We start from the raw sequence: 263305 nt of genomic DNA on the forward strand, positions 1-263305 counted from the left end.
TGTAATGCTGGATACAGCTGTAATTATATGTTATATAGTCGTTACACTCCCCTCACTTCTTGTAACCTACAAGTGTACAAAGATATTTTACAGTCACCATGTGACAAGTGGGCCTGTGGGACTTCAAATGTCAGGGCTGAATTTTAGTCCCAGTCCGGCCCTGTCCAGGACAGTCTAGATCTGAGGGATCTTGGTTTCAAAAAGAGGACCGTAAGGTAAGACCGATCCTGGAACTCTAACTTCTATCAAGCTTCGAGAAGGTCATCCTCCTTTGGATGGAGTTTCCCCACTTGGCCATCACTTCAATAGGAAAAGCTGGAGTTTTTTCCTTGCATCCATCGACATTCGGGATCCTTACCTTCACAAGTCACGACCTTGCCCTTCGGCCTTGCTACTGCTCCCAAACTGTTCTCCATTTTCATGACGGCTGTCATGGCACTCTGGGTGCGTGGCCGTTCTCTCCTATCTGGTCGACTTCCAACCGTCCTTCCAGGATTACGCTGAACCCGTTTATATACATATGTACCTTACGATACCCTTCCTTACCTGGCCTAACGGATAGACTCAGACAGGTCTTCCTCGTTTCCAGCCCAGCAGATATCCTTTTTTTAAGGACGATCCTGGACTCCTCCAGAGGGTTGGAGTCCTCCCTTGAAACAAGGCCGTGGTCCTTCAACAGGGAGCCCCTGCACTTGGTCATTTATCCCCTCTTTCTGGGCCGGAATGAAATCCCAAGAAACAATGAAAACCCTATATTAAGGGTCACCAATCTAACCCAAGAAGAGGTGCGAAACCGGCTAAATAAGATTAAAATAGATAAATCTCCGGGTCCGGATGGCATACACCCACGAGTACTAAGAGAACTAAGTAATGTAGATAAACCATTATTTCTTATTTTTAGGGACTCTATAGCGACGGGGTCTGTTCCGCAGGACTGGCGCATAGCAAATGTGCTGCCAATATTCAAAAAGGGCTCTAAAAGTGAACCTGGAAATTATAGGCCAGTAAGTCTAACCTCTATTGTTGGTAAAACATTTGAAGGGTTTCTGAGGGATGTTATTCTGGATTATCTCAATGAGAATAACTGTTTAACTCCATATCAGCATGGGTTTATGAGAAATCGCTCCGGTTAAACCAATCTAATCAGTTTTTTGAAGAGGTAAGCTATAGGCTGGACCACGGTGAGTCATTGGATGATGTGGTATATCTCGATTTTGCCAAAGCGTTTGATACCGTGCCGCACAAGAGGTTGGTACACAAAATGAGAATGCTTGGTCTGGGGGAAAATGTGTGTAAATGGGTTAGTAACTGGCTTAGTGATAGAAAGCAGGGGGTGGTTATAAATGGTATAGTCTCTAACTGGGTCGCTGTGACCAGTGGGGTACCGCAGGGGTCGGTATTGGGACCTGTTCTCTTCAACATATTCATTAATGATCTGGTAGAAGGTTTACACAGTAAAATATCGATATTTGCAGAGGATACAAAAATATGTAAAGCAGTTAATACAAGAGAAGATAGTATTTTGCTACAGATGGATCTGGATAAGTTGGAAACTTGGGCTGAAAGCTGGCAGATGAGGTTTAACAATGATAAATGTAAGGTTATACACATGGGAAGAAGGAATCAATATCACCATTACACACTGAACGGGAAACCACTGGGTAAATCTGACAGGGAGAAGGACTTGGGGATCCTAGTTAATGATAAACTTACCTGGAGCAGCCAGTGCCAGGCAGCAGCTGCCAAGGCAAACAGGATCATGGGGTGCATTAAAAGAGGTCTGGATACACATGATGAGAGCATTATACTGCCTCTGTACAAATCCCTAGTTAGACCGCACATGGAGTACTGTGTCCAGTTTTGGGCACCGGTGCTCAGGAAGGATATAATGGAACTAGAGAGAGTACAAAGGAGGGCAACAAAATTAATAAAGGGGATGAGAGAACTACAATACCCTGATAGATTAGCGAAATTAGGATTATTTAGTCTAGAAAAAAGACGACTGAGGGGCGATCTAATAACCATGTATAAGTATATAAGGGGACAATACAAATATCTCGCTGAGGATCTGTTTATACCAAGGAAGGTGAAGGGCACAAGGGGGCATTCTTTGCGTCTGGAGGAGGGAAGGTTTTTCCACCAACATAGAAGAGGATTCTTTACTGTTAGGGCAGTGAGAATCTGGAATTGCTTGCCTGAGGAGGTGGTGATTGCGAACTCGGTCGAGGGGTTCAAGAGAGGCCTGGATGTCTTCTTGGAGCAGAACAATATTGTAACATACAATTATTAGGTTCTGTAGAAGGACGTAGATCTGGGGATTTATTATGATGGAATATAGGCTGAACTGGATGGACAAATGTCTTTTTTCAGCCTTACTATGTTACTATGTAACTCTGGCAAATGCCAGAACGGCCTGTCTGGTCATGGGCTATCTCTTCTGCTACGTCGTTAAGACGCGGGTCCTCAAGACGGCTGAATTTCAGCCCCAGTCGGTACCTGCCCTCATTCCATCCGAGTTGCTATGAGTATCCTTCAGTAGAATAATAGCAATGGAGGCAGTTCCCTTCGCTCCGCTTGTTTTTTCTACAGGTCAAGCAGGTTTCCAAAAGGATAATCTTTGAGCGTCTTTCTCATCCGGGGAAGATCCCTTCTTCTGGTTCAATGGTTGCTAGTATCTACGGAGCATCCAAGCTCAAGGCCTCTGGTTATTTCGGGAATGCAGTCTCCAGACCAGTTCTTCCTGGGGATCCCAACAGTACCTCTGCGCCTGCAGCAGATCCAATGCTCTCTGGCAGGTTTTCCTATCCAAATTAAGTTGGATATTATCACGGCTGTTCAATACATCTACCATCTACCAGGTACCTGCGGTCAGACACCTTGACCTACGTACCTCACCCTCTCTGATGGGCCGAAATCTATCATCTGGTGATCTCGGCAGTACTCATTCCAGGAGTACAGCTCTGGGCGGCAGCTTCTCAGCCGCCAGGATCTTGCCTCAAGTGAGTGGGAAATTCATCCGTAAGTCTCCACAAATGTCTACCTTCACTGGAGCACTCCAGATGTTGATCCAATGGCGTCCAGCCTGAACGCCAATGTACTCCAGTTCATGATTCGGCTTCGAGACCCAATAGCCATCGTTGGGCATGCTCTGGTTCTTCTGTCATACCAGCACCTTCACGCCTTTCCCACTAGTTCCGAGAGTGTTTAGGAAACAGAAAGGCCCCAGTGATCCTGGACATTCACGTTGTCCAGGTCAATTCAAATGAGTCTTCGGAGCTGGCCGCTCTGTTCCTTCAGATCTTTTTCCTTATTTCCATCAAGGCAAGGTTGTCCTCAGTCCGTCCCCATCCCTTGTTTCCAAGGGGGTATCGTACTTCCACTGTTACGAGGGCATCATTCTTCCTTCTCTTTCAGTTCCAGTCCACAAAATGGAATGGACAGTGTCCCATTCCCTGGACAATGTTAGAGCCCTGAGCAAGTACATGTCGAGGACGGCGTCCTTTGAGAGGATGGACACCTCATTTGGTCTTCCTGGCATTTTTCAGGAGGGGCTTAGCCGTGTCTTCGGCCATGTTAGTCTGGTCGATTCTTTACACATCCAGAAGTCCTTCCGTGTTAGACGTTAGCCTATTTTCACTCCACTCGATCGATTGAAGTTCCTTGGGTTTTAGGCACCAGGCATCAGCAAAGTGCATCTGTCAGCTTTGCGGGTTCATCTAGCCCGCTTGCACCCTTGAAGCACCATTATTCCCAGACCTCTGCAGACGTGAGTCTGGGCAGGCGAACTCTGCAGACCGCGGTGACGCACTTGTAAGTGGCGTTACACAGGGTCTATTCTGATATTGTTCCCACCCAGGGACTGCTTTGTGACGTCCCACGGTCTGTGTCCCCCAATGAGGCGAAGGAGAAATAGGGATTTTTGTGTACTCACCGTTAAATCCTTTTCTCCGAGCCATTCATTGGGGGACACAGCTCCCGCCCTGTTATTGGTTTGTACTTGTTTTTTTATAATTAACATGCTATTCTCTCATATATAATTTCACATGCTATGCTCTTATATATATATATATTTTTACATGCTATACTCTCATATATAATTTGATATACTATACTCATGTTATTATTGATCTACTGCTTTTGCACTGAATTGGTTAGCTGAGAGCCAGCAGGAGAGTGTATACTGCAGGGGAGGAGCTAACTTTTTTTGTATCACTTAGTGTCCGCCTCCTAGTGGCAGCAGCATACACCCACGGTCTGTGTTCCCCAATGAATGGCTCGGAGAAAAGGATTTTACGGTGAGTACACAAAAATCCCTATTTTCCATTTAAAAAAAAAAATCATATTTTTATCTCCCGCATACCCCCATCTCTCTATTTTCAAAATATGAGAGTATAGGGATATTTATGTAATAAGCAATTTTTAATCCACATTTAAGGTGAAACATGTTTTTTTTTATGTACTAATAAAAGCTGTTTTTATGTTTCAATAAATTTTCTAATTTTTATCTAAATACATTTAACAATCGGTCCTTGTAAGGTTTTTAATCCAATTATCACTTCACAAATGCAGAGGAACGTAAATTAGTTAATCAAGTGAGTTCATATCATAAATCTACAACTACCATAAGACATCAAGATTAGTATACTGACATTTAAAGCTTAATCAATACTATCAATTAACTTAAGAATATACACCACCCTGAGCCAGTGGCGCTATATTGTGGTCCACACTTCAATTTACATCATAGGGAGGCAACTATAAACAATATAGACCCGACAGCCTCCGCCCTACTTGCAGGTTGCTGATTACTAATTTGTGGTTCCTGCGTTCGATTGAACAGTGAGGAATATGAGGCTGGATGGGTGTTCACACTAGAGACATAGCCCTGACGAAGAGGAGAGCCACCCTTCGAAACGTGTTGGCAGCTTGTCTCTCACATCACATTTTATTGACAGATCGCTGATCTGACACTTTGCTGTGCACTGTGTCAGATCAGCGATCACACAGGCACAGCAGGGACGCTTACCATCGCTTGCTCTGAGCAGGCGCTGGTAAGCCACATCCCTGCAGGACCCGGATGCAGCCCCGCGGCCATTTTGGATCCGGGCCTGCAGGGAGGAGGAGGTAAGAGACCCTAGCAGCAACGCAATCACATTGCGTTGCTTCGAGGGTCTCAGGGAAGCACGCGCGATGCTTCCCTATACCGCCGGACACTGTGATCATGTTTGATCGCAGTGTGGCGGGGGCGGTCCATGACCGCGGCTAATCGCGCTGGACGTACTATTCCGTCCTTGGGAAGTAGGGCCCACCCCACATGGATGGAATTTTGTCACAAAAGATAATATAACCAAATCGCAACGCCAGGCTCTGGGTGAACTCAGGGCTTTGGATGACGTTGTGATTAAAGCAGTGGACAAGGGAGGGAACGTTGTCATTTGGCCCACTGTGAAATATGAGGTGTTTAGGCAGTTGGGCTGTAAAGACACTAAAGGTACCATTACACTTAACGATTTACCAACGATCACGACCAGCGATACGACCTGGCCGTGATCGTTGGTAAGTCGTTGTGTGGTCGCTGGGGAGCTGTCACACAGACAGCTCTATCCAGCGACCAACGATCCGGGGAAAGACTTCGGCATCGTTGAAACGGTCTTCAACGATGCCGAAGTCCCCGGGTAACCAGGGTAAATATCGGGTTACTAAGCGCAGCCCTGCACTTATTAACCCGATGTTTACCCTGGTTACAGGTGAACACATCGCTAGATCAGCATCACACACGCCGAACTAGCGATGACAGCGGGGTGATCAGCGACCAAAAAAAGGTCCTGATTATTCCCCACGACCAACGATCTCCCAGCAGGGGCCTAATCGTTGGTCGCTGTCACACATAGATATCGTTAGCGGGATCGTTGCTACGTCACAAAAAGCATGACGTTGCAACGATATCCTTAACGATATCGTTGTGTGAAGGTACCTTTACAGTCGACTGTCTTATTGCCCTCTAGCTACATACAAAATGGAATTGAACAAAATCCTGCAGGACGCAGTGGATCAAGGAATTATTGCTAAAAAGATCTTTGAAGGTCTATCTGTGGAGTTTTCAAGGATTCCAACATTGTAGCTATTACCAAAGATACATAATGATGCAAAAAATCCTCCCGGAAGACCAATAGTTTCTGGGATTGATGGCCTCTGTGATCCAATCTGTAAGTATATAGATTTTTATCTAAAATCTATTGTGGAAACACTCCCATCACATATACGTGATACTACAGATATGCTGACTAAAATTGAGGGTATGATCTTGGAGCAGGACATGTGGCTAATAACAGCTGACGTCGAGTCATTATTTACGTGCATCTCCCATGATGATGGTATCAATGCGGTCCACTTTTTCCTGGGGAACAGCAACTGGGATGGCCGGCTCTGTGATTTTGTTGTTAGGTTGTTGCGGTTTGTGCTGAACCTATTTGTCTTTAAAGACAGGTATTGCCTACAAAAATGTGGTACTGCCATGGGGGCGGCTTGTGCCCCAGCCTATGCCAACCTGTTTCTTGGTCTATGGGAGAGATCCCTATTCCAACAGGATGGGGTCTCTGCCGTTGACCGAGTGCAGTGTTGGCATAGGTATATTGATGATATTTTCTTTATTTGGCAGGGTGATGAGATTGGTATTATTGAATTTATGGATCAGCTCAACCGCAACCCCTTTAACATCAAGTTGACATACAGAACACATAGGCGAAAATTTTGGATATTAGTTTGGAGGTGGATGAAACGGGGACACTACACACAGATGTTTTCAGAAAACCAACCGCCGTGAACTCTGTTACATCCTTCGTCGTCTCATACCACCCACTCTATACGAGCCATCCCAGTTGGGCAGTTTCCCAGAACAAAGCGGATCTGCTCAACAAATCTTAAGTTCAAGGCCCAGGCAGAAAATTTGAAAAATAGATTCAAAGCCCATGGTTATAGTAACCGTTGTGTTAAGCAGGGATATTTGGGAGCCAGAAAGACTGAGAGACATGAACTACTTTTTAAAAAAAGAGAAAAAAGTAACATCTGAAAATCAGCTCAGATTTATTTCTACATACAATTGTTATTGGAAACGTATGCAGGAGATAATTAATACCCACTGGCCAGTACTTTTTACTGACTCTGTTTTGGCATCTAGTGTCCCTGTTAGACCACAATTCACGGCAAGGCGTGGTAAAAGTATTAAAGATCTATTGGTTAAGAGCCACTATGTGGCAAAAGTGATCAATCCTTTAAATCCCACGAATAGGGGCCCAACGTGGGGATGTTACCCATGTGGGGATTGCCTAGCCTGCAAGGAAAAGAACTTGATTAGGGGAACCCATTTTTTATCATCGGATGGAATGACTCGATTTCAGATTCGGCATCACATCAGCTGTACGAGTACACACGTCATTTATTTGGCCACATGTCCTTGCTCCAGGATATATGTTGGACTTACATCACGCCAGCTTCGCGTACAAGTGAGGGAGCACGTGAGGGACATCACAAATGCCTGGGATATTGAGGACGTTAGTATCCTCAAAACCCTCCCAAAACATTTCCGTATGAGACATGCCTGTGACCCTAAAGGTCTACGGATTATGGGGACTGATCAGGTACATTGTGGTAGTAGGGGAGGAAATGTCAAACGTCTGTTGGCTCAAACAGAGTGCAGATGGATTGTAACGCTGGATTCTATGGCCCCCGTGGGACTAAATGAAAAGTTGATCTCCACTCCCTTCTTGTGATTCCCTGTGTTCCTGCATGTCCTCATATATGCAGCTGTAAATAATTTTTCATTTTTTTTTTTTAAATAGTTCTCTTAAGGTTTTTTTAATGTTTTTTTTCTCTGTTGACGTTATTATTTATTGTATCCCTAGATTTGAGCTCTCTATGTATGTGTTTCGTTTGGTGGCATGATATCTAACAAGCTTGGTGGTGATATTCTTTCTATAACCTGTTGAAGAATCCTAATGGATGAATATATGGAACTATATTCTCTTTCAGCGATGAAATGGCGTGTGTAGTGTCTTTGGGTATTGGGGGTCGGTGGAGTCTCCATGCGGATACTGTGTTGTGCACATGTAGAATTGTTATATATATTATTATATCGTACATGACTAATGTAGTTTGTATTAGTATGGGGCCTCACCTCATATATATGTATTCATGTGATATGTACTTATATATTTATGTGGTGTTCACTGTAATGCACTTTTGTCCATGTATTATATATTGTGCATATATCTGTATTTTTTCATATATTTTATGAATCTCTGCACATTTTGCACTGTGGCACTTTATTAATTATATGGTTCACAGTAACCACATTTCATAATAAGGCAATATATAATTTCAAATGTGCACTATTCTATTTTTAATTGTGATTGAGCCTGTGATTAAGGTTCTGTTATGTAGTCATAACACTATTGCACTTTATTGATATACAGTGGGGCAAAAAAGTATTTAGTCAGTCAGCAATAGTGCAAGTTCCACCACTTAAAAAGATGAGAGGCGTCTGTAATTTACATCATAGGTAGACCTCAACTATGGGAGACAAACTGAGAAAAAAAAAATCCAGAAAATCACATTGTCTGTTTTTTTTAACATTTTATTTGCATATTATGGTGGAAAATAAGTATTTGGTCAGAAACAAAATTTCATCTCAATAGTTTGTAATATATCCTTTGTTGGCAATGACAGAGGTCAAACGTTTTCTGTAAGTCTTCACAAGGTTGCCACACACTGTTGTTGGTATGTTGGCCCATTCCTCCATGCAGATCTCCTCTAGAGCAGTGATGTTTTTGGCTTTTCGCTTGGCAACACGGACTTTCAACTCCCTCCAAAGGTTTTCTATAGGGTTGAGATCTGGAGACTGGCTAGGCCACTCCAGGACCTTGAAATGCTTCTTACGAAGCCACTCCTTCGTTGCCCTGGCGGTGTGCTTTGGATCATTGTCATGTTGAAAGACCCAGCCACGTTTCATCTTCAATGCCCTTGCTGATGGAAGGAGGTTTGCACTCAAAATCTCACGATACATGGCCCCATTCATTCTTTCATGTACCCGGATCAGTCGTCCTGGCCCCTTTGCAGAGAAACAGCCCCAAAGCATGATGTTTCCACCACCATGCTTTACAGTAGGTATGGTGTTTGATGGATGCAACTCAGTATTCTTTTTCCTCCAAACACGACAAGTTGTGTTTCTACCAAACAGTTCCAGTTTGGTTTCATCAGACCATAGGACATTCTCCCAAAACTCCTCTGGATCATCCAAATGCTCTCTAGCAAACTTCAGACGGGCCCGGACATGTACTGGCTTAAGCAGTGGGACACGTCTGGCACTGCAGGATCTGAGTCCATGGTGGCGTAGTGTGTTACTTATGGTAGGCCTTGTTACATTGGTCCCAGCTCTCTGCAGTTCATTCACTAGGTCCCCCCGCGTGGTTCTGGGATTTTTGCTCACCGTTCTTGTGATCATTCTGACCCCACGGGGTGGGATTTTGCGTGGAGCCCCAGATCGAAGGAGATTATCAGTGGTCTTGTATGTCTTCCATTTTCTAATTATTGCTCCCACTGTTGATTTCTTCACTCCAAGCTGGTTGGCTATTGCAGATTCAGTCTTCCCAGCCTGGTGCAGGGCTACAATTTTGTTTCTGGTGTCCTTTGACAGCTCTTTGGTCTTCACCATAGTGGAGTTTGGAGTCAGACTGTTTGAGGGTGTGCACAGGTGTCTTTTTATACTGATAACAAGTTTAAACAGGTGCCATTACTACAGGTAATGAGTGGAGGAAAGAGGAGACTCTTAAAGAAGAAGTTACAGGTCTGTGAGAGCCAGAAATCTTGATTGTTTGTTTCTGACCAAATACTTATTTTCCACCATAATATGCAAATAAAATGTTAAAAAAACAGACAATGTGATTTTCTGGATTTTTTTTTCTCAGTTTGTCTCCCATAGTTGAGGTCTACCTATGATGTAAATTACAGACGCCTCTCATCTTTTTAAGTGGTGGAACTTGCACTATTGCTGACTGACTAAATACTTTTTTGCCCCACTGTACTAGCTGAAGAGCCCGGGGTTGCCTGGGCATAGTAAATATCTGTGGTTAGTTATAGCACCTCACGTCTCTTATTTTCCCATCATGCCTCTCATTTTCTCCCTTACACCTCTCATTTTCTCCCTTACACCTCTCATTTTCCCCCTCACTCCTCTTATTTTCCCCCTCACTCCTCTCATTCCCGCCTAACACTTGTCAGTTCGACCTCACATCTGTCATTTTCCGATCACTCCACTATTTTCTCTCACTCCTCATTTTGCACGCACACCTTTTCATTTTCACCTCACACCCCTCATTTTCACCTCAGTATATACATGTTTGTCATCTCCCTTATATATAGTATACACCTGTATGTCTTCTCTTGTATATAGTATATACCTGTATGCCATCTCCCCTGTAAATAGTATATACCTGCTGTATGTCATCTCCTCCTGTATATTGTATATACCCATGTGTCATCTCCTCCTGTATATTGTATATACCCATGTGTCATCTCCTCCTGTATATATTATATACCTGTATGTCATCTCTTCTGTATATACTATATATCTGTATGTCATCTCCTCCTATATATAGTATATACCTGTATGTCATCTCCTGTATATAGTATATACCTGTATGTCATCTCCCCTGTGTATAGTATATACCTGCTGTATGTCCTCTCCTCCTCTATACCTATGTGTCATCTCCTCTTTTATATAGTATATACGTGTCATCTCCTGTATATAGTATATACGTGTGTCATCTCCTGTATATAGTATGTACCTGTGTATCATCTGCTCCAGTATAAAGTATATACCTGCGTGTCATCTCCAGTATATAGTATATACCTTTGTCATCTCCACCTGTATATAGTATATACCTGTGTGTCATCTCCACTGTATATAGTATATACCTGTCATCGCCCCTGTATATAGTATGTACCTGTATGTCATCTCCCCTGTATATAGTATATACCAGGATGTCATCTCCTCCTGTATATAGTATATACCTGTATGTCATCTCCTCCTGTATATAGTATATACGTGTCATCTCAAAGCTTACAGGAATCAATTATGTGAAAGTTGCGCCTCTCAATAGCGATGAACAGTCAACTTTCCTATCTGACATGAGGTCCATGATGATAGAAAAGGTCCATGCTTCTATCTTAAGTCTTGTTCCTCCACATACATCTCAACTTGGGTCCCTATGCTAAGAGAGCAAATTAGGAAATGGAGCCTAGTTCAGAAAAGGAGTTACAGTTCCTGAGCTCTGATCAAGAAGAAGAGGGGGAGATGGCTCCCAAACCCACAGAGGAGGGTAAATGATCTCTTTTCAGATGACACAGACGAGCTCTTACACACAGTCAGAAACTAAGAAATCTCTGTCTATCCGGGATGAGCTATTTGGAGGACTGAAATCCCAAAGACACTAGGGCCTTTCCGGTAAATAATCACATTCAGGCCATGATGCTGGAAGAATGGGAAAATTGTCTCTTCAGAGAGGAAGAGAGCTAGAACTCCAGTGCCACTTATTGGAAGTAGCAATCCTAAAAGTCAATGTCGACCCTTTAACGAGCCTTGTCACATGACTTAGGATAAAAGCCAAACCAGAATCTCAATTTGCAGACACTGTATTTCGGTGTACTACCCCTCGTCAGTGCAAAGTGGTGATCTGGTTTGGCTGAGTGGGAGGCATCTGACCGATATCCAAGAAGTATCGTTTCTCCTTACGGAGATTGACATGCTAAGCATGCCGAGATGAGGAGCCGCAATGCTCCTCTGGGAAATATGCAAATTGTCTCTTCAGAGAGGAAGAGAGTTAGAACTCTAGTGCTACCTATTGGAAGTAGCAATCTTAAAAGTCAATGTCGACCCTTTAACGAGCCGTGTCACATGACTTAGGATAAAAGCCAAACCAGAATCTCAATTTGCAGGCACTGTGCACTGACGAGGGGCAGTACCCCAAAACAAAGTGGAGATCTGGTTTGGCTGAGTGAAGAATGGCAAGATGCTGAGAAAAGGCTTGTTATACCTCATTATTTCAGGATTAGTCTACCCTTCAAACAAGAGGATATTAAAACCTGGGAAGAGATCCCGAAGATTGATTTTCTGGTTGCCAAAGTGGCCAAGAAGACCTCAATCCTGTTTGAGGATTCTTCATGTCTCGGGGAACCCATGGACAGGAAGGCTGATTGTCTTCTAAAAAGAGCCTGGGAAGCATCAGTTGCAATAATGAAATAAAACCTAGCCGCTACCGCAGTTGCCAGTTCCCTTTATCTATCTGTGGATTGAGCAACTAGAGGAGCACTTAAGAAACAAGACTCCTAGGGAAGACATCTTGGGGTCCCTTCCGTTAATAAAATTAGCCACAGGATTTATGGCGGATGCTTCCTCAGACTCTTAGTTTGGCGGCTAGAAATAATTCCCTATCTAATGCAGCCCATCTAGCTATTTGGATGAAAACATGATCTAGGGATAACCAATCCGAAAAGAATGTCTGCTCCATTCCCTTTTCAGTTTTAAAGGTATTTGGGCCAGTATTAGATAAAATTTTAGAGAGAGCCTCAGACAAGAAGAAACAGTTGCCAGAAGATAGAGCTAGGAAGTTTGAGCCCTTTCAGAGATCCCGTCCTCCCCAGAATTAGGATTAAAGGGAGAAAGGGAAGTCGGGTAGGTGGAGCTACCCCAAAGGGGGTAAAGGTAGAGCTCCTTTTCTTTTTGGCTCAATTTCAGGATCAAGGAGGCAATGATGCCATTTGCATAAGGGGCGGCTGAGGCAGTTTGCAGGAAACTGGCAGGGATATATGATAGAATTCATCCGGCTGCCACCCTAAACACTTAATATAACAGATCCTCACTCCCGAGCAACCAGTTTCCCTATGTGGTCTACCATAAAAATCTATTAGTCACAAGTGATAGTACCCGTTCCCCAGGTAGAGGTAGACCGGAGTTGCTACTCGTGGCTCTAAACTATCAAACAACCCTCGGGCGAGTCTTTTACGATTATAAATTTAAAACCATTAATTTACTGGGTAAAGTACAAAAGATTCAGAATGGAGTCCATAAAGACAACCATCCACTTAACCGCATTATTGTTTATGTGCACATTAGATCTAAAAATTCCATACTACCATGTTCCTGTGAAAAATTCCTAAGGTTTGTGATAAGATTTCAATACCAGAACTGCCACTTCCAATTTCAGTGTCTTCCCTTTTGTCTAGCCTCTGCCCCTGCCCCTACAAAACTAATCGCAAAGGTTGTACCTAAGAAAAATAGGCATCAGTAGTTACCTACCTGGACAACTTCATATTGATGGCCAACGCAGTAGAAGAACTGTAAAACCACATGGAAATATCAATTTCAACACTAGGAAAGATGGGATGGACCTTAAATTTAGAGAAGTCTGACCTGGTGAAAATAGTCCTGGGAGTACTACTAGACTCCTGGTTGAGATTTATTTTTAACCAGCGGAGAAACAGAACAGTAAGAAACAGGATTTACCTATTTTCAAGAAGCCACTGCTCAATCACAATGGTGATAAAGATACTAGGCATATTAACATCTTGTATCCCATGTATCTGATGGAGTCAGTTCCACTCGAGGGATCTTCAAAGGGCTATTCTACCTTCCCTGGACACGAAAATAACCGTCGACAAGCAAAGGTACCCATCCTTAAAGTAAGGAGATCTCTGGTCTGGTGAACCATCCCCGAAACCCTCCAGTTGGGTATTCCATGGATTTCCTCTCCCTATGTGACAGTTAACACCGACGCAAACAAATAGGGATGGGCACATTTTCATGGGAGCTAGCCTCTAGGAACCCAGAGTTCAAAGTACATGGAGCTTTGCGCGGAGGGAAACATGAAAAGAATTAAGGACTCGTAAGGAAGCCGGTAGTTTCAATTTGTACGAGACTGCATTAATCTGTTTCAGGACTTCAAATTGACCAATGAAGCGGGGACCCAGTTTGTAAGAGGGCATATTCAGACGGATATACTTGGAGGAGAGCCATACCTTATCCCCTGGCCGGAAGGAAGGAGCCTCCAGACGTCTTTTGTCCGCATGCTTCTTCATACGTAGTGAAGCTCTCTCTAAGGCAACCTTGGTGTCGTTCCATACTTTCGAGAATTCCTCCGTACAGGTATCAGCTGCAGGAACGCCAGAAGGCCCAGAGATGGGAAGCGGAATCCTGGGTTGGAGCCCAAACACAATCTGAAATAGAGATTTACGAGAAGACTCACTTACTTGATTGTTATACGAGAATTCTGCCCAAGGCAGCAACTTGATCCAGTCATGATGATGTACGTTGACGAAGTGACGCAAGAATCCTGTCAGAATTTGATTGGTCCTCTCTACTTGCCCATTGGATTGAGGGTGATATGCGGAAGAGAAATCCATCTCCACTTGTACAGACTTAAAAAGTGCTCTCCAGAATTTGGAGGTGAACTGGACACCCCCTGTCGGACACGATGTAGAGGGGAAACCCGTGAAGACGGAAGATATGTTGAATGAAATGATCAGCGAGCTCTGAAGCAGACGGGAGACCAAGTAACGGAACAAAATGCGCCATCTTCGAAAAACGATCCACCACAACCCAGATGACTGAACAGCCAGAGGAGACAGGGAGATCAGTAATAAAGTCCATTGTGATGTGCTGCCAGGGTTCTGAAGGAACAAACAGGTAATAACCGCCCGGAGGGCAAACGCTTATCAGTCTTGTTGCGAGCACACGAAGGACAGGCAGCAACATACTCCTGAACATCTTTGCCCATGGTAGGCCACCAGTAGTAACGGCAGATGAGTTGCAGAGTCTTCCTTTGTCCGGCATGACCTGCCAATTTAGAAGAATGACCCCACCGAAAAACTCGTTTCCGATCTGAAGTAGATACAGAAGTTGTACCTGGAGGGAGTCGAGCAAGATTAACTGCGGCCACCGATACAAATCTGGGCGGTTCAATGATGTGGTGCGGTCCTTCCACAAAATCGGGAGGCAAAAATGCTCTGGAAAGTGCATCGGCTTTAATGTTCTTATCAGCTGGTCGGAAATGAAGAACAAAATTAAATCGAGCAAAAAACAAGGCCCACCGGGCTTGACGAGGATTCAGTCTCTGAGCAGATTGAAGATAAGCAAGATTCTCATGATCTGTGTAAATGATAACCTGTTGAGCAGCACCCTCAAGAAGATGACGCCACTCCTGCAGAGCTAACTTGATAGCCAATAATTCACAATCTCCTACGGAGTAATTCCTCTCTGAAACAGAAAAGACTTCTGAGAAAAAAAACACAGGTGACCATCCGGCCGGACGACGACTTCTGGGTGAGAACTGCGCCAGCACCTATGGAGGAAGCGTCTACCTCAAGCAAAAATTGTTTTTTGGAATCCGGTCAATGAAGTACGGGTGCGGAGGAGAAGGCCTGCTTTAAGGAAGTAAAAGCCTCCTCAGCTTCAGGTGTCCATTCCTTGGTATTTGCGCCTTTCCGGGTCAAGGCCGAAATTGGTGCCACTCGAGTGGAAAAATTTGGAATGAACAAACGGTAATAGTTGGCGAACCCCAGGAACCGTTGTATTGCCTTCAAACCACATGGGCGAGGCCACTTTAGAATGGCGGATACCTTCTCTGGATCCATTTTTAAACCTGTAGACGAGACAATATAACCAAGGAAATGCAGAGAGGGTTGCTCAAAGACAGTTTTCAATTTTAGCATAAAGTCTGTTCTCCCTGAGTCTTTGTAAAACCATACGTACTTGTCTCCTGTGGGAAGCTAAATCAGCAGAGAAGATCAGAATGTCGTCCAGGTAAACAACAACACAAGAATAAAGCAGATCTCTGAAAATGTCATTTACAAATTCCTCAAACACTGCTGGTGCATTACTTAGCCCAAATGGCATTACCAGGTATTCGTAGTGTCCATCCCGGATGTTAAAAGCAGTCTTCCATTCGTCTCCCTTACGAATGCGTATTAGATTGTAAGCCCCTCTGAGATCCAGTTTGGTGAAAATTTTAGACCCCCTAAGACGATCAAACAATTCTGAAATTAATGACAACGGATACCTGTTCTTTACCGTAATCTGGTTCAGACCCCTATAATCGATACAGGGTCGTAGAGATCCATCCTTTTTCTTCACGAAGAAGAATCCAGCTCCAGCAGGCGAGGAAGACTTCCGGATGAATCCTCTGTCCAGGTTCTCCTGAATGTACTCAGACATAGACTGAGTGCTTGAGAAAGAGGATAGATCCGTCAACGTGGAGGAGACGCTCCAGGAAGCAGATCTATGGGGCAATCATACGACCTGTGTGGAGGTAATCTCTCTGCCTCTTTTTTCTCAAAGACATCAGCAAAGGACCAGTAAGGAGACGGCAAACCCGGCAAGGCTTTAGGTTGAACCGGAGGAAGAGCAGGACGAACCGGAATGATACATCGATCAAAGCAAGAATCTCCCCAGCGCAGGATCTCTCCCATCCTCCAATTTAGAACAGGTTTATGCATCCGGAACCAGGGTAGACCTAGAAGCAAGGGGTGAGACAAATCTGGCAACACATAAAAACGGATATTTTCAGAATGGGTTAGACCTAACCGGAGTTCCAAAGGCACAGTCTGGAACCATATGGACTCCGACAGTGGTCTGCAATCCACAGATGTCACTTGCAACGGTTCCGATAAACGCTGGACTGGAATCTGATAACGATCCACTACCGCCTGCCGAATAAGGTTCCCAGCGGCACCAGAATCCAGGTGACAGAACTCTAAAAATCTTGTTTTGCCGAAGACCACAGAGACTGTTATCTGTAAAGCCGGAGAGGGATGATCCTTACCTAGGGTAGCCTCTCCTACAGACCCTAGACACTGGAGTTTCCCGGTCTCTTAGGACAAGAGCGGATATAATGCTTGGCACTGCCACAGTAGAAACAACTCCCCTCCAGGCGACGCGCCTCCTGGCGACGGTTGACCAGATTTACACGGTCCACCTCCATAGCCACAGGAGCGGGAGACAATGTTGGCGAGTTCGCAGATTTAGGAGCACAAGCAACCTGGTGATTGGATTCTTTTTCACGTCTGATCTCGTTGGAGCGTTCCTGAAACCGTAGATCAACCCGGACTGCCAGAGAAATCAGGTCATCCAGAACAGTAGGCAAGTCACGTCCCGCCAACTCATCCTTAACTTGTCCAAAGAGTCCCTGCCAGAAGGTAGCCACCAATGCCTCATTGTTTCAAGAAAGTTCAGACAAAAGAGTACGGAACTGCACCGCATACTGAGCCACCGTAAGAGCCTCCTGTCGTAGTCGAAGAAGAGCTGAGGCTGTCGACGTAGTACGACCAGGTTCGTCAAAGGTCTTGTGAAATGCCTCTAGAAAAGACTGGAGATTAGTAACCAACGGGTCCACCCTCTCACACAGCGGATTCATCCAGGCGAGCGCCTCTCCATCAAGGTGGGACATGATGAAGCCAACTTTGGCCAGATCAGAAGCGAACCTATGCCCCAATAGTTCGAAGTGCAGGGTGCACTGATTTATGAACCCTCGACACAGAACGGGGTCGCCTCGGAAGCGGGTGGGAGCCGCTAAGCGAAAATCCTTACTTGCTGTGCAGTTTGATACCTGAACACAGGTGGCAGGAGTCGGTGCAATCGAAGAAGCCAGACTATCCAGGCGAGCAGATACATTGTGCAGGAAAGGCAAGATCTTATCCTGTTGCTTCTTCAGCTGGGAGATCTCCTGACGTAACTCCATGACTGGTGATTTCTGGGATCCAGCGGGTTCCATGGCCGGAGCAATCTGTAACGAATGGAAACGGAGGCACAGATGTAGAAGTTCACATTCGTATTTATTAAAGTTTTATGTGGAACCACTAGACCACAGTCCGGGGGGCTCCGAAGGGGGTGTTACTGCGTGAGCCCCAGACACCCGTAGTAAGTCCCCTCGAACAGGGACAGAATGGAATGCCTGGAGGACACGGGTGCTACCCTCAGTTAGACCCCGTACTCATGGCGGCTGTCCCAGCAGAACAGACGGACCAGCAACGTTAGCGGGTATTGCAGAGCTGACTGGAGGATACCGGGTGTAGAAGCTGGCACCGAGGGTACTGGCGTGGTCCGGAAGTGAGGCTGGCGGACTGGCAGGACTAGACGGGTCCAGTGTAGATACTGCGGATGTAGTCCTGCATAACCGGGTAACTGGTAGCAGAAGATCTGTGGAGACAGACAGAATAAGCGAAGTTCCTTGCAGATTCTTCAGAAACAGAAGCGCAAGATAACAGGAACCGGAAGCTAGCAACAGTAGATACTTGTTGCTCCGGCGCCCTCCCTATGGAGGAAGGGCTAGAAATAATAGCTAAACACACGCCATTGGTTAGAGGCAACATTTGGAAAATGCACACTGTCTCTTTAAGAGACGGGGAGTGACCGCGCGTGCGGCCTAAGAACCCTGCCAGGGAACCTGCTGGCCGCACGCCAAGAAGCAGGAAAGGGAGGAGGGGTGGGGGCCGTGTGTGTTCAGACAGCGTAAAGCCAGCACAGAGCGAGAGTCCTGACAGAGACCCCCTGGAGATACAGTAAACAGACCGAGTGTAACATCCAGTCCTCAAGACCCACTAACAGGTCATGTTTTCAGGATTTCGTTAACATTGCATAGGTGATGAAATTATCACCTGGGCAATACTACTAAGGATATCCTGAAAACGTAACCTGTTGGTGGGTCTTGAGGACTGGAGTTGAGAAACATTGTCCTAGAGGAACCAGTCTTGCTTTCCCTGAGAGGACATCTGATATATCAGTGTCCAGTTCTTCACCACTTGGAGAGACTTCACCTTTTGGCGAGGGACCTGAAAGGAATATCTTTAAAATCCCAGAGCCTTTCGGATTAGGTGATATCCACAATATGCAGTCAAGCATTGCCTGCATGTAGCAGAGCCGATCGGGTTATGGCAGCTTTTAGTCTCCTATGGAGACTACTGAAACATGCCAAAAGTGTAAAAAAAAATAAAAAATATATATATAAAAAAGTACAAATCCCCCCCATTTAAAGTAAAATGAAAAAAAGATAGGAAGGCAATTATCAGGCATCCACTTACTCCAAGCTTTGATTTGTCCGGCCAAATAATATAAAAAGAAATCCGGTAATGCAGCTCCTCCCATTAGTTAGACAAAAGTAAGGTAAACAACTTTGAGTTTGGGTCTGGCCTTCCCCCATATAAAATACTTGATTAATGAGTTTAAATTTGAAAAGAAAGATTTAGGAATCAGTACTGCATTATGCTGAAGGGAGTAATTGAGCTTTGGGAGCAGAATCATTTTAATCAGGTTTATACGTCCGGAGACAGATAACGGTAATTTACTCCAGATGGCAAATTTAAGCTTGGAAAGTTTTAACAACAGGAGAATATTAAATTGTAGATCTAGTTCACTGTATTTTGGTATATTTATTCCCAAATACTTAAAATTAGCCACAATAGGCGGTGGGGATAATTGTTATGAAAGGTAATTCAGTACCACAATGGACATAGAGGTCAGCGCACATACAGTGACCTGGCAATAACCCAAAAAACAAGAACGAGCTCTGAGACGTGGGAACTCTGTTGACCGCAATCCCTAATCCTCTCCAACAACACTAAAGGCAGCCGTGGATTGCGCCTAACGCTCCCTATGCAACTCGGCACGGCCTGAGAAACTAGCTAGCCTGAAGATAGAAAATAAGCCTACCTTGCCTCAGAGAAATACCCCAAAGGAAAAGGCAGCCCCCACATATAATGACTGTGAGTTAAGATGAAAAGACAAACGTAGAGATGAAATAGATTTAGCAAAGTGAGGCCCAACTTTCTGAACAGAGCGAGGATAGGCTAGTTTGCCGACGACACACAACTATATACGTGATCCCCTGACCTTACCCCCGCTGTACTACAGAACGCCACTGACTGTCTGTCCGCAGTCTCCAACATCATGTCCGCTCTCTATCTGAAACTCAACCTCTCCAAAACTGAACTTCTTCTGCTCCCACCATCTACTAACCTCCCTAAATCTGACATTTCCCTCTCCGTGGGTGGCACCATAATAACACCCCGGCAGCAGGCGCGCTGTCTGGGTGTTATGTTTGACTCCGAACTCTCCTTCACCTCCCATATACAATCTCTTGCCCGCTCGTGCCGCTTACACCTAAAGAACATCTCCAGAATCCGCCCTTTTCTCACCATGGAGACAGCTAAAACCCTCACTGTCGCCCTGATCCACTCCCGCCTGGACTACTGTAACGCTCTATTAATTGGCCTCCCCCTCACTCGACTTTCCCCTCTCCAGTCCATCCTTAATGCAGCAGCCAGGGTCGTCCATCTGGCTAATCGTTACTCGGACGCGTCCGCTCTTCGCCAGTCGTTACACTGGCTACCCATTCATTACAGGATACAATTCAAAGTACTTGTTCTCACCCACAAAGCTCTCCACAGTGCGGCACCCCCTTACATCTCCTCCCTACATCCCTCATTTCTGTCTATCAGCCTAACAGACCACTGCACTCTGCAAATGACTTTCGATTAACCTCTGCACTAATCCGTACCTCCCACTCCCGACTCCAAGACTTCTCCCGTGCTGCGCCAATCCTCTGGAATGCTCTACCCCAAGATATTAGGACCATCCATAATTTGCATAGTTTTAGGCGCTCGCTCAAAACACATTTGTTCAGAGCGGCCTATCACGTTCACTAATCAAAGTTATGTTATGTTTGTGTGTGTGTAGCCCATTCACTATCCCCATCTATTCCCCAATCCCTGAAGATGGCTGGACCATGATAGTAAATACATCATTGTAAATACACACCTGTACTTTGCATCTCCCCCACCTCATTGTAGATTGTAAGCTCTCACGAGCAGGGTCGTCTTATTTTGCTTTAATTATTGTATTGTTAACGTTGTTACTTATGACTTTTGTGTTTGAAACTGTTAAACTGTAAAGCGCTGCGGAATATGTTGGCGCTATATAAATAAAGATTATTATTATTATTATAGGAAAGGTAACTTTGCGGTCAACACAAAACCCTACAAAAACCACGCAAAGGGGGCAAAAAGACCCTCTGTACCGAACTAACGGCACGGAGGTACACCCTCTGCGTCCCAGAGCTTCCAGCAAGCAGAAAAAAACAAATTGACAAGCTGAACAGAAAAAAACAGCAAACAAATAGCAAAGAGGAACTTAGCTATCCAGAGCAGTAGGCCACAGGAACGATCCAGGAGGAAACAGGTCCAATACTAGAACATTGACTGGAGGCCAGGATCAAAGCACTAGGTGGAGTTAAATAGAGCAGCACCTAACGACTTCACCACATCACCTGAGGAAGGAAACTCAGAAGCCGCAGTACCACTTTCCTCCACCAACGGAAGCTCACAGAGAGAACCAGCCAAAGTATCACTTGTGACCACAGGAGGGAGCTCTGCCACAGAATTCACAACAGTACCCCCCCCTTGAGGAGGGGTCACCGAACCCTCACCAGAGCTCCCAGGACGACCAGGATGAGCCATATGAAAGGCACGAACAAGATCGGGAGCATGAACATCAGAGGCAAAGACCCAGGAATTATCTTCCTGAGCATAACCCTTCCACTTGACCAGGTACTGGAGTTTCCGTCTCGAAACACGAGAATCCAAAATCTTCTCCACAATATACTCCAACTCCCCCTCCACCAAAACCGGGGCAGGAGGATCAACAGATGGAACCATAGGTGCCACGTATCTCCGCAACAATGACCTATGGAATACGTTATGTATGGAAAAAGAATCTGGAAGGGTCAGACGAAAAGACACAGGATTAAGAACCTCAGAAATCCTATACGGACCAATAAAACGAGGTTTAAACGTAGGAGAGGAAACCTTCATAGGAATATGACGAGAAGATAACCAAACCAAGTCCCCAACCCGAAGTCGGGGACCCACACAGCGTCTGCGATTAGCGAAACGTTGAGCCTTCTCCTGGGACAAAGTCAAATTGTCCACTACATGAGTCCAAATCTGCTGCAACCTGTCCACCACAGTATCCACACCAGGACAGTCCGAAGACTCAACCTGCCCTGAAGAGAAACGAGGATGGAACCCAGAGTTGCAGAAAAACGGTGAAACCAAGGTAGCCGAGCTGGCCCGATTATTAAGGGCGAACTCAGCCAAAGGCAAAAAGGACACCCAGTCATCCTGATCAGCAGAAACAAAGCATCTCAGATATGTTTCCAAGGTCTGATTGGTTCGTTCGGTCTGGCCATTAGTCTGAGGATGGAAAGCCGAGGAAAAAGACAAGTCAATGCCCATCCTACCACAAAAGGCTTCGCCAAAACCTCGAAACAAACTGGGAACCTCTGTCAGAAACGATATTCTCTGGAATGCCATGTAAACTAACCACATGCTGGAAAAACAATGGCACCAAATCAGAGGAGGAAAGCAATTTAGACAAGGGTACCAAATGGACCATCTTAGAGAAGCGATCACAGACCACCCAAATGACTGACATCTTTTGAGAGACGGGAAGATCTGAAATAAAATCCATAGAGATATGTGTCCAAGGCCTCTTCGGGACCGGCAAGGGCAAAAGCAACCCACTGGCACGAGAACAGCAGGGCTTAGCCCGAGCACAAATCCCACAGGACTGCACAAAAATACGCACATCCCGCGACAGAGATGGCCACCAAAAGGATCTAGCCACTAACTCTCTGGTACCAAAGATTCCAGGATGACCAGCCAACACCGAACAATGAACTTCAGAGATAACTTTATTCGTCCACCTATCAGGGACAAACAGTTTCTCCGCTGGGCAACGATCAGGTTTATTAGCCTGAAATTTTTGCAGCACCCGCCGCAAATCAGGGGAGATGGCAGACACAATTACTCCCTCTTTGAGGATACCCGCCGGCTCAGATACACCCGGAGAGTCGGGCACAAAACTCCTAGACAGAGCATCCGCCTTCACATTTTTAGAGCCCGGAAGGTATGAAATCACAAAGTCAAAACGGGCAAAAAACAACGACCAACGAGCTTGTCTAGGATTCAACCGCTTGGCGGACTCGAGATAAGTCAAGTTCTTATGATCAGTCAAGACCACCACGCGATGCTTAGCTCCTTCAAGCCAATGACGCCACTCCTCGAATGCCCACTTCATGGCCAGCAACTCTCAATTGCCCACATCATAATTTCGCTCAGCAGGCGAAAACTTCCTGGAAAAGAAGGCGCATGGTTTCATCACCGAGCAATCAGAACTTCTCTGCGACAAAACAGCCCCTGCTCCAATCTCAGAAGCATCAACCTCGACCTGGAACGGAAGAGAAACATCTGGTTGACACAACACAGGGGCAGAAGAAAAACGACGCTTCAACTCCTGAAAACCTTCCACCGCAGCAGAAGACCAATTGACCAAATCCGCACCCTTCTTGGTCAAATCGGTCAACGGTTTAGCAGTACTAGAAAAATTGCAGATGAAGCGACGATAAAAATTAGCAAAGCCCAGGAACTTTTGCAGACTTTTCAGAGATGTCGGCTGAGTCCAATTATGGATGGCTTGGACCTTAACAGGATCCATCTCGATAGTAGAAGGGGAAAAGATGAACCCCAAAAATGAAACCTTCTGAACACCAAAGAGACACTTTGATCCCTTCACAAACAAAGAATTAGCACGCAGGACCTGAAACACCGTTCTGACCTGCTTCACATGAGACTCCCAATCATCCGAGAAGATCAAAATGTCATCCAAGTACACAATCAGGAATTTATCCAGGTACTCTCGGAAGATGTCATGCATAAAGGACTGAAACACTGATGGAGCATTGGCAAGTCCGAATGGCATTACTAGATACTCAAAATGGCCCTCGGGCGTATTAAATGCAGTTTTCCATTCATCGCCTCGCTTAATACGCACAAGATTATACGCACCACGAAGATCTATCTTGGTGAACCAACTAGCCCCCTTAATCCGAGCAAACAAATCAGATAACAATGGCAAGGGGTACTGAAATTTAACCGTGATCTTATTTAGAAGGTGATAATCTATACAAGGTCTCAGTGAACCATCCTTCTTGGCTACAAAAAAGAACCCTGCTCCCAATGGCGACGATGACGGGCGAATATGCCCCTTCTCCAAAGACTCCTTCACATAACTCCGCATAGCGGCGTGCTCAGGCACAGATAAATTAAACAGTTGACTTTTTGGGAATTTACTACCAGGAATCAAATCGATAGCACAATCACAATCCCTATGCGGAGGTAGGGTATCGGACTTGGGCTCATCAAATAAATCCCGGTAATCAGACAAGAACTCAGGAACCTCAGAAGGGGTGGATGACGAAATAGTCAGAAATGGGACATCACCATGTACCCCCTGACAACCCCAGCTGGACACAGACATGGATTTCCAATCTAAAACTGGATTATGGACTTGTAGCCATGGCAACCCCAAAACGACCACATCATGCAGATTATGCAACACCAGAAAGCGAATATCCTCCTGATGTGCAGGAGCCATGCACATGGTCAGCTGGGTCCAGTACTGAGGCTTATTCTTGGCCAAAGGCGTAGCATCAATCCCTCTCAATGGAATAGGACACTGCAAGGGCTCCAAGAAAAACCCACAACGCCTAGCATACTCCAAGTCCATCAAATTCAGGGCAGCGCCTGAGTCCACAAATGCCATGACAGAATATGATGACAAAGAGCAGATCAAGGTAACAGACAGAAGAAATTTTGACTGTACCATACCAATGGTGGCAGACCTAGCGAACCGCTTAGTGCGCTTAGGACAATCAGAGATAGCATGAGTGGAATCACCACAGTAAAAACACAGCCCATTCTGACGTCTGTGTTCTTGCCGTTCAACTCTGGTCAAAGTCCTATTACATTGCATAGGCTCAGGTTTGAGCTCAGGTAATACCGCCAAATGGTGCACAGATTTACACTCGCGCGTCGACCGATCTGAATGGCCAAAGACATAGACTCATTCAGACCAGCAGGCATAGGAAATCCCACCATGACATCCTTAAGGGCTTCAGAGAGACCTTTTCTGAAAATAGCTGCGAGCGCACCTTCATTCCACTGAGTGAGTACGGACCACTTTCTAAATTTCTGACAATATACCTCTATTTCATCCTGACCCTGACACAGAGCCAGCAAATTCTTCTCTGCCTGATCCACAGAATTAGGCTCATCGTACAGCAATCCGAGCGCCAGAAAAAATGCATCGATATTACTTAATGCAGGATCCCCTGGCGCAAGGGAAAATGTCCAGTCCTGAGGATCGCCACGCAAAAAAGAAATAACGATCCTAACTTGTTGAACTGGGTCACCAGAGGAGCGAAGTTTCAAAGCCAGAAATAGTTTACAATTATTTTGGAAACTCAGAAATTTAGTTCTATCTCCAAAAAACAAATCAGGAATAGGGATTCTCGGTTCTAACATAGAATTCTGAACCACAAAGTCTTGAATACTTTGTACTCTTGCCGTGAGCTGATCCACAAATGAAGACAGACCTTTAATGTCCATTGCTACACCTGTGTCCTGAACCACCCAAATGTCTAGGGGAAAAAAAAGGCAAAACACAGTGCAAAGAAAAAAAAATGGTCTCAGAACTTTTTTTCCCTCTATTGAGAATCATTAGTACTTTTGGCCTCCAGTACTGTTATGAAAGGTAATTCAGTACCACAATGGACATAGAGGTCAGCGCACATACAGTGACCTGGCAATAACCCAAAAAACAAGAACGAGCTCTGAGACGTGGGAACTCTGTTGACCGCAATCCCTAATCCTCTCCAACAACACTAAAGGCAGCCGTGGATTGCGCCTAACGCTCCCTATGCAACTCGGCACGGCCTGAGAAACTAGCTAGCCTGAAGATAGAAAATAAGCCTACCTTGCCTCAGAGAAATACCCCAAAGGAAAAGGCAGCCCCCACATATAATGACTGTGAGTTAAGATGAAAAGACAAACATAGAGATGAAATAGATTTAGCAAAGTGAGGCCCAACTTTCTGAACAGAGCGAGGATAGGAAAGGTAACTTTGCGGTCAACACAAAACCCTACAAAAACCACGCAAAGGGGGCAAAAAGACCCTCCGTACCGAACTAACGGCACGGAGGTACACCCTCTGCGTCCCAGAGCTTCCAGCAAGCAGAAAAAAACAAATTGACAAGCTGGACAGAAAAAAACAGCAAACAAATAGCAAAGAGGAACTTAGCTATCCAGAGCAGCAGGCCACAGGAACGATCCAGGAGGAAACAGGTCCAATACTAGAACATTGACTGGAGGCCAGGATCAAAGCACTAGGTGGAGTTAAATAGAGCAGCAACTAACGACTTCACCACATCACCTGAGGAAGGAAACTCAGAAGCCGCAGTACCACTTTCCTCCACCAGCGGAAGCTCACAGAGAGAACCAGCCGAAGTACCACTTGTGACCACAGGAGAGAGCTCTGCCACAGAATTCACAACAGATAATGTGTCAAAGTGGTCCGTTGGACCACAAGAAAGAGGCATTAAGGTGGACTTATGCCAATTTATAAATAATCCCGAATATTTAATAAATTTGTCTGATGGCAATTACATGTGGTAATGTTTCTTCTGTTTTATCCATAAATATTACCATGTCGTCAGCATATAAGCCAATAGTATCTAGATGGTCTGCTATTTTGATACCCACAATAGAAGCAGTGGATCTTAAATGTATTGCTAGTGCCTCGATCACAAGAGCAAACAGGGTGGGGGAGAGGGGACATCCTTGACGTGTTCCCCTCGACAAAGAGAAAGGCCTTGATATAGAGTTGTTTAGAATTATTCGAGTCTTTCGCTTCATACATACAGTCATGGCCAAAAGTATTGACACCCCTGCAATTCTGTCAGATAATACTCAGTTTCTTCCTGAAAATGATTGCAAACACAAATTATTTAGTATTATTATCTTCATTTAATTTGTCTTAAATGAAAAACACAAAAAGAATTGTCCCAAAAGCCAAATTGGATATAATTCCACACCAAACATAAAAAAGGGGGTGGACAAAAGTATTGGCACTGTTTGAAAAAATCATGTGATGCTTCTCTAATTTGTGTAATTAACAGCACCTGTAACTTACTTGTGGCACCTAACAGGTGTTGGCAATAACTAAATCACACTTGCAGCCAGTTGACATGGATTAAAGTTGACTCAACCTCTGTCCTGTGTCCTTGTGTGTACTACATTGAGCATGGAGAAAAGAAAGACCAAAAGAACTGTTTGAGGACTTGAGAAACCAAATTGTGAGGAAGCATGAGCAATCTCAAGGTTACAAGTCCATCTCCAAAGACCTGAATGTTCCTGTGTCTACCTTGCGCAGTGTCATCAAGAAGTTTAAAGCCCATGGCACTGTGGCTAACCTCCCTACGTGGACGGAAAAGAAAAATTGACAAGAGATTTCAACGCACAATTGTGCGGATGTTGGATAAAGAACCTTGACTAACATCCAAACAAGTTCAAGCTGCCCTGAAGTCCGAGGGTACAACAGTGTCAACCCGTACTATCCATCGGTGTCTGAATGAAAAGGGACTGTATGGTAGGAGACCCAGGAAGACCCCACTTCTTACCCCGAGACATAAAAAAGCCAGGCTGGAGTTTGCCAAATCTTACCTGAAAAAGCCTAAAACGTTTTGGAAGAATGTTCTCTGGTCAGATGAGACAAAAGTAGGGCTTTTTGGGCAAAGGCATCAACATAGAGTTTACAGGAGCAAAAAAGAGGCAAAGAAAAGAACACGATCCCTACAGTCAAACATGGCGGAGGCTCCCTGATGTTTTGGGGTTGCTTTGCTGCCTCTGGCACTGGACTGCTTGACCGTGTGCATGGCATTATGAAGTCTGAAGAATACCAACAAATTTTGCAGCATAATGTAGGGCCCAGTGTGAGAAAGCTGGGTCTCCCTCAGAGGTCATGGGTCTTCCAGCAGGACAATGACCCAAAACACACTTCAAAAAGCACTAGAAAATGGTTTGAGAGAAAGCACTGGAGACTTCTAAGGTGGCCAGCAATGAGTCCAGACCTGAATTCCATAGAACACCTGTGGAAAGATGTAAAAATGGCAGTTTGGAGAAGGCACCCTTCAAATATCAGGGACCTGGAGCAGTTTGCCAAAGAAGAATGGTCTAAAATTCCAGCAGAGCATTGTAAGAAACTCATTGATGGTTACTGAAAGCTGTTGGTCGCAGTTATTTTGGCTAAAGGTTGTGCAACCAATTATTAGGCTGAGGGTGCCAATACTTTTGTCTGGCCTATTTTTGGAGTTTTGTGTGAAATGATCAATGTTTTGTTTTTTTGCTTCATTCTCTTTTGTGTTTTTGCATTTAAGACAAATTAAATGAGGATAATAATACCAAATAATTTGTGTTTGCAATCATTTTCAAGAAGAAAATGAGTATTATCTGACAGAATTGCAGGGGTGTCAATACTTTTGGCTATGACTGTATATCGCAAATCAGTTTCTGAAATTTAGGACCAAATTCATATTTTTGTAGACATGCTGACAAAAGACCATTCGAGAGAATCGAAGGCCTTAGCCGCGTCTAGCGAGGCCAGGGCCCATTTATTATTCGGCACCTGGGAACTGTATTGAACTACCGATTGAACTCTCCTGATATTAATTGAAGTACCCTTTCCAGGAATAAAGCCGGTCTGATCCGGGTGAATAATTTCCAGTATTGCCAAATTTAGTCTAGTGGCCAGAATTTTAGTGAAAATTTTATAGTCCACATTTACTAACAATATGGGGCGATATGATTCACACTTGAGGGGGTCCTTCCCCTCTTTCTTAAGTATTATTATATTTTCCTCATAAAAGGAATCCGGTAAAGAGCCTTTTCCTCCAGACCCTCTGAAATACCTTCCTTGGTTCTATCTCCTCTATAGTGAAGTCAGAGTCTAGAAAAGGCTTGTTGAGTGGGACTTAAAGTAGGAAGCTTTATGTCCGACAAATAATCAAAACATTCTGAGGTGTTAAAGCCAGCCTTTGAACTATATAATGTTTGATAGTAATCATGAAAACATTGAAGTATGTCAGCTGTTGAGGTTACTATCGAATTATCTGTTTTTTGAATTTGAAATATGATATTAGATGTGCTATGTTGGCGCACTATAAATGCCAGTTTTCTGGATTCGTTTCCTAGTTCAAAATATGACTGACGGCTAAAGAATAATTTGGGTTTGGATTTGGTATCTATATATTGGGTATATAACCTATGGGAGGTCAACCACTGAATTCTGTTTTCATCATTTCATTAGTTATATACATTGTTTTGGAATCCCTCAGACGTTTTTACATATCATCCTCCTTTGATGTTACTCGTTTAATAGAAGATACTGTAGAAGCTAGACATCCTCTTAAATACGCTTTAAGGGTATCCTAGAACAGATTAACATCTTGGGGTTCAGGGTGAGATGAGATGAAACAGTCTAGCTCAGTGTTCCCTCAACTCCGGTCCTCGAGCCACCAACAGGTCATGTTTTCATTATTTCCTTAGTATTGCACAGGTGATAATTGCATCACCTGCACAGGCAATAATTCCAGCACCTGTGCAATACTAAGGAAATCCTGAAAACATGACTTGCTGGTGGCTCTTGAGGACTGGAATTGGGGAACACTGGTCTAGCGGATCAATAGTTCTATCATTGGGGCCTAACAATTTCAACCAGAATGGGTTCCGCTTCCAAAATAAACTATGATTTGTTTGGTCGAACCTAAGTTTAAGTATTATCGGACTATGATCTGAAATACCCCTGTTCCCAAGCTCCACATCCCCAACCCATATCACCAGGGTACTGGAACCAAATATGCAATCTTTGCGGGATAAAGTGCGTCTGGTGGATGAGTGGCAGGTATATTCTCTCACATCAGGATGGCGCAACCTCCACAGATCCAACCAACCACTGCCCTCCATGAACATTGACAACTGAATTGGAGAGGGGGTCACCCCGAAGGTTCCATCGTCCACTCTATCAAAACAATTATTCATAACTAGGTTCAAATCCCGCATACATCACCGCCATCTTAATAACTGTCATATTAGCTGGAGGTGGATTATAGATACATATTATAACATAGTCTTTCGAATTTACCAACGCATGCACAAAAACAAAATGACCCTGAGGGTCTCTTCGAGCTTCCTTGACCTCCCATCTTAAGTCCCTGTGTATCAACAAGGACACCCCCCTAGAGTTGCTAGTGTGAAATGCATGAATGAACCATTGCACCCATGGTCTCCGCACACAGCAGGCCGAGTCTCTGGACAGATGTTTCGACCAGAGCTACAATGTGAGGATGATGACGCTTGATCTGGGAAAAACCTTAATTCTCTTTTGAGGAGATTTAAGACCCCTCACATTCCAGGTCATACATATAATTTCAGATCCCATATTCCCTCATCCAGATAAGATATACACTGACACACAAGTTAAGTTTAAATTTTACAGTTAACTTAATTGGTTTCTTGGCAGCAGTATCTCTATAAAACCTAACTAACAAATCTAAAACAAGAAAGAACAAAAAGTTCAAGAAGGACCATAATCTCATGCTCTTGCAGTGTTCCAAAAAACAGGGTACCTTCACTGACCAGTGTCCGGTATTGTTGTTATATTGAATGCTGGCGGAAAGAGCACCTAGCAATACAAATATAAAGTGTTCAATTTCCAATATACCTGTATAAGGACAGCGGTAAACATATCAGGGCTTCTTTCCATATGCTCCCGTTTGGGAGCGCAGCCATTCTTCGGATTCCGCTGGGACCATAAAAAATACAGAGGAACCTTCATAAACAATTCGGAGTCGAGCTGGGTAGATCATTGAGTATAGAATATTTCTTTCTCTAAGTTGTTTCTTGACCTCCATGAATTGAGCCCGTTGCTTCTGAAGCTCATTAGAGAAGTCTAGGAAAATTGATATTGTAGTATTATTGAATTTAATGGGACCTTTTTTTTTGCCTTGCCATATGGAGGATAGTGTCTCTGTGTCATCAATTTATAAGGTGTGGCGGACTGCCTGAAGGGAGAGGTCTTGTAGGGATCCTAAGAGCTCTTTCCACAGAGAATGTTGGAGAAAATTCATCCCCACGACCAGTATTCCCTAGTCTTGAAGGAACATGAACAGTATTCCCTAATCTTAAAGGCCCATGACCAGTATTCCCTGGTCTTAAAGGCCCATGACCAGTATTCCTGGTCTTAAAGGCTCATGACCAGTATTCCCTGGTCTTAAAGGCACATGTCCAGTATTTCCTGATCTTAAAGGCACATGACCAGTATCGCTTGGTCTTAAAGGCTTAAAGGAACATGACCAGCATTCCCTGGTCTTAAAGGCACATGACCAGTATTTGCTGGTCTTAACTGAACTTGACCAGTATTCCCTGGTCTTAACTGCACTTGACCAGTATTCCCTGGTCTTAAAGGCACATGACCAGCATTTCCTAGTCTTAAAGGCACATGACCAGTATTCCCTGGTCTTTGCTGCACTTGACCAGTATTCCCTGGACTTAACTGCACCTGACCAATATTTCCGGTCTTAAAGGCACATGACCAGTCCGAAACCGGTCACCCTAAATGAGCTCAGGAGCCCTCCGCTTATCCTAGAGTACCTAGTTCCCTGAGTGGGTTTCGTCACTTCCGCAACCCAAGGCTTCTCTGACCAAGAGATTGAATCCCTCCGTGAACCCTCTGTGGCTCTGAGTGCTCGCAGGACCGATATAGATGGTCCCTCTCCTTCATGCGAGCCGACGGCTAGCAGGGGCCGCAAGTATTCTAGAAATGTACAGGTGTCTAGAAAACGAAGTTTCATTTCCTGATCCCTCACCAATGATTTGCTGAGAACAAGTCTCTGAATATGGATCGGATATTGCCTTTGTTCTGGACTCACCAGAACTTCAGAAAAGGATGGATTTACCTATTTATATCATCAACCAATCTCTGTAGATTGACGAGGACTTCGGTTCTACTCTAGTGTTGTGAATTCTGTTGTCGGGCTCCCTCCTGTGGTCATAAATGGTACTTCGGCTGGTTCTATCCATGGAATTCCACTGGTGGCTGTGGGTGTTTCTGAGGTTCCTTCCACAGGTGACGAGGTTAATTCGTTAGCTGGCTGCTCTATTTAACTCCACTTAGATCTTTGCTCCATGCCACCTGTCAATGTTCCAGTATTGGTCTTGTTCACTCCTGGATCGTTCTTGTGACCTGTCTTCCCAGTAGAAGCTAAGTGCCCGCCTGTTTTTCTCTGGTTTGCCATTTTTCTGTCCAGCTTGCTATTTTGTTGTTGTCTTGCTTGCTGGAAGCTCTGGGACGCAGAGGGAGCGCCTCCGCACCGTGAGTCAGTGCGGAGGGTCTTTTTGCACCCTCTAAGTGTTTTTTTTTTTGTAGCTTTTTGTGCTGACCGCAAAGCTACCTTTCCTATCCTCGGTCTGTTCAGTAAGTCGGGCCTCACTTTGCTAAATCTATTTCATCTCTGTGTTTGTATTTTCATCTTTACTCACAGTCATATGTGGGGGGCTGCCTTTTCCTTTGGGGAATTTCTCTGAGGCAAGGTAGGCTTTATTTTTCTATCTTCAGGGCTAGCTAGTTTCTTAGGCTGTGCCGAGTTGCATAGGGAGCGTTAGGAGCAATCCACGGCTATTTCTAGTGTGTGATAGGATTAGGGATTGCGGTCAGCAGAGTTCCCACGTCCCAGAGCTCGTCCTTTATTATCAGTAACTACCAGGTCATTCCGTGTGCTCTTAACCACCAGGTCCATTATTGTCCTGACCACCAGGTCATAACACTCTAGATCACGCAGTGTCCTTCATAAGGAGACTAAACTCCCAGCAGAGCATTTGCCATTCACCTGGACAGGGATCGTCCGGATAAGCGATTCACTGGACAGAAGCCTCTGCAAGCTCTGTATCCTTTTTCAGCCAATATGCAAACACGTGGGGTGTCCCCCTTCACGTATAGCCCCCTAGGACGTGGGATGCCATGCCTGGTCTGATTCTTAGGGGCGTTGGGTCCTTTTAAAGGGCACCGATCTCCCCACACCATCAAAACGAGCACACGGAGTGTCGCCTCCATGTATCCTCTTCTGCAGCCAGGCCTAACGCCAGACAACTAGCCCTGTTCACCAGGTGACCTGAACTCTGAGGATGTACAGAGGCACCCTTTTTGGTGTCCGAACATCCCCCTCTGCATCACCAATATTTAGCAGATGATGCAAGAAGGCGGACAATCCCTCTCCACTTCCCTGTTAAGAGGATGGTGGATTGAGGGTTCATCATTTTAACTCCGCACCGTCAAAAGAGAGCGGCGATTGCAAGAGACAGCTTTTCCTGACCTTCCGGATGCAGCGCACATTCTGCCATTTGGCAGATTAACCTGGTAGAATTTCCTGTGGTATACCTTCCAGTATCCCTGCCCGATGGGTTATCAATTGAAAATACAACGGACTGTCAGATGGCAAATCTGGTTCGTTCCATCTTGCGGCCTAGGGTTCAGCGCTCTACCCTTCCTTAGCCACCACATGGGTTGCTACAGCAATTGTCTCCTGGTCGGAGACCTTAACTTCCTTGATTCACAACAGTAACCTTTTCCCGAAGACTGTACAGCTGGTCAATCAAATTTCTTGAGTGGGAGACTAGCTGCTTCACGCCTCTCGGATGCGGCTACTTGCGCGGCACTGTCAGCAGCAAATACCAGTACACTCAGACGGACTTTATAGCTCAGAGAATAGAAGCGTACTCTACGTTCAAAAAGCCTCTGACATCACTCCCTTACCAGGGTGATCGGTTATTCGGTAAGAAGTTGGGAGCGTTCCCCACGCAGGAACAAAGGATCACATGTTTCCTATAGACCCAACCAGCAGTGGATGAGTTGACCAGGACGGTCTAGATCTAAGGGATCTTGGTTCCAAAAAGGGGACAAAAAGTAAGACCGATCCTGGACATCAAACTTCTACCAAGCTTGACAAGGTCCCCCTTCTTCAGATGGAGTTCCTCCACTCAGCCACTACTTCAACGGAACTAGGTGGAGTTTCTTTCACCCACCGACATTCGGGATGCTTACTTTTACATTCAAATTTTTTCCCTCTTCAAAAGTTCCTTTGCTTTTCCATTTGCGAACAGCATTTTCAAATCACGACCTTGTCCTTCGGCCTTGCTACCGTACCCAGAGTGTTCACAGTGGTTATGGAGGCTGTCATGTTCCTCTTGCATCCTAGAGGCATGGTCGTCCTGCCCTATCTGGTCGACTTTTTAGCCGCTCTTCCAGGACTTTGCTGAGTTGTCTATATCTCTTGCAATACCCTTTCTCACTTGGGCTGGCAGCTAATCTTAGACAAGTTTTTCCTCATTCCAGCCCAGCAGATATCTTTTTTGAGGATGATCCTGGACAGTTCCAGTAGGTTGGTAATTCTCCCTTGAGACAAGGCCGTGGCCCTTCAACAGGGAGCTCGCGCACTTGTTCACTCATCCCTTCATTCCATTCGATTTGCTAGGAGGGTTCCGAGGGAAAATTGGTGACGACAATGGAAGTGGTTTCCTTCGCTCCTCTCGTTTTCTGCAGGTCAAACAGGCTTTCAGAGGGTAGTCTCTGAGCTCCTTCCTCATCCAGGGGGGATCCTTTCTCCCGGTTCAATGACTATTAGTGACTACTGATGCCAGTCCTCTTCTCCTGATCATTGTTCTGGGGATCCGAATGGTACAGCTTATTCTACAGCAGGTCCACTGCCTTCTGGCAGGTCACCCCATCCGAATTCAATCGGACAATGCCACGGCTGTGCCATACGTCAATCATCTAGCAGGTACCCATGGTCAGGCGTCATGGTCGAGGTACCTCACATTCTCTGATGGGCCGAGATCTATCATTCAGGTGATCTCGGCACTACACATGCCAGGAGTAGAACTCTGGATGTCAGACGCCGACAGGGTCCCACCTCAAGTGAGTGGGAACTTGACCTGGGAGTCTTCCATCACATCTGCCTTCTCTGGAGCATTCCAGATGTAGGTAGGATGGCATCCAGACTGAACGCCAGTGTACTCTAGTTCATGATTCGGCCTCGAGATCCAAAAGCCATTGCAGTACATGCTCTGGTTCTTCCATGGTACCAGTTTCCATAAACCCTCTTCCACTACTTTCGAGAGCCTTTCGGAAGCAGGAAGGGCCCCAGTCATCCTGGGAGATCCGCACTGACCACGTCAGGTTTTTTTGTTTGCGGAACTAGTATTTTTCTTATTGCAACAAAACTGCAAGTAGGGACTTCCTCGCAGGGAGTTTTCACATGTGGTTCTTCCCTATCGCATACCGTTAGATCTTTAGGACCTTAATGGTCTTAGGAGTCTTACAGTAGACTCCTTTTGATCCGGATAGACTTTACTATCAGGGAAGGTCGCCCTTTTTTCTCTGTGATCTCATCATCCTGACGACTCTTCAGAGCTAGCCGCTCTGTTCTTTCAGACTTTTTTTTCCCTTGATGTCCTCAGGCCATCCCCGTCCCTTGTTACCAAGTTGGTATTGTATTCCCACTGTTATGAGGGCATCATTCTTCTCTCATCTCTTTCGGCACCAGTCCACAAAACGGAATGGGTTCCCCATATTCTGGACGAAGTGAGTGCTCTGAGTAGGTACGTCTTGAGGACAGCATCCTTCCGAAGGTTGGACACTTTATTTGGGCTTCCTGACGGTAAGAAGGCTTCCTTACAGTTACAGGAAGGGTTAGCCGTTTCATCGGCCATGTTAGCCTGGTGGATTCATTACACCGTCTAGGAGTCCTTCCGGGTTAGATGTCTCGAGGTTTCTTGGGTTCTAGGCACCAGGCGTCGGCAAAGCACACCTGCAAGCTTGCGGGTTCGTCCAGTCCACATGCATTCTTGAAGCACTAAGTCCCAGACTTCCACAGATGTGAGTCTGGGCAAGCGGACTCTGCAGGCCGCAGTGGTGCACTTGTAAGTAGCGGTTACACAGGGCCTGATCTGATGTTGTCCCCACCCAGGGACTGCTTTGGGACGTCCCACGGTCTGTGTCCCCCAATGAGGCGAAGGAGAAGTAGGGATTTTTGTGTACTCACAGTAAAATCCTTTTCTCCGAGCCATTCATCCGTGTGCCTCCTACAGACACTAAGCAAGAACTGGTTAGCTGAGAGCCAGCAGGAGGGTGTATACTGCAGGGGAGGAGCTAACTTTTTGTATCACTTAGTGTCAGCCTCCTAGTGGCAGCAGCATACACCCACGGTCTGTGTCCCCCAATGAATGGCTCGAAGAAAATGATTTTACGGTGAGTACACAAAAATCCCTATTTTCCCAAGGGTAACAGGAGAAATTGGACACCGAACGTTTTTGTGCAACTTGTCCTAAGTATGCTGATACCCCTATATGTTGGGGTAAACCACTGTTTGTGCGCATGGCAGAGCTCAGAAGGGAAGGAGCGCCATTTGACTTTTTAATGCAAAATTGAGATGGGATGCCATGTCTTGTTTGGAGAGCCCCTGATGTGCCTAAGGCTAGGTTCACATTGCGCTAGGCGAGTCCGTCTAATGGACACGTTTTTAAGTACAGAAAACGCAATATAACGCACATACTAACGCGCCCATAGACTTGCATTGTGTGACGCATTATTACGCATGCCAAAATTGGTATGCCTTTGTCACATAACGTTTTTTTCTGACGGACCTTGGAACGTGGCTTGCAGCGTTTTCGGGTCCGGCCAAGCTAACGCAATACTAACGGAAGCGTTCATTCTGCCATAGAAGGCTATGGCAAACGCCGTCAGACGCAAATCATGAAAAATTTCCAAATAGAACCACACGTTTTAATAGCGTTTGAGGGTGGTCCATGTGGTCATGTGACAGGAAATGTGATTTCCGCCATTAAAGGAGGAATATCCCACCCACACATTTCTCCTGAGGCGGGAGAACAATTGTGATTGCATCTGATTGTGATGTATCTCATCCTTCACATGTGAGAGCAGAACATCAAAGGTCTCAATGGACATCCGTAGATAGCGTTGAAATTTGAAGGGATGATCCCGAAGCTGAACATACAGGGTGTGAAAGGCACCATATGTATTCCGCAAGAAATTCACTTCGTGGATCCAACATCTCCTTTGCGAACTACGCTTTCTCTGCCGAAGTCGCAACCGCATCAAGCGAAATCTAACGAGCTCAGACACAAACATCTTGCTAGCAAAAGTTCACTCAATGCTTTCAAAATGGAGAATGAGTCTGCACCCACACCCGACGATGACAAAAGGAAAAAAAAAAAAAAAAAGAACAACTTTATTGACAGTGACAAATACAAACAAACTGATACTTCGGTAACGGACATCCAAATGAAAAAACGCGATCACATGCGTTAACGCAAGTGTTACCGTGACGACGATTTTACATAAATTTTGGCTCCTTTTCTGTACATGCGTTTAACGGATCCGTTTAACGCCATGTACTTGACGCAATGTGAACCTAGCCTAAACAGTGGAAACGCCCCAAAAGTGACCCCATTTTGGAAACTAGACCCCCCCAAGGAACTCATCTAGATGTGAGCACTTTGAACCCCCAAATGTTTTACTAAAGTTTATAACGCAGAGCCGTGAAAATAAAATTTTTTTTTCCACAAATGATTTTTTTAACCCCCAGTTTTGTATTTTCCCATGGGTAACAGGAGAAATTTGACCCCAAAAGTTATTGTCCAATTTGTCCTGAGTACGCTGATACCCCATATGTGGGGGTAAACTGTTATGAAAGGTAATGCAGTACCACAATGGACATAGAGGTCAGAGCACATACAGTGACCTGACAATAACCCAAAAACATAGAACGAGCTCTGAGACGTGGGAACTCTGCTGACCGCAATCCCTACTCCTCTCCAACCACACTAGAGGCAGCCGTGGATTGCACCTAACGCTTCCTATGCAACTCGGCACAGCCTGAGAAACTAGCTAGCCTGAAGATAGAAAATAAGCCTACCTTGCCTCAGAGAAATACCCCAAAGGAAAAGGCAGCCCCCACATATAATGACTGTGAGTTAAGATGAAAAGACAAACGCAGAGATGAAATAGATTTAGCAAAGTGAGGCCCGACTTTCTGAACAGAGCGAGGATAGGAAAGGTAACTTTGCGGTCAACACAAAACCCTACAAAAAACCACGCAAAGGGGGCAAAAAGACCCTCCATACCGAACTAACGGCACGGAGGTACACCCTCTGCGTCCCAGAGCTTCCAGCAAGCAATAAAAAACAAATAGACAAGCTGGACAGAAAAAAACAGCAAACAAAATAGCAAAGCGGAACTTAGCTATGCAGAGCAGTAGGCCACAGGAACGATCCAGGAGGAAACAGATCCAATACTAGAACATTGACTGGAGGCCAGGATCAAAGCACTAGGTGGAGTTAAATAGAGCAGCACCTAACGACTTCACCACATCACCTGAGGAAGGAAACTCAGAAGCCGCAGTACCACTTTCCTCCACCAACGGAAGCTCACAGAGAGAATCAGCCGAAGTACCACTTGTGACCACAGGAGGGAGCTCTGCCACAGAATTCACAACAGTACCCCCCCCTTGAGGAGGGGTCACCGAACCCTCACCAGAGCCCCCAGGACGACCAGGATGAGCCATATGAAAGGCACGAACAAGATCGGGAGCATGGACATCAGAGGCAAAGACCCAGGAATTATCTTCCTGAGCATAACCCTTCCACTTAACCAGATACTGGAGATTCCGTCTTGAAACACGAGAATCCAAAATCTTCTCCACAATATACTCCAACTCCCCCTCCACCAAAATCGGGGCAGGAGGATCAACAGATGGAACCATAGGTGCCACGTATCTCCGCAACAATGACCTATGGAATACGTTATGTATGGAAAAAGAATCTGGAAGGGTCAGACGAAAAGACACAGGATTAAGAACCTCAGAAATCCTATACGGACCAATGAAACGAGGTTTAAACTTAGGAGAGGAAACCTTCATAGGAATATGACGAGAAGATAACCAAACCAAATCCCCAACACGAAGTCGGGGACCCACACAGCGTCTGCGATTAGCGAAACGTTGAGCCTTCTCCTGGGACAAGGTCAAATTGTCCACTACATGAGTCCAAATCTGCTGCAACCTGTCCACCACAGTATCCACACCAGGACAGTCCGAAGACTCAACCTGCCCTGAAGAGAAACGAGGATGGAACCCAGAGTTGCAGAAAAACGGCGAAACCAAGGTAGCCGAGCTGGCCCGATTATTAAGGGCGAACTCAGCCAAAGGCAAAAAGGACACCCAGGCATCCTGATCAGCAGAAACAAAGCATCTCAGATATGTTTCCAAGGTCTGATTGGTTCGTTCGGTCTGGCCATTAGTCTGAGGATGGAAAGCCGAGGAAAAAGACAAGTCAATGCCCATCCTACCACAAAAGGCTCGCCAAAACCTCGAAACAAACTGGGAACCTCTGTCAGAAATGATATTCTCTGGAATGCCATATAAACGAACCACATGCTGGAAGAACAATGGCACCAAATCAGAGGAGGAAGGTAATTTAGACAAGGGTACCAAATGGACCATCTTAGAGAAGCGATCACAGACCTCCCAAATGACTGACATCTTTTGAGAGACGGGAAGATCTGAAATAAAATCCATAGAGATATGTGTCCAAGGCCTCTTCGGGACCGGCAAGGGCAAAAGCAACCCACTGGCACGAGAACAGCAGGGCTTAGCCCGAGCACAAATCCCACACGACTGCACAAAAGAACGCACATCCCGCGACAGAGATGGCCACCAAAAGGATCTAGCCACTAACTCTCTGGTACCAAAGATTCCAGGATGACCAGCCAACACCGAACAATGAACCTCAGAGATAACTTTATTCGTCCACCTATCAGGGACAAACAGTTTCTCCGCTGGGCAACGATCAGGTTTATTAGCCTGAAATTTTTGCAGCACCCGCCGCAAATCAGGGGAGATGGCAGACACAATTACTCCCTCTATGAGGATACCCGCCGGCTCAGATAAACCCGGAGAGTCGGGCACAAAACTCCTAGACAGAGCATCCGCCTTCACACCCTTAGAGCCCGGAAGGTACGAAATCACAAAGTCAAAACAGGCAAAAAACAGCGACCAACGAGCCTGTCTAGGATTCAACCGCTTGGCAGACTCGAGATAAGTCAAGTTCTTATGATCAGTCAAGACCACCACGCGATGCTTAGCTCCTTCAAGCCAATGACGCCACTCCTCGAATGCCCACATCATGGCCAGCAACTCTCGATTGCCCACATCATAATTTCGCTCAGCAGGCGAAAACTTCCTGGAAAAGAAGGCGCATGGTTTCATCACCGAGCAATCAGAACTTCTCTGCGACAAAACAGCCCCCGCTCCAATTTCAGAAGCATCAACCTCGACATGGAATGGAAGCGAAACATCTGGTTGACACAACACAGGGGCAGAAGAGAAACGACGCTTCAACTCTTGAAAAGCTTCCACAGCAGCAGAAGACCAATTGACCACATCAGCACCCTTCTTGGTCAAATCGGTCAATGGTTTAGCAATACTAGAAAAATTGCAGATGAAGCGACGATAAAAATTAGCAAAGCCCAGGAACTTTTGCAGACTCTTCAGAGATGTCGGCTGAGTCCAATCATGGATGGCTTGGACCTTAACGGGGTCCATCTCGATAGTAGAAGGGGAAAAGATGAACCCCAAAAATGAAACCTTCTGAACACCAAAGAGACACTTTGATCCCTTCACAAACAAAGAATTAGCACGCAGGACCTGAAACACCGTTCTGACCTGCTTCACATGAGACTCCCAATCATCCGAGAAGATCAAAATGTCATCCAAGTACACAATCAGGAATTTATCCAGGTACTCTCGGAAGATGTCATGCATAAAGGACTGAAACACTGATGGAGCATTGGCAAGTCCGAATGGCATTACTAGATACTCAAAATGGCCCTCGGGCGTATTAAATGCAGTTTTACATTCATCGCCTCGCTTAATACGCACAAGATTATACGCACCACGAAGATCTATCTTGGTGAACCAACTAGCCCCCTTAATCCGAGCAAACAAATCAGATAACAACGGCAAGGGGTACTGAAATTTAACCGTGATCTTATTTAGAAGGCGGTAATCTATACAAGGTCTCAGCGAACCATCCTTCTTGGCCACAAAAAAGAACCCTGCTCCTAATGGCGACGATGATGGACGAATATGCCCCTTCTCCAAGGACTCCTTCACATAACTCCGCATAGCGGCGTGCTCAGGCACAGATAAATTAAACAGTCGACCTTTTGGGAATTTACTACCAGGAATCAAATCGATAGCACAATCACAATCCCTATGCGGAGGTAGGGTATCGGACTTGGGCTCATCAAATACATCCCGGTAATCAGACAAGAACTCTGGAACCTCAGAAGGGGTGGATGACGAAATAGTCAGAAATGGGACATCACCATGTACCCCCTGACAACCCCAGCTGGACACAGACATGGATTTCCAATCTAATACTGGATTATGGACTTGTAGCCATGGCAACCCCAACACGACCACATCATGCAGATTATGCAACACCAGAAAGCGAATAACCTCCTGATGTGCAAGAGCCATGCACATGGTCAGCTGGGTCCAGTACTGAGGCTTATTCTTGGCCAAAGGCGTAGCATCAATTCCTCTCAATGGAATAGGACACTGCAAGGGCTCCAAGAAAAACCCACAACGCCTAGCATACTCCAAGTCCATCAAATTCAGGGCAGCGCCTGAATCCACAAATGCCATGACAGAATACGATGACAAAGAGCAGATCAAGGTAACGGACAAAAGAAATTTTGACTGTACCGTACCAATGGTGGCAGACCTAGCGAACCGCTTAGTGCGCTTAGGACAATCAGAGATAGCATGAGTGGAATCACCACAGTAGAAACACAGCCCATTCAGACGTCTGTGTTCTTGCCGTTCAACTCTGGTCAAAGTCCTATCGCACTGCATAGGCTCAGGTTTAAGCTCAGGTAATACCGCCAAATGGTGCACAGATTTACGCTCACGCAAGCGTCGACCGATCTGAATGGCCAAAGACATAGACTCATTCAGACCAGCAGGCATAGGAAATCCCACCATGACATCCTTAAGGGCTTCAGAGAGACCCTTTCTGAAAATAGATGCGAGCGCACCTTCATTCCATTGAGTGAGTACGGACCACTTTCTAAATTTCTGACAATATACCTCTATGTCATCCTGACCCTGACACAGAGCCAGCAAATTTTTCTCTGCCTGATCCACTGAATTAGGTTCATCGTACAGCAATCCGAGCGCCAGGAAAAACGCATCGATATTACTTAATGCAGGATCTCCTGACGCAAGAGAAAATGCCCAGTCCTGAGGGTCGCCACGTAAAAAAGAAATAATGATCCTAACTTGTTGAGCTGGGTCACCAGAGGAGCGAGGTTTCAAAGCCAGAAATAGTTTACAATTATTTTTGAAACTCAGAAATTTAGTTCTATCTCCAAAAAACAAATCAGGAATAGGAATTCTCGGTTCTAACATAGAATTCTGAACCACAAAGTCTTGAATACTTTGTACTCTTGCCGTGAGCTGATCCACACATGTCCATCGCTACACCTGTGTCCTGAACCACCCAAATGTCTAGGGGAAAAAAAAGGCAAAACACAGTGCAGAGAAAAAAAAAATGGTCTCAGAACTTCTTTTTTCCCTCTATTGAGAATCATTAGTACTTTGGGCCTCCAGCACTGTTATGAAAGGTAATTCAGTACCACAATGGACATAGAGGTCAGAGCACATACAGTGACCTGACAATAACCCAAAAACATAGAACGAGCTCTGAGACGTGGGAACTCTGCTGACCGCAATCCCTAATCCTCTCCAACCACACTAGAGGCAGCCGTGGATTGCGCCTAACGCTCCCTATGCAACTCGGCACAGCCTGAGAAACTAGCTAGCCTGAAGATAGAAAATAAGCCTACCTTGCCTCAGAGAAATACCCCAAAGGAAAAGGCAGCCCCCACATATAATGACTGTGAGTTAAGATGAAAAGACAAACATAGAGATGAAATAGATTTAGCAAAGTGAGGCCCAACTTTCTGAACAGAGCGAGGATAGGAAAGGTAACTTTGCGGTCAACACAAAACCCTACAAAAACCACGCAAAGGGGGCAAAAAGACCCTCCGTACCGAACTAACGGCACGGAGGTACACCCTCTGCGTCCCAGAGCTTCCAGCAAGCAGAAAAAAACAAATTGACAAGCTGGACAGAAAAAAACAGCAAACAAATAGCAAAGAGGAACTTAGCTATCCAGAGCAGCAGGCCACAGGAACGATCCAGGAGGAAACAGGTCCAATACTAGAACATTGACTGGAGGCCAGGATCAAAGCACTAGGTGGAGTTAAATAGCGCAGCAACTAACGACTTCACCACATCACCTGAGGAAGGAAACTCAGAAGCCGCAGTACCACTTTCCTCCACCAACGGAAGCTCACAGAGAGAATCAGCCGAAGTACCACTTGTGACCACAGGAGGGAGCTCTGCCACAGAATTCACAACAGTAAACCACTGTTTGGGTGCACGGCAGAGCTCGGAAGGAAAAGAGTACCGTTTTACTTTTTCAACGCAGAATTGTATGGATTGAGATTGGAAGTCATGTTGCGTTTGCAGAGCCCCTGGTGTGTCTAAATAGTAGACACCTCCAATTCTACAGTCATGGCCAAAAGTTTTGACACCCCTGCAATTCTGTCAGATAATGCTCATTTTCTTCCAGAAAATGATTGCAAACACAAATTCTTTGGTATTATTATCTTCATTTAATTTGTCTTAAATGAAAAAACACAAAAGAGCATGAAGCAAAAAGCAAAACATTGATAATTTCACACACAACTCCAAAAATGGGCCAGACAAAAGTATTGGCACCCTCAGCCTAATAATTGGTTGCACAACCTTTAGCCAAAATAACTGCGACCAACAGCTTCCGGTAACCATCAATGAGTTTCTTACAATGCTCTGCTGGAATTTTAGACCATTCTTTGGCAAACTGCTCCAGGTCCCTGATATTTGAAGGGTGCCTTCTCCAAACTGCCATTTTTAGATCTCTCCACAGGTGTTCTATGGGATTCAGGTCTGGACTCATTGCTGCCCACCTTAGAAGTCTCCAGTGCTTTCTCTCAAACCATTTTCTAGTGCTTTTTGAAGTGTGTTTTGGGTCATTGTCCTGCTGGAAGACCTATGACCTCTGAGGGAGACCCAGCTTTCCCACATTGGGCCCTACATTATGCTGCAAACTTTGTTGGTATTCTTCAGACTTCATAAGGCCATGCACACGGTTAAGCAGTCCAGTGCCAGAGGCAGCAAAGCAACCCCAAAACATCAGGGAACCTCCCCATGTTTGACTGTAGGGACCGTGTTCTTTTCTTTGCCTCTTTTTTGCTCCTGTAAACTCTATGTTGATGCCTTTGCCCAAAAAGCTCTACTTTTGTCTCATCTGACCAAAGAACATTCTTCCAAAACGTTTTAGGCTTTTTCAGGTATGTTTTGGCAAACTGCAGCCTGGCTTTTTTATGTCTCTGGGTAAGAAGTGGGGTCTTCCTGGGTCTCCTACCATACAGTCACTTTTCATTCAGACGCCGACGGATAGTACGGGTTGACACTGTTGTACCCTCGGACTGCAGGGCAGCTTGAACTTGTTTGGATGTTAGTCGAGGTTTTTTATCCAACATCCGCACAATCTTGCGTTGAAATCTCTTGTCAATTTTTCTTTTCCGTCCACATCTAGGGAGGTTAGCCACAGTGCCATGGGCTTTAAACTTCTTGATGACACTGCGCACGGTAGACACAGGAACATTCAGGTCTTTGGAGATGGACTTGTAGCCTTGAGATTGCTCATGCTTCCTCACAATTTGGTTTCTCATGTCCTCAGACAGTTCTTTGGATTTCTTTCTTTTCTCCATGCTCAATGTGGTACACACAAGGACACAGGACAGAGGTTGAGTCAACTTTAATCAATGTCAACTGGCTGCAAGTGTGATTTAGTTATTGCCAACACCTGTTAGGTGCCACAGGTAAGTTACAGGTGCTGTTAATTACACAAATTAGAGAAGCATCACATGATTTTTCGAACAGTGCCAATACTTTTGTCCACCCTCCTTTTTATGTTTGGTGTGAAATTATATCTAATTTGGCTTTAGGACAATTCTTTTTGTGTTTTTTCATTTAAGACAAATTAAATGAAGATCATAATACCAAATAATTTGTTTGCAATCATTTTCAGGAAGAAACTGAGTATTAGCTGACAGAATTGCAGGAGTGTCAATACTTTTGGCCATGACTGTAACTCCAACCTTAACACCCACACACCCCTAACCCTAATCCCAACCCCACGGGTCATTCCATATCAAGTGATCCAAATATGAATATTTTTTTTTACCTGACGTCTTTAGATTTTTTTTCTTTGTTTTTATGTAGTACAACTTTAGTTAATTACAAATTAAAAGTTTTGGATTTTTTTCTAAGTCAGTTAATTTTTTACAGATTTCTAAAGTTTTGAAAAAGCACAGATTTTCGCCTGATATGGCTTTACATTTTTTATCATATCTCGGGCTAGAATTAAGATAAAGAGGTTGGAGAGGCATCATTTTCCTCAGAACAGTACCGGCTTTCATTTGATATGCCTCAAGACTATGTTTCTTTATATTTTGTTTTGTAGAAATTGAATTCAAAATTTTGATGCGCAATTGTGAAAAAAAGTGTTTTAAAATATTTGAAATAATGCATGTGTGTTACTTGTGTTCTTGTTTATATTTGCAAATAGATTAATGGCTGCACTCAAAATTAATCTGTGCTAGAGCAAGGAAATGTGCGATACATGAAATGGGAATAGCATAATGGCTTGTGAAATATATGAAAAAACACATGAGATTCTTAGCACAAGATTTGGTCAAAAGTTGTGAGCCCATCCACCAATCGTCAAGGTAATCTCTGATCGGATGGGTACCTGAGCTGACTTGTTTATATTTGTACAGGGATTCAACTTGGGACCTATCAAATTTTTATTTTTTTTAAGCCTTGAATCATCTGATTTTGTTTGTGCGAGTTTCTTCCTTTTTTCTTTTCAAATTACAGCTTATTGAATTCAACATTTATATGCAACAATAAAGTAACAAAAAAACAAATGCCGAAGTGCCAGAATAAATACATCTTAATCATAACACAACTTGCTCAGCATTTTCAACCTGAATGTATTGAACAAGCCAAAAGAAAAAGGTGATCATATCCTCAAATGTGATTTTCTAAATAGTCTCATCCTAATTATTTAAAACAAGATTAAAAGAACCAATATTTGTTCTACCTATTTATACACGTAACAATTTTTTTTCTATTATATCACTAAACATGTAATTTATGAATTGTCACACACATACCAAAGCTCGCAAAATCAACAGACAGCCCTGGCACACCAGCCTGACCAAAGAACTGAGGCGAGCTTCCAGGGCTGCTGAGCGGAGATGGAAAAGATCCCACTCCAATGAGCACTTCATTGCATTCAAACAGTCCCTCACTACTTTCAAGACCACAATCGCCACAGCTAAACAAACCTACTTTTCATCGCTCATGTCCTCCCTGTCTCACAACCCTAAACAATTATTCAACACCTTCAATTCTCTCCTCCATTGCCCAGCACCTCCTCCCTCCCCACTTATCAACTGAAGACTTTGCCTCATTTTTCAAGCAGAAGATTGATAACATCAGAGACAGTTATAGTCGACAACCTCGACTGAACGGGCCACACCCTTATTACATCACCATTCAGAGCATGCTGTTGCTAGCTGCGCCCGCCTCCAGTGCTGGACTGGCCACACCCTTATTACACCATTCAGAGCATCCTGTTGCTAGTTGAGCCCGCCTCCAGTGCTGAACTGGCCACACACTTATTACATCACCATTCAGAGCATGCTGTTGCTAGCGGAGCCCGCCTACAGTGCTGGACTGGCCACACCCTTATTACATCACCATTCAGAGCATGCTGTTGCAAGTTGAGCCCACCTACAGTGCTGGACTGGCTACACCCTTATTACATCACCATTCAGAGCATGCTGTTGCTAGCTGAGCCCGCCTACAGTGCTGGACTGGCCACACCCTTATTACATCACCATTCAGAGCATGCTGTTGCTAGCTGAGCCCGCCTACAGTGCTGGACTGGCCACACCCTTATTATATCACCATTCAGAGCATGCTGTTGCTAGCTGAGCCCGCCTACAGTGCTGGACTGGCCACACCCTTATTACATCACCATTCAGAGCATACTGTTGCTAGCTGAGCCCGCCTACAGTGTGGACTGGCCACACCCTTATTATATCACCATTGAGAGCATGCTGTTGCTAGCTGAACCCGCCTACAGTGCTGGACTGGCCACACCCTTATTACATCACCATTCAGAGCATGCTGTTGCTAGCTGAGCCCCCTACAGTGCTGGACTGGCCACACTCTTATTACATCACCATTCAGAGCATGCTGTTGCTAGTTGAGCCCTCCTACAGTGCTGGACTGGCCACACTCTTATTACATCACCATTCAGAGCATGCTGTTGCTAGCTGAGCCCGCCTACAGTGCTGGACTGGCCACACCCTTATTACATCACCATTCAGAGCATGCTGTTGCTAGCTGAGCCCGCCTACAGTGCTGGACTGGCCACACCCTTATTATATCACCATTCAGAGCATGCTGTTGCTAGCTGAGCCCGCCTACAGTGCTGGACTGGCCACACCCTCAGTACATCACCATTTAGAGCATGCTGTTGCTAGTTGAGCCCCCTACAGTGCTGGACTGGCCGCACCCTTATTATATCACCATTCAGAGCATGCTGTTGCTAGCTAAGCCTGCCTACAGTGCTGGACTGGCCACACCCTTATTACACCATTCAGAGCATCCTGTTGCTAGTTGAGCCCGCCTCCAGTGCTGAACTGGCCACACCCTTATTACATCACCATTCAGAGCATGCTGTTGCTAGCGGAGCCCGCCTACAGTGCTGGACTGGCCACACCCTTATTACATCACCATTCAGAGCTTGCTGTTGCTAGCTGAGCCCGCCTACAGTGCTGGACTGGCCACACCCTTATTACATCACTATTCAGAGCATGCTGTTGCTAGTTATGCACCGCCTACAGTGCTGGACTGGCCACACCCTTATTATATCACCATTCAGAGCATGCTGTTGCTAGCTGAGCCCTCTACAGTGCTGGACTGGCCACACTCTTATTACATCACCATTCAGAGCATGCTGTTGCTAGTTGAGCCCTCCTACAGTGCCGGACTGGCCACACCCTTATTACATCACCATTCAGAGCATGCTATTGCTAGTTGAGCCCGCCTACATTTCTGGACTGGCCACACCCTTATTACATCACCATTCAGAGCATATTGTTGCTAGCTGAGCCCGCCTACAGTGCTGGACTGACCACACCCTTATTACATCACCATTCAGAGCATTCTGTTGCTAGCTGAGCCCGCCTACAGTGCTGGACTGACCACACCCTTATTACATCACCATTCAGAGCATGCTGTTGCTAGCTGAGCCCCCTAGAGTGCTGGACTGGCCACACTCTTATTACATCATTATTCAGAGCATGCTGTTGCTAGCTGAGCCCCCTACAGTGTTGGACTGGCCACACCCTTATTACATCACCATTCAGAGCATGCTGTTGCTAGCTGAGTTCCCTACAGTGCTGGACTGGCCACACCCTTATTACATCACCATTCAGAGCATACTGTTGCTAGCTGAGACCCCTACAGTGCTGGACTGGCCACACCCTTATTACATCACCATTCAGAGCATACTGTTGCTAGCTGAGCCCCCTACAGTGCTGGACTGGCCACATTCTTATTACATCACCATTCAGAGCATGCTGTTGCTAGCTGAGCCCCCTACAGTGCTGGACTGGCCACATTCTTATTACATCACCATTCAGAGCATGCTGTTGCTAGCTGAGCCCGCCTACAGTGTTGGACTGGCCACACCCTTATTACATTACCATTCAGAGCATCCTGTTGCTAGCTGAGTTCCCTACAGTGCTGGACTGGCCACACCCTTATTACATCACCATTCAGAGCATACTGTTGCTAGCTGAGCCCCCTACAGTGCTGGACTGGCCACATTCTTATTACATCACCATTCAGAGCATGCTGTTGCTAGCTGAGCCCCCTACAGTGCTGGACTGGCCACACCCTTATTACATCACCATTCAGAGCATACTGTTGCTAGCTGAGCCCCCTACAGTGCTGGACTGGCCACATTCTTATTACATCACCATTCAGAGCATGCTGTTGCTAGCTGAGCCCGCCTACAGTGTTGGACTGGCCACACCCTTATTACATTACCATTCAGAGCATCCTGTTGCTAGCTGAGTTCCCTACAGTGCTGGACTGGCCACACCCTTATTACATCACCATTCAGAGCATGCTGTTGCTAGCTGAGTTCCCTACAGTGCTGGACTGGCCACACCCTTATTACATCACCATTCAGAGCATACTGTTGCTAGCTGAGACCCCTACAGTGCTGGACTGGCCACACCCTTATTACATCACCATTCAGAGCATACTGTTGCTAGCTGAGCCCCCTACAGTGCTGGACTGGCCACACCCTTATTACATCACCATTCAGAGCATACTGTTGCTAGCTGAGCCCCCTACAGTGCTGGACTGGCCACATTCTTATTACATCACCATTCAGAGCATGCTGTTGCTAGCCGAGCCCCCTACAGTGCTGGACTGGCCACATTCTTATTACATCACCATTCAGAGCATGCTGTTGCTAGCTGAGCCCGCCTACAGTGTTGGACTGGCCACACCCTTATTACATTACCATTCAGAGCATCCTGTTGCTAGCTGAGCCCCCTACAGTGCTGGACTGGCCACACCCTTATTACATCACCATTCATAGCATACTGTTGCTAGCTGAGCCCCCTACAGTGTTGGACTGGCCACACCCTTATTACATTACCATTCAGAGCATCCTGTTGCTAGTTGAGCCCCCTACAGTGCTGGACTGGCCACACCCTTATTACATCACCATTCAGAGCATACTGTTGCTAGCTGAGTTCCCTACAGTGCTGGACTGGCCACACCCTTATTACATCACCATTCAGAGCATGCTGTTGCTAGCTGAGTTCCCTACAGTGCTGGACTGGCCACACCCTTATTACATCACCATTCAGAGCATACTGTTGCTAGCTGAGACCCCTACAGTGCTGGACTGGCCACACCCTTATTACATCACCATTCAGAGCATACTGTTGCTAGCTGAGCCCCCTACAGTGCTGGACTGGCCACACCCTTATTACATCACCATTCAGAGCATACTGTTGCTAGCTGAGCCCCCTACAGTGCTGGACTGGCCACATTCTTATTACATCACCATTCAGAGCATGCTGTTGCTAGCCGAGCCCCCTACAGTGCTGGACTGGCCACATTCTTATTACATCACCATTCAGAGCATGCTGTTGCTAGCTGAGCCCGCCTACAGTGTTGGACTGGCCACACCCTTATTACATTACCATTCAGAGCATCCTGTTGCTAGTTGAGCCCCCTACAGTGCTGGACTGGCCACACCCTTATTACATCACCATTCATAGCATACTGTTGCTAGCTGAGCCCCCTACAGTGTTGGACTGGCCACACCCTTATTACATTACCATTCAGAGCATCCTGTTGCTAGTTGAGCCCCCTACAGTGCTGGACTGGCCACACCCTTATTACATCACCATTCAGAGCATACTGTTGCTAGCTGAGTTCCCTACAGTGCTGGACTGGCCACACCCTTATTACATCACCATTCAGAGCATACTGTTGCTAGCTGAGACCCCTACAGTGCTGGACTGGCCACACCCTTATTACATCACCATTCAGAGCATACTGTTGCTAGCTGAGCCCCCTACAGTGCTGGACTGGCCACATTCTTATTACATCACCATTCAGAGCATGCTGTTGCTAGCTGAGCCCCCTACAGTGCTGGACTGGCCACATTCTTATTACATCACCATTCAGAGCATGCTGTTGCTAGCTGAGCCCCCTACAGTGCTGGACTGGCCACACCCTTATTACATCACCATTCATAGCATACTGTTGCCAGCTGAGCCCCCTACAGTGCTGGACTGGCCACACCCTTATTACATCACCATTCATAGCATGCTGTTGCTAGCTGAGCCCCCTACAGTGCTGGACTGGCCACACCCTTATTACATTACCATTCAGAGCATACTGTTGCTAGCTGAGCCCCCTACAGTGCTGGACTGGCCACACCCTTATTACATCACCATTCATAGCATACTGTTGCTAGCTGAGCCCCCTACAGTGCTGGACTGGCCACACCCTTATTACATCACCATTCATAGCATACTGTTGCTAGCTGAGCCCCCTACAGTGCTGGACTGGCCACACCCTTATTACATCACCATTCATAGCATACTGTTGCTAGCTGAGCCCCCTACAGTGCTGGACTGGCCACATTCTTATTACATCACCATTCATAGCATACTGTTGCTAGCTGAGCCGGCCTCCTGCTTCCAGGGCTGTGCTTGATTGACAGGTAGTTTGTCGCAGCACAGACCAGAAATCTTTACTTCTTTCAACAGTCCAGAGGAAAGAGCTGGTGGTCACATGACTACATGCGATCTCGCAGGAACAGAGCAGAACTCCTAACAGCATGTAAATTATGAAGTTTCCTTATTGCTCACACGCTTTACAATGGTGAAATAAACCACATTAATACCCCCATACACAATAAAGTGACTGAAACCCATCCCTAATATGGACGTGCTTTTGACTCTTTCCCCTGGAAATATGATGTCAGGGGATAGGAGCATCGGGCATGGTGATCCATTTGGTTTTTAGATAGATTAGCGGAGGAATCTGGTAGCTGCTAACTCCACTCTCCCCATTGAGAACATGAACAGCATTTCTCCCTGATGTTTGGGCACATGTCTGCATGAAACTTTTAGCATGAGGTAGCGTCTTCCACCCTGATGAAGATGTCGGTTGGTGGAGGGATGACTAAATCGAATAGCAGGAGCACCTAAGGAAAGACTGCATCATGGCTGTCACACACCATCTTCCCACCTCGGTTCTACAGAAACAGACTTGTGGTGCTCCATACAGGGTCAGCCCCACTATGGGGGGGGGGGGTCTGCGGCTGCTGGTGCACGATTATGCTCATTATTTCATTTGCATCGGTTATGATACATCTCCCCCATAAAGTGATGCTTGCTCCAAACGTAATCCTCCCCATATATTTCATTACGCAGTAATGAGAGCGAACGCCTGGAGACCACTGCGGTTTTATCCTGCTGGTAAAATTTAATTTTCAAGCTACAGCAAGTATGAGTCTTAAAATATAAAGCTCTGACAGGAGATCACAGAATATTCAATGTCTTTACACTCGGCTGATGGAGAAGAATGTGGATTTCATGCACAAGTTGCATAGTAACAGTAACAAAAACAAAACAACAAAATAGTCTGCAGCACATTTATAAATAATAGCTATAAAGCATGAGCTGTGGAATCCCCTTTATGTAAATGGAGGGAACATTTCCTCGAAGAAAAACAAGCTTCACAGTAAGTGGAAGGTGAATCTTAAAAGGATTTTTGCTTTATACAATGCAGAGTATTCGTCTTGAATAGAGGGTGGTCAGACCGTTCATCACCCTAGTCAACGAAGATCTTTTCTCCCTTTGGAGAACCTGATGCTGTGTGCTTGACATGGAATCATGTAATGCTCCTTTTCCTCTGTGGTGGCGCTGCATACAAAAAATAGAAAACACTCGCTGCTTTATCTCCCTGGAGGAGAGCCGATCGCAGAGGGTCACAGTAGTGGGATCTGTACACTATTAAGATTGTTCAAAGCAAGAGAACGACGTAAAAAAGAAATGAAAAGTCACTTCTAAGGGAGTCCTTTAGATTAAATGGCATTGGTGTTCTTCCACCACAAGTGACACTTACTAGAAAGCTGAAGTACAGGATGCCACAACACCCTTGTTAGTACTTCCGCTAAAGGGGTATTCCAACCTGCTAAAGTCCAGGCATATTGCCTGAGAATGAAGGGACCACAAATGATGGGTTTAGCACTGCATCCCAACTACTGCACAGCCCCATTTGGGTCAGTGGGGTTCTGCTGCAGTCTCCTACACAACTGTTGACTAAGAAAATTTAGAAGATGCTGTGCTAAAATAGCTCTGTAGCCTCTCCATTTTTAAAAGATAGATTCAAACAGAAATAACCTAGCCAGGGAGTGTTGCTGTTCCTTTACTCTGCTAATTTGGGGTCCGGCGGTAGGAATCCTACCGATCACACACCACTTCTTCTTTAAAAGGTGTCTACAGATGCTGCTGGCACTTCAGCAGGAGATCTAAGGGATTGGCAACCAAATTCAGTCCCCTCATCCCCCCTTTCCCACTGGCACCTTGGAGGACCCTTAGTTTGACATGTCCCTATTAAAGGTGGTCTTTCTGTCAGATTCTCTTATACTTCATCCACAATTCACATTTTTAGCTCAGGGACCCATTGATATTAGTCAGCATGGCACACACAGCCCATAACTGATTGGCTATGCCAGCTAAAGCGTATGGCAAAACATTATCGAACAGGTGATACTGGCGGACCCGCTCTATGTCTTGGTTAATGCATATTCTTAGAGCAATAGAATTAATGTCTTTGTCGAGTCCAGACGCTTCCTTATTAGCCTTCCCCATGTGGGCTTCGCACATCGTCAGCTCCTCCAGGCCGTAACGTTCATCCTTAATAACAATCTCTTGACTTTTGCCAGAGTCTCTTATTTCCGCTCCAGTGTGATCTACAGGACCCTCGTCTCCCATGTTTTCCGTGGTGGTCACCACCTCCTCCACTAATTTCTCCTCTGTCACAACTTCCTCAACCACATCCATCTCTCCAGCAGACTGCTCAAGTTCCACAACTTCATCTTCTACTCCCGTTGAGGTCACCACCAAGGTCTCCTGCCCCTCTTCGTTGGTGGACGCAAGGATGAACATGGCGTTCTGTTCGGTTGGCGGCTGGTTTAACATGACTGTTGCATCTTGGCACTCCCTAGGGAGGGTGGCGGTCGTAATAATGGGAGGGATGACCACAGAGGCACCAACGGATTCCACCAAATCTTGGATGAGGAAATCCTTCTCAGTGACCACCCAATCTCCAGATTCCAGTAATTCCAAGATGCCAGACGACTTAATAATCTCTCTCTTTGATGCACTCCCGGAATAGAGTGGGCTTATAAATATGACAGCTCCGTGAGGGGCTATGCCAAGCAAGCCTTTGTAAATGGCACGGTTATAAGATATTGGAGAACGTAAGCTTTCCGTGTTGCTTGTCTGCACCTTAACTTCTGCACAATGTAAAGTCACTCGGGCACGTGGGTATGAAGCCTTAAAACATTCTGGTACCTCCTGGCAACCAGTTTCCCGACTTCGCCAAAGGGGTATTTCACTAAGGACCAGATACAAATAGTGTGCCCACGTGATAACAATCCTGGCAACTCTGGTCTGAGAGATCTTGAACCGAACAGCTAGATCTTGATCATGGAATCCCTGACGGACTTTGCATAAAAATAAGAAAAACTGGTCGATCTGCGGCATGGCCTCCGATTCTGCTGACATCTCCTTGTTGATGGTCATATTCCCTTCCTCTTGGCATTGCCTCCACTTTTCCAAGCTGCCCTCTGTGTCAGTCAGGGTTGAGAAAACTACTTTTAAAGTGGAATAATTCTTAAATCCAGTATAAAAGTGGATAAGGCTCGAGTCTGTGGAAAACCGATCCAGAAAGAAGAGATTCTTCTCCAGGGCAGCGTTGCGTTGCTGTAATCTGGCAATCTCCTCACGGGCTGCGTGCAGCATTTCCGTATCGGTCATGGGTGGTAAGTCGTAGCAGTGGTCCATTATGGAAGCCGTCATCTCTAGCGGTTGGGAGGATTTATAGTTTTGTACTTGGGGTTGTGAAGGCAAAATGGGTTGAAGCATGTTTTTACTGCTCCTGGCGACATGATAGAAACAAAGAAGAAAGACATCAGTTTCATCACAACGCTAACACTTTGCCATAACTACACGTGGAAATGGAGTCCATATGACACATGCACTTGGGTCTAACACCTTCCTAACATTGGACGTACTGATAAATCCACTGTTGGGTGCCCGAGCATAATGTGGGCACATTGGCTGCACCCAAACAATATCTGGAAGATGCTGGCTATGCTACACAGCCAGCATCTGCCTCTAACAGCAGTGAGTGGAGCGAGTATACACCTTGTCGCGGTGGGACAGCTTTAAGCATTTTTTTTTATTCATCAAAAACAGTGTTTACCAAGTACCCTATGTTAATTATTTAATGCAATTGCTTTTTTACTTTTTTATTTTCATTAGGGTATATGCACACATTGCTATTTTTTTCATTTTGTGCATGATGTCAAGTCATATGCCGGCTCAGTTTTTTGTTTTTCTGTGATTCTTATTAGGGTAGAACTTATCTTGGGAATAATTCCCTAAAAGGATTTGTTGGCACACAGGTTGATAAATGGCCGAATAAGGGTTCACAAGAACGCTCCTGCCTGATCACTGGCCTGTATGAAAATGGTATGAATCCGCTGACAATCTTTTACGTGGCCTAAACATGCACGCGGCACATCTCGTGAGATTGGGGGATGATGTGCTAAAGATATGGGGGTCTATTAAGTATTTTAACAATAAGGCTTCCGTCACACTAGCAGTATTTGGTCAGTATTTTACATCAGTATTTGTAAGCCAAAACCAGGAGTGGAACAATTAGAGGAAAAGTATAATAGAAACATATGCACCACTTCTGCATTTATCACCCACTCCTGGTTTTGGCTTACAAATACTGATGTAAAATACTGACCAAATACTGCTAGTGTGACGGCAGCCTTACTTGACCCCCGTCTGCAACAATGAGGCCTGTAAGCGGCTCAATGCACCCATGACTGGTAGGAACTTGACGGTGCAAATGGGTTTTAGCACGATTACTGGGATTACCCCGGTAGTGCCACATAGTTTTTGATGTGCGCTCTGGAATATGAGGGATAATAAATATTAATTTAACAAAATTTATATTCACATTTTCCAGTTAATTAATAAGTCGAGTAAGAAGTGCACAGGCAGTCATACTGTTACCCAGCTTTAAGAGGGAAAGGCAAAGTTGGCTACAGTCTTCTCAGAAAGAAAACCCTTGTGCTTTATTAAAGGGGAAGTCCAGAATTTGAAAAAAATAAAAAAATGGCAGCTTTCTATCAGAAACAGCACCACCTCTGACCATGGACTGTGTCAGCAGCTGCACTCCATCCACTTCAACTGGGTTCAACTCCAATACCACACAACAACCCATGGACCCATGGTCGACGGGGTGACGCTGGTTTTTGAAAGAAAAACAGACATTTTCTAGACCTCAACAACCACTTTAAGGCATTTGGATATCTTAAACTATGTTCACTTCTCATTTTTGGCTGTTCCCTTACAGTGTGTCCTTTCGTCTCTATGCCCCCATCTTTGGCCAATAGAATCATTTTGCCTCTGTCCCTTTGCTTTTCTCTGAAAAAAATGACCTATACTGCATAAGTGTTGGCCAATCTACGGTGTGCCCCTAAATGTCTTTACAGAAGCATATGGCAGAGATATGCAGTGGGGAACATTGCTGATATTTGTCAAAAATAGCCAAAAACAAGAGGCAAAAAGTCTTCGAGGAGCACCCTGTCTGCCGTACATGATAAGAGCAGCTACAGCAGGATTCGGCTCAGCCTGGACATATATTAAATGTTCACCCAATCATATAGCACATAAGGCTACAATTTACCCTGATTTCCTCTTTGGGACAGACATCTGCTCCTGGGTCATGTCTTCTGTGGACCACTGGAAAATGCACGGCACGCTGTACGGCTGGAGATTCCTTTTTCCTGTTAATGTTCTCATAAAATCAGACGGGAGAAAATGTTTGGAGCAAACTCTGGTGCAGCTGGAGACCTGAAATGAGAAGACAAGAACGCTTGCAAGGAGTCAGAAAATACGGCAACGTCAGTCAGATTACATAAAATCAATGACACTAGAAGAAAACGGTTGTATGGGTCGGGTATAAGATATGAGGAGAAATCATAGACTGAAAAATCTAGTCTAGATAAGAAAGTTCTGTATAAGTAATTCACCCCTCCATGACGGCAAATATTTATGCTTTTCTTCTTTTAACAGGTGGTTCGCCTGTCGCTCTGGGGGGTCCTTCTGTCTCTTGGGGTGGGTGCCTGTCGCTCTGGGGAGGGGGCTTCCACCTGTCGCTTGGAGGATCCTCCTGTCCCTCTGAAAAAGGGGGAGGGCGTCCGCCTGTCCCTCTGAAAAAGGGGGAGGGCGTCCGCCTGTCCCTCTGAAAAAGGGGGAGGGCGTCCGCCTGTCCCTCTGAAAAAGGGGGAGGGCGTCCGCCTGTCCCTCTGAAAAAGGGGGAGGGCGTCCGCCTGTCCCTCTGAAAAAGGGGGAGGGCGTCCGCCTGTCCCTCTGAAAAAGGGGGAGGGCGTCCGCCTGTCCCTCTGAAAAAGGCGAGGGAATCCGTTCTGTATAAGTAATTCACCCCTTCATGACGGCAAATATTTATGCTTTTCTTCTTTTAACAGGTGGTTCGCCTGTCGCTCTGGGGGGTCCTTCTGTCTCTTGGGGTGGGTGCCTGTCGCTCTGGGGAGGGGGCTTCCACCTGTCGCTTGGAGGATTCTCCTGTCCCTCTGAAAAAGGGGGAGGGCGTCCGCCTGTCCCTCTGAAAAAGGGGGAGGGCGTCCGCCTGTCCCTCTGAAAAAGGGGGAGGGCGTCCGCCTGTCCCTCTGAAAAAGGGGGAGGGCGTCCACCTGTCCCTCTGAAAAAGGCGGAGGGAGTCCGCCTGTCCCTCTGAAAAAGGCGAGGGCGTCCGCCTGTCCCTCTGAAAAAGGCGAGGGCGTTCGCTTGTCCCTCTGAAAGAGGCGAAGGCGTCCGCCTGTACCTCTGGAAAGGGGAGGGCGTCCGCCAGTCACCCTGGGCGTCCACCGCAGACTGTTATATTCCGCTTCATAAGCCGGATATTATACGATATAACTGACGTTCTGGCAATCACCTTAAAGCTGGGCCCCGGCTCCCGGCGGATGCGGCTCAGCCAGTCCCGGTGTCTCTGCGGCTCCACATGGAAGGCCGGGATCCTGTGGAATGAGATCTTCTTATCGGCATTGTACCTGGAGTCACTGTTACAGAGGGGGACACAGCAGTGATAGGCAGCCATGTGGGGAGCATCAGCCTACAGCATGCCGGGCCCTAGGTTGCCGATTCTCTGCTCTAACGCCTGCTGCCCACCACCTGGCACTGCCCTCCTCTCACTACCAGACCCGGGCACCTTCCTTCTTTAGCCTTTTTAAACTTGCTCGTCTACGCAGCACCATACAATTCCACGCATGCGCGTTGTAGTCCCTTTCGGGACGCCTGCGTAGTCAGTCTGAACGCGGTTTCCTGAAAAAAATGCGCATGCCCGGTTGTCCTTACGTCAGCGGACGGGGAAAGATGACGTCCACACACCCGGAAGTGGTGTTTGTCAGTCTTCCTTGCATGGTTTTCCTCGCTGGTAGTCGGTGCCGGAGGTGCGGTAACTAGCGGCGATAGTCGGAGACTTGCGCTCTGCTTGTTTATGAACATGTATAGCTTTTGCTTTAATTAAGTAGTTGAAAAAAACTTTTTTTTTTCTGTTTACAACCGCTTGTGACGCCATTTTCCGAAGCCCACCACATTCATTCGTCGGAGTGGTGTCAGGGATTGGATTTTGTGTTCTGAGTTGTGTTTTTACTGTTGCCATCTTGCGGTACATACAATGTTTTTACCGCCTTTTATTGCAGCCGCCAAAAAGCCACAGTTCTGTCATTTTGATTTTCCTTTTCGGATTAATTTATTTCATATTTTGATAGATCAGACTTCTAGGAAAGCAGCGATACCAAATGTTTTTTTTTTCATTTCTTAATTTTTTAATGGGGGTGGGGGGTAGAAGTGCGGTGATTTGAACTTTAACCCCTTTACCCCCAAGGGTGGTTTGCACGTTAATGACCGGGCCAATTTTTACAATTCTGACCACTGTCCCTTTATGAGGTTATAACTCCGAAACGCTTCAACGGATCCTGGTGATTCTGACATTGTTTTCTCGTGACATATTGTACTTCATGATAGTGGTAAAATTTTTTTGATAGTACCTGCGTTTATTTGTGAAAAAAACGGAAATTTGGCGAAAATTTTGAAAATTTCGCAATTTTCAAACTTTGAATTTTTATGCAATTAAATCACAGAGATATGTCACACAAAATACTTAATAAGTAACATTTCCCACATGTCTCCTTTACATCAGCATAATTTTGGAAACAATTTTTTTTTTTGTTAGGGAGTTATAAGGGTTAAAAGTTGACCAGCAATTTCTCATTTTTACAACACCATTTTTTTTTAGGGACCACGTCTCATTTGAAGTCATTTTGAGGGGTCTATATGATAGAAAATGCCCAAGTGTGACACCATTCTAAAAACTGCACCCCTCAAGGTACTCAAAACCACATTCAAGAAGTTTATTAACCCTTCAGGTGTTTAATAGGAATTTTTGGAATGTTTAAATAAAAATGATACATACATGCTAGCCACCTTAGGGAGAGACCCAAGTTGGGCTAAATGTAGCGGGACGAAAGAGACCGAAAAGCCCTCTACTTAAAGGAAATACATAGTGGATGCTTTCCTGAAACGGAAAGTACTTGCAAGCAGCATAATACAAAGAATAGCAGGTTTACCCAGAATCCTTTGCAGTAGGCGGAGCTATGCAAATCATCTCTTTCCACCCCTGTCTAATCCACAGCGCTTGGAATCGCCAAGCGTGCAATGCTGCGGATTAGTTTCTAAATTTACACAGCCAACCAATTCCTACCTGTGGACACGTGTTTCGGGCTTTAGGCCCTCATCAGCACAGGGCTGGAATTGGTTGGCTGTATGGAGTGGGGCTCGGTGAGCAAGCGATACATACATGCTAGCCACCTTAGGGAGAGACCCAAGTTGGGCTAAATGTAGCGGGACGAAAGAGACCGAAAAGCCCTCTACTTAAAGGAAATACATAGTGGATGCTTTCCTGAAACGGAAAGTACTTGCAAGCAGCATAATACAAAGAATAGCAGGTTTACCCAGAATCCTTTGCAGTAGGCGGAGCTATGCAAATCATCTCTTTCCACAGGTAGGAATTGGTTGGCTGTGTAAATTTAGAAACTAATCCGCAGCATTGCACGCTTGGCGATTCCAAGCGCTGTGGATTAGACAGGGGTGGAAAGAGATGATTTGCATAGCTCCGCCTACTGCAAAGGATTCTGGGTAAACCTGCTATTCTTTGTATTATGCTGCTTGCAAGTACTTTCCGTTTCAGGAAAGCATCCACTATGTATTTCCTTTAAGTAGAGGGCTTTTCGGTCTCTTTCGTCCCGCTACATTTAGCCCAACTTGGGTCTCTCCCTAAGGTGGCTAGCATGTATGTATCGCTTGCTCACCGAGCCCCACTCCATACAGCCAACCAATTCCAGCCCTGTGCTGATGAGGGCCTAAAGCCCGAAACACGTGTCCACAGGTAGGAATTGGTTGGTTGTGTAAATTTAGAAACTAATCCGCAGCATTGCACGCTTGGCGATTCCAAGCGCTGTGGATTAGACAGGGGTGGAAAGAGATGATTTGCATAGCTCCGCCTACTGCAAAGGATTCTGGGTAAACCTGCTATTCTTTGTATTATGCTGCTTGCAAGTACTTTCCGTTTCAGGAAAGCATCCACTATAAATAAAAATGAACATTTAACTTTTTTACACAAAAAATTTACTTCAGCTCCAATTTGTTTTATTTTACCAAGGGTAACAGGAGAAATTGGACCCAAAAAAGTTGTTGTCCAATTTGTCCTGAGTACGCTGATACCCCATATGTGGCAGTAAACCACTGTTTGGGCGCATGGGAGAGCTCGGAAGGGAAGGAGCGCTATTTGACTTTTCAATGCAAAATTGACAGGAATTGAGATGGGACGCCATGTTGCGTTTGGAGAGCCACTGATGTGCCTAAACATTGAAACCCCCCACAAGTGACACCATTTTGGAAAGTAGACCCCCTAAGGAACTTATCTGGATGTGTGGTGAGCACTTTGACCCACCAAGTGCTTCACAGAAGTTTATAATGCAGAACCGTAAAAATAAAAAATCATATTTTTTCACAAAAATTATATTTTTGCCCCCAATTTTTTATTTTTCCAAGGGTAAGAGAAGAAATTGGACCTCAAAAGTTGTTGCCCAATTTGTCCCGAATACGCTGATACCCCATATGTGGCAGTAAACCACTGTTTGGGCGCATGGGAGAGCTCGGAAGGGAAGGAGCGCCGTTTGACTTTTCAATGCAAAATTGACAGGAATTGAGATGGGACGCCATGTTGCGTTTGGAGAGCCACTGATGTGCCTAAACATTGAAACCCCCCACAAGTGACACCATTTTGGAAAGTAGACCCCCTAAGGAACTTATCTGGATGTGTGGTGAGCACTTTGACCCACCAAGGGCTTCACAGAAGTTTATAATGCAGAGCCATGCAAATAAAAAATATTTTTTTTTCCACAAAAATTATATTTTAGCCCCCAGTTTTGTATTTTTCCAAGGTTAGCAGGAGAAATTGGACCCTAAATGTTGTTGTCCAATTTGTCCTGAGTACGCTGATACCTGATATGTGGGGGGGAACCACCGTTTGGGCGCATGGGAGGGCTCGGAAGGGAAGGAGCATCATTTGGAATGCAGACTTAGATGGATTGGTCTGCAGGCGTCACATTGCGTTTGCAGAGCCCCTAATGTACCTAAACAGTAGAAACCCCCCACAAGTGACCCCATATTGGAAACTAGACCCCTCAATGAACTTATCTAGATGTGTTGTGAGAACTTTGAACCCCCAAGTGTTTCACTACAGTTTATAACGCAGAGCCGTGAAAATAAAAAATCTTTTTGTTTTCCCACAAAAATTATTTTTTAGCCCCCAGTTTTGTATTTTCCCAAGGGTAACAGGAGAAATTGGTCCACAAAAGTTGTTGTCCAATTTGTCCTGAGTACGCTGATACCCCATATGTTGGGGTAAACCCCTGTTTGGGCACACAGGAGAGCTCGGAAGGGAAGGAGCACTGTTTTACTTTTTCAACGCAGAATTGGCTGGAATTGAGATCGGACGCCATGTCGTGTTTGGAGAGCCCCTGATGTGCCGAAACAGTGGAAACCCCCCAATTATAAATGAAACCCTAATCCAAACACACCCCTAACCCTAATCCCAACAGTAACCCTAACCACACCTCTAACCCTGACACACCCCTAACCCTAATCCCAACCCTATTCCCAACTGTAAATGTAATCTAAACCCTAACCCTAACTTTAGCCCCAACCCTAACTGTAGCCCCAACCCTAGCCCTAACCCTAGCCCTAGCCCTAACCCTAGCCCTAATGGGAAAATGGAAATAAATACATATTTTTTTATTTTTCCCTAACTAAGGGGGTGATGAAGGGGGATTTGATTTACTTTTATAGCGAGTTTTTTAGCGGATTTTTATGATTGGCAGCCGTCACACACTGAAAGACCCTTTTTATTGCAAAAAATATTTTTTGCAATACCACATTTTGAGAGCTATAATTTTTCCATATTTTGGTCCACAGAGTCATGTGAGGTCTTGTTTTTTGCGGGACGAGTTGACGTTTTTATTGAAAACATTTTTGGGCACGTGACATTTTTTGATCGCTTTTTATTCCGATTTTTGTGAGGAAGAATGACCAAAAGCCAGCTATTCATGAATTTCTATTGGGGGAGGCGTTTATACCGTTCTGCGTTTGGTAAAATTGATAAATCAGTTTTATTCTTCGGATCAGTACTATTACAGCGATACCTCATTTATATCATTTTTTTTCTGGTTTGGCGCTTTTATACGATAAAAACTATTTTACAGAAAAAATAATTATTTTTGCATCGCTTTATTCTCAGGACTATAACTTTTTTATTTTTTTGCTGATGATGCTGTATGGCGGCTCTTTTTTTGCGGGACAATATGACGCTTTCAGCGGTACCATGGTTATTTATATCTGTCCTTTTGATCGCGTGTTATTCCACTTTTTGTTCGGCGGTATGATAATAAAGCGTTGTTTTTTGCCTCTTTTTTTTTTTTTTTCTTACGGTGTTTACTGAAGGGGTTAACTAGTGGGACAGTTTTATAGGTCGGGTCGTTACGGACGCGGCGATACTAAATATGTGTACTTTTATTGGTTTTTTTTTTTATTTAGATGAAGAAATGTATTTATGGGAATAATATTTTTTTTTTTTTTCATTATTTTGGAATTTTTTTTTTTTTTTTTTTTTACACATTTGGAAAAATTTTTTTTTACTTTTTTACTTTGTCCCAGGGGGGGACATCACAGATCAGTGATCTGACAGTTTGCACAGCACTCTGTCAGATCACTGATCTGACATGCAGCGCTGCAGCCTTCACAGTGCCTGCTCTGAGCAGGCTCTGTGAAGCCACCTCCCTCCCTGCAGGACCCGGATCCGCGGCCATCTTGGATCCGGGGCTGGAGGGAGCAGGGAGGGAGGTGAGACCCTCGCAGCAACGCGATCACATCGCGTTGCTTCGGGGGTCTCAGGGAAGCCCGCAGGGAGCCCCCTCCCTGCGCGGTGCTTCCCTGCACCGCCGGCACATCGCGATCATCTTTGATCGCGGTGTGCCAGGGGTTAATGTGCCGGGGGCGGTCCGTGACCGCTCCTGGCACATAGTGCCGGATGTCAGCTGCGATAAGCAGCTGACACCCGGCCGCGATCGGCCGCGCTCCCCCCGTGAGCGCGGCTGATCGGCTATGACGTACTATCCCGTCCAGGGTCAGATAAGCCCAGGGCACCTCGACGGGATAGTACGTCTAAGGTCACAGAGGGGTTAATATTTCATTTTATTCAAATTTTTAAAACTTTTTAAAAAAAAACTTTTCACTGTATTTCTTAGTCACCTTACATCAGTAATCCAATACAAGCGAATTCGGCTTCTTAAATTGCAAAAACTTAATTAAATAGACACGAATATAGGTGAGGCTTTCTGAACCCTTTACTTAGTTCCCTTAGGGACATGAACCCTCGATCGCCTGATCGCTTCTGCTATATACAGCGATACCACAGCATTGCTGTGTTTGGCAGAAATCGCGATTTCCTATGAATGCCAGTCACGGGTTGTCTAGCTATCATAGGAGTAACATCATCACAGGCACAGGGTGGCCGTCTTGGCAACCCATTGGCTGATGGTTCTAAGATTTAATTGCTTTCTCTTTTTTTTTTTTCAGTATGACAATGCAGATTTTTATAACAGGTCAGACCCTGCACACTCTGGATGTGTCCAACCAAGACACGGTGTTGGATATTAAGGTATGCACTGGGGTACATGCTGTGTGCACACTGTTAGGATTCACCGGTATTGGTGTGAGTGGCGCTTGCGTGACCACATTTACATACTGTGGGTCACGTGCCACCTAGACTTTCTCATCCTCTCTGTGTACTTCTGTTGAGTGAGAATGGGCACATCTAGTTGGCATGTGACCTACAAGTATGCAGATATGGTCACGTAACTGGCTATTGACACCGAAGAATACTGGAAGAGGGGGCACCATGCGCTTTCATGATTCAAATGTTTGCAGTCAAATACGGTGACTGCAGAAAGTTGCTGTGGTCTGAGTGTAGCTCTGGAGTATAGTACAGGATGTAACTCAGGCTCAGTAATGTATGTACACAGTGTCTGCACCAGCAGAATAGTGAGTGCAGCTCTGGAGTATAATACAGGATATAACTCAGGATCAGTAATGTATGTACACAGTGACTGCACCAGCAGAATAGTGAGTGCAGCTCTGGAGTATAATACAGGATGTAACTCCGGATCAGTAATGTCTGTACACAGTGACTGCACCAGCAGAGTAGGGAGTGCAGCTCTGGAGTATAATACAGGATGTAACTCAGGATCAGTAATTTATGTACACAGTGACTGCACCAACTCAGAATCAGTACAGGATAAGTAATATATGTTCACAGTGATGGCACCAGTAGAAAAGTGAATGCAGCTCTGGGGTATAATACAGGATGTAACTCAGGATAAGTAATGTATGTATACAGTGACTGCACCAGCAGAATAGTGAGTGCAGCTCTGGAGAATAATACAGGATGTAACTCAGGATCAGTAATGTAATGTATGTACACACTGACTGCACCAGCAGAGTAGGGAGTGCAGCTCTGGAGTATAATACAGGATGTTACTCAGGATCAGTAATTTATGTACACAGTGACTGCACCAGCAGAATAGTGAGTGCAGCTCTGGAGAATAATACAGGATGTAACTCCGGATCAGTAATGTAATGTCTGTACACAGTGACTGCACCAGCAGATTAGGGAGTGCAGCTCTGGAGTATAATACAGGATGTAACTCAGGATCAGTAATTTATGTACACAGTGACTGCACCAACTCAGAATCAGTACAGGATAAGTAATATATGTTCACAGTGATGGCACCAGTAGAAAAGTGAATGCAGCTCTGGGGTATAATACAGGATGTAACTCAGGATAAGTAATGTAATGTATGTATACAGTGACTGCACCAGCAGAATAGTGAGTGCAGGTCTGGGGTATAATACAGGATGTAACTCAGGATCAGTAATGTAATGTATGTACACAGTGACTGCACCAGCAGAATAGTGAGTGCAGCTCTGGGGTATAATACAGGATGTAATTCAGGATCAGTAATGTATGTACACAGTGACTGCACCAGCAGAATAGTGAGTGCAGCTCTGGAGAATAATACAGGATGTAACTCAGGATCAGTAATGTAATGTACAGGTCCTTCTCAAAAAATTAGCATATAGTGTTAAATTTCATTATTTACCATAATGTAATGATTACAATTAAACTTTCATATATTATAGATTCATTATCCACCAACTGAAATTTGTCAGGTCTTTTATTGTTTTAATACTGATGATTTTGGCATACAACTCCTGATAACCCAAAAAACCTGTCTCAATAAATTAGCATATCAAGAAAAGGTTCTCTAAACGACCTATTACCCTAATCTTCTGAATCAACTAATTAACTGTAAACACATGCAAAAGATACCTGAGGCTTTTATAAACTCCCTGCCTGGTTCATTACTCAAAACCCCCATCATGGGTAAGACTAGCGACCTGACAGATGTCAAGAAGGCCATCATTGACACCCTCAAGCAAGAGGGTAAGACCCAGAAAGAAATTTCTCAACAAATAGGCTGTTCCCAGAGTGCTGTATCAAGGCACCTCAATGGTAAGTCTGTTGGAAGGAAACAATGTGGCAGAAAACGCTGTACAACGAGAAGAGGAGACCGGACCCTGAGGAAGATTGTGGAGAAGGACCGATTCCAGACCTTGGGTAACCTGAGGAAGCAGTGGACTGAGTCTGGTGTGGAAACATCCAGAGCCACCGTGCACAGGCGTGTGCAGGAAATGGGCTACAGGTGCCGCATTCCCCAGGTAAAGCCACTTTTGAACCATAAACAGCGGCAGAGGCGCCTGACCTGGGCTACAGAGAAGCAGCACTGGACTGTTGCTAAGTGGTCCCAAGTACTTTTTTCTGATGAAAGCAAATTTTGCATGTCATTCGGAAATCAAGGTGCCAGAGTCTGGAGGAAGACTGGGGAGAAGGAAATGCCAAAATGCCTGAAGTCCAGTGTCAAGTACCCACAGTAAGTGATGGTGTGGGGTGCCATGTCAGCTGCTGGTGTTGGTCCACTGTGTTTCATCAAGGGCAGGGTCAATGCAGCTAGCTATCAGGAGATTTTGGAGCACTTCATGCTTCCATCGGCTGAAATGCTTTATGGAGATGAAGATTTCATTTTTCAGCACGACCTGGCACCTGCTCACAGTGCCAAAACCACTGGTAAATGGTTTACTGACCATGGTATTATTGTGCTCAATTGGCCTGCCAACTCTCCTGACCTGAACCCCATAGAGAATCTGTGGGATATTGTGAAGAGAAAGTTGAAAGACGCAAGACCCAACACTCTGGATGAGCTTAAAGGGAACCTGTCACCTGAATTTGGCGGGACTGGTTTTGGGTCATATGGGCGGAGTTTTGGGGTGTTTGATTCACCCTTTCCTTACCCGCTGGCTGCATGCTGGCCGCAATATTGGGTTGAAGTTCATACTGTGTCCTCCGTAGTACACGCCTGCGCAAGGCAATCTTGCCTTGCGTAGGCGTGTACTACAGAGGACAGAGAATGAACTTCAATCCAATATTTCGGCCAGCATGCAGCCAGCGGGTAAGGAAAGGGTGAATCAAACACCCAAAAACTCCGCCCATATGACCCAAAACCCGTCCCGCCAAATTCAGGTGACAGGTTCCCTTTAAGGCCGCTATTGAAGCATCCTGGGCCTCCATAACATCTCAGCAGTGTCACAGGCTGATTGCCTCCATGCCACGCCGCTTTGAAGCAGTCATTTCTGCCAAAGGATTCCCGACCAAGTATTGAGTGCATAACTGAACATTATTATTTGTTGGTTTTTTTGTTTGTTGTTAAAAAACACTTATTTGATTGGATGGGTGAAATATGCTAATTTATTGAGACAGGTTTTTTGGGTTATCAGGAGTTGTATGCCAAAATCATCAGTATTAAAACAATAAAAGACCTGACAAATTTCAGTTGGTGGATAATGAATCTATAATATATGAAAGTTTAATTGTAATCATTACATTATGGTAAATAATGAAATTTAACACTATATGCTAATTTTTTGAGAAGGACCTGTATGTACACACTGACTGCACCAGTAGAAAAGTGAATGCAGCTCTGGAGTATAATTCAGGATATAACTCATGATTAGTACAGGATCAGTAATGTCTGTACACAGTGACTGCACCAGCAGAATAGTGAGTGCAGCTCTGGGGTATAATACAGGATGTAACTCAGGATCAGTCCAATGAAGGTAAAGCAGTGTATTGATACATTTATTCTTTATGTAGCTAGGCCTATTGTTCCCATGTTTAGTACTTCCTGCTCCTACAAACCTATCACTGGTCAACAGCATTTTTGGTGCCAAAGATATTTCATCGAATTTAGGGTAACTTTGGGCTGCTGATTCTGAATATGTCATCAGTTTTGCCAGATTGGCTCAAGTTTTTGAGATTTTTGGTATCTTATTTATAGCACTTGTTGGTAAATGCGACGCATCATCTCATTAATTTCTTTGGATTAGTACTTGAACTGAGCAGTTCTCAATATAGTTTTGTGTTAATTAGTGTTCTAAAAGTTTGTTCATAGCTTGATTTTTGCACTAACTTTATGTTGTTGTCTGTTTTCCAGTGAAAAGCATGAACTCATCAAGAAGAAGTTGTCTTAACGATCCAGACTCATTCTGTTACATTTGTGGTGAATACACACTGCCAAAACATAGAAGAAACATAACAGACTTCGTAAAAAAAGTGTATTTTGCCTATTTTGGGGTTATGCTTGGGGACCAAGACAAGTTTTGGGCACCACACATAGTGTGCAAAGCATGTATCGAATTATTACGAAAATGGAGCAAAGGACAAAGAAAAAGCTTCAAATTTGGTGTTCCAATGGTGTGGAGAGAGCAAAAAAATCATCATGATGACTGTTATTTCTGTGCAGTGCAAGTGCAAGGATTCAATAAGCATAAGAAACGAAAATGGGAGTAACCTAACATGGAATCTGCAAGAAGGCCTGTCCCTCATTGTGAAGATGTGCCTGTACCTGTGGTTACCATGTTACCTGACCTTCCCCCACCTGATGATGATGAAGTGTGTATTGGCAGTGTGTATTCACCACAAATGTAACAGAATGAGTCTGGATCGTTAAGACAACTTCTTCTTGATGAGTTCATGCTTTTCACTGGAAAACAGACAACAACATAAAGTTAGTGCAAAAATCAAGCTATGAACAAACTTTTAGAACACTAATTAACACAAAACTATATTGAGAACTGCTCAGTTCAAGTACTAATCCAAAGAAATTAATGAGATGATGCGTCGCATTTACCAACAAGTGCTATAAATAAGATACCAAAAATCTCAAAAACTTGAGCCAATCTGGCAAAACTGATAGCATATTCAGAATCAGCACCCCAAAAATACCCCAAATTCATTAAAATATTTTGGACACCAGAAAAAAATTTTTTTTTTGTTGACCTGTGAATCAACACACAGAATGAGCAATGGACGGCACTAGAGAAGCACAAATCAATATGGACATACACTCCTTAAAGAACATCCGAAAAATACGCAGGTGGCACGTATGTTCTGGGTATACGGTGCTCAGCACTGATAGGCAATCCAGAGTAAATACGATGAAGCAAGAAAGGAAAACAGTGCGGCACTCACCCTTATTATTTGAAGCTGTGAAATTGTGCTCTTTATTGGAGAAAAATGTATAAAACATCCATTAGGACATCAGGTCCGCGAGAGGGTGCGGAGGTGGAGTGTGGACGACGGCCGTTTCGCACGGTATGTGCTTCAACGGGTCCAGTTTACTGATTACTATACGTCATTTCCTTATAAAGGGTTTCCGACGTGTGAATACAATGACAACAGTGCATATTCACCTACACATGAACTAAGTGAAATTGTGCAAATAATATACATAAATAAACAGTAATCAAATTGCAATATTGCAACACTAAAAGTTGTGTCAGACTTGCTTAATTATTATATAGTAATAACATTTCCATATGTAATTAAATATTTTTTAAACATTTTACTTTTTTCATTTAGAAGCATAAAAAACCTCTTATACTAAAGAAATACCGACATGTCTAATTTGTCATTTAAGCCTATTGGCCCTTGCGCGTTAGTGTTCAGAATCCACCGGGCTTCTTTCTGCAATAGTAGTCTATTTTGATCTCCTCCCTGCGGGGGATATTACACTATCTCTATACAAGCAAAAAGCAATAAATTAGGATTAGAGTTGTGCTTTTCTCTCATGTGTTGAATCAATCTCTGACAGCCTTTCCCTGTAGCAATTGAGTTATAGTGTTCAGTGAACCTTTTTATCAGCGGTCTTATAGTTTTCCCGATGTAGAAATACCGGCACGGGCAGAAGAGAACATACACGACAAATTTGCTCTTACAGGATATAAAATCCTGAATTTTATGTGTAATAGAGCCAATTTGAATGGGATTGTGTGTAACATGGAGATAACAAAACCTGCAGTTTCCGCATTTATGATTACCTACTGGCGCATTATTAGTTAACCAATTTTGTTTAGTGGCTACGATTTTATTGTGTACTAATAAATCAGATAAATTATGTGCTCGTTTATATACAAATTTTGGAGCATGACTATTAATAGACATCAGATCTTTATCTGTTTGTAAAACATGCCAATTTTTACGTATAGAGGCATGAATAGCTTGGTCCAAATTGGTATGTTTAAAAGAAAAAGGAAAAGATGGGGGGAATTTTTCAGCACCAATTATTCCTTTTGATAAAGAATGTTTTACTCCACTCCTTTTACTCAGAAAATCTTTTTGGGAGAATTCTTTAATGCGTTTTTCTGCTTCTATTAATGTTTGTTTCGGATAACCTCTATCAATGAAACGAGATTGTAATTCATCAATCTGCTCCTCAAATATTTTATTATTACTATTAATTTTACGCAATCTAACCATTTGGCTGTATGGCAATCCTCTTTTTGTATGGGCTGGATGATCACTATCAAAATGGAGCATATTATTTGTTGCGGTTTGTTTTCTGAACACTTTAGTTACTATTTCGCTGTCCACAATCTCTATTTTTACATCCAAGTATTCTAAACTGTCTGCTCCAAAACAAGAGGTAAACATCATATTTTCTGAATTAGAAACGTTAAGATGTGTTACAAAATCATTAAATACTGTTTTATCCCCGTCCCAAATTATCATAATATCATCCACAAATCTTACATAGAAGCGGATATGTTTCAGAAAAGGGTTATTGATATTATTAATATAAGTATCTTCGAAGGCAGCCAAAAATAGATTTGCATAAGTGCATGAAGTGGGCGTACCCATGGCAGTCCCCATCAATTCCCCCCATCTTTTCCTTTTTCTTTTTGTTTTAAACATACCAATTTGGACCAAGCTATTCATGCCTCTATACGTAAAAATTGGCATGTTTTACAAACAGATAAAGATCTGATGTCTATTAATAGTCATGCTCCAAAATTTGTATATAAACGAGCACATAATTTATCTGATTTATTAGTACACAATAAAATCTTAGCCACTAAACAAAATTGGTTAACTAATAATGCGCCAATAGGTAATCATAAATGCGGAAACTGCAGGTTTTGTCATCTCCATGTTACACACAATCCCATTCAAATTGGCTCTATTACACATAAAATTCAGGATTTTATATCCTGTAAGAGCAAATTTGTCGTGTATGTTCTCTTCTGCCCGTGCCGGTATTTCTACATCGGGAAAACTATAAGACCGCTGATAAAAAGGTTCACTGAACACTATAACTCAATTGCTATAGGGAAAGGCTGTCAGAGATTGATTCAACACGAGAGAAAAGCACAACTCTAATCCTAATTTATTGCTTTTTGCTGGTATAGAGATAGTGAAATATCCCCCGCAGGGAGGAGATCAAAATAGACTACTATTGCAGAAAGAAGCCCGGTGGATTCTGAACACTAACGCGCAAGGGCCAATAGGCTTAAATGACAAATTAGACATGTCGGTATTTCTTTAGTATAAGAGGTTTTTTATGCTTCTAAATGAAAAAAGTAAAATGTTTAAAAAATATTTAACCCCTTCCCGACCTGTGACACAGCGTATGCGTCATGAAAGTCGGTGCCAATCCGACCTGTGACGCATATGCTGTGTCACAGAAAGATCGCGTCCCTGCAGATCGGGTGAAAGGGTTAACTCCCATTTCACCCGATCTGCAGGGACAGGGGGAGTGGTAGTTTAGCCCAGGGGGGGTGGCTTCACCCCCTCGTGGCTACGATCGCTCTGATTGGCTGTTGAAAGTGAAACTGCCAATCAGAGCGATTTGTAATATTTCACCCATTATAACGGGTGAAATATTACAATCCAGCCATGGCCGATGCTGCAATATCATCGGCCATGGCTGGAAATACTAGTGTGCCCCCACCCCACCCCACCGATCGCCCCCCCAGCCCCCCGATCTGGCCGGTACACTGCTCCGGCTCCCCTCCGTCCTGTGCTCCGCTCCCCCCCGTGCTCTTGTCCGCTCCCCCCGTGCTCCAATCACCCCCCCGTGCTCCAATCACCCCCCCCTGCATTCAGATCCACCCCCCTGTGCTCCGTTCCACCCCCCAATGCTCCGTTCCAGCCCCCCCGTGCTCCGTTCCACGCCCCCCGTGCTCCGTTCCACGCCCCCCCGTGCTCCGTTCCACGCCTGCCGCGCTCCGATTCCCCCCCCGTGCTCCGATCCCCCCCCCGTGGTCCCCCCCACCCCATCATACTTACCGATCCAGCCGGGGTCCCGTCCGTCTTCTCCCTGGGCGCCGCCATCTTCCAAAATGGCGGGCGCATGCGCAGTGCGCCCGCCGAATCTGCCGGCCGGCAGATTCGTTCCAAAGTGCATTTTGATCACTGAGATAGATTATATCTCAGTGATCAAAATAAAAAAAATAATACATGACCCCCCCCCCTTTGTCACCCCCATAGGTAGGGACAATAAAAAAATAAGAAAATTTTTTTTTTCCACTAATGTTAGAATAGGGGTAGGGTTAGGGTTAGGGCTAGGGTTAGGGCTAGGGTTTCGGTATGTGCACACGTATTCTGGTCCTCTGCGGATTTTTCCGCTGCGGATTTGATAAATCCGCAGTGCTAAACCGCTGCGAATTTATGGCGGATTTACCGCGTTTTTTTCTGCGCATTTCACTGCGGTTTTACAATTGCGATTTTCTATTTGAGCAGTTGTAAAACCGCTGCGGAATCCGCACAAAGAAGTGACATGCTGCGGAATGTAAACCGCTGCGTTTCCGTGCAGTTTTTCCGCAGCATGTGTACAGCGATTTTTGTTTCCCGTAGGTTTACATTGAACTGTAAACTCATGGGAAACTGCTGCGGATCTGCAGCGTTTTCCGCAGCGTGTGCACATACCTTTAGAATTAGGCTATGTGCACACGGTGCGGATTTGGCAGCGGATTCGCAGCAGTATTCCATCAGGTTTACAGTACCATCTAAACATATGAAAAACTAAATCCGCTGTGCCCATGGTGCAGAAAATACCGCGCGGAAACGCTGCGTTGTATTTTCCGCAGCATGTCAATTCTTTGTGCGGATTCCGCGGCTTTTTACACCTGTTCCTCAATAGGAATCCGCAGGTGAAATCCGCACAAAAAACACTGGAAATCCGCGGAAAATCCGCAGGTAAAACGCAGTGCCTTTTACACGCGGATTTTTCAAAAATGGTGCGGAAATATCTCACACGAATCCGCAACGTGGGCACATAGCCTTAGGGTTAGGGTTGGAATTAGGGTTGTGGTTATGGTTAGGGGTGTGTTGGGGTTAGGGTTGTGGTTAGGGGTGTGTTGCGGTTAGGGTTGTGTTTAGGGTTATGGCTACAGTTGGGATTAGGGTTAGGGGTGTGTTGGGGTTAGGGTTGGAGGTAGAATTGAGGGGTTACCACTGTTTAGGCACATCAGGGGTCTCCAAACGCAACATGGCGCCACCATTGATTCCAGCCAATCTCGTATTCAAAAAGTCAAATGGTGCTCCCTCACTTCCGAGCCCTGAAGTGTGCCCAAACAGTGGTTTACCCCCACATATGGGGTATCAGTGTACTCAGGATAAACTGCGCAACAATTACTGGGGTCCAATTTCTCCTGTTACCCTTGTGAATCTAAAAAAATGCTTGCTAAAACATCATTTGAGGAAAGAAAAATGATTTTTTATTTTCACGGCTCTGCGTTGTAAACGTCTGTGAAGCACTTGGGGGTTCAAAGTGCTCACCACATATCTAGATAAGTTCCTTGGGGGGTCTAGTTTCTAAAATGGGGTCACTTGTGGGGGGTTTCTACTGTTTAGGCACACCAGGGGCTCTGCAAACGCAATGTGACGCCCGCAGACCATTCCATCAAAGTCTGCATTTCAAAAGTCACTACTTCCCTTCTGAGCCCCGACGTGTGCCCAAACAGTGGTTTACCCCCACACATGGGGTATCAGCGTACTCAGGAGAAACTGGACAACAACTATTGGGGTCCAATTTCTCCTGTTACCCTTGGGAAAATAAAAAATTCTGGGCTAAATAATTATTTTTGAGGAAAGAAAACGTATTTATTATTTTCACGGCTCTGCATTATAAACTTCTATGAAGCACTTGGGGGTTCAAAGTGCTCACCACACATCTAGATAAGTTCCTTTGGGGGTCTAGTTTCCAAAATGGGGTCACTTGTGGGGGGTTTCTACTGTTAAGCCACATCAGGGGCTCTGCAAACGCAACGTGACGCCCACAGAGCATTCCATCAAAGTCTGCATTTCAAAACGTCACTACTTCACTTCCGAGCCCCGGCATGTGCCCAAACAGTGATTTACCCCCACATATGGGGTATCAGCGTACTCAGGAGAAACTGGACAACAACTTTTGGGGTCAAATTTCTCCTGTTACCCTTGGGAAAATAAAAAATTGCAGGCTAAAAGATCATTTTTGAGAAAATAATTTTTTTTTTTATTTTCATGGCTCTGCGTTATAAACTTCTGTGAAGCACTTGGGGGTTCAAAGTCCTCACCACACATCTAGATTAGTTCCTTTGGGGGTCTAGTTTCCAAAATTGGGTCATTTCTGGGGGATCTCCAATGTTTAGGCACACAGGGGCTCTCCAAACGTGACATGGTGTCCGCTAATGATTGGAGCTAATTTTCCATTTAAAAAGCCAAATGGCATGCCATCCCTTCCGAGCCCTGCCGTGCGCCCAAACAGTGGTTTACCCCCACATATGGGGTATCAGCGTACTCAGGACAAACTGGACAACAATATTTGGGGTCCAATTTCTCCTATTATCCTTGGCAAAATAGGAAATTCCAGGCTAAAAAATCATTTTTGAGGAAAGAAAAATTATTTTTTATTTTCATGGCTCTGCGTTATAAACTTCTGTGAAGCACCTGGGGGATTAAAGTGCTCAATGTGCATCTAGATAAGTTCCTTGGGGGGTCTAGTTTCCAAAATGGGGTCACTTGTGGGGGAGCTCCAATGTTTAGGCACACAGGGGCTCTCCAAACGCGACATGGTGTCCGCTAACAATTGGAGCTAATTTTCCATTCAAAAAGTCAAATGGCGCGCCTTCCCTTCCGAGCCCTGCCGAGTGCCCAAACAGTGGTTTACCCCCACATATGAGGTATCGGCGTACTCGGGAGAAATTGCCCAACAAATTTTATGATCCATTTTATCCTACTGCCCATGTGAAAATGAAAAAATTGAGGCGAAAATAATTTTTTTGTGAAAAAAAAGTACTTTTTCATTTTTACAGATCAATTTGTGAAGCATCTGAGGGTTTAAAGTGCTCACTAGGCATCTAAATAAGTTCCTTGGGGGGTCTAGTTTCCAAAATGGGGTCACTTGTGGGGGAGCGCCAATGTTTAGGCACACAGGAGCTATCCAAACGCGACATGGTGTCCGCTAACGATGGAAATAATTTTTCATTCAAAAAGTCAAATGGCGCTCCTTCCCTTCCGAGCCTTACCATGTGCCCAAACAGTGGTTTACCCCCACATGTGAGGTATTGGTGTACTCAGGAGAAATTGCCCAACACATTTTAGGATCCATTTTATCCTGTTGCCCATGTGAAAATGAAAAAATTGAGGCTAAAAGAATTTTTTTGTGAAAAAAAAGTACTTTTTCATTTTTACGGATCAATTTGTGAAGCACCTGGGGGTTCAAAGTGCTCACTATGCATCTAGATAAGTTCCTTGGGGCGTCTAGTTTCCAAAATGGGGTCACTTGTGGGGGAGCTCCAATTTTTAGGCACACGGGTGCTCTCCAAACGTGACATGGTGTCCGCTAAAGAGTGGAGCCAATTTTTGATTCAAAAAGTCAAATGGCGCTCCTTCCCTTCCAAGCCCTGCCGTGCGCCCAAACAGTGGTTTACCCCCACATATGAGGTATCAGCGTACTCAGGACAAATTGGACAACAACTTTCGTGATTCAGTTTCTCCTTTTACCTTTGGGAAAAAAAAAATTGTTGCTAAAAGATAATTTTTGTGACTAAAAAGTTAAATGTTCATTTTTTCCTTCCTTGTTGCTTCTGCTGCTGTGAAGCACCTGAAGGGTTAATAAACTTCTTGAATGTGGTTTTGAGTACCTTGAGGGGTGCAGTTTTTAGAATGGTGTCACTTTTGGGTATTTTCAGCCATATAGACCCCTCAAACTGACTTCAAATGTGAGGTGGTCCCTAAAAAAAATGGTTTTGTAAATTTCGTTGTAAAAATGACAAATCGCTGGTCAAATTTTAACCCTTATAACTTCCTAACAAAAAAAAATTTTGTTTCCAAAATTGTGCTGATGTAAAGTAAACATGTGGGAAATGTTATTTATTAACTATTTTGTGTCACATATCTCTCTGGTTTAACAGAATAAAAATTCAAAATGTGAAAATTGCGAAATTTTCAAAATTTTCGCCAAATTTCCGTTTTTATCACAAATAAACGCAGAATTTATTGACCTAAATTTACCACTAACATGAAGCCCAATATGTCACGAAAAAACAATCTCAGAACCGCTAGGATCCGTTGAAGCGTTCCTGAGTTATTACCTCATAAAGGGACACTGGTCAGAATTGCAAAAAACGGCAAGGTCTTTAAGGTCAAAATAGGCTGGGTCATGAAGGGGTTAAAAAATATTTAATTACATATGTAAATGTTATTACTATATAATAATTAAGCAAGTCTGAAACAACTTTGTGTTGCAATATTACAATTTGATTACTGTTTATTTATGTATATTATTTGCACAATTTCACTTAGTTCATGTGTAGGTGAATATGCACTGTTGTCATTGTATTCACACGTCGGAAACCCTTTATAAGGAAATGACGTATAGTAATCAGTGAACTGGACCCGTTGAAGCACATACCGTGCGAAACGGCCGTCGTCCACACTCCACCTCCGCACCCTCTCGCGGACCTGATGTCCTAATGGATGTTTTATACATTTTTCTCCAATAAAGAGCACGATTTCACAGCTTCAAATAATAAGGGTGAGTGCCGCACTGTTTTCCTTTCTTGCTTCATCGTATTTAAACCTATATAATCTGTAGGAGAGGTTGATCCTGATGCTGCTGTATAAGGGGGTCATGTTTTCAGATACGCGTTACCTTTTCTGCTCTGAATGTTTTTAGTGTCCCTCTATTTTAGTCTCGTGTCGCAGAGCTTGAGGGCCTCCTGGGTAGTGATCTGGTCCTGTCCTGTGCTGGGATCTCTCTGGAAGATCAGGCCATTCTGTCAGATTGTGGGGTGCAGGATCAGTGCACCCTGAATGTGTCAGGCAGACTTCTGGGAGGTAAGAGTCCTGGAAAGCTTGTAGTATCGGCACAGACCTCAGCATGTGCTACTTGTAATATTCAGTAAGGATCCTGTGCCTGAACCATATAGTGATAGTGTTTTCTTCTTGCAGGTAAAGTCCACGGCTCACTTGCTCGTGCAGGGAAAGTGAGAGGTCAGACCCCCAAAGTGAGCGTCTTTTATTTATTAGTATATCAATTCGACAAACATTTAAAAAATAAATTTATATATAATAAAACAAACAAACAAAAAAAAACAAAAATTATATATATATATATATTTATTGGAAGCTAGGATCATGTAGCTTCAGGGTGATGATTGGAAAGGCAGCCAATGACAAGAAGTTCTAGTTTGCAAATCTACGGTATATACCCTCTCAGGAGATACCGTCCTTGTATTGTGGTTTAAAACATGGAGTACCCCAAAGACATAAGAATCTGTCACCAGATTTATCTATTAATTGCATCAATTATTAAATTGAGCACTTTCTTTAGCTGGAGTCATAAAACGCTCAATTTAGTATCAATAGTATATAGCTTTCCTGATATGGTTTGAACGTAAATGCACCAGCTTAATCAAGTGTATGGTCTATTTCCTGTTGTATGGAGTTTACATGGTGAAGTCTGGTGACAGATTTGTTTTAACCTTCGTCCGGCTGAGTAGGTACAATTGTAACTATTCTGTTTTAAAATTGCAATAACTTTTTCGAAAAGCCGTAGAGGGCTGAAATTTCGTTACATCTGTGCAGTTTTGGTCCAGAATATATTGGCCAAATTTCAATAAAATATATATGAAGGTACAATTGTACCTCTGCAGCCTGTTAACGTTGTAAAATTATGCAGCTTGACGAAGGTTAAGAAACATTGGTGTATTGTACATGATGGGTAAGGGTGTGTAGGGTTAGAAAAAACATTTATGGCTTTCTTCCAAAACCTGACCACAGGTTGTGGGTGGTGCTGCAGGTCATGCAGCAAGGCTGAGCTGTAACACCCGCTTTAACCTATGAGCATGTGGAAAAAGTAGTTTTTTTGCTGCTTGCCCATTTAGAACTATACTTTAAAATTACCTTGACCTAAAGTTTAATAAAATATATTAAAAGGATAATTTTATAATTTAACATTTTATATTTTTAACAGGTGGCAAAACAAGAAAAGAAGAAAAAGAAAACTGGGCGAGCCAAAAGACGCATGCAGTACAACCGCAGATTTGTCAATGTGGTTCCGACATTTGGCAAGAAAAAAGGCCCCAATGCCAACTCTTAACTCAAGGCTTCTTCTCGGCAGATCTATCAGGGGTGAAATTTCTAATTTCAGGTTTCATTTAGAAAATTTTCTAGATTAAAATTTTCATAAAAACAATCTATTTTACATTTGTAAATCAGCTTCCTAATAAAACTTCAGCTTTTTTCAAAGACAAGTTGATTTTGGGTCTGTATGTTGCAATTTGTGACATAATTGGCGTCTGTTTGTTTTATCATCCCTGAGTCCGATCCTTCAACCAGAAATATGATCAGTAGCCCAAAGCTTACATTTATTAGCCACTTTGAGCATCTCTTGTGCTCTGTATATTTGGACAGAGACAGATGTTAAAGCCCCAATTTATCCAGTACAACCTAAGAGTCCTGGCAAAACTATGACAGGGGTCAGCCACCTGATGGTGCTATATGCCATTCTGGACGGCTGATTGTTGCGGACCCCTGCTATATGGAGCATGAATGATGCATAGCTGTGGTCACTGGTAATTGTGTGCCATGGGCAATTCATACTACATAACCCTGATGGACCCCCACCTATCAGAGAATTTATTTTTTTTGTTATGTTCAGGTACTTGCAGATGCCCAAAATAAGCAGTTCGCTCCAACCTGTGACAAAAAGAAACCTAAACACCGATCCCATTCATTACTATGGAAAGAATAGGCAAAAGTTTCAGAGCACCAACGTCACATGGCCCCAAACTGATCCTCTACCATGGCTAGAGGAAGTTCACTTTAAAAATAACATCTGTCCATGGCCTATGCACATATCTGAGGTCTAAAGTATACTTACTTTAAAAAAAATAATAAATCCAGGCCAGAATGGCGATTATAATCCTTAGATGTTTTTCCACGTGAACTGAAAATAAGCATTTTAGGAGTCCAGTTCTAGCTGCGTAGAAGATATAGATATTCTGATACGGATTTTCCAAGCAAGTACACCAGTCTCATCAGGTCAAAGATTGAGTTAATCACTTATGCAGTTTGTATTGAGTGATCTAGTAATAGATTTCTTATCAGTAATGTGTATTCACCTTTCTGAACTGCGGGAGGTGTCCAAACACTAGGTGAAATGTTTCACAGCACCTCATAGTTACATGCTCCATTGGTGGGCACAATAGACGGGGTGCCGTACAGAGCCCTACAGCTTCCTACACTCAACCAGTCTGGATGAGGAGGCATGGTGGTGTCAGACGCTCATGATTCATGAATCTGGAGCATCTTTCAAGTGGTGAGCGACGTGACAAAAATCCTCGCTCTAGTCAGGTATTGGAGCGAGATTTCTGGAGTAGGGAACACCACAGCTTGTCAATAACTGGCACCTGTAACGCTCCCCCGGCCTGCATATTTTGGCGATGCTGGGAGAAAGTGGCATTAAAACAGCAAAAGCTTTAAAATTTTTGTACAACTCCTGACTTTACAAAACCTTTACATCACTTTTTGTGTGTAAAAGCTCTGATGAAATTGGGGCGGTGATGCTTAGACCGGCTGCGACTTTGACAGCCTTATTAGTGAACATTGTCGGATGAGGTGGTATAAGCATGCATGGCATGCAGTAGCGCACAGTGCCATTCGCAGCCTCCAGCACACATCCTACTCACCTACCGCCGCACCCTCGGTAGCACTGCATCTTGTTCATTCCGGCACCAGCAGCTCTGTCTTCCGGCCGAGCGATCACATGGCCCTGCTCATTAAGGTAATGAATATGCACTCCACGCTTACGGGAGTGGAGAGGTGTGCATAGGCATTACCTTAATCAGCAGGGCCACGTGATCACTTGGTACAGAAAGAGCTGTTGGTGCCGGAACGAAGGAAATGCAGTGCCAGCACAGAGGACGCGCCGGTAGGTGAGTAGGATGTGTGTTGGAAGTCGGCACTGTGCGCTATTACAGCAGCGGCAGACTTTAGCTAGAGCCGCAGCTCCTGCCTCTGTGACCCACTGCTCCCCCTCCCCCGCTAGCTTCTGAAACAATTGATTTGTGTATGAACCGAGGGGGGCATTTTCAGCACAAAAAAGTGTGCTGAAAAACTCTGCTTATACACGAGTATATATGGTAATTGTGAATAAGGGCCGAGTAGTTAATCTCTATAGGTTCTTGTTTCAGGTTTTTGCACTCTGTGCAAATAAGGTTCTGCGTCGCTTTTACTTGAGCTGGACATTACATTTATATAGCTCCCCGTTTTTGGGTGGCCATTAGTCTCGATCGTGCAAGGCCCTTATTCACATTTATGGAATTTGATATATAGAAAGGTTTTAATACGAGAAGTTAGGACCGTTCCGAATAGGGTCACTGACGCAGTGGGATGGCTTATGTTCTTTTAATCAAAATTATGATAACCCAGTCTTATATGTTTTCATGCACTATTGTTTATTTCCTACAAGATATTTTCTCCCTTTGTTTTTATCTTGGGTTTTCATTTTAGTGGCCAGTGTGAACATGCGCCTACACGTTGCATGGATACCAACTTGTATTCCAGTTAATTTCTTTAGGTTTCTGTGGAGAGAGGTCTGTGGTCCGTGGATGTGATAATCCGGTCATATTGACTTTGCAAGGATAACCAAAGCCCAGCAGCGCGCAAAGAAAAGAGTCCAGCAATACTACTTGATGGGGAATATAAGGTTTTTACTGAGACAGAGGTGCCAGCAACGCAGCCCTTATGAGGCAGACGGGGACGCCGGGGGTAGACGACTGTCCTCCAAGTTATATACAGCAGCCTTGGCAGCAGCTTTGTAAACAAGTTTTTCACATTCAACTTTTAGGTCAAAATTCAAGAAGCGTCTCAATCAATAGTGACCAGTTCAACCTCAAAGAAGAGTTTGGCGTTAGGAGGGATTCTGGGTAATGGCGTTAAGGAAACTTTGGCTATTTCACAATGTCACTCTCCCCTTTGCCCGTTTTACAGCTATAAAACTCAATTTTGTGACCCAAACTAATCCCTTATAAGATCCGGGCTCGTACATGAGAAAACAACCACTATCCGGTCATGCAAATTACCTAGAAATGACATACTCAATTTGAACTACACTGGTTCGGCATCCGGTTGGTTCGCAATATGCGGCATCTGGCATGTGTCTATAAGTTACCAGGCCACATAGATGTTTTGAATCAATGAGTAAAATCACTACAGAACAAACTAAAGTGTATTCAGTAAAACTGCACTACATGCTTAAAAATCAATCCAACTTCTTCACGTACATGTGAAAAGGTCAATCCAACCCATTAGTAAATATGTAATTGTACCTTTACGAATTTCTGTTACACTTATCTCATATGATCAACTTTTCTGGCAATTCAAGACGTTATATTCTCTGAAGGAGGTTACGATGCAATTAAATGGACTGTACGGCCGAAGAATTCCACGACGCAGGAATATAAGCTTATGATGATGATGATTGCACAGCTCCTGTCACACAGTTATATTGTGATGTAGGAGATGACGACCGTTCAGCCTCTCCAATGATACAGAGAGGATAATCAGTAACCTCCTGTAGGCAGGGATTGACGTGGAACACTGTACTGGTATAACATAGGATTTCTAGAAGATTATAAAAGTAAAATACGCTGCTTGAATTAGAGCAATTTTTATGTACCCTGAGGAAAAACTCAAAATAGACCTCAAACCTTTTTTTTTTTTTAGTAACTATTCCGTTTTGTTCTACCACTGTGCATCTATGAATTGGTAGCAGCGCCCACTGATTCCTGCATGTTTACATACTATGGAAACAGGAACACATGGGCTACTTGCACAGTGAACAAGTCTGTATGATCATGTTCACACACCACCAAGAAACCTGAAGACACAAAAGAGAATAGTAAAACCAAAAACACTCAGTTTGAAAAAATGTTGCAGTAATCCGCAAGTGCTAGTAAAAGATGTAAAAAACGGTATTTGGTTGATACGTTTTTTGCAAAAATTGTATACTAAGCTGCTCTACCAATCTTCACGGTATACCCTTATCAGAGCAGTCCTAACTAATGTATGCAATCCCTATCTGATGTATTTAAAAACCTGATCATCTGTATATAACCTGTGTGAACAGGGTTCAGAGAGGAAAAATCCATGTGTGCATACAGGGTAGAACAGCTTGTGTGCAGATAGCCCAAGAGGAGTGGTGGAACTCCCCAGTCTTGTAGACACAAGAGAACAATTATGGAAACAGGAACACATGGGCTACTTGCACAGTGAACAAGTCTGTATGATCATGTTCACACACCACCAAGAAACCTGAAGACACAAAAGAGAATAGTAAAACCAAAAACACTCAGTTTGAAAAAATTGCGGATTACTGCAACATTTTTTCAAACTGAGTGTTTTTGGTTTTACTATTCTCTTTTGTGTCTTCAGGTTTCTTGGTGGTGTGTGAACATGATCATACAGACTTGTTCACTGTGCAAGTAGCCCATGTGTTCCTGTTTCCATAATTGTTCTCTTGTGTCTACAAGACTGGGGAGTTCCACCACTCCTCTTGGGCTATCTGCACACAAGCTGTTCTACCCTGTATGCACACATGGATTTTTCCTCTCTGAACCCTGTTCACACAGGTTATATACAGATGATCAGGTTTTTAAATACATCAGATAGGGATTGCATACATTAGTTAGGACTGCTCTGATAAGGGTATACCGTGAAGATTGGTAGAGCAGCTTAGTATACAATTTTTGCAAAAAACGTATCAACCAAATACCCTGTTTTTTACATCTTTTACTAGCACTTGCGGATTACTGCAACATTTTTTCAAACTGAGTGTTTTTGGTTTTACTATTCTCTTTTGTGTCTTCATGTTTACATACTAGTAGTTTCTAGGTGACCACTGAACAAGTGGCTCACATTATACCGTTGGTCAAAATACCCCTTATCTTTTCCTTGCCCCATAAACAGTGAAGTACAGAATGAAAGCTTACAAAGGGGAAGGTCGTTCATGAAGACACTGAGAATCGGTTCTGGAGAACCTAATCCCTCCCCTAGATAAAAGGATACTTGGCGTCAGGTTGCCCTTTTTTACCGTAAGCCCATTCGGATTGGATTTCCAGTTTGGCTTTTTCTCCTTTGCTCATAGTGAGCAGCGCCTCGTCCCACTGTAAGAAACGCAGACCAGTTCAGAAGCTGCTTCATCCTGAATCCTCTCGTGATAAAAGCATGGATATGTCTTGTGTGGTAATACTAACCCCTCTTATAACTTTACCAACACCAACTTTAAAGCTCAGGGGCTTGGCTGCTTTTTTCTTCTTTGAGCCTAGTAAAACAAATAGAAAGATTGTTTGTTTTTTGGTTTCCCTCTATATATCACTTTCATAAATGGATAGGGACTGTAATCACACTTGCAGTTTTAGGCTGCAGTTTTCTGGATACATAAGACAGTAGGATCACGTCCACACAGGTCATATTTCTACAGTGGCAATGACCGCTGCATTGCAAAAGGGTAAAACCGATTGCAAAGTCAGTATGAAATAGGAGTGCCTACATTGACAGGACCCTGGCCCAGCCGCCACATTGGTCGCAAAGCCGCCACCCCTTTAATATTTACAGTTCAGCTCCATCTGCTCCTCCTACAGGGCCAAGCGCCCCACCTCTCCATTCAGCGGCTGGTGTGAACTGGGATCTGAACAGGCGAGTTGTACAACTGAACAATACATCTAGGATTTTTTTTCCAACTTCTTGTTCTTAAAAGTTCTCAGACTAGTTTTCTGTTGGATTATCAGATGTCTGCAAAATGACTGTTTGATAGTGATGAGTGAATATACTCGTTACTTGAGATTTCCCGAGCACGCTCTCGTATCCTCTGAGTATTTTTTAGTGCTCGGAGATTTAGTTTTCATCGCCGCAGCTGAATGATTTACATCTTTTAGCCAGCATAAGTACATGTGGGGGTTGCCTGGTTGCTAGGGAATCCCCACATGTAATCAAGCTGCCTAGTAGCTGTAAATCATCCAGCTGCGGCAATAAAAGCTAAATCTCCGAGCACTAAAATACTCGGAGAACACCAGAGCATGCTCCGGAAATCTCAAGTAACGAGTATATTCATTCATCGGGATTGTATGAGATTGCAAACTAGTTTTTTTCCCTCCTTTCTAGAAATAGCTCCACTTCTCTCCACTGACCATGTCTGGTATTGCAGCTCAGATATTTTTCAAGGGTGTACTGCAATATCAGACAACTATGGAAAAGCAGAGTAAGTTTTCTCAAGTAACTTTACAAAAGATGCTTAAAATTAACAGAGCACATCTCTTACTGGTGGGGATATTCGAGTCAAACACGGTGCCGTCCTCTAGCGTACCAGTGTACCAGCAGTGAACCGTGTCCCCTTTCTTTGGGAAATTGGTTTTATCCCCTTTTTTCAGAATGGACTTAGTGTATTTTGGGGGGCCCTATTGATTAAAGAGAAGATATTGATTATCAAACTACCGTAATATATATATTTTCACACCGTATATGCACAGGAATAAAAAAAGACTTTTACATCATCCACGACTTCTTCTGACTTTGCTTCGGTGGCCTTTTCCTCGTTGACCTTGAGATCTTTCACATCCTTGGTCACTTGCTCCACACTGTCCTTTCCTTTGAATCGCTGAAACAGAAAAAGGAGGAACCAAATTTGCCATTTATTAAATTTAAAAAGGAGATTTTTCAGATTCAAAATATTGATGACTTATTCTCAGGATTTGCCATCAATATCAGACTAGTGCGGGGTCCCACTCTCATTGCTTAACTGTTTAAAAGGACGGCAGCACCCTATATGCAGGTAAACGTGTTTGCGTGGGTTTCCTTCGGGTTCTCCGGTTTCCTCACACATTGCAAAGGCATACCGATAGGGAATTTAGATTGTGAGCCCCATCGGGGACAGTGATGATAATGTGTGCAAACTGTAAAGTGCTGAGGAATATGTTAGCGCTATATAAAAATAAAGATTATTAATATTAAACAGATGAGGCTACAGTGTGCGGCGAGGCCCCTTTAACAGCTGATTGAAAGATGTGCAGAGTCGTCCCCTCTACAGTCGGATAGTGAGTGGTGGTCACCTTCCGTCACCCCTTTGGATCCAGCACTTTCTGTTTCAGAGGTCGATGCCACTTAGATATCAACCAGTCCACTGAGTCCTGGTATTGACCGCAGCATCATGTGATTAGAAGAGATGTGTCCCTTTTATTCCTCCTGTAAATTTATCACTCCCAAATTATTTTATCTGGTATTTGCTATAACAGACATGTCAGGAGTGAAAGAAAAACCTATTTTTGCCGCATGTATAAACACAATAATGACTACAACTCCCATTGTTGTACGGACCAGAACTCACCTTAGATTGAAAGAGTTTTTCATAGGCGGCAATCAGATGCTCCTTCTTGGCGGTTTTTGCCACATTTTTTATGTTTCCAAGTAATTTATGTTCTGCAAGAAACTGGGGAATGAAAGTTTAATAGATGAGTAATCCGATTTTTATGGTTGGAACTACAACTATCATCCTGATCTGTTCCCAGCCCAAGTGGTCTCTGACCTAGACAGCGGGGCTCTGCACCCTATTTCAGAAGAATAGACTGGGGACCAGGACAACTGTGGTGGGCATATCACCATGATGGATCGCCATAATCCTGGAGATCAGCAGCGGCGCCACCCCCCTCACACAGAAAGGCAGAAGACTGAACAAAAGACTTATCGCTTTACTTTGTGTTTAGGAATTCGCTTTAAGTCCCTAAGTGACGCTCACTATGAGGCAGATTCTTATTTGTGCAAAAACATTAAGAAAAGGGACCCCTGCCTGTACTGTTAGACTTCCCCTTTAATTCCAGCTATTTATATGTGCTATTGTCCATAGGGGGCGGTATAGCACATTACTAATGACAACCACTGGCCTGAGCCCGGAATGGTGGTCAGCTCCCTTCCCCCACTCTTCACCTTACCCATTAGGTGGCAATATTGAGGACAAGCCAATAACTCCATGGTGGAAGGGATGTTTTACTAAACTATATATTTGTTATGTTTAAACGGCGAATGCAACCAGCTTTGAAGCTTCTGCTGGGAGTTGTAGTCCCACAAGCCTTTCCAGCTGCCCCCTTTTTCCCTGTGTACCGCATCGGACGCATGCTGCTGCAGAAAGGCGATGACATCCTTCTTGGGCAGCTCCTCACTGTGCAGCTTCTCGCTGCTCCACTCTCTCACTGGCTCCCCTGCAGCTGCCATGACACGTGCTTTTTTTTTCCTTTCAATAAAACTTTATTAAAAACGCCGGAAGACATTATCACGTGACGAAAGTGCCGCGGCCGCCATATTGGATGAGGGAATGGTCCAGTGCTAAGGGCCACTTCCGGTGTTAGTGACGTGTTTCCGGGGCGCCTTTTTTCAATCTTGTAGTGTTTACATACATGGAGCCGGAGGAATGAACGGGAAGCAGAGGACGCTGTTCCAGACCTGGGGCTCTGAACCTAAGAGACCTGCGGACTCCGGGGCTAAAAAGAGGAGAGGGAAGGCTGCAAGCAAGGGCAGGAATGTGTGCTCCCAGGGGCCCCCTCCAAGGGCCAGTTCACAACCGTGGCCCCAGGAGGATGAGGATGATGACGTTTTGTTGGTTGCTGTGTATGAGGCTGAGCATGGCATAAATCAGGGTGAGGGCAGTGGTGGTGTACGTCCAGATCCAGATAGCTGTGATGGCGCCTCCTTGTGCCCGCCTCGTGCTGCCACCGACATCTGCAATCTGCCTGGCTTCGACCTGTCAGCTGGCAGCGTCTGGATCTACCCCACCAACTGCCCAGTGCGGGGGTACCAGCTGAGCATGGCGCACACGGCGCTCCTGCACAACACCCTGGTTTGTCTGCCCACCGGCCTGGGCAAGACCTTCATCGCCGCCGTGGTCATGTACAACTTCTACCGCTGGTACCCGTCCGGCAAGATCGTCTTCATGGCTCCCACCAAACCACTGGTGGCGCAGCAGATCGAAGCTTGTTTTCGGGTCATGGGGATTCCTCAGGCACACATGGCAGAGATGACGGGTAAGGAATCAGGGCGGTGACCACCAGGAGCCGCACTTGTCATTCCACTGAACATTTTAGTCGTATAAAAAAATCACTTCCAAGAGGGATAGAAAGGTGAAGATGGGATTTAAAGGTGTATTTCCATCTCCAGATCCTATCCCAATATGTAGTAGGTGTAATAATAATATTAGCAAATACCTCCATTAGAAATGTTGTATAGTTACTCTGATAAGCTATGTCTCTTTCCTCATGTGGAAGCATTGTCGGACCTTGGGTATCCATGGTTACGCATACTCATATAGTGACAGCTAGTTGCTAGTGGTTATAACCTTGAATCCAAAATCTACTGTAATGCCCTGGACATGAAGGTAAGCGACATAGCTAATCTGAAGAACTATACTACATTTCTAATTGGAGATGTTTGCTAATATTATTATTATACCTACTACATATTGGGATAGGATCTCTGAGACAGGAATACCCCTTTAACTAAATTTTGTGAATTGTTTAAAGTCGCTTTTGAATAAGGTGAAAATATCTGAAAACTTCAAACTCCGCTTGTAATGAAGAACATAAAAAAAAAAAACCTAAACTGTCGAAAATGTGTGAAATAGATTTAAAAAAAAAAAAGCAAATGAAAAATGACAAAAACTAGACAACAAAAAGTGCCAATGGAATAATCAATCAGTCCCCAAAACTTTTCTATGGCTTGATATAGACTTTTTAACTCAACAGCGCCATCTAGAAGAAAAAAAACCCATATGCCGCATATATTAGAATAGTATAAATTGGACAGCTGTAGTTTCCAGCGTTACTACCAGTCACAACCAACCTGTCTGATCGGCTGCAGCGCCGTGGTCAATAGTAATGATGATGCCCAATTGTTACTTTATACTACGTTTCCAGGAGGAATAACAGAAGAACGTTGCCAGTTATTAAAAAAAAAATGGGTATGTAGCTTCTCCACACACCCCTATAATGTGTTACAGGCATGTGTCCCGGAAGTTGACCACCGTGGGTTGGTCTGATTCTGCCTGCTGGTAGTCGTACATGAGAAGGCGCCTGGTCAAGACCCCCTGTTAAACAACTTTTCCTAGGTTATAAAATACATATGACATATTTTTGGATTTAAAAAAAAAAATCATTTTTGTAATTGGGTGTCATTAAAACTGTTGTTCTGTTTGTCTTCTACGGCTTGTGTGTATCTCTGTACTGTGAGCGCTTCCTGACAGTTCAGGTCTGCAACCCTTATCTCCGCTTCTTATCCGATCTATGACCAAATCAAAGCTCTGCTTTCATCTTCTCAAAATTTAGCTTAGAAGATGTTGCAGGAGAAGAGAGATAAGTGTCACATACCTATACTGTCAGAATACGCTCACTGGCGGATTCGCCCATCCGCGCTTTGCTACGTACAGTGGATGTACAAGCCAACCCGCCGCCATCTTCTTCTGTTATCGGCGCCGCTCCAGTCGTACTCTGCTAGTTGTGACCTGCCAGATGGCGCCAGTGATTGCCAGGCGATGCGTGAGCCGCTTCTCTATGACAGCCAGAATAATAGTCTCATAGACTACACTGAGAGCTTGTGACTGTTATCTCTGACTTCTCATCAGTCAGAAGCTGTGGTCACAAGATGGTTGTCCGGGACTGGAGCGGCGCTGGCAAGAGCTGAAGACAGATGCTGTAAGTGTAATACTGAGGTCAGGGTACAGACTTTAGTGATATTGCTCTGGGGTGAAATAAGACCAACAACAAATCTGTTAACAAATTTCTCAACACAATTTGCAGAAATTATTAGATACATTTCTTAGACCAGATGAGACCGGTGTACGCTTTTCAAAAAATCAATGTCTCTCTAATTCTTCCTGAAAGTTGTCTTAAATTTTGCGTTTTAATATCAGGTGGGGAAAGGGGTGATGCAGCCATGCGCGTATACATTTTCAAAGTAAGTACACAAGCCTCATTTGGTCTGAGAGGCAGATATATCTATCTGTCTCTCAGATCAAATGAGGCTTGTGTTCTTACTTTGAAAAGTTATGCCCGAATGTATTCATGTCTGCTCGTCACTTTCAAGATATTTCACATTAGATGCTACATAAATTATTTTATACATCTTAGACCTGATGAGGCTGGTGTACTTAAAATAAATAAATTAAAAAAAAAAACAAAAAAACATCAGAATGGCTGAATTATCGGTCCTTTGTGAAGTGTAAACTCGATCTCCCCCCTGTCTGATTGACAGCTCCTCAGTGTCCTTCCTCCCTGCTGCTGATTCTCCACGTATCCAGCACGAGTTATGGCTCCTTGGTGCCTCTTACTTATTTCTGCTGTAGTACACCTGCCTCATCAGATCTAAGACATCTCTTCAATACAGTGCACAGATGATAATCTAAAAAGTTTTGCCCTTTAACAACATAATGTGGATCAAGATGGTAACACTCCATGACTCCGATGACTTGTTTATTACTTTGTGTAATCTTTCCTCACATTGTGAAGTCCTCTGCATCCTGTACCTGACTGCCGTATGTGTATTGTCTGTCCCTACAGGAGCCATCCAGGCTCATAACCGGAAAGGAATATGGCAGAAACATAGAGTCTTCTTCCTAACCCCACAAATCATGGTGAACGATCTTACCCGTGGCGCCTGTCCGGCCAGCGACATCAAGTGCCTGGTCATCGATGAGGCTCATAAGTCCCTTGGCAATTATGCGTATTGTCAGGTAAGCAGGAGCACAGTGCTTTCCTCTCACTGTATTTTCTCCTGAAACTGCAACAGTCTTTTCTTAGCTATTGCAGCATTGCTTTATTTACTGGAATGCAGCAATACCAGAAGACGCCTTATGATCTTTAGGGGCGCTATTTCAGAGGGAAAATTAAAACTTTATTCCAATCTCTTTGAGTTATGCAGAGCTAAATTATTTATTCTTCCTTTTTTCCAGGTTGTACGAGAGCTGAGCAATTATACCACACAGTTTCGGATCTTGGCTCTCAGCGCCACGCCTGGCAGTGATACCAAGGTGAGCATATGCCATGTCTGGAGTATGGAGTGTAGTAGGTCACACATGGACCCTTCTATACCTAAGCCAAACGGCTCACAGTTGAGTGCTGTATCCAGACTGGCACAGATCCTGCTATCTCCTGGTGGTCACCTGACTTTGTCACATTGCAGCTGCAGCCCTCCCCCTGCGATCACTGATCGGCTGCAGCCCCCCCTGCGGTCGCTGATCAGCCGCAGCCCCCCCCCTTTGCGGTCACTGATCGGCTGCAGCCCCCCCTTCTGCGGTCGCTGATCGGCTGCAGCCACCCCCTTCTGCGGTCGCTGATCGGCTGCAGCCACCCCCTTCTGCGGTCGCTGATCGGCTGCAGCCACCCCCTTCTGCGGTCGCGGATCGGCTGCAGCCACCCCCTTCTGCGGTCGCTGATCGGCTGTAGCCACCCCCTTGCGGTCGCGGATCGTCTGCAGCCCCCCTCCTTGTTGTCGCGGATTGGCTGCAGCTCCTCCTCTGTGGTCGCGGATCGGCTGCAGCCTTCCCTATTCTCTTACAACGGAAATCCGCCATGATGGAATAGTGAAGGCTGTGGCTGCTGATTGGCTGCAGTGGTCACGTAATGTAACGAGGACTCAGGAGCATCGCCCATCCGGGAGGTTATAGTGCAGATTTTTTTTTTCTTTGATTTGATTAGCGCAAAACTCTGTGTCTGTTAACCACACCCTGTGTGACTTAAAGCCCTACTCCAGCATTTTTTAATTATTAATTAAATGTAATTCCCCTGCCACCTTCTCATACTCGCCTGCCGCCACCTTCATCGTTTTCCACCATCTCTCCATCGTTCTCCGGCAAAAAGTGACCTGCCAGCAACTCCAGTGTTTCATCTGAGCGTCTCGTCCTGCCTCTCATAGACGTGCATTGAGCTCGAGCTCTTGTCACCTAACTACTGACTTCTGGTAAGTCAAAAGTTATGGGCACAAGATGGCACGACGTCTGTAAAAGGTGGGAGAGAAGCAGACATCTGGTTCCTGAGCAGTGTAGTGCTCCAGCAATGACATACAGAAGTAATGTTGTAATCTGAAAATTAAAGGGGGGTCTCTAAATCCTGTTTTTTTTTTTTTTTTTTTAAATAGTCTGTCCAGCAAGTTGTATCAAACCTGCTGATTAGCCGGATAGAGCTGCGCTCGGAGGATTCCCCAGACATTCAGCCTTACTCCCATGAGAGGCAGCTGGAGAAGTTTGTGGTGCCCCTGGGAGAAGAGCTGGTAGCCGTGCAGAAGTCCTACATACAGGTGAGCCCCGACCGCTGGCTGGTATGGAAGTCATGGACCTGTCACTGATGTGCTGTAAGGCTGGGGCTGCTCTGGACCGGTTCATGTAGCAGATGACGCTATTGCATACTATTGTACAGGCAGAACATTTGATGTGTTTTTGAGGATCATGTGCAGTCTCAAACTTTCTGTGAGATTAATAATGACCTCTCTGCTTGGGATTATGGGTTAGCTCTCAAAAAAGTGGTTGTTTTTTGTCACTTCCACATCAATAGCTGAGCTGTGCCGATGCCTTATTATCTATGCACACTTGCAGGGATGTGTGCACCATCTGCAGATATGTGTAGACGCAGCATCATGGACACCACTCGCCTCCTGATACAGAAGTGAGAAGCATCGGATAACCTCTTTAAGTTTGTTATTCCTGATCTTTCACCACATTGGTGATTGAGTAGCTGACAAAGGTAGTATGGTTAAATGGAACCGGTCACCTTGGAAAATGCTGGTAAGTAGCGTCAGTGCTGATTGGACGCCTTACTGAAAGTGCAGCTACTGGGAGAAAATGAACTTGTTTCCTCCCAGGAGCCGCTGGCTTTTGGTTATGGGGACATGCAGAAAATGACTACAGTCATCACAGCACTGCTCACTATACTGCAGGCAGTGACTGTAAGCACTGCCCAACACTTTCATTGACAGCGCTCTCTCCTGGGAGGAAATGATTTGTTTTTCTCTTGATAGCCACACTTTCAGTAATGTGGCCGGCCATCATTTTAATGCTATTTGCCTGCAGGTTGTTCCTACATCTGCAAATAGCAGTTTCCAAGGTGACAATTTCCCTTAAAAGGGGTATTCCCATCGAATATAGTGATGACCTTTATAAACTGTGAGTGGCCTAAAGGTTGGAATCCGCTGATTATAAATGCCCTGACTGTAATTGGTGGGAATACCCCATTAAACTTAAGAATGAAGAGGCTGCAGTAAGGTGGAAATACCCCATAGGTCATCGATGGCATCTCTCAGACTGTATAGCCTGAGACATATCATGTCCTTCAGGGCACAGGTTTCCCCTGTTCGGTCTAGTGTACTTTCAAGTGCGCAGACCCTTTTTTCTTTATTTCGGTCACCATGTAATGGTGAATGCTCGGCCTCGGGGACTTCTCTTCATTACATCTCTTGGGTGAATTATTTTTTTTTTAATTTTTATTCGGTGATGCTTATTAACATACTTTTTTACTGAATTATTGCACAAGTCGGCAGCTGCCAGGACAGATATAGTAGTTTTGTTGCCTCTGGGCTTAACCGGCGTATTCAGACCGCTCATCGGAGACCGTAAATTACGGGCATATGCGAGACATATACTTTCATAAAACATTTCACATGTCTCGGCTCCGGGACGCTCGCGATCATTCCAGGAAAGGGGCAGCAAAGCTGAAGAGAAGACTCAGACTCTCTATTGAGCTCATCATTCATCTGAGAGGATGCAGCCCCTGCCTCTTTGATCAATAAAGGGGTCTTAGCACCTGAACCCCCACTGATCAACAATGTCTGACATATATATTATGAAAATATATCTACACTTCCAACTTGTAATCTACATCCATTTAGAACGCCATTAATTATATAAAGGAGTTGTACATTTTCTGGAGGCAGAATAGAGATTCCACAAGCACGGTGTCGTATATACATGTGCAACTCTGCCAAACTCTTTTCTGCTGTTTGGTGGTGGTCCGGAGTGAGGGTTCATATGCCTGACATTCATACAATGATAGACTATCCCAATTCTCATGCTCTACTGCTGGTCGGTGGTGGTCCTGAGGAAGTATCAAATACCTGACAATCACGCAATGATGGACTATCCAGATTCTCAGGCTCTTCTGCTGGTCGGTGGTGGTCCTGGGGAAGTTTCAAATGCCTGACAATCACGCAATGATGGACTATCCAGATTCTCGGGCTCTTATGCTGACTGAGCACTAGAGAACACCATAGAACTGATATATATTTTTTTTTCTGAATTTTAAATTTTTGTTTATATTCTCTGATGGTTTTTATAAGTTTAACAAAGCTGAATTTATTGTTACACATTTATATCAATATTGTCCGCTCTTAGATGTTGTTCAGCTCTGCAAAAGTCGTCACTGAATAGGATTCTTCACATTTAAAATGTGTAGTGAAACGTGTCTTTAATGAAATTGAGGTTTCACTAGCAAATTTTAATTCCTGAGGATGTCCAGGACTTAGGTCATCAATATCAGTTCTGTGGAAGCTCTGACACCCGACATCATCACCTAGCAGTTGTTTTGCGGCAGTCAGCAGGAGTAAGCAGTGTATGGAGCTGGAACAACACGCAGATCATGTACGGTACTGCAGCTCAGCATCCAGTCACTTTAATGGGAGCTGGGCAGTAATACCCGGCAGCAAGCACTACATTCCCTGACAGAAGTTATGTCGCTTATCCATGTTATGTAAATAAAAGCTTATAACCTGACGTTAAATTCATCCATTGGTTGTATAAATTATTCTTTTGAAAGCTGAAACCCTCCAAAATGTGGTTTAGGTTAAGAAAATAAATTGGCGTCAATGAAGAAATATTGATCAGTTAATGGACACAGAATGGTTAGATTTTGGTCATATAATGCACCCAATCCTAGTTTACATCCTCACCTGTGCTCAGTAAATGATCGGTTAATTAGTGTGTGTATAAAAAGAAACACAGCATCCCAGACCTTCATTTGAACTGCAACTTGAGATCTGACAACATGCCAAAAATCCACCCTGCGACCAAAGCCTGGATTATCAAGAGGCTGAAGACCAGATCCACAGCAGAGGTGGCTGGCACCTTTTAATGTGTCTCAGCATCAAGTGCAAAGAATTAAAAAAAGATTTGAATAGACTGGAGATGTGTTTGACAAGCTCAGGTCCGGCAGACCCCGCAAGACAAGTGCTCAGGAGGAACGTTTGTTGGTTAGAAAATCCAAAGCAAACCCCTCTTCCACTGCAGCAGAGCTCCAACAGGCCTGGTCACCTCAAGTCCCTGTGTCATCTAGAACAGTTTGTAGGATTCTGTCTCTAAATGGCCTCCATGGTCGAATCAGTGCCCAGAAACCAGCACTAAACAAAAGGCAAATAAAAAAACCATGTGGCATTTGCAAAGTCCCACGGCCTGCTAAATAGATGGACTCTGGAAAAGTGGCAGAAGGTGGATTTCTCTGATGAATCTTCAGTAGAATTACACCACAGCCGCCGCAAATACTGCAGAAGACCTACTGGAGCCTGTATGGATCCAAAATACACCCAGAAAACAGTTACATTTGGTGGTGGAAAGATCATGGTCTGGGGTTACATTCAGTATAGTTGTGTGCGAAACATTTGCAAGGTGGAAGGCAATATCAATAGCCTAAGAAGTATTAGCTATCTCTTATATTCCAAATCATAAAAGGGGTCAAATTCTGCAGCCGGATGGTGCTCCATCTCATACATCCATCTCTACAACAAAGTTCCTCCAGGCAAAAGAAAAAAAAAAAAAAACAAGGTGCTCCAGGACTGGCCAGCCCAGTCACCAGACATGAACATCATTGAGCATGTTTGGGGTGAAATGAAAGAGGAAGCTTGGAAGACAAAACCAAAGAATCTAGATGAACTCTGGGAGGCATGTAAGACTGCATTCTTTGCTATTCCTGATGACTTCATTAATAAATTGTATGAATCATTGTTTAACCGCATGGATGCAGTCCTTCAAGCTCATGGAAGTCACACAAAATATTAAATATGACTAATAGCACCACAACTTCATTCACCAATGTTATGCAACATATATTTGTATTTTAAGTTAATTATTTGTGTGAATATCACATTAGTTTCTGTGGGCGATAAAACTTTTGTCTTGTCAAAATCTGACCATTCTGTGTCCATTAACTGATCAATATTTCTGCATTGATGCCAATTTATTTTCTTAACCTAAACCACATTTCGGAGGGTTTCAGCTTTCAAAAGAATAATTTCTACAACCAATGGATGAATTTAACGTCCGGTTATAAGCTTTTATTTACATAACATGGATCGACATAACTTCTGTCAGGAAGTGTATACAGTATGCGGAGCAGTGTGGGTCTGATAACTGTGCTGGGTCTTGGACAAACCCTTTTAATATAATACACTCCTTGTTGAATTTCCATTTAACAAATTATTATTATACTATATTGTTTTTTTTTTTTTTAAAGCAGGACGGAGGACAGGGGAGGGCAGGCTCCTGCTGCAGGCAGAATGGGACGGGGGGAGGGCAGGCTTCTGCTGCAGGCAGGATGGGGGGAGGGCAGGCTTCTGCTGCAGGCAGGACGGGGGGGGGGGGGGCAGGCTCCTGCTGCAGGCAGGACAGAGGATGGGGGGAGGGCAGGCTCCTGCTGCAGGCAGGATTGGGGGGACTGGCTTCTTCTGCAGGCAGGAAAAGGGGAGGGCAGGCTCCCGCAGCAAGCAGGACAGAGGATGGTGGAGGGCAGGCTCCCGCTGCAAGCAGGACAGAGGATGGTGGAGGGCAGGCTCCCGCTGCAAGCTGGACAGAGGATGGGGGAGGGCAGGCTCCCGCTGCAAGCAGGACAGAGGATGGGGGAGGGCAGGCTCCCGCTGCAAGCAGGACAGAGGATGGGGGAGGGCAGGCTCCTGCTGCAAGCAGGACAGAGGATGGGGGAGGGCAGGCTCCCGCTGTAAGCAGCACAGAGGATGGGGGAGGGCAGGCTCCCGCTGCAAGCAGGACAGAGGATGGGGGAGGGCAGGCTCCCGCTGCAAGCAGGACAGAAGATGGGGGAGGGCAGGCTCCCGCTGCAAGCAGGACAGAGGATGGTGGAGGGCAGGCTCCCGCTGCAAGCAGGACAGAAGATGGGGGAGGGCAGGCTCCCGCAGCAAGCAGGACAGAGGATGGTGGAGGGCAGGCTCCCGCTGCAAGCAGGACAGAGGATGGTGGAGGGCAGGCTACCGCTGCAAGCTGGACAGAGGATGGGGGAGGGCAGGCTCCCGCTGCAAGCAGGACAGAGGATGGGGGAGGGCAGGCTCCCGCTGCAAGCAGGACAGAGGATGGTGGAGGGCAGGCTCCCGCTGCAAGCTGGACAGAGGATGGGGGAGGGCAGGCTCCCGCTGCAAGCAGGACAGAGGATGGGGGAGGGCAGGCTCCCGCTGCAAGCTGGACAGAGGATGGGGGAGGGCAGGCTCCCGCTGCAAGCAGGACAGAGGATGGGGGAGGGCAGACTCCCGCTGCAAGCAGGACAGAGGATGGGGGAGGGCAGGCTCCCGCTGCAAGCAGGACAGAGGATGGGGGAGGGCAGGCTCCCGCTGCAAGCAGGACAGAGGATGGGGGAGGGCAGGCTCCCGCTGCAAGCAGGACAGAGGATGGGGGAGGGCAGGCTCCCGCTGCAAGCAGGACAGAGGATGGGGGAGGGCAGGCTCCCGCTGCAAGCAGGACAGAGGATGGGGGAGGGCAGGCTCCCGCTGCAAGCAGGACAGAGGATGGGGGAGGGCAGGCTCCCGCTGCAAGCAGGACAGAGGATGGGGGAGGGCAGGCTCCCGCTGCAAGCAGGACAGAGGATGGGGGAAGGCAGGCTCCCGCTGCAAGCAGGACAGAGGATGGGGGAAGGCAGGCTCCCGCTGCACGCTGTCATGATCCCAATGGCAGGGGATCACAAAAAGGACAAGCACAGATACAAACAAGCTCTAGGGCGATGGAACCTGAGCTGACCGCGACCCTGAACCTAACACACAAATAAAAGTAGCCGGGGAACGTGCCTACGATGATCCTAGACGTCTCGCTCCAGCCGAAGATCTAACTTCCCCTATCAGAAGAAACACAGACCTCTCTTGCCTCCAGAGAAATACCCCACAGCAAATAGCAGCCCCCCACATATAATGACGGTGAAATGAGAGGAAAGCACATACGTAGTATGAAAACAGTTTCAGCAAAATGAGGCCCGCTAAAGCTAGATAGCAGAGGATACAAAAGTGAACTGCGCGGTCAGCGAAAAACCCTTCAAAAAACCATCCTGAAATTACTTGAACTCATGTGCCAACTCATGGTACATGAAAAGCAATTTCAGCCCACTAGAGCAACCAGCAGCAGAGAATCACATATCTGCAGGCTGGACTAAAAACCAAATTAAGCAAAACACAAAACAGGAAAATCCAAACTTAGCTTGTCCAGAAGGTTCTAGGAGCAGGGAGCAGAGGTAACAAGACACACTGGATACATTGATAACCGGCGAGGAAATGCCAGCAAAGCCAGGTTAAATAGGAAACTCCCATATGCTGATGGAACAGGTGGAACCCAGAAACCCAGGAAAGACAAGTCACCCAGTACCATCAGTAACCACCAGAGGGAGCCCAAAAACAGAACTCGCAACAGCACGCAGGACAGAGGATGGGGGAGGGCAGGCTCCCGCTGCACGCAGGACAGAGGATGGGGGAGGGCTGGCTCCCGCTGCAAGCAGGACAGAGGATGGGGGAGGGCAGGCTCCCGCTGCAAGCAGGACAGAGGATGGGGGAGGGCTGGCTTCTGCTGTAAGCAGGACAGAAGATGGGGGAGGGCAGGCTCCTGGCAGGAGGGAGGGCAGGCTCCTGCTGCCGGCAGGACGGGGGGAGGGCAGGCTCCTGCTGCCGGCAGGACGGGGGGAGGGCAGGCTCCTGCTGCCGGCAGGACGGGGGGAGGGCAGGCTCCTGCTGCCGGCAGGACGGGGGGAGGGCAGGCTCCTGCTGCCGGCAGGACGGGAGGAGGGCAGGCTCCTGCTGCCGGCAGGATAGACGACGGGGGGGAGGGCAGGTTCCTGCTGCTGGCAGGATGTGACGGGGGGGAGGGCAGCCTTCTGCTGCAGGCAGGACGGGGGGGGGGCAAGCTCCTGCTGCAGGCAGGCCAGAGGACAGGGGGGAGAACAGGCTCCTGCTGCTGGCAGGATGGGATGGGGGGGAGGGCAGGCTCATGCTGCAGGCAGGACGGGGGGGGGGGGCAGGCTCCTGCTGCAGGCAGGACGGGGGGGCAGGCTCCTGCAGCAGGCAGGGTGGGACGGGGGAGGCTCAGGCTCCTGCTGACGGCAGGATGGGACGGGGGGGGGCAGGCTCCTGCTGCAGGCAGGACGGGGGGGGGGCAGGCTCCTGCTGCAGGCAGGACGGGGGGGCAGGCTCCTGCTGCAGGCAGGGTGGGACGGGGGAGGCTCAGGCTCCTGCTGACGGCAGGATGGGACGGGGGGGGGGCAGGCTCCTGCTGCTGGCAGGACCGAGGGGGGGGGGGGAGACTAGGCTCCAGCTGCAGGCAAGACAGAGGACAAGGGGGGGGGGCAGGCTCCTGCTACAGGGGATGGGGTGGCGACGGCTGCAGGCCAGTGAGGAGGCGAGAAAACAGATTGAGTACTTAGTTATAGGTTTCTCTTATTGTAAAATTAACCAAAAAGATAAATATAATATATATATATTTTTTATTTTTGAGCATTTTCCGAATTTTGGCAATCCTACAAGGCTGCATTTATAAGTCCTCATGTAAGCGTATGAGTCTGTTAGTTTGGGTTAAGAGATTTTTTTTTTTTTTCATCTTTGCCTTCGGTTGAGGACTTTCTTGCTCACAGATTGGCCCTGATCAGGGAGTTACTATTTATGCAATTTCCTACTCTGTGCACCCCCTGAGCGGCAGCGGTGATATGGCTGTACAGAGGACGCATGCCCAGGGCTACCAGATATGTCGACCTCTGTTTGCTCCCGACATGACCTGGTCCGCCAACCCATCACTGCACAAAGTCGAGTCTGCACATAAAGAAGCAGCGAGCGGCCGCGGCTCCAGGATAAAGCGTCCACAGTTTATTCCAATAAAGACTTTTCTTACAGCACAGTTACTAAAATATAATCTCACAAATAAATACATTTTGACGCACTTTACAGGCGGCGTATAGTAGCCTCTGTGTAGTGTTCATGTGTCTGATCACAAAAATTCTCCAGAAAGTTATTTATTTTTCTTCTATTTCAGAAAAATCTGATTGTGATGGGAAACTAGCACTCCTAAATTGCATTCACCCCCCTCTCTGTGGCCAGAACAGTGCCTGTCTAGACAGGGCTGCCCCGGAATTGATGGCGAGGGGGGCATGGCAGGATTTAGACCGCTGCTTTTATCCTGAGGGTTGAGAAAAATCTGATTACTAATGCTAAAAGACATAGGAAATGACATGGCGTTACTATTGACAACCTGCTTTACACCTTTTCTGCTGTCAGCACTGTGCCTATCCATTTATTAAGAGAATGGTTGCTATGGATGCACTCCCTAGCAACCGGTCCATGTATTTTCAGTGTCATTTCCATAGCAATCAGTCGTTTGTAGAATATTCCGTTATGGCAGAATTACCCCTGAATTTGTCAAGGAAGGGGTGAGAAGGGCTGGCAGGATTTTGCTAGGTACAAATCTGATTATTAATGCCGGCAGAGATGGGAAATAACTTATTTTGCCTTCTCTATGGTTAACATTGTGACAATCCTTTTTAAAGACGGGTTGCTAGGTAAAGTGCCCATAGCAACCAGTATGTGGTAGGCTACTCAGGTCTAGCTCCTGTTCGGTGTCCTCTTCCTAGTAACCAGTCGGTTGTAGGTTACTTAGGCCTACAGTTTAGGGCAGAATTATCCTCTTAATTTTGGGCAAAGGTTGAGTAAGCCTTTTTGTTGAGAAAAATCTGATTGTTAGTACAGGATGAGATGGAAAATACCTGGAGTGATTGCAGTACCTCCCAACTTCCTTCTGCCTTCTCTGTCGTAAACTCGGCGCCAATCCGTTCATTAGAGACAGAATGGTTGCTAGGAAGTGTGCCCATAGCAATGAGTGTAATTTCAGTGTCCTGTCCTTAGCAACCAGTCTGTTGTAGACTACTTAGGTTTTTAGCTCAAGACAGATCTAATTCTAGATGGAAATCCTCTTTTGTACTTCACAGATTTTTCTAGGAGACAATTAACAAAGTATTGAGTCAATTGGGTGCTTGGATCAATGGTTTAGGACCGCCCACTGGACTCTTAAGCTCCAAATGAGCAGAGACTTAAATGGGTAAAAATACAAGTTATATAGGCTTATGGAAGAAGAGCTGTGAAATGGATTGGGACAGTTCTTCATTTTATGAGGTCTGGAAAACCTCTGTATCACATGGTTAAACCTCTGTGGACCCCCTGTTTGCCATTGGTGGGATGATCAGTAGTTTGCGACTTGTTTGAAACTTGGAGGCTTTTCTTAAAAGAACACTAAACCTAGAAATGTGTGAGTAACACAAAATATCACGGGCCATATTCACTCAGAAAAGGACGATCTCCTAGAAATCCTACAGAAAAGGGTTAGTTCTTCAGCAAAGACGGTGGACAAAAAGATAGTTTGTCCTACTGCAGGCAGGACAGTGGGAGGAGGCTCCTGCTGCAGTCAAACATGGGTCAAGGAGGAGGGACCTGCTTAGATGTGAGGTCCCACTTCATCTATTCTATCCAATTGTACATTTATTGGTTTCCTAGGACGCCATGTAAAGAATTCACATTATGGTTGTTGTGGTAGGTACTCTCCACGATCAGTAAATCTTTGGGGGAGGCACGGACCATTATTCCACATGTCACTTGCATCCTTTGCTTGAATGCAGTTTATTCTCCTCTGGTGTCAGCCATTTTAGGCTCAAGGCTGGTTATTATGGTTGTTACTATATATGTTTCTCCTGTTAATTAAAGGAAAGAAGAAGACGATATAAACCTATAGATTACCTTCTTTTCCACTGACCATGACTAAGCTGAAAGTCTCGCCTTAACCCCTTTTGGAGGCTACGTAAGTCGGCTTTTACTTTTGTGCCATGTTTTTAATATTTACAGCTAATGATTTATTTTTTATTTTTTTTCGGGAGGTTAATCCTTTTCCCACCTTTTAATTATGCACATTGGAACTAGAAGTCAGATCGAATCCTCAAGGCCGGAGTCACACTACCGTAGAATACGGGTGAGCGCTATGCGAGAAAACATTGCATAGCACTCGGCCCAGTGTTTATCTATGGGGCAGCTCACGTCACCATTTATTTTCTCAGCCGTATTCGGCGTGCATGTAAAATCACAGCATGCGATTTGGCGCTGAGACTTCGACAATGCAAGCCTATGTATATATTATTTTTTATTTTTTTCTCATTATTTTAGTTATTTAATTTTTGACACACACTGGTGTCCTTTGAAATGCCAGCACTTCATGTGCTACGTACAGTAAAATCAGACTGACAGGTTACACTAAAATAGATATATACACATAGAATACATAGGTAAAAAGATGTCCGTGTCATTGACCACTATATATCTACCTGTCCTATGTGTATATATCTATTCTAACCTGTCAACCTGTGATTTTACTGTATGCGGCACATGAATTGCTGACTTTTATTCTATCTGTCTATGTCTATCATACATGTTTATAAGAATATTTCCTTTGAAAATGATGTGTAAATGACAGAGAATTGCTCTATGTAAAAGCTCATGTTAAAATGGCTTTGCAGTCGGATAGCAATCGCACTGCATTTGGATGTAAATCGGATGCTGGGTGTGATGAATCGGATTGTACTCGCATGACACTCGTATTACACTTGTGCGACTCTTGGCAGGGAGACTTGGACCGAATTTTCATACGTTTAGTGTGACTCCAGCCTGAGGCCGATGCTATGATTAGTTGCCTGTGTGGAGCCAGACATTTTTGGGAAATTGGTGATTAAACATTGGTAGTAAAGGTGGGAATGTCATTGCGTCGGCCATATTTAATGTTGGACTATACAATAAAGATTTAAAGGGTTAATAAATATTGTGGAGTCATGACATGTTACCAGAATATTCTAGCACTTTATGGGACCCTCACTGGTCCTCAATTTTTTATTTTGTTTCTGCAAAAGCATTACCCTGGCTTTGTGCGGTGAAACTGACAAGGGGAATCATCGCTAAATCACTACAGCGATTTAAAGGGAATGTTTAGGATAAGTTTAATACTGATACTAGTGGTATGGCTGTATAGGTCGTAGAATGATACCTGTCTTGTAGTAATCCGACGTTCCAGCGCTGTGAAATCACGCTTTGAAGCCATATGCAAATTTACCTGGGAGTGTTTTGGGGGCGTGTCCAATGAAGGCTGCTGATGCAGTTCCAGGTGCGTTGTGACTTCAAAGTTTGATTTCTCAGCTCTGGCACATCAGGTTGCTGTAGGAAAGGTGTCATATTTACTGTTGTTCTTCTCCTAACTATGCAGTGCAGCCATATCACTAGTTTCCCTACTAAAATCTGGATTGAGTCCCTTTAATTTTTGGGGATTGATTGGTTTCTCAGAGATCGGACGTCCATGGAGTATAAAATCAAGGCATATTCTAGTGATATAGATGATCGCTTTATAAGATAGGATCGGAAAACCAGTTGAAGGAATTTTCCCTATTGTTTTCAATGGCGAGCATGGGGGACACTCACTCGACCATTTGTAGATGAATCGAACAGGTATTAGCCAATAATTACCAGTTTCGGAACAGAGAGATTGCTTTCCAGCTTCGGAAAAATGGTGGTCATTGTTATTGTCCGAATTACCACAATGTTAACGTGACTCGTATCGAAATCGTGCAATCACTCGGGAATGAGGATTTACGATGAAAATTGGCTTTTGGAAAGGGAATTTATATGCTATTACCGTAGCCTGCCATCACTGGGGTTAAATAATCCTATGCAATCGGCTACTGCAGGTACTGTCTGTATAAGCACTTAGGAGGAAAATCTCCAGGGAAAATATACTAGAGCGATGCCGCTCAGTACTGGTCCACTGGCTGGCGGGGGAGATGCCACGATTCTTGGATCACGTGAAGACCATGTCCACTGGGGCCGCTGCTCTCCATCCGCTCATGGGCACGCTCCTCCCGTGCAAAGCTTAAGGTCTCTGCAAGAACCAGATCTCGTTCCGCCTGTTGGCAGCCGCTGGGTTTGTGTATCCGGCAATGATAAACGTGTCTTGCAAACAGAGCTCCGGAGACTCCAACAGCTCGGCCAACAAGGAAATTTCATGCATGATGGACTCTTCATTGGTTGCTCCAGTAAATGCTCTGAAATAAGAGAATAAAGTGTTTAACATGGAGCGCCCCACCCAAGAATGAAGAATTGTAGACCACCAGGTTGCTTTTCTAGGGTTGTCACATACAAACCCATTGCTCTGCTGACTGGCGGGCATATAGAGGTGTCAACATGTGCTTTTAGCTAGGGCTAAGGTAGTAAAAGAAGCAACGAAGGCAGTAGTGCCTTAGAATAGGCATTTAGTATTCAATGTGTGTCCCACTTATGAAACCCCCAACAATCAGCTCAGTAAAGGGGTTACAGAGTTGTAATACCAGGCATAGCCACTACTAAAAGTGTGGCGCTGTGCCAGATAAATAATCTTCAATCGCTCAATCGATGGAGGGTCATGAAAATTTCACATATACCCAGGATATCAATGGAGACTGGAAGCCACAACCATGCACCTTCGATGCAGATATGTGTGTCCTCAATAGGGAGAGTGGAACAATGCGCCCCTGATTTTCTACAAAGGATTGGACATATTGAAGGTCAACATGCATGATCCTTTTTTTTTTCGTGCAAAGATCTGCCATTGTGAAAAATTTGAGCCCCCACCATACACGTTAGATCAAGGCTTTTAAAACTTTTATTTCTGAGATGTTACCACTCAGAACATGATGATACCTGAGCCTCACCACCCATGGCCGAAGCCCATGCCAAAATGTAAAATAGTTCTCAATGTACCTTCTCATTTAAGACAGAACAATGTAGCTTATGATCGTTTCTGTAAAGATAAAGCTGCCCCTATTTTTGTGTCTAACCAACAACTAGGAGGAGTTTAACAGGAGAGATCCACATTAGCTAGTCGGCACATGGCAAAATGGGTGGGTTTCGCTGAGAGTCATCTGGACACCTTCACTAAAGAAGGGATAGGTTGAAAGAACTGGGGTTAGTCTCTGGACAAAAAATGGGACCAGGTCCAACATGGTGTCTGAATTGTGAAGGAAGTCACATGGAAACATCCCAGACTTTACTGAAATACTTGTCAATTTTGACTTTGCTCAGTGACTGGAATATGGAATTTGGATTCTGTGTTGAGCACAAGACAGTCAGCTGATAGCCTGGTGTTCCTGCTCACCCTCATCTGGTTATGCCAATTATATAACAAGCCGCCTACGCAAATCTTCTCACAAGAGTGTCAATGTCCAAATACCTTTTAAAGAACATGGATTATCAGAAAATGATCTGGTATTTTTTTTTCTTTATAAAAAAAAAAAAAAATTAGTAATCTTCCAATTCTCACACTGGAGCTTTTTTTTTTTACACTTCTTGTCCTTTCAGGAAGGGTTTTCAGCAGGCTCATTATCAGAGGCAGGATTATAATGACAGATAACACCTCTGCCCACAGGTAATAACAAAAGATGTTACAGCTCCTCCCCCATCCTTTCACTTTACAATGACCTTTGCACATGCTTATTAGATGCTTAATACAAAAGGATGGGTCAGGGATTGTTCATTGTGGTTAATGTACATGTGGTGTTTCCTGAAATAGGAAGTTTGATTGTAAAATAGGTTCCCGTAACACAGGATCCACCATTCTCAATAGGGGATGTCACAGCTCACCTCCTCCTGTACAAGAACTGACAAGAGAACACAATCCAGCATTCACAATATGTGATGATACAGCTCACCTCCTCCTTCTTCCTGTACAATGACTGACAGACAACACTGAATCCAGCATTCACAATAAGTGATGTCACAGCTCACCTTCTCCTCCTGTGCAATGACTGATAACACCTCTATATACAGTAGATAACACAGAATCCCCCATTCACAATAGGTGATATCACAGCTCACCTCCTCCTCCTGTACAATGACTGATAACACTTCTATATACAGTAGATAACACAGGATCCACCATTCACAATAGGTGATGTCACAGCTCACCACCTCATCCTCCTGTACAATGACTGATAACACTTCTATATACAGTAGATAACACAGGATCCACCATTCACAATAGGTGATGACACAGCTCACCTTCTCCTCCTGTACAATGACTGATAAGTGATAACACCTCTATATACAGTAGATAACACAGGATCCACCATTCACAATAGGTGATGACACAGCTCACCTCCTCCTCCTGTACAATGACTGATAACACTTCTATATACAGTAGATAACACAGGATCCACCATTCACAATAGGTGATGTCACAGCTCACCTCCTCCTCCTGTACAATGACTGATAACACTTCTATATACAGTAGATAACACAGGATCCACCATTCACAATAGGTGATATCACAGCTCACCTCCTCCTCCTGTACAATGACTGATAACACTTCTATATACAGTAGATAACACAGGCTTCCATGCACTACAGTTGGTCACAGCTCACCTCCTCCTGTACAGTGACATTTACCCTAATCAGAACATGCACATTAATAACTTCAATACAACTAGCTAGTATCGTAGCTGCTAATATCCTTGTGGTTTTCCTGAAATAACAGTAATCGTGTTTCTAGTATATGGCCTAGTAGCCGTATATTTAGTATATTCAAAGTAATTATATATAATTTTTTTTTTAAAGAATAAAAAATAGATTTTACATAAACTATTTTTTTTTAAACAGCTCAAACATTGCCTTTTGAGTTGAATTGTCCCACCAAATTCACTTGCTTCTCAATGAGAAGAGGTAAAGTGTAGAAAAAAGTAGTTTTTTAATAGTAAATAATTGGAAGAATGGAACTGAATCATTTTTTTTTTGTTACTTGTTGTCAATATAATCGGCTTTTCTATTACCGTACATCTTTCTTTTTTTCCCTGTGTAGTTAGTTCTCCTTTAATCATAAAAAGCGAGGTTTATTAATTCTGCGGGGGAGAACTACATTCAATATGTATCTGCATCTACATTTATTTCTTTTTATAACGATAAGGAGTTATTAAATGTTATAAATGGCCGCCCCCCAGAGTCATTGTACGTCGCTGATGCCCCACTCATTAATGATATTATTCAGTCTCCGCAGGGAGCTCCTTGGGCCAAGATGTTCCTTCTGTGCTTCTTATGCCTTTTTGTTAATGTTCTTGTATCTATGGGTGTATTTGTTCATTGTCATAAAACCTTGAAGTCGTTCATGTCAGGTTACTCAGACCCTCGTCTTATTGAAACCCAATAATTGCCTAAAATATGAAAGATGGGAAAAGTGGATTTTCAGCTGGCGTATGTGCTAATCACATCAGCCTTGTTCTCACTGGAACAAACCACACGGGTTTTACTATTAGAGCTTATTTATTTTTATTTTTCCTATTGAGAATATATTAAAATGACTAAATGGCCGCGCGGTGTTCTCAAAAGGGATTACCGTAAACTCCTTTTTGTAAAACTGGAAGCTCGGCTTGGATTTCTTTTTTTTTTTTTTTTTTTTTATCTACACTGCTCAAAAAAAATAAAGGGAACACTTAAACAACAGAATACAACTCCAGGTAAATCAAACTTCTATGAAATCAAACTGTCCACTTAGGAAGCAACACTGTTTGACAATCAATTTCACATGCTGTTGTGCAAATGGAATAGACAACAGATGGAAATTATTGGCAATTATCATGACACACTCAATAAAGGAGTGGTTCTGCAGGTGGGAACCACATACCACATCTCCGTACCAATGCTTTCTGGCTGATGTTTTGGTCACTTTTTTGAATGTTGGTTGTGCTTTTACACTCGTGGTAGCATGAGACGGACTCTACAACCCACACAAGTGGCTCAGGTACTGCAGCTCATCCAGGATGACACATCAATGCGAGCTGTGGCAAGAAGATTTGCTGTGTCTGTCAGCGTAGTGTCCAGAGGCTGGAGGCGCCACCAGGAGACAGGCCAGTACACCAGGAGACATGGAGGGGGCTGTAGGAGGGCAACAACCCAGCCGCAGGACCGCTACCTCAGCCTTTGTGCAAGGAAGAACAGGAGGAGCACTGCCAGAGCCCTGCAAAATGCCCTCCAGCAGGCCACAAATGTGCATGTGTCTGCACAAATGGTTAGAAACTGACTCCATGAGGATGGTCTGAGTGCCCGATGTCCACAGATATATATATATACACACACACACACACATATTATTTTTTTTGAGCATTATGTGTATGTGTCTACTATATAATTGGTCGCTACCTCTGTCTGTCATGGAATCCAAGTCGCTGATTGGTCTCGCCAGCTGCCTGTCATTAGAATACCCAATGCGTTAGAATCAGGCCACCATCTAGTACAATATATATATATATACATATATACACATATACATACACAGACCGCCGCTATTAGCCATGTGTGACCAAGTTTTTACTATTGATGCTGCCTATGCAGCGGCAATAGTAAAAACATCTAATGTTAAAAATAATAATAAAAAAAAACAAACATATACTCACCTTTCGCAATGCTCCGGTGACCGCTCCATGCAAGCGGCAGGTTCCGGTGCCAAGGATAGTATGGGAGAAGGACCTGCCATGACGTCACGGTCATGTGACCGAACTACAAGGGGCCCTCGGAAGGTGAGTATATGTTTATTTTTTAACCTGTGACATACGTGGCTGGGCAATATACTAAGTGACTGGCCAATATACTACGTGGCTGGGCAATATACTACGTTGCTCTGTGCTGTATACTACGTAACTGGGCAATATACTATGTCACTGGGCAATATACTACGTGGCTGGGCAATATACTACGTGGGTTGTGCACTATACTACGTGGCTGGGCAATATACTGCGTGGCTGGGCAATATACTATGTGGACATGCATATTCTAGAATACCCGATGCGTTAGAATCGGGCCACCATCTAGTCTACTATATAATTGTCTAAGGGTCACTTCCGTCTTTCTGTCTGTCCTTCTGTCTGTCACGGATATTCATTTGTCGTGGCCTCTGTCTGTTATGGAATCCAAGTCGCTGATTGGTCTCGCCAGCTGCCTGTCATGGCTGCCACAACCAATCAGCGACGGCCACAGTCCGATTAGTCCCTCCCTACTCCCCTGCAGTCAGCGCCCGGCGCCCGCTCCATACTCTTCGCAGTCACCGCTCACACAGGGTTAATGCCAGAGGTAACGGACCGCGTTATGCCGCAGGTAACTCACTCCGTTACCGCCGCTATTAACCCTGTGTGACCAAGTTTTTACTATTGATGCTGTCTATGCAGCGTCCATAGTAAAAACATCTAATGTTCAAAATAATAAAAAATTGTTATATACTCACCTTTCGCGACGCTCCGGTGACCGATCCATGCAAGTGGCAGGTTCCGGTGGAAGGATGGTATGGGAGAAGGACCTGCCATGACGTCACGGTCATGTGACCGCGACGTCATCACAGGCTCTGCGCGAGAAGGACCTGCCATGACATCATGGTCATGTGACCGCGACGTCATCACAGGCCCTGCGCGAGAAGGACCTGCCATGACATCATGGTCATGTGACCGCGACGTCATCACAGGGCCTGCGCGAGAAGGACCTACTATGACGTCACGGTCATGTGACCGAACTACAAGGGGCCCTTGGAAGGTGAGTATATGTTTATTTTTTTATTTTTTAACCTGTGACATACGTAGCTGGACAATATACTACGTGGCTCTGTGCTGTATACTACGTAACTGGGCAATATGCTACGTAACTGGGCAATATGCTACGTGACTGGGCAATATGCTACGTGACTGGGCAATATACTACGTGATTGGGCAATATACTACGTGATTGGGCAATATACTACGTGATTGGGCAATATACTACGTGATTGGGCAATATACTATTACTATGTGATTGGGCAATATACTATGTGATTGGGCAATATACTATGTGATTGGGCAATATACTATTACTGTGTGATTGGGCAATATACTATGTGATTGGGCAATATACTATGTGATTGGGCAATATACTATGTGATTGGGCAATATACTATTACTATGTGATTGGGCAATATACTATGTGATTGGGCAATATACTATGTGATTGGGCAATATACTATGTGATTGGGCAATATACTATGTGATTGGGCAATATACTACGTGATTGGGCAATATACTATTACTATGTGATTGGGCAATATACTATGTGATTGGGCAATATACTATTACTATGTGATTGGGCAATATACTACGTGATTGGGCAATATACTATTACTATGTGATTGGGCAATATACTATGTGATTGGGCAATATACTATGTGATTGGGCAATATACTATTACTATGTGATTGGGCAATATACTATGTGATTGGGCAATATACTATGTGATTGGGCAATATACTATTACTATGTGATTGGGCAATATACTATGTGATTGGGCAATATACTATGTGATTGGGCAATATACTATGTGATTGGGCAATATACTATGTGATTGGGCAATATACTATGTGATTGGGCAATATACTATTACTATGTGATTGGGCAATATACTATGTGATTGGGCAATATACTATTACTATGTGATTGGGCAATATACTATGTGATTGGGCAATATACTATGTGATTGGGCAATATACTATTACTATGTGATTGGGCAATATACTATGTGACTGGGCAATATACTATGTGATTGGGCAATATACTATGTGATTGGGCAATATACTATGTGATTGGGCAATATACTATGTGATTGGGCAATATACTATGTGATTGGGCAATATACTACGTGATTGGGCAATATACTATTACTATGTGATTGGGCAATATACTATGTGATTGGGCAATATACTATTACTATGTGATTGGGCAATATACTATTACTATGTGATTGGGCAATATACTATTACTATGTGATTGGGCAATATACTATGTGATTGGGCAATATACTATTACTATGTGATTGGGCAATATACTATTACTATGTGATTGGGCAATATACTATGTGATTGGGCAATATACTATTACTATGTGATTGGGCAATATACTATGTGATTGGGCAATATACTATGTGATTGGGCAATATACTACGTGATTGGGCAATATACTATTACTATGTGATTGGGCAATATACTATGTGATTGGGCAATATACTATTACTATGTGATTGGGCAATATACTATGTGATTGGGCAATATACTATGTGATTGGGCAATATACTATGTGATTGGGCAATATACTACGTGATTGGGCAATATACTACGTGATTGGGCAATATACTACGTGATTGGGCAATATACTATTACTATGTGATTGGGCAATATACTATGTGATTGGGCAATATACTATGTGATTGGGCAATATACTACGTGATTGGGCAATATACTATTACTATGTGATTGGGCAATATACTATGTGATTGGGCAATATACTATGTGATTGGGCAATATACTACGTGGCTGAGCAATATACTACGTGGACATGCATATTCTAGAATACCCGATGCGTTAGAATCGGGCCACCATCTAGTGGGGCCATAATCAGCATTTGTGCAGCATTATGTTGGGCAAATGTGTCTATGGAGCATCTTATGGGGCCATTATTAACCTTTATGCAGGATTATATGGGGCATATTTTAATATGTAGCATCTTATGGGGCCCATCATAAACTTTATGGAGCTTTATATGGAGCTACTGATTCAATATGGATATTCAAAAACACTTAACCTACTGATGTCTCAATTAATTTTACTTTTATTGGTATCTATTTTTACTTTTGAAATTTACCGGTAGCTGCTGCATTTCCCACCCTAGGCTTATCCCCTTCCCGACCTGTGACGCATATGCTGTGTCACAGAATGATCGCGTCCCTGCAGATCGAGTGAAAGGGTTAACTCCAATTTCACCCGATCTCAGGGACAGGGGGAGTGGTGCTTTAGCCCAGGGGTTGGCTTTGCCCCCCACGTGGCTACGATCGCTCTGATTGGCTGTTGAAAGTGCAACAGCCAATCAGAGCAATTTGTAATATTTCACCTATCAAAACTGGTAAAATATTACAATCCAGCCATGGCCGATGCTGCAATATCATCGGTCGTGGCTGGAAACCCTGATTTGCCCTCCCCACCGCTACCGATCTCCTCCCCAGTCCTCCGTCCTGTGCTCCGCTCCCCTCCATCGTCCTGTCCGCTCCCCCCATACTCCGATCCCACCCTTCCGTGCTCCGATCCTCCCCCCATGCTCCGATCTCTCCCCCCCCCCCCATACTTACCGAGCCTCCCGGTGTCCGTCCGTCTTCTCCATGGGCGCCGCCATCTTCCAAAATGGCGGGCGCATGCCGCATGTGCAGTGCGCCCGCCGAATCTGCCAGTTGGCAGATTCGTTCCTTGTACATTTTGATCAATGTGATAAAACCTATCACAGTGATCAAAGTAAAAAAAAATAGTAAATGAACCCCCCCCCTTTATCACCCCCATAGGTAGGGACAATAATAAAATAAAGAAAAAAAAAAAAAATAAATAAAAAAAAAAATATATATATATATATATATATATATATATATATATATATATATATATATATATATATATATATATATATATATATATATATATATATATATATATATATATATACATACAGTGGGGCAAAAAAGTATTTAGTCAGTCAGCAATAGTGCAAGTTCCACCACTTAAAAAGATGAGAGGCGTCTGTAATTTACATCATAGGTAGACCTCAACTATGGGAGACAAACTGAGAAAAAAAAATCCAGAAAATCACATTGTCTGTTTTTTTAACATTTTATTTGCATATAATGGTGGAAAATAAGTATTTGGTCAGAAACAAACAATCAAGATTTCTGGCTCTCACAGACCTGTAACTTCTTCTTTAAGAGTCTCCTCTTTCCTCCACTCATTACCTGTAGTAATGGCACCTGTTTAAACTTGTTATCAGTATAAAAAGGCACCTGTGCACACCCTCAAACAGTCGGACTCCAAACTCTACTATGGTGAAGACCAAAGAGCTGTCAAAGGACACCAGAAACAAAATTGTAACCCTGCACCAGGCTGGGATGACTGAATCTGCAATAGCCAACCAGCTTGGAGTGAAGAAATCAACAGTGGGAGCAATAATTAGAAAATGGAAGACATACAAGACCACTGATAATCTCCCTCGATCTGGGGCTCCACCAAAATCCCACCTCGTGGGGTCAGAATGATCACAAGAACGGTGAGCAAAAATCCCAGAACCACGCGGGGGGACCTAGTGAATGAACTGCAGAGAGCTGGGACCAATGTAACAAGGCCTACCATAAGTAACACACTACGCCACCATAGACTCAGATCCTGCAGTGCCAGACGTGTCCCACTGCTTAAGCCAGTACATGACCGGGCCCGTCTGAAGTTTGCTAGAGAGCTTTTGGACGATCCAGAGGAGTTTTGGGAGAATGTCCTATGGTCTGATGAAACCAAACTGGAACTGTTTGGTAGAAACACAACTTGTCGTGTTTGGAGGAAAAAGAATACTGAGTTGCATCCATCAAACACCATACCTACTGTAAAGCATGGTGGTGGAAACATCATGCTTTGGGGCTGTTTCTCTGCAAAGGGGCCAGGACGACTGATCCGGGTACATGAAAGAATGAATGGGGCCATGTATCGTGAGATTTTGAATGCAAACCTCCTTCCATCAGCAAGGGCATTGAAGATGAAATGTGGCTGGGTCTTTCAACATGACAATGATCCAAAGCACACCGCCAGGGCAACGAAGGAGTGGCTTCGTAAGAAGCATTTCAAGGTCCTGGAGTGGCCTAGCCAATCTCCAGATCTCTACCCTATAGAAAACCTTTGGAGGGAGTTGAAAGTCCGTGTTGCCAAGCGAAAAGCCAAAAACATCACTGCTCTAGAGGAGATCTGCATGGAGGAATGGGCCAACATACCAACAACAGTGTGTGGCAACCTTGTGAAGACTTACAGAAAACGTTTGACCTCTGTCATTGCCAACAAAGGATATATTACAAAGTATTGAGATGAAATTTTGTTTCTGACCAAATACTTATTTTCCACCATAATATGCAAATAAAATGTTAAAAAAACAGACAATGTGATTTTCTGGATTTTTTTTTCTCAGTTTGTCTCCCATAGTTGAGGTCTACCTATGATGTAAATTACAGACGCCTCTCATCTTTTTAAGTGGTGGAACTTGCACTATTGCTGACTGACTAAATACTTTTTTGCCCCACTGTATATATATATATATATATATATATATATATATATATATATATATATATATATATATATATATATATATATATATATATATATATATATATATAATTTTTTTTTTTTTTTTCCCCACTAGGGTTAGGGCTAGGGTAAGGCTATGTGGACACGTATTCTGGTCCTCTGCGGATTTAAATCCGCAGTGCAAAACCACTGCGGATTTACCGTGGTTTTTCTGCGGATTTCACTGCGGTTTTGCATCTGCAGTTTTCTATTGGAGCAGTTGTAAAATCGTTAAGGAATCCGCAGAAAGAAGTGACATGCTGCGGAATGTAAACCGCTGCGTTTCCACGCAGTTTTTCCGCAGCATGTGCACAGCGTTTTTTTGTTTCCCATAGGTTTACATTGAACTGTAAACTCATGGGAAACTGCTGCGGACCCGCAGCTGCGGAAAAGCTGCGGATCCGCAGCGTTTTCCGCAGCATGTGCACATACTCTTAGCATTAGGCTATGTGCACACGGTGTGGATTTGGCTGCGGATCCGCAGCAGATTGGATTCGTAGCAGTTTTCCATCAGGTTTACAGTTCCATGTAAACCTATGGAAAACCAAATCCGCTGTGCCCATGGTGCGGAAAATACAGCGTGGAAACGCTGCGTTGTATTTTCCGCAGTATGTCAATTCTTTGTGCGGATTCCGCAGTGTTTTACACCTGTTCCTCAATAGGAATCCGCAGGTGAAATCCACACAAAAAACACTGGAAATCCGTGGTAAATCTGCAGGTAAAACTCAGTGCCTTTTACCTGCGGATTTTTCAAAAATGGTGCGGAAAAATCTCACACGAATCCACACGGTGGGCACATAGCCTTGGGGTTAGGGTTGGAATTAGGGCTAGGGTTGGAAATAGGGTTAAGATTAGGCTTGTGGTTAGGGTTATGGTTAGGGTTAGTGTTGTGGTTGGGGTTAGGGTTGGGATTAGGGTTAGGGGTGTGTTGGGGTTAGGGTTGTGGTTAGGGGTGTGTTGGGGTTAGGGTTGTGATTAGGGTTATTGCCCAGTTACGTAGTATATTGCCCAGCCAGGTATGTAACAGGTTAAAAAATAAAAAAGAAACATATACTCACCTTCCGAGGGCCCCTTGTAGTTCTGTTGCCTGTGTGCGGTGCACAAGGCAGCTTCCTGTCCCAGGGTTGGTATGAGCACAGGACCTGTGATGATGTCGCGGTCTTCTCGCATACCATCCTTAGCACCGGAACCTGCTGCTTGCACTGCCGAGGACAGGGCGACACGTCGGAGGGTGAGAATAACGTTTTTTTTTAATTATTATTATTTGTAACGTTAGATCTTTTTACTATTGATGCTGCATACACCGCGTTACACCACGCTCCGGTAACGCTGGCATTAACCCTGTGTGAGGGCTGACTGGATGACTGGAGGGGAGTATGGAGCGGGCACTGACTGCGGGGAGGAAAGAGCCGCCAGACTGTGGCCGTCGCTGATTGGTCGTGGCAATGGTCGTGGGCGTTTTGCCACGACCGATCAGCGACTTGGATTCCATGACAGACAGATGCCGCGACCAATGAATATCCAAGACAGACAGAAAGACGGAAGTGACCCTTAGACAATTATATCTACTATATAATTGTCTAGATATATAGATATATAGATATATATAGATAGATAGATGTAGATATATAGATGGATAGATAGATAGATAGATAAATATATTTTATATGAATCGATTTATTATTGTTGATGATAATCATTATTTTTTAATGTATATGCTAAGGGTTTAATGGTTCTCCAGACTTCTTTGCCTAATTAATCATATATGACTTTTTCTAAATTTGGCAAAATGTTTGCTCAATTGCTTTCTAGTACAATGGTACAAACGCCCTGGTGGTGTGCAAAACCTGTTTTATTATTATTCATTTATTTTTTCCTGTGGTGCAGTTGCGTTTTTGATGAGTTTATTTTATGCAAATTTTAAGCGGTGTGTTACAGAACCAGCAAAAGCTATAAAATTTCAGAAATCTCATGCACACACATTGGGTTTTTTTGTTGTTGACTGAATTGGGAAAATTCCTGCATTTTTGCAAGCTTTCAGCGTTTTTTTTTTTCAGAAAGAAAAAACGCCCCCGAAGCCAGGTATCAAGTTTTGCTGCGTCTTCGTTGAAAAAAAACTAAAAGTTAAATCCATTATTGTTTGGGGAGGGGCACTAAACTTTAGCAGAATGAAGAAGCGACAACAAAAACGCAGCAAAACCTGCTTTTTGTAAGCTAATTCTTTACTGCCAAGAGAGAAGGTTTTGCCTGCAGAAAAAAAAAGTGCAGCATAAACGCAGGGCTCTGTTCACATGTCCATTTTTTTATTTCCGTTTTTCAGATCATATACCCTACCAGCGCATGAACCCGTTTACTGGAATGGCAACAAAACTGTCATAAAATTGTTTCCCTTTTCAGCGGATATCCATTTTTTTTTTTCTTCAGCCGACACAAAAATATAGTCTGAGCAAGTTTTATCGGGCCAACAGAATGAAACAAACTAGCACCGAGATTTTTTCTTTTCCTGGTTGAATTCTAAGAAAAACAGATCATAGCGAATAGGCATCTTTTATGTCGTCCATTAAGGGAACAGTTTTTTAACACTGCACCTGCCCTGTTTTCTAGTTTGCATCCATTTTTTGTTAGGCTAGGTTCCCATTGCGTTAGGGCAATCTGTTAAGCGCATAGCAGATTGCGCTAGCGCAATGTTTATTTTGTGGCTGTGTTCGCCGTCCCCGCTAGCGCAGATCCCCGATCCGAGGTCCGTCACACAAGAACGACAAGAAAATGGCATGCGCTAGCGATCCGCTACAGGCAGAAATAACATTGCTGTCAATGGGTGCGCTAACGGACCCGTTGCACGGCGTTAATTGCGACATTTTTGCCGTGCAACGCTGTCCGTTAGCGCTAACCTATTAACGCAATGGGAACCTAGCCTTACTCTTTGTAACTGATTCGCTTTTTCCTTTTCTTTTTTTTTTCAGTATGAGAAACTAGATTAAAAAATAAAGGACTATTACATTTCTGCCAATTAATCTACTGTGTAACTATATTGATGAATTTGGCGAAAAATCTACCACCTAAAAAAAAAAAAAATAGACAAAACTGCTTAAACTTGCAAAACACACAACCCAAACGTAAAAATGTGGACGGGTGAATGAGGCCTTAGTCACCAACAGTTTTTCTCAACCTTTTCTTGGGGTCTGTGCACATGACATGTTTTTGATCTGCAGAGAAAAAAACTTTCCTCAATTGGCAGATTTATTTATTTTATTTTATTTTTGCATTTTTTCCTCCTGTGACATCACATTCCCTGGAAAGTGCAAAAAACCCTACAATACTTGTACTTTTTTTTTTTTAAAGCGAAAAATGAGTTTCCCATTGGTTAGTGGAGGAAAAAAAAACATGCAACGAGCAGACGTGTCGAGAGCTCCTTAGACTTCCTTAGTTTTAGACCTCAAAACCACACACAACTTATTGGAGAAATTCCCCAATTCCGGAAAACATAAGGCTTTTAACCTTACTTTATCTGGGGACCGCGTCTGGAGAGGTCTGGTGACAGTGGGACGCAGGAGGGTGTCTGAGGCGCTCCGGAGAGGAGACGCCATTGCTGCTCCCTTGTTGGACCCCAGAGGAGGATTCCCTCCTGCCGTGGAGGACGGGACTGCAGGAGCGGTGCTGGCGTGTGAGGCAAGGAAGGAGACCGGTGAGTGTGGGAGTGCCGGCTGAGCGGGAAGAAGGGCACCCGTTGCTTCGGCGGCCATTTTGACACCGGAGCCGGACAGCTCGTGACTTGGGCCGTCTGAGGTGCACCCCTGCTCCCCTTCTCTATTTTCCCCTCATGCTTTATTCCCCTATCCCAGCCTTACCTGTCCCAGGTGGGGGGCTTAGGAGCCGCTTTCGGACGAAATTGCAGTGACTTCTTTATATCTCCTCCTCCCCCTTGGTCCTTCTTTTGGCACCAAACGCCACCATTTCATAGAAGTACAGGATCACTCCTAAATACAACACTACATTGGCTGATCTGCTCAGAACCTATAGGACTCCATGTTACATCCCTAACTGAGGCAAAAATCCTAATTAGGGAGAGGTGTCTGCTGTTGAGAGATGCAGGCTATATGATGTAGCTACCCTTGCCTCACATGTCCCCCCTACAGCCATATGTAAGCTTTTAAGGCCCTCTGGTGTATATGGGCAAACCCCAAAAACGTACTGGACTACCCCCAGACTCTGAAACCCATTCTGGTGACATGGATCGTTTCCTAAATACAAATAACCAGCATAGAAGCACAAGATTAAAGTCCTCTGCTAAGATCTCAGGGGAATGCTCCTCATCACATGATTCGTTAGCCTCCCACGGCTCTCCTGACAGAGCAACAGATGAAGGGGATGATAATAACGAATTTCCAGAAGACACGAATGTAAATGATCTTAGTAAATTCAGTAGAACACTTTCCACCAAGAAAGACTTGGAGATTTTTGTTTGCAGAATTGAAAACTCTTATAAAAAAAGAACTCCATGCCCTAAAATCAGAATTCACCTCTCGAGTGGAGGATGTGGAGAAGTCTGAGGAAATCATCCTACAAGAACTACAAACTCACAGAGAGGTTATTACCAGCTATGCTCGGAGATTGGAGGAGATTGCAACTGGCATGGAGGACCTAGAAAATCGTAATAGGCTAAACAACATCAGAATACGTGGCCTTCCTGAATCTATAAGTCCATCTGATCTGGATCTCACAGTGCAAAAACTGTTGAAATATTAAATGATGAGGAGGCGGGTTCAGAACCGTATCCACAGATCCCTTGGACTCAAACCGCCATCAGAATCAAGGCCCAGAGATGTTATTTGCAGAGTGCACTACTATAAAGTCATGGAAGCCATCATGCTAGCTGCTAGACAGAAAGGCACCATTAATTATTGTGGAGCACAGATTTTAATACTCTCCGATCTTTCTAGGCACACACTACAACTAAGGCTACTTTCACACTGGCGTTTTTTTTAATGCGTCGTTTAGGGGAAAAAACGCATCCTGCAAAGTTGTTTGCAGGATGCGTTTTTTGCTCCATAGAGTTACATTACCGATGCATTGCGACGTATTGACACACATCGCAACCGTCTTGCGACGGTTGCGCCGTGTTGTGGCGGACAGCCGGGAGCAAAAAACGTTAAATGTAACGTTTTTTTGCAACCGACGGACCGCTTTTTCCGACCGTGCATGCACGGCCGGAACTCCGCCCCCACCTCCCCGCACCTTACAATGGGGCAGCGGATGCGCCGGAGAAATGCATCCGCTGCACCCGTTGTGCGGCACAACAAACGCTAGCGTCGGAATCTCGGCCCGACGCAATGCGACGGGCCGAATCCGACGCTAGTGTGAAAGTAGCCTTAGAAGTGCATTGCGACCTTTATTATCCCTCCTCAAAGAAAGAGACATCACATATAAATGGGGATTTCCATTCCAGCTGATAGCCTTCAAAGGAGAGAAAACAGCTACTTTTCGAAATCTGGGTGACTTGACCAATTTCCTGGGTACTTTCGAGTTGCCGATGACTGACCTTCCTGATTGGCCGTGCTCCCCGCAGCTCCCAGATATCCCTCCAAGATGGCTGAAAACCCAACACACCAAGCAACACAAGAAACATGCCCCCCCAACCCAACATGAGGAGATTTTTTTTTTCATTCTCCTCCTCCTCCTCCTCCTCCTCCTTTCTCTCTGTGTGAACTATTTTGCTCACACATATCCCAATAAGTTACTTTAACTCTTGGGTTAGTTTGTGTTTGGGTTGCCCGTGGCCAGTCATGTGGACTGTTCTCAGTCAATCTTTACTTCAAATTCTGTCATCTGTTATTGGAATTATATTGAGGAATAGACAGTCTAATTACCTTCTATATTGTTTATATTGTTAAGTTTGAAATTAAATTTAGTCTGAATAGGATCAGATTCCAGTTAACAATGATTGATATTATATTATATTGCTCATTTGATATTATTATATTGCGTAGGTTGTGGGAGTGGCAATTAGAGGCCAGATCTCACCCTCGGCTTTTTCTCACCCTAAGGCTGGAGTCACACTCAGCGTAAGACAATACAGTCCGTATATTACGGCCGTAATACGCTGAAAAGTCCCCAAAATAGTGGTCCGTAGCTCCTCCATAGGCAGGGTGTGTCAGCGTATTTTGCGCATGGCATCCTCCGTATGTAATCCGTATGGCATCTGTACTGCGTGTTTTTCTCACAGGCTTGCAAAACCGACATACGGCTATACAAGGGATCCATGTGTAAAAAACAAACAAAAAAAAAAAAAACAACAACATATTTACTGATAAATATATATATATATATATATATATATATATATATATATATATATATATATATATATATATATATATATATATATATATATATATATATATATATACACCGTATATACTCGAGTATAAGCCGAGATTTTCAGCCCAAATTTTTGGGCTGAAAGTGCCCCCCTCGGCTTATACTCGAGTCACGGTAGCGGTGGGGTCGGCGGGTGAGGGGGTGAGGGCGCTGAGGTATACTTACCTAGTCCCAGCGATCCTCGCGCTGTCCCTGCCGTCCCACGGGCTTCGGCGCTGCAGCTTCTTCCTCTCTTCAGCGGTCACGTGGGACCGCTCATTACAGAAATGAATAAGCGGCTCCACCTCCCATAGGGGCGGAGCCGCTTATTCATTTCTCTAATCAGCGGTGCCGGTGACCGCTGATAGAGAAAGAAGCTGCGGCACCGAAGACAGGAGGGGACAGCGCGAGGATCGCCAGGACTAGGTGAGTATAGCATATTCACCTGTCCTCGTTCCAGCCGCCGGGCGCCGATCCATCTTCCCGGCCGGCGCCTCCATCTTCCCGGCGTCTCTGCTCTCTGACTGTTCAGGTCAGAGGGCGCGATGACGCATATAGTGTGCGCGGCGCCCTCTGCCTGATCAGTCAGAGCAGAGACGCCGGGAAGATGGAGGCGCCGGAACGAGGCGCCGGAACGAGACGCCGGGAGCTGCAATCAAGGGAGGTGAGTATGTGTTTTTTTTTTCTTTATTGCGGCAGCGGCGGCACAAATTTATGTGGAACATCTATGGGGCACAGTGAACGGTGCAGAGCACCGTATATGGCACAGCACAGCTATGGGGCACAGTGAACGGTGCAGAGCACCGTATATGGCACAGCACAGCTATGGGGCACAGTGAACGGTGCAGAGCACCGTATATGGCACAGCACAGCTATGGGGCACAGTGAACGGTGCAGAGCACCGTATATGGCACAGCACAGCTATGGGGCACAGTGAACGGTGCAGAGCACCGTATATGGCACAGCACAGCTATGGGGCACAGTGAACGGTGCAGAGCACCGTATATGGCACAGCACAGCTATGGGGCACAGTGAACGGTGCAGAGCACCGTATATGGCACAGCACAGCTATGGGGCACAGTGAACGGTGCAGAGCACCGTATATGGCACAGCACAGCTATGTATGGGGCACAGTGAACGGTGCAGAGCACCGTATATGGCACAGCACAGCTATGGGGCACAGTGAACGGTGCAGAGCACCGTATATGGCACAGCTATGGGGCACAGTGAACGGTGCAGAGCACCGTATATGGCACAGCACAGCTATGGGGCACAGTGAACGGTGCAGAGCACCGTATATGGCACAGCTATGGGGCACAGTTAACGGTGCAGAGCACCGTATATGGCACAGCTAGGGGGCACAATGAACGGTGCAGAGCACTATATGGTTCACACCTATGGGGAAATATGAACGGTGCAGAGCACTATATGGCACAGCTATGGGGAAATAATGATCTATTTTTATTTTTGAAATTCACCGGTAAATGCTGCATTTCCACCCTAGGCTTATACTCGAGTCAATAAGTTTTCCCAGTTTTTTGTGGCAAAATTAGGGGGGTCGGCTTATACTCGGGTCGGCTTATACTCGAGTATATACGGTATATATATATATATATATATATTTATCAGTAGACACATATATGTATATTTATATTATTACTTCATACAGCGCTAGATAGCTTTAAAGCCGGTAATTCAATTGCCGGCTTTTCATTTCTCCTTCCTAAACCCGACATGATATGAGACATGGTTTACATACAGTAAACCATCTCATATCACCATTTTTTTGCATATTCCACACTACTATTGTTAGTAGTATGTATATGCAAAATTTGGCCGTTCTAGCTATTAAATTAAAGGGTTAAATGGCGGAAAAAATTGGCGTGGGCTCCTGCGCAATTTTCTCCGCCAGAGTAGTAAAGCCAGTGACTGAGGGCAGATATTAATAGCCTAGAAAGGGACCATGGTTATTGCCCCCCCCCTGGCTAAAAACATCTGCCCCCAGCCACCCCAGAAAAGGCACATCTGTAAGATGCGCCTATTCTGGCACTTGGCCACTCTCTTCCCATTCCCGTGTAGCGGTGGGATATGGGGTAATGAAGGGTTAATGCCACCTTGCTATTGTAAGGTGACATTAAGCCAAATTAATAATGGAGAGGCGTCAATTATGACACCTATCCATTATTAATCCAATACTAGTAAAGGGTTAAAAAAAACACACACACACACACTAAATTTTTTTTTAATGAAATAAAAACAAAGGTTGTTGTAATAATTTATTCTACGCTCAATCCTTCTGAAGACCCTCGCTCTGTAACAAAGTAAAAATAATAAACCAACAATATACATACCTTCCGAAGATCTGTAAGGTCCCACGATGTAAATCCATCTGAAGGGGTTAAAAACTTTTGCAGCCAGGAGCTCTGCTAATGCAGCGCTGCTCCTTGCTGCAAAACCCCGGAGAATAAAGGTAAAGTAGGTCAATGACCTATATTTACCTTCATTTGCAGTGAGGCGCCCTCTGCTGGCTGTTCCTGGAGCGTGGGAACTTCCCTAGAAAGCTCCCAGGCTCGAGTTCATATGAGGGCGCCCTCTGCTGGTGAACTTTCTTGGAAAGTTCCCACGCTCCAGGAACAGCCAGCAGAGGGCACCCTCCCCGCAAATGAAGGTAAATATAGGTCATTGACCTACATTACCTTCATTCCCCGGGGTTTTGCAGCCAGGAGCAGCTGCATTAGCAGAGCTCCTGGCTGCAAAATATTTTAACCCCTTCAGATGGATTTACATCGTGGGACGTTACAGATCTTCGGAAGGTATGTATATTGTTGGTTTATTATTTTTACTTTGTTACAGAGCGAGGGTCTTCAGAAGGATTGAGCGAAGAATAAATTATTACAACAACCTTTGTTTTTATTTCATTAAAATAATTGTTATTAATGTGTGTGTGTTTTTTTAACCCTTTACTAGTATTGGATTAATAATGGATAGGTGTCATAATTGACGCCTCTCCATTATTAATTTGGCTTAATGTCACCTTACAATAGCAAGGTGGCATTAACCCTCCATTACCCCATATCCCACCGCTACACGGGAATGGGAAGAGAGTGGCCAAGTGCCAGAATAGGCGCATCTTCCAGATATGCCTTTTCTGGGGTGGCTGGGGGCAGATATTTTTAGCCAGGGGGGGGGGGGGGGACAATAACCATGGACCCTCTCCAGGCTATTAATATCTGCCCTCAGTCACTGGCTTTACTACTCTGGCGGAGAAAATTGCGCGGGAGCCCACGCCAATTTTTTCCGCCATTTAACCCTTTAATTTAATAGCTAGAACGGCCAAATTTTGCACATACACACTACTGACATAAGTAGTGTGGAATATGCAAAAAAAATGGGGATATGAGATGGTTTACTGTATGTAAACCATGTCTCATATCATGTTGGGTTTAGGAAGGAGATAGCTTTAAAGCCGGTAATTCAATTGCCGGCTTTTGCTATCTGGCGCTGTATGAAATAATAATATATATACATATATGTGTCTCACTGATTTTATATATATATATATATATATATATATATATATATATATATATATATATATATATATATATATATATATATACACACCCCTGTTCTATTGTAAGCTGTCAGTGTGATTTTACTGTACACCGCACTGAATTGCCGGCTTTTCTCTCTAACACCGCTGCGTATTTCTCGCAAGTCACACTGCTGGTCCGTGTGTAATCCGTATTTTTGGGGCTTCCATAGACTTTCATTGGCTTTTTTTTGCGCAATACGGTGACAAACGCAGCATGCTGCGATTTTCTACGGCCGTAGAAAGCCGTATAATACTGATCAGTAAAATACGGCAGATAGGAGCAGGGGCATAGAGAATAATTGGGACGTTTGTTAGGCGAGTTTTACGGACGTATTTTATGCGCTCATACGTCCGTAAAACTCGCTAGTGTGACACCGGCCTAACTGGTGTACTTGGTGGTTTCCCGCCAAACTATCACACCATGATTTCTCCCTCTTGGTGTTCATTCACCACACACTTAGTTTCTTTCTCTCATTTTCAATCTTTTTGTTTTTTTCTTCCTTTTTCCTTATTTCTCTTCTTCCAACCCCTTGACCTGTCCCCCACCCAAAAATCACACATGAACCTCCCTTGGATTTGTTTTCAATGTCCATATAATCAACCTACTGAACAACGCCTTAGCTATGTCTGGAGTTAAATTCTGTTCCTTCAATGTTAAAGGGTTAAATATACCTGAAAAAAGGAGACAGGTTTTGTACTCTAACCATAAGCAACATGTCTCAATTTTAATGCTTCAGGAGACACACTTTAAGACTGGGGTGACTCATAATTCTACATCCTACTATTACCTAAAATGGTTCCATGGTACAAACCCTCATTCCAAATCTAAGGTAGTGTCTATAGGTTTCCATAAATCCTTTGTTCCCGAGATCCTCGACTCAGTGGTTGACACAGAAGGGAGATTTATTTTCTTGAAAGTGGCATGGAGATCGCGTGAACTCATTTTAGCCAATGTTTACTTCCCTAATCAAGGTCAGCAGAAATTTGGCTCTACATGCCGATTATCGCCGATAATTCTTGGATGCAACTTTAACCTTCCAATGAATCCTCTAATTGATGTATAATTGGGTAAGTCCTCTTACCCCTTGTTCTCCATTAAAAGAGTGAAGAAACAGATGTATGACCTGCGATTGGTAGATGTGCGGAGAACTCTTCACACGAACACGAGAGATTATAGTTTTTATTCTCAAATACATTTTACATATAGTAGAATCGACTATTTCTTTATCTCCCATTGTTTGTTAGACTCCGGGGTGGAGGCAGATGTGAGGTCGGTGTTGTGGTCTGACCATGCACCCATCTATTTTTCGATGCAATTAGATCCCTCTATAAGACCTAGCTTTTCATGGCGGTTAAATGAAAACTTATTACAAGACCCGACCTGTGTCTCGGAGGTGAAACGCCCTATCGAGGGCTTTGTGGCGGACCATGCCGCTGACCCCACGTGTCCCTCAATGAAATGGGAGGCCTTGAAGAGTGTCCTGCGGGGTGTATTTATCTCACAGGGTGCCTGTCTTAAGAAAGAACGCCTAGTAGAAATTGTTGATCTCTCCTCCCAGATCCATAAACTTGAGACACAACACAAACAGGACCTCTCTCCACTCACTTTGTCGAGCCTATCCACAGCCAGGCAAAAACTACTTAAAATTCTAGTGTGCAAATTGCCTCTTATGAGAAAAAGAGGACTTAAACTCTGTAGCGCCACCTGTTGGAAGTAGCGATCCTACAAGTTACAATCAACCCTTTAACGAGTCGTGCAATATGACTTGGGATACAAGCCAAATCAGTATCTCAATTCACAGACACGGTGTTTCGGGCTGTTGGCCCTCGTCAGTGCGAAGCATGAGACAAGCCTGACAAGCCAGCTGGTATGTCACTGTCCATTAGGAGAAACGTTACCCCTTAAAATTCTAGATCAGAAATCTCGTTGCCTGAGAAAATGAGTCAGGAGTTGTTTCTACCATCTAGGTAACAAAAGTGGCAAATTTTTAGCGAGAGCCCTACATCCACGAGGCCCACAAACATTTATCCCATACATTAAAAATTCTAAGGGCAGGAAGGTTCATAGTACTAAGGACATACTCTCCGGCTTCTATGACTATTATAAATCCCTGTACAATATAAATGGTCACTTTAAAGAACTCCCTGCCCACTCATTTCAAGACCAAATCAAATCTTATATTCAATTAAATAAACTACCTACAATCTCTGAAGAGACCCTAACAGATTTAGAGAATTACTTTTCCGTAGAAGAGGTCACCTCTGTGATCTGGGATTTGAAATTGGGCAAAAGCCCTGGTCCTGATGGATACACAGCTGGCTCCTACAAACAGTTCTCAGACCTGTTATGCCCTCCATTCTTAACCACATGTAATTTTATATCCTCAGGGGGTTCCTTTCCCTCACAAGCTCTAGTTGCCCATATAACGGTCATTCCGAAGCTGGAGAAGGATCTTTCACTGTGCAGCAATTATCGCCCAATCTCACTTATAAATATAGATGTAAAAATCTATGCCAAAATGATCTCAAAGAGACTAAAGGTACCTTCACACTAAACGACGCTGCAGCGATCCAGACAACGATCCGGGTCGCTGGAGAGCTGTCACACAGACAGCTCTCCAGCGACCAACGATGTCGGTAACCGGGGTAAACATCGGGTTACTAAGCGCAAGGCCGCGCTTAGTAACCCAATGTTTACCCTGGTTACCATTGTAAAAGTTAAAAAAACAAACGCTTCATACTTACCTACCGCTGTCTGTCCTCGGCGCTGTGCTTCTCTGCTCTGGCTGTGAGCACAGCGGCCGGAAAGCAGAGCGGTGACGTCACCGCTCTGCTTTCCGGCTGCTGTGCTCACAGTGAGTGCAGGAAAGCACAGCGCCGAGGGACAGACAGCGGTAGGTAAGTATGAAGCGTTTGTTTTTTTTACTTTTAGGATGGTAACCATAATAAACATCGGGTTACTAAGCGCGGCCCTGCGCTTAGTAACCCGATGTTTACCCTGGTTACCAGCGAAGACATCGCTGAATCGGCGTCACACACGCCGATTCAGCGATGTCAGCGGGAGAGCCAGCGACCAAAGAAAGGTCTGGCCCTCTAGCCCCGACCAGCGACATCACAGCAGGATTCTGATCGCTGCTGCGTGTCAAACTAAACGATATCGCTAGCGAGGACGCTGCAACGTCACGGATCGCTAGCGATATCGTTTAGTGTGAAGGTACCTTAAGCTGTCTTTTGCCGCAATTAGTCAATCAGAATCAGGTAGGTTTCATACCAGGAAGAGAGGCAAGAGACAATACCATTAGGGTATGTTCACACGTTCAGGATTTCCATCCTTTTTTTTTCAGGACAGTTTTTTTTAAAAACTGCAGCTCTTGGCAGAAAACGCAGGTCCTTTTTTTGGTCCTTTTTTGATGCGTTTTTTGATGCGTTTTTTTATCCTTTTTTTATGCAGTTTTCTATGCAGAGACTGTGTGTTTCCTAGGAAGCTTTTTAGGGCTAAAATGGCTGAAAATACCCTACCCCTAACCCTACCCCTAACCCTAACCCTACCCCTAACCCTAACCCTACCCCTAACCCTAACCCTACCCCTAACCCTACCCCTACCCCTATTCTAACCTTAGTGAAAAAAAAAAAAAAAAAAAATTCTTAATTTTTTTATTGTCCCTACCAATGGGGGTGACAAAGTGGTGGGGGGTGTCATTTACTATTTTTTTATTTTGATCACTGAGATAGGTTATATCTCAGTGATCAAAATGCACTTTGGAGCGAATCTGCCGGCCGGCAGATTCGGCGGGCGCACTGCGCATGCGCCCGCCATTTTGCAAGATGGCGGCACCCAGGGAGAAGACGGCCGGACGGACACCGGGACGCCGGGTAAGTATGAGGGGGGGAGATTAGGGCACGGGGGGGGGGGGCATCGGAGCACGGGGGGGGGGGGGGGGGGCATCGGAGCACGGGGGGGCAGCCACACTCCGCCCACGCACTTCCGCCCGCTCCCCCGCACTTCCTGCTGCAGCGGTTCTGCACATCAAATCGCAGTAAAACCCGCAGATATATTTTAGATCTGCGGGTTTTACTGCGATTTTGACCTCACAATGGAGGTCTATGGGTGCAGAACCGCTGCGGTTCAGGAAAAAGAAGTGACATGCTCCTTCTTTTTTGCCGCAGCTATTCTGCGCGGCTTTTTAAACGAAATTACGGATCATGTGCACAGCAGTGACTGTTTTCCATAGGGTTACATTGTTATGTACCCTGCATGGAAAACAGCTGCGGAACCGCAGCGGCAAAACCGCTGCGGTTCCGCAGTAAAAAACGCACTGTGTGAACATGGCCTTAGATCTATTTCTTTGATTGACAGAGCAAACAGAAGAGGTGATCCCATGTGTATTCTGTCGATTGACACCGAAAAATCATTCGACAGAGTGGGATGGGATTTCATGTGTCAAACGCTTGAAGGCATTGGACTGAAAGAGAAAATTCTGTGGAGTATCATGGCCCTTTGAGTCCCCCTCTGCTCAGGTTAAAGGGAATGGCTCTCTGTCAGACCCTTTCCACATACGAAATGGCACGAGGCAGGGGTGCTCATTGTCTCCTCTATTATATGTATTAACCCCTTCATGACCCAGCCTATTTTGACCTTAAAGACCTTGCCGTTTTTTGCAATTCTGACCAGTGTCCCTTTATGAGGTAATAACTCAGGAACGCTTCAACGGATCCTAGCGGTTCTGAGATTGTTTTTTCGTGACATATTGGGCTTCATGTTAGTGGTAAATTTAGGTCAATAAATTCTGCGTTTATTTGTGATTAAAAACGGAAATTTGGCGAAAATTTTGAAAATTTCGCAATTTTCACATTTTGAATTTTTATTCTGTTAAACCAGAGAGATATGTGACACAAAATAGTTAATAAATAACATTTCCCACATGTTTACTTTACATCAGCACAATTTTGGAAACAAAATTTTTTTTTGTTAGGAAGTTATAAGGGTTAAAATTTCACCAGCGATTTGTCATTTTTACAACGAAATTTACAAAACCATTTTTTTTAGGGACCACCTCACATTTGAAGTCAGTTTGAGGGGTCTATATGGCTGAAAATACCCAAAAGTGACACCATTCTAAAAACTGCACCCCTCAAGGTACTCAAAACCACATTCAAGAAGTTTATTAACCCTTCAGGTGCTTCACAGCAGCAGAAGCAACATGGAAGGAAAAAATGAACATTTAACTTTTTAGTCACAAAAATTATCTTTTAGCAACAATTTTTTTATTTTCCCAATGGTAAAAGGAGAAACTGAACCACGAAAGTTGTTGTCCAATTTCTCCTGAGTACGCTGATACCTCATATGTGGGGGTAAACCACTGTTTGGGCGCACGGCAGGGCTTGGAAGGGAAGGAGCGCCATTTGACTTTTTGAATCAAAAATTGGCTCCACTCTTTAGCGGACACCATGTCACGTTTGGAGAGCCCCCGTGTGCCTAAAAATTGGAGCTCCCCCACAAGTGACCCCATTTTGGAAACTAGACGCCCCAAGGAACTTATCTAGATGCATAGTGAGCACTTTGAACCCCCACGTGCTTCACAAATTGATCCGTAAAAATGAAAAAGTACTTTTTTTTCACAAAAAAATTATTTTAGCCTCAATTTTTTCATTTTCACATGGGCAACAGGATAAAATGGATCCTAAAATGTGTTGGGCAATTTCTCCTGAGTACACCAATACCTCACATGTGGGGGTAAACCACTGTTTGGGCACATGGTAAGGCTCGGAAGGGAAGGAGCGCCATTTGACTTTTTGAATGAAAAATTATTTCCATCGTTAGCGGACACCATGTCGCGTTTGGATAGCTCCTGTGTGCCTAAACATTGGCGCTCCCCCACAAGTGACCCCATTTTGGAAACTAGACCCCCCAAGGAACTTATTTGGATGCCTAGTGAGCACTTTAAACCCTCAGGTGCTTCACAAATTGATCTGTAAAAATGAAAAAGTACTTTTTTTTCACAAAAAAATTCTTTTCGCCTCAATTTTTTCATTTTCACATGGGCAGTAGGATAAAATGGATCATAAAATTTGTTGGGCAATTTCTCCCGAGTACGTCGATACCTCATATGTGGGGGTAAACCACTGTTTGGGCACTCGGCAGGGCTCGGAAGGGAAGGCGCGCCATTTGACTTTTTGAATGGAAAATTAGCTCCAATTGTTAGCGGACACCATGTTGCGTTTGGAGAGCCCCTGTGTGCCTAAACATTGGAGCTCCCCCACAAGTGACCCCATTTTGGAAACTAGACCCCCCAAGGAACTTATCTAGATGCATATTGAGCACTTTAAACCCCCAGGTGCTTCACAGAAGTTTATAACGCAGAGCCATGAAAATAAAAAATAATTTTTCTTTCCTCAAAAATGATTTTTTAGCCTGGAATTTCCTATTTTGCCAAGGATAATAGGAGAAATTGGACCCCAAATATTGTTGTCCAATTTGTCCTGAGTACGCTGATACCCCATATGTGGGGGTAAACCACTGTTTGGGCGCACGGCAGGGCTCGGAAGGGATGGCACGCCATTTGGCTTTTTAAATGGAAAATTAGCTCCAATCATTAGCGGACACCATGTCACGTTTGGAGAGCCCCTGTGTGCCTAAACATTGGAGATCCCCCAGAAATGACACCATTTTGGAAACTAGACCCCCAAAGGAACTAATCTAGATGTGTGGTGAGGACTTTGAACCCCCAAGTGCTTCACAGAAGTTTATAACGCAGAGCCATGAAAATAAAAAAAAAAAAAATTATTTTCTCAAAAATGATCTTTTAGCTTGCAATTTTTTATTTTCCCAAGGGTTACAGAAGAAATTGGACCCCAAAAGTTGTTGTCCAGTTTCTCCTGAGTACGCTGATACCCCATATGTGGGGGTAAACCACTGTTTGGGCACATGCCGAGGCTCGGAAGTGAAGTAGTGATGTTTTGAAATGCAGACTTTGATGGAATGCTCTGTGGGCGTCACGTTGCGTTTGCAGAGCCCCTGATGTGGCTTAACAGTAGAAACCCCCCACAAGTGACCCCATTTTGGAAACTAGACCCCGAAAGGAACTTATCTAGATGTGTGGTGAGCACTTTCAACCCCCAAGCGCTTCATAGAAGTTTATAATGCAGAGCCGTGAAAATAATAAATACGTTTTCTTTCCTCAAAAATAATTATTTAGCCCAGAATATTTTAATTTTCCCAAGGGTAACAGGAGAAATTTGACCCCAATATTTGTTGTCCAGTTTCTCCTGAGTACGGTGATACCCCATATGTGGGGGTAAACTACTGTTTGGGCACATGCCGGGGCTTGGAATTGAAGTAGTGACGTTTTGAAATGCAGACTTTGATGGAATGCTCTGCGGGCGTCACGTTGCGTTTGCAGAGCCCCTGATGTGCCTAAACAGTAGAAACCCCCCACAAGTGACCCCATTTTGGAAACTAGACCCCGAAAGGAACTTATCTAGATGTGTGGTGAGCACTTTCAACCCCCAAGTGCTTCATAGAAGTTTATAATGCAGAGCCGTGAAAATAATAAATACGTTTTCTTTCCTCAAAAATAATTATTTAGCCCAGAATTTTTTATTTTCCCAAGGGTTACAGGAGAAATTGGACCCCAAAAGTTGTTGTCCAGTTTCTCCTGAGTACGCCGATACCCCATGAGTGGGGGTAAACCACTGTTTGGGCACACGTCGGGGCTCAGAAGGGAAGTAGTGACTTTTGAAATGCAGACTTTGATGGAATGGTCTGCGGGTGTCACGTTGTGTTTGCAGAGCCCCTGGTGTGCCTAAACAGTAGAAACCCCCACAAGTGACCCCATTTTAGAAACTAGACCCCCCAAGGAACTTATCTAGATATGTGGTGAGCACTTTGAACCCCCAAGTGCTTCACAGACGTTTACAACGCAGAGCCGTGAAAATAAAAAATCATTTTTCTTTCCTCAAAAATTATGTTTTAGCAAGCATTTTTTTAGATTCACAAGGGTAACAGGAGAAATTGGACCCCAGTAATTGTTGCGCAGTTTGTCCTGAGTATGCTGGTACCCCATATGTGGGGGTAAACCACTGTTTGGGCACACGTCAGGGCTCGGAAGTGAGGGAGCACCATTTGACTTTTTGAATACGAGATTGGCTGGAATCAATGGTGGCGCCATGTTGCGTTTGGAGACCCCTGATGTGCCTAAACAGTGGTAACCCCTCAATTCTAACTCCAACACTAACCCCCCCACACCCCTAACCCTAATCCCAACTGTAGCCATAACTCTAATCACAACCCTAATTCCAACCCTAACCCTAAGGCTATGTGCCCACGTTGCGGATTCGTGTGAGATATTTCCGCACCATTTTTGAAAAATCCGCGGGTAAAAGGCACTGCGTTTTACCTGCGGATTTTCCGCGGATTTCCAGTGTTTTTTGTGCGGATTTCACCTGCGGATTCCTATTGAGGAACAGGTGTAAAACGCGGCGGAATCCGCACAAAGAATTGACATGCTGCGGAAAATACAACGCAGCGTTTCCGCGCGGTATTTTCCGCACCATGGGCACAGTGGATTTGGTTTTTCATATGTTTACATGGTACTGTAAACCTGGTGGAACTCTGCTGCGAATCCGCAGCGGCCAATCCGCAGCCAAATCCGCACCGTGTGCACATAGCCTAATTCTAAAGGTATGTGCACACGCTGCGGAAAACGCTGCGGATCCGCAGCAGTTTCCCATGAGTTTACAGTTCAATGTAAACCTACGGGAAACAAAAATCGCTGTACACATGCTGCGGAAAAACTGCACGGAAACGCAGCGGTTTACATTCCGCAGCATGTCACTTCTTTGTGCGGATTCCGCAGCGGTTTTACAACTGCTCCAATAGAAAATCGCAGTTGTAAAACCGCAGTGAAATGCGCAGAAAAAAACGCGGTAAATCCGCCATAAATCCGCAGCGGTTTAGCACTGCGGATTTATCAAATCCGCAGCGGAAAAATCCGCAGAGGACCAGAATACGTGTGCACATACCGAAACCCTAGCCCTAACCCTACCCCTAACCCTAACCCTAACCCTACCCCTAACCCTACCCCTAACCCTACCCCTAACCCTAACCCTAACCCTATTCTAACGTTAGTGGGGAAAAAAAAATGTCTTTATTTTTTTATTGTCCCTACCTATGGGGGTGACAAAGGGGGGGGGGGGGGTCATTTATTATTTTTTTTATTTTGATCACTGAGATAGATTATATCTCAGTGATCAAAATGCACTTTGGAACGAATCTGCCGGCCGGCAGATTCGGCGGGCGCACTGCGCATGCGCCCGCCATTTTGGAAGATGGCGGCGCCCAGGGAGAAGACGGACGGGACCCCGGCTGGATCGGTAAGTATGATGGGGTGGGGGGGACCACGGGGGGGGGGAATCGGAGCGCGGGAGGGGTGGAACGGAGCACGGGGGGCGTGGAACGGAGCACGGGGGGGCTGGAATGGAGCACGGGGGGGCTGGAATGGAGCACGGGGGGGTGGAACGGAGCAACGGGGGGGTGGATCGGAGTGCAGGGGGGGTGATTGGAGCACGGGGGGGGTGATTGGAGCACGGGGGGAGCGGACAAGAGCACGGGGGGGAGCGGAGCACTGGACGGAGGGGAGCCGGAGCAGTGTACCGGCCAGATCGGGGGGCTGGGGGGGCGATCGGTGGGGTGGGGGCACATTAGTATTTCCAGCCATGGCCGATGATATTGCAGCATCGGCCATGGCTGGATTGTAATATTTCACCAGTTATAATAGGTGAAATATTACAAATCGCTCTGATTGGCAGTTTCACTTTCAACAGCCAATCAGAGCGATCGTAGCCACGAGGGGGTGAAGCCACCCACCCTGGGCTAAACTACCACTCCCCCTGTCCCTGCAGATCGGGTGAAATGGGAGTTAACCCTTTCACCCGATCTGCAGGGACGCGATCTTTCCATGACGCCACATAGGCGTCATGGGTCGGATTGGCACCGACTTTCATGACGCCTACGAGGCGTCATGGGTCGGGAAGGGGTTAATTATGGAACATCTGGCCGTTGCGATTTGCAATAACCCATCTATAACGGGACTGAGGATCCAATCGGAAGAACACAAATTGGCACTTTTTGCCGATGATGTGCTCATGTACATTACCTCCCCCATTACCAGTTTACCAAATATCATATCGGAATTGCACAGATTTGGATCCCTGAGTAATTTCAAAAATAATTCTCACAAATCCGAAATACTAAATATCTCATTATCACCTTCTTTAGTCTCCCAGTTGTGCTCCTCCTTCCCATTTAGATGGCAATTTGACTCCCTTACGTACCTGAACATAAAATTAACTGCCAAGACGTCGCAATTATATGATGCCAATTACAAAATAGCCCTCCACAGGGCAGAGCTTGACCTAGAGAAATGGAACAAACTACAGTTATCCTGGCTTGGAAGGATCAATACAATTAAAATGGACCTATTACCACGTCTCCTTTACTTTTTCCAGACCATCCCTCTGTTTCTTCCTCCTTCCTTTTTCTCTAGACTCAATACAGCAATAACAAGATTTGTAAGGTCTGGCAGACGTCCACGCTTGTCATACCATCTTTTGAGCAGATCTAAACAAACTGGGGGACTGAGCCTTCCAAACTTTTCATTCTATAACTATGCATCTCTTGAACTTGCATTTTAGACCTGTTCCACCACAAACACAGTAAAAAATGGGTTGATTTAGAGACAAAACTTTCACCGTGTAACCCTATAGCAAACATTTGGCAGGGGGGGGGGGAGGGGGAGTGCAAACGTACAGAGAGATGACTTTCCCTTTCTTACAAGAAACCTGACCCTATTTGTTAAAATCGGTAACCAAAAGCCCAATTTCTCATCCTTACCAGGCCCTTTAACTCCGATTTCCGATAATCCAGACTTTCCTGCAGGTCTGGATAAAGATACCTTCTTACATAAACACAAAGACAGCCACCCAATAGTCTTACGACTACATAGATCAATCTTCGATAAAATCCCTACAGTCCATCTTCATCGGAACTGAACCTCCTTCAGGTTCATGGTTTTTCCACGAACAGATTAAAAGTTACATTATTAAGATATCTAAGCAGACTGACATCTTTAGACCTCTTACTCCCTTCGAGTCCTTGTGCTTGGGGGAGAGTCCTCTGACACATACAGTATCGTTGTTATATAAAATGTTTCAAGAACATCAAATGACTTCACTTGGCCCTCCCCTATTCTTTTTGAAATGGGAGAATGAATTGAACAAAACACTGACGCCAGAGGATCGCTCCAAGAGTCTCCTCCACACCTTCAGATCTTCATAATGCTCAGATTATCAGGAAAGAAGCTACAAACTGTTGACTCAGTGGTATAGATGCCCATCCAGTATCCATATTATGTTTCCCACTACACCGGATACCTGTTGGAGGTGTTGGAAGGAAAAGGGTTCATATTCACATACAGTTAGGGCCAGAAATATTTGGACAGTGACACAATTTTCGCGAGTTGGGCTCTGCATGCCACCACATTGGATTTGAAATGAAACCTCTACAACAGAATTCAAGTGCAGATTGTAACGTTTAATTTGAAGGGTTGAACAAAAATATCTGATAGAAAATGTAGGAATTGTACACATTTCTTTACAAACACTCCACATTTTAGGAGGTCAAAAGTAATTGGACAAATAAACATAACCCAAACAAAATATTTTTATTTTCAATATTTTGTTGCAAATCCTTTGGAGGCAATCACTGCCTTAAGTCTGGAACACATGGACATCACCAAACGCTGGGTTTCCTCCTTCTTAATGCTTTGCCAGGCCTTTACAGCCGCAGCCTTCAGGTCTTGCTTGTTTGTGGGTCTTTCCGTCTTAAGTCTGGATTTGAGCAAGTGAAATGCATGCTCAATTGGGTTTAGATCTGGAGATTGACTTGGCCATTGCAGAATGTTCCACTTTTTGGCACTCATGAACTCCTGGGTAGCTTTGGCTGTATGCTTGGGGTCATTGTCCATCTGTACTATGAAGCGCCGTCCAATCAACTTTGCAGCATTTGGCTGAATCTGGGCTGAAAGTATATCCCGGTACACTTCAGAATTCATCCGGCTACTCTTGTCTGCTCTTATGTCATCAATAAACACAAGTGACCCAGTGCCATTGAAAGCCATGCATGCCCATGCCATCACGTTGCCTCCACCATGTTTTACAGAGGATGTGGTGTGCCTTGGATTATGTGCCGTTCCCTTTCTTCTCCAAACTTTTTTCTTCCCATCATTCTGGTACAGGTTGATCTTTGTCTCATCTGTCCGTAGAATACTTTTCCAGAACTGAGCTGGCTTCTTGAGGTGTTTTTCTGCAAATTTAACTCTGTCCTGTCTATTTTTGTTATTGATGAATGGTTTGCATCTAGATGTGAACCATTTGTATTTACTGTCATGGAGTCTTCTCTTTACTGTTGACTTAGAGACAGATACACCTACTTCACTGAGAGTGTTCTGGACTTCAGTTGATGTTGTGAACGGGTTCTTCTTCACCAAATTAAGTATGCGGCGATCATCCACCACTGTTGTCATCCGTGGACGCCCAGGCCTTTTTGAGTTCCCAAGCTCACCAGTCAATTCCTTTTTTCTCAGAATGTACCCAACTGTTGATTTTGCTACTCCAAGCATGTCTGCTATCTCTCTGATGGATTTTTTCTTTTTTTTCAGCCTCAGGATGTTCTGCTTCACCTCAATTGAGAGTTCCTTTGACCGCATGTTGTCTGCTCACAGCAACAGCTTCCAAATGCAAAACCACACACCTGGAATCCACCCCTGACCTTTTAACTACTTCATTGATTACAGGTTAACGAGGGAGACGCCTTCAGAGTTAATTGCAGCCCTTAGAGTCCATTGTCCAATTACTTTTGGTCCCTTGAAAAAGAGGACGCTATGCATTACAGAGCTATGATTCCTAAACCCTTTCTCCGATTTGGATGTGGAAACTATCATATTGCAGCTGGGAGTGTGCACTTTCAGCCCATATTATATATATATAATTGTATTTCTGAACATGTTTTTGTAAACAGCTAAAATAACAAAACTTGTGTCACTGACCAAATATTTCTGGCCCTAACTGTATCTGGTGGTCCTGCCCACCCATTCACAATTTCTGGGTGGCTGTTTTTGATTATCTTTTTACAAAATTCAGTCTACAATGGAATTGGTCTTATTATCTATATGTGACTTCTCCATCGCCAAATTTAAGAAAAGCTTACTTCGACATTTCTTGACAGCTGCACGTAACTTAATCCCCCGTTACTGGAAACAATCAAAATCTCCTTCACGCTCTGATTTTGTTTCGGAACTTAATCATGTTTTTAGAATGGAGCAATTGATTGGTCAGGACACCAGAACCTCAGACAAAGTACTCAACATCTGGTCTCCTTGGATTGTATTCAGAGAGACCGCGGAGCTGAATATTTGTCTGCGTTAAATGGTCTAACAAACAAACTAAACCCCTGTGTGTCATTACTCTTTGTTGTGGAACAATTAGCCCATAATTTTAAATAAACCAGATTCAAGTTGAATCGGATGAGAAACCAGATCCCCCCCCCTTTTTTTTTCTTTGCCCTTTTCCCTCTCTTCTTACTTTTTCCTTTTCTTCTCTATAACGTAAGCTATATCTAGATTCTTTTATGGTCGTTGAGTAACTTAGATAGCTTGGGCATCCTTACTCCCAATTTGCATTCAATTACCACTCCAAATCATACGTAAGAGTTGGCCAATGGGAGTTTTGATCTATAATACTGTAAACCTTTACTGCAAATACTAATTTACCCTTATCTTAATTTACAGGTAGAACGCTCATAAGGTTGGGCTATAGTACTCTGTTGATGGTTTCAGACTCTCTTTTGAGAAGTTAATTGTAATTGTATCCTCATATTGATCGAGAGACAAAAGTAAATGGTATTATACAGATTTATATGGAATATCATAGTACCCCTACACATTTGACTGTGTTTATGATTGTTTATTAATACTGTGATTTTCATCTGTTTATTAATACCTTGATTTACATTGTATATTCATATGCAATTCAAGTTAATAAACCTGATTTACAAAAAAAAAACACGCGACAATGCAGAAACATACGGAATATACATCAACATTACTCACAGAAAACCACCTCAACGCCTTCATGTGGCTGGCAGCTTTTCCTTACAATTCCCCCACCATACACATGTTTTGTTATCTGAATGAGGGCAGCTTTCCCTTTAAATCACAGGATTGGACATGTTGAAATCCTGCATGCCCAGTCCTTCTTCATCCAACATCTATAGTAAGGGATCGATCCATTCTGCCATTTCTGTGTCCGTTTAATGCTGCTGTCTGCAGCACAATCCAGCCACTCAGACTACAACTAATGCTGTCACTCACCCGTATTACAATTAAGGGGGTTGTCCACTACTAGGACAACCCATTCTTAATCAAAATGTTTGGCCCCGATTAAAATAATAAAACCTATACTCTCCTCCTGGGCCAGCACCATCCCCGCGGTGTCATCACTTGCTCTCACCGGGGCATGTGTGCTATTTTCATGACTCTGGTGCCCAATCAGCATTGGAGTCACTGTCTCCACTTTTGGAGAAATCGAATATGAAGAGGAAGTCCGGGATCAGCTGCACTTCTTCATGATCGATTTGTCCATAGGTGGAGACTGTGACTCCAACGCTGATTGGACTGGGTCACAACAACAGCCTGGGGGAGCTAGTGCCGACACCATGGGAACGGCACGGGAGGGGAGTATAGGCTTTATTATTTTATTGGGGCCAAGCTTGGGGTATGAGAAGAAGTTGTCAGAGTAGTGGACAACTTCTGTAATGTCACCGCACACTCCTAGTTCAATTAATTGGACAAAACTGGCTTTCCATTGATTGATAACTTTTATAAAAAGTCCTAAAGGGGTATTCCCATCGCCAAGATCCTACCCCAATATGCAGTAGGTTTAATAATAATATTAGCAAATACCTCCAATTAGAAATGTAGTATAGTTCTGATTAGCTATGTCGGTGACTCCTTGTACAGGGCATTGTAGTAGTTTAGGTATCCATAGTTATGACCACTAACAACTAACTGTCACTATGAGTGGTCATAGCCATGGATACCTAAGCTACTGCAATGCCTTGGACATGGGGTCAGCGACATAGCTAATCAGAAGAACTATACTACATTTCTAATTGGAGGTATTTGCTAATATTATTACACCTACTGCATATTGGATAGGATCTTGGAGATAGGAATACCTTTTTAGGGCTTTTTCTAAAAGTTGTCAATCAATAATTGGATGTATTTGCTATTATTATTATTATTATTATTATTATTATTATTACATCTTCTAATTAATGTGATAGGGTCTTGGAGATGGGAATACCCCTTTAAGTAGCAACTGTACCTAGAGAAGACAATGGTTGCTGGCCACTCCTCGATGATGATTTCCTGGTCGGTTGGTTCAGGCGGATCATCTTGAAGATGGTTCGGGATATAATAAGCCACAGTCACTGAGCGCGTGAGGCCAGTCCGCAGTTCGTCGGTGTGCACCGTTGTCAGGATTGGGATAGTCATGCCCAGGTACGTGCCTAGGAGCAAAAGATTACAGCCAGGGTAATGGGGAAGAAGGAGGATATAGGATGGCAAGTGGCCGTCTGTCCGCAGAACTGGGATATGTGGGGGAATGGAGTGGTGGAAGCCCCATAACAAAGACCCACTCGCAGTGTTACCCCCACGGCAGGAGACTTCTTACCTGTGGAGTTCTGTTCACAGATGTATCTCATGAGCTTCATGAACCCCATGCATATACTCTGCTCATACCGCTCCTCTTTCATCTTGATACATGCCCACTTGGCTTTTCCATACTGTCTTTTCTCGTATATCACTTCTCCGCACTGTTGGGGGAAAAAAAACGGCAAAAAATGATCTGGCCTGCTGTAGTAATATGGCTGCTGCTTCTGCAGGGCTGGACATAGCGTGCATGGGGGGATGGCAAGCAGTCAGGTTGTTTTTTTTGTTTTTTTTTTTCCCTGAGGAGGGGGGGGTCTTCAGTTAAGGGACTCAACTTGCACATAATAGAGGCCAAAGTGATTGTTTTGCCCACCAAAGATGCGCCATTAAGCTGATTGTGTCAAGACCACCCCTTTCTAATACACCCTATTAGGACGTCATGCTCTTGCACCATGTAAAGGGGTTTTCCACTGGAACTCTATGGCTGCCGGGAGCCAAATCCTCCTCCCCTAATCTGATATTAAAGGGGTTGTCTGGAAGAGGGCATCATTGGAGAAACGTCTGATGCGTCTGTCTTGTGACTGCTGCCGCCATGCTGTGAATTCCAGATGGGGCAGTCGCCGTTTTCGTAGTCGTTACAGACCTCCGGAGCGGCCAGTGCTGGATCTGCGGGTGGGGGCCACTGGAAATTGAGTATTATTCTTGATTAATAATTTTACTGTCAGACGTCTCCATTTATTGACCTACCCGAAGTATTCATTGTACATTGTAAGCTCTCACAAGCAGGGTCGTCTTATTTTGCTTTAATTATTGTTAATGTTGTTACCTATGACTGTTGTATTTGAAACTGTTAAACTGTAAAGCGCTGCGGAATATGTTGGCGCTATATAAATAAAGATTATTATTATTATAGGCCATTAATGTCAAAGTTGCAGACAACCCCTTTAAATGTCTTTTCTTTCATATTCTTATAAATCTTACATTTTCCAATCTCGTTGGAGGACCCTACAGATTAATCATATGGGGTCATCTAAAGACGCTTCAGCATTGGAGAGAGCATTGCCGATAAGGTTGCAACTCCACATACTTGCAGGAATTGGGCGGCACGATCAGCAGGTATGGAGCACGTGTCCTGGTCGTTGGACTAGGTCATGAAACAAGTGCATGATACCTGCTGACCAATGCGGAAGTGGGCGGCTCTGGAAAACCCCCTTAATGGGAAATGTGTAATGCCTAATTACTCCTGTGGGGGAGCTGTAGGTAAAATGAGATGAGAGCGTCCGCCCCTGAAACTTGTGATCAGAACAACCTGTGATATGAGGGTCCCTTCATCTAGTGTTGCCCTCCTTTTTATCGTCCGTCAGGAGCCTGTTCAGCCGCTCTGTATAATCCTGTTTTCTCGTTATCGGATTCATTTTACTTATCGCAAATGCAGACTAATGCCAACATTAGACTTTTGTTTTTTTCATTATGAAATTATTTGTTCTAAATGTTTTCATCAATATTTTTTGTTTATAAAATCCCTTTTCCGTTACCTGATTTTTTTATATAATGGGCTGGTGTTTATTCAGTTTGCAGTTATGGTGCAATTTTTAACAACATTTTACAAAATTGCAGCTTATCAGATATATATATATAGAAAAGTTAATCAAGCTGCTGCAAATAGACCAACTATGTGTTTTAGAAAAATATGCAGAAAACTGGCGGCACTTGTTCCTTGCCGCACTATGGCCATGGGCTTGTGCGTTACAGCACAGGGAGGATGGACGACTTTTCATTTGTGGCACTGTCATAGTCACGGCATGTCTTTCCTTGTGGTACTCCGACATTGGGTTGGGAGTGCTTGTGTTTTATGGCATTACCAAATTATACCATTGCCGGGGCTTGTTTACTTTTGCCCTTTTGCAGGCTCTAGGTTGGGAGGGGCTTGCCCTTTACGGCCCCAGGTTGGGAGGGGCTTGCGCTTCGTGGCCCTTAGTTGGGAGGGGCTTGTGCTTCGTGGCCTTTAGTTGGGAGGGGCTTGCGCTTCGTGGCCCGGGTTGGGAGGGGCTTGCGCTTTTGCTGGCTCTGGGTTGGGAGGGGCTTGCTTGCCCTTTTGCGTGCTCTGGGTTGGGAGGGGCTTGCTTGCCCTTTTGCGTGCTCTGGGTTGGGAGGGGCTTGCCCTTTTGCGGGCTCTGGGTTGGGAGGGGCTTGCCCTTTTGCGGGCTCTGGGTTGGGAGGGGCTTGCAGTCTTTAGGATCCGGGTTGGGAGGGGCTTGTGTTCATGGTTTACACCACTAAATTACTGTGGGAGTTTTGCACATTATTCCAATGAGGACTTGTATGTACAATTGTTGTTTTTTTTTTTTTTTTTTTTTTACATGATTATTTCTTGTATATGCAAATTGCCTCTTCTGAGAAAAAGAGGACTTAAACTCTATAGCGCCACCTGTTGGAAGTAGCGATCCTACAAGTCACAATCAACCCTTTAACGAGTCGTGCAATATGACTTAGGATAAAAGCCAAATCAGTATCTCAATTCGCAGACACGGTGTTTTGGGCTGTTGGCGCTCTTGATAAGGATTATAAGGGATGTCTAAGCACGTGATCACTTGTGACCACTTCTTGTCTTTAATGTCCTCTTATCAGTTCTTAGATTTAGGGTACCGTCACACAGTGCAATTTTCATCGCTACAACGGTACGATCCGTGACGCTCCAGCATCGTAACAATATCGCTCCAGCGTCGTAGACTGCTGTCAATCTACGACGCTGGAGCGATAATATCATGACGTATGTGCGATGTAGAAGCCGTTGGTTACTATGCGCACATCGTATACGATATATGTTACACCATGCGATCATGCCGCCACAGCGGGACGCTAGACGACGAAAGAAAGTTTCAAACGATCTGCTACGACGTACGATTCTCAGCGGGGTCCCTGATCGCAGGAGCGTGTCAGACACTGCGATATCGTAACTATATCGCTCGAACGTCACGAATCGTGCCGTCGTAGCGATCAAAATTGCACTGTGTGACGGTACCCTTAGATGCAGGGTCTTATGTACTGACAAGGTACATGCAGGAATATTTAGTTTGTGAGGTCGGTGGGGCGCCCCTGTCACTTGACCTACAAACAAGGTTTCTCTTTAGGAAAACAAGGCGGGCAGTCAGCCCAGAGTTAGAGACTGATAATCTGATTTCCTGTCTTAACCCCTTAGCGACCGCCGATACGCCTTTTAACGGCGGCCGCTAAGGGTACTTAAACCACAGCGCCATTAATTAACGGCGCTGTGGAAAAAGTGTATAGCGCCCCCCACAGGCCGATTTTCTCCGGGGTCTCGGCTGCCGAGGGTAGCCGAGACCCCAGAGAACATGATTCGGGGGGTTTTTAACCCTCCCCGCATTTGCGATCGCCGGTAATTAACCGTTTACCGGCGATCGCAAAAAAAAAAAAAAAAAAAAAAAAAAAGCGATCTCTTTTTAATTTCTCTGTCCTCCGATGTGATCGCACATCGGAGGACAGAGAAAAGGGGTCCCAGGTGGCCCCCCAATACTCACCTAGCTCCCCCGATGCTCCTCGTGTCTCCCGGTGGGCGCCGCCATCTTCACAATGGCGGGCGCATGCGCAGTGCGCCCGCCGGCCGGCACCGGGAGAATCTTTGGGGTCTCGGCTGCCTGGGGTAGCCGAGACCCCAAAGAGCATGATCGGGGGTCGGTTTTAGCGACCCCTGTTTTGCGATCGCCGGTAATTAACTGTTTACCGGCGACCGCAAAAAAAAAAAAAGTAAAGTGTAATTCTCTGTCCTCTGATGTGATCGCACATCAGAGGACAGAGAAATAGGGGGATTCGGGGACCCTAGCATACTCACCTAGGTCCCTGGATCCTCTTGCTGCTCCTCCTGGCCGCCGGCAGAAGAACATGGCGGACGCATGCCCAGTGCGCCCGCCATCTGTCTCCATCTGCCGGCCGGCAGGAGAACAGCGGTTAGGGGTAGGGTTAGGGTTAGGGTTAGGGGTGGGGTTAGGGTTAGGGTTAGGTTAGGGGTAGGGTTAGGGGTAGGGTTAGGGGTAGGGTTAGGTTAGGGGTAGGGTTACGGCTAGGGTTAGGTTAGGGGTAGGGTTAGGTTAGGGTTAGGGGTAGGGTTAGGTTAGGGGTAGGGTTGGGGCTAAATTTAGGGTTAGGGTTGGGGCTAAATTTAGGGTTAGGCTTCTTTCACACTTACGTCGGTACGGGGCCGTCGCAATGCGTCGGCCCGACATACCGACGCACGTTGTGAAAATTGTGCACAACGTGAGCAGCAGCTGTAGTTTTTCAACGCATCCGCTGCCCAATCTATGTCCTGGGGAGGAGGGGGCGGAGTTACGGCCACGCATGCGCGGTCAGAAATGGCGGATGCGACGTACAAAAAAACGTTTCATTGAACGTTTTTTTGTGCCGACGCTCCGCCAAAACACAACTGATCCAGTGCACGACTGACGCGACGTGTGGCCATCCGTCACGATCCGTCGGCAATACTATGGGCAAAAAACGCATCCTGCGGGCACATTTGCAGGATCCGTTTCTTGTCCAAAACGACGGATTGCGACGGAATGCCAAACGACGCAAGTGTGAAAGTAGCCCTAGGGCTAGGGTTAGGGTTGGGGCTAAAGTTAGGGCTAGGGTTGGGGCTAAAGTTAGGGTTAGAGCTGGGATTAGGTTTAGGGTTTGGATTAGGGTTGGTATTAGGGTTAGGGTTGGCATTAGGGTTACGCTTGGGATTAGGGTTAGGTTTGGGATTAGGGTTAAGGTTAGGGTTGTGATTAGGGGTGTATTGGGATTAGGGTTAGGTTTGAGGTTAGGGTTGAGATTAGGATTAGGGGTGTGTTGGATTTAGGGTTTTGATTAGGGTTATGGTTAGGGTTAACATTAGGGTTGTTTTGGGGTAAGGGTTGTGATTATGGTTAGGGTTAGTGATTAGTATTATGGATCAGGTTGGGATTAGGGTTAGGGGTTGGAGCTAGAATTGGGGGGTTTCCACTGTTTAGGTACATCAGGGGGTCTCCAAACACGACAGCCAATTTTGCGCTCAAAAAGTCAAATGGTGCTCCCTCCCTTCTGAGCTCTGCCGTGCGCCCAAACAGTGGGTTACCCCCACATATGGGGCATCAGCGTACTCGGGATAAATTGGACAACAACTTCTGGGGTCCAATTTCTCTTGTTACCCTTGTGAAAATAAAAACTTGGGGGCTACAAAATCTTTTTTGTGAAAAAAAAAAATATTTTTTATTTTCACGACTCTGCATTCTAAACTTCTGTGAAGCACTTGGGCATTCAAAGTTCTCACCACACATCTAGATAAGTTCCTTGGGGGGTCTAGTTTCCAAAATGGGGTCACTTGTGGGGGGTTACTACAGTTTAGGTATATCAGGGGCTCTGCAATCGCAACATAATGCCCACAGACCATTCTATCAAAGTCTGCATTCCAAAAAGGCGCTCCTTCCCTTCCGAGCTCTGCCGTGCGCCCAAACAGTGGTTTACCCCCACATATGGCACATCAGCGTACTCGGGATAAATTGGACAACAACTATTGCAGTCCAATTTCTCCTGTTACCCTTGTGAAAATAAAAACTTGGGGGCTACAATATCTTTTTTGTGGAAAAAAAAAAATATTTTTTATTTTCACGGCTCTGCATTATAAACTTCTGTGAAGCACTTGGGCATTCAAGGTTCTCACCACACATCTAGATAAGTTCCATGGGGGGTCTAGTTTCCAAAATGGTGTCACTTGTGGGGGGTTTCCACTGTTTAGGCACATCAGGGGCTCTCCAAACGCGACATGGCGTCCAATCTCAATTCCAGCCAATTCTACATTGAAAAAGTAAAACGGCGCTCCTTCACTTCCAAGCTCTGCGGTGCGCCCAAACAGTGGTTTACCCTCACATATGGGGTATCGACGTATTCAGGAGAAATCGCACAACAACTTTTGTGGTCTAATTTCTCCTGTTACCCTTGTGAAAATAAGAATTTCTGGGCAAAAAGATCATTTTTGTGTAAACAAAAGCGATTTTTTTATTTTCACGGCTCTACGTTATAAACTTCTGTGAAGCACTTGGGGGTTCAAAGTGCTCGCCACACATCTAGATAAGTTCCTTAAGGGGTCTAGTTTCCAAAATGGTGTCACTTGTGGGGGGTTTCCACTGTTTAGGCACATCAGGGGCTCTCTAAACGTGACATGGCGTCCGATCTCAATTCCAGCCAATTCTGCATTGAAAAAGTCAAACGGCGCTCCTTCACTTCTAAGTTCTGCGGTGCGCCCTAACAGTGGTTTACCCCCACATATGGGGTATTGGCGTATTCAGGAGAAATTGCATAACAAAATTTATGGTTACATTTCTGTTTTTACACTTGTGAAAATAAAAAAAATGGTTCTGAATTAAGATGTTTGCAAAAAAAAGTTAAATGTTCATTTTTTCCTTCCACATTGTTTCAGTTCCTGTGAAGCACGTAAAGGGTTAATAAACTTCTTGAATGTGGTTTTGAGAACCTTGAGGGGTGTAGTTTTTAGAATGGTGTCACACTTCATTATTTTCTATCATATAGACCCCTCAAAATGACTTCAAATGTGATGTGGTCCCTAAAAAAAAATGGTGTTGTAAAAATGAGAAATTGCTGGTCAACTTTTAACCCTTATAACTCCCTAACAAAAAAAAATTTTGTTTCCAAAATTGTGCTGATGTAAAGTAGACATGTGGGAAATGTTATTTATTAACTATTTTTCGTGACATATCTCTCTGATTTAAGGGCATAAAAATACAAAGTTTGAAAATTGCAAAATTTTAAAAATTTTCGCCATATTTCCGTTTTTTTCATAAATAATCGCAAGTAATATCGAAGAAATGTTACCACTAACATGAAGTACAATATGTCACGAAAAAACAATCTCAGAATCAGCGGGATCCGTTGAAGCGTTCCAGAGTTATAACCTCATAAAGTGACAGTGGTCAGAATTGCAAAAATTGGCTCGGTCATTAAGTACCAAATTGGCTCTGTCACTAAGGGGTTAAGGTACCGTCACATTTAGCGACGCTGCAGCGATATAGACAACGATGCTGATCGCTGCAGCGTCGCTGTTTAGGTCGTTGTGTGGTCGCTGGAGAGCTGTCACACAGAGAGCTCTCCAGCGACCAACGATGCCGAAGTCCCTGGGTAACCAGGGTAAACATTGGGTTACTAAGCGCAGGGCCGCGCTTAGTAACCCGATGTTTACCCTGGTTACCATTGTAAAAGTAAAAAAAAAAAACACTACATACTTACATTCCGGTGTCTGTCACGTCCCCTGGCGTTAGCTTCCCGCACTGTGTAAGCGCCGGCCGGCCGGGGGACGTGACAGACACCGGAATGTGAGTATGTAGTGTTTGTTTTTTTTAACTTTTACAATGGTAACCAGGGTAAACATTGGGTTACTAAGCGCTGCCCTGCGCTTAGTAACCCGATATTTACCTTGGTTACCAGTGAACACATCGCTGGATCGGCGTCACACACGCCGATCCAGCGATGACAGCGGGTGATCAGCGACCAAAAAAAAGGTCCTGATCATTCCCAGCGACCAACGTTGGTCGCTGTCACGCATAACGATTTAGTTAACGATATCGTTGCTACATCACAAAAAGCAACGATATCGTTAACGAAATCGTTATGTGTGAAGGTACCTTTAAGGTACCGTCACACTCAGCAACTTTGCAAAGAGAACGACAACGATCCGTGACGTTGCAGCGTCCTGGATAGCGATCTCGTTGTGTTTGACACGCAGCAGCGATCTAGATCCCCCTGTGACATCGCTGGTCGGAGCTAGAAGTCCAGAACTTTATTTCGTCGTCAGGTCGGCGTGTATCGTCATGTTTGACAGCAAAAGCAACGATGCCAGCAACGTTTTACATGGAGCTAACAACCAGCGAGAACGATAAGTGAGTCGCCGTTACGTCACTGGATCACTCCTGCATCCTTCTGGAGCTGCTGTGTTTGACGTCTCTACAGCGACCTAAACAGCGATGCTCCAGCGATCGGCTCGTTGTCTATATCGCTGCAGCATCGCCGAGTGTGACGGTACCTTTAGACAAAAGTGCAGAAAAACACCACTAATGTATGCATAAATAGACACGTGGTACACTGGAATGCCATCATCCAATGATCCACAATGTGAAGGTCTGGCACAGAACTTTTTTTTTCCAAGAGTTTTTAACTCTTCCAAATTAGTCAATATACTTTTGTTATTATTTTCTGGAGATTATGTAGTTTATCACCTTCCCGCACCACGACCACGTACAGCTGCCTTGAGGAATTGGTGTGAGTTCAGGAGAGGTGTCTGTGTAATCTATAGCCAAAAACTACTGCAATGGCCGCGATTGGCGAAAACTCCTATCCTGAATGCTTAGTTGCTGCAATCCAGGGCAAATGCAGCATCTCCGTATTTAAGAGGAACCGTCAGAAGCATAGTCTCTGGTAATGATGTAAGGAAGGCTCTTTTATAATGCCTGGTGGGCAAACATTCAGGAAATCTAAAAATGGTACAAAGAATAGGAAATGACTCTTTATGACTCTTTGACTTTGAGACCAGTAAACCTTGTGCTACTATTTTCCACCATAGTGTATAGGACCTCCACCTGTATGATATTTATGATATCATGGGAGGATATTCCTTTTAACTTTTAGTGTTTTTTTTTTTTTTTAAATCCAAATTACCTTTTCTTTGCTGCTCAATAGCAGGAAGGGCACTTTCTGACGCTCCTCTGTCCGACCACTTCTTGTTAACTGTTGAATTGGCTCTGCCATCTCTGAAATGGTGGGGGAAAAAAGGATTAAGGGACATTTTTTTTTTTTTTTAAGTCCACAACACCTGTCCCCTTCATGAGTACATTATGGTCGTGTCTCATGCCGAAGTTTCTTACACCAGGAAGGAGGCGACAACTGCACTCGTTGAGCTGCGATTTACTTTTCATGCAGTAATATGTTACAGTGTAAGGTTTTTTCTTAAGGGTTTAATTGATCTTTGTACTTTCAGACATCATAATATGATAAATAGACAATCTGCGAGTCACATGTTGTCTTAACCCCCCAAAAACTACTCTGAAGTGTCTGCTATTAGGAGTCTCTTCTATATATCTTTCTGTTCACTGCTTGTTTTATGACATAATTTGTCTGGAGGAGCAAAGATGTTAAGACTGATTACAGGAAGTCGGGGCGGGTCCTTGTATTTCTACAGGAAGTGGGGGCGGGTCCTTATCTTTCTACAGGAAGTGGGGGCGGGTCCTTATCTTTCTACAGGAAGTGGGGGTGGGTCCTTGTCTTTGTATAGGAAGTAGGGACGGGTCCTTGTTTTTCTACAGGAAGTGGGGGCGGGTCCTTGTTGTTCTACAGGAACTAGGGCGGGTCCTTGTCTTTCTACAGGAACTGGGGCAGGTCCTTGTCTTTGTATAAGAAGTAGTGACGGGTCCTTGTTTTTCTACAGGAAGTGGGGGTGGGTCCTTGTCTTTGTATAGGAAGTGGGGGCGGGTCCTTGTCTTTCTACAGGAAGTGGGGGCGGGTCCTTGTCTTTGTACAGGAAGTGGGGGGCGGTCCTTGTCTTTCTACAGGAAGTGGGGGTAGGTCCTTGTCTTTGTATAGGAAGAGGAAGCGGGCCCTTGTGCAGGAAGTGGGGGCGGGTCCTTGTGCAGGAAGTGGGGGAGGGTCCTTGTTGTGCAGGAAGTGGGGGAGGGTCCTTGTCGTACAGGACATGAGGGCGGGTCCTTGTCTTTTTACAGGTCGTGAGGGCGGGTCTCCTTGTCTTTCTACATGAAGTGCAGGCAGGTCCTTGCCTTCTACAGGAAGTGGGGGGTGAGTCTTTGTCTTTCTACAATACATGGGGCGGGTCCTTGTCTTTTTCTAAATGAAGTGGGGGCAGGTCCTTGTCTCTACATGAAGTGGCGGTAGGTTTTTTACTACAGGAATTTAGGACGTTCCTTTGACTCTATGGGAAGTAAAAGGCGAGTCTTTGTACACACTGGGTTTGCCTTTTGTCTCTCAATTCCTGCTGTCTAACTGCATAGTCCAGCTTTCGGTTCTGGCAAGTCTTTGGTCAATGGCAGCAGCAAAGATGTAAATTGAAGAATGTTCAAACACCAATAGTGCTGGCAGAATACACATGACGGAGAAGAACTGCCCACTGAAAAACAGTGAATGACAGAGCAGAAGAATTTAGACCGCTCCATTTGTTTGATAACTTTTTGCACACCGTTTTCTTTTTTTTCTCTAGATCGCGGTAATTTAATAAACTGCACACAGTAATTATTTTTCCTCCAGCCGCTGCCAGGAACATCCTAAGACTGAGAGCAGCTAATCTCATTGAGATATTCAGGTCATGTCGGCATTAAGTGCTGCCTAATAACCGGAGTGTTTCATCTGATTCACAGAACTTAACCACTTCCAGCGTTGTAGTAATTTCTTACTATTAAACGCTGCAGATGTCACAGGATCATAACTTCCGGCAGCCACGTACAGGAACCTAGGCTTCTTGGGAATTAAATGAGTCAGATTGCCGCCTTAAGGGTCGTGCATGACTGGGATGCTTTTTTTAAAAAATTCAATTATTAACAACTTAGCAATCAGTTTACACTAACACATTAGACTAAAGTCGGCTGAACCCTAAGATTTTGACGGGATGCTCTGAAATGGCAGTATGAAGGGCTCCCGTGTATCCACCCAACAGATGGATGTCGGGGAGAGATGGATCTGGCCTTTGGAATTTCCACAGCCGGAAATTTTTGTTCAGAGATAATCTGCTAGTAAGAGGGACCTGCATCGTCCTCCTTTCTTTTTAGTCTTCCAACATGGACAGCGTGTGACCGCTGCAGCTTATCATGCGTTGGAGGCCACCGATTTTCAAGACTGGCCAACCAACTAATGTGCATGGTGGTCCTCACTCTGCTGAGTTCCGATATCGGGAGTAATGATCGGGCTGTTGATGTTAAAAAATTGTCATTTCCTTCTTGTGGTTGGTTTCCTTTTTTTCTTAAGACAAATTTTGTACGAACCGCGATGCAGAGACTGGCCACTGGGCTCCTGACCTGTAGAGTTCAGGCTAGGAGACACGCAGTGCGTGCTTGAACCATGAAGCATAGACGTGTGAAATCAGCCTAAGGCCTAGTGCATTTCACGGTCTGTATAAGGACCTCAATGCCCGGACTGATCGCAAGGCTCCCAACTCTAATCATTACAGATGAGGCTGAAAGTTTTGGTCAGGAGATTGACCCGCCAATAGACCTTATAAGAATACATGCACGCTCCTGCAAGCTGAGAATACATGTGTATTAGGAGAGGTGGGTTTCTGCTCTGTGGAAAATGCATCACTTTATAGAAGAAATAATGAATAGGCAAAAAAATAATACAAATACCTAATATAAAAAATAGAGATATTTGTGTGTCGTATGGTCTTTAAGGGTTCTGAAAAGAATCTTTCAGATGCCCTTAGGCGCGTTTTGGATATCCAACCACTTCTCAACTCACCCCTCAAACCTCACTATTGAGATTTATACAACCAAATTAATTACAAGTTCTACTTACAGGAATCTGTCTGCAGAATTTTGCTATTCACTACGTGAGCAGCTTAATATAGGGCAGGAGAGCCTGATTTCAGCTATGTGTATTTATTAGGCTGTGTGCTGTGATTTCAATACACTTAGTGTTTTATCAGCTGGAGATTATAACTTTCTGACTAGGTGTCAAGTGCAAGCCAGTCCGGCTAATCGGTGTAATCCTGCCCCCACCACTGATTGGCAGTTTCCTGTTTACACTGTGCATTGTTAGCCAATCAGGGGTTTGGGCGGGGTTATATCCAGTTCCAGAAGTCTTAGCTCTGCAACATCAGATAAAACGGATTTCATCAAAACTGCACCAATCAGCCCAATCAGTGATACATCGCTGGAATCAGGCTTTCTTGTCCTAGATTATGCTGCTCTCAGATTACATGGCTAAAACCTGCTGACAGATTCCCTTTAAAGCATCTTACGAGCCTCTGGAAACCCCTTGTTTTTTTAATTAAGTGTTTGTAGAACTGTAAATCTCTTCATATGTGTCAAGTATCTTCAATCTCATGCAGGATGCACAGTTTCTATGTCTGTGTTTTATGTATATTATTTTTTACTTTTTTACTCTCCCGCTGTATGCCCCAGAGATTTCTAGAAATCTGGGTGAATACGTGCGTTCGAGATGTGACTGGTTAAAGTAAAGAAATCCTTGTCTGCACCCTCGAGCAAGTCTCATATTTTATGTCCCCCTCTCGGATGCTGATCATGGCCCTTTGTTGGTTGCCTCCTGGGCATAGGACGGGTCATACAGCTCCGAAGAGACTAAGATTACTGATCCTGTGATTTTCCTGTAGGGCTCACTATGGGACATCCATATATTTTATAAAATCACGACTTCCTTTGTTTTCACTCCCCCGGCCATTTCTTTCAGTACCTGAGGGTTCACTTGGAACTTTTGAACATGGTCCACAAACCCCAAAACATAATGTAAGGGCCAGCGGTGCCCATACACAGAATATGAATTGTGGACAAAATAAGGCCCCCTTCACATGTTTCTGGTAGATATGGCATCCATTTTTTTTTTTTTTTATGGATACCACACGTATCCATTATATCGTATGGGGCTGTATTACAATAGAGGAAATTTTGTGGGTATCATCCGCGCTGCTGTACAAAAGTCAATCCAGGCGTGTAGAAAGTGAAGGATGGTTTTATTTCCTCAACGCGTTCGAAGTCCACAGGAGATATCAGCGCGGATGATGTCCACAAAATTTGCTCTATTGTAATACTATCATTCGGTCATTTGTTTGACCTGTGGATCCGCTGCTGTTAACTCGGATGAGTCTATATGCTTGATATCGTGTAATATCAGGTCAGTGCAAACTGATTAAAAAACCTTGTATAATCATTGGATAAGACCCTACTGGCGCTTTTCTCTCCTGTAGCGTATCCTATGGGGCTGCTCACATGTCCGTGTTTTTACACAAACCATGTGTCGTGGGGGCTGATTGTGGGATGTGCTGGTTCTTTTAGCAGATTGAGATCCCCAACTTATAGGATATCTTCACCCCGAGAGACATTGTCGTCCTGTTCATTATCGCGATTTTACCTTTTTTGGAAATGAAACGTGACGTGTATACTACCATCCCTTGAACTGTTAATAAGTTGGAGGGGTTCTGCCGGCCTTACAGGGATGTGAGTGAATGTGTTATGTTCGTCCATTCTCTGAAACGTTGTAAATATATCTTCCGTAGATCAGATGAATACAAACCCCCAATATTCATCACCGATCACTGGCACCAAACCGTTTGGATGCAATTGTCCAGTTTTCTTTGATCATAGGAAGCTTTTTCATGGGGAAACACACTTCTGTGCGTAAACAAATCTCAGCCTCGTATGTTTACCAGAGAATCTCCTGTTAAATTACCTGGGCACCTCAGAGGCTGCTGCTTCAAAGGAGATGAGGTGTTTCTCTTTCTTTCCTTTCTTTCTCTCCTTTCTTCCTTTCTTTTTCACTCTCTCGCTTTTTCGCGCTCTCTCTCTCAAATTCAGATGAGCTTTATTGGCAGAAGTAAGTACATGTTAGCATTGCCAAAGCAAATGGTAAAAATAGGGGGACGGGGGTAGGGGGACATATAGAGGACCAGAATATATCTGGCTTCTTTTAGAGGATAGGGGCATGTCCAGGTTGGGTCTCGGAATCCATGACCTATCAGGCACTTTAGTCGGGAGATAGGGATGTGTCTATGGTGGGGTATAGAGGTCCATGACATATCAGGCTCCTCTTAGTCTGTGGCAGACACTGACATATTCCGCCGCTATGGCTGCTGCACTTTACTCTTCCCCCAGTATTATCGGCAGTTTCTCTTCCTCCTCCATGGAGGTGAAGTCTGAGAAGAGATCAGACAGTCTCTTGAAGTGAGTGTCCCTCACTGCGGAGTATTTGGGGCACCTCAGCAGGATGAGGGCCTCATCCTCCACAGCCTCCTGGGGGCAGTGCTGGCAGAGTCTGCTCTCTTGGGGCTTGTAGTTCTGTAGGTGCTGCCCGGATTTGATGAGTAGGCTGTGTGTGCTCAGTCTGTACCGGCACAGGATCTGTCGCTCTTTGGGGTTTTCTAATTTCTCTAGATATGGGGGCCAGTTCGTACTCCCTCTGTAGGTTCTGGTATATCATCAGTTTCTGGCATTTGTTTGTCATTCCTCCAGATCCTGAGATATTCCTCTTTGACTTTATGTACCATGTTCCCCGGATTTCGCCTTTTGTCAGGCCATGTAGGTCGATGGCTTGGTCAGGCTGGCTTTGGGTACTTTGTGTTGAGAGGCGTCCTGGTGTAGGAAGGCTTTGTGATGGTAGGAGCTGGGACTACTACTTTGTAGATGAGCCGTGAATGACAGCACCTTCTTCTGGATTGCAAAGTGTAGTGGTAATCTGCTCGGCAGGCCCTGTTTGATGTTCTCTGATGGAGAAGATGCTTGCAGAATTCTAGGTGGAATATTTCAGTCAGCCCAGCGTCCTACTTTGACTAGTTTGGGTATGAGACTGGGCCCCAGACCTCACTGCCGTACAGAAGGATTGGGGCAATGATGGAGTCAAAGATTTTTAGCCAGACGGTTACTGGTGCCTTGAGATGGTACAGACGTCTTCTGATGGTGAAGGCTTTGGATGCCTTGTCTTTCAGTAACTCTATGGCTTGCTTGAAGCTCCCCAACTGGCTCAGTTCTAGACCCAGGTAGGTGTACTTGTTGGTTACTGTAAGTGGTAGGTAGGATGGCCAGTACGTTTCTGCTTTCTTTTCTGGAACACCATGATATTTGTTTTCTGGTTGATTGGCAGTGCCCATGTGCTGCTGAAGGTCTCTAGCTTTTCAGATGATCTTGGAGGCCTTTCTCAGTTGGTGATAACGGCACGAGGTCATCAGCATACAGCAGAAATTTCACCTGGGTGTCATGGAGGGTGAGTCCTGGTGCTGAGGAGGACTCTAGGGCCACCACTAGCTCATTGATGTAGATGTTAAAGAGCGTTGGACTGAGGCTGCAGCCCTGTCTCACTCCTTGGCTCTGTTGGACATAGGCCGTCCGCCTTCCGTTGACCCTCACGCTGCAACTGTTCTCAGTATAGGAGCTTTGGATGACATCATATGTTTTGCCTCCTATTCCGCTCCCCAACAGTTTTAGGAATAGTCCTGGGTGCCACACTGAGTCAAAGGCCTTCTTGAAGTCTACAAAACAGGCGTATATCTTCCCGTTCTTTGTATTGTGGACATGGCTCTTGGTGAGGCTGTGCAGAGTGTAGATGTGGTCTGTGGTGCGGTGGTTCGGCATGATCTCTGCTTGGCTCTTGCTGAGGACGTTGTGCTCAGTGAGGAAGGTGAGGATCCTCTTGTTCAAGATGCAGTTGAAGAGTTTTGCCTAGGTTGCTGCGGACACATATCCCCGGTAGTTTGCTGGGTCGTACTTGTCCCCGTTTGTGAATAGGGGTTATGAGGCCTTGGTTCCAGTTTTTGTGGGAAGCAGCCAGCCCACAGTACGATATTAAATAGTTTTGTTATAGCAGCCTGAATGTCTGGAGGGCTGTATTTTAGCATTTCTGGGAGTATCCCATCTGGACCACTGGCTTTTTTACCTTTTTATCCTTGTGATCCTTTGTTATTTCTGTCAGTGTGATTGGTGAATCCAGAGGATTTTGGAAATCTTTGAACTTTTTCCTCCATATCTTTCAGTTTTTTCACAAGCTCTTTTTGTGCCGGGTTCAGGTCTTCACTTGGGATGTCTTTGTAAAGGTCCTTGAAATATTGGAGCCATATGTTGCTGCTCTGGGTGTGGAGGCTGTTGCTTTTCTGGTTGGATCCAAGGGGATTTCACAGTTCCCAAAATTTGTTGTCTGCAAGAGCATCTTGGAGTTAAAGGAGTTTGGTGAAGATGTAGTTTTGCTTTTTCCTTCTGAGGATGGCTTTGTAATTTCATTGTATGGTGTGGTAGGCTTCTCACAGAGTGGGGTCATTTGGGTCTCTGTGTTTTTTATTTGAGGCCATTCTTGGGGCCTTCCGTATGATCTTACATTCTTTGTGAAAGGCTTGGTTCACATTGCGTCAAGGCAGTCCATTGGACTACGTTACACCGCGGCATAAACGCGGTGTAACTTAGTCCGTTACGGCCGCCATTGACTGCAATGTCGGACGCATCGCTAGCGCACGCCCTCAATGGGCGTGCGCTAGGGATGTGCCGTCACTGAGTGACGGACCTGGAGACGCGGGCTGCAGCGTTTCCGGGTCCGTCACTGCTAGCGCAGATAGAGCTAGCAGCTGCTCTATCTGCGCTAGCGCCATTGAACGCCGGCACTTGCGCTAGCAGCAGCCCGTTAGCGTATGTGCTGAACAGGCTGCTGCTAGCGCAGTGTGAACCCAGCCAAACCAGTTGTTGGGATTTTGTTTACTTGGCCTCTTGTTGATGCTTGTTTTTAGGTCGGACAGTTCTGCCATGGCATAGAGAATGTCGTTAAGGTCTCTTACCGCTAGGTGTACTCCTTCTGGGTTAAGTCTATACACGTTATTATGGAAGCGTTGGAGTTTCTCCTTGATCTTTGGTCTGTTGATGGCATCTTTATATTTTGGGGCTGAGAGCTTGAACCATTTGAAGGATGGTGTCAATTTAAAGAGGCCGCTCCTTTGCGGGGTTTGTGAGGGTGATTTGTTTGTGGATATGATGTATAGGAGCAGTTGGTTGTGGTCTAACAGGTGTGTTTGTGGGGTGACTACAAGGGCGCCAATATTTGTAGGGTCCATATCTGTGATGGCATAGTCTATCACACTGCTGCCCACATGGGAGTTTAGGGTATGTCTTCCCAATGAGTCTCCCTTGGTGCAGCCATTGAGGATACGAAGTCCAAGGCTTCGGCATAGGTTCAACAGTGTTCTGCCGCTTTTATTAACTGGGCAGTCATAGCTGTTCCTGTCAGTGTGCACTGGGTTGTCACAGTCGGTATCTGCTCCAAATATATACAGTAGATGTTTCCATTAGTGGTAAGTTGTCTCTTTCCCTTTCCGTTCTTGCGTTGAGGTCTCCGTAGATGAGAACGTTGCCCAGAGTCTGGAAGTGGGCAGCTTCAGTCTTTAGGGTCTCAAAGCTGTCTGGGTTGAATTATGGAGACTGGAGAATCTACGTACGCTGCACAGAGGTAGACGTCGGCCCGGGAGGTGAGGATGAAGCGGTTTATTCTTATCCAGATGTGGCTGCCTCCTCTCTTCACTGCTCTGATATGTTCATGGAGCTTCTCTTTGTACCAGACTAATATTCCTCCTGAGCTCCGGCCCTGTTTTATGTTTTGTTTTTTCAGGGCGGAGACAGAGAATTCCCTGTATCCGGTGGGGACATAGGATTCATTATTTGCCTTAGGCCGGGGTCACACTTGCGAGTGTGATGTGAGAAACTCGCACATCGCACTACTGCCGGCACTTTGGACCGGAGCGTGCGGCTGCATAGAAATACATACAGCCGTACGCTCCGGTCCGAGTGCCGGCGGCAGTGCCGGATATTGATGCGAAAGACTCGCGCAAGTTTTTGGCATTACCCTCGCAAGTGTGACCCCGGCCTTAGTCCATGTTTCAAGGAGGTTCTGCATATTAATGTTTTTCAGTCTTTGTTTTAAGTTTGGGTTGTTTGTCTTGCATCTGAAGGCTGAAGTGTTCAGGCCCTGGATGTTCCAGCTACTGATGATTATGGCTGACCTTGTGTAGCTGTATACCTTTTTAATGGGCTGCCTTGCATAGGACATCTTGGATTGCTGACTGCTGACCTTGTTGTAGGCAATTGATCCAGAGTTGCATGAGTTTCTTGCACATGGAGCTGAGCATGGTCTTTATTTCTGCCAGGTTGCTGCCCTGCTTCACTCTGTGTGAGGTGGGTGGTGTCTCGTATCATGAGATCATTTAGCGCCTGTCGCTCTTTACAAGAGAACAGCGGAAAACCTCCACCAGGAGAAGCCGAATGGAGCTGCAGGTTGCAGAAGCGATCCTCCACTTCCTTCAAGTCTGTGACACTTCCCAAAATAGCAGAACGCAGCATTTGGACAAGTTCAATGTGCGGCACTGTGCATGTGCAATCGGACGTTTACTTCAACCTCTTATAGTTGCTGCAGCCAGGGAAGAGCCATGCAACACTGGAAATGGTGGAAAACGTCAAACAGGAGGCGCTGATTGTTGAGGCAGGCCTCTCGTATGTAATACCAATCAACCTTAAACAGCCATGCACAGCACCTGGCCAGGATTGTATGGTCTCTGTGAATACAATGGCATTGCACATGCGCAGTAACGCCGTGCCATGTTTTTGAGCCACGATCTAGTTGCCAGGCGTGATTAGAGAATTCAAGTCTTGTCTAACGATTAGTGGGACCCATGCCAATCTAAAAATGGTGTCCTTTCAGGCAGATGACTGACATGTTGCCTAGACTTGAATACCTACTTAAGATTATTTGCTCAAAGTTGAAATCCTATTTCTTCTAATCAAAGATTGTGTTTAAGTTATTTTATTCTGGTAATTGCCTTTATAGGTCTTTTCCATACTGGGAAATTACATGATTGATTAGCTCTAAAAGCAGAAAAGCTGCCGCTGGTCTGCCTTCCTTCTCACAAGGAGCCTCTTGAAAATTGCACCTCCTGTGGATGCAGAAATGGCTTTAACGCTCCAAGATTTGGCGGTTCTGGAGTTGCCTCCTGAATATTATGCAGGGTTTATACGGGAGTCATGTGTATTGGAGAATTCCTGCACGTTCATCACTAAACCCCTTGTTGATGGGTCCTCAGCCGTCTGTGATTATGTATCCCGTCCCACACCATGCTGTGGGACAAGCTATAGATCCGTTCTCGCTCACATCTGATCTTCTGGTAGGAGGAGGCTCAATGGGTTGTTCCCCAAAAATCCTGGTGGGGTGAATTATTATAGTCCATGAAACAAAGCTGATCTTGGATAAATCGGGGCCGACCAAAGATTGTCACCCTGTCTATACACCAACAAAAAAATATGCCGTTTACTTTTCGGACCTTGTGGAACTGCCACCATCTGCTTTTGAGTTGATTCAGTTCAGGTTTCATGATTTATGGATCACGATCTAGATGACACCAATACAATAACATTTGCTCCCCATAGCTAAGATATAATTGCATTGAGAGGGAGTCACTCTTGTGTTAATGACTGTCGTCCCCAAAAGGACTTTACAGATTCCCATGCTCTCTAAGCCTGAAAATGCCTGTCTCTTTGATTAGTCCTACCACCATTCGCTATGGCTCGCCACGGCGTCCACCGTTATGACTTTGGTATTGCACAACCAAAGTTGGTGACTACTCGGCACTTGGTAGGAACTAATACCCCAGTCCAAAGGCTATGTGACCTGCGCACATCAGCCACCCTAGCTGAAGTGGGCACTACAGTTGTCCAGGACAGGTTGTGGTGGTAGTAGTATTTGGGTTCTACATGGCAGTATTCGTATTTGGGCTGCATGGGCTCGGCTTTGGCAATCGGACTCAGCGTTGGTAATCGGGCTCCGCGTTCGTATCTGGCCTCGGCGTGTTTCAGCATTGCAGTCTCGGCAGCTATATGGAAGTATTTGGCCAATGTACGGCATTGTTATCTGGAACAATGTGTCACTGACCTCCGATATGGAGGCAGTAAAAGGAAGCACATTAGGTACAGTGATTACACATATTTAGTGTGATAGGTGGAGGGTCGCCTTAAAGACATGGGCATTTTACAATTTAGGGTAGCGCTCTTCAACAGGGGGCACTAGAGAGTAAGCTTTCTTTCCCAGGGAGCATCTCTTGACCCATTAGTCTCCCTGGGCCCATTTGGTTTGGTGGTCTCTATAAGGAGAATCAGTGCCCCTTTCATATAAAGCCATGTACAGATTGCAGTGAATCTCATTGGTCCAGTCTAGGTGAAGTTGGTGAATGTTTGTTGAAAGCCGATACCTGACGTTCAGATCCTTCTAATGGCACTAAACCTTGTGAATAATTGATGGATAATTGATTATAGACTTTGGCACCCTTAAATAGCTATACATTAGTCCCGGGTATTGGGCATGTACTACAGCTATGCATGACTGTATGGAGATTGTGCATGTAATACGGGAAGATATAGCAGAGCTGAGCTGGTTATCCGTTCCATTGTGCCATTACAAGATAGGCTTGTTCTCTCTCCATGATCTGACCGTCCAATAATGCAGAATATTTGGTAATCCAGAGCCGCAGGAGTTGTACTCTAGGAGTGTGCACCCGCTCCCCCATATGACATACTGTACATTCCCAGGCCTGATGGATTCTCATTTCTCAGAGACCTCATCACTATAAGATTTCCCATAGAAGTAATGATGGGATTGCAATGTATTGTTCACTTTAATACACCGCAAAGAGATTTTCTGTGATTTTCATCAAATCCTCTTATTGTAGCAGCTGGCACATGAAGGAAGCGGCTCTTGGGCTGGTAATTCAGGGCCTGCATGGTTTACTGCTGCAGCATCAGCATACAAGGTCACTGAATGCACTCTATCTCCCAAGTGCTATCTGCAGCGCTTGCTGAAGTCTCTGCAAGGTTGGTTAAGTGCTCTCCACTGAATGAATCAGCGGCGTGGACGGCACAGACTCGACTCGCACATGGGGTGAAGGAACGTGCAGCAAAAACCTGTGTATTTTATATTCGCTTGATCGAAAGGGGGGCTTTTATTATTTAAAGAGAAGGTGCCATCAAAAAAATTTTTTTTTCAGAAATTGTAAAAATGTAAAGAATTAATGATTACATTTTCTTAAAAAATATTATCATTTGTTTATAATTTAGTAAAATATGAAAAATAATTTGAAAAGTTTTGGAATTTCCACTTTTCAACACTAGGGGGGGCAGCTGCTGAAATTTCAGAAAAACCTAGTGTACAAATAGCTCACATTACTGCACTGCAGTAATTATGGGCGGAGTCTGCTGACCTGTGTGATGTCTCCTCTCCTCCCCTTCTGGGTGTTTGCTAAGGGATTAGAGAGGATGATATTCAGGAACCCAGTGAGCAGCCATTTTGTTGGTGACTGCAGAGTATGGCTGCCATCACACCTTCAGTATTTGGTCAGTATTTTACCTCAGTATTTGTAAGCCAAAACCAGGAGTGGAACAATTAGAGGAAAAGTATAATAGAAACATATGCACCACTTCTGTTTATATCACCCACTCCTGGTTTTGGCTACAAATACTGAGGTAAAATACTGACCAAATAATGATAGTGTGAAGGCAACCTTATACTGACAAGTAGATAGTCACCAAGGATGGCAGGCAGCAAGGATTCTGGGAGATATGTGGTGGAGGGAGCAGGGTGACAGCAGCACAGAGTATTTCAGGAGAGCAGTGTGCTGGTCTATGGGGGGGCCCCCTGTTTGGTGCGCGGAGCAGCCAGGGATTGTACATAGAGCGCTGTCTTTTATACACATGGATGGACCGTCTGCTCCACAGAAATCCAGGAAACATTTCTGCGGATTGATGGCCTGGTCTGATCCAGACTTTGCATGCAGACCCCATTTCTTTCCTCAGATCCTGTCTTCCCCATCCTGTCCTGGCGATGTGTGAAAGCGAGGCGACAGGCGAAGTACGGGGTGACGCTGGGAAGGAAATGTAGCCATATAGTAACGATAAAAATGAGACCCCTCTCTTCAGCTGCCTCACCAGCCCTGACTGCACCTAACTGGAGGTCATGCTGCCCCCTCTATTACCCCAGACCCGCGTGCAGGTGCTCAGCCAGAACCACCATAGAATGGGTCCGCTTTCTGAAGATAATACTGCCATAGTGTTCTCGCATAATACCGCCATATAGATCACACACAATACTATCAAATAGATCACACAATACTGTCATACAGTTCTCACATAATACCACCATATAGATCACACATAATACCGCCAGTGTTCTCACATACCGCCATATAGATCACACATAATACCGCCAGTGTTCTCACATACCACCATATAGATCACACATAATACCGCCAGTGTTCTCACATACCACCATATGCTTCTCACATAATACCGCCATATAGATCACCCATAATGCCGCCACATAGATCTCACATGTATTGTAAATAAAGACTCGGCCAGAATAAAGTCCTTTATTAATCTTTTTTATACCATACCGAACGCATAATCCTCGACTCCCTCATCTCCCACAACAAAAATAATAAACCACAATGGGGAAAGACACGCAGGGGGGAGAGGAGTGCATAGGAGAGGATTAGATACTGACTGCTGAGCCGTGTATCTAATCCTGTCCTGTGTGATACTGTGCTGCGCCGTGTATCTAATCCTATCTTGTGTGATACTGTACACAGGACAGGATTAGCTACACAAGACTAGATTAGCTACACAGGACAGAGGTAGCAGTGGTAGATGGTATATAGAGGCAGGCAGCAGTGGTAGATGGTATATAGAGGCAGGCAGCAGTGGTAGATGGTATATAGAGGCAGGCAGCAGTGGTAGATGGTATATAGAGGCAGGCAGCAGTGGTAGGTGGTATATAGAGGCAGGCAGCAGTGGTAGATGGTATATGGAGGCAGGCAGCAGTGGTAGGTGGTATATAGAGGCAGGCAGCAGTGGTAGATGGTATATAGAGGCAGGCAGCAGTGGTACATGGTATATAGAGGCAGGCAGCAGTGGTAGGTGGTATACAGAGGCAGGTAGCAGTCATAGATGGTATATAGGGGCAGGTAGCAGTGGTATATAGTGGCTGGTAGCAGTGGTATATAGTGGCAGGTAGCAGTGGTATATAGGGGCTAGTAGCAGTGGTATATAGGGGCTAGTAGCAGTGGTATATAGTGGCTGGTAGCAGTGGTATATAGGGGCTAGTAGCAGTGGTATATAGGGGCTGGTAGCAGTGGTATATAGGGGCTAGTAGCAGTGGTATATAGGGGCAGGTAGCAGTGGTATATAGGAGCTGGTAGCAGTGGTATATAGGGGCTAGTAGCAGTGGTATATAGGGGCTGGTAGCAGTGGTATATAGTGGCTGGTAGCAGTGGTATATAGGGGCTGGTAGCAGTGGTATATAGGGGCTGGTAACAGTGGTATATAGGAGCAGGTAGCAGTGGTATATAGGAGCTGGTAGCAGTGGTATATAGGGGCTAGTAGCAGTGGTATATAGGGGCAGGTAGCAGTGGTATATAGGAGCAGGTAGCAGTGGTATATAGGGGCTAGTAGCAGTGGTATATAGGGGCTAGTAGCAGTGGTATATAGGGGCTAGTAGCAGTGGTATATAGGGACAGGTAGCAGTGGTATATAGGGGCTAGTAGCAGTGGTATATAGGGGCAGGTAGCAGTGGTATATAGGAGCAGGTAACAGTGGTATATAGGGGCTGGTAGCAGTGGTATATAGGGGCTAGTAGCAGTGGTATATAGGGGCTAGTAGCAGTGGTATATAGGGGCTAGTAGCAGTGGTATATAGGGACAGGTAGCAGTGGTATATAGGAGCTAGTAGCAGTGGTATATAAGGGCTGGTAGCAGTGGTATATAGGGACAGGTAGCAGTGGTAGATGCATAAGAAAATAAAAACTCTGTACTTACCTTCAGTCCTCTCCCAGGAAGTGCTGAGTCATGTTCAGGGCAGAGCAGTGTGACGATCTCCCTGCTGTGCTCTGAACAGGTCGGCAGTGAGCAGTGATTGCAGCCTGTGCTGTAATACTAAGTACAGGCTGCAATCACAGCTCCTGGCTGCAGATACTCACCCCGACCCTCGCTTCCCAGCAGCAGCTTCTCCCTGGCAGCTCCTGCTATGATCGCACACACTGAGCTGTGTGTGCGATGACAGAGGAAAATAAAAAACAAAATGGCCGCGATCTCCTCTCACAGCTGTGACGTAGCAGCCCAGTGGGCGTGCCCAAGTAACAGCTGAGAGGCAGGAGGAGCGGTCGGAGCCTGACTGTTGGTTCCTATGCCCATGGCTGCCGTAATCGTGTCCAGACACTTACACCCACACTAATGAAAATGGCGGCCTCCAGTGGCAAAAGTAAAAATGAATAAATAAAAAAGTATTAAAGTACTACATTTACTTTTGTATTAAAAATAATTGATTATATAATCAATAATTATTAATACAAAAACTAAAATCACGGCACCCTCCCTTTAACCCCTTTATCCCATATGACGTACTATCCCATCAAGGTGCCCTGGGACTTAATTCCCAGTGACGGGATAGTACGTCATATGCGATCGGCCGCGCTCACGGGGGGGAGCGCGGCCGATCGCGGCCGGGTGTCAGCTGCCTATCGCAGCTGACATCCGGCACTATGTGCCATGAGCGGTCACGGACCGCTCCCGGCACATTAACCCCCGGCACACCGCGATCAAAGATGATCGCGATGTGCCGGCGGTATAGGGAAGCTTCCCGCAGGGAGGGGGCTCCCTGCGGGCTTCCCTGAGACCCCCGCAGCAACGCGATGTGATCGCATTGCTGCGAGGGTCTTACCTCCCTCCCTGCATCTTCCAGGCCCGGATCCAAGATGGCCGCGGATCCGGGTCCTGCAGGGAGGGAGGTGGCTTCACAGAAGCCTGCTCAGAGCAGGCACTGTGAAGCAGCCTGCACTTCTATCAGATCGGTGATCTGACAGAGTGCTGTGCACACTGTCAGATCACTGATCTGTGATGTCCCCCCCTGGGGCAAAGTAAAAAAGTAAAAAAAAAATTTTCCAAATGTGTAAAAAAAAATTAAAAAAAAATATTCCAAAATAATGAAAAAAAAAAAATATTATTCCCATAAATACATTTCTTTATCTAAATAAAAAAAAAAAACAATAAAAGTACACATATTTAGTATCGCCGCGTCCGTAACGACCCAACCTATAAAACTGGCCCACTAGTTAACCCCTTCAGTAAAGACCGTAAGAAAAAAAAAAAGAGGCAAAAAACAACGCTTTATTATCATACCGCCGAACAAAAAGTGGAATAACACGCGATCAAAAAGACAGATATAAATAACCATGGTACCGCTGAAAGCGTCATCTTGTCCCGCAAAAAACGAGCTGCCATACATCATGATCAGCAAAAAAATAAAAAAGTTATAGTCCTCAGAATAAAGCGATGCAAAAATAATTATTTTTTCTATAAAATAGTTTTTATCGTATAAAAGCGCCAAAACATAAAAAAATAATATAAATGAGGTATCGCTGTAATCGTACTGACCCGAAGAATAAAACTGCTTTATCAATTTTACCAAACGCGGAATGGTATAAACGCCTCCCCCAAAAGAAATTCATGAATAGCTGGTTTTTGGTCATTCTGCCTCACAAAAATCGGAATAAAAAGCGATCAAAAAATGTGCCGTGCCCAAAAATGTTACCAATAAAAACGTCAACTCGTCCCACAAAAAACAAGACCTCACATGACTCTGTGGACCAAAATATGGAAAATTTATAGCTTTCAAAATGTGGGAACGCAAAAAATATTTTTTGCAATAAAAAGCGTCTTTCAGTGTGTGACGGCTGCCAATCATAAAAATCCGCTAAAAAACCCGCTATAAAAGTAAATCAAACCCCCCTTCATCACCCCCTTAGTTAGGGAAAAATAAAAAAAAATGTATTTATTTACATTTTCCCATTAGGGCTAGGGTTAGGGTTGGGGCTAGGGTTAGGGCTAGGGTTAGGGTTGGGGCTAGGGTTAGGGTTGGGGCTAGGGTTAGGGTTGGGGCTAGGGTTAGGGTTGGGGCTAGGGTTAGGGCTAGGGTTAGGGCTAGGGTTGGGGCTAGGGTTAAGGCTACCGTTAGGGTTGGGGCTAAAGTTAGGGTTAGGGTTGGGGCTAAAGTTACGATTAGGGTTTAGATTACATTTACGGTTGGGAATAGGGTTGGGATTGGGGTTAGGGGTGTGTCAGGGTTAGAGGTGTGGTTAGGGTTACTGTTGGGATTAGGGTTAGGGGTGTGTTTAGATTAGAGTTTCAGTTATAATTGGGGGGTTTCCACTGTTTAGGCACATCAGGGGCTCTCCAAACGCGACATGGCGTCCGATCTCAATTCCAGCCAATTCTGCGTTGAAAAAGTAAAACAGTGCTCCTTCCCTTCTGAGCTTCCCGTGTGCCCAAACAGGGGTTTACCCCAACATATGGGGTATCAGCGTACTCAGGACAAATAGGACAACAATCTTTGGGGTCCAATTTCTCCTGTTACCCTTGGGAAAATACAAAACTGGGGGCTAAAAAATAATTTTTGTGGGAAAAAAAAAGATTTTTTATTTTCACAGCTCTGCGTTATAAACTGTAGTGAAACACTTTGGGGTTCAAAGTTCTTACAACACATCTAGATAAGTTCCTTAGGGGGTCTAGTTTCCAAAATGGGGTCACTTGTGGGGGGCTTCTACTGTTTAGGTACATTAGGGGCTCTGCAAACGCAATGTGACGCCTGCAGACCATTCCATCTAAGTCTGCATTCCAAATGGCGCTCCTTCCTTTCCGAGCCCTCCCATGCATCCAAACGGTGGTTCCCCCCACATATGGGGTATCAGCGCACTCAGGACAAATTGGACAACAACTTTTGGGGTCCAATTTCTCCTGTTACCCTCGGGAAAATACAAAACTGGGGGCTGAAAAATAATTTTTGTGGGAAAAAATGTTTGTTTTATTTTTACGGCTCTGCATTATAAACTTCTGTGAAGCCCTTGGTGGGTCAAAGCGCTCCCCACACATCTAGATAAGTTCCTTAGGGGGACTACTTTCCAAAATGGTGTCACTTGGGGGGGGTTTCAATGTTTAGGCACATCAGTGGCTCTCCAAACGCAATATGGCGTCCCATCTCAATTCCTGTCAATTTTGCATTGAAAAGTCAAACGGCGCTCCTTCCCTTCCGAGGTCTCCCATGCGCCCAATCAGTGGTTTATCCCCACATATGGGGTATCAGCGTACTCAGGACAAATTGTACAACAACTTTTGGGGTCCAATTTCTTCTCTTATCCTTGGGAAAATAAAAAATTGGGGGCAAAAAGATAATTTTTGTGAAGAAATATGATTTTTTATTTTTACGGTTCTGCATTATAAACTTCTGTGAAGCACTTGGTGGGTCAAAGTGCTCACCACACCTCTAGATAAGTTCCTTAGGGGGTCTACTTTCCAAAATGGTGTCACTTGTGGGGGGTTTCAATGTTTAGGCACATCAGGGGCTCCCCAAACGCAACATGGCATCCCATCTCAATTCCAGTCAATTTTGCATTGAAAAGTCAAATGGCGCTCCTTCGCTTCCGAGCTCTGTCATGCGCCCAAACAGTGGTTTACCCCCACATATGGGGTATCGGCGTACTCAGGACAAATTGTACAACAACTTTCGGGGTCCATTTTCTCCTGTTACCCTTGGTAAAATAAAACAAATTGGAGCTGAAGTAAATTTTTTGTGAAAAAAAGTTAAATGTTCATTTTTATTTAAACATTCCAAAAATTCCTGTGAAGCACCAGAAGGGTTAATAAACTTCTTGAATATGGTTTTGAGCACCTTGAGGGGTGCAGTTTTTAGAATGGTGTCACACTTGGGTATTTTCTATCATATAGACCCCTCAAAATGACTTCAAATGAGATGTGGTCGCTAAAAAAAAATGGTGTTGTAAAAATGAGAAATTGCTGGTCAACTTTTAACCCTTATAACTCCCTAACAAAAAAAAAATTTTGGTTCCAAAATTGTGCTGATGTAAAGTAGACATGTGGGAAATGTTACTTAAGTATTTTGTGTGACACATCTCTGTGATTTAATTGCATAAAAATTCAAAGTTGGAAAATTGCGAAATTTTCAATATTTTCGCCAAATTTCCGTTTTTTTCACAAATAAACGCAGGTAATATCAAAGAAATTTTACCACTATCATGAAGTACAATATGTCCCGAGAAAACAATGTCAGAATCACTGGGATCCGTTGAAGCGTTCCAGAGTTATAACCTCATAAAGGGACAGTGGTCAGAATTGTAAAAATTGGCCCGGTCATTAACGTGCAAACCACCCTTGGGGCTTAAGGGGTTAAAGAAACCTCTCCAGGAAAGCTCTTTATATCTGCATAAAACTGGAGGCCGTCTTCAATTCCTTTCCATTCCTTATGAGTTAAATTGGTGGCGTCACGGCTGCTATTTGTGGCAGCCTGTATTCTGTCTATAGAGCCCCTGATACACTTTAGCAAAATTAATGTGCATATGTGCCTCTCTGGTAAAGTTATCAAATTGTAACACGGATCGGTCACTTGTTACAAAAAATTATGTACCTTTTAAAAATCCCTGGGCTTTCCTGATTGTACCACTCTTTTCCATTTTGCGCTGCGTCGCTCCATTGCAGAGATATTCACTTATGTTGTTTTTGGAGCACAGTATGTGAAATCTCGGCGGGGTGTCTCTTCAGAGTCTTCTCGGGGAGTGCACTTTCAGTCCTCCCTTCCAGGCACTGACAGTCACAGCTGTGCGGCATCTGAGACTCTTAAACTGCTAGATCAGCGTCCGATTGAGGGTGTGCACCTTCATACCTCCCTGAGAAGACTCTGAAGAAACACCCAGATGGTTTGCAATCAGAGATTTCCCATACTGAACTCCAAAAGCAACAAATGTTAATATCACTCTAATGGAGCGACAGCGCAAAACGGAAAACAGTGGCAGAATCGGGAAAGCTCAGAGATTTTTAAAGAGTCATTTTGAGTAAGTGACAGGTTCTAGTTAAAGGGATTTTCCAATACTAAACTAATTTATTTACATGGGTCTCTCCAGTTCTGCCCCTGTTTAACACTTTTACTGCTCCCTCATGACGTGTCGTCTGTTTCTTTACATGCTGCAGTTTGTTCCTCTCACTGACGAGTCCCACCATAGCATATAGAGAAGCAGATCTTTTTTTCTGATGTACAGCTCAAAATAACTTTTTATCTCGGGCCAATAATGCGCATGAGGTCAAGATCGTTGTCTCAGCGCATGTTCAGAGGTATTGTGCCTTTTTCAATACACTTGTATGGGAAGTCTTAATTTCGGACCAGGGAGTCATGTGATCACTGCGGGGATTAGGAATAATAAATATTTAACGTAATATATATTTTTTATTTTTTTAAATAGTTGAGGAAAACTAATTTTAATCTGTTTAGTAGATTGACTCACTAAAGGTGTAGACCCAAAGCCTCCTCTATTAAAACACGAGCACCGACCGCATCTGGTCTGTGTGTACGGTCCTGCTGTGGTGGAAAGTCTTTGTTCCTCCCAGCTAATGGCTCAGTCATGCAGCAGAAATAATGGGGGTTACGAAATGTGTACAGGGGAATGTGATCTAGCCAGCAGACCTGTATGAAGTAGGGAACATTGTCTTGTCTAGAAATATGCTGGGGGGGGGGGGCAATTTCTCCCTGGAGGGGTTCTCCACTGTAGAGGCTTATGGAAGGTGTCCCACGTGTTCTATGGATTCGATGTGATCCATGGGGCAGAGGATTAATATCGGAACGGAAGCAAACCATCCCCGGGTGAATGGGACAAGATGTAGATGAAGCTGCGGGTGGTAGCATCTGCGAGAGGATGTCCATCACACACTCGCGATATAGCAATGGATTAATGACTCAATGAAGCACAGGTAGTGTATAAAGATTAGTTGGTGGCTGCACGTTCCAGCTTTGGACATCTCTTTACATAATGTCAAATACCCTGATATAAGCTGTTCTGTTGACTTCAAGCACCCCTGTCCTTTCATATAAAGCATGTAGAATAGTGTTTGTGGTTCCCTCCATCCCACAACAAGATAAAACAGCTTTTTGGAGCACATACCTGATATATCTGGGAGCTGTCCTGAGATTCTTATGCTCTGTAACTAGTGGGTAGTCCCAATTTATCAGCTTTCTGCCAGCACTGTAGGTGTGGAAACATCCTTTTTCTGTTATCTCGGCATTGCCTTAATTTTTACTGAAGTCCCAGCTCTTTTTATTAAGGTACCTTCACACTGAGCAACTTTACAACGAGAACGACAGCGATCAGTGACGTTGCAGCATCCTGGATAGCGATCTCGTTGTGTTTGACACGCAGCAGCGATCAGGATCCTGCTGTGACATCGCTGGTCGGAGCTGAAAGTCCAGAACTTTATTTGGTCGTCAGGTCGGCGTGATTCGTCATGTTTGACAGCAAAAGCAACGATGCCTGCAATGTTTTTTCACGGAGCTAACAACCAGCGAGAACGATAAGTACGTCACTGGATCGCTCCTGCATCGTTCTGGAGTTGCTGTGTTTGACATCTCTACAGCGACCTAACAGCGACGCTCCAGCGATCTAGTTTAGGTCGGATCGTTGTCTATATCGCTGGAGCGTCGCTAAATGTGACGGTACCTTTACCTGTATGCATTCTAAAAGGCAAATAGCAGACAATGGCCTGCCCCTGCTGACCGTCGGGGGCCGGGGGGATGGGGGCTGCCCCTGCTGTCTCTGTAGACTGATTGCACTTGACCGGTATAAGGCTGGTGTCACATTTTCACATTTGCGGTTGTCTGCAGCATTTCTGGCACATACATCCGCATGCGTCTTGATTTCCTATCTTTAACATTGTAGACGCAGGTGCATGCGTTAGCATACTTTCGCCAGCGTTTGCTTACGCCAGTGTTTACTTATGCATGCGTTTTTTTGCGATGTGCAGCAGGATGCGGCAAACACACCATGTTGGAATTTTTGAGGCTGCAAATTTCCGTCAAATATGCACAGGAATGTGCATGCGGATGAGTGCGTTAAAAAAACATATTACTGTCTATGGGAATGCATGCGTATGCATGTCTTTGCATACGCATGCGTTCGATGATCTTGCATACTTTGGACTGCGCATGTCCAGGAATTTATTTAGATACGCCCATTGAGACACGCCCTCCTGGAAATATCAAACGCATGCGCATAAAAAGGGCAAACGCATGTAAAAGCGCATACACATGCATGCAAACGCTACGTTTTTTTTTTTGCTGTCATGCGTAAGCTGATGCGGATAAAAAATGCTGCGTTATCATGCGTTTGCATGCATTTTTGCATGCGGTTGCGGATGATACGCTGCGCACATAGACACAAATGTGAAACCAGCTTTAGCGAGTAAGTTATACAGCAAGGAGATGCTTAGTGGCCAGCATGTTGCAGATTGTCACTTTTAGGCTAAGTTCACATTTGCGTATATGTGCGCAGCATATCATCTGCATACGCAAATGCATGAAAACGCATGTTTATGCAGTGTTTTTTATCCGCATAAGCTTACACATGACTGCAAAAAAACGCTGCGTGTGCATGCGTTTGTATGCGTTTTTTGCCTGCGTTTGCATTTTTATGCGCATGCGTTCGATATTTCCCAGAGGGAGTGTCTCAAGCAGTTCCTGGACATGGGCAGTCCGAAGTACCCAAGCGCATCGAACAAATGCAGTGTATGCATGCATTCCCATAGACAGTAATGTGTTTTTTTTTTAAAGCACTCATCCGCACGCGCATGCCTGCGCATATTTTACATATTTTTGACACCTCCAAAAATGCAACATGTTGCGTACGCCGCGCTCAGCCGCACACCGCAAAAAACGCATGTGTACGCAAAAGCATGCAAATGCATGTCCATGCGTACACCATGTTAAATATATGTACGCATGACGCATGCGGATGTATGCAGATCAAACACTGCACACACAGACGCAAATGTGAAACCCGCCTTAGCATCGAAAGGTTTTTTTTCTTGCTGTCTGACACATGTATGCGCAGCTTTGGTGGGCATTCATGTGTTCCCGTTAGGAAGTGACTAATAAGCCACTGTCAGGCACCTGTAACTGATCCTGGGAACCAAGCGCTAACAGCCCCCTGAGTGACTGGAGCTCTACTGAGCATGTGCGACCACCACTTCTCTAGAGGGGTCGCACATGCTCACTTCTGCTCCGCTGAAGCAGGGGACTTTGAAACTCTTGTTCTTGTGATCGGTGTTTGATCTTCACCTCTTACCACCTCATATCGCTACTTCCTACACTTCTATGAGCATAATATAAAGACAAGTGAGCATATAAGTGACCTTGTACTATCGGACTTGGCAAGAATCCTAACATCACACACCATCGCATCAGCCTGTATGTAGCGGAGAAGCGGCTTTGTCCTTGCTGCATACGGGCCAGTTGTCACTTCTGGTCATTGCCGCAGCACAGAGTGAATAAGCTCTATGATGTAAATCCTTTTTAATAGACTTAAGTTTGTACTGGGGGATGATTCTCTGCTTCGCCGACGCAGGAGATAACACAGAGCCTTGCAATAATCTGCAAAGCGAGGCTGTGCTCACTATAATGCCCAGCATGCCTTGGTAGCGGAATGCGATTTCAGGGAATGGGAACTTTCCTGCTCACACCCAAACCCTACTAGCTGGTCCTGCGCTGCCACCAGCAGCCCAAATCTCCCTTGTTTTAGTACCGTAGTTTGCTACAATGTATCAGTCTGACATCCTGAGCTGAAGATTAGTCTGGAGACATTTATAGGAAAGCTCTGAGGGCATGTTCCCACGGTCATGAACAAGCAGCGCTTTGGATGCAGCACGTCCGCTCCGTCCAAAGAGCTGCCGGCTTTTGAACGCAGGTGATTCCGCATGTGTTTATTGAACTATGTGGAATCACCAAGCCCAATACATTGGACAGGAAATTTATCTTGCGGAGAATGAGCGTCTCCGCAAGATATATTGGCATGCTGCGGTCTCGAAAGACGCACCGTGTGTCCGTCTCCGCAGGGAAGCATCACTGCACACACAGTGGAGATGGGATTTCATAAAATCTCATCCACTATACTGTAACAGCTGGCCGTTGCGGGTTGGATGCTGCGGGTTGGATGCTGCGGATGTACGCAGAGTCCAATCCGCAGCGTTTCCTGACTGTGGGAACGTACCCTGAGAGTTCATGTGCCGAATTGATACTTAGTATATGAGGAAGTTGCAGAACTTTTTCAGTATCGCGCCAGATTCACATGAGTATGGACCTGCCGCAGGTCTCCTGCCCAGAGACAGCCCGACATATATGAGCCTGTCGTGTTTGGGTCAGGAAATATGTGACTCCTGCCAGGTGCAGACCGCCGTACGTTCTCCATCTGAGAAAATCGGCCCAATTATGCTGATCAGACTCAGATCCGATTTTCCCAGATGTGGAGAATTGGGCAAAAAAACAATGTTTCTCCTTTCTTCTCCATTCAGTCTGTCCGTGACGGTCGCCTGCACGAGCCCTTACCCTTTGCATACATGATTGTAGCTAATTCTTTTCATGAACCAGGGACCTCAGTATGAACAAAGTTATGTGAAACACCCCAAGGATTCTGCCCCATGGCTCCTTACCATTTGGCACCTCGACTTGATGTCCTCTCGCCACGGTTTGCCAGTAGTTGAGCAGCCGGTCCTGTTCTCCGTCTTCCATGGGTTCGGTTTCTTCCTCGACGCTTCCGTTACTGTTGTACGCGGAGTCGGAGCCCAACTCGTCCGTCATGTTGTCCAAGTCGTCTAAGGTGATCATTCCGGCCGCTGCCGGCTCCTGCACCCCTCCGCTCATCCTACATCCTTCACGTTCCATTTTTTTTAGCTAAACTCCAGAACTATTCTGGGGCGACCGGATCTGGTCTAGAACGTTTTCTAGCTTAAGCAGGGAGCGGTCTAGATGAATGTTGATGAGGAGGGCACTAATACGGTAATATGGGAAAGAGCTTGGCTACACCGGAGATGTATCTGGAATTACCCAGAGTGCTTCTCCGCAGATGAACCAACAGTGGTCAAGGAAAAGTTGTGTGCAGGGTTTAATGGGAAGAAGAGTTGGTGGTGCTGCCCGGGTCACCACCAGGGCACAATCAACCCTTCCCTCCTGCCCCTAACTCTACCAGTGCTTGGACTTCAGCAGCGCTGCCAAGTGTTTGCTGCATCTCTCAGCAGCTGCTTTTAAAAGCTGAGCTTCATAGGAGGCGTGCAGGAAGCCCTAGAGGGAGGAGAGAGGCAAATACACTGACACATGCTCTCTCAGTAGGGTGGGGGGGAAGGAGGAGAGGGCTGTCAGCTGTGCTTTAACTCTCCCTTTGCCAGCGTAGCAGAGCCGGATCTGTCATTGGGACTGCAATGTCTACATTTCCTAAAGCCAAGCCGGATTTAGCTAAAAAAAAAAACAAACCAATGTCAACTCTGATATTTATGCATCGGGGATTTTGTCATTTCTATGCAAAACAGTGATCAACAATGGACTAAGTAGTAGTTTCCTGGTTCAGGCACAGCCTCACCCTTTGCCCTCTAAGTAGGGTACGTGCCATCAAGATGAAACCAACGTCCGAATGGCGGGACAAAGAAAGAAGAAAAGGTGTTTTTGTTGTTGCATTTAGAACGGCTGCCGGATATATTTGGCGCCCCCTATATTTAAAAGAATAAGATATTGAAACGTAAAATGCTTAAAGGGAATGTCTGGATAATGCTTTCTAGCCTGATGGCGATCATTAGTACAATCATTTTGTTCGCACACAGCATCGTGTTTTCTGCAGCACATCTAAAGCGATATGCTGCCGAAAATGGTGCTTTTTATGCTATCATCAACAATTAACCAGTGAGCTAATGTTTTTCTCGTTTTGTCGGGTAATTGCTAGTGATGAGCGAATATACTCGTTACTTGAGATTTCTCGACCACGCTCGGGGGTCCTCTGAGTATTTTTTTAGTGCTCGGAGATTTAGTTTTTATTGCCGCAGGTAAATGATTTACATCTGTTAGCCAGCATAAGTACATGTGGGGATTCCCTATTAACTAGGCAACCCCCACATGTACTTATGCTGGCTAACAGATGTAAATCATTCAGCTGCGGCAAGAAAAACTAAAACTCCAAGCACTAAAAAATACTCGGAGAACCCCCGAGCGTGGTCGAGAAATCTCGAGTAACTAGTATATTCGCTCATCACTAGTAATTGCACAAGCCGATAAATTGGATCAAGTCTTCTTACAAACGCCCGTTCACCTATTCTTGTCCTTTTTAATGTTATATTTTTATGATTATGAATAGATATTTGCAAAGCAACGTTGCTCATTATTAACAATCCTCTCACAAGCGGAGGGATTTTAATTTTGTTTACTACTCGTTGACTAGGATACCAACCACCTCTACAGTCTTATCAGCAGTGGCTGGTCACCTAGGCAAGGAACTGAGCGCTTTCAGTCTCTTTTCAATAGGTCTTCAGTGGTCCTGCGCTCTTCAGATGCTGCCGAGCCAAAGTCGTCTGTGCTTGCATCATCGGAGAGTTCCCAGTTTGGGCCAGTAATGCGATGATTCTGCTGGTCCAAACTGTCAGTCAAGCAGGAGCACACTTCCCCCTGGCCTGCAGGAAGTCGGAGACAGTGGAAGCGGATGATCAAACCCTTTTTCACTGTCTCCCAAAGTTTCTGAGAGTGGCTGAACTCCATTTATGTAGGCGGATTCCTGAACTTCCCCCAACTATATACAAGTCATTAAGTATTGACCCAAGCTTTGTTGATATGATCATTCTGTTGCCAAACAGCATCCATACATATGTTTATGAACAGGCTTTATTCTGTCGTTTATTAGTACGGTGAGGGGAGAGAGCTGTTGGCTGAATGATCTCTTTCAAGTATATAGTAAGCCCAAAAGTTTAAAGTGGGGCCCCAAATGCTCACATATGGCATCATCACACCAAAGCATTTACATGGTCTGAGTTCAGGCCGTTAAATCAGCATTATCGACAATATTGAAGTGCATTGGTGCTTGTTTCTTAACATCTTTACACTGGCTGATGGAGATTGATGGGGACAAAACCTTTGCCTAAGCCAATCCTCTGACTCCACAGTCCTGGTTCTGTCATACCGACTTCACCAAAATAGACGCCAACTCCAACTCTACAGCCCTGGACAGAATGATCACTAATAGATCAATCTGTCCCCATACAGCATCATATATTAGCAGCACATCTGCAGTTTTCACCGGGCGATGTGCTGCTGAGTACAATTAAACAGTCCAATTACCTGATGAATGGGCTGCATTTTGCTCGTTCCTTCGGCGATTGCTGATGTTTACACCTATGGACTCCCTTCTGTGATGCCAGTATTTATAATTGTGAATGATAAACACACTCAGAATGTGACATACATGTATACACAAACTGCATGTTACACACTCATGTATGTATACATAAAGCACACATACATACAGATACATGTATACACAGAACACGTATGTACACATATTTGTATACAGAGCACATTTATACATTCAGACACATGCGTGGATGGAGCACATACATAACGAAGCATGCATGGACAGAGCACATACAAACGGACACAGTATAATGGACCCCACACAGCCCTTTAAACAGTATAAGTGGCCTTTGCACAGCCCTACAAACCGTATAATGGACCCCTCATAGCCTTCTATAAAATATAAAGACCCTCACATAGTCCTCCCAAGTATTATAATGCCCCTCCAAATATTCTAATGGCCTCCAAATATTATAATGGTCCCCACTGAGCCTTCCATATAATATAATGGGCCCCATATAGCCCTCCAAATATTTTATAATAATAATGCACCGCCATAGTCCTCCGTATAGTATAATGCACCCCATAGTCCTCCATATAGTATACTGCACACCTCATAATGCTCCATAGTATAGTGCACTCCCCGTAGTCCTCCATAGTATAATGCACACCATAGTCCTCATATAGTATAATGCACTCGCCATAATCTTCTATATAGTATAATTCACTCCCATAGTCCTCTGCATAGTATAATGCACTCCCATAGTCCTCTGTATAGTATAATGCACTCCCATAGTCCTCTGTATAGTATAATGCACTCCCATAGTCCTCTGTATAGTATAATGCACTCCCATAGTCCTCTGTATAGTATAATGCACTCCCATAGTCCTCTGTATAGTATAATGCACTCCCATAGTCCTCTGTATAGTATAATACACGTCCATAGTCCTCCGTATAGTATAATGCACATCCATAGTCCTCTGTATAGAATAGTGCTCCTCCCATAGTCCATCATTCAGTATAATGAACTCTCCATATAGTACATATAGTATAATGCATACCCCATAGTCCTCTATACAGTTCACCTGCTGCTCTGGCCTCCGCAGTGTGTTTCAGCAGCTCCACTGCCTGGCTTGACGTGATGAAGTAACATCATCATGCCCGCTGGCTGAGAAGTCAAAAGCTGAGGGAGAATGACAGGGGATGGAGTGGACAGATTTCCTCCTCTATCATTGCTTTCAATTGTATCGACATCCTGTATGCCAAAACAGTTGTGCGATGCCGGGTAGAAGGGGTGTCCAGAGCCGGCGATGGCATCGTGCTCTCCCAACTCATGGGCCGCATAGCAGCAGCGTGGCCTGCCGCTATTAGTGGCACGCCACTGGCTGGGTGCCCATGGGAGAATGGGGGACCAGGGCAATTACCCAGCTTGCATCTCCACCCCCGAACGCCGACCCTGTGTAAGACTAGGGGCCTTTTTCACACTGGTCAATAACTGCTTGACAGTCGTCTGAAAGCTTGGTTACACAGGTAGAGCGCACTGTCAATGTACCCAGAATGATCCGTAATAAATCATTCAGTTTTCCTGTGCAGTCTATGTTCTCTACAAAAAATGGTCTGTTTATGAAGAATGATGTGCTGCTGAGAGTGTTTATTAAAAATCATCTCGCCCGACGAATGTGATTAGCCACCTGTTTACACTGCACAATTAACAAGGAATGAGGTTTTCGGGACGCACTTATTCACGATAATCGGCCAGTGGAAATGTACTTTAGCCCCTGTCTCATTGCAGCCTCTGGGCGTTCGATGACAGCTAGCAATCCTCATGTCCAATAAATATTTGTCCAACCATTGGCTCTGTCGCTGTTGTAAGACCTAAACCCCCAGCATGTGACTTCACATAAGTCAGAGAGTGCTACCCTAGGCTCGCAATCATTGGCATTGGTGTAGGTGGTAGGGATTGTACGATGACCTGACAATTGGCACAACTGAGTTGAAGATGATTGCATTCACCCTAGAACCAACAGTCTCCAACCTGAGGCTGACTAACTATTGTACCTAAAGGCCAGCGGGACATGCCTGAAGGTGTCATTTTTACAGAAGCTGAAGATTCCCACTGTCCCAGAAACTCAGATTATTGGTACTTATCATGGGTCCCATCACCTGCACCTCTGGAAGCCTTTTTTCCGGCCCCATCCTTGGCGCTCGCCAGACGTACATAACGGGACCGCGGAGGTGGAGGAGGCCAAGTTACATCAAATGGATGTACACATAAATAGATCTGCTCCTTATCTGACCTACATAAATCTTTATATCCTGCACACATGTAAAGATGGCCTTATTACTATGTAACCCAAGAACCCCACAGCATACCCGACGTGCCTGTTGCAATGTTACGTCCATACCTGTGCAAATAACGAACCACTGTTACAAAAGATTACACTGCCATTTACACCTGCAGATTTCTCTCTGGTCACCACACTGTAATAGTACAACGTTACAGAGGCGATCTAGGTGGCTGGGATCTTCTACTTGCCTAAAACTGATTGCTCTCAGTTGTACCGCTAACGTCAAGCAGTGTAGTCACTACGCGGATCGGAAGTTGTACTGGATTGGTAGTTAAAGCAAATATCCACTGTACCCCATTTATAGTGTAAAACCATTGGGTTCCTTTCCATTGGTGCCACCCAAACTGCTCTGACCCTTCAAGGCATCAGAAGACCTCCTGAAAATTTCCCGTGGTATCTGGCACCAAAACTTTAGCAATAGTTCTGTAGTTGCCTAGAGTGGCCTCCCCTAGGTGATCGATCATGATGAGATATGGGGAATTTGGGGTCAAGTCCTCACCTGGGTAGGGAAATAATCTTCTGCCAATAGCGAACACCACTGTCATAAAAAGGGCACTTTGATAGTACAATATTAGTAGGTGGTACCGAAAAATGTTTAGAATTGAGAGTCCTCAGTGGTTGATACCTTTTTAATGGCTAACTGAAAAGATGGTAACAAATTGCAAGCTTTCGAGACTACCCAGGTCTCTTCATCAGGCATAGACAAAAAGAAATTCTGGAAAATCACATATTGTATTTATGTACAACATGGCACAGAAAAAAATAGATAAGACAGGTGACATGAAGCAGAATTACCATGAGTGATTAACGGTTATGTCCATAAATATTGGACCAGTTCTTAGATAAGGAATGTTTTATTGTCCTCTGATTGGGGTCTGGTTCTGTTGTGATGACCCCACATGGTCTGAGGGGCAAATTCCTTAGTTCCTTAGTTGATGTAAAAAGACATAAATCCATGCAACATGTATTTATATATGTGTGTATATATAGTAGGTGGTACGTGTCACATCCACTAGATGCCAGACCCAGGATTTCCAGCAGAATGTTGACCCATCTTGCTACCCCAGCCTGCTCATCATCTCTTATTCTGGTGCCATCTCCTCCACAAATAAGTGACGCATACGCACCTGATGTCCACAAGGTCACCTTCCTTTGCTGCATGGTCAGGTTCTGATCCATTGTAGGTGATTTTTGGCTGGAGATCCTGTTGCCAGTGCCATTTCTTTGGACACTTTTGTAACGTTCCAACCACTCACTAGAACACGACTCCACAAGACCTGTCCTTTGGTCACTACAGCTCGATCCTTGTCAAATTTACACTGGCCCATTTTTTTTCTGCTTCTAACACATCCGCTATAAGAACTTGTCCTCCTGCTTCCTAATATGTCCCATCCTGTGATTTGTCCCGTTGTCACAAGATATTCAATGCTTTTATGTTATGGATTATGGTGTAAAAATCGACATAAAAAGTTTGAGTACTTTTTTTTTTTTTTTTTGTAAAACTTCCTCATTTCTTGCATTGTGCTGATTTTGATTTACTGCCTGTTATGTACTTCAGAGCTGCATTTATAATTCTGGAGGCTTCAGATCGGGAATATTGAATATTCATCAAACTGACCAGTATATGGACTAAAATGGGTTGTCAAATATAGACCATCCCTATTTGTTAGAAAGGGCTTCCAAATCACTGGGTGTCCTGCTGCTCCTGCGACCACCATCTATCATCTGCAGCATTTGTTTAATTTCCCTGCAGCTCCTCCACTGGAGAAACAAAGTATTGCAGTTTTCATTGAAATCTATGAGCTGTGCAAGTTACTTATAGACATGTGAGGTCTCTTTATATCCACTTAATGAAGGCACTTGACGAGATACTGTTCTTTAATAACTTAAAGGGATACTCTGTTAAAGTACTCTTGCATATTATAATCTTACATATACTTTTTCAGTTTTTTTTTTTTGCACTCCTATATGGTAGATCCACCCAGGATAGTACCAGGCAAATCTTCTTCATACACGGTAGGCTTTAATCACCAGCACGCTTATTTCTGATGTGGTAAAAGCACGGATTTGCTGCATATTTTTTTCCAGTGGGGCAGAAAAAAATTTGCAGATGCAGATTTGCTGTGGAAATTCTCTGCAGCAAATTCAATGCATGCAGACCTATTACTCTTCAAGCCCACAGAGCTGGCAATTGTTCATGCTTATATTTTTGGAAGGTGCAGGCCCGCAAGAGGAGGAATGGTACAGCTGTATGGAGCATCAGCGCCCCCTGCTGACAAATTATTTACTTGGGTTCTACTTTACTTGGGTGCAATCAGGACCCGATGCCTCCATTCAGTAGTAGTGGCAAGCAGTTGGATAAATAAAGTTTAATTATTACTTAAGACTTGAGAACCTATCGCTTTGTTTGAAGTAAATCTGAAGACATTCCTCAATATTGACTTTTTGATAATCCCTTTAATTAGTAATTTATTCAATTCTGCAAAATTACTCAAGGTTATTTTCCCCCATAATTATTATTCTCTACAGGATTGGTAATGACCTGGAAATGTATGGGTGGGGATCCGACCTCTGGGATCTCCACTGATCGCAAGAACCAAGCTCCGAAATGCCCTGTCGAAATGAAGAGACTTTCTTCGATAATCTCGTATTGAATGAATAGAACAGTGTCACACGAATGTGCAGATACGGCTCCTTTCTAAGGGGCACTTCAGATCCCCGGTGGCGGTCCAACTTCCCCAACTCTCACTGGTCCTGATGGAATAAAGCTTCTTTCTTCTGTAGTCCCATAGATAATGAATAAATGAAGCAATGGTGTGCATGCACAGTTTCCAGGAGCATTTTGGAGCCCTATTTTGGAGATTGGTGAGGATCTAACTGCTCGGACTGCCACCGATTGTGAAAGCGTTTTTCTGAAGTTTCTTAATAAAATGAAGCGGCTTTCTCCAGACGTCTCTTAGAGAATGAGTGAAGCTCATGCACAGATGGTGCTTACTTCCGTCTGGGCATTTCAGAGACTAATGATCGCTGGGACTCCAACCAATAGAAGAACAGGGCTCTGAAATACATTGTTGGGATGTAGCTACTTTCTCTGGAACTGCCTTAGAGAATGAATGAAGTTATGGTGCGCATGCGCAGCCACTGCTGGTTTCTGACTAGGCATTTTAGAGCCCCATTCTGGGGTTTAGTGGGGATCCAACTGCTCGGGCTTACCCTGATCAAAGAACTGGGCTCTGAAATGCCCCATCAAAATTGCGTTGCTTTCTCCGGCAGGCCTGTAGAGAATCAATGATGCCATGGTGCACATGCGCTGCCTCTGCTTCATTCTAATGGGGCGTTTCAGAGCCCTGTTGTGGAGTTTAGTGGGGATCCAACTGCTCGGGGTTACCCTGATTCAAGAACTGGTCTCTGAAATGCCCCATCATAATGAAGTTGCTTTCTCAGACAGTCCTATAAAGAATGAATTAAACTAGGTTGCGCATGCGCAGCCACTGCTCCATTCCCATAGGCCATTTCAGAGCCAATTAGCTGATCAGTGGGGGCCCGTCAGCAGTCAGACCACCACTGATCTTCATGTCATCACCTTTTCTCTGCATATATTAAGAATGACTCTTTAGCGTGGATTGAACAAGCCTATTTTAGTGAAATGATTCCCTGATCACAGAACGAACCCCATCGATCAGCTGTGATCTATGGAGCAAACAGGATGCAAGTGTTCACTTTCCCTGCAGCACCATCACAGGAACATGAAACAGTACACATTGTCCATTCAAATTGATGGATTGACTGTGTAATACAGTTCAGGAGAAGTCCTCCAGAGCAGGTAAAGGGGGGGCTCTATTTGTTCAGAATTTACAAACCATAAAAAAAGACTGAACGCTAAGTATTAATGGTTTGTGGACCCCTTTAATTGCCTATGTGTGTCACAATGTCCTATGTGACCTTGTTTCGGTTGGCAGGTACTCACCGGTAACGGGTTAGGAAGTAGGTTATGTTTATTGAGTCACGCAGATTGTGTTACCCACCTGCCGCTGGCCTGTGTGGGAGGGTTGTGTTATGTGGCTCCCGCTCCATGTAATATAAATTATACCCTCCCTGATCCTAAAGGCCAGGCGAGCTATAACGTTGCACGCCAGCGACCGCAGCAGCACAATTGTGGGAATCAAGATCTTATTTAAGGAATTACATGGAGTAAGCCACTGACAGTATATGGGCGTTTATGTAAGAGGCAATCTTCAAGCCTTCCTTTTATTTTAATAAGGGCATTTGCTTTTCATTTCCTAATGGCTCCATCCTATAAGGCTTTATATAATGTGAAGAGCTGGGGAATACATGTAATCGGGGGATGTACTCGCCATATCCAGCCTATACCTTCTTACTACCCTTCGCCTATATTATATCAGCCACGGGTCAATTAAAGGGGTTTACCCACCAACAAAGTTAATTTTAAAGTTGCTTTTAATTAGTACATCTTGGAATAATAATAATTTCCACAATTGGATGTGTTTAAATAAAATGTTCCTGTGCTGAGATAATCTTATAAATGTGCCCCTGCTGTGTACTGTGTAATGGCCGTGTCTGATCGTACAGGAACATGGTCTGATCATACCACAGCTCCTGGGCAGGGAGGAGGCAAAAGAGAAGACAGGATAGCACAGGGTCACAGTTTATTCTCTTTTGTGAGATAAAACATTTCCCTGCCTGTTTTTTTTTTTTTTTTTTACTATGTTTTGCCTCAAAGAAAGCATTATTTACAATCCCATACTATGTCTTAGATCTATGCAAAATCTGATCATCATGTGGCATTGCCGAAAGTGTACCTGTGCATTCACAAGAAACCCAAAGTAAAACTTGGTCTTGCTGTCTTCACCCTTGCACAACTAGATCAAACTCCTTGATGCGCAAAGTAATATAATATGTCGGGAATTTTACTGATTGTCCTACTCTGTAATTTACCGTTTACTCCTTTTCAGTGGGAGATGCCGTTTTATCCGCATTCTGCCAGAGTGTTTGAACTTTCCTACATGCATTGCTACTGCCAGTGTCCAGCTTGCCTGCATCTGCTATTTCTGTATGCAGTTTGACTAACATGCAGACAGAAGCAGAGATGCAGGCCCGCCCTCGCTTCTTGTGGCGAGTCACAGACCCGCCCTCGCTTCTTGTGGCGAGTCGCAGGCCCGCCCTCGCTTATTGTGGCGAGTCACAGACCCGCCCTCGCTTCTTGTGGCGAGTCGCAGGCCCGCCCTCGCTTCTTGTGGCGAGTCACAGACCCGCCCTCACTTCTTGTGGCGAGTCACAGACCCGCCCTCGCTTCTTGTGGCGAGTCGCAGGCCCGCCCTCACTTCTTGTGGCGAATCGCAGGCCCGCCCTCCCTTCTTGTGGCGAGTCGCAGGCCCACCCTCGCTTCTTGTGACGAGGCGCAGGCCCGCCCTCGCTTCTTGTGGCGAGTCGCAGGCCCACCCTCGCTTCTTGTGACGAGGCGCAGGCCCGCCCTCGCTTCTTGTGGCGAGTCGCAGGCCCGCCCTCGCTTCTTGTGGCGAGTCGCAATCCCGCCCTCGCTTCTTGTGGCGAGTCGCAGGCACGCCCTCGCGTCTTGTGGCGAGTCGCAGGCCCGCCCTCGCTTCTTGTGACGAGTCGCAGGCCCGCCCTCGCTTCTTATGGCGAGTCGCAGTCCTGCCCTCGCTTCTTGTGGCGAGTCGCAGACCCACCCTTGCTTCTTGTGGCGAGGCGTAGGCCCGCCCCTGCTTCCTGTAATCCATCTCTCCTAGGGACTGATTAAACCTCACAACAGGCAATGGACAGAAATCTGGACAAAAGGGAAGAACCTGGTCATAGTTTTTACATAGTGATTTGAAGATTTTGCATTTTTAGTCTAAAAAAGGTCTGCCCTTCTTCAATAATAAACCACTCTGGACTTTGGTGTGTCCGGTATTGCAGCATTTGCTTGAATGAGGATGAGCTGCAATACCAGAATTGGCTGGTAGGCTAGGCAAAAGTTTTTTTTCTACAATCCTGAGCAACCTCTTTTTTTTTTTTTCTTTAACCAATGTCCTATTTGATTGAATGGATGCACTGTGTCTTCTAGTGCAAGATAATCTGATTAAAGAGGACCAATCACCTGTGCAAAAGAATTTGAGGTAGTTCTCCTGTAAGAATCTTGAAACTCCCTTGATTCTGCCACTGTTTTCCTTTTTGTGCTGCAAAGCCCCAATGCAAAGATATTTGCATTTGTGGCGTTTGGCGTGCATCATGTGAGGTTTCTGCTTACAGTTCACCTGGGCATTTCTTCATTGTCTTTTCTGGGGGGCCTGCATTTTCACCGCCTACCTTTCCCAGAAGCTTCCAATCACAGCTCACTCAGCTGCCGTCTTGTGCTTGGCAGGGAGGGTTGAAAGCCCGCACGCCCCGGAGAAGAATCTGAAGAAACACCCAGGTGGACTGCAAGCAGAGATTTCACATGCCACGCTCCAAAAACAACAAATGTGAATATCTCTGCAATGAAGCCACACCGAACAAAAAGGAAAATGGTGGCATCTAGGGATCTTGTGTTTTATTTTTTTTTGTTTGTTTTTTGCAGGGTATTTAACCAATTTTTTGTTTTCTTTAGAGTATGTGACAGCACCTCTTTAAGCATTCATGATGTATGGGCGCATATGTTATCCGTGGTTGTGTCTTTGTATTTTGTATTGAGTGCATTGAATAACTTCACAAACCTTTCTGCTCTGATATTAGGACTATTCCTTGTGTAATCGACTTTCTTACATTTTCTATGTGCTAATGCAGCACTCGAGAGGCTCAGACAATTTTATTTTATTTTTTTCTGGCTTGTAATAATTTTCTTCCTACACTGATGGCAGAACATGAAATTAGTGAAGAGGACGAACTGTACAAATGCTGGACTGTATGGTAATCATGTCTGCAGTTATCTTAATCACAACCCGATTCCCCAAATTACAGGCAGTCTTCTCTCCAAGGCGGACACAACATTGTCTTATAGTGTTTCTAACATGTGTGTTTTCATACTCAAACCCAAGACTCAGAGTAGGGAAAGATTGTCTACCTATGGATAGATCCGGCTACACTGATACACTGTACCAAAAAGCAGCTCTGTGATCACGGCCTCATCTGGTCAGGATTTAGAGACTACAAAAAATATAGCAATAAAGTGACTTTACAAATAGTCTTGATTCCTATGGCGAATACGGCTCATTTATCACTTATTTTAACCCCTTAATGACCGCCAATACGTCTTTTAACTGACCTGAGATATAAGAGAATAGCCTCCCCATACAGGTGACAATCCAGCAGCTGTCGGCTGTACACTATAGCTGACAACTTGCTGTACCAGCCACAATCCGTATTTGCACCATCTAAATCTGTTTAACCCCTTAGATGCTGCTGTCAATTGTGACTACATCATTATAAATGGTTAACAGAGTGTGGGGGCTTCTTCTTTGTCACAATTGGTGCCCTCAGATCATGATTTTGTTGTCCTGATGTTTGCCATGGCAATTCATGACCAAATAGCGGCCTTAGAGTCTGACGGCTTTAGTAATCTGTTTAGAAGTTAGCAACATTTAGGTGGCAAAAATACACATTTTAATTTCTGTCATGCCACTTTGCATTAATTCCTGTAAAGCACCTGAAGGGTTAATAAACTACCTGACAGCAGTTTTCAATATGTTTTGGGGTGCTGTTTTTAAAATGGTATCACGTTTGTGGGTTTCCCAATATATGGGACCCCTAAAGTCACTTCAAACATGGATAAGTCCCTAAAAAAATAAATTTGGTAAATTTCTTTGAAAAAATGAAAAATTGCTGCTACATTTTTAAACCTCCTAAAATGCTAACAAAATAAAATAACATTTTACAAATGGTGCTGATGTAAAGCAGACAAGTGGGAAATGTTATTTATTAATGGTTTGCTGTTGTATAACTATCTGGATTAAAGGGATAATCATTCAAATTTAGAAAATTGCTAATTTTTTAACATTTTTCTCAAATTTTTGATATTTTTTATAAATAAACACAAAAAATGTTGAACAAAATTTACCATTATCATAAAGTATAATGTGTCACGAAAAAACAATCTCAAAATCACTGGGATTTGTTGAAGCGTTGCAGAGTTATTACCACGTAAAGTGACACTGGTCAGATTTCAAAAATTTGGCTCGGTCACTAAGGGGTTAAGAGATCTTCCAGGCTTTAAATAAATTTCTGCAGCCGCTCTCCATTGCTGCAGATTGTGCATGATGCACACTGTCAGGATTCACCAATGTCAGGATTTTCCTCAATTTTCTGATCAAGCAGGAATGCAGTTTGTGTTTTGCAACAGAATATAGAGAGAAGCTGATGAGAATCTAGTCGGCACGTGACTACCAATATCCAGATCACTTCACGTGATGCCCCTCCGATCTGGCAATTGAGTGTAATGCACACTGTCAGGATTCGCCAGTCTGCAGTCACTGCATAGATTTACTTAAATCCCTTTTTTAAAGTTGCATTTCGTCTTGTTTTTCCCGCTTACTCAGACTTTATATCTTGCCATTTTTCCTCCAGGTCCTGGAGACCTTTGCCGGGCGTCTGATACAAAACAACGTGTTGACGCGACGAGAGATCCCCAACCTCACGAAATACCAAATCATTCTGTGTCGAGATCAGTTCAGAAAGAACCCCCCATCTAACATAGTGGTAAGTGATCATATCTGCTCTGTCCCCCATCAGCATGTTTAGGGGGGGCTCCCGCCCTTAAGGAATTCTATCATTTTAAGAAACAAATTATTGTTGGTTTTGGAAGAATAGCAGCCATGTTTTTCCCAGGGGTTGTCAACCTTTTTGTCATTTAAATTTTTTTAAAAAAAAAACTTAAACAGATATTTGGGACAAAAAATTATTTTTGCAATGGGTTTCATTAAACGTTTTGCTCCATTTTGGCTTTTACAGGCTCTTTGTTACAAATTCCCCATCAGACCTTCATAGCCGCTCACTGACACATTCTCAGTTAGCTCATTCTGCAGCCAGCTATGCTAAGCAAAAAAAAGGGAAGAAGCCAGCACTGCTTATGGTCAGAATGCAATAACTGAAGTGCAATTGCACATAAATTCTAACTGTATTTCAAATATGAGACATTTAGCAAACAATTGATCAATTCTTTGAGCTACCCCGCCACTTCACGGCATTCTCATAATGGGGCAGTCCTAATCTTCGTATTTTATTTACGTTGTGCCATTATGGCTTCCTGAATGTATAAAAAAAAAAAAAAAAAAAAAAGGACCACATTAAATGCGAACTGTACCTGGAGCATTTTCAGAATCACTCCCTTGGTGCCAGGAAAGGCAAGCGCAGGTAAAGGCCGATCAGGTCCAGTGCGGACATTTCAGATCTGGCTTCCACACTGACAAACCCGCACCAAAGATGAAGGGTGAGACAGGCTGAGACACAGGTGCACAACTAACTTGAGCCTGAGGCGGGGCAGGGCTGCTGTGTGTGTGCACAGCAGCCTATCAATCACAGTGAACACAGAAAGAATGGCGCACATAACCCAGCGTGCACGGCAACAGTGGTGGTCAGCCACATACCAATGCAAAGCAAAAAAAAGGGAAGAAGCCAGCACTACTTATGGTCAGAACGCAATAACTGAAGTGCAATTGCACATAAATTCTAACTGTATTTCAAATATGAGACATTTAGCAAACAATTGATCAATTCTTTGAGCTACCCCGCCACTTCACGGCAATCTCATAATGGGGCAGTCCTAATCTTCGTATTTTATTTACGTTGTGCCATTATGGCTTCCTGAATGTATAAAAAAAAAAAAAAAAGGACCACATTAAATGCGAACTGTACCTGGAGCATTTTCAGAATCACTCCCTTGGTGCCAGGAAAGGCAAGCGCAGGTAAAGGCCGATCAGGTCCAGTGCGGACATTTCAGATCTGGCTTCCACACTGACAAACCCGCACCAAAGATGGAGGGTGAGACAGGCTGAGACACAGGTGCACAACTAACTTGAGCCTGAGGCGGGGCAGGGCTGCTGTGTGTGTGCACAGCAGCCTATCAATCACAGTGAACACAGAAAGAATGGCGCACATAACCCAGCGTGCACGGCAACAGTGGTGGTCAGCCACATACCAATGCAAAGCAAAAAAAAGGGAAGAAGCCAGCACTGCTTATGGTCAGAACGCAATAACTGAAGTGCAATTGCACATAAATTCTAACTGTATTTCAAATATGAGACATTTAGCAAACAATTGATCAATTCTTTGAGCTACCCCGCCACTTCTGACCATAAGCAGTGCTGGCTTCTTCCCTTTTTTTTGCTTTGCATTGGTATGTGGCTGACCACCACTGTTGCCGTGCACGCTGGGTTATGTGCGCCATTCTTTCTGTGTTCACTGTGATTGATAGGCTGCTGTGCACACACACAGCAGCCCTGCCCCGCCTCAGGCTCAAGTTAATTGTGCACCTGTGTCTCAGCCTGTCTCACCCTTCATCTTTGGTGCGGGTTTGGCAGTGTGGAAGCCAGATCTGAAATGTCCGCACTGGACCTGATCGGCCTTTACCTGCGCTTGCCTTTCCTGGCACCAAGGGAGTGATTCTGAAAATGCTCCAGGTACAGTTCGCATTTAATGTGGTCCTTTTTTTTTTTTTTTTTTTTTTATACATTCAGGAAGCCATAATGGCACAACGTAAATAAAATACGAAGATTAGGACTGCCCCATTATGAGATTGCCGTGAAGTGGCGGGGTAGCTCAAAGAATTGATCAATTGTTTGCTAAATGTCTCATATTTGAAATACAGTTAGAATTTATGTGCAATTGCACTTCAGTTATTGCGTTCTGACCATAAGCAGTGCTGGCTTCTTCCCTTTTTTTTAGCCAGCTATGCTACATAGGCAAACAGTGCAAAACTTTTAATAAAACCCAAATGCAAAAATTATTTTTAGCCCAAAATGCATACAATTAATGTCAAAACATAAAATCATCAACCCCTCACAGATGTGCTTTTTTTTTTTGCTCTGATGTTTTATTCAGGGGGCTCAGATGGGAGTGGTGGAGGGAGACTTTGCACTTTGTATAAGTCTATATCATGGCTACGAGCTGCTGCAGCAGATGGGAACCCGTTCTCTGTTCTACTACCTGCGCTCCATAATGGACGGCTCCAAAGGTGAGTGTGTGCACTGCACTTTATAATATAGTCCGATGCAAAAAAAGCTCCCCCTAGTGGTGGCAGCAGGCAGACAGGCTTTTATTCAAAGTCTGTGCAGGAGATTTGGAGCTCTGTATCCAGAAACTGAGATAAGATGGATCACAAAATTAATTAGTAGGTAACCTGGTATCAAAGAGCGTAGCAGCTCTGTCCAGAGAGTTCCATGGTGGTCACGAAAGCCCCGCACAGCTTACATCGCATTAGCCTGTTTTTACGGGTTTTATGGCTTTTGATCTTTTTATAAGAGTTTTTTTTTTTTCCAACAGGGATGAGTCGGGCAAGAAATGAGCTCGGCAGAAATGCCGACTTCATGAGTCTTTACCAGAATCTGGAGTCCATGTTTGCATCTGGTAATGGTATGTATGAAACAGGCCCGACAACGACATCTACACCGGGCAGAATAGTCGGAAAGGGGTCCTTTTGTGTTCCAGGGAGATAAACCACCGCTAGAGATGACTTCAGCGGGTTACTGCTCTATCCCTATTAAAAAAAACACGCGTATACTCTGCCTCGACAAGCGTGCATATGTACAGTTAGGTCCATATATATTTGGACAGAGACAACATTTTTCTAATTTTGGTTATAGACATTACCACAAAGAATTTTAAACAAAACAATTCAGATGCACTTGAAGTTCAGACTTTCAGTTTTCATTTGAGGGTATCCACATTAAAATTGGATGAAGGGTTTAGGAGTTTCAGCTCCTTAACACGTGCCACCCTGTTTTTAAAGGGGCCAAAAGTAATTGGACAGATTCAATAATTTTAAATAAAATGTTCATTTTAGTACTTGGTTGAAAACCCTTTGTTGGCAATGACTGCCTGAAGTCTTGAACTCATGGACATCACCAGACGCTGTGTTTCCTCCTTTTTGATGCTCTGCCAGGCCTTCACTGCGGTGGTTTTCAGTTGCTGTTTGTTTCTGGGCTTTTCTGTCTAAAGTTTAGTCTTTAACAAGTGAAATCCATGCTCAGTTGGGTTGAGATCAGATGACTGACTTGGCCATTCAAGAATATTCCACTTCTTTGCTTTAATAAACTCCTGGGTTGCTTTGGCTTAATGTTTTGGGTCATTGTCCATCTGTAGTATGAAACGACGACCAATCCGTTTTGCTGCATTTGGCTGGATCTGAGCACACAGTATGGCTCTGAATACCTCAGAATTCATTCGGCTGCTTCTGTCCTGTGTCACATCATCAATAAACACTAGTGACCCAGTGCCACTGGCAGCCATGCATGCCCAAGCCATCACACTGCCTCCGCCGTGTTTTACAGATGAGGTGGTATGCTTTGGATCATGAGCTATACCACGCCTTCGCCATACTTTTCTCTTTCCATCATTCTGGTAGAGGTTGATCTTGGCTTCATCTGTCCAAAGAATGTTCTTCCAGAACTGTGCTGGCTTTTTTAGATGTTTTTTAGCAAAGTCCAGTCTAGCCTTTTTATTCTTGAGGCTTATGAGTGGCTTGCACCGTGCAGTGAACCCTCTGTATTTACTTTCATGCAGTCTTCTCTTTATGGTAGATTTGGATATTGATACGCCTACCTCCTGGAGAGTGTTGTTCACTTGGTTGGTTGTTGTGAAGGGGTTTCTCTTCACCATGGAGATCATTCTGCCATCATCCACCACTGTTGTCTTCCGTGGGCGCCCAGGTCTTTTTGCATTGGTGAGTTCACCAGTGCTTTCTTTCTTTCTCAGGATGTACCAAACTGTAGATTTTGCCTCTCCTAATATTGTAGCAATTTCTCGGATGGGTTTTTTCTGTTTTCGCAGCTTAAGGAAGGCTTGTTTCACCTGCATGGAGAGCTCCTTTGACCGCATGTTTACTTCACAGCAAAACCTTCCAAATGCAAGCACCACACCTCAAATCAACTCCAGGCCTTTTATCTGCTTAATTGAGAATGACGAAAGGATTGCCCACACCTGTCCATGAAATAGCCTTGAAGTCAATTGTCCAATTACTTTTGGCCCCTTTAAAAACAGGGTGGCACATGTTAAGGAGCTGAAACTCCTAAATTCTTTATCCAATTTTAATGTGGATACCCTCATATGAAAGCTGAAAGTCTGAACTTCAACTGTATTGTTTTGTTTAAAATTCATTGTGGTAATGTCTACAACCAAAATTAGAAAAATGTTGTCTCTGTCCAAATATGTATGGACCTAACTGTATGAAGACGTTAAAAGAGATGGCTATGGGCCAAACTGGTGAATGACCATGCAGAGGCCATACAGGGACCATGCCTCTGTGTGCTGCAGTAAAGGTGCTGTCTGGAGCTGTATGCATTGTGTCGGCCTATAAATTCTCATGTTTCACTTCACATTTAATTTTACTTCAGAGTTTAGGGTTGAGCAAAAATATTTGCAGGACCCTGGTCCAGCGGCCATGTTGGTAGTCATCCCAGGAGCCTCCTCTGATTAGTAGGCCCAGTATAACGTCATGTGTGCGTCGCTCCACAATGATGACTTTGTGCAGGGCCTAGTAATCAGAAGAAGAGCCAACATGTAGGAGGAGGGTCACAGCGCTTTGGTTCTTTAGACGTGACCAGCGTCTCAGGGTCCTATTCTATTTCTCTGCAGTGGAAAATGTCCTGCAGTAGCGCTCTGCACAGCAGGATGATCACGCCGTCTTTATTCCAAGACCCCCTTAATTCAGCTTACTTTGAAATCAGCAATTTACAAGACATTACTTTGTGGGTTAATCTGATTGTAAATCCGGCTCTGCGCCTGGATGTGATCCTATACATCTATACCTCGCTGCCCAGGAAATCCCAATACTGCAGTTAATCCCCCTCTACGATCAGCTTTCCCGGCTGTGTAGCATTCCTGATTGGCTGCACTTGGTCTGCAGTGTATACTGTATGAAATGGATCAATTGAATCCTGGTGTCATGGCAAGACTTGTCATATATTGATCACAATTAGGCTATGTGCACACGTTCAGGATTTTTCGCGTTTTTTCGTCCGTTTTCCACGGGAAAAAATGCATACATAAGCATCCCATCATTTGTAATGCATTCTGCAATTTTTGTGCACATGATGCGTTTTTTTTCTGTGAAAAAAAACACATCGCGGTAAAAAACGCAGCATGTTCATTAATTTTGCAAATTTTTCGCGTTTTTGCTGCAATTTAATGCTTTGGGAAGCTCCGGAAAAACGCGAAAAAGACGCATGCGGATTTCCTGCAGAAAAAGTTCGGTCTTGTTCAGGAAAATTCTGCAGAAAATCATGACGTGTGCACATCTATAATATAACGCTGGGAGCGTCACTCTGTCCGAAGCCTCTATAGACTGCGCAAGCGCAAGCGCCGGCGCAGTCTGGGCCTCACAGAGCGACGCTCCCGGGAGATCGCGGTATGCGTAAGCACTGAACGCATACCGCGATCTCCACCGGAGAGTCAGGGACCGCCAGGAGGGAGGGTAAGTATACTCACCTTTCCCGGTTCCAGCGCTGCTTGCGGCTCCGTCTCCCGGCTCCTCTGCTCCCGGCTCCGGAGGGCGCGGACTGCGCAGGCGCCGATTCCTGCTGCCGGAATCGGCGCCTGCGCAGTCCGCGCTTTCCGGCGCCATTTTCTTGAAGACACACTCCGGCTCCACTGCAGGTGTGTCTTCAAGAAAATGGCGCCGGAAAGCGCGGACTGCGCAGGCGCCGATTCCTGCTGCCGGAATCGGCGCCTGCGCAGTCCCCGCTTTCCGGCGCCATTTTCTTGAAGACATACCTGCAGTGGAGCCGGACGATAGGTGAGTATGGTATTTTTTTTTTTTTTTTATATGGCAGCAGCATTCGGGGGCATACACACTGGAGCGGGGGGCATATAATACAATGGTGGCGCAGGATGGCAGCAGCACATGACAGAACGGGCGCAGGATGGCAGCAGCACATGACAGAACGGGCGCAGGATGGCCGCAGCACATGACAGGATGGGAGCAGCACATGACAGAACGGGCGCAGGATGGCCGCAGCACATGACAGAACGGGCGCAGGATGGCCGCAGCACATGACAGAACGGGCGCAGGATGGCAGCAGCACATGACAGAACGGGCGCAGGATGGCAGCAGCACATGACAGAACGGGCGCAGGATGGCAGCAGCACATGACAGAACGGGCGCAGGATGGCAGCAGCACATGACAGAACGGGCGCAGGATGGCAGCAGCACATGACAGAACGGGCGCAGGATGGCCGCAGCACATGTCAGAACGGGCGCAGGATGGCCGCAGCACATGACAGAACGGGCGCAGGATGGCAGCAGCACATGACAGAACGGGCGCAGGATGGCCGCAACACATGACAGAACGGGCGCAGGATGGCAGCAGCACATGACAGAACGGGCGCAGGATGGCCGCAGCACTTGACAGAACGGGCGCAGGATGGCCGCAGCACATGACAGAACGGGCGAAGGATGGCAGCAGCACATGACAGAACGGGCGCAGGATGGCAGCAGCACATGACAGAACGGGCGCAGGATGGCAGCAGCACATGACAGAACGGGCGCAGGATGGCAGCAGCACATGACAGTGGGGGCGCAGGATGGCAGCAGCACATGACAGAACGGGCGCAGGATGGCAGCAGCACATGACAGAACGGGCGCAGGATGGCAGCAGCACATGACAGAACGGGCGCAGGATGGCAGCAGCACATGACAGAACGGGGACGCAGGATGGGAGCAGCAAATGACAGAACGGGCGAAGGATGGGAGCAGCAAATGACAGGATGGGAGCTGCAAATGACAGAATGGAGGCGCAGGATGGGAGCAGCACATGACAGAACGGGGGCGCAGGATGGGAGCAGCACATGACAGGATGGGGGCACAGGATGGAGCAGCACATACCAGGATGGAGACCATATACCCATATAAATGCTCGCCACCCGGGCGTAGAACGGGTTCAATAGCTAGTAGCCTTATACTAGCACTAGATGGTGGCCCGATTCTAACACATCAGGTATTCTAGAATATGTATGTAGTTTATGAAGATTTCAGAATAATGCAATGAATACACAGGATTCGGCTGGCCAGGCGCAACCAATTAGCGAAGCGTGGTTCAAATCCCACTCCAATTCACGGCGGACTGCGTCTGTCGCTGGTCGTGCCCGGCCGGCCGCGAACAATCAATCAGTGAAGCCAGGGCCAGCTGCAGGTTTTTGAGGGCCCCGGGCGAAAGAGTCTCACAGCCCATGTAGCATATAACACAGCCCACGTAGTATATAGCACAGCCACGTAGTATATAGCAGCCACGTAGTATATAGCACAACCACGTAGCATATAGCACAGCCACGTAGTATATAGCACAGCCACGTAGTATATTGCACAGCCACGTAGTATATTGCACAGCCACGTAGTATATAGCACAGCCACGTAGTATATAGCACAGCCCCGTAGTATATAGCACAGCCCCGTAGTATATAGCACAGCCCCGTAGTATATAGCACAGCCACGTAGTATATAGCACTGCTACGTAGTATATAGCACAGCCACGTAGTATATAGCACTGCTACGTAGTATATAGCACTGCTACGTAGTATATAGCACAGCCACGTAGTATATAGCACAGCCACGTAGTATATAGCACAGCCACGTAGTATATGGCACAGCCACGTAGTATATGGCACAGCCACGTAGTATATGGCACAGCCACGTAGTATATGGCACAGCCACGTAGTATATGGCACAGCCACGTAGTATATGGCACAGCCACGTAGTATATGGCACAGCCACGTAGTATGTAGCACAGCCACGTAGTATATAGCACAGCCACGTAGTATATAGCACAGCCACGTAGTATATAGCACAGCCACGTAGTATATAGCACAGCCACGTAGTATATAGCACAGCCACGTAGTATATAGCACAGCCACGTAGTATATAGCACAGCCACGTAGTATATAGCACAGCCACGTAGTATATAGCACAGCCACGTAGTATATAGCACAGCCACGTAGTATATAGCACAGCCACGTAGTATATAGCACAGCCACGTAGTATATAGCACAGCCACGTAGTATATAGCACAGCCACGTAGTATATAGCACAGCCCATGCAGTATATAACACAGTCCACGCAGTACATAGCACAGCCCACGTAGTACATAGCACAGCCCACACAGTATACAACACAGCCCACGCAGTGTATAGCACAGCCCACGCAGTATATAACACAACCCACGTAGTATATAGCACAGCCCACGTAGTATATAGCACAGCCCACGTAGTATATTGTCCAGCCCACGTAGTATATTGTACAGCCCACGTAGTATATAATAGAGCCCGCGTAGTATATAGCACAGCGACATAGTATCTAACACAGCCCACGCAGTATCTAACACAGCCCACGTAGTATCTAACACATCCCACGCAGTATCTAACACAGCCCACGCAGTATCTAACACAGCCCACGTAGTATACAGCAATGTGGGCACCATATCCCTGTTTAAAAAAAGAATTAAAATAAAAAAATAGTTATATACTCACCTTCCAGCGGACCCCGGATCCAGCCCAGGCCTTTAGCGATGCTCCTCGCGACGCTCAGTTCCCAGTAATGCTTTGCGGCAATAACCCGTGATGATATAGTGGTCTCGCGAGACCGCTACGTCATCTAGGGTCATTGCCGCAATGCATTCTTTGGACCGGAGCGTCGTGCGGAGCGGGAAAGGCTGCCGCGGATGCCGGAAGGTGAGAATATAATGATTTTTTTTTTTTATTATTATTTTTAACATGATATGTTTTTACTATTGATGCTGCATAGGCAGCATCAATAGTAAATAGTTGGTCACACTTACAGGGTTAATGACCGCGTTAAAGGACTACTAAAACGCTATGTGGGCGCTGACTGGAGGGGAGTAGGGAGGGGCCAATTCGCGGCCGGACTGTGCCTGTTGCTGATTGGTTGCGCCCAGCCGGCTGCAACCAATCAGCGACGCGGGATTTCCGTGACAGACAGACAGAGACAAACAGACGGAAGTGGACATTAGACAATTATATATATAGATATGCAGTAAGCTACCTAGCTCCCCCTAGTGGTGGTTGAAGGCAGCTGGAATCTGATTTTTCATAGGGGTGACTACAGCGCGTGACCACTGGTGGACATACTAAGGTAGACAGCACAAGATCACTGACTGGCTGCAGCGGTCACATATTGTAGACAGGACATCACCACCGCAGCCCTTTAAATAAAGGTTTTAAGACAATAAAGGGGTCCACAATAAATCATTCTTAGGATTGATAGGTGTCCACCAGTCATAGCATATCTTAACAGGATATCTTTACACAGCAGGGATAGCTCCAGACTGTAGATGTATTGAGTTCTTATAGGATGACCTTGTAACCCCTGTCCTCTTCTAGGGTCTGATGTCAAGAAACCGGTTATCTACAGTCACCCAAAGCTGAAGAAGTTAGAAGAAGTTGTGATCCAGCATTTTAAAAACTGGAATAAACCAGGTAAATACGTGCTGTATGCAAGTAACTAAGCGGTTCTGGAGACGTGCATACACCCTGATGAGTATTGCGCAGGCTAAAAATGTCAGGACCAGAATAATAGCAAAATATAAAGATAAATGAGACGCACTCCTGCCGCCTCTGAAGCCCCAACCTTTGTCCCTTTCACGGTAATACGGCGTTCACCATGTTTTAATTCTCTTTAAAGGGAACCTGTCAGCAGGAATGTGCAGAGTAACCTACAGACACTATCAGGTCGGCGCCGTTCTACTGATTACACTGGTACCTGGTGATGAAATCCGTCTTTTGATTGTTGTGTAATTTTTATTTTTAGTTTTTACTTAATGATATGCTCAGGCTCCGAGGCAGCCTGTGGGGGGTCTTCATGTGGTGTTCTGATTAGGTATTCATACTGATGGCTTCTGATCAGGTCACTGATCCCTCACTGACCTGCCACCTAATTTACATAATGAATATTATATTTATATCTTGTGAAAAAAAATCCCCTTCGGCAGTGGTCTGATTGCATCTATAATGTGTATATAATTCATTTGTTTGAGGTTATCCTGAAATTCGTTAAAACAAAAAAAAAATCTGTTTTGAAAATGGCGCCTGTGCAGTAGCAGCTATTGGTGATCTGATAGCTGCTACTGCACAGGCGCTGGCGGCGCCATCTTTGTAGAGAGAGAAACAATTTCCTCCTTCAAGATGGCGGCGCCATCAGTATTAATCAGTGCAACGGCGCCAACCTCACACTGTTTGTAGGTTACTGCGCTCAAGACTACTGACAGATTCCTTTTAAGTCTGTTGACAATAGAAATAAATGTACAAATTCTGTAAGAGAATTAAGAGGGTATATAGCAGGAGGGGTGTTTAACACCCAATCGTGAATTATGGGGTTTTCCACTTTTATATTAGGAATGTTGTCAGTACTACAGTATATACATGTCCCCTTTTTTTCTCTTATTTATATACTTATGTCTTGTCCACAAAATCTACATCCATGCACAATTACAGGAACATGAAACTGCAGAAATAAAATATATAAATATACTAATGCTGCAAATCTATTAAGAAAACTGTGTGTCCTAGCAGCCGTGTCCCCCTTCTTTTCCTCACGGTCCCCCTTCTTTTCCTCACGGTCCCCCTTCTTCTCCTTACGGTCCCCCTTCTTCTCTTTACGGTCCCCCTTCTTCTCCTCACTGTCCCCCTTCTTCTCCTCACTGTCCCCCTTCTTCTCCTCACTGTCCCCCTTCTTCTCCTCACTGTCCCCCTTCTTCTCCTCACTGTCCCCCTTCTTCTCCTCACTGTCCCCCTTCTTCTCCTCACTGTCCCCCTTCTTCTCCTCACTGTCCCCCTTCTTCTCCTCACTGTCCCCCTTCTTCTCCTCACTGTCCCCCTTCTTCTCCTCACTGTCCCCCTTCTTCTCCTCACTGTCCCCCTTCTTCTCCTCACTGTCCCCCTTCTTATCCTCACTGTCCCCCTTCTTCTCCTCACTGTCCCCCTTCATCTCCGCACTGTCCACATTTTTCTCCTCACTGTCCCCCTTCTTCTCCTCACTTTACCCCTTCTTCTCCTTACTTTACCCCTTCGTCTCCTCACTTTCCCTCTTCGTCTCCTCACTTTCCCTCTTCTTCTCCTCACGGTCCCCCTTCTTCTCCTCACGGTCCCCCTTCTTCTGCTCACTTTACCCCTTCTTCTCCTCCTCACTTTACCCCTTCTTCTCCTCCTCACTTTACCCCTTCTCCTCCTCACTTTCCCTCTTCTTCTCCTCCTCACTTTTCCTCTTCTTCTCCTCACTGTCCCCCTTCTTCTCCTCACTTTCCCTCTTCTTTTCACTTTCCCTCTTCTCCTCACTGTTCCCCTTCTTCTCCTCACTGTCTCCCTTCTTCTCCTCACTGTCCCCCTTCTTCTCCTCACTTTACCCCTTCTTCTCCTTACTTTACCCCTTCGTCTCCTCACTTTCCCTCTTCGTCTCCTCACTTTCCCTCTTCTTCTCCTCACGGTCCCCCTTCTTCTCCTCACGGTCCCCCTTCTTCTGCTCACTTTACCCCTTCTTCTCCTCCTCACTTTACCCCTTCTTCTCCTCCTCACTTTACCCCTTCTCCTCCTCACTTTCCCTCTTCTTCTCCTCCTCACTTTTCCTCTTCTTCTCCTCACTGTCCCCCTTCTTCTCCTCACTTTCCCTCTTCTTTTCACTTTCCCTCTTCTCCTCACTGTTCCCCTTCTTCTCCTCACTGTCTCCCTTCTTCTCCTCACTGTCTCCCTTCTTCTCCTCACTGTCCCCCTTCTTCTCCTCACTGTCCCCCTTCTTCTCCTCACTGTCCCCCTTCTTCTCCTCACTGTCCCTTCTTCTCCTCACTGTCCCCCTTCTTCTCCTCACTGTCCCTCTTCTCCTCACTGTCCCCCTTCTTATCCTCACTGTCCCTCTTCTTCTCCTCACTGTCCCTCTACTTCTCCTCTCTGTCCCCCTTCTTCTCCTCACTTTACCCCTTCTTCTCCTCACTTTACCCCTTCTTCTCCTCACTTTACCCCTTCTTCTCCTCACTTTACCCCTTCTTCTCCTCACTTTACCCCTTCTTCTCCTCACTTTACCCCTTCTTCTCCTCACTTTACCCCTTCTTCTCCTCACTTTACCCCTTCTTCTCCTCACTTTCCCTCTCCTTCTCCTTACTGTCCCCCCTTATTCTGTTCACTGTTCCCCTTCTCCTCACTATCGCTTCTCCTCTGTGTCCCCCTTCTTCTCACTGTCCCTTCTTTTCCTCATGTTACCCCTTGTTCTCCTCACTTTACCCCTTGTTCTCCTCACTTTACCCCTTGTTCTCCTCACTTTACCCCTTGTTCTCCTCACTTTACCCCTTGTTCTCCTCACTTTCCATCTTCTTCTCCTCACTTTCCCTCTTCTTCTCCTTACTGTCCCCCCTTATTCTGTTCACTGTTCCCCTTCTCCCCACTATCCCTTCTCCTCAGTGTCCCCCTTCTTCTTCTCTGTCCCTTCTTTTCCTCATGTTACCCCTTGTTCTCCTCACTTTACCCCTTGTTCTCCTCACTTTACCCCTTGTTCTCCTCACTTTACCCCTTGTTCTCCTCACTTTACCCCTTGTTCTCCTCACTTTACCCCTTGTTCTCCTCACTTTACCCCTTGTTCTCCTCGCTTTACCCCTTGTTCTCCTCACTTTCCCTCTTGTTCTCCTCACTTTCCCTCTTGTTCTCCTCACTTTCCCTCTTCTTCTCCTCACTTTCCCTCTTCTTCTTCTCACTCTCCCCCTCTTTCTCCTCATTGTCCCACTTCTTCTCCTCACTGTCTTGTTTGTGCCTTTTAGACAAGTGGCTGCAGCAGGAGCATCTCCCCTCTTCTCTGTCTTTAGTAAGAAAAAAAGAGAAAACTGATCAGCAGGAGCACAATGTAATCTCCAAATGTAGTGATTGAACATTCAGATTCAGGAAAAGTAAATATTGCTCCCAATTTTTGGCTTTATCTACTTGATAGACTGAAATTCCTCAATCAGTGCCTCCATCAATGAGCTGAAATGGGGAAGAGCTGCCACAACAGCGCCTCCCTGTCTCTGACTCGGCACATCCCGTCATTAACAGGACAGCCCTTTCAATGCAGTGGGTGTTGTGCAATGCTTCAGTGTCCCTGGTGGTGGCGCTGCAGAGAAATTTAGACACCATCAGATTCCTGCAGAGAATTTTATTTATGAGGCAGGAGTCTTTTTATCATGGCACAATGTGAAATAACCTCTCCGAAATAAAGTAGAGTCCTGTCTGAGCTCAGATCCTTTTGTGAACCAATGACAAAGGCAGTTTGTGATGGAGAGAACACACATTGTGCGCCGCTGACCCGGACCAGACCCTTAGATGAGGGGGGATAATTCAGAGTGGAAATAACATACACGCGTGGTACCTTTTATTACCAGGTATCTGTACCGCTCATAGCAGTTGGAATTTGTATATTTTTCCTTATCCAATTTTTTTTTTTTTTTTTTTTTTTATTATTATTATTATGGGGAGGGGGTGGCTGTACTCTGTCCTGTGTATGAGTACATTTACAAGGGACTCTGATAAAAGGTGTGTTTCTTTTATGCTTATTCATGCTACTGTACCTTTTTAAAGAGTTAAAAAACACTTTTGTTAATTGCAGCAAATTTACATTTTCTTGTAGCTTTTATTTGTTTTAAGGTCTCACAGACCGAAGCCAAAGCATAGCATATCTATGAGGGGATTAAACGGGTGCTCAATTCTCCCACAGCGCCCCCGCAGCCCATGCAGTGCAGAGGTGTATTGAGTCCTTCCAAAGGAAAAATCTCATTTTTTAGGTCCAGATTTTTGTAAAAAAAAAAATGTTTAGCTCTGATGAGAAAGAATTGTTAAATGTTTTAAAATGTTTGTATTTTTTTGTTTTTAAACTGGGGTAATGTTTTTCTCTTATTTTACATTTTCAATTAGATTTGATATTTGGGTAAGGATAATATTTTAATTACTGAATGTGAACATGTACGCCATCTAACTCGGCGAGGCCGAAAGCACTTGAGAAACATCTGTCCCTTTTTTTTGTCTGCAATGCTTTCATAGCCGAGTGATTTGGTGATCTGTGTGGCCGATATTGAACAACGGCGTTTTTTCTAGGCCATCTCCCAGCTGCTAATTTCAAGGAAATCGATTTGTTCTGTGTGTCGTTATATATGGTTAATTGTACAAAAAGTGCGCTCGCACTGGGTTCCTATTGATCAGGGATGCGGGAGAATCATTAGGACTCTGGTTAATTAGTCTAGTTACAACTGATGCTTTTAATTAACTCAACAAACACACAAACCTGTCTGAATTCTGTCCATTTTGTTATTAATTTTTTATTTATTTTTAGATATATTGAACCTGCTTCTTCTACACGCACTGCACTTTACGTGTGTAAATAAAATGTGTGTGTGTGGTATTGACAGGTTACACACACACACACTGTGCATGCATACTGTATATAAACACTGTCCTAAAACGCGCACACACACACACACACACACACACACACACACTGCGCATACATATACAGTATACACATACTCTGCGCATACATATATACACACACTGCTCATACATATATACACACACTGCGCATACATATATACACACACTGCGCATACACATACACAATATACACACACTGCGCATACTTATACACAATATACACATACACTGCGCATACGCATACACAATACACACACACACTGCTTACATACACACACACTGCGCATACATACACACATACACTGCGCATATATATATATATATATATATATATATATATATGCACACTGCGCATACATATATGCACATGGCGCATACATACCGTATAAACACACTGTGCATACATACCGTATATACACACTGCGCATACATACCGTATATACACACACTGCACATACATATACACAAAATACACACACTGCGCATACACAATACACACACACTGCACATACATATACACAAAATACACACACTGCGCATACACAATACACACACACTGCATACATATACACACACATAGCGCAAACATATATACACACACACTGCGCATACATTCCATATGTACACACACACACTGCGCATACAGCCCATATGTCCACACACTGCACATACATTCCATATGTACACACACTGCGCATACATACCATATATACACACACACACATACACACACACACTGCACATACATATACACAATATACACACACACACTGCGCATACACAATATTCACACACACACACACACTGCGCATACATATATACACACAAACACGCATACTGCATACATATACATAAACACACACACACACAGTGCATACATATACAGGTACTGCACATACATACAGTAGGTACGGAAAGTGTTCGGACCCCTTTAAATTTTTCACTCTTTGTTTCATTGCAGCCATTTGGTAAATTCAAAAAAGTTCAAAGAGTGAAAAATTGAAAGGGATCTGAATACTTTCTGTCCCCACTGTATACACAAAATACACACTGCACATATACAGTATACACATACTGAGCATTCATATATACACACTGTGTATACATACAGCTCTGGCAAAAATTAAGAGATCACTGCACAGTTTTATAAAAAATCTGCTTCTCTACATGTCTGACAACCATTTCATTCCAGTGTCAGTTGAATTCCAACCAGAGTACACTTCATTCTATTTAATGTGCTTCTGATTAGGTGATCACCTGAATCAAATCTTATTTAACAAAGGAAAGTATAAAAAACACTCCTGTGGTGTTCACAATCCTCTTGCAATAGGACAAGCTGGATGGCAAAACAAGTGCTAGTAATATCCCAAAAGTAATAGGAATGAAAAATAACCTTTAACCGTGCCAATGGAGTTGAAAAGAAAAGTCTTGAGTGAGGAAAAAAAGGGCTCAATTCTGGCTTTACTAGCAGAGGGACACAGTGAACATCATGTTGCCTCCTTCCTTAAAGTTTCTAAGAAGGAAGTCCATTACAACAAGGTCAAGCAGCAGACATTGGTGACAACAAAGCTACAGACTGGCAGAGGGCAAAAATGACTCTCCACTGACCGGGCTGACCGTCATCTTATTCGAATGTCACTCAGCAACTGCAGGATGACATCAAGTGACCTACAAAAGGAATGGCAGCTGGGGTGAAGTGCACTTCAAGAACAGTTAGTAACAAGCTCCTAGAGGCAGGAGTCAAGTCATGTAAAGCTAGAAAAAAGCCTTTCATCAATGAGAAGCAAAGGAGAGCCAGGCTGAAGTTTGCCAAAGACCAAAAGGATTGGACCATAGAGGACTAGAGTATGGTAATCTTCTCTGATGAGTCTAATTTTCAGCTTTGCCCAACACCTGGTCATCTAGTGGTTAGACAGAGACCTGGAGAGGCGTAAATGCCACAGTGTCTTGCACCCACTGTGAAATTTGGTGAAGGATCGGTGATGATCTGAGGATGCTTCAGCAAGGCTGGAATTGGCCAGGTTAAGTTTTGCGACGGACGTTTGAAACAAGCCACATACAAGGTTATCCTGGAAAAACGGTCGATTCCTTCTGCTCAGGTAATGTTCCCCAACTCTGAGGACTGTTTTTTTCCAGCAGGAAAATGCGCCATTCCACACAGATAGGGATTTGATGTGGTGGACCTTGATTGACCTGTCATGGCCAGCCCAATCTCCAGACTTGAATTCCATTGAGAACCTATAGAATGTAATCAAGAGGATGATGGATTGTCACAAGCCATCAAACAAAGAAGAACTGCTTAAATGTTTGTACGAGAAGTGGCATAAGGTCACCCAAAAGCAGTGTGAAAGACTGGTGGAAATCATGCCATGACGCATGAAAGATGTGATTACAAATCATGGTTATTCCACAAAATATTGATTTCGGAGTTCTTCCTGAGTTAAAACATTAGTATTGTTGTTTCTAAATGATTATGAACTTGTTTTCTTTGTATTATTTAAGGTTTGCAAGCACTGTTTTTTTTATATTTTGACCATTTCTCATTTTCAGAAAATAAATTCAAAATTTATTGCTTGGAAATTCGGAGACATGTTGTCAGCAGTTTATAGAATAAAAGAACAATTTACATTTTACTCAAAAAATATTCCTATAAAGACAAAAATCAGACAAACTGAAAATTTTGCACTGGTCTCTTAATTTTTGCCAGAGCTGTATATGAACACTGCACATACATATATACACACTGCGCATACATATATACACACGCATTGCGCATACATATATACACACGCATTGCGCATAAAGTACAGACCAAAAGTTTGGACACACCTCAAAGGTTTTTCTGTATTTTCATGACTATGAAAATTGTACATTCACACTGAAGGCATCAAAACTATGAATTAACACATGTGGAAATATATACTTAACAAAAAAGTATGAAACAACTGAAAATATGTATTATATTCTGGGTTCTTCAAAATAGCCACCTTTTGCTTTGATGACTGCTTTGCACACTCTTAGCATTCTCTTGAAGAGCTTCAAGAGGTAGTCACCGGGAATGGTTTTCACTTCACAGGTGTGCCATGTCAGGTTTAATAAGTGGTATTTCTTGCCTTATAAATGGGGTTGGGACCATGAGTTGTGTTGTGCAGAAGTCTGGTGTAGTCCTACTGAATAGACTGTTACAATTTGTATTATGGCAAGAAAAAAGCAGCTAAGTAAAGAAAAACGAGTTGCCATCATTACTTTAAGAAATGAAGGTCAGTTAGTCCGAAAAATTGGTAAAACTTTGAAAGTGTCCCCAAGTGCAGTGGCAAAAACCATCACGCGCTACAAAGAAACTGGCTCACATGAGGACCACCCCAAAGAAACTGGCTCACATGAGGACCGCCCCAGGAAAGGAAGACCAAGAGTCACCTCTGCTTCTGAGGATAAGTTTATCCGAGTCACCAGCCTCAGAAATCGCAGGTTAACAGCAGCTCAGATTAGAGACCAGGTCAATTCCACACAGAGTTCTAGCAGCAGACACATCTCTACAACAACTGTTAAGAGGAGACTTTGTGCAGCAGGCCTTCATGGTAAAATAGCTGCTGCTAAGAAACTATTGCTAAGGACAGGCAACAAGCAGAAGAGAATTGTTTGGGCTAAAGAACACAAGGAATGGACATTAGACCAGTGTAAATCTGTGCTTTGGTCTGAGTCCAAATTTGAGATCTTTGGTTCCAAACACCGTGTCTTTGTGAGACGCAGAAAAGGTGAACGGATGGACTCTACATGCCTGGTTCCCACCGTGAAGCATGGAAGAGGAGGTGTGATGGTGTGGGGGTACTTTGCTGGTGACACTTTTGGGGATATATTCAAAATTGAAGGCATACTGAACCAGCATGGCTATCGCAGCAGCATGCGATTCCATCCGGTTTGCGTTTAGTTGGACCATCATTTATTTTTCAACAGGACAATGACCCCAAACACACCTCCAGGCTGTGTAAGGGCTATTTGACCAAGGAGGAGAGTGATAGGGTGCTACGCCAGATGACCTGGCCTCCAGTCACCAGACCTGAACCCAATCGAGATGGTTTGGGGTGAGCTAGACCGCAGAGTGAAGGCAAAAGGGCCAACAAGTGCTAAGCATCTCTGGGAACTCCTTCAAGATTGTTGGAAGACCATTCTCGGTGATTACCTCTTGAAGCTCATCAAGAGAATGCCAAGAGTGTGCAAAGCAGTCATCAAAGCAAAAGGTGGCTACTTTGAACAACCTAGAATATAAGACATATTTTCAGTTGTTTTGCATTTTTTTGTTAAGTATATAATTCCACATGTGTCAATTCATAGTTTTGATGCCTTCAGTGTGAATGTACCATATTCATAGTCATGAAAATACAGAAAAATCTTTAAATGAGAAGGTGTGTCCAAACTTTTGGTCTGTACTGTTTACACGCACTGCGCATACATATACACACGCACGCACTGCGCATACATATACACACGCACGCACTGCGCATACATATACACACGCACGCACTGCGCATACATATACACACGCACTCACTGCGCATACATAGACACACGCACGCACTGCACATACATATACACACGCACGCACTGCGCGTACATACGCACGCACTGCGCATATACACACGCACGCACTGCGCATACATGTACACACGGACGCACTGCGTATACATGTACACACGGATGCACTGCGCATACATATATACACGCACGCACTGCGCATACATATACACATGCATGCACTGCGCATACATATACAAACGCACGCACTGCACATACATATACACAAACGCATTGGGCATACATATACACAATATACATACTGCGCATATACAATATACACATACACTGTGCATACATATATGCGCACTGCGCATACATATAATAGACACAAAAGAGAAAGACAGCGCAAATAAAAGTGCACATACTCCACATAGCAAGTGACAAAAGGCTTTATTGAGAACGCAAAGTGCAAAAAACATGTTGCGTTCCCGTGCGGTCGTTGGGCACTTCAAAGTGACATGCACCGACACATCCGCTTGCAACGCATGTCCCTACGTACCCAATGTTAAAGATAGGTATGCAGGACGCATGCGGTAGTAGGCAGAGCGTAGGTGGAACTTAAGAGGTACGCAGCCATACGCAGACCAGCCAAACGCAAATGTGAACCCGGCCTTAAAGGGGGTTCTCTAGGAGGCACACATATTGCTGCTGTTCACACATTTGGTCGGATACTTTTGCATTTATGCATCTTTTTTTTTTTTTCTTGCTACTGCTGGTTCATTTGCATGGGAGTTGTACTTATTGAATTGAGGATTTATAATTTTTGTTAGCCAGTTTACCTATACTCTCTTGGGAGTTACTGCATGTCTTTATATGCTGTTGTTTTTAAATGTTTTTATGTTTTTTGCACTTTGTGTTCTCAATAAAACCTTTTTTTTCCCACTTGCTATGTGAGGTATGTGCACTTTTAATTGCGCTGTCTTTCTCTTTTTTGTCTATTATATGTACCCATGCGCAATAGTTGAACCCCTTATTATTATTTTGTAACTATTATGAGCGGTGCCCGCTAATTTCTCTTTTCCATTGTGCGCATAAATGTACACACTGCGCATACTTACACATAGCAGGCAGCTGAATTCTCTTTCGGCTATTGATGATATTTAGGTACCGCTTAAAGCTTTCAGTCCCTCTCTAAATTATTTATTACGTTATTTTAAAACTGACCTCCTATTTAATTCAGGTCAGAGTTCCTCCGGTGGTTCTCCTGAAGACACTCGAATCATGATCTTTTCTTCATTCCGGGACAGCGTCCAAGAAATAGCGGAAATGCTCAACCGGCACCAGCCTGTTGTCAGGGTTATGACATTTGTGGGCCATTCGTCCACAGGGAAAGGAGTTAAAGGTTTTACCCAGAAAGAGCAGCTAGAGGTGAGCACAGAACCTTTCCCATATTTACGGTCCTTGGTAGTCACTTCTGTTGGTTGCCTAAATGTTGACCAGGAAGAGTTGACTTTTTGACATCGACCAAAAGCCGTGATCAAGTTGTACCATTTCCCAGGTGGTAAAGCGTTTCCGGGAGGGTGGGTATAATACACTGGTCTCCACCTGCGTAGGAGAAGAAGGCTTGGACATCGGAGAGGTGGATCTCATAATTTGCTTCGATGCACAGAGAAGTCCTATCCGTCTGGTCCAGAGAATGGGTCGAACAGGAAGGAAACGGCAAGGACGAATAGTGGTCATATTGTGCCAAGGAAGAGAGGAACGGGTATGTGGACAGTATTTATCTTTCAAAATTTTTTGAGCCATTTTTATGGAGCATATACACCCAAAACAGAATTGTAATCGTTCTCCATGTAAAATTATTATATTTAAAATATTATAGGACATTGTAAAAAACAAAAAGCCATGTCTTCTGGTCATTGACTGCGTATATAGGGGAAGATGTTGGACAGCGCAATAGGAAGTGAAATATACAGCACAGACCAAATGTTTGGACACACCTTCTCATTTAAAGATTTTTCTGTGTATTTTCATAATTATGAAAATTGTACATTCACACTGAAGGCATCAAACCTATGAATTAACACATGTGGAATTATATACTTAACAAAAAAGTGTGAAACTGCCGAAATTATGTCTTCTATTCTAGGTTCATCAAAGCAAAAGGTGGCTACTTTGAAGAACCTAGAATATAAGACATATTTTCAGTTGTTTCATACTTTTTTGTTAAGTATATAATTCCACATGTGTTAATTCATAGTTTTGATGCCTTCAGTGTGAATGTACAATTTTCATAGTCCTAAAAATACAGAAATATCTTTAAATGAGATGGTGTCCAAACTTTTGGTCTGTACTATACCTACAGTACAGTTTTCTTTTTGTAATTCAGTTTATCATGATTTTGTGGAAATGATTTTTAAAAAATTAGGCCATTTCAAGCCAGAAACTGGATAATTGGGAGAGGCGCAGGGAGGGAGACTCGGCGATTTAGAGAGGTGCAGGGTTGGAGACTGGGCAATTTGGAGAGGCGCAGGGAGGGAGACTGGGTGATTGGGAGTGGCGTAAGGAGGGAGACTGGGTGATTGGGAGAGGAGCAGGGAAGGAGACTGAGCGATTGGGAAAAGCGCTGAGAGGTAGACTGGGTGATTTCGAAAGGCGCAGGGAGGGGAGACTGAGGCGGCGTAGGGAGGTAGACTGGGCGATTAGGATAGGTATGGAGACGGGACTATTGGGAGAAAGGCGCAGGGAGGGAGACTTGGCAATTGCGAGATGAGCAGGGAAGGAGACTCGGCGATTTGGTGAGGCGCAGGGAGGGAGACTGTGAGGCGCCGTAGGGAGGTAGATTAGGTGAGGCGGCGAGGTGTAGGGAGGGAGACTAGGAGATTTGGAGAGGCACAGGGAGAGAGACTGGGGAGGCGGAGTAGGGAGGGAGACCATAAGGCGACGTAGGGAGGGAGACTGGGTGAGGCGGCGTATGGAGGAAGATTGGGAGAGGCATGGGGAGGGAGACTGGGCGATTGGGAGAGACGTAGAGAGGGAGACTGGGCGAGACGTAGGGAGGGAGACTGACTATTGGGAGAGACATAGGGAGGGAGACTGGGCTATTGAGAGAGAGGCCTAGGGATGGAGACTGGGCTATTGGAAGAGAGGCGCAGGGAGGGAGACTTGGCGATTGGGAGAAGAGCAGGGAAGGACACTGGATGATTGGGAGAGGCTCAGGGAGGAAGACTGCATTAAGCGGCGTAGGGAAAGCGACTGGGCGATTGGGAGAGGTGTAGGGAGGGAGACTGGATGATTGGGAGAGACATAGGGAGGAGACAGGGTAATTGGGAGAGACGTAGGAAGGGAGATTGGGTTAGGTGGCATAGAGCGGGAGATTGGGCAAGGTGTAGGGAGGGAGACTGGGTGAGGCGGCATAGAGAGGGAGATTGGTTGAGGTGTAGGGAGGGAGACTTGGCAATTGGGAGAGGAGCAGGGAAGGAGACGGCGATTGGGAGAAGCGCGGGGAGGGAGACTGGGTGAGGCGGCGTAGAGAGGGAGACTGGGCGATTGGGAGAGGTGCAAAGGCGGCATATGGAGGGAGACTGGGTGAGGCAGCATAGAGAGGAGACTGCGATTGGGAGAGGCGTAGGGAGGGAGACTGGGCAATTGAGAGAGGCGCAGGGAGGGAGATTTGGCGAATGGGAGAGGAGCAGGGAGGGAGACTGAGCGATTGGGAGAGGTGGAGTCTGTGTCCATTTTGGTGGAGTTTATATAAAATGGACCAACTCCTAAAATGTATAAGGCCATGTTCACACGTTCCTGATTTCCATCCTTTTTTTTCTGCACTAAAAACCGCAGCTCTTGGCAGAAAACGCAGGTCCTTTTTTTGGTGCGTTTTTGGTGCGTTTTTTGATGCGTTTTTTAGTGCGTTTTTTTATGCAGTTTTCTATGCAGAGTCTGTGTGTTTTCTAGGGAGTTTTTTAGGGTTAAAATGGCTGAAAATACCCTAACCCTACCCCTAACCCTAACCCTAACCCTATTCTAACTTTAGTGGAAAAAAATAAAAATTCTTTATTTTTTTTTTTATTGTCCTTACCTATGGGGGTGACAAAGGGGGGGGGGGGGGTCATTTACTATTTTTTTTTATTTTGATCACTGAGATAGGTTATATCTCAGTGATCAAAATGCACTTTGGAACGAATCTGCCGGCCGGCAGATTCGGCGGGAGCACTGCGCATGCGCGCGCCATTTTGGAAGATGGCGGCGCCCAGGGAGAAGACAGACGGACGGACACCGGGTAAGTATAAGGGGGGGAGATGAGGGCACGGGGGGGTGGCATCGTAGCATGGGGGGGTGGGATTGGGGCACGGGGGGCAGCCACACTGCAGCGGTTCTGCACCACAAACCGCAGTAAAACCCGCAGATATATTTTTCATCTGCGGGTTTTACTGCGGGTTTGACCTCACAATGGAGGTCAATGGGTGCAGAACCGCTGCAGTTTTGCAAAAAGAAGTGACATGGTACTTCTTTTTTACCGCAGCTATTCAGCGCGGCTTTTTTTCCCGATTCCCGCATTATGTGCACAGTGGTTCCTGTTTTCCATAGGGTACAGTGTACTGTACCCTGCATGGAAAACAGCTGCGGAGCCGCAGCGGCAAAATCGCGGCGGTTCCGCAGTAAAAAACGCACTGTGTGAACATGGCCTAATAAATTGGGTTCAGTAGTACAATGCAGGACATGCTGTAAATGTTTTCATAAGAATTTGGGAAAGTTATGAAATGTCCTATAAATGTCTGTTCTGTTCCTGATCTAAGGATCTCTTCTTTTAGTTGAGATGAATCTGTGCTGCAGTTTAGGTACATGCTCACATGTACATATGCTGGCGAGTCTGAATTTGAAGTCAGGGAAATTGAGGAGTGAGAGTCGGATTCAGTAGTTTGGCTTACCGACTCCACAGCCCTGGTACGGAGGAGACTGGGTGATTGGTGGAGGCGGAAGGAGAAGACTGGGCACTTGATGGAGAGGTGCAGGGAGGGAGGCTAGACGATTGAGAGGTGCATGTAGTTGTTTCCTCTGGCTTTATGACACTATACTGACTTTCATTGCATTTCTACAGACCTATAACCAGAGTCAGTGTAATAAGAGAAGCATCTATAAGGCCATTATGGGAAACACAGATTTGCACCTCCACCAACAAAGCCCACGCATGGTGCCAGAAGGGATCAATCCTACGGTGCACAAAATGTTCATCACACAAGGAGCCTTCGATGGTAGAGATGGAAATTCCTCCAAAGAGCGACGATCTGGCGTGACCCACCGTAAGTAGTCATTATTCTTCAATGCAGTGGGTGTACTACAGCAAAGGCAATGGTCATTGTTCACATTTACCTTTAGTGTTCCTTTCTATCCGTGAGATAGATGAAACTACATGCTGGTGCATTAAACAGTGCTCTTGGTGGTCATATGTTGTAATAGAGCTTTGGATTTCAAAGATACATTCTTGGAACGGCTAATGAAAATCTTCTTGTCGGAGAGTTTCTTCTCTAACTCATTAACTCATTTTACACAAATCCACAGACTCCACGAAAGACGACGGGTTCCTGACCGACGCAGAATTTGAGACTTGGGACAGATTGTATCATTTAAAGGATTCTGACGGAGTGACGGATTTTATTGTACCCCAAACCTGCTTTGAGCTATTTAAAGACCCCAACCTCATCACTGTAAGTAGGTTAGATTTTCCTAGTTTTTATGGACGTCTGTTCTTTTGTACGGGGTATCTTATTGCAAGAACTTTTCTGCTTTTGACAGTCCTTTTTTGTATGAAGGGTCACCTGATCAGCCATTTATTTACAGGATGTTCCCTAGTGGTGGAAGGGAATTAAGAGTTTAATTTCCCTGCAGCATCACCTCAGGAAAAATGAAGTATTACACTTTTTTATTTAAAATCAATGGATTGTTTTTAAACGCATGGACTTGTAATCCTCCAGAACCAGATGCACTTTGTTTGCTCTAGCTAATAGGGGAACACTTATATTATAGCTTTCAATGTTATAAAGTGATTGCATAACGCTAATATATGACCGCTGGGACTCCAACTGCTACTGAGCATGAAGGGGTCGCAGTGCTGCTGTAGTACTGTATTCCCTTCATTGTTTTTCCCTTGCACAGTGGGTATGCCTCTTAAAATATATAGGGTCGGTTAGAGATCCCTGCACAATTAAGTTTACCAAAGCACCGACGTAAGGAGATGCAGCACTAAACCATCATTGCTTCACCCCTAAAGCAGGGGTGGGGCAATTAGTTTTCCTGATGGGCCACATGACAAACCGTAACTGTTGTGGAGGTCGAACCAATAGGCTGAAATTAATTGTGCTCAATATTAATATATTCTAATTATTTATATTAATTGTATGACTTAATATTTAGCTGGGTAAAGTATGCCGACATCCTTCTATATACAGTATGATTTACCACATAGCCTCCCTATATACAGTGAGTCCCCACATAGCCTCCTATATACAGCATGAGCCCCACGTAGCCTCCCAATATAGATTGTGAGCCTCCCTGACTACAGTGTGAGCCTCACATAGCCTGCTTATACAGTGAGCCCCACATAGCCTCCCTATATACAGTGAGTCCCCACATAGCCTCCTATATACAGCATGAGCCCCACGTAGCCTCCCAATATAGATTGGGAGCCTCCCTGAATACAGTGTGAGCCTCACGTAGCCTGCTTATATACATTGTGAGCCCCACATAGCCTCCCTATATAGTGAGTCCCCACATAGCCTCCTATGTACAGCATGAGCCCCACGTAGCCTCCCAATATACAGTGTGAGCCTCCGTGAATACAGTGTAAGCCTCACATAGCCTCCCTATATACAGTGTAAGTCCCCACATAGCCTCCATATATACATTGTGAGCCCCCACATAGCCTCCCTATATACATAAAAATGTCATACATAAAAATGTGACATACATATGAAAAAACAACAACACATACTCTCCTCATTCCTCCTTGGGTTCTGCTTCTGGCTCCTGTGCATGGATTCTCAGCAGCAACGAGATAAAATGGCGTCATTACGTCTGCTGTCTCATAAGCTGATTGATGGAAGATGGAGCCAGTAGCCCCGTCATCCACCAATGTATTCACAGCTGTCTGCATCCTGAGGATGCAGATAGCGGTGACAGTGGGCAGCAGATGAATGGCGGGAGGAGAAGGGCACAGTGCCGCCCCTGGGTCACTGTTTCAGCCTTTCGGCTTTCTCGGTCCATCCGAACTGGAACAGCCAGAAGGCTGGATTTTAGCCTAAGGGCCACAGTTTTCCCAAGCCTGGTCTAGAGGCTCCTTTGATAGTCTAATGCATAAGATGGAAAACCCAGCTGTGTGGATTGCCACCTCCCCATACTTTTTTCTGCATCCAGCCTCATACACCACCAGTGTGGTACATTTCCTTATGATTTTGCCGGGCGATACTGATAATGAATTAGTGCTAGCATGTACACTGACAATCCTTTCCTCCTCTGCGCCATCTAGGAAGTGGTCCCAGGAAATGTCCGCAAGCTTTCACTATCTGAATGGAGCTTGTGGCAGAACCGTCCTTTTCCGACCGTCTCTGTCGATCACTCTCTTCGGTGTCAGAATTTCATCGCTGCTATGGAATTAATTGAGCAGATGAGATTGGAGGAGGTAAGCACTACTGCCACCTTTCACTGTTAGGTGACCATGCATCTGCCTGCCTATGGCTGCTCCAGATATTATCCTCCCTTCAGTCCTTGTATTACGGGTGACCTCTCTTAAACCACCTAAAAGCTCTTGTCTGCGTTAAGGATCCTGCACACATTGTGACTGGGGCGCGGTAACTGTACATGGAGTACCACTAATTGCCGTTCTGCTTTCTACTTGACATCATGGTAAGCACAGTTGGAGCACAGCAATTAATGGTAATCCATGTGTGTTTACCGTGGACCAGCTGTGCAACATGCTCTGGCCACCCTCAATACGAGACCATATGGAGCGATTTGCCGAACATAGCAGAAACTGTGCCCTCTTGTGGTGGCCAATGGTTGCATAATCTTGAACAATGGGGTTTCTGGCTGAACAATTTTGTAACAAAATCATGTGTCCTTAAATCACCACTGATGGGTAGAGTTTTGGTCGTGTGCCGCCATTTTCCCCATTTTTCAAAATTGTGCGGCCGCTGGTTACCATGTGTTGACAAGCTTTGGACAACTTTTTCCAGCCACTTGGGTAATAGTGCAGCCAGACGGTGCATCAGGGGTGCAGTGAACAGTGCGATGAAGCTCCAATCACCTGTGGCATCCCAATGGTTGTAAAACAGAGTTGTGCGGCAATTGGCCATAACAGTGGACAGAGATTCAGCCTTATGTGGCTGACCTTACGGTATGATTTTATACTAAAATTTAGACAGCTACTCATGTAACAGGCAACCATAAAAATCATGAGCTGCTCTTTTTAGTGTCTTTCTGCTCTGTCTAACTTTAGATGACCTCCTATATGATGTTTGCAGGCCCTATTTGGGCATATAGATGGGGCTTGTATAGAGAATCTTGTCCTGTCATGGTTTTTTTTAACTGGTGAACCTCCCTGTAATGTAAAAGCAACCATAAATCATATCGTAAAAACCCAATTACAGCCCTTTTAAGGATACAAAATAACTACAGAAATAATTGAAAATCTCTTGAACCATTTTTTAGTAGTCCTTTACCATCTGTCTTGTGCATTACCCCATGAGGACTACTCGCCCGCCCTGCTTTAATGATTCTCAGTGCTTATCCCCTTCTATATAGCTTCTTGACAATGAGAGGGGTCAGGCTTTTTTCTTAGGCTCTTGATAGAGTAAAGTGTTTCGCACTCTCGTGCTTTTATGGCATGTGAAGAATTCAGCCCTTTCTAGTAGGGTAATTATTGGTCTTTCACTTTTGCCCTTTTCTATTCATAGGCATAAATTAGTTGCGCTTATCTTTTTATGTATTTTGTGTTTGATACTTTATGCCTCCATCTGATGTACATGGTAGTAAATTGGGCACTCCATTTAATTACTCCTGTGATACAATGGTTTATAAAAAAAATAGCAAGTTTTTCTTCCACCATTTTGCAGAACGGTTGCAAGTATGATGAAGAGATGAAGGCGTTTTTTCAGAAGGAGGACATCCAGCCATTACGTAAAGGCCTTAAAGATAGAGTTTGCCCAACCGCTAATTCCAAGGCCAAAAAAAAGTTCTCAGTGATCAAAAATGCAAAGAACTCCATTTTGTTCTCGACCATTGAACCTGATGAAGATTTCAAGTCAACATCTAAAGGTTCTAACAGCATATGGTCGTGTTCCGATGAGCTTCCCAGGATAGATACGTTGATTAATATTTCAGAGATGAAGGAAGTCAGTGCTATAGAGGTTGACCTGAATCATGATGTGACCGATGGCATGGAAATTGAAGAGCTTGCAAAGAGCCCTACAAATGTGGAAGAAGTTTCCACAAAGAGTTCCCAAAGGACAATGTTGAAATCTCCATCAAAGATGGACTCTAATTACAATGTTGGTGATGATGATTCCACTTCTCTTTTATCTAATTTATTCTATGCTCCACCATCACTTAGTACTCAGAAAATTCCCAATGAGTTGGCCAATGACTGGGTGAAGCAAATGCTATCACGAGTCAATAAATTTTTAACTTATTCCCCTCCGCCGTTATCTGACCTTAATTCTTTGGTTAGTGTAGAATTTTTTGTGGGATCTGAAAGCCCACCTATAGCCATGAGTCATTTAAGTGAACCAGATCATTTAGAGGATGATCCGGACTCTACCAACGTTCATAAACAAGCGTCATGTGAGAATATAGTTTCAAGCTCAACAAATCAACCAAATAAAGGAGATGATGTAGTGACTGGTGACACCAATGGCGTTGTAGATATACAATCAATACGTGAGCAGCTATGGGATGATATTTTTGATTGTGATGAAGAAGATGAAGCCTACGAGGAAAATGTTGACCCACCTCCAATGTACAACCATGACATACACAAAGATCATGGTTATAAAACTAATTGTGAGGATTTTGACATTCTTGCAAAGACAGAGATTCACGTCATGAAGCTAAGGACTGTAAAAGATCATATCAACATTGAAAATTCTTCTGTCTCTTGTAATTTGAATGTCATCCAAGACCGAAATACTAGTAAAAGTGATGATACAGACATTGATGTCCTAAGGTCTTCCCAGTGCCAGAAGGTCGAATCTCCACCACAGTTACAGGGAGACGAAATGAATTCCATTCCTGATGACCTTGATGACAGCTTTGATTTATTTGAAGATGAAGCATTTGCAGAAATTGACCATTTGACTTCAGGCAAGGCTGGCACTACCAACAAGCCTGATGAAGGGACCAACGTGAACTTCAATATGTTTGACCCATCTCTACTATCTGAGGACACCACAGGACATGAACCAGATAGCCAAACTTCTTCCTTATCCATTGAGAACCCAAAAGTGAAAGAGGATGATGATTTTGATTGTTCTCAAGAATTATTTTCTGTCAATTTTGACCTTGGATTTTCGATTGAGACTGATTCTTCGGAAGGTGAAGAGGATGGACAGCCGGAGAGTCAGTATGAAGAAGAACCCAACCACTTTAAAGAACCTAGTCCTCCTAAAAGGATAGTCAGTGGAGGAGGCATCATGTCTACTCCTTTATCTTCCGGGACTAGAAAATCCACCTATGTGGCCATGTCTGATAAACACATTTCTTTACTTTCACCTTTACCCCCACTTGAAGGCAAGTTTTCCCAGACTCCTGAGAATTCATATTGTACCTCTTCGTTTCTAAAATCGCCCATGGAAAAAACATTCACTGCTAAAAAATCTTTTGATACTTTTGCTAAATCTAATTTGGTTACACCAACTAAGAAGATTGAAGTGAGGGAAGAAAACACCCCCATTGTTATACGATCCAAAGAAAAACTAGAAACTAAGGCAGATGCTTCTATAACTATAGGTACGTACCATTGCATCTACACACTGGTCTTGAAATACATGTTTATTATGGATTATTAAACATTTAAAGTGGCAGATATTGTTCTAGATCTCATGCCAGTGATGAATGCTACAGTCTGCACCTTCCACAAAGGGGTTGTTTGGTTTGGAAACACTATTTGCAAATTGGAGAGTTCTGGGGTGGTAGAAAGAGGATTTAGAACCCTCCTCTATTAGAGAGCAGGTAATGGTGGTAATGTAGGGGAAAAGAACATGTAAAAAAAAAAAGCCTTGCTATTTTGCTGTATTCAGCCCCTTTGCCAAAGTATGTGTGGCCATAGTTAAGACAAACCCTGATTCCGCAGTCCCTCTGTTCCTCCTCTTCTTAACATTAAGAAAATAACAACAACAATGCCTCCTGTAAAAGGGGTTGGGCTATATTGGGTAGCTCTTGTGGTTGTTGATTGTAGGAAAAATGGGAAAGTTTGGGGATCTGTGCAAGCAGGCAAGAATCGGGTTATGTTGTGGGCGGTATGCAGTGGTTAGTACCCAATAAAAGTGGTCTAAGTGGTGCACATAAAGAATGAAGGCTTGTCGGCCTGGTCCGATCTTCCAGAAGAGGAGATACTATAGGACAAATTGCTCAAAAGTTACTCTTGGCTATGATAGAAAGGCTTCATAAACTTCTTGTGTATGGGGCAGTTGGTGAGCGTGTCCATGCTGATCTCTTAGCACCCCCCATTGGGCTTGTGAGCAGCAGAATGGGACCATAGAGCAACATAGGAAGACAATCTGGTCTTGATTTACATCATGTGGATGGCCTGGTGTGTCATTTACCTAGGGAAGAGATGGCACCCAAATTTACTATGGGACGAAAATAGGCTGGCAGATGCAGCATGGTGGGTTTGGGAACCTCCTATCATTTATGTGAATGTAACAAACATTTTACAGAGCTTGTTTCATCAGGGCAGCACTAATCCCAGTGATAAAGAAAATAATCACTACAGTTATCATTTGCCAATATCTTTGATCACTTGCTATATGCTGGCATCCTCCACCACGTGATTTGGTACATCCAGCAGAGATCTGGTCTTGACAGGTCATTGGAATAAAATGGAAATTTATTTAGACCAAAAGTTACAATTAAAAAGGGATAAAGATCAGATCTAAAACAAAAATTTGTATGGAGAACCCTCTGTCCTATACAAAGGGGTCTCTATTATTAATAATATAGGGATTTTTGTGTACTCACCGTAAAATCCTTTTCTCCGAGCCAATCATTGGGGGACACAGACCATGGGTGTTATGCTGCTGCCACTAGGAGGCTGACACTAAATTGAAACAGTGTTAGCTCTTCCTCTGCAGTATACACTCTCATGCTGGCTCTCAGAGAAGCAGTTCAGTGCAAAAGCAGTAAGAGATCATTAACATCATATCAGAGTACAACACATCAAATTAAAGAAAAGCAAGCGCAAGCCAAAAGATTAACAGGGTGGGTGCTGTGTTCCCCAATGATTCGCTCGGAGAAAAGGATTTTACGGTGAGTACACAAAAAACCCTATTTCTCCTTTGCTTCATTGGGGGATACAGACCATGGGACGGCCCAAAGCAGTCCCTGGGTGGGAAATCACATCACAGATTGAACCCCATGTACCAACTGACTAAAGTTGCGCTACCGCCGCTTGCACATTACATCTGCATAAGTCCGCATGTACAGAAGTCTGAGAGCGTACGCTGTATCAAGTTGCATCCTTGCAGACCTGTTCTGCCAACCCCTGATGCCAGATGGCACAAAAAAGAATGTCCACCGACCGAGTAAAGTGAGCCTTAATCCCCACTGGGATAGGCTTGTCTCTGAGGCAGTAGGACTTCTGAAAAACCAAGTGAACCCATTTGGTATTGTGGCCCTAAAGCGGCTAAACCCTACCTGAGACCCTCAGGAAGCACAAATAGGGTGTCCGACTTACTGAAGGGCACCGTCTTCGAGATGCACCTTCTGAGAGCCCTTACTACGTCAAGGAAGTGAGGAGCTCATTCCACCCAATTACCGATGCTGGACAAAAAGAGAGAAGGACAAAGTCCTTGTTAAGGTGGAAAGACAAGACCACCTTGGAATATAGACAACGTAGATGATTCGATGGCCACCTTGTCCTGGGGGAAAATCAGGAAAGGAACTCGACTGGACAGAGTGGCTAGCTCTGAGACTTGTCTGATAGACATCACCGCGACAAGAAGAAACGACTTTCAGAGACATACTGCAACGGTTCGAAAGGTGTCTGCTAAAGAGCACCTGGGACCAATATCAGGTCCCTGGCCTGTAATGGCATACTATAGGGGAATACCACATGGGGGAGACTCCCTGAAAGAAAATGCTCACTTACAGAATGGAAGTAATCCTGCGCTGGAATAAAACAGATAAGGCCAAAATCTGGACTTTGAGAGAGAGGGAGAAAGAGCTGAGCGGCAAACCTGATTCCAGACCAGTCTGGAGAAATTCCCAAAATGGAAGGAACAGAGAAGACATGAGGACGTCCGCAGTGCCTGCACCATGCGAAAAAAGGTCATCAGGTGTGCTTATACATGCTAGCTGATGCAGGCTTCACATGCTAATCATGGTGGGAAACCCCTGATGAGAGAACCCAGCTTGAGATCGTTTGTAGGCTTCAACGGCCAAGCTATTAAACACAGGGACCCTGAGTTCTCATGACAAAAACGGACAATGCCAGAGCAGATCTGGATGATCCGGCAGTCGCCACGGGACATCGGTGACTATCTGCTCTAGATCTGCAGATCACGCCCAGCATGGCCAAACCTGGGCGACATGGATTACTGGAGTCCCCTCCGCCTAGATCTTCTTGATGACCCTCAAAAGGAAAGAATGTAAGGAAAAAACACGTGCGGAAAACGAAACTGAAGCCACGGAGAGACCCGTGCATGCACCTTGACAGTCTAGGGATCCCGAGACCGAACTCTGAAGTGGAGTACCTTGGCGTTCAATCTTGAAGCCATCAGATCCACGTCCGGAGTCCTTAAACAAATACATATCTGTCGAAAGACCTCCCACTGTCCCGAGGCAAGACCCTCCCACTAACCCTTGGATGTATCCAGGGTCATTCCTAAAAAGGATATCCACTGAGCTGGAACGAGGGAAGACCTGTATACGTTTATGACCGAGCTCAGGTGATAAAGAGCATTGCCAGTGATGCGAAGGCACTTTGTGCAGTCCTGGAAGGGTGGACCCCTGATGAGAAAGTCGTCTGAGTGGGGCAGAACGGTCACGCACTGAGAGCGCAAGATGGACGAGACGGCGGTCATGACCTTCGAGAACACTGTGTGAACTGAAAATGCTGTTCGGGAATGGCGAAGCACAGGAATGTCTAGATAGGGGAAAATCGGAATATGGAAAAAAGCATCCTGTTGTCAATGGATGCTAGAAACCCTCTTTTATTGACGAATTTGCATGATCCTTGGTGAGATCTATTCCCAAGATTCCAGCGCTGCAAGGCTGTAGTGCTAACCACTGAATCAATGTGCTGCATTAGAGATGGACGAATCATCCAAAACTGGCTGGCAAAGACCCTGACTGGTAGAGGAAGGATCATGAAGGGACTAGATCGCTGTGACCAGTGACGCCCTTGGCTGTGACAGCGACGAAACCCACTTGGGGGGATATAGTGCAGTCTAGATCCCAGCAAAATGAGGCTGTACGACAGAATACCCCATGACACGTTAATCACATGCATCCTTTGTAGGGAAAACCAATGGGACCTCAGGGTCAGAGCACTTACCCAGGACTGTTGCTCAAAGGTGCTGCAGGTTAGAGAAACTATGGTGGGATTTTGATCCCAGGACCACATGCAGCCAAACTTCAAACAGGTTCGAGTAGAAACCCTTTTGAGCTTTTCGTGAATCTGTGGTGTCCGAAAAAGGATTTGTTGTTGACGCCCAAAAAAAAAAGGACATCTAAGCCTTGCTGCGGAGGAAATTTGCTCTTTCCTCCCATAGCATCAGAAACAAGCTGAACCAGCTTCACTCTAAATAAACGTCCACTCTAGTAAGGAAATGATGTCAGAGACTTTTTGCACACAGAGTGTTTTCTATTCCCTGTGCCATAATGTCCTTCTGAACGTGATGGCATTTGCTGCTGATAGTGCAGCGCAGCCACATCCAAAGAGGCATCCAGGAGACCATGGCTTTAGCTACCCCCGCTGTTTAAACAATAGATAGTGCTGAACCCGAGGCCTCAAAGACAGAGCGAGTCAGATTCTCTGAAGGTCTGTGGGTGAAGATCCATCCGGCTAGGATAGGATTCTAAATGCCGGACAAAATACTGGCAGGTTCATAGCAGGAGATTCAGCTCAATCTTTTTGCAGATCGGCTGAAACAGGGGGTACCTTGTACGAGAGGCTTCTGACCTGTGAGGCGTTTATCAGGTCGCTCTCAGCGCCGGTTAAGTATAACTCAGACCACCGGGTGAATGGTAAACGCTGTATGAAGGTGATTAGTCCTCTTGAAGGGACTGTGTTCCGGGACAGAACCAGAATCCTCGTCAACCTTTAGAGTCTGATTGACGGCCTCAATAAGGGAGTCCCCCATTTTCTGGAACTCTGGCGAGTGCAGATCCGGGAAAACATCCAATTCAAACTCAGTCTTATTCTGCAAATCTCTGGTGAGGGAGAGCGAGAAACAGAGCTCACGGATGCCAATGGCTGAGATCGCTCGGGTAATCGTACCCCGGATCCGATTTCTAGACGCCTGTACGTTTCTAGAATACTTGCGACCCCTGCTAGCTTATGACTCCCGTGTAGGAGAGGATCCATTTATATCAGACCTGCCCATGCTCCGATCCACATGAATTGCTTCAGTGACGCAGCCCACTTAGTGTCAGCCTCCTAGTGGCAGCAGCATACAACCCATTGTCTGTGTCCCCCAATGAGGCAAAGGAGAGAAATTAAAAAAAAAATATACCATATATATATATATATATATATATATATATATATATATATATATATATATATATATATATATATATATATATATATATATATATATATATATATATATACACAGTTAGGTCCATATATATTTGGACAGAGACAACATTTTTCTAATTTTGGTTATATACATTACCACAATGAATTTTAAACAAAACATTCCAGATGCAGTTGAAGTTCAGACTTTCAGCTTTCATTTGAGGGTATCCGCATTAAAATTGGATGAAGGGTTTAGGAGTTTCAGCTCCTTAACATGTGCCACCCTGTTTTTAAAGGGACCAAAAGTAATTGAACAGATTCAATAATCTTAAATAAAATGTTGATTTCTAGCACTTGGTTGAAAACCCTTTGTTGTCAATGACTGCCTGAAGTCTTGAACTCATGGACATCACCAGATGCTGTGTTTCCTCTTTTTTGATGCTCTGCCAGGCCTTCACTGCGGTGGTTTTCAGTTGCGGTTTGTTTGTGGGCCTTTCTGTCTAAAGTTTAGTCTTTAACAAGTGAAATGCATGCTCAATTGGGTTGAGATCAGGTGACTGACTTGGCCATTCAAGAATATTCCACTTCTTTGCTTTAATAAACTCCTGGGTTGCTTTGGCTTTATGTTTTGGGTCATTGTCCATCTGTAGTATGAAATGATGACCAATCAGTTTGGCTGCATTTGGCTGGATCTGGGCACACAGTATGGCTCTGAATACCTCAGAATTCATTCGGCTGCTTCAGTCCTGTGTCACATCATCAATAAACACTAGTGACCCAGTGCCACTGGCAGCCATGCATGCCCAAGCCATCACACTGCCTCCGCCGTGTTTTACAGATGATGTGGTATGCTTTGGATCATGAGTTGTACCACGCCTTCACCATACTTTTCTCTTTCGATCATTCTGGTAGAGGTTGATCTTGCTTTCATCTGTCCAAAGAATGTTCTTCCAGAACTGTGCTGGCTTTTTTAGATTTTTTTTTTAGCAAAGTCCAGTCTAGCCTTTTTATTCTTGATGCTTATGAGTGGCTTGCACCGTGAAGTGTTTAGGAGTTTCAGCTCCTTAACATGTGCCACCCTGTTTTTAAAAGGGACCAAAAGTAATTGGACAATTGACTCCCAGGCTATTGGACAAATGTGGGCAATCCCTTCGTTATGTCATTCTCAGTTGAGCAGATAAAAGTCCTGGAGTTGATTTGAGGTGTGGTGCTTGCATTTGGAAGGTTTTGCTGTGAAGTAAACATGTAGTCAAAGGAGCTCTCCATGCAGGTGAAACAAGCCATCCTTAAGCTGCGAAAACAGAAAAAACCCATCCGAGAAATTGCTACAATATTAGGAGTGGCAAAATCTACAGTTTGGTACATCCTGAGAAAGAAAGAAAGCACTGGTGAACTCATCAATGCAAAAAGACCTGGGCGCCCACGGAAAACAACAGTGGTGGATGATCGCAGAATAATCTCCATGGTGAAGAGAAACCCCTTCACAACAGCCAACCAAGTGAACCACACTCTCCAGGAGGTAGGCGTATCAATATCCAAATCTATCATAAAGAGTAAACTGCATGAAAGTAAATACAGAGGGTTCACTGCACAGTGCAAGCCACTCATAAGCATCAAGAATAAAAAGGCTAGACTGGACTTTGCTATAAAACATCTAAAAAAGCCAGTACAGTTCTGGAAGAACATTCTTTGGACAGATGAAACCAAGATCAACCTCTACCAGAATGATGGAAAAGAGAAAAGTATGGCGAAGGCGTGGTACAGCTCATGATCCAAAGCATACCACATCATCTGTAAAACATGGCAGAAGCAGTGTGATGGCTTGGGCATGCATGGCTGCCAGTGGCACTGGGTCACTAGTGATTATTGATGATGTGACACAGGACAGAAGCAGCCGAATGAATTCTGAGGTATTCAGAGACATACTGTGTGTTCAGATCCAGCCAAATGCAGCAAAACTGATTGGTCGTTGTTTCATACTACAGATGGACAATGACCCAAAACATAAAGCCAAAGCAACCCAGGAGTTTATTAAAGCAAAGAAGTGGAATATTCTCGAATGGCCAAGTCAGTCACCTGCTCTCAACCCAATTGAGCATGCATTACACTTGTTAAAGACTAAACTTCAGACAGAAAGGCCCAAAACAAACAGCAACTGAAAACCACCGCAATGAAGGCCTGGCAGAGCATCAAAAAGGAGGAAACACAGCGTCTGGTGATGTCCATGAGTTCAAGACTTCAGGCAGTCATTGCCAATAAACGGTTTTCAAACAAGTACTAAAAATGAACATTTTATTTAAAATTATTGAATCTGTCTAATTACTTTTGGTCCCTTTAAAAACAGAGTAACACATGTTAAGGAGCTGAAACTCCTAAACCCTTCATCCAATTTTAATGTGGATACCGTCAAATGAAAGCTGAAAGTCTGAACTTCAACTACATCTGAATTATTTTGTTTAAAATTCATTGTGGTAATGTCTATAACCAAAATTAGAAAAATGTTGTCTCTGTCCAAATATATATGGACCTAACTGTATATATACACTGTGTATGTATGTATATGTGTGTATATATGTGTGTGTATATATATATATATATATATATATATATATATATATATATATATATATATATATATATATATATATATATATATATATATATACTGTGAATATGTGTATATATATATATATGTGTATGAGTATGTCCGGGATTGGCATCTGCACCGTCGCAGCTACAGCCACAAAATTTTTCACAATTACAGGTCTGGACCCCGAGAGCGTCATAGGCTATGTTGTGAGGTGAAATTTTAACCCCATGCTTTCCACTTCAAGAAACAATTTTGCCCGTATCTACATAATGGGGAAAAAGTGAAAGGAAAAGTGTTGGAGGCAAATTGACAGCTGCCAAATGTGAACAAAGGGGACTTAGAGTAAGAGCGATGGCGCCAAAGAGTATATACCGCACAGTTGCGAAGGTGGGGCCCCGACATGGGATACTTACCACACACGGGGATATGAACACGCACACACAAAATGCGCCACACACTACCACGTGTTTGAACACATATACCACCCTCAGCACACATTTCACCACACATACACCAACCTCGCCACATAAAAGTCGAAACACAAAAGTCGCCGCTCAAAACTCGCCACGCGCAAAACTTGCCATATGCAAAACTAGGCTCACGCAAAACTCTCCACACTTGCAAAACTCACCTCATGGAAAACTCGCCAAACACGCAAAACTTGCACACGCGGAAAAATTGCCACATGCACAAAATTTGCAATGCATGCAAACGTTGCCTGTCACAAAACTTGCACATACTCAAAATGCACCACACAAAACTCGCCACGTGCAAAATTTCCATGCGCAAAACTGGCTGAACACAACTTGCTACACTAACCTGTCACATGCAACTCGACACACAAAAATTTGCTACACGCATGTTGCCACACAAAACTCATCTCACAAAAGTCGCTACATGCATGTCGCCACACGCAACTCAACACACACAACTTGACACATGAAACTCGCCCTAAAACACACACAAGTCTGGTATTATCCTTCAAAAATAAAAATCTGATTAATAAGAAGACAAACTACAAGAGCAACAAATGTACCATATGGGAAATATGGCAGCTGTCAGTGACATGACCTGTCTATTATGTGTATGTGTGAGCTAATATATTCTGCCAGGGGGGAGGGCTTCCTGTTGGCTGGGATTTATCAGGCTGCCGATTTAGCTTACAAATACTGAGGTAAAAATACTGACCAAATAACGTGTGAACGCGGTCTAATACAGGAGGAGATGACACACAGGTATATATTATGTACAGGGGAGATGACACACAGATATATACTATATACAGGGGAGATGACACATAGGTATATACTATATACAGGGGAGATGACACACATATATATTATATACAGTGGAGATGACACACAGGTATATACTATATACAGGAGATGACATACAGGTATATACTATATATAGGAGATGACATACAGGTATATAGTATATACAGAAGAGATGACATACAGGTATATACTATACAGGAGATGACACATGGGTATATACTATATACAGGAGGAGATGACACAGCAGGTATATACTATTTACAGGGGAGATGACATACAGGTATATACAAGAGAAGACATACAGGTGTATACTATAGATAAGGGAGATGACAAGCATGTATATACTGAGGTGAAAATGAGGGGTGTGAGTTGAAAATGAAAAGATGTGAGCGCAAAATGAGAGGAGTGAGGGAAAATAGTGGAGTGATTGGAAAATGACAGATGTGAGGCCGAAATGACAAGTGTTAAGGGGGAATGAGAGGAGTGAGGGGGAAAATAAGAGGAGTGAGGGGGAAAATGAGAGGTGTAGGGGAGAAAATGAGAGGCATGATGGGAAAATAAGAGACGTGAGGTGCTATAACTAACCACAGATATTTACAATGCCCAGGCAACGCCGGGCTCTTCAGCTAGTATATATACATATACACACACACACACACACACACACACACATATATATATATATATATATATATATACACATATACAGTCATGGCCAAAAGTATTGACACCCCTGCAATTCTGTCGGATAATACTCAGTTTCTTCCTGAAAATGATTGCAATCACAAATTCTTTGGTATTATTATCTTCATTTCATTTGTCTTAAATGAAAAAACACAAAAAGAATTGTCCTAAAGCCAAATTGGATATATTTCCACACCAAACATAAAAAAGGGGAGGGACAAAAGTATTGGCATTGTTCGAAAAATCATGTGATGCTTCTCTAATTTGTGTAATTAACAGCAGCTGTAACTTACCTGTGGCACCTAACAGGTGTTGGCAATAACTAAATCACATTTGCAGCCAGTTGACATGGATTAAAGTTGACTCAACCTCTGTCCTGTGTCCGTGTGTGTACCACATTGAGCATGGAGTAAAGAAAGAAGACCAAAGAACTGTCTGAGGACTTGAGAAACCAAATTGTGAGGAAGCATGAGCAATCTCAAGGCTACAAGTCCATCTCCAAAGACCCGAATGTTCCTGTGTCTACCGCGCGCAGTGTCATCAAGAAGTTTAAAGCCCATGGCACTGTGGCTAACCTCCCTAGATGTGGATGGAAAAGAAAAATTGACACGAGATTTCAACGCAAGATTGTGCGGATATTGGATAAAGAACCTCGACTAACATCCAAACAAGTTCAAGCTGCCCTGCAGTCCGACGGTACAACAGTCTCAACCCATACTATCCGTCTGTGTCTGAATGAAAAGGGACTGTATGGTAGGAGACCCAGGAAGACCCCATTTCTTACCCCGAGACATAAAAAAGCGAGGCTGGAGTTTGCCAAGACTTACCTGAAAAAACCTAAAACGTTTTTTATGAAGAATGTTTTCTGGTCAGATGAGACAAAAGTAGAGCTTTTTGGGCAAAGGCATCAACATTGAGTTTACAGGAGAAAAAAAAGAGGCATTCAAAGAAAAGAACACGGTCCCTACAGTCAAACATGGCGGAGGTTCCCTGATGTTTTGGGGTTGCTTTGCTGCCTCTGGCACTGGACTGCTTGACCGTGTGCATGGCATTATGAAGTCTGAAGACTACCAACAAATTTTGCAGCATAATATAGGGCCCAGTGTGAGAAAGCTGGGTCTCCCTCAGAGGTCATGGGTCTTCCAGCAGGACAATGACCCAAAACACACTTCAAAAAGCACTAGAAAATGGTTTGAGAGAAAGCACTGGAGACTTCTAAGGTGGCCAGCAATGAGTCCAGACCTGAATCCCATAGAGCACCTGTGGAGAGATCTAAAAAATGGCAGTTTGGAGAAGGCACCCTTCAAATATCAGGGACCTGGAGCAGTTTGCCAAAGAAGAATGGTCAAAAATACCAGCAGAGCATTGTAAGAAACTCATTGATGGTTACCGGAAGCGGTTGGTCGCAGTTATTTTGGCTAAAGGGTTGTGCAACCAAGTATTAGGCTGAGGGTGCCAATACTTTTGTCTGGCCCACTTTTGGAGTTTTGTGTGAAATGATCAATGTTTTGCTTTTTGCTTCATTCTCTTTTGTGTTTTTGCATTTAAGACAAATTAAATGAACATAATACCAAGTAATTTGTGTTTGCAATCATTTTCAGGAAGAAAATGAGTATTATCTGACAGAATTGCAGGGGTGTCAATACTTTTGGCCATGACTGTATGTATGTATGTATGTATGTATGCATATACAGTTATATGAAAAAGTTTTGGCACCCCTATTAATCTTAACCTAATGTTTTGTAAAAAAAAAATTTTTTTTGCAACAGCTATTTGTTTCATATATCTAATAACTGTTGGACACAGTGATGTTTCTGCCTTGAAATGAGCTTTATTGTACTAACAGAAAATGTGCAATCTGCATTAAAACAAAATTTGACAGGTGCATAAGTATGGGCACCCTTATCATTTTCTTGTTTTAAATACTCCTACCTACTTTGTACTGACTTACTAAAGCACTTTTTTTAGTTTTCTAACCTCATTGAGCTTTGAACTTCATAGCCAGGTGTATGTAATCATGAGAAAAGCTACTTAAAGTGGCCATTTGCCAGTTGTTCTCCTGTTTGAATCCCCTCTGAAGAGTGCCATCATGGGCTCCTCCAAACAACTTTCTAATGATCTGAAAACAAAGATTATTCAACATAGTTGTTCAGGGAAAGGATACAAAAAGCTGTCTCAGAGATTTAACCTGTCAATTTCCACTGTGAGGAACATAGTAAGGAAATGGAAGAACACAGGTACAGGTCTTGTTAAGGCCAGAAGTGGCAGGCCAAGAAAAACATTAGAAAGCCAGAGAAGAAGAATGGTGAGATCAGTCAAGGACAATCCTCGGACCACCTCCAGAATGCTGCAGCATCAACTTGCTGCAGATGGTGTCACTGTGCATCGGTCAACTATACAACGCACCTTGCACAAGGAGAAGCTGTATGGGAGAGTGATGCGAAAGAAGCCGTTTCTGCAAGCACGCCGCAAACCGAGTCGGCTGAGGTATGCAAAAGCACATTTGGAGAAGCCATTATCTTTTTGGAAGAAGATCCTGTGGACTGATGAAACCAAGATTGAGTGATGCAAAAAGGCGTTATGCATGGCGGCCAAAAAACACAGCATTCCAAGAAAAACACTTGCTACCCACAGTAAAATTTGGTGGAGGTTCCATTATGCTTTGGGGCTGTGTGGCCAATGCCGGCTCCGGAAATCTTGTTAAAGTTGAGAGATGCATAGATTCCTCTCAGTATCAGCAGATTCTTGACAATAATGTTCATGAATCAGTGACAAAGTTGAAGTTACGCAGGGGATGGATCTTTCAGCAAGACAATGATCCAAAACACCGCTCCAAATCTACTCAGGCATTCATGCACAGGAACAATTACACTGTTCTGGAATGGCCATCCCAGTCCCCAGACCTGAATATCATTGAACATCTGTGGGATCATTTGAAGAGGGCTGTCCATTCTCGGCGACCATCAAACTTAACTGAACTGGAATTGTTTTGTAAAGAGGAATGGTCAAAAATACCTTCATCCAGGAACTCATTAAAAGCTACAGGAAGCGACTAGAGGCTGTTATTTTTGCAAAAGGTGGGGATCTACTAAATATTAATGTCACTTTTCTGGTGGGGTGCCCATACTTATGCACCTGTCAAACATTTTCTGTTAGTACAATAAACCTAATTTCAAGGCAGAACCATTACTGTGTCCAACAGTTATTAGATATATGAAACTGAACTAGCTGTTGCAAAAAAACAACAATTTTTATAAAACATTAAGCTTAAGATTAATAGGGGTGCCCAAACTTTTTCATATAACTGTGTGTATGTATGTGTGTGTATGTATGTATGTGTGTGTGTATATATATATATATATATATATATATATATATATATATATATATATATATATATATATATATATATATATCTGAATGTGAATGTGTGTGTATGTGTGTATGTCCGGGATTGGCATCTGCACCGTCGCAGCTACAGCCACAAAATTTTGCACAGTCACACGTCGGGATCCCGAGAGCGTCATAGGCTATGTTGTGAGGTGAAATTTTAACCCCGCGCTTTCCAATTCACCAAACAATTTTGCCCCTATCTACATAATGGGGAAAAAAGTGAAAGGACAAGTGTTGGAGGCGTGGCAGCTACAGCCACAAAATTTTGCACAGTCACACGTCTGGACCCCGAGAGCGTCATAGGCTATGTTGTGAGGTGAAATTTTAACCCCGCGCTTTCCAATTCACCAAACAATTTTGCCCCTATCTACATAATGGGGAAAAGTGAAAGGAAAAGTGTTGGAGGCAAATTGACAGCTGCCAGATGTGAACAAGGGGGACTTAAAGAATGAGAGCGATGGCGCCAAAGAGTATATACCGGACAGTTGCTAAGGTGGGGCCCCGACATGGGATACTCGCCACACACGGGGATATGAACACACACAAAATGCGCCACACACTACCACATGCTTGAACACATATTACCCTCAGCACACATTTCACCACACATACACCAACCTCGCCACATAAAAGTCGAAACACAAAAGTCACCGCTCAAAACTCGCCATGCGCAAAACTCACCACATGCAAAAACTAGGCTCACGCAAAACTCGCCACAAGCGCAAAACTCACCTCATGGAAAACTCACCACACGCAAAACTTGCACACGCGCAAAAATTGCCACATGCACAAAAGTTGCAACACATGCAAAAGTTGCCTCACACAAAACTTGCACATACTCAAAAGGCACCACACATAAAACTCGCCACGCGCAAAAACACAGGTATATACTATATATAGAAGGATATGACATACAGGTATATACTATATATAGGAGGAGATGACATACAGGTATATACTATATATAGGAGGAGATGACATACAGGTATATACTATATATAGGAGGAGATGACATACAGGTATATACTATATACAGGGGAGATGACACACAGCAGGTATATACTATATACAGGGGAGATGACATACAGGTATATACTATATACAGGAGATGACATACAGGTGTATACTATATATAAGGGAGATGACGAACATGTATATACTGAGGTGAAAATGAGAGGTGTGAGGTGAAAATGAAAAGGTGTGAGTGCAAAATGAGAGGAGTGAGGGAAAATAGTGGAGTGATGGGAAAATGACAGATGTGAGGTGGAAATGACAAGTGTTAGGGGGGAATGAATGGAGTGAGGAAGAAAATGAGAGGTGTGAGGGAGAAAATGAGAGATGTGAGGGGGAAAATTAAAGATGTGATTGGGAAAATGAGAGGCGTGATGGGAAAATAAGAGAAGCGACGTGCGATAACTAACCACAGATATTTACTATGCCCAGGCAACGCCGAGCTCTTCAGCTAGTATGTATATATATATATATATATATATATATATATATATATATATATATATATATATCCCTTTTTAAGTGCAACTTTTAAGTTTCTCTTTATTACAATCGCCTATGACGACCGGATCTTTGCTAGATTTTCAATATTGCTAGTGACTTTTTTGGTTTAGTGGAGTCCATGGGTCAGAGCTGTGTTTTTTTATGTATCTGCACCATGTTAAGCACATGGTGTAATGTTCTGGCTGATTGGTGTATACGTTGTCTTTTCTTTTATTCTTTATTTACGCTCTTCTCCTCCTTTTATACAATCCAGCACGTCCCCTATATCTGCAGTGTAGTAATAATGACCTCGGGGGCAGCTGTTTTCTTTCTGTAGCCGCAGGACCCCGAACATCGAGGTCAGACTCTGGGGATTTACTTGCCGTCGTCGCTGTATTTTTTCCTTTTCATTGCGTTTTTTTATCATTCTGTTCTGGGATTTTTGTTGTCTCTCCACAGGTAGCAGCCCCGAGAGCGAAGATGATGTCGTCTTTAGACGGAAAAGAAAATTGACTGGCGCCAATGTCCTCAGGTCTCCAGAGGTGAGACGGGGAATCGTCTACCAACAATGCGCTGTGAGGCGACTGTATGCTCCGATTTGGGTTTTTATTAGTTTCTTTACAATTTCGTTTTGCAGACCCCTAGCAGCGAGTGTGATTTCGACTCACCGATGCCCACAGATAAGAAGCGCCGACACCTTAACAGAGTAAGCCTGCTGTCAGGGAAGTTCTGCCCATCGTCAATAAAAAAAAATAGTCATCCAATAATCCAGAATACTCAATTAATGATCAGATTATAGCCTTATGCTTTTTGCGTTACCATAGACCTACACATCTATTCTGACATAGAGGGCACCCGATGTTGATAATTATTCTGGGTTATTGGAGAATAATAAAAAAAAAAATTAGCCGACACATATGGGTGTGCTTGGCATACATGGTCCACAAGAAGTCTTCTAAAGGTGGCCGAACACTGATGTGCCAAACCTATTGTTTGCAAGGGTGCAGGGACCACTGACACACTAATGCATTGGCGGTTCATTGACTCTCTTCCTGATTGCTGCTGCTGGGGAAAAAAAAAGATTGGGCAGGTGGATTTTAACATGCCCAATCCTTAAGTTATACTAGAGGGACAGCCGTGTGCTCCCCACAGTTAAAGAGGACGACATACAGGGAGAAGAACTACCGTATCTATCTACTGCTACTCGCTCTTTGTGTTGCTCGCTCCTTTCCCTGTCTGTTGCTTGCTCCTCTCCCTGTCTGTCACTCGCTCCTTTCCCTGTGTGTGTCGCTTGCTCCTTTCCCTGTGTGTCGCTCGCTCCTTTCCCTGTGTGTCGCTCGCTCCTTTCCTTGTGTGTCGCTCACTTCTTTCCCTGTCTGTCGCTTACTCGCTCCTATCACTCCATTTATATATGCGCTATATACTTGTAATGACAAATTTCTTTATACAGCAGAGTTTCTGTGCCTCTGTTTCCCCGCAGACACAACGTATTCCAGGTCGAATGTTGATCATCTGTCGGCATTGTTCCCTCTCATTATGTAGATGGGTTCGGGCCCCGTTCTTACCATTACCTTGCATTGTATATAAAATTACCCTGAAGCCATTTAGCGGCCATTACGCCCATTATCTGTATACATGTAAGACTATATACCATTAGTATGGTCCTGTACAATGTTGATGAGGTCTGCGCAGCTCCTATTCACATCTCATATGCAGGATAAAGGAGCGCGTCATCACGCTGTTCTAGTAATTTAGCTAACGAACTCCTTCTATCTGTCGTCTGTACAGAGAATAGCGTGCACATGTAATTTGTCGGAAAATACAAATGATTGGCGACATCTTGTCATCGCCTAGCAACAGCAGTCATCCGGGAAGCCGCACTTTCTGCAGCTCGTTCAAGGCTGATAATGAAAAGCGGTGTTGGAATCCGCTGGTCCTTGGACTCTTCTTAGTGAATGTTATTTTTCGCTCCTTTGTTTTACAGGCGGTGACCCCTGCTCCCCGACTCCATACTAATGCTATACATTGTGGTGGCACCATCACTGTGCTTTCATGGAAGTTTTATTGCAAAAACATCTGCTCTTTTGAGAGTTAGAAAACTTTCTGACTAATGTATTTTCTGACAAGTCAATGATGACACAGAAAGGACTTCAGCTGCAAGCGTGTATCTGGTCAGGGGGTCCCAGTGCACTGATATAGAGATTGCACAACATTTTCACAAAGGAAACATTTGTGCCATGAATACATTTGGCCTAATGTTTGAGCTTGTGTGGCGGTAGTATGTAAACCCTAGATGGCTGTAGCTCAAGAGCTCTAGGATGGCGGTAACGCGTGAGCTCTGGTATGGCGGTAGCTCTGTATGGCTGTAGTATGTAAACCCTTTATGGCGGATGCTCGTGAACTCTGGGATGGCGACAGCATGTAACCTCTGTATGACAGTATGTGACGGTAGCGCATGAGCTTTGGAATGTCGGTAGGGTGTGAGCGCTGGCATAGGGATAGCACCTGAGCTGTTTGGCAGTAGTATGTAAACTCTTTATAGTGGTAGCATGTGAGCTCTGGGATGGCGGTAGCGTGTGAGCTTTGGGATGTCAGGGTATGAGCTCTGGGTGGGGGTAGTATGTAACCTTGTATGGCAGTAGCGTGAGAGCTTTGGATGCCTGTAGGGTGTGAGCTCTGGCATAGGGGTAGCGCCTGAGCTCTGTATGGTAGTAGTATGTAAACTCTGTATAGTGGTAGCATGTGAGCTCTGGATGGCGGTAGCGTGTGAGCTTTGGGATGTCAGTAGGGTATGAGCTCTGTATGGGGGTAATATGTAACCCTGTATGGCAGTAGCATGAGAGCTTTGGATGCCGGTAGGGTGTGAGCTCTGGCATAGGGGTAGCGCCTGAGCTCTGTATGGCAGTATTATGTAAACTCTGTATAGTAGTAGCATGTAAACCCTGCATGACCATAGTGTGTGACCTCTGGGATGGCGGTAGCATGTGAGCTTTGGGATGTCAGTAGGGTATGAGCTCTGTTTGGGAGTAGAATTTAACCCTGTATGGCAGTAGCGTGAGAGCGTTGGATGGCGGTACCGTGTGAGCTCTGAGATGGCGGTAGCGTCTGAGCTCTATATGGTGGTAGTATGTAAACCCTGTATGGCAGTAGCGTGAGCTCTGTATAGCAGTAGCACGTGAGGTCTGTATGGCGTTACCATGTGAGCTCTGGCATAGGGGTAGCACCTGAGCTCTGTATGGCAGTAGTATATAAACTCTATATAAACCTATAAATAAACTATATAGTTAAAAAAAAATTTAATAAAATATTTAAACCTTTATTGAAGAAGTTTTTTTTCTAAAAATAATATGCAAAATGAAATAAAGTAAGGTGAGCAAGCTAAGGCGACACAGCATCATGGAGGAGATGCACCAGTGTATACAGGCCAACATGGCAGGCTAATATATGAAGTGCTGGGTTCCAACAGAGGATACCCTTAAATACACAGCTTGGCATGCACAAATCAAGAAATAAAGTAAAAATGGAAATGGATAAATAAGCATAAATGGAATCAATAAATACCTGTAGTCACCTCTTCCTGCTGTGTTGGAGCTCTGTGTAGAGCATGAGGTCTGTATGGCCGTAGCTTGTGAGCTTTGGAAGGGTGGTAGGGTGTGAGCGCTGGCATGGTTGTAGTATGTAAACCCTGTCTGGAAGTAGTGTGTAAGCTGTGGCATGGGGTAGCATGTGAGCTTTGGGTTGGCGGTAGCGTGTGAGCTCTGGGAAGGCTGCACTGTATGGTACTGATGCCTGTGCAGTTCATGGTGGCATTTAATACTTAATAAATGTTTTTCTTACAGCTGGATTCTGATGATGAAAACTTTGTTAAACCCCCCACTCATCACAGGGTTATTGTCCACAATGGCCGAAAGGAAAATGATGAGGAAACGACGAAACCAAAGAAGCAGAAGGTTTGTAGTAGAGGCTGTTGTGTAGGATTTATGTTTCTCCAGTGCAGGAAAGTTGAACATTTGGTAGCGAGTCCCCTCACATATCACTGCCAATCGATGGAGGAGCTTTATGATGAGAGACTCATGTACAACGCACAAATAACACAAACTCTGAACAGTTCTATACTTTCTGATTACTCAGAAAATTTAATTATTCAGTGATGTACTTATTTGCTGGGTCCTCGAAAGCTAGAAATATGTTGTAGCTGCTCTCTGCTTTGGATAAAAGATGAAGACAACTCTCCGTTTCTCTAGAAATTATTTTTTTTTATTTAGAATCAATTATTTGCCAAACATATGTACTTTTTTATGTGGTGTAAATGTCGCTGTTCTCCTGAATCCGGCGTTGTTTTTCTTTTGTTTTTACACCTCTCCATTCCTGAGATATGGGCCCTTCTTCCCTGTAAATAAATCTAGTCTTGTTAACAAAGTGGGTGTGGTCCTCTAGATGACTCCCACCAGCAGAGTTCTGGACCATGCTCCATTTTCTAGCAATACTAGATTTACATACATGGAAGAAAGGGCCATATCTCAGGAACTGAGAGTCACAGGGAGAAAAGAAAAGCTGCATCGGATTCGCGAAGAACAGCGGCATTTACACCAAATGATAAATTACATATCTATGACAAGTGACTGGTACCCTTTAAGGCCATTATAGTCTGCACCCTGAGTCCTTTATCTGTGCATAGTTATAGTCTGGTTAATTTCTTGTCTAATGGTAACATCTTGTTGTTATTATTTAGGCTTTAATTGTGTATGCCATAATTGTTATGGTAGCAAATGGGTTAATTCCCCCCCCCCCCCACAAAAAAACCCACTTCCTCTTCTCTTCATGCCTTAATACCTGAAAATGGAAGAGCTGGTGTATTTGAGGCAATGACGAGCTTAAATAAAAAAAAGTCAACGTGATCCTTGACCTCCACACCATTCCACGTCTTCTAAAATAAAGATCTTCCTCTTTGCACTCGCTTACTTGGGTAATGGGAGAAGTAACTGTTCTTCCAGCTCAGTGGCTGGGCACATTGCAGGGAATTTATTGGTTTTGACGTTCAGGTCGTATGTCACGTTCTAGATCTAGTACTGTGTGCTATATTGGGATGCTGGAAACGCACACTAAATCTTTTTTCTCCTGCTCTCCACCTTCCATCAGTCTGTAGTCATGGCTATGATCAAGCGTGCAGCTTCACGAGGTGCAGAGCTGGCAGTTGCACTTGAGGCCCTTCTGCCACACCGGTCAGCAGCAGCATGGTGTATGGTATATGGAGCTCCAATTTATGCCTATACCTTGTAAACCTATAGGTTTATAGAAAGAACTGGGTGGAATTCTGTATTCATGGTTCACTGTAAAGGATTTGTACCCTACTGGGATGCCGATGGATCCACAGAATGGGGCTCTGAAGATCCCTATCTGAATGGAGCGATGATGGAAGGGCCACACCTATTCACCCAAAATTGCCTATCCTATTGATAACTTGGTGCAAAACTTTTATCCTTGTGCTCTGAGTGGCACACAGCACCCAAGCTAAGTCATGTCACTGACAAATGAAGGGAGCAAATGACAGGGCAAGATGTTGGCTGGCCCCACGGGAGCAAATGTCTGTTAATTGTCATTATTTGGGTTTAGTGGAGGATCTCGCACCTCCCGAGCTGCTGCCTTTTAACTATTGGATTTTTTTAAAAGAATATGTATATCTGTAGTTTTTTGTTATAATTTGTGGTCAGATGATCGACATCCATTCTGCCCTTTAGCAGCACGCAGCAAGGCAGTTCTTGGATGAGGAGGCTGAGCTTTCCTCAGAAGAGGCTGAATTTGTGTCTTCGGATGAGAACAGTGACTCTGAGAGCGAGCGCAACACATCCCTTGTGGGATTCCTGAACGACAACACCCAGCTGTCTCAGGGCTTAAATGGTGAGTGCAATATGGCGGAAAGCTACTACTAGGCCTCAGCGGTCATAAGCATGGATAGTGGTCTTGCTGTATTGCAAGTGGGGGGCAGTTAATGGGATCATACTTCTCTTTGCCGTAAAACATTACAGCAGTTGATCTCGCTGTACTCTTCTAAAATCAGCCTTAAATGACGTCTCCAAACGTACTTATTGAGACGTTCCGAATTTCGCTGGTGACCTGACTGGAAACAGTCAGCGAGCATCATCCTGCACGGGTTGTTCTGGTCATCAGGTTGTTCTCGGTTAACCTTGATGCGATTTTTCTTTTCAGACTCTGAGATGCACGGCATATACATGAAGTCTGTACGCAGCCCCGCTGCTGGCAACAGGTTTAAAATGGTGCACAGGAGACACAGTATGGCCGTCTTCTCCCAGGTGGGTATACGAGTCTTGAGATCTGTGTGATGTAGCAGAGCTGGACTTGTACTTTGTGCAATGTTAAAGGGAACCTGTTGCCGACTCCCGAATACTCTTCAGCATTTCAGAAAAAAAAAAAAGTAAATTAGAGCCAAAAAAAATAGAGAACAATCTCCAAACCACTCCAAGCTGGACGGTCAGGTCTCATATTCACAGGGAGAGATCTGCCAATCAGTTGGAGCAGGGCGATGAGAAGCCGCTGTTCTCTCTGAATATCATATTCATGCTGTCCAGGTTGCGGACATCATGAATCCAACAGACTCCCTTTAAAGGGATTGCCCAGTAAAAACAAGTAGATAGGTGATCACTTGATCAGTAGGGGACCAAACTTCACTCATATTCCCTTAGAAGAATGGAGCATGTTCCACCGCCGCTCCATTCATTCCTCATAGAGGTGGTAAGATCTGCGTTCATTATTTTCCGGCAGCCCCATAGAGAATGAATGGTGCAATGTTCGGGCAGCCAACCTGCCCCTCTATTGGGCAGATTCGAGCCGACCACAGGGTTTGGACCTCTGCTGATCAATAAGTGATTATGTATCCTCTCTATAGGTGATAAGCGAGCATGCTCAGGTGCTAAAAGTGTCTTCGGCGTGCCCGAAAAATATGTTCGAGTCCCCGCGGCTCCATGTCTCGCGGCTGTTTAAACAACCACAACACATGCGGTGATTGCCTAACAGCCACGAGACGCGCAGCTGCAGGGACTTGAACATATTTTTCGAGTCACTCAGTTAGTACCCAAGCATGCTCAGATAACACTTTATCAGAGCACGTGCACTCATCACTACAGGTGATACGTTGTTTTCAGCAGACAACCCCCGATATCTTGACTGTCACCTGATACAATGGAACTGAAGACTTTGCTCTGATGCATTTCCACATTGATTAAACCTAATCTAATATCAGTCATGCATACATAATGGAAATGTAGCTGGGGTCCCCAGAACTGGAGATTGTTGGGGTGGGGCGATATTTTTCTCATACACCATCCTATTGAGAAGGGATCTCCCTCGCTATAATTCAGCTCCCCTCGTGTCCATTAGACTTCATGCCAGGCTCTTCTCTCGTGTTCTCTAGATTCCAGAACAGGACGAGAGCTACATGGAGGACAGCTTCTGCGTTGATGATGAGGAGGATGAAGAACAAAAGTCAGTCTCTGAGGAGGAGGTCCAGGTTGACCTCGATCTCCTCCGGGAGGACAGTTTTGTTGGAGGGAGAAAACAATATCACACACGACGAAGGTTAAAACTAAAAAATACTCCGTCCAGAAAGGGACAACCGGTGAAAAAGAAAAGACGGATCATCATCCACGATGACTCCAGTGATGAGGAACAAGGGAGGATGTCCAGGTCTAAGGTCAGATCTCCACCACAGATTTCATCCAACGTATCGTTGTTGTCTTCCACCAAACAAACATCACAAGGGGCTGCAGTAAATAATAAAGGATCGGGAGCAGACAAGAAGAAGGTATTTGATGTTCCCCTGAAGGATCGGTGCCAGGTACGGCTGAATCTTCAGGCCTCGCTGTCCAACGAGCTTGATTTTCAGACAGAAATCCAATCCTCATTCAGCATCAATGGACCTGGGACATCAAATGGGATTATCCGTCCTTCGGAGAAGGTGCGTGTCCGAAACCTTATTAGATGTGTTATTTTAATTTATTCTAATGATATATAATCGAGACACTAGAAAAGCTGGGTGTTGATATGAACCACGTGTTATTGTTAACGTTACCGATACAAAGTTTCATACTTCTCAATTCAGAATCTTATACTGTATCTCTGTATACAGGGAGCTCCCTCTAGTGGTGGCTGCAGACAGGATCTTCTCATGTATCTGTATACAGAGAGCTCCCACTGGTGGTGCCTGTAGACAGGATTGTATCATGTATCTCTGGAGACAGGGAGCTCCCCCTAGTGGTGGCTGTAGAGAGGATCTTCTCATGTATCTCTGTATACATGGTGCTCCCCCTAGTGGTGGCTGCAGACAGGATCTTATCATGTATCTCTGTATACAGAGAGCTCCCCTAGTGGTGACTGCAGACAGGATCTTATCATGTATCTCTGTATACAGAGAGCTCCCCTAGTGGTGACTGTAGACAGGATCTTCTCATGTATCTCTGTATACAAGGAGCTCCCCCTAGTGGTGACTGTAGACAGGATCTTATCATGTATCTCTGTGTATAGGGAGCTCCCCCTAGTGGTGACTGTAGACAGGCTCTTCTCATGTATCTCTGTATACAGGGAGCTCCCCCTAATGGTGGCTGCAGACAGGATCTTATCATGTATCTCTGTATACAAGGAGCTCCCCCTAGTGGTGACTGTAGACAGGATCTTATCATGTATCTGTGTATAGGGAGCTCCACCTAGTGGTGACTGTAGACAGGATCTTATCATGTATCTGTGTATAGGGAGCTCCACCTAGTGGTGACTGTAGACAGGATCTTCTCATGTATCTCTGTATCCAGGGAGCTCCCCCTAGTGGTGGCTGCAGACAGGATCTTATCATGTATCTCTGTGTATAGGGAGCTCCCCCTAGTGGTGACTGTAGACAGGATCTTATCATGTATCTCTGTGTATAGGGCGCTCCCCCTAGTGGTGACTGTAGACAGGATCTTCTCATGTGTCTCTGTATAGGGAGCACTCCCTAGTGGTGACTGTAGACAGGATCTTATCATGTATCTCTGTGTATAGGGAGCTCCCCCTAGTGATGACTACAGGCAGTATCTCATCATGTATTGGTATATTTCTGTATACAGGAAGACTTGTGGCTTTCCTCCTAATTCCTTAGTGTGTACAGCATGATCATGATAATAGGGGAGGACAATGTGTCCTATGTAATAAATTGTGCTTCGCTATGAAGTTGCTGAGCAGGGATTATTAGTCTTTCCTGAAGCACAGCTGTTCTAGGGGTTCTAGCCCTTATTCACATGTAGGTTATGTAGCTGCATTTTAGCCTTTTCCTTACTGCACCAAACCCTGAAATTTCCTACGATTTTTCACGAGATCCATTCAATTTAATGGTGTTGTCTAGTACTAGAAAACCTCTGTGTAATCTACTCAGGGCCTCATGGAAAATAAAATCCCTGTATACTCTCCTCCCACAGCTACACCAACCCAGCACTGATATTCTTGGCTGGTGATGTGACATCGACTGCAGCGATAATGCTGCTGCTGCTGCAAGGGCGTGGGGAGTATATATTGTTTTTATGGGGCCCTGAATGGATTTAGTTGGGGTGGCCCAATACCGGTCAACCCCCTCTAACGATGGGGGTCCATGTCTTAACATGATTGATAAAATGTAGCACCAGCAATAATAAGGCCTCTTCGGTTTGGCTGCTGCATCTGTTCACTTAGTGTGCAGGTTACAGCTAGAGTTTTTCTGTCATATATTGTAACGTACCCAAAGGTGACCAGTCACCATACAAAGACCAAAATTGACTCTCATCTCCAGCCAGAAGCATTGGTAATTTCAAGGCAGGGTGCGATCTGTTCTGCAGATCTATGCGTCTCGCTGAATATAATTTTACTCTTTTCTGTCCCTCCAGCTCAGCAGCAGAAGAGTAGAAGCGTCATGGACGGCTCCTTTGATTGACTCTCTGGCTGTGCAGATCCCTGTGTGTGGCGCTGCCCCCTGCATCCTTGCAGACAGCAGAGAAATCTTGTCCGGACCGGATGTTATCACGTATCTGAGGACTGCTCACGGCTGCAGGGTGGACATCTGCTCCCTGGGGGGCTGCGATTATATTGTCAGCAACCGCTTATCGATAGAGCGGAAATCCCAGTCTGAATTTTCCCACAATGCCAATAAGAGTAAACTGGTGGACCGGATCCAGCACTTACACAGCATGTTCGAGAGGGTCTGTCTCATTGTGGAGAAGGACAGGGTGAAACCCGGTATGTTCCCACTGTATTACCCTCTGCCACATGCACTAAGGGCAGATATTTTGCACCTGTCCTGTTAGTATAGAGCATGTTGGGGGATTACGCACTTCTGCTTCCGAAGGGTAAGTGCTAACGCCAAACAAGCCCTTTAAGGAATGCTGATAATACGTGTGTGTGCACGGCCTGAAGAACACAAGGCCTTGGTAATTGGTGTCGCAAAAGTAGCAATTCTTTCTACACACATGCTTTTAGGCTGGAGATCTAATTCCTCAGTTCTACAGTGGAGGCAGTGTTGGTGAATGTATCACGAGTTATCAGGTCCTTTCCTGATTAAAGCTGATCACTGGCTTTCAGCGCTAGGACAGCTGTGAAGCAATGGCTGCCCTACACAGTAAAACCTAACATTTACCTTTTGTAGGGGAGACATCGCGGCTTTTCCAGAGGACCAAGTATTTTGACAGCACGTTGTCCTCCTTAATCAGCGCCGGGGTCCAGGTTCTCTTCAGCTCGGGCCAAGAGGAGACGGCGAGGCTGCTGAAAGACCTCGCTGCCCTAGAGCAGAGGAAAAACGAAGGGATAACGGTCCCCACACAGGTAACTGGGCGCCAGCAGGAGGCGCTGAACTTCTACCTCTCCATCCCCAACATCAGCCACATCACCGCCTTGAACCTGTGCCATCACTTCTCTTCTGTGAGACAGATGTCAAACAGGTAAGAAAGCGTTCATGTTATTAAAATAAAAGTGTGTAATTGATAGGATAGTGATTCAATTAATCCTTCTGTTATCCTCCTGGAAATATGACTGACCTCTTACAACTGGTTGTTCCCGTTCCTAACAGTTTGCTTTGGCCAGGCCAAAAGATGGAACAATCATATTTCCGTTATTAGCCTAATTTTCAGTTAAAGCAAAAAAAAAAAACCTAAACTGAACGGTGTCCGATAACATATTTATCTCACTCCATCTCTTACAGCTCCATAGATGAGATCGTAAGCAAAGGAAAGGTGAGCAAACGGAAAGCAGAGGAGATCTACCGCTACCTCCACTATGTGTTTGATCCGCGGATGCTGCAGACCAGCGACCGGCACAAGCAGAGCCTTTAATTGCGATGTGTCTGTTTTCTGCTTCTAGAACTTTACAGCTGGGATGCTATTACGGATGATGCTGTCCGGTGCTCCATGCGGGCATCTTATATGCACTTTATAATGTGTTCATATGTAAATAAATGATAGAGAGTAATACCACAACTGTGTGCAGAGCATGCGACTACCTAGCCTAAAGGGAGAAAGCGCTCCAGCTCAGATATATAACGTCACAGTACCCGACAGGATTGCGAGGACAGCACAAATCCGGGCTGGTAGTTGTGCCGTAAGTCTGCTCCTGATGTAGAAGTGACAGGACCAGAACAACCTTTTTAAAGGGAGTTTGTCAGTACAAAATGTCTGTTCAAACCAAGCACAGGCACTTGGTGCATCATGGCTTGGACAAGCATTTAAGTGCACCTCTTCTACTTGTCCCCCCGTACTTTAATTGACAGGGCAGAGATAGGTGGAAAGATTGTACATAAATGTTTGGCCACACCAAGAGTGCACAAAGTGTCTCTGCTTGGTTTGAACAGTCATTGCTTGCTGACAGCCTTCATTAAAAAGGATTTTTCTACCCCATAGGTTTTGGTCAGTGCTGTGTTCAACCCATTTCCGACATTTGCAGTAATAATACATCCCTGTAACGCGGGACATATTATTAATGCATAGTGATCGTGCACACACAGGCTGACACCTGCCACTAAGTACCAGGAGCAGACTTTTAGCCCCAGAAATTCTGCAATCGAACACGATCACAGCATTCCAGGAGCAGGCACAGGGCTGACAGCCCCTCTGCCTTTGGATCAGAGACCCTAAGGTATGATGACATCGGGTCACCATGGCAATGATTGGGACCCCGACATCACGACAACATCCAGGTCACCAGAGCTAGGAAAACAGGATTTCTCCTCATTGGGGGGGACACAGGACTGTGGGTGTATGCTTCTGCCGCCAGGAGGCTGACACTAAGTAAACATAAAAAAAAGTTTAGCTCCTCCTCCGTCGTATACACCCTGACACTGGCTATCAGAGAATCTAGTTCTTGCTTAGTGTCTGAAGGAGGCACACCTCTGGGTCCCGGATCCTTTGGACCCTTTTTTCATCGCTACATTATATGGATTGAAGGGGCGACGGACCCTTTTGAGGGTCCGATCTCCCCAAAACCAGCATCGGCAAGCACGTGCGTGTATCCTCCACATATCCTTTCCCGCAACGTGGGATCATTCACCGGACTTGGCCCTGACCGCCCTGAGGTATTCAGACCCTAGGCTGTACAGGTGCCCCTAGACGTCCGTGTGGCCCCCTTATTTCTACACCTCTTCTCCGCTGCGGTGATAGATGGGGTGATGGATGGTCCCTCTGCTTGTCCTAGTGCAGGAAATGGAGCTAGGGTTCCTGCACCATCATTTGCTCGACTCTCCCCCGCTGGATTCCTGCTATACGCTGGCCCTGTGTAAACAGCTTGCATAAGAGGGGAGGGGCAGAAATGGGGGGCTCCTGACACAGACGCAGTTTACCTTGAAGGCCTCCGGGCATCTCTGCGCCGATCTAGCGTCGGGTAGTGAGCGACGCCGCAGTCCCCAGAGCTCCGTCGGCGCTGCGGTTCTTTTGGCGCATCCCGGTGCCGCAGCGGTACAGTGCGGCCGGCGCCGCAGCCTTTTCCAGGGATTCAGGCTCCGGCCCAGCATCCAGCATGCACTTCTGGGTCAATCTGGCACGGCTTCCATCCAGCAAACCGTGTGGTGAGGCTCCGCTCCCTCCAGCGCGTCTACTTCCGGTCCGCCCCCTCCTTTCCTGGCCTAGGGAAAATCGAGGCCCCGACTTCAGGCCTACTACAGGCCGCATCACATCACGGCGGTTCTGCCTCCTGTGATCTGCTGGGGATAAAGGTAGCACATGGGCTCCGCATCGGGGGTTCGGTCCACACTGTACTCGTGGGGACACAGGACTGAGGTAAGTGCTTCTCCCTCCAGCCTAACAGCAGAAGCATTGTTTTTTTTCCCCAGCCTCAGGCCCTGGGTATAGCATTTACGGATTACCATGTCTAGAAGGGTCAAATCTCACACGGTCTTATATACCGTTTATGTGGCTTGTCGTGCTACATTTCCGCATGCCCAGAGTAATCGTCTCTGCGAGGCCTGCGACTCTGTGCCCAGGAGCCCCCCTTCCCTGCTAGCTCCCCAGCAATCTCTCCGGCTCCTGCCCCTCAAGCAGAGGCTGGGGCAGTTCCACCGGAATGGGTCACGTTCTTGTTGCAATCCATGGCGTCCCTAACTGAAGCAATCAAATCCCTTCAGACCCCGGCAGTCAGGGCCAGCAGTCCATCTGTCTCGGAGAGGGCCTCGGGGTCTCAGGAGCCTTCGGCCTGCAGAGGCCGCGCTCGCACTAGACAGATGCGTGGAAAGCGAATTTGCACAGCGTCACCCAGACCGTCAGGTGCTTCGGCATCCTGGAGCTCTGTATCACGTTCTCCTTCCCCAGCAGAGAGCGGGGAAGTTGAGACAGACTATGAGTCAGAAGAGTCCCTTAATTTTGAGACTCCTGGGTTTCAGGAATCTGTAGATAGCCTGATTGACGCTGTCAATCAGTCCCTGGGGATAGAAGACAAACTCGCCTTATCCTCAGATAACAAAGTCTCATTTAAGCGGGCCAAACGGGCCCATAGAGTTTTTTCCTCTCACCCCGAGTTTGAGGACCTGATTCAGCATAACCGGGAGCACCCGGACAAGCGTTTTTCGGGGCAAAAAGCCTTGAAGGCTAGGTATCCCTTTGCTATTTTATTATTATTTATTTATATAGCACCATTCATTCCATGGTGCTGTACATGAGAAGGGGTTACATCAAAATACAAATATCACTTACAGTAAACAAAACTAACAATGACAGACTGGTACAGAGGGAAGAGGACCCTGCCCTTGCGGGCTTACATTCTACACGATTATGGGGAAGGAGACAGTAGGTCGAGGGTTGCAGTAGCTCCAATGGTGTTGAGGTGGCCGTAAGCTTCCTTGAAGTATCCAAAAGTAGTGGACAACCGGATGTGTTGGGGCACTGAATTCCAGAGGATGGGTGATATTCGGGAGAAGTCTTGGAGGCGAGTGAGGAGCGAATAAGCATGGAGGAAAGGAGGAGGTCTTGGGAGGACCGGAGATTACGTGAGGGAAGATATTGAGAGATTAGTGTGGAAATATACGGAGGAGAAAGGTTATGGATGGCTTTGTAGGTCAGTGTTAGTAATTTAAACTGGATATGCTGGGAAATTGGGAGCCAGTGAAGGGATTTGCAAAGAGGTGAAGCAGGAGTGTAGCGAGGAGAGAGTTAAAGGGACACTGTCACCTGAATTTGGAGGGAACAATCTTCAGCCATGGAGGCGGGGTTTTTGATTCACCCTTTCCTTACCTGCTGGCTGCAATATTGGATTGAAGTTCATTCTCTGTCCTCCATAGTACACGCCTGCGCAAGGCAAGATTGCCTTGTGCAGGCATGTACTATGGAGGACAGAGAATGAACTTCAATCCAATATTGCAGCCAGCATGCAGCCCCTTTAATTAGTCGGGCAGCAGAGTTAAGGATGGACTGGAGGGGTGCGAGAGTGTTAGAAGGTAGGACACAGAGGAGTATGTTGCAGTAGTTGAGGCGGGAGATGATTAGGGCATGCACGAGCATTTTGGTAGAGTGTGGGTTGAGGAAAGGACGGATTCTGGAAATATTTTTGAGCTGGAGGCGCGAGAGCTTGGATGTGCGGTTTGAAGGACAGGGCAGAGTCAAGGGTTACTCCGAGGCAGCGGATTTTGGGGACAGGGGAAAGTGTGATTTCATTTATTTTGATAGATAGATCAGGTAGGGAAGATAAGCGTGATGGAGGAAAGATAATGAGTTCAGATTTGTCCACATTGAGCTTGAGGAAGCGAGAGGAGAAGAAGGAGGATATGACCGATAGACACTCTGGGATTCTGGAGAGCAGAGAGGTGACATCTGGGCCAGAGAGGTAGATCTGAGTGTCATCGGCATATAGATGGTACTGGAAGCCATAGGACCTTATGAGTTGTCCAGGCCGAGTGTCTAGATTGAGAAGAGTAAGGGTCCTAGGACAGAGCCTTGGGGGACTCCAACAGAGAGGGGGTGACATGAAGAGCTAGTATGGGAGTAGGAAATGCTAAATGTGCGGTTGGCAAGGTATGAGGAGATCTAAGATAGGGCAACATCTTTGACCCCAAAGGAAGAGAGGATCTGTAGTAGGAGGCAGTGGTCAACTGTGTCGAAGGCAGAGGACAGGTCTAGGAGGAGGAGTATAGAGAATTGTCTGTTAGCTTTGGCTGTAAGTAAGTCGTTAGTAATTTTGGTCAGGGCAGTCTCAGTGGAATGGTGGGGACGGAAGCCAGATTGTAGGTTGTCGAAGAGAGAGTTAGATGCAAAGTGAGAGGAAAGTTCAGCATGGACATGCTGCTCAAGGAGTTTGGAAGCAAATGGGAGCAAAGATATGGGGCGATAGCTGGACATAGCGCTTGTGTCAAGGGATGGCTTTTTGAGGATAGGTGTGATTGTGGCATGTTTGAAGGCAGAAGGGAAGGTACCAGAAGTTACTGAAAGGTTGAAGAGATGGGTTAGGGATGGGATTAGTGTGGTGGTGAGGTTGGGGAGGAGATGGGATGGTGTCAAGTGCACAAGTGGTGAGGTGTGATTTGGAGAGAAGATGAGCAAGCTCCCCTTCAGAGATTTTGGAGAGTGACGTTATAGGGTTTGGGCATTCGTCTGGCATACAAAGGGGTTGTGGTGGTTGGACAACAAAGACTTGTTTGATCTATCTTATTGTTGAAGTGCGTGGCAAAGTCCTCGGCAACGATTAGGGAACTCGGAGGGGGCAGTGGTGGGCGGAGGTACTACTGAGGTATGTAGTAAATGGGCAGAAAATTCTTCTGTAGATCCTCCGGTGTCCCGTTTAGCCTTTAACACTTTGCTATCTCTTCCTAATGGCTCATCAATTAAGGATCCTACGGATTGTCTTAGGGTACCGTCACACAGTGCCATTTTGATCGCTACGACGGTACGATTCGTGACGTTCCATCGATATCGTTACGATATCGCTGTGTCTGACACGCAGCAGCGATCAGGGATCCTGCTGAGAATCGTACGTCGTAGCAGATCGTATGGAACTTTCTTTCGTCGCTGGATCTCCCGCTGTCATCGCTAGATCAGTGTGTGTGACACCGATCTAGCGATGCGATCTAGCGATGCGTTCGCTTGTAACCAGGGTAAACATCGGGTTCCTAAGCGCGGCCCTGCGCTTAGGAACCCGATGTTTACCCTGGTTACCAGCGTAAATGTAAAAAAAAACAAACAGCACATACTTACATTCCGGTGTCCGTCAGGTCCCTTGCCGTCTACTTCCCGCTCTCAGTGACTGCCTGCCGTAAAGTGAAAGCAGAGCACAGCGGTGACGTCACCGCTGTGCTGTGCTTTCACTTTATGGCCGGCAGTCACTGAGTGCGGGAAGCAGACGGCAAGGGACAGACACCGGAATGTAAGTATGTGCTGTTTTTTTTTTTTTTTTTTACGCTGGTAACCAGGGTAAACGTCAGACACCGGAATGTAAGTATGTGCTGTTTTTTTTTTTTTTTTAACGCTGGTAACCAGGGTAAACATCGGGTTACTAAGCGCGGTCCTGCGCTTAGTAACCCGATGTTTACCCTGGTTACCGGGGACTTCGGCATCGTTGGTCGCTGGAGAGCTGTCTGTGTGACAGCTCCCCAGCGACCACACTACGATTTACCTACGATCACGGCCAGGTCGTATCGCTGGTCGTGATCCTAGGTAAATCGTATAGTGTGACGGTACCCTTATAGAGAGCTTGACTCGTTCTGTTTTTGAGGCTTCAAGTTCTGCACTTTTTCCCTCTTATGCGGCAACTTGGGTTGCTAAAGCTATGATGTCTTTGTCAGAGTTTTTAACAAAGGCTCTTCAAGAAAGGGATTTGCCTGCAGAGTTGGCGGAAATATGCTCTCAGATAGCACTTGCTGGTAGCTATCTGATCAATGCATCCTTAGATGCTGCAGACTGTGCCTCATCTGCTGCGGCTAATGCAATTGCCATTAGAAGGGCACTCTGGTTAAGAACATGGCGGGCAGAATCTACCTCTAAAAAGTCGCATACAACCCTTCCGTATCAGGGGGGGGGGGGTCGCTTATTCGGAGAGAAACTGGATCAGCTGATTTCTGACTCCACAGGAGGGAAGAGAAAGTTTCTTCCACAGCAGAGGGTTAGACAGCCTTTTCGTTGCCAATTCCAGGCCCGTTTCAGACACTTTCGTAATGCTAGATGGGCTCCAGCATCGGGCTCCGCTGCACAGGGTCGACCCAATCAGGATCGAGATACTCGGGTCTCCTATACGGCCAACCAGGGGGGAAGAATGCATTCCCAGTCAACTAGATCCAGAGGGTCTAGGACTCAAAGGTTTTCTGCCAAGTGACTGGAGGCCTCCTCAGAGTGCTTCCAACAGAGTAGGCAGACGTCTACTTTTGTTTCACCAGGTCTGGCTTCAAGTAATCCACGACCGGTGGGTGGGAGAGCTCGTATCTTCAGGTTACAAAATAGAGCTGGTCTGTCAGCCTCCTCCTCGGTTCTTCCCATCCCGTCTTCCCAGGTCCGAGTCCCACCGACAAGACCTATACAATTCCATAGAGTCCCTTCATCTCAGCGGAGTCATTTCTCCTGTTCCAGAAAGGTTTCAGGGGTTTTATTCCAATCTTTTTGTAGTACCCAAAAAGGACGGAACAGTAAGACCTATTCTGGATCTGAAACGCTTAAACAGTTTTGTCCGCGTTCGTTACTTTCGGATGGAATCTCTCCGGTCAGTTATTGCCTCAATGGAAAAGGGAGTTCTTGGCCTCAATAGACATTCAGGATGCCAACCTACATATTCCCATTTTTCCTCCTCATCAAAGATTTCTCCGGTTCGCTCTAAACAACCTACACTTCCAGTTCACGGCTTTACACTTCGATCTGGCCTCCGCCCCCAGGGTTTTCACGAAAGTCATGTCAACTGTGGTGTCCATTCTGCACTCCTGAGGCATAGTAGTCTTGCCATATCTAGACGATTTCCTGATCGAAGGGCCAACCTTTCAAGCTTGCAAGGAAAATGTCAGCATTGCCATAGACACCCCTTCTCGTCTGGGTTGGATAGTAAATTTGAGGAAGTCATCCCTGCAACCATCTCGGAGAATTTCTTTTTTAGGCATGATTTTCGACACCTCTCAAGCCCTATCAATCCTTCCCCAGGACAAGGTCCTAGCCCTTCGGCGGGAGGTGAGGAATCTCCAGTAACCATACCCTCATACGATTCGGGCCTGCATGAGGGTGTTAGGAAGGATGGTTGCAACAATAGAAGCAGCACCGTTTGCACAGCTTCACTTTCGACCTCTCCAACAGGCAATCTTAACAGTATGGAACAGGAATCCACTCTCCCTCAACCACAGATTTCGGTTGTCTCCCCAGGTCAGGCAGGCTCTTTCATGGTGGTTAAACAGTTCGTCCCTACTCAGGGGGAAACCCTTTCCCCCAACCAATTGGCTAGTGGTTACAACAGATGCCAGTCTCCTGGGTTGGAGAGCAGTGTTTTTTCACCACACAGCTCAGGGGCGCTGGTCTCCTCGGGAATCAGATCTCCCCATCAATCTCTTAGAGATTCGGGCAGTTCGACTAGCTTTGCAGTATTTCCACCATCTTCTGGCAGGTCGCCCTGTCCGAATTCAATCGGACAATGCCACAGCCGTGGCCTACATAAATCATCAGGGGGGCACCCGCAGCAAGGCAGCCATGCAGGAGGTATAACAAATACTGTTCTGGGCTGAGAGGAATCACTCGGTGATTTCAGCAGTCCACATTCCGGGCGAAGAGAACTGGGCAGCAGATTTCCTCAGCCATCAGGGTCTAGCGTCCGGGGAATGGTCTCTCCATCCCGAGGTATTTCAGCAAATATGCCATCTATGGGGGACTCCGGACGTGGATCTAATGGCGTCCAGGAGGGAATGCCAAGGTACCCAGATTTGTCTCCCGGAACCGAGATCCACAGACAATTGCCGTGGACACGCTAGTACTATCTTGGAACCAATTTCATCTCTTATCTGTTCCCTCCTCTGGCACTGCTCCCGAGGGTAATCAAGAAGATCAAGTCGGAAAGAGTGCCTGCTATTCTGATCGCCCCGGATTGGCCACGGCGAACCTGGTATGCGGACCTAGTACAGCTTCTCGCCGGGGTCCCATGGCGGCTCCCCGATCTTCCGGATCTTCTATCTCAAAGGCCGATTTACCACCAAAACTCAGAGGTCCTACGTTTGACAGCCTGGCCATTTAATCTTGGGTTTTGACCCAGGCAGGGATCTCCCAAGAGGTGGCTTTACGTGCACTGATCATGGTATTTGCTGTCTCATCCAGAATCTACCATCACACTTGGAAAGTTTTCCTTTCTTGGTGTAGAGAGCGTGGGCTGCCTCCTTTGCGTTTTTCTGTCCCAAATATTCTAGCCTTTCTCCAAGCAGGCCTGGATTCAGGGCTTGCGCCAAGTACTCTTAAAAGGCAGATTTCGGCCTTATTGGTACTTTTTCAGTGCAGGATTGCTACTAACCATCAGGTCAGAACTTTTTTTTTCAGGGAGTCACTCATAAGGTCCATCCTTCTAAAACTCCTTTGGAAGCTTGGGACCTTCATTTGGTCTTAAGGGCATTGCAGGAAGCTCCTTTTGAGCCTCTTCAAGATATTTCCTTGACTTTCCTTTCTTGGAAAGTCGTATTTTTAGTGGCCATAACTTCCATAAGGCGGGTATCAGAGCTGGCAGCCCTCTCCTGTCGTACTCCCTTTCTAAGTTTTCATCAGGACAAGGTAGTGCTGAGACCAGCACCTTCCTTTTTGCCAAAGGTGGTTTTCTCGTTCAACATTAATGAGGATATAGTTCTTCCCTCTTTTTGTCCGGCGCCTACGCACAGTGTGGAAAAAGCTCTCCATACGTTGGATCTAGTGAGAGCACTGAGATACATATTTGCCGAACAGCTCCTTTTCATCAGACGGATGCTCTGTTTGTCCTCCCAGAGGGTCGCAGGAAGGGATGCGCGGCCTCGAAATCTACCCTAGCCAGGTGGATACGAGCGGCCATTCAGGAGGCCTATCGCGCAAAGGGCATGATGGTTCCGGCTGGAATCAAAGCCCACTCCACTAGAGCAGTGGGGGCTTCCTGGGCGATTCGGCATCAGGCCTCAGCAGAACAAGTTTGCAAAGCTGCAACCTGGTCTAGTTTGCATACCTTTGCCGAACATTATAATGTCCACTCCCAGATCTCTGCAGATGCAAGTCTGGGTAGAAGGATTCTTCAAGCGGCAGTGACTCACTTATAGACAACGGTTGTCTGGATAATTATTACTGGTGAGTTAATTTCCCACCCAGGGACTGCTTTAGGACATCCCACAGTCCTGTGTCCCCCAATGAGGCGAAGGAGAAATAGGGATTTTTGTGTTACTCACCGTAAAATCCTTTTCTCCGAGAAACTCATTGAGGGACTCAGCTCCCTCCCTGGTAGCCTGATGGCTGTTTTTTGTTATATCTGGATTTATCAGTCAGTAGGACTTTTCTAGACATGAGTTTTCTGTATTTATGCTGTTATATTATTTCTCGTGTTTTTTTCTCCTGCTTTTGCACCAAACTGGATTCTCTGGTAGCCAGTGTCAGGGTGTATACGACTGAGGAGGAGCTAAACTTTTTTTTATGATTACTTAGTGTCAGCCTCCTGGCGGCAGAAGCATACACCCACAGTCCTGTGTCCCCGAATGAGCGTCTCGGAGAAAAGGATTTTACGGTGAGTAACACAAAAATCCCTAATTTTGATTACTCACCATAACATCTGTTTCTCGGAGCCTTCATTGGGAGACACAGGAAACCATGGGTGTATAATGCTGCCACTAGGAGGCTGACACTATGCACAAAAAAGTTAGCTCCTCCTCTACAGTGTATACCCCACCGACCGGCACTAGGTTAATCAGTTAGTGAGAAAGCAGTAGGAGAAGCAAAATGTAAAAGAAACAAGCAACTCAAGCTGTAACAATATAACAGTAAGTAGAGCTGATAAACATGGGAGGGTCCTGGGTCCCCCAATGAAGTCTCAGAGAAAACAGGATTTTTGTTACTCACCGTAACATATTCTCGATCGCTTCATTGGGGGGGGGGGGGGGGGGGGGACACTGGAAACCATGAGACGTTCCAAAGCAGTCCGTGGGGAGGGAACAGTAGAAACTCCGTTCAGGTCGGAGAACTCACCACTGCCGTCTGCAAAATCCTTCTACCTAGGCTGGTGTCCACCGAAGCATAGGTATGGACCCTGTAAAATCAGGCAAATGTGTGGATGGAAGACCAGGTTGCCGCTTTGCAGAGATGCAGTGTGGATGCCCTATGGTGTACCGTCCAGGAGGCGCCCACTGCCCAGGTAGTGTGCCTTAATTCCACGGGGAGGCGCTCTGTTCATAACCTGATATGCCTCCAAACTTGCCGTCCGGATCCAGCGAGCAATCGTAGCCTTGGGGGCCGGCAGACCTCTACACGCACCCTCTGGTATGACAGAGAGAGTCCGTCTTCCAGAAGGGGGCGGTCAAAGCCAGATAGACCAGCACCGCCCTGACCAGGTCTAACCTGTTCAGTGAACGCTCCAGAGGATGAGACAGAGCTGGGCAAAAGAAAGGGAGGACAATATCCTCGTTTAGGTGAAAAGCAGACACCACCTTGGGAAGGAAAGAAGGTATAGGCTCCAAAACCATCTTGTCCTGGGGGAGAAGGAGGAAAGGGGGTGACAGGAAAGAGCCGCCAATTTCAAGAAGCGCCTAATGGAGGTGATGGCCACAAGGAACACCACCTTCCAAGACAGGTAGACCACTATGAGAGGTTCAAAAGGAGAACTTCTAAGGGCTTCCAGGACCAGATTGAGGTCTCGAGGGTCCACGGGTGTCCAGTATGGGGGGCGTAACATGCACTACTCCTTGGAGGAAAGTTCTGACCTGAGAACGGGAGGATAGGTTTAAAAAAAAAAAAAAAAATAGAAAGTGCTGACACCTGGCCTTTAACAAACCTAGAGCCAGACCAGCGATAAGTCCTGCTTTCGGAAACACCAGAATGGAAGGGAGGCGGGATGTTATTAGATTCACACCAGCTGAAATAGGCTCTCCAGGTCCGATAATAGAGCCGGGACGACGACTGCTTTCTAGCCTGGATTATAGTCAATCACCCGGTCAGAAAACCCGGATGCTTTCAGAATCACGGTTTTAACAGCCGCCCCATTAAAGTGAGTGACCGAGAAGTCTGGTGGCAGATCAGTCCTTGGGATAGAAGATCCAGTCTGTCTGTAAGCCTCCCTGGGGCGTCCGCGAAAAGATTGATAATCTCTGCAAACCAAGACCTCCGACCCAATCCGGTGCAATCAGAATGAACGGCACCCCTTCTGTTTTGATCTTCAACAGCCTTAGGAGGGGAAGATAGTGTGGTGGACAAAGACGTGAGCACTGCTATGGAGGTGCCCGGGTAGGTTCCCGCACCTTCAAGACCATATAAATAAACCCGGCACTCAACTTTATGCTAGTAGCTTGGAATTTTATTGTGTAGAACCAAAAAGACGTTTCGGTCTCACATGACCTTCTTCAGTTACGTGTTTTAAGTAGATGGCCTGTCACTTCGTGAGCATAGTAGGTAGGTCAACTTGGACTCACTGAGGTGTCAGTGCCCTGATAATGGACTAGGCTGTAAGCTTATTAGATCCGGAGCTGGACGCGGTGTCCACCGCTAGTCTGTGCGTGCATGCTCTCCGGCACTTAAACTCACCTTCCTCCAGCTCTTCAGTGAGAGCCAAAATGGGCTAGACCAACATTTTGGTGTTGGTGCTGTGTGGCGGCCATTGTTGCTGTGGCTTTGTGCTGGTGGGACGGCACAGTTTGGAGTCATGGGGACTCAGTCTTGCAGCATGGGTGCTGTGGGGCAACAGGCCATCCGCCCTGCTGGTGCATGGCCGCTGTGGCGGTGGGCGCCGCGCGGCTCCGCTCCGTTAGGGCGATAGGACCCACTACGAGGTTTGCCGTGAAGTGGCAGTGGGCTTCATACAGTCTGATCAGAATGTTAAACTGAAAACCTCATATTCAGTTATATTAATTTTTGCCTAGCGGCTTCAGATCAACGTATGATTTTGGGATGTGCGGTTCATGCTCTTTTTTTTTTTTTTTTCTTTTTTGCAAAGCAGGTCCCAAAGTTAATGGTACCATAACCCTGCGCCCCCCCATCCCTGCTGCGCTGCTCATCCCCAGTGCCTACCCTCAACAAAATAAGGGAAAGCTAGATCTCCTGTTTCTTCATTCTTTTCTTCTTCTTTACTTGAACCTTCTCCTCAACACCATTTGACAGGAACCTGAGAGGGAGAGAAAGAGATGTACCTCTCCATAGAAGACCATCGATAGACATCTGAGCCTCTTAGATTGAGGGATGTCCATGCTTCCTGAAACAGACAGGCTCTGGTAGGGGAGTGGGTAGGAGACGGGGCGAGGACCATAATCGGATCACCTAAACACTCTTCTGTGTTAGGGTTTGGGGTCTTGCCGGCTAGACATATGAGGATACGCAGTGGCAGTACATACAGTACTCAGTCTCTACATGGGAGTACAGTTGTGACTGTTCACACTGTATCCCTCCAGATGTAAAGGAGAAGATTCATCTGAAAAAGAAGAAACGTTACTGTAAACACCAAAAACCGAGGTAGATATGGGTCTAGTGAAAGACCCGTGTCCACCTCCTACTGACACTAAGCTAAAACTGATAAACCTAGTGCCAGTTAATGGGGTGTATACTGCAGAGGTGGAGCTAACTTTTTTTGTGCATAGTGTCAGCCTCCTAGTGGCAGCAGCCTACCCCCATGTTTTCCTGTGTCCCCCAATGAAGAAATAGAGAAAGTTGATCATCATGCGCAGTGCATGATCAGCAAGTCACTGTCAGTGCTATACCAGTGATCAGCCTACAATAAATTATAGTCCCATAGTGGAACAAAGTTTAAAAAAAATTAAGAGTAACAATTGTAAAAATATAAAATAAATTTAAAAAATATAAAGATATTTTATCCATAAATATTTGTATGGAAAAAAAGGTAATAGACCTACCAGTAATTATGTTTCCATGAGTCTATCCTGACAGCACCATGGAGGTAGTCCTCCTCCTTACAGTGACAGGAACCACACGAGTTTAAAAGGCCCCTCCCCCACCCTCAGTTTTTTTTCAAGTACCACACAAGGAGTGATGCAACGAAACAATTTTATTACATTCCCATATCATGTTAAGATCTCATGGAAACAAAAAACACTATTAGGTACAGAACTAAACCTGCTTTCAGGATGGACTCCTGGAAACATAATAGGTCTAATACCGATTTTTCAGGACATCCCCCCTGACAGTCCCATGGAGAATACCAAAGTACCTCCTCAGGGTGGACCACTGCCTGAAAAAAATTTCTCCCAAAAGCAATCTGTTGACCTGACAACACATCCAATTTTATAATGCTTACAAAATGTATTTAATCTGGCCTAAGTTGCAGCCCTACAAATTTGCCTGACTGACTCAACCCCCGCCCTCTCAGCCCAGGTGGTTCCCTTCTGAACCGTACGCCAGGGATATAGCCGAAATGATCCATCTGCAATAGTGGATTTAGAAGCTTCTCTCTATTTTTGCCCCCATATTAAATAGACAGATTAGAATCTTGCCTCCAACTCCGAGTGGCATCGAAGTACAATGACTGTCTAACATCCAACGCTTGAAGAGACACTCTTTCTTATTTGTTGGATTCTCACAAAAAGAGGGTAAGATTATCTCTTGGCTTTGTTTTTGAACTGACATTACTTTTTGTAAAAAGGCAGGATCTAATTTAAGGACTATACCGATAGTTCAAAATTTGGAGATACAGATCCCAGGTAGACAGGGCTTGGATCTCCCCTACCCTTTTTGCGGTAGTAATGACCACTAAGAACGCTGTCTTAATGGTGCGACATGAGATGATCATGCTTCCCCCAGACACATAAGGGTCTTTACAAAGGGCACTAAGGACTAGCTTGAAGTCCCACGCAGGCACCAACCGCCTTATAGCAGGCCTTAACCTCTGTATTGCATTAACAAACCTAGCTACCCATGGGTGAGAAGCCAACGGATGATCAAAGGTAAAGTCCAGATATCGGCCTTGATTATTAAGAGAGCTTGGTCTAAGACCTGAAGAAAATACAAAATCTTCTAAACATCAGACCTGCCAGGGACTATATCGGAACAGCCTGAACAAATCCCTGTTGTTCGACGATTGGGACTGGATCTCCGACGACCACTTGCCCTGAAGTATCCTCCTTTCCAGATGCCCTCCCCATCCTTCATTGCTGGTGTCTGTAGTGAGCACTACACAAGGGGAAGAAATACATGGAATCCCAACTGAAGATTTCCTGTAATAGTCCACCAGTGTAGGGACTTCCTTACTGCAAGGGAAAAGCACATTCCTCTGTCTAGCGGTATCTGGCGCCGTTTTCAGACTGATAGAATCACCCTCTGTAATACCCCTTCCCACCGGACACTGGGAATGCAAGCTGTTAGCAGACCTAGTCACTTATGGGGAATTCTGCTGTTCTGGCACCACAGGGGCTCTCCCAGTAGGTCATAGTACCTGCAAACCACAACAGTAAAATCTGGTGCTCCTTGCCTTCTGAGCTGTGCACTGTGCCTGAAAAATATTTCCCGATTACATGTAGGGTGTTGGCACACTCAGGAAAAAATTGGACCTCAGGTTGTTGTAAAAAAAAAAAAATCCTATTAACCTTTAAAAAAATGTAAAACTTGGGGCTAATAACATTTTTGTGAGGAAACACGTATATTACTTATCGGTAGTGTGTTTTTCCAGAACCCATGACAGCACCAATGAGAGAGGGGGATCTACTTGCAAGGACAGAAAACCTTGAAGATGAAAAGGGCGACTCTTCTCTCCGCATCAGTGGATTACAGAGCATGAGAAGACCTCCGAGTTTGTGTACACATATCTATATACAAACTATGTCTAACCACACCACAAGTGGTGCACTATATACAATAACCCATCAACTGGAAGGTGATGAACTTAGTAACAGGAAGGAATGTAAGGGTGCTGTCATGCGATCCAAAAAAACATACTACCAGTAAGTAATATACGTGTTTTTCTGTCACCCATGCCAGCTCCAATGAGATAAATTATAGAGAATTACTCATATATTAGGGAGGGATGACAGCCTGTAGAACAGTCTTATCAAACTTAAGATCAGAAGAGGAAGGCAGATCAAGTCTATAGTGGCTATAAAAGGTAGAGGGTGAAGACCACGTAGCTGCCTTATAGATATGGTCAATGAACACGTCTGCTCTTTCTGCCCAAGACGTTGCTGTTACTCTCGTAGAGTGGGCTTTCAGGTAGTCAGGGGCTGGTCTTCCTGCGCCTACATAGGCCAACCTGATAGCTTCCCTACACCATTTGGATAGGGTACTCTTCGAGGCTCCCGTCCCTTTCCTAGAACCCTGGAAGGAGATAAACAGAGCCATATTCTTCCTCCAAGGCTTTGTTGCCAGTAAATAGTAAAGGAGGCATCTTCTGACATGTAGGGTGTGGAATTTCTTTTCCCTATCATTCTTGAGGTTAGCACAGAAGGAAGGTAGAGATATCTCCTGTGACCCATGGAACATAGATACAACTTTAGGCAGATAGGCATGATCAGGCTTAAAAACTATTCTATCTATGCTGATGTAAGGGCTACTGGGAGTATAGTCTTTAGTGTAACCGGTTTCATGGACCCCTCAGTTAAAGGCTATAAGGGGGTACTGTATTATTATTATTTATATAGCACCATTAATTCCATGGTGCTGTACGAGAAGGGGGTTAAATACAGAGTTGAAAATATCATTTACAGTACACAAACTTATGATGAAAGACTGGTACAGAGGGGAGAAGACCCTTTCCTTGCGGACATTCTACGGGATACTGGGGAAGAGACAGACGGTCGGGGATGCAGCAGCCCTGGTGGTGGTGAGGCGGCAGCTTGGGTGGTTGGTGAGGCGGCAGCTCGGGCGGTTGGTGAGGCGGCAGCCCGGGCGGTTGGTGAGGGGGCAGCCCGGGCGGTTGGTGAGGGCAGAATAGTTATTGCAGGATGTAGATTTTCCTGAAGAGATGGGTTTTCAGGTTGCGTCTGAAGGATCCAAGGGTGGTGGATAATCGGACGTGTTGAGGCGTAGAATTCCAGAGGATGGGGATATTTGGGAGAAATCTTGGAGGCGGTTGTGTGAGGAGTGAATAAGTGCAGAGGAGTGTATGAGGTCTTGGGAAGATCGAAGATTGCGTCAGGGAAGATATTGGGAGATTAGTTCAGAGATATAGAGAGGGGATAGTGTTGTGAGTTCTGTTTTTGGGCTCCCTCTGGTGGTTACAGATGGTACTGGGTGACTTGTGTTCTCTGCGGTCTCTGGTGTCCACCTGTTCCATCAGGTTATGGGAGTTTCCTATTAAACCTGGCTTTTTTGTCATTTCCTCGCCGGCTATCAATGTAATCAGCGTGTCTTTTTACCTCTGCTCCCTGCGTCTGTTATCTTCAGGACAAGCTAAGTTTTGATTTTCCTGTTCCACGTTTTGCTTAATTTTTGTCTTAGTCCAGCTTGCAGAGATGTGTTTCCTTGCTGCTGGTTGCTCTAGTGGGCTGAAATTACTCCTCATGTTCCATGAGTTGGCACATGAGTTCAAGTAATTTCAGGATGGTTTTTTTAAGGGTTTTTCGCTGACCGCGCAGTTCACTTTTGTATCCTCTGCTATCTAGCTTTAGCGGGCCTCATTTTTGCTGATTCTATTTTCATAACTACGTATGTGCTTTCCTCTCATTTCACCGTTATTACATGTGGGGGGCTGCTATTTCTGTGGGGTGTTTCTCTGGAGGCAAGTGAGTTCTGTGATTCTTCTTATAGGGGAAGTTAATCCTTCGGCTGGCGCGAGACGTCTAGGAATCATCGTAGGCACGTTCCCCGGCTACTGCTAGTTGTGTGTTTAGGTTCAGGATCGCGGTCAGCTCAGGTTCCATCACCCTAGAGCTTGTTTTGTTTTTGTGCTTGTCCTTTTGTGATCCCCTGCCATTGGGATCATGACAGGATAGGTTGTGGATGGCTTTGTAGATCAGTGTTAGTAGTTTGAACTGGATTCGTTGGGGAATTGGGAGCCAGTGGAGGGATTTTCAGAGGTGAGAAGCAGGGGAGGTAGCAAGGAGAGAGGTGGATTAGCCGGGCAGCAGAGTTGAAGACAGACTGCAGTGGTGCAAGGGAGTTAGCGGGGAGGCCACAGATGAGGGTTTTGCAGTAATCGAGGCGGGAGATGACGAAGGCATGCAGAAGAGTTTTAGTAGATTGTGGGGTGAGGAAGGGACGGATTCTGGCAATATTTTTGGAGGCGACAGGAGGTGGCAAAAGTTTGGACGTGCGGTTTGAAGGACAGGGCAGAGTCGAGAGTTACCCCGAGGCAGCGGATTTCAGGGGCAGGAGAGAGTTTTAGGAAGAAAGAGTTGAAGGAGGATATGGCTGATAGACACTTCGGGATTCTGGACAGCAGAGAGGTGACATCTGGGCCAGAGGTAGATCTGAGTGTCGTCTGCATACAGGCGGTACTGGAAGCCATGGGACTTTGACTTGTCTTAGGCCAAGGGTATAGATGGAAAAAAGTAGGGGCCCTAGGACAGAGCCTTGAGGGACTCCAACAGAGAGAGGGCAGGATGAGGAGGTAGTGTGGGCGTGGGAAACGCTAAATGTAAGGTATGAGGCGATCCAGGACAGGGCAAGGTCTTTGATGCCAAGGGAAGGAAGAATCTGTAGCAGTAGGCAGTGGTCGACTGTCAAAAGCACAGGACAGGTCGAGAAGGAGGAGAATGGAGAACTGTTAACTTTGGCTGTAAGTCATTAGTAATTTTGGTCAGAACAGTTTCAGTGGAGTGGTGGGGGCGGAAGCCAGATTGGAGGTTGTCAAGGAGAGAGTTAGATGAGAGGTGGGAGGAAAGTTGACCATGGACATGCTGTTCAAGGAGTTTGGAAGCAGTGATATGGGGCGATAGCTGGGCATAGCAGTTGGGTCAAGGTTAGCTTTTTTGAGGATGTGTGTGATGGTGGCATGTTTGAAGGCTGAGGGGAAGGTACCAGAAGATAGCGATAGGTTAAAGAGATGGGTTAGGGCTGGAATGAGCATAATAGTGAGGTTGGGAAGCAGGTGGGAAGGGATGGGGTCAAGTGCACAGGTGGTGAGGTGTGATTTGGAAAGGAGGCAAGTTCTCCTTCAGTGCCTTGTTTGGTCGATCTTGTTTTTGAAGTAGGTGGCAAAGTCTTCAGAAGAGATGAGGGGAGTTGGAGGTGGCAGTGGTGGGCGGAGGAGAGAGTTACATGTGCTGAACAGTTGTTTTGGGTTGTAGGATAGTAAGGATACAAGGTTAGTGAAATAGGTCTGTTTAGCAGAAGTGAGGGCTAGTTTGAAGGCAAGTGTAGCTTGTTTGAAAACACTGAAGTTGTTTGGCAGGCGTGTTTTCTTCCAACGCCGTTCCGCGACCCTGGATGCTTGTCAGAGTTTTTTGGTGCGGTTGTTATGCCAGGGTTGCCTATTGATTTGTCGCACTTTGCCATGCATGAGAGGGACGACTGAGTCTATGGCTGATGTGAGGATGGAGTTATAGAAAGCGGTGGCGCTGTCCGTGTCGTGGAGTGAAGATATGGAGGACAGGGGTAGAAGATAGTCAGTATGTGAATGTCTAGGTGTGCAAGGTTTCTGCGAGGATGTGGTAATGGCTGGACATGGGGGCAGGTGAGGAGAAGGTGAGTAGATGGTGGTCAGATAGGGGGAAGGGAGAGGTTGTGAGATTAGATAAGGAACAGAGACGGGTGAAGATGAGGTCTAGTGTATGTCCATCTGTGTGGGTGGCTGTGGAGGACAACTGATTGAGTCCAAAGGATGAGGTAAGGGCCAGGGGCTTGGAGACTGCTGGCTTGTGGGTTTCAGTAGTGATATTAAAGTCACCCATTATGATGGTGGGGATGTCAGCAGAGAGAGTCAAGAAGCCAGGTGGAGAATTGGTTAATGAAGGCAGTGGCTGAGACGGTGGTCGGTATAGGACAGCCATTTGGAGATTAGAGGGAGAGTAGATACGGACAGAGTGAACCTCAAAAGAAGGGAGGATAAAGGAGGGTGGGGGTTGGATAGGGTTGAAGTAGCAGTTTTTAGAAAGAAGGAAACCCACTCCTCCGCCATGTCTGCTGCCAGAGCGAGTAGTGTGGGTAAAGCGGAGGCCACCGTAACTCAGTGCAGCAGGGGAGGCAGTGTCAGGGGGCGTCAGCCAGGTCTCAGTGAATGCCAGGAAGGAAAGGTTGCGGGAAGTGAAGAGATCACTGTTATACTGTTAAAGCGTTCAAGACCAAGTTCTGGTCTGGATCTAACGCAGGCCATAATAAATCTGACCACCCACCAATTACTCGAGAGGCTGTAATTATATAGAGCCCCTAAGGCTGATAATACCTGAACCTTCAAGGTACTAACTGCCAGGCCCTATTCCTGCCCTTTATGAAGGCACGCCAGGATTTTTTAGGGGCACCTTCCCTTCAGAGAGCACCCTGTGGACAATAAGAATCGCCTACAGGGCCTACCATAAAATTTTGTAGTGACCGACTTTCTACTAGCAAGTAAGGTAGAGACCAGGTTGGTAGAGAACCTCTTACCCTCTAGCACTGACCTCTCAACTTCTAGGCTGTTAAGTGCAGCCCAGTCACCTGAGGATGGAACACGGGCCCTTGAGCCATAAGTTTCGGGATCTATGGAAGGATCCATGGTTCCGTGACTGACATGCTCCTCAGCCAAAAGAACCAGGGCCTCTTGGGCTAAAAGGGGGCTATGATTACTACCATTGCCCCATCCTGCCTGAGCTTCCGGAGAACTGCTGGTATTAGACAGATTGGGGGAAAGGCATAGACAAGGGTGAAGTCCCATTTGATCCAAAAGACGTCTACCGCCTGGGGATTTTCCTTCGGATCCTGGGAGCAGAACTTCTCCACTTTGATGTTCTGTTGAGTGGCAAAAAGGTCGATTTCCAGCTTCCCCCACATTCGCCCTGCAGAAGTGGT

The 263305-nt window shown here is 44.9% G+C and overlaps 5 protein-coding genes across 5 annotated transcripts; 2 read left to right on the forward strand and 3 right to left on the reverse strand.

The window, feature by feature from the left end:
* Positions 1 to 52321: 52321 nt before the first annotated feature.
* Positions 52322 to 58488, reverse strand: LOC138645521 (uncharacterized). The gene is made up of 3 exons (XM_069734912.1): positions 58125 to 58488; positions 56856 to 57022; positions 52322 to 55028 (listed from the first exon to the last, which is right to left on the reverse strand). The coding sequence occupies exons 1-3, from the start codon at positions 58284 to 58286 to the stop codon at positions 53534 to 53536; spliced, it is 1824 nt and encodes a 607-aa protein (XP_069591013.1). The 5' UTR covers positions 58287 to 58488; the 3' UTR covers positions 52322 to 53533.
* Positions 58489 to 58497: 9 nt separating this feature from the next.
* Positions 58498 to 78997, forward strand: LOC138645531 (ubiquitin-like FUBI-ribosomal protein eS30 fusion protein). The gene is made up of 5 exons (XM_069734924.1): positions 58498 to 58638; positions 64385 to 64466; positions 77435 to 77579; positions 77694 to 77749; positions 78718 to 78997. The coding sequence occupies exons 1-5, from the start codon at positions 58520 to 58522 to the stop codon at positions 78841 to 78843; spliced, it is 528 nt and encodes a 175-aa protein (XP_069591025.1). The 5' UTR covers positions 58498 to 58519; the 3' UTR covers positions 78844 to 78997.
* Positions 78998 to 81436: 2439 nt separating this feature from the next.
* On the reverse strand, positions 81437 to 87035 carry FKBP3 (FKBP prolyl isomerase 3). The gene is made up of 7 exons (XM_069734935.1): positions 86898 to 87035; positions 86128 to 86229; positions 85294 to 85401; positions 85066 to 85201; positions 84002 to 84069; positions 83814 to 83911; positions 81437 to 81669 (listed from the first exon to the last, which is right to left on the reverse strand). Exons 1-7 carry the CDS (start codon positions 87006 to 87008, stop codon positions 81615 to 81617), a joined length of 678 nt encoding a protein of 225 aa, XP_069591036.1. The 5' UTR covers positions 87009 to 87035; the 3' UTR covers positions 81437 to 81614.
* A 119-nt stretch (positions 87036 to 87154) lies between these two features.
* FANCM (FA complementation group M) lies at positions 87155 to 243279 on the forward strand. The gene is made up of 23 exons (XM_069734960.1): positions 87155 to 87814; positions 90341 to 90513; positions 90733 to 90810; positions 91917 to 92075; positions 186866 to 186997; positions 189338 to 189470; positions 189779 to 189868; positions 196844 to 196939; positions 207654 to 207841; positions 207972 to 208178; positions 211512 to 211713; positions 211973 to 212118; positions 213936 to 214088; positions 215521 to 217411; positions 232263 to 232345; positions 232441 to 232509; positions 235643 to 235753; positions 237542 to 237701; positions 238011 to 238114; positions 239233 to 239775; positions 241703 to 242051; positions 242458 to 242749; positions 243010 to 243279. Exons 1-23 carry the CDS (start codon positions 87205 to 87207, stop codon positions 243137 to 243139), a joined length of 6099 nt encoding a protein of 2032 aa, XP_069591061.1. The 5' UTR covers positions 87155 to 87204; the 3' UTR covers positions 243140 to 243279.
* LOC138645549 (heme-binding protein 1-like) lies at positions 99861 to 173883 on the reverse strand. The gene is made up of 5 exons (XM_069734947.1): positions 173285 to 173883; positions 148678 to 148769; positions 140000 to 140141; positions 139652 to 139835; positions 99861 to 104131 (listed from the first exon to the last, which is right to left on the reverse strand). The coding sequence occupies exons 1-5, from the start codon at positions 173514 to 173516 to the stop codon at positions 103960 to 103962; spliced, it is 822 nt and encodes a 273-aa protein (XP_069591048.1). The 5' UTR covers positions 173517 to 173883; the 3' UTR covers positions 99861 to 103959.
* Positions 243280 to 263305: the final 20026 nt, after the last annotated feature.

Source organism: Ranitomeya imitator, chromosome 1 (assembly GCF_032444005.1).
Source record: "Ranitomeya imitator isolate aRanImi1 chromosome 1, aRanImi1.pri, whole genome shotgun sequence".
Classification (NCBI taxonomy): domain Eukaryota; kingdom Metazoa; phylum Chordata; class Amphibia; order Anura; family Dendrobatidae; genus Ranitomeya; species Ranitomeya imitator.

Bases quoted from the DNA above. Each gene is read 5' to 3' on its own strand.
- FANCM (XM_069734960.1), top strand. From the start codon at position 87,205: ATGAACGGGAAGCAGAGGACGCTGTTCCAGACCTGGGGCTCTGAACCT. The intron at 189,869-196,843 runs GTATGTATGAAA...GTCCTCTTCTAG, and splicing joins CATGTTTGCATCTGGTAATG to GGTCTGATGTCAAGAAACCG. The intron at 239,776-241,702 runs GTGCGTGTCCGA...CTGTCCCTCCAG, and splicing joins TTATCCGTCCTTCGGAGAAG to CTCAGCAGCAGAAGAGTAGA.
- FKBP3 (XM_069734935.1), bottom strand. From the start codon at position 87,008: ATGGCAGCTGCAGGGGAGCCAGTGAGAGAGTGGAGCAGCGAGAAGCTG. The intron at 85,202-85,293 runs GTAAAAGTCTTT...TTTAATCAATAG, and splicing joins CAGAAGAAGTCGTGGATGAT to GGCCCCCCAAAATACACTAA. The intron at 84,070-85,065 runs GTAAGAGATGTG...TTGTTTTACTAG, and splicing joins TGACTCGAATATCCCCACCA to GCTCAAAGAAGAAAAAAGCA.
- LOC138645521 (XM_069734912.1), bottom strand. From the start codon at position 58,286: ATGGCTGCCTATCACTGCTGTGTCCCCCTCTGTAACAGTGACTCCAGG. The intron at 57,023-58,124 runs GTGATTGCCAGA...TTCTCATTTCAG, and splicing joins AGCCGGGGCCCAGCTTTAAG to GTCTCCAGCTGCACCAGAGT. The intron at 55,029-56,855 runs GTAAATTGTAGC...TCATGTCGCCAG, and splicing joins GTCCCAAAGAGGAAATCAGG to GAGCAGTAAAAACATGCTTC.
- LOC138645531 (XM_069734924.1), top strand. From the start codon at position 58,520: ATGCGCATGCCCGGTTGTCCTTACGTCAGCGGACGGGGAAAGATGACG. The intron at 77,580-77,693 runs GTAAGAGTCCTG...TTCTTCTTGCAG, and splicing joins GTCAGGCAGACTTCTGGGAG to GTAAAGTCCACGGCTCACTT. The intron at 77,750-78,717 runs GTGAGCGTCTTT...TATTTTTAACAG, and splicing joins TGAGAGGTCAGACCCCCAAA to GTGGCAAAACAAGAAAAGAA.
- LOC138645549 (XM_069734947.1), bottom strand. From the start codon at position 173,516: ATGGAACGTGAAGGATGTAGGATGAGCGGAGGGGTGCAGGAGCCGGCA. The intron at 148,770-173,284 runs GTAAGGAGCCAT...CCACCATTTCAG, and splicing joins TCAAGTCGAGGTGCCAAATG to AGATGGCAGAGCCAATTCAA. The intron at 140,142-148,677 runs GTAATTTGGATT...TTCCCCCAACAG, and splicing joins TATTGAGCAGCAAAGAAAAG to TGCGGAGAAGTGATATACGA.